Raw genomic sequence first — 288,358 nt, 5'->3', positions numbered from 1 at the left:
ACCAACTGGATATAACCCTATGCATTTACTCAAAAACAATTAAAAATAATTTTATTGCTTATTTAGCAATATTCAAAAACCAAACAATAAGGACCATATAAAAACATGTTTTGATAAAGGCTGTGCACATACTTCCAAGGCCATAACCCTGAAATTGTTTTTTCAACAGATACTCCCTTTCTGGGCAATATATCTAGATATGCTAGAGATTTTCAAGATTTCAGAGTGTTCACAAAGTGCACCAGCACTTTGCTAAAGAAGATTAGATCTAATTGCAAATGACTATCTCTGCAGTATAAGAATAAGATATACAAAAAGGCATTGATGGATACCAGCCTCCCCAACCTGGAAAAATGAGAAACCAAAATTGACAGGTTCGTCCATCCCACCCTCTGTGCAAGTACATCTCCAAATATGGTGCACGACCAGTGCTATTATCTGTCTGCAAACCGTCAATGCACTAAGGCCAAATATGCAGCTTTCTCTCATACTTTATCTATCTATCAAGAGCAGTTTGCTACCCTAAGACTTTCTCCTCTTTTATCTAATAATCAATTTACCAGAGCTTGGAAGATTACTTTTAAAAAGTAATAAATTACAGTTACAGTTACATGGCCCTAAAAAGTAGTAATTACCGTTACAATTACAATTGCTCTGAAAGTAACTGATTACTTTACTTTTCCTCCAAAGTAATCACTACAATTACATTTCAGTTACTTTAAAAAAAACACCTACAAGGTGCTGGCCTTGGCTGCTGCACATCTATGTAGCCTTAAACAACATTAAAAATAAACACACACATAAAGAGGTAGTAGAATAATTATTTTTATTCATAAGATAGCAATGGTGGTCTCTCCGTTGGTAAGGGTGGTGGGGAGGGAGGCTGAGGCCACTACTCAGATCTTTGCATGTCAAACCAAGTGCAACTCCCCCCCTCAGCCAGCAAACAAAATCTCTCTCACTTAACCACCTCCCAGACCCTGCCCTGCCACCAACTAAGGGACACTCACTCAAGCAAACATTTTCCCTTGAGATGCAAAAAAGTTAAAATACTGCAAATGCAGCATGGTAGCCAGAGATGGAGGTGGAGGTCACTTTGTGTGCCAAGTGCAAACACACACACACACACGTTGTCATCTTTCACCTCCATAGTTCTTTATCTCCATTCTGCTGCTGCCTCCTTCTCCTCCTTTATCCATGTGCTTGACCTCTGGATCCTTTTCCCCTCCACTCCATTCTTCACCACCACTATCCGTTTTTTTAAATAATTGTTTTCTCCACTCCACCCCGTCTCACTCTCCGCCTCCTCCCTTGTCACCTCCTACCCATCCACAGAGCATGAGGAAAGAGCGACACTACACAGAAGCCCAGTTTGAGGCACATGATTTTCATCCACAAATCAGAGGAGCAGAAGACTTCCCCTGCTCCCCCCCAAGTAATGCCCAAAAGTAATTCTGGAAACATTACAATTACTCCACAAAAGTAGTAAAATTACTCCTAGTTCTATTACAATCAAAATGTAAAGGAATTACCCACTCGTTACTCAAAAAAGTAATGAATTACAAGTAATTCGTTACTTGTAACTAGTTACTTCCAAGCTCTGCAATTTACTACTACCTCAACTATTGAAGACAAGCAGTCAAGAGATGACAAATCTAGGGGAAGCTGGTGGAAGGGGTGCCGATGGAGGAGCAGCTGGCTGGAAGCATCCATTTGCTGCTGGGAGCTGTGTGCATGAATGGAAAAGAAAAAGCTGGCTCTCCAGCTCGTGAGTAACCACTCCCCATTGACTGCCTGTGGAATTATTTTCTTTCCTCTGCGTAACTTTGGCCCAGATTGAGACCTGCAGGAGCGCTCCAAATTAAAGTTGGATTTGTGTAAGCCCCCCTCCCCCTCCTCCCAACACCCCAGAACACCCCTTTTGGGGGCCTTTTGATGGCTTCTGCCAGCACCCCTTCCACTGGCCTGGGCTTCCCTGACAGACCCCCAGCTGAGACGGCAGGGTCCTGGTTCCGCCATGGCTGAGCCAGAGCAAGGGGCTTCTGCTGGCAGAGCCAAGACCCTACCGGCTCAGCTGGGGGTCTGCCACATCCAACTTCCCTCAGTCCGATGTAAATACAAGTTGGATTGCACCCTAAGGCTAACAGAGAAATTGAGTCTATACATCTAGATAAAACGTTACCATTATAACTTTTATCTCCCATTTTATTTTAAAAGAGAGTTCATTAAGATGAGAATCTCCAAGAGCTTTAATGTGCGGTTTTTGCCAGTTCCAGGGATGAAGAAAGAAGTTGGTGTGATAACATCTTTGAGTGGTCTGCCTTTTGTTTATAAGAGAATGCAAACTTCTTTTCTAAAACAGAGCACAGTTCCCTTTTTGAAAGCTCCTGAATGCAGATAACTGATGATGCAAATGTGCAGAAAACATAAGATATATATAACAAGAGAATACATCCTCACTTATGAACATGCTGCGAGGAACACTCTAAGAGACGTCTTTCAGTTGTACCGCCACAGTTATCAGCCATCTACCCATCTATAAAGAAAACATCAATACTTCTTCTTCTTGTAATGTGCCTTCAAGTCGATTACGACTTATGGCGACCCTATGAATCAGCAACCTCCAATAGCATATGTTATAAACCATCCTGTTCAGTTCTTGTAAATTCAAGTCTGTGGTTTCCTTTGTGGAATCAATCCATCTAGTTCTCAGACCTTTTCTAGTTCTCTCATGGATGCCCTCCCCAGTCCTAGCCTTCTTCTGATTTCTTGACTATTGTCTCCATTTGGTTAATGACTGTGCCAAGGTATGTAGTCATTTGTTCATCCTTCGAATATCCAGAAAAGGAGCTTAGAAATGTACAAAATGTTACTAAAACTATTACTTCATCAGTCACCACCACTAATTAATAATAATAGGTGATATCCAACTATGTTATACTTAGAGCAGGCCCAATAAGATACTTCAGTAAATTGATTTCAGGGCTCTACATACTCACTAACTTTCAGTATCACTCAATGTGTGTTTGTGTGTATATATATAATTTCAACAAAAAAAATATTTGAAGGATTTTCCTCTTGTTAAATTAATTTGGACTAGTGTGTGGAGATGCCAGATCCAACATTTTCAATTGCAGTGCTTCCTTCATAGTGATTAAGGGGACTTGTGTTGAGTTAGAGTTGAGGGGCTGTTGTCACTCAGGATGAACAATACTGAAGGCTGGATGATGGATTCCAGCTCTGTATTTCTTTGATTGTTCAGGCTGTCTGTCAAGATCTACCCATGTTCAGTGCCTGAAATTCAAAGGGGCCTTGCAACATTACTTTTTGCGGTGGCCCCCTTGGCAACTGTGATTTAGAAGGTTACAGGGCAGGGGCACAATTTGGGTAAAATTAAGAGAAGCCAGGGGTGTGGAGCCTGTTGCTTGTATTGAGCTCCCCCCCCCCGCGCTTTTCTCCCATAACTTGAGCACTGAAGGCGCTGTCCATGCCATTTTATGCCTGTTACCTTAATGGTACACTTTCTGCATTTTCAAAAGGATAGAATCTGGAACACAGGAAAATGCTGGGTTAATGCAGTCCTAATTAATAGTTAATGTACTGAACTACAAATAATTATTGGCTCCCACCCTAGAGATCATCATCATTAGCATTTATATAGTGCTTGTAAATGTTCAAGTATTTCACATATATAATCTTGCTGTGATCCTTCCATAGCCCTGTAAGGGAATTCAGTTACTCTATAAAGAGCCAGTATTGGCTGGCTCAGTGATGGGTTGACACTGCATAATCTGTAAAATGGCTCTTTGTTCCCATACATCTGGTATAACAAAAAGGGCCATGACTCAGGGGTAGATCACATGCCTTACTTGCAAATGCAAAAGGTCTCAGATTCACTTCCCTGGTAACTCCAGCAAGGGCTGGGAATGTCTCCTGTGACTGTCTAAAATCCTGGGGAGCCACTGCCAGCCAGTGCTAGATGGGTAATGGTCTGACTCAGTTTAAGGCTGCTGTGTCCTTATGCAATATTTAGAAACATTACCTGCTACATTTAAAGCGGCAGTTATCTTCTCTTGAAGACCTTTATTCCAAAATATGCAGAGAAAAGTATCAGTAATGTTTGTGTTGACTCAGGGATGGAAAGATCTATCAATTTTGGTTCTCTTAGTATCTCATTCTCCCAGTCTTAAATTCTGTCCTCCACATTTCTGCAGCAATTAAAAAAAAATCCTCCAGCATTTAGTGCTAATTTCTCCTAATAAACACATTTTTGTAGGTAGCTTTGACTAACGTACACATTTTCACAAGCCATTTCTTAGCATATGTTGCATTTGTGCATGTTATTTTCACTCGTATATTCATTTTTATCCACACTTTCCCCCTAACATAAGCATTTTTGTAAACATTGTTTGGTTGCTGAACTGGATTGTAACATTTGAATAAGTGTGAATTTTGAAGGATGGCTGTGTTTCAGGTCTCATATTTTTCCGGAAAGTGCAAATTTGACAAATTTGGCTTGAAATGTGAACTGAATTGAAATTCTCACCCATCCCTACTCTTAAGCATACTAGTAACATAGCATAGCTAGTCTGGTCATATCTTATATGTCGTGTATGCTTTGTCGCTTATGTCTGCGTCATCCTTTAATGTGCCAGAAAACCTCTGCCATTAGATAACCTTCCGAATAACATGTAAGCTCCCATTCTTTATATTCTTTTATTATCCAGACAAGAATACTTCTTAAGATTATGTTTCTACAAGGGGTTTTCTGAAGCTAAAAAGTTGTCTTACATGTTTTAATTGTTTAGTTCAGTTGCATTTGGCAAAAGAAGAAGCTGCAGTATTACACTTTCTCTGGAGATTGATAATAGAGTTGCAAGGTCTCCGATTCTTGCCCAGAGACTTCAGGATTTAGGGGTCCTCTCTGGGTCTCTGGATGACTCACCTTAATCTCCGGACTCTTAGCTTTCATTTTTTTTAAACAAAGTATCTAGGTGGTCTGGTTCAAAAGATATAAACAAAAATGTCAGCCTCCCCCCGCAACTTCTGTTCCTACCAGCTCCTCTAATCCCTGCCCTTTCAGGATTTTAGCCAATAAGTGAAGTCAGGGTCATGACTGACAAGATTTGTTGACCCCCAGGCAATACCTAAACTCCATTTCAATTTCTGAAAACAGTTTCCTTTTCCTGCTTGTCTCACATCAGGAATTCAGTAAATATATAGCTTTCAGCAGCATAAAGAGTACTTTCTCTGTACAGCATTGGGACTTCCTTCTCGGTAAACATGCATAGGATTGCACAACGACAGAAGATCACAGCAGGATCTTGGTGGGCATACATAAAAGTCTATATGCAGTTTTTTAAATTATTTGCAAAAGTGGCATATTTTATTTTTCAAATATTTTTTAACAGAAGTTTTTAAAAGTGTACATGCTGCAATGTTATACTTTTCTAATGAAGGAGTCAAAGAAGTTTAAATTTTAGTGGACTGTTGAAGAGGGCAGTTTATTTGGCTTATTCATAACCTGTTTTGAAACCCTTCCCAATATGAAGCTTTTCTGGGACTAAAGCTTCAATGCTAATTCCACATACCTGGGAGTTAACCCCACTGAATTAAGTAGGACTTACTTTTGAGTAGACATGGTTAGCATTGTGCTGAAAATCAGTGGGACTTTTGAGTGAACATAGAAAAGGATTGTGTTGTAAATCTTTCTCTCCCCCTCAGATCCTTTTTTTTTAAAAGCAGTTAGGTAAGGCAGTTAGGTGTCACTGTTTTTATTCAGCAGGAAACAAATATTTTTAGCAGGTGCCAAAAAGAGTACAATGAAGGTGGCTGCCTAATGTCAATAGGCAGGAAATTCCAAAGGAGGTGCTGCTACACTAAAGGACTGATTTCTTACAAGAGCAGAACCCGTAACATGGAAAATGCACCTTGAACTTGGCCTGGTAGCAAATTGGCAACCAGTACAGATTTCAGAGCAGAGTTGTTATGTGCTGATTAAGGTTGCCAGGTTCAAGGCCTGAGACTGATCCTGTATCTTTAGGAGAAGAGAAAGTCAGCCCAGTGCAGGTGTTCTTGCAACCCTGTGTTGTCTGTGAAGACATCTATTTGCCTCCACTGTGTTTTGCTTTTATATGTGTAAATAAAGCATATGTTATAAAAATGGAGCAATCCTAATGAGAGGCTGGGGAGATGTGGAATGGCAGGTTCACTGTCACATCTGCCAGCTCCTGCTTGCCAGGCTGAAAGGTGTTGATCTGTCAGCTCCAGGTCCGGCACCTCACTCCCACCCCAAAACCCCGTTTGGAGTCTTGCTGGCAGCAGATTCCCACCCACCAAAGTGAAACTCCTGGATCCTCTCCACCAGCAGAGGCCAGAAGAGAGGTGATTATGTGCCATCGTAACCACCCCCCACCCCAGCTATCAGCATCAGAGGAGGGTGGTAGAGATTGCAGCCAAAGTTGCCAATGTCTCTTATTCAAAGAAATCTAAATCCTGTGGCACTTCAAGAAGTGGATAGTAACAGTATACCTATATATTGGAAAGCAGAGGATGGTGTGTGGCAAATTGTTCATTAAATCAATGCAAACTGATGCATTAAATCACAATTCTAAATACATTTACTTGGAAGCCAAGTTCGTTTGATGTAAATGGAAGTTACTTCCTAAAAGTTATGTCTAGGCTGGGTCAGAGTGCAAGAGGTACAAGGTCTCATCAGCTAAAGTTGTTAAAGAATGCGCCTTCAAATGTGCAAAATTTCCACTGAGAAGTAATATGAGTGTTTAATTTCAAATTTATGGATTCATTTTCTTTTTTAAAAAGCAACAACCATATTTTAATTTGCTGCCTTGGAAATGTATGCAAATTTATGAAGTGTCACCTTCATTGTACGGAATCTTTTGTAATAGTGAGCTTCTGCTGCATGATCTTATACAGATACACATATCTATATTAATGTATGTAAGCTTAAATATACAGCCCAATTCTATGAATGCTGACTGAGACATATACCCCACTGAGTTCAGTAGAACTTATTCCTGAGTTAAGTGTTGCACAGAATGACATTTATACTTATTCTGCATATTACGGGCAAATACTGTGCAATACTTACTGCAGTCCGATACTAAAATTTACTAAATTATCATACTCACTAGACTGTTTTGTGTTTAATACTATTCTGTGAAATTCCTCTTCTAGAGGAAAAAAGGCTACATATTAAGGGTAGCAACACACTCACTGATCTGCCGGTTGCAGTGTGTCTCCACCTCTGTCTTCTGAAAATGGGGGCACATGATGCAAGTCAAACCCCGCCCCTTTTTACTGTAAAACCTGGTGGGAGCAGCTTGAGTGCATTTAAAAAAAAAATCAGCTTCAAAGAGATTTTGCAACTGATTGGCAGATGAACCTGTTTCCTTTCGAAGTGTGACTAATGGAAACACTTTGGGATAAGCAACTAGTGTGTTTACAGCCTTCGTTTCAGTTGTCCTACCTGGACTCCCTTTGGGAGAAAGGGTAGGATATAAATTTAGTAAATAATAATAAATAAAATAAACAAGACCTGCCCAGCAGTAAATGTAACACAGCAATACCTAAAGTAGACCTTGCATCCTTTTTACTCCAGCCAAGAGCACACTGGTAACCAAAGCCAAAGGATACATGGTGAGAGAAGATAATACTTCCCTTTCCCTCACTTCCAGATTGAGACACTTTTGGGGGCTGAGCTGGGGCATGCCTGGGGTTTCCTTGAAGCAGGAAGTCCAAGGATTCTAGGAACAACAAAGGCAGTTCCTAAGTGTTGCAACAGCACTTTCCAAACTATGTAGACATCTTATTATTTCCCCAACATGCACACTTCCAGTTTATCAGAACCCTTCATCAGGTAGAATGAAAATAAAGCCAGTTTCAAGGTCACATAAATAGCAAACCTGGTGTTGAAAGGAAACACGTGGAGCCATTTTGAATAGCTAATGGCTGGATAAGAAAAAACCTAGCGCATCCACAAACATTATGACCCACTTAACAACATGGGGGTGCTATACAAGATTGTAACGACTCAGGAAGTTACATTCTCTGAGGAACCCATTGTCTTTTGCAGGATTGGCTCCAGGTTTTGGAGGGCCTGTGGGCAAGATGCCCAGAGTGGGGCTACCTCCCCCTTGCCTCTCCCCATTCACTTGCCCTCTCCCTCTAGACTAGGGACGGCCAAGTATGTCCATTTCAGCTTCTCTCAGTTTCAGTTTTCCAGTCTTAAATTCAGTTCTCCACATTTCCACATCACTTTGCAAATTATTTTTTTTGAGTCCTCATGAAAATTCATCAGCATTTTTGTATAAATTTGTCCTAATACACATTTTGTATGCAATTTTGCCTAATATACACATATTTGCGAAGCAGTTTTCCCTACTATAGAAAGTATAGATGCATTTTTCTATATTATTTTCACTAATATGTGAACTTTTATGCACTCTAGTATATGCATTTTTGTAGACATTACTTGACTGCAAAACTGCATTGCAAAATTTCAAAGGATGGCTGAATTTTGATTCGTGTATTATTTTGGAAAGCACACATTAGGCACTCCCCTAGGAACATGTTAGGTTCTCCCCTAGACTCAATCCACAAAGCAAGGAGAATGCTGCTCCATTTCTTTCCTTTTGTGACTGCTTGCGTGGCCAGAGAGGACAAATGAACAAGCAGTGACAGGGTCAGGGGGCTTTGTGCATTGCAATGGACCAACACAGGAGTGTCAGTTTTGGCAGATGCCCATCAAGTCTGACTCCTGGTGCCAGAGCCCTGGTCTTTTGAATGTAGTCCTGAAGGCTTTTGTTTCCTCCCATTATATCCAGAGGAACAATTCTACAAACCTCTGCAGTGAACCAGAAGCTCCTAGGATCAGGCTTAGAACTTCTGGCTCCTGCATGAGGGAACAGTGTATTCCCTTGCGGTGTGCATGGTCAAAATACTGATGGAGCACTGATGGACAGGTTCTTTTCCCCATCTTCTGAATGACACAGGGTACATAAAACCTTTTTCTGGAGAGTAGTATGGATATGGTGGGATAGCACAAGATGAAGTACACTATGCAAGATCCTATGGGCTCAGTCCTTGGTTGAGTCTTGCAGCATAGTCCTAAGCATGTCTAAGTCCTAAGCATGTCAGAAGAAAGTCTTGTGGAATTCAATGGGCTTTACTCCAAGTAAATGGGGTTAGAATTGTAGTCTCTGTTGCTAATCCAAAGACTTCGGCTGTTTTTTAAGATCTTGGTAATAGCATAGTCCATTCGTTTCCTTCTGCTGTGGGTGAGGCCCCAGAGCTTTTAAAGTGATGGACAAAGTATTCTAGTTAGCACCTGGTAATCCAGTCTCAGAGCAAATGATAGTATATTGCATATGAACTCTCACACACATACACACACTAATATACAGATCTCCTCTTACTTCATCCCATTCCACCCTGAATTCTTCCACAGAATAGCCACCATCTGGCTCTTCATGTTAATTTGGCTACTAATATTTTAAATGTCTCTAGAGCAGGATGGCTGTGCTTTCCTTGGTTTGCGATGAACACAACAGCTGCTATTTTCTTAGGCAGACAGAATTTTCAAAGGGGTCGGTGCAAGGAATACAATGGACATAGACAGAATGATTTATTACATTTATATCCCACCTTTCCTCCAATGAACTCAAGGTAGTGACGTACATGGTTCTCCTCCCTTCTCCATTTTATCTCCACAATAACCCTATGAGGTAGGTTAGGAGAGACTGTGACAGGCCCAAAGTCACCCAGCAAGCTTCATGGCTGAGTGGGGATTTGAACCCTGGCCTCCCAGATCCTAGTCCAACACTCTAGCCATTACACCACACTGGCTCTCCAGTGGATGAAGATCAGAAAACGAAAGTCCAGTGAGGCGTTATATGATGTAAATGTACACTGGATTGCCTGATCCCATGCATATTTACAACTCACCCACTCCCAACCCCTAAGTGTGCATAGGTTGGCAGCCTGAAGTTGCTTAACTTTTAATGAGTCGTGGTACTTATTAATTTATAAGAGAATGTGAAACTGAAATAGTTTTACAAGTAGGCAAATTCCAGGAAGCTACTCTGGGGAAAAATATTGCACAGAATGCTGACACTTTACTGGCAATGTCAGCGAGAAACAGAAAGAAAAAAACAAGACCATGCAAAATCACATTTCTCTAGAAGCCACTATTTGTGTAGCAATGCTTCATTTGAAGCTTGCAGCCAGAACATCAATATGTGAAATTCAGCACATACACATCAAACATGTCCCTTCTTGACCATTAGGTGTACTTTATTTTATTAAGTTATATCTCATCTTCTGATAGAAAACACGTTAAAGGAAAAATATTTAATAAAACTAACATCAAAGACAAAAACATAGCAGAATAAAAACAAGCACTTATGGAGGAAATTGAAAGGCCTTTGAGTTATCTAAAATAATACAATCTTTGCTGCTCTTCTGAAAGCAGGCAATGATGCAGCAGGTGTACCTCTCTGGAGAGGCCTTTCTACGGTCTGGGTGCCATAGCCAAAAAGTCACTATCCCTCATGAACAACTGCCACACCTCCCAACTGTGGTAGAAGAGAAAAGGGGCTTCAGTAGAGAAATAATGGTTATGGGCAGACTCTTATGGGAACAGACAGTTCTTAACATGCCCTGGTCCTGGGTAGGGTTGCAGGTTCTTGGCTTGAGACTGATCCTGTATCTTTAGAAGAGAAAGTCACCCAAGTGCAGGTGTTCTTGCAACACAGTAATGAGAAAAACCACAAGGTGGACTTCTCTCTCCCCCCTGCACAACTTTTAAAGATACAGACGACCTCTTGGAGGCTGGGCCTGGCAACCAAGAGGTCTTCTGTATCTTCACAAGTTGAGTAGGGAGAACAGAGAATTCCACCTTGTGGTTTTTCTCATTATAGTGTCACAAGAACACCTGCACTTGGCTGACTTTCTCTTCTCCTAAAGATACAGGATCAGTCTCAGGCCCTGAACTTGGCATATGTATGTAAACAATGAAAATAAAATTCAGTACCATATAATGCAGTAAATTTTAAAAAGACAAAAACATAGCAGCATGTTTTAAAGAACATCTTAAGAGTCAGGGAAACCCTGTCAGAACAGATTGGTCTTCAACTGTTGTGCGAAGCTCACCACATTTGGTTTCTCTCCCACTATAGGAAGGAAAGTGTTCCAGAGTGTTGGTGCAACCACAGAGAATGCCTTCTCCTGAGAAATCATTAAATGTTGGTGTGACACTGATGGTGTAAACAGCAGGGCCTCCTCTAAAGACCCTAAGGTTCAGGTGGGTATATAATGAGGAAGGCGGTCTGCTAGGTATCCCTGAATTGTTTAGGGTCTTATAGGTCAACAATGAAACCCTAAATGTGAGCTGGTTGCAGGGCCGGTCCCAAAGGGTGGCCAGGTCGGGCCCTGACCGAGGGCCCCTGGAGCCACAGAGGCTCCTGAGGGGCCTTTGATAGGGTGGGGGAGGAGTAGTGTTCCTTTTCCACGATCCGCAGCAGAGTAGCTACCGTGGGTCGCAGGGAGATTCTTCCGCCTGCCTGTTTGCTGGCTCCACCTACCCGTTTCTCCTGTCTTTTGCAGTTGCGTGGGCTGCACGCGTAGGACTGCCATTAACCAAGATGGTGGCCGAGGTTTTCCTAGGGGACTGAAGCCTCCGTCGCCATATTGGTTGATGGCAGTGATGTGCATGTGTAGCAGCCAGTACAGCTGCAAAAGACAGGAGAGACGGAGCCAGCGAATGGGCAGGTGGAAGAAGCTCCCTCCCTGCAAGAGATAGGTAGGTGCGAACATATGTGTGTGCGCACGCACGCATGCATGCATGTGCGCTGGGGCCCAGGGCAAGCTGGCACCCAAGGGCCCCAGCATGTCTGGCGCTGGCCCTGCTCTGAGCTTCCTGCCCTTTAGGTCAAATCACATAGGATATCCACGACTGGGGTGCAATCCTAGGGCTTTTCCAGGCAAGCTGTTTATTCAGCATTCATCATGATTCACTTGCACAACATTTGCATGGAGGTTAGATGTCCGGTCTTTATTGAGCATTCGTTCTGATTCGTTTGTGGGTGGTTATATCACAATGAGCATTCATCCTGATTTGCTTGTGATGTGGTTATATGTCTTTCCATTAATCAGTTGTTTGTCTCATACTTTCTAATGCATTTCTCCATCACTTTTCTAATTGCAAAAAGTCAAGTTGCATACACACTTACCTGTTTGCAATTTTTCTTAATACAGAATAGTTCATGCTTGTCCTCAACATGCTGGTTTCAGTCTAGAGTCTAGAATCTAGACTGATTGTAGATCCTGCTATTCAGATGGATTGGTTATTAGATATGTATTTGAAAACCCTCCTCTTGTGATCTTGGCATACTGCCAACCACAATGACATTGGGCAGATGTGGATCCACACCTGCCCCATTGCTGGTGCTGCCCACATCTGTTTTCAAATTAGCGTTACCAGATGTCAGGTTTTTGGCTGGATGCTTCAGCTTTTGGGGGTCCTCTCCAGGTCTCCGGGTGAGTCAGCTTAATCTCCAGACTCTCAGCTTTCTTTTCTTTTCTTTTTTATTAAGTTTCTAGGTGGTCTGGTTCCCAAGATATACACCAAAACATCAGCCGCCGCCCCCACAACTTACGTGAAATGATCTCTTTGCTGGCTGCTCTAACCCTGACCTTTCAGGTTTGTAGCCAGTAAGTGAAGTCAGGGATTTCTGGGCCTCCAGGCAGTCCTTGGACTCCATTGCAAAGGAAGAAAATGATTGTATTTTCCTGTTTATCTGAAAATCTCATAAACTGAGTAGGTACCAAGTCTTTTTTTCTCTTGTGTTCACAAATCAAACAAGTTTAAATTTTCCTCAGCTGTTGAAGATGGCTGTGAATTCAATGAATTCAATAGGACTTACTTTTGAGTAGACATGGTTAGGATTGTGCTGTAAATTAATGGGACTTTTGAGTGAACATAGTAAAGAACTGTGTTTGTGTTGTAAATCTTTCTCTTTCCCTCCAATACTATTTTAAAGCAATTATGCATGGTTTACATAGATATCACTGCTTTTATTATATAGGAAACTAATACTGATTTTTTTTTTTTAATGTTCTGCAATTACCAGCTCATTTGGACAATAAACTATTATATGCGGTCTATGTATTTTTACATCTCGTGTGTGTGTGTGGAGTCTTCCCAACAACCCTGTGAAGTAGGATTGCTGATTGGAAACGAAGGCAGCTCACAACAAGAAATAAATCCCCTTAAAATCCAATACCAATAACCATAAAAACAAGTATAAACACTTGCAAAACAGCTTAAAGTGGCATGATTCTGAATTTTGGGTTGGGTGAATGTTCCTTATCACTTGAGGCTGAAGTTCTGTGCACTCTTCCCTGTTTGAGTAAGCCCCATGAATACATTGGGACTTGCTTCTGAGTAAACAAACATAGGATTGCACTACAAATATCTTTATAGGTTGTGTAAATAATAAACATTTTTGACAGTCATGCTTATATAAACATTTCTTCATTTAAAGCACATGATTTCCCCTAAAGAATCCTGGGAAGTGTAATTTCCCCCTCATAGTTATAGTTCCCACCACCCTTAACAAATTACAGTTCGCATGATTCTGTGGTGGGATTCATGTTCTTCAAATGTGTGTTAAATGTGCTTTAAATGAATGGTGTGGATCTGCCCTAGGTATGATATGCATTCTGGGCCGGCCCCAGACATGCCGGGGCCCTTGGGTACCAGACTGCCCTGGGCCCCTCCGCTCTCTCTCCGCGGTCCGCAGAACTTAAGCATCCACGGACTGCAAGACAGGAGCTTCCACGCCACCCACCATCCCCCCACTATCCCCCCGCTTTACCTACCTTTCCATTGTTTTTTGCGGCGCGCACAGGTTTGCCATCAATCAAGATGGCGGCCAAGGTTTCCTTAAGGGGCTGAAGCCTCTGCCGCCATCTTTGTTGATGGCAGCAACACACACGTGTAGCATGCATGCGTGCCATCAGCCAAGATGGTGGCAGAGGCTTCAGCCCCTTAAGGAAACCTTGGCCGCCAACTTGATTGATGGCAAATCTGCACACCGCAAAAACCAACGGAAAAGTAGGTAAAGCAGGGGGATAGCAGGGGGATGGTGCTCCACGGATGCTTACGCTGATCGTGGAAGGCGAGCAGAGGTCAGGCCAGTGCCCCACCTGGCCGCCCCTTAGAACCGGCCCTTCTTCAGGGGCATCCTACTTTACTCCTGAGTGCTCCCATCTAACATCTCCACAACACTAGGTGCCTTTTTTCCTACACTGGCCTTTTGGTGACTGGCCTGGCCTGAGGGCACTTAAACCCCTCTTGCCAGAAGCAGGTAGGCTAGATTAAATGTTCCTTACCCAGCCTCTCTAAGCAGGTGAGAAGGAATGATCCTGTCACTTCAGATGGACCTGGGAACACCCTCATTTAGCTAAGATTTTTATCTTAATTTCCAATCAGAGAATTTGTTTTGTTTGAATGGTACGCTCCAAGCAACTGTGGTTGATGCTTAATGACATCACTAGGGCTCGCCCCATGACATCACTAGGGCCCTCCCCTGAAATCTGAGGGTTTGGGATGCTTCTGACGTGGCAACTGTATTTCCAGCTCATATGGGTACATATAAATTGCCATCCTAAGCATTCGTACCTGGAAGTAAATCCCATTGCTTAATTGTGCCTGCTTATCCTGCACTGGAACTGGCAGAAGAGTGAGTGTGTTTCTACCTTTAGTTGTCCAGCAGCCGCCAAGCAGCAATGTGCTGGGTCCTAGAAAACAAACAGTGCCATCTACTGTGCAATATGTATAGGGCCTGTAATCATCGCCTGGCAAGCAAGCAGTGGAATACTTTATAGCCGTGGTTTCCAAACTTTCTTCACCACAGACCACTTGAAGATTGCTGAGGGTCTTGGCAGAGCAAGTAATGATTCTTCTGCTTGTTGCAGCAACTGTAATGCACTGAATGATTTTGAATTGTATTTTTATTGCGTCTTTTATTGCTTAGATATTATGTTTTATTGTCTTACAATTTGAATTCCCTAGCATTCAAATTGTAATACAATAAAATACTATATCTAACAAAAGCAGCAATAAAAATACAATTAAAATCAGTATGAATATTTAATACAGTGGATCTGCCATCTCCTATCTTCAACCACAAATCCACAGACATGCCACAGACCACCTGAATGAAGATCTCAGGCCACTGGTGGTTTGCAGACTACAGATTATGAACCCCTAGTGTAGAAGGTAAACGCCACAATAATCTGCTGTTTTACTATTTTAATTAAAAGTGGATATTCTTCTACAGAAAGCTCAGTAGAAAATTAAAGACAAATTCCAGAACAGAAGGGCTATGGGTGTGTATCAGCAAAGGTGCTAGAGAATCATGTGATGTTTTAAAGTCACAATCCAATGCAAAGACACAACCCCAGATTTTTCCAAGATACTAGAATTCCTCCAACTAAATGCAGACAAGAATGGATTACAAATGATCCTTGCTTCTCCTTTGTATACACAATACTCAAGTAGCACTGCAACTAAACCAGTACAGTAGGGCCCTGCTTTTTGGTGGCCAGCTTTTCAGCATTCTGCTAATATGGCAGCTTTCAATTAGAGCAGCAATTCCCAACGTGGGAGGTAGCGCCCCCCTGGGGGGCGTTACAGCCTTTCAGGGGGGCATTGGCGTGACTACAAACTTTAGGGGGCCATTTGGGTTCATTAGGGGGGGCGCTGACATTTGGCGGTCTGATGCGACAGTTGAAGCATTTAATTTTAATTTTATTTAATACACAAATGATTAATTTTTAAACTGTTTTGTCCCCAGTTAGAATGTATTTGTATTTGTTAGAATGTATTTGTTGTCCCCAGTTAGAATGTATTTGTTGTACACCGCCCTGAGAGCTTTCTGCTATAGGGCGGTCTAGAAATGTAATTAAATAAATAAAAAATAAATAAAATATTTAATAGTCTCAATTCATGGAAATAACACTATAAATAGTGTATGCTCTTTAGTAAAGAAATTCTGAATAGCGGCCAGTGTCATATCAAGGAATGGGGATATTAGCCACGCCCCGGCACTAGGTAATGTTCTGATGCTGTCTTGAGGGATGTTGGAATCAATCACAAGAGAGTGTTTGATAAGCTGGGTGTATTGGTGGAGGGCGCATTCTTCTAACGGATGAGTGCCGTGTGCAAATGGGTGACGCAGACAGTCAGTTATTCGCTGGTTTTCTTCAGGAATGGGACACACTCGCTACCCTTTGTTTCTGTGACGTTTAAATGAACTTGTTTAACGAAAGAATGCCGATAAACTGAATGAGTTTGTTGTTAAGTAACACAGTGTATTCTATTGGTTCATACTGTGTGGACTTACTTAGGATTTAGTGCAGTGAATCGCATACTAGTGAAGAATCGAAACCGTTTGGATATTGTTAGTCGTGGTGGCTTAAGACTATTACTATCCAAGTATACTCCAGATATTGTGAAGTTAACCAAAACTCATCAAGCTCAAGGATCACACTAGTATTTTATAATAAATCTAATTTTATTTACTTTTCTATAACTATGTATGCATATTAATAAATCATACTAAGAATTCAATGTGTAATCTAAGTGCAATAAAAAGGCATGATAAAAACTATCAGTAGCCCAACAACAACAAAAAATTATTTAGTTGCCAAGGATGTTTGAATGACTTTAGGGTATTTTGGGGGTGCTGAATCCAAAAATGACATTAGTTTTGCCGAATTGGCTCTAGTTTTTGAGATAATGGATACCCCTCAAATGACAATTGTACCCCAATACGACCTGTAGCTGCTGACATAAGCAGCAGGGTTTGGTCTGTCTTTTTACTCTTGAACATTGTTTTGCAAGTTTATCCATTGCATATAATATCATATTGATAATTTTTTTTTTTTGAAGAGGAATATAAGTTCGTCACGAAGAGGCTGCTTAAACAATCCTAATGCATTCTGCTACATTTGTGGCGAATACACTCTGCAAAAACAAAGAAAAAACATCACTGACTTTGTAAAACAAGCATATCTTGCTTATTTTGGAGTGAAGCTTGGAGATCAAGATAAGTCTTGGGCTCCCCATAAGGTTTGCAAAACCTGTGTAGCGTGCCTACGACAGTGGAAAAATGGAGAAAGGAAACGTTTAAACTTTGGTGTGCCTATGGTGTGGAGAGAGCCGCAAAACCATCACATAAGTGGGAGTATCCTGATTTGGACTCAGCAAGGCGACCTGTGCCACACAGCGAAGACGTTCCCATACCAGTGTTTATCTCACTGCCTGACCTTCCATTGTCAGATGTTGAAGAAATGCTGGACGTGGAGTGTAGCACAGGTGGTAGCCCTGGAAGTGGATATAAAGAAAGCTTTTCAACACCTGAGCAGTTCTCCCAAAAAGAACTCAATGATCTGATACGAGACCTCAGTCTGTCAAAGCAAGCATCTGAACTTTTAGCATCCAGGCTAATGGAAAAGAACTGTCTACAGCCGGAAGCTAACATAACAGCTTATCGGACAAGAGAGGAGGGACTTCTTCCATACTTCAGCCAAGATGAAGTACTTGTATACTGTGTTTTATTGCACAATGGTAACCGCTATGCATCTCTTCCAATTGCTCACTCAACAAAACTTAAAGAAGAATATGAAAATATCAAAATGGTCTTGCAGAAGCTCTGCTATCATGAGCACCAGTGGTGTATTTGTGTTGATCTAAAGATGGTGAACTTCTTGCTTGGACAGCAAAGTGGATACACGAAGTACCCTTGTTTCATCTGCTTGTGGGATAGTAGGGCAAAGCGAGATCATTGAAAAAAAGTGACATGGCCTTCAAGGGAACACATGACTGTAGGTGCAGCAAACATCATTAACAAGCCATTGGTTGACAGAGAAAAACTCATTCTCCCACCACTCCATATCAAGCTTGGACTGATGAAGCAATTTGTTAAGGCCTTGGACAAAGATGGTGATTGCTTCAAATACATTTGTAGATCGTTCCTTGGACTGACTATGGAAAAACTAAAAGCAGGAATCTTTGATGGTCCTAAAATTCGTAAACTCAATGATTTCAATTTCACTAAATTTATGAATGATGTTGAAGTTTCTGCCTGGTGCAGTTATGTCTCAGTTGTCAAGAACTTCTTGGGTAACCACAAAGCAGACAATTATGAAGAATTGGTGCAAAACATGCTCGCTAACTTTAAACATCTGGGTACTAATATGAGCATAAAGGTACACTATCTCCATAGCCACTTAGACAGATTTCCGGATAATCTTGGTGATTTTAGTGAGGAACAAGGGGAGATGTTCCATCAGGATATAAAGGTGATGGAGGAAAGGTATCAAGGCAGATGGGACAGACACATGATGGCAGACTACTGCTGGAGCTTCCAATGTGATTGTCCTGATGCCCCACATAAAATTGTACACACAGCATTTTTCTATTCATTAATTGTGATTATCTGAATCAGCTTACTTTGTTTTAATGTTATTGTACTGAATACAACGCCATTAGGTATTTCATGTGTTTACTTTTGTATGATTTGAGAGAGTTTCCATGTCATTTGTGGGTAGGCTATGCCTGACCATTAAATTTTTTGAATTTGTTATGTTTTTCAATGGGGGCATCCATTATCTCAAAAATTAGAGCCAATCTAGCAAAAACGATGCCATATTCGGAATCAGCAACACAAAGTTACCCTAAAATCGATCAAACATCATTGGCAATAAAATTAGTGTTGACCAGTATCATTGAAAATGCCTTTTATGCATTATTCATATTTTAAGGGAAGAATAGGAAGCATTGGCTTATACTTAATCTGAGGGGGGCGTTGGGCACAAAAAGATTTTGCAAAGGGGCGTTGGGTCGAAAAAGGTTGGGTAATGCTGAATTAGAGTAAGGCCCCACTCATACGGCTCTTGTTCCACTTTTATGGCGTTTTTCGGCCATCGGGCACCATTTTATTGATGGAGTTCTGCTTTTTGGTGGGTTTTGCTTTTAGGTGGAGGTCTGGAATGTAACCCGTCGTATGAGTGGGGCCCTACTGTATTTCTATAACTGGTAGAGTAATACAGTCCTTAACAATGAGCCTGCACAATATCAACATAGGTGTATCTAAAATGGCAACACATGAATGGGAATGGGAATCTCACGTTTTGTCTTGGGATTTTTGACCTGTGGAAAACCTGCTCTAACACAGTTAGCTATCCCTACTGGATATTCGCTCTTCTGCCAAGCATCATCTGCAGCTGCATCAATCTGTTTCTTGTACTGCTTATACAAATCAAAGAACTGTCCTGATGATGACTCTGCAAAAGGTTGGTGGTCATCTTGAAGCTGGTTCAGTTCAGGGCGTGGAGCAGACTGATACTTTACATTGTCCAGGCTGCTTCTCAACTTTATCCTCACTTGGCAAGGGAGAGGCCACAGGCACTTCTAGAACAAAACTAAACAACTGGACTTCTCATCTCATGATCTCAAGCAGCTGTAGATTCTTAGCTGTAGTCTGTATTCTTAACATTGTGCTCTATTCTGTTTGGCGACAAGCTCTTTAAAAGGCTACTTCCTAAATTGTCTCATTTATGTTCATCAACTTGGATACAAATGTGGGTTCTTGATGCAGCTTATCCTGCAAGATGCTAGCAATATATCCGTTTGGATTAAAGATTCAGAATTAACCAAGATAAATATGGAGGCTTAATTTTAAGTTCAGTAGTACACATGTAGATTTTAGTGCAGAACCCTCTGTATAATTTTAAGAACAGTGGTATTCATTCTTTGGTAAGTGCTTCCACTAAGTTATACGTAAAAGCGGTCAGGGCGGCGAAAAAGTCTTATTTCACTGCCACTATTAGATCATCTCTTTGCTGCCCAGCGGAGCTATTTAAGGTGGTACGAGGGCTGTTACATTCTGGCCCTCCTGATACTAAGGAAATATCGGAAGCCCGCTGTAACGAATTTGCGGAGCACTTCCAAGATAAGATTGACTGCATCCGTCGGGACTTGGACTCTGACATTATGACAGTTGAATCCATTGAAGTGTCCAGAGCGCGGCCTTGTCCTTTATTATTGGATGAGTTTCAGTTGGTGCAGCTTGAGGAAGTGGACAAGGTACTTGGAATGGTGCGGGCGACCACGTCTGCTCTGGACCCTTGCCCATCTTGGCTGGTGAAGGCTGGCAGGGCTGTAACCACCGGCTGGGCCAAAGAGGTGATAAATGCCTCCTTGAGAGAGGGAGTAGTCCCTGGTAGTCTTAAGGAGGCAGTAGTGAGACCTCTTTTAAAGAAACCTTCTTTGGACCCAGATATTTTGAACAACTATAGACCGGTGGCGAATGTCCCTTTTTTGGGCAAGGTTTTGGAGCGGGTCGTCGCCACCCAACTCCAGGCACTTTTGGATGAAACCGATTATCTGGATCCGTTTCAATCCGGTTTTAGGTCCGGTTTTGGCACTGAAACAGCCTTGGTCGCCCTGTATGATGACCTCTGTCGGGAGAGGGACAGGGGGAGTGTGACCCTGTTGATTCTCCTTGATCTCTCAGCGGCGTTTGATACCATCGACCATGGTATCCTTCCGGGGAGGCTCGCGGAGTTGGGAGTTGGGGGCACTGCTTGGCAGTGGCTCTGCTCCTACTTAGCGGATCGTCGCCAGAAGGTAGTGCTTGGGGAACATTGCTCGATACCCTGGACTCTCCATTGTGGAGTCCCTCAGGGATCGGTTTTGTCCCCCATGCTTTTTAACATCTACATGCAGCCTCTGGGTGCAGTCATCAGGAGTTTTGGAGTGCGTTGCCATCAGTACGCTGATGACACGCAGCTCTACTTCTCCTTTTCACCTTCTTCAGGTGAGGCTGTCGATGTGCTAAACCGTTGCCCGACCGCGATAATGGACTGGATGAGAGCTAATAAACTGAAATTCAATCCAGACAAGACTGAGACACTGTTGGTGAACTCTTTTTCTGCCCAGATGGTGGATGTTCGACCTGTTCTAGATGGGGTTACACTCCCCTTGAAGGAACAGGTTCATAGTTTGGGCGTCCTTTTTGACCCTTCCTTGTCGCTTGAGGCTCAAGTGGCCTCGGTGGCACGGAATGCGTTTTACCATCTTCGCTTAGTCGCCCAACTGCGCCCCTATCTGGACAGTGACGATCTCGCCTCAGTTGTTCATGCTCTGGTAACCTCTAGATTGGATTACTGTAATGCGCTCTACGTAGGGCTGCCCTTGAAGACAGTTCGGAAACTACAGCTAGTGCAAAACGCGGCAGCCAGGCTGCTGACGAGGACCAATCGGTCCGCGCATATAACACCTGTCCTGGCCCGTTTGCACTGGCTACCTGTTTGTTTCTGAGCCAGATTCAAGGTGTTGGTTTTGACCTATAAAGCCTTACATGGTGTGGGACTGCAGTACCTTGTGGAACGCCTCTCCTGCTATGAACCTACCCGTCCACTTCGTTCAGTATCTAAGGCCCTCCTCCGGGTACCAACTCATCAAGATGCCCGGAGGATTACTACTAGATCTAGGGCCTTTTCTGTGGTGGCCCCTGAATTGTGGAACAGCTTACCAGAGGAGATACGCCTGGCGCCTTCGGTATTTTCTTTTAGGCGCCAGGTTAAGACATGGCTATACTCCCAGGCATTTTAATGTTTAATGTTAATGTTTAATGTTTATGTGAATGTTTTAAATTCTCCTGTTATTTGAAATGGATTTTACTGTAACATTGTATTTTAACTCTGTTTTTGTACACCGCCCAGAGAGCTACTAGCTATGGGCGGTTTAAAAATGAAATAAATAATAATAAATAATAATAATAGATAAACACTTAGGCAGAAGAACTGGAGATGGCTTAACAGGGCAATCCTATCTGACCTACCCAAAAGTAAGCCCTATTAAGTATGTGTCTTATTCCCAGGCTAAGTATGCATAGGACTGCAGCCTCACTTTAAGTACAATTTATCTGATATAGCTTTGGAGAAATTTGTCATAGTCGTTAATCAATTGTGCATCTTAAAACTAGGAAAAATAATGCTGACACCTCAGAATTAATTTGTAATTGCATTTGGGGGTTCTAGTGTGATTGGGTATTTGGGAATAGGTTGTCTTTTTTTAGGAACAGGGTTTTTATTTTAGAAAATTCATATTACAGCAATAGCAGGTGTAAGACCCTTCTTGGCCACTCACACTCAGAGTTGAAACACACTCACTGTTCTACCAGTTCCAGTGCATCTCCACCTCCCTTTTCTGAAAACAAGGGCACACGATGCTGGTCAAATCCCACTCCTTTTTATTGCAAAACCTGGTGGGAGCAGCTTGAGTGCATTTTTTTTTAAAAAAAATCAGCTTCAGAGAAATTTTGCAACTGATGGCAGATCATCTCGTTCCCCCTCCAGGTGTGGCTAATGGAAATGCTTTGGGGTAGGTGACTAGCATGTTCACAGCCTCAATCACTCACTCTGCTTACCTACAGTGTGCCTTTGAGCTCATAGATAGCCCTGTCCTGGCCAGCCACTGCTAACCTCAGCCTCCACCTCTCTTATTCAATGTGCATGACCCCACCACCTTTGATCTGAGCTTCCCACATGTGCAGTGTCTGCTATCCACTTTGTATCTTCTGTTTCTCACCCATTCTGCTTTCTCATTATAAGAACATGAGATATCTTAATGTACGGGAACAGATGTCTTTGATTTTCAGAATATGACAAGCCAAGATGCAAGACCACACAAGTACAGGACTTTCCCCCCTTTCCCTAATACCTTTTCATTTCCTCCATGTCTGGCACCATATTTCTTTATTTGTGCAATAATTATCTGAGGGATGAAAGTCTGCAATAGCGACCAGCTGGCTGTTAGGGTGCAGACATTAAAATGAGCACCTGCCAGATCCAGAGATTCTCATCTCAGCAAGATATACTAGAACCAGGAGGTCCCATAAGGGCTATGAGCATACCAGTTGCCTACAGCAAAGCGTTTTCATTGGCGTGTCTCTCCCATCTTAACTGAAGCTATGCAGCAGTAGGGTGATAGGCAGTATGGAGTAATTTATCGAGGACCTAACTTTCACCTGCACAGCTAAGATCCTTGGAAGAATAAGGTCAAAGAGAGACAAAAGCATTGCTCCCTTCTCTTTGTGACTTCAGAACCCTCCCCTTCCCACAGCCAAGTCAGCATGGTGAATATTCCCTTGATTTTGCTGGAGTAAAGGAAGGGGCTTTAACCAGGGCAACAGCTGAAAATCAGGCAGATATTGGGAGGCTGAGATGTACTGCCTTGAAAAGCAAACTATTGAGTTCATGGGTCAGGTGAGAGAATTGAACCAGAGATTGTCCAGCTCATTGTCAATGACTACATCAACATTATGACAAGTTAAAATTATCTTACTTTTCCTTCCAAGAGCTCACACTAGTATAAATGGTGCATGCACTCTTTCTCCATCTCTCTCACACACCATGATTTTTATCCTCAGAACAATTCAGTGAGCTCTGCTGGATTATGAGGGTGTGACTGGCTCAAGGTCATCAAATAGGATGAATGAGGATTTGAACTTAGGTTCCTGTAGTTATCCAGTCACTATGCCTTTTTTGTCATCTTCTGTCTAATTCATTTAGCACACCAGCATTTTGTTTGCTATAGAATGAATTTAGTACTGGTTAGGTCTGTCACAGGGATAGCTATTTTCATTTGTTGCAACTCCATAGGCACAGGAATCTGTTGTTTTATGTTTATTGGAATATTATACTTACTGAGTAGAAAAATGAGTAGAATATTGTTTAATCATGAGAAAGGTAACATTCTAACACCATTATAGTTAGCATCTGACTCATCTATAATTATTACATTATTTCTGCAGTGAGTCAAAGCTTACATTTTAATTGTCCTTATGTGCACATTCATGTAGCTGTGTTGTTTCTCATAATATTTGGGCTACATCTTGCAAAACATGCGCACATGCACACACACACATACATACCAAATTACCACACAAGCAGAGTATTTTCATTCAGTGAGTTGTAGATCTTACATTGGATCCAATGGTTGCGCCTCCAAGAGGTCTTTTGTATCTTTAAAAATTGTGCAGGGGGGAGGGAGAATTCCACTTTGTGGTTTTTCCCATTACAGGGTTGCAAGAACACCTGCACTTGGCTGACTTTCTCTTCTCCTAAAGATACAGGATCAGGATCAGGCCTTGAACCTGGCAACCCTATTTCATACTGATTTCAATAACATAATTGCAACTAAAATAATCTTGATGCAGTCCATTGTCTTTCTCCTTTTTTATTAATTTTTTACTTATTGTGATTGTCAAGAATAGCTAACTTCGGTCAAGCTGAAATGGATCAACCAGAGAGAATTCTGGGAGCCTGTGGTTCCCTAGGACTCTCTATTGGGGGAGATCCAAAGCTCAGTGTCAGACAGACAATTTGCAACCTCGCAAGGAGATGCAACTGATCCTTAGCTGTTATCCCTTATCGGCTTCCTGGGATTAGAAGTCAGGAAGAGGGGGTGTTATAGATCAGGACCCCTGGGTGATGCTGTCTAGCTCCCTTATCTTGAAAGACTTCAAAGGAGTAGGTCCCGGCAGGGGCGGAATATGGCAATTTGTCTCCCCCCCCCTTGTTGACCGATAATCTCTATAAAAATGAAGAATGCTCTTTCCGTCTTCATTCCCTATTTTCCATCTACAGTAGGGCCCCACTCATACAGTGGGTTACGTTCCGGACCCCTGCTGTAAAGCAAAAACCGCTGTAAAGCGGAACCCATTTAATAGAATGGTGCGTGATGCCCGAAAACCGCCATAAAAGCGGAAGAAGCGCTGTATGAGTGGGGCTTGAGTATAATTGAGACCGCTGTATTAGCAAATCGCTGTATAGCGAATCGCTGTAAAGTGGGGCCCTACTATACTTGACTCGTCTGAAGTGTGGCAGAGAAAGCCTTTTGGGGAACCAGGCTGATCTACTGTAAGTATAGGACCTAGCTTAGAAAGTTCTTTATTTTACTCTTTTGTCTGTATTGAACTCTCCTTTGTTATGCCAATATACCTCATGTAGCCCCTCTGAGGGTGATTAGCTTTAAGGAGTCAAACTATTGTTCTCTTTGTATATACCATTCTGTTTACCTTTAAATAAACTATCCTTTGATAAACGGTGTGTATTGGATTGGAACTAAGGATTCTAAATCTAGTCCTTGATTGCTGAACGCTACTGTTATTGCAGTTAATGGGGGTTAATCCCTTGGAATTCACATTGGGCTCTGAGATCCTTTCTCTCAGAGCAAGGAACCAGGAGGAAGGGTGGTGGCAGTACTACTAAGAATACTCTTGAAAGAGGGAGAGTTTTTACCTGAGAAGCAGAGACCCAGCAGAACTGGTACTGTTCTCAGAAACAAAGAAACCCCCCTTGGGGAACGAAAGACAAGGGACCCTAAGGGAACAATTCTTTAACAGTGATGAGAAAGTAAAGGATAGTGAGGACACGTGTGGCTTGAAGGTTGGGATCTGATTTCAGCTATCCTTGGAAGACGTGTCAGGAAGTCTGTCCACTTGTGGACCAGGACATATGTCTACACCTGGTGCACTGTCTTCATGTGACTGGGTGGCCCAACTGTTGCCTCTGTCTTGTGCAACATACCTAATGAATACTGAGATTATACCTGAGCTGTGGCTGCTACTCTCCTTGCATAGCATCCAGGTGGGTGGGTGGTGGATCCTAGAAAACAAAGAGAGGTGTATGTTCTTGATTACTACAGGCATAGACAAGGAAGCCCCCGTGGATTAGTGTCTGTGCTGGCAGCCACAGCACCAGTTGGCTATCATGCAGGATACCATAAAAGTCCTTCTTATATGGTAGGATATGGGTCCAAACCCCCACTCCACACAGAACTTGGTACTCTCTCCTTTGTGCTGCCCCATCATCCTTGCATTGTTGTTTCTAGTTCTCCTCCTCCCAGGTACTTGACCATGATTCTGCCGAGCAAGGGTACTCATGTGTGTTAGCCACTGGGGATACTAGAAAGGAATCAGAATTGCAAGCGGCCTCAAATATCATCTGGTACTCAACCCCCCCCCCCATGGATCACTTAAAAAATGCTGAGGGTCTTGGCAGACCATTTACTGATTGGTCTGCCTGTCTTAGCAATTGTAATGTGCTCTGCTACTTGCTGTATGATTTAATTTTTTTAATTGCATCAGTACAATATACAAAAGAATCAATGAAATGCAATTAAAAACAATATGAATATTCAGTATGATGGATGTGCTATCTCTCATCTTCAAGCACAAATCCACAGATATGCCACAGACCACCCAAATGAAGTTTGCAGACTCTACTGGTCCGTGGACCAGTTTGGGAAACCATGCTTTATAGTCCACATCTATAGGTAAATTCATTCTTAATTTTTTTTAAATCCCAAACTTGAATGAGACTATACATATAAATAAAACTGAACTATAGTAAATTAGCATCTTGAGTAGCTTTGTATATATAAAATGGGCCATAATGTTATTTATCCAGGGCATTCAAAATTCTGATACACAGAATTAAATATTTTATATTTTATTGATACAAATCTAATATGTGGCCCCTTAGAAGCCTTTGCTGGATGGACAGCTTTCGCAGCTAGAAAGCTGCTTACATATTGATTTTGGGTGCAAAATGATGTATAATTTGAAAGAATTTTCCATACATTTATTGCACCGCCTTACAAAGCACTTGAGTTCTCATGGTTTCAGCCAATGCCCCAGTCCAGGAATAGCAAACACAACCCAACAATAGAAATGGGGAAGCTCAGCCTGCCTGTTCCAGAGATTTCAACTCCCATCTTCCCTGAGTATGGGCCATGCTGGCTGGGGCTAATGGGAGTTGGAGTTCATCAACTTCTGGAGGGCACCATGTTGGCTACCCCTGCCAATCTCTGGAACAACCCACTTCCACCACTGGGTTGCGCTTCCATTCATGAAATTTGTACATTTCACCTCGTGGTTGCTTGCTGAGGAGGCGATCATTTTTCTATGCTCAGCGCTTCTTTCAGCAACTCACATCCAAATTATAAAAGCTTCAGTCAGGGTGCACCTCTCCTTTTATGCTTTGTAGGAAGTGTATGGATTGCAGCCTCACAGCTCGAGCTATTTACTCGGAAGGAAATCCCAAAATAACGGGGCTTACTCCTATTATGCGTACATGGCATTGATGTCTTAAAGATGCAGACGCTCTCTCAAGGCCTTGTCCTATCGATCCTATATATGTTGTTGGTATTGCTATGAGAGAGAGAGAGAGAGAGAGAGAGAGAGAGAGTATAATTAAAGAGGGACTGCCATCACATCATTCTCCCTCTCCTTGCAGCAGTTTCACCCACCCGCGTAAATCACTTCTCTGTTACTGCAAGAGTATAACCTCAGGGCAACACGGTTATCGGCCCCGGTGATCACGTCCTGTGCTTCTGTGGCCAAGTGACAGCTTTCCCAAAACGAAAGCGGCTCATCGTAGGCTAGCAAGAGATGGGAGTTGGCTGAGGGCACCCGCGAGGGATAAGGAGAGGGGGAGAACGCAGACTGACGAGCAAAGGTGGCATTTCGGGGGGGGGGGTCGGGATGCGGGGCTGATTGCCTGACGTGAGTTGCTGAAGTGAGACAAGCCGGGAAGAAGGGCCTTGGTGGGCCGTATTGGCGCGTGAGAAGGATCCGGAAGCGAGTAAAAGGAGGTGGGACTACGGAGCACGTGCGTGTGCCCACAGGAAACGCTGCAGTCGGACTTAGCAAAGACGGCAGAGGAGGACGGCAGAGGGTTGCCGAGAAGACCGCGGAAAAGTAAGGGGAGGGGTCAGCGACGGGACTATAGGAAGGAATTGTAGACAAAATGCTTCCTGAGGCTGCACGCGTGATTTTTGTGCAAGCTGTGGAGGACTGCTGTGGTTATCGTCGGGGTTAAGCAGTCGACGCAGTAGGCTAAGGGGCAGAACTCACAAACGTAGGATGGTCATTCTGATAACCTGGGCTGGTCGTTTAATGTTCTCAGAATAGCTGTTTTCTTGTATTCTGGAAACTCTTATTTCCAACTTTTCTTTTTTGACGTGTAGCTGAACTACAGTTACAATTTTAACTAGCTGCAGTTGTTAGGTAGAAGAATAGACAGTGAAAATATACGGTGGAAGAGATTTTTTTAAAATAGAAAACTCACATGTCAACCATGCAAGACCTTGAGCTAGAGTTTTCAGTTGCAGCTGCCTCCTCCTCCTCCACCACCACAACTTGGCTTTGCTCTGTGTTGGTGTCTGGAAAGTACTTTCTTATTCACCCAAGTTGCCTAGATCTGCCTGGCAAACTTCTCCCCATGCTCCACATATACATGTACAATCATATTTTTATAAGTTTAGATTCTTGCTCTCTATTATCAATAGAAGGCAGGTGTGCTTGCTGCTGAAAGTGCTCATAAGCATATATATCCATTTCTCACATGCTCCTTTCTATTTCTCCCCATGTGTTGTGTAGACAAAGGTTGCCCTAGTTGTGTGGTCAACTATTGTATGGTGTGTGACATGTCACTGTGATAAGCAATAAGTCCATCCCTCCCCTCCCCAAAATCCTACCATGCCATCTTGTGATCTTTTAAAATAACTATTTTCCTTAATAATTCCACTCCAAATTAAAATGCACTTGGAGGTGGAGCTGCTAGTCTGAACAGAATGCCTGTATACCCTCAACTAATCAACAAAAATATTTACCTGCAGATAGTCTGCCATTTTGGTCATGATTTTTCCACTTATTTTTATGTGACTTTGTATACCATTGTTATACTTTTCCTCTCCAGGGTTGAGGTGCATTTGCCACCTAAAAATAAAACTGTAGTGAAGCTTCCTCCACAACAGCCTTCCCAAACCCAGTGCCCTCTAAATGTTTTGGACTAGAACTCTCATCATCCCTGACCATTGGCCATGCTGGCTAGGGTTGATGGGAGTTGGAGTCCAGCAACATCTGGAGGACACCAGGTTGGGAAGTCTGATCCACAGCAAGACTTTTCACACTTCTTACTTGTTTCTGGCTTTGGGATATATAGAATTACTGTCTCTGGATAGATGAGTGCAAAAGTAGGGAACCTCAGGCCCAGCAGCTGAATGTGGATCTTCAGGCCACTCTGTATGGCCCTCTGAATTATCCCCTGGCACCTCTGCATTAGCCCATCTAGAGAAAATAATTCTGTATATCCCAAAGCCAGAAACTAGTAGGAAGGTGAAAGTCTTCTGTGGACAGCTTTCCTGTCCAGGTTTTTGCCAGGCTGGAATGTGGCCTTGAACTCTGATGATGCCTCTTGTTTGTCTGCATAGAGAAGAGGGAGGGGCATGTGAGTATGGGTAGAAACTAGCCTATTCTACAGAGGTAAAATTTACATTAGTTGCTCCATGTGCATTTGCCTCTGGGCCCTGCCCACCACTGGCATATGGCTCTGCCCAGAAGGGAACGTGGCCTTCATGCTGAAAAAGATTTTCCACCCCTTGGCTACTATCAATAAAGTGCTGAGAGAGAAGTGTTACCAGTTATGTGGAAAGGCATTATCAAAAGTTATGTTTTTGCATGGTTGGTGAATTTTATTATTAGGTCTTTTCTTTATGTGAAAAATACCCTAGCTGAAATTGCAACAATGTTAATTATTGTTAAAAATTTGTCCTATCCGTTTAGGTCAAAATGGGATTCATATTTTCAAAGTCTATGAATGAAAACCTTAAGAGTCAACAGGAGTTCATGCTCATGAACTCTCGGCTTCAGGTTGGTTTTTACATTGTAGAAAGTTTAGCAATGTAATGATTTTAGAAGTACTCTGGTACTTGAACCTGGTAGGATTCTGTTCATTTAGAATATTTTGAGAACATGTATAGTTTTTATAAAATGCTTTATTCATTGAGCCTTCAGATCCACTCTGTCCTTAGGGTAACTTACAATGTCATTTGACAAAGTATTTTAGAAAGAGAAAACAAATATAAATTTGATTAAAGTTCTAGCACACTATATTTTAACTCATTGGAGATCATTGTTATACCTATTTTACAACAGAGTTGTGATAAATTACTACAACTTTCACTGTTTCCCCCCCTCTAGTTACATTTCTACATGTGGACATGAACTTTGTACAGTGTTCCATTAAAAATGCAGATCACAAGCTTTCCTGTCAACACAGAGAAAAGAGAGAGGTTGTGAGATTAAATTGCCTGTTCCACAAGGATGGGCTCTGCAGAGAAGGCAATGCTGTGAAAGCATGACGAAGGAAAAAAGTTTGTGTTTGTAAAATAACCTTACATTTGTATTCTGCTCCTCCAGGGAGTTCAGAGCAGCATTTTGGCTCTATGAGGCCCATGTCAGTTAGGATTTGTCTCAAAAAGAATATCAAAAAGCTTTCAGAAAAGGGCCACCAGAATGATCAGGGAGGTAATATAGCTCTGCCATGAGGAAATATTACAAAGTTTGGGGCTTTTTAGCTTAGAAAAAAGGCAAGTGGGGGGCATGACAGAGGTGTATACAGTTATGTATGGTGTGGAGAAAGTGGAAAGATCAGCTTTTTCTTCCTCCCTCATAATACCAGAACCTAGGGTCATCTGTTGAGGCTACATGTTGGGAGTTTCAGAACAGACCAGAAACTTCTTTACAGTTTGCTAGCATGGGATGTAGTGATAGGTATTTGATTGGCCACTGTGAGACCAGAATGCAGGACTAGATAGACCTTTGGTCTGTTTCAACACGTCTCTTTTTTATGTTCTTATGAGATAAAGACTTTTTAAAGGCTATCTGTTAAGCTTCATAATTAAAAAGAGCCTGCTGGATCAAGCCAGGGGCCCATCTAGTCTTGCATCCTGTTCTCTTAGTGGCCAACCAGATGCTCATGGGAAGCCCACAAGCAGGACCTGAGTGCAAGAGCACTTTCCCCTCTGACGGTTTCCAGCAGTTGGTATTTGGAAACATACCAGAAAACCTTAATAACTATAGGCCTGTGGCAAATGTTCCATTCCTGAGCAAGGTCCTGGAACGAGTGGTTGCAGGCCAGCTCCAGACACTCTTGGATGAGACCGATTATCTGGATCCATTTCAGTCGGGTTTCAGGCCTGGTTTGGCATGGAAACGGCCTTGGTCGCCCTGTATGATGACCTTTGTGGGGAGAGAGACAAGGGGGAGTGTGACTCTGTTGATTCTTCTTGATCTCTCAGCGGCTTTTGATACCATCAACCATGGTATCCTTCTGGGAAGACTGGCTGAGTTGGGAGTGGGAGGTACTGCATGGCAGTGGTTCCACTCCTACTTGGCGGGTCGTCTCCAGAAGGTGGTGCTTGGAGAACATTGCTCAGCACTCTGGACTCTCCAGTATGGGGTTCCACAGGAGTCAGTTCTGTCCCCCATGCTGTTCAACATCTACATGAAACCATTGGGTTTGGTCATCCTTAGCTTTGGAGTGCGTTGCCATCAGTACACTGATGACATGCAGCTCTACTTCTCCTTTCATCTTCGGGTGAGGCTGTCAATGTGTGGAACCAGTGCCTGGCTGCGACAGTGGACTGGATGAGGGCTAATAAACTGAGCCTCAATCCAGACAAGACTGAGATGCTGCTAGTGGATGGTTCTTCTGACTGGATGGTGGATGTCCAACCTGTTCTGGATGGGGTTGCACTCCCCCTGAAGGAGCAGGTTCGTAGCTTGGGGGTTCTCCTAGAACCATCTCTGTCACTTGAGGCTCAGGTAGCCTCGGTGGCACGGAGTGCCTTCTACCAACTTCGGTTGGTGGCCCAGCTGTGCCCCTATCTGGACAGGGATAACCTGGCTTCAGTTGTCCATACTCTGGTAACCTCCAAGTTAGATTACTCCAATGCACTCTATGTGGGGCTGCCTTTGAAGACGGTTCGGAAACTGCAGCTTGTGCAAAATGCAGCGGCCAGATTGGTAACAGGGACCAGACAGTCCGAACATATAAAACCGATTCTGGCCCGCTGGCTTTGGCTGCCTGTATGTTTCCGCTCTCGATTCAAGGTGCTGGTTTTAACCTATAAAGCCTTACATGGCTTGGGACCACAATAGCTGATGGAACGCGTCTTCTGATACGTACCCACCCGTACACTACGCTCAACATCTAAGGCCCTCCACCAGGTGCCTAGTCGAGGGAAGCTGGGAGGGTAGCAACAAGGGAGAGTGCCTTCTCAGTGGTGGCCCCCAAATTATGGAATAATTTTTCTGACGAGGTGCGCCTGGCGCTATCACTGTTATCTTTTCGGCACCAGGTCAAGACTTTCCTCTTCTCCCAGGCATTTTAGCATGTGTTCTTAAATTGTTTGAAATGTTTAAATTGTGTTTTAAATTGTTTTTAAAAGATGTGTTTTAAATTTGTATATTTGTTTTTAATGTTTTTAGGTACTGTAAACCGCCCAGAGAGCTTCGGCTATGAGGCGGTATATAAATACAATAAATAAATAAATAAATAAATAAATACTGCCTCTGACCATGGAAGCAGAGCATAGCCTTCATGGCTAGTAGCCATTGATAGCCTTATCCTCCATGAATTTATCTAATTGTCTTTTAAAGCATACAAGTTGGTGGCCATCACTGCCTCTTGTGGGAGCGAATTCTCTAGTTTAACTATGCACTGCCTGTGTGAAGGAATCCTTTGTTTTGTCTGTCCTGAATCTTCCAACATTCACCTTCATAGGATGTCCACGAGTTCTAGTATGATGAGAGAGGGAGAAAAAGAACAAGACCCCTATTCCAAAAGATTAGAGAAATGAAGGGCAAATTTAAACCAAGAGTAGTGATGTTGAATAATCAATAGGGGAGCACAATGACTTATAGAGATAAAATAAAAGTAAGATGGAAGCAATATTCCGAAGAACTCTATAAAAGAGATGCAAGGATGACAGATTCATTCACGGAAGAACCGTAGGATGAAGAATCAGAAATTTTAGAATGTGAGGTGAAAGCTACTCTTCACATACTTGGAAGAAACAAATCACCAAGAATAGATGGCATACCAGTAGAGTTGTTACAAGCTACTGAGACTGAATCTGTCCAAAGTTTTACAAAAATCTGTCAACAAATATGGAAAAGAAAACAATGGCCCACAGACTGGAAGCGTTCAATATAAATCACAATTCCAAAGGAAGGAGATCCCAGGGAATGCAGTAATTATCAAACTATTGCCTTAATATCCCATGCAAGTAAAGTAATGCTCAAGATTCTACAACAAAGGCTCTTACCATATATGGAGTGAGAAATGCCGGATGTCCAAGCTGGATTTGGAAAGGGAAGAGGCACCAGAGATCATATTGCAAACATATGTTGGATAATGGAACGGACCAAGGAATTTTAGAAGAAAATCACCCTGTGCTTTATAGATTACAGCAAAGCCTTTGACTGTGTAGATCATGAAAAACTATGGAGTGCATTAAAAGAAATGGGGGTGCCACAGCATCTGATTGTCCTGATGCGCAACCTGTACTCTGGACAAGAGACTACTGTAAGGACAGAATATGGAGAAACCGATTTGTTCCCAATCGGAAAGGATGTGAGACGGCTGTATTTTATCACCCTATTTGTTTAATCTATATGTAGAACATATCACACGGAAAGTGGGATTGGACCAAGATGAAGGAGGTGTGAAAATTGGTGTGAGAAATATCAATAATTTAAGATATGCAGACGATACCATACTACTAGCAGAAACCAGTAATGATTTGAAGCAAATGCTGATGAAAGTTAGAGGAAAGCACAAAAGCAGGACTACAGCTGAACATGAAGAAGACTAAAGTAGTGACAACAGAAGATTTATGTAACTTTAAAGTTGACAATGAGGACATTGAACTTGTCAAGGATTATCAATACCTTGTCACAGTCCTTATCCAAAATGGGGACAACAGGCAAGAAATCAGAAGAAGGCTAGGACTAGGGCGGACAGCTATGAGGTCCTCAGATACAAAGATGTATCACTGAGCACTAAAGCCAAGATCATTCAAACCATGGTATTTCCGATCTCTATGTATGGATGTGAAAGTTGGACAGTGAAAAAAGCGCATAAGAGAAAAATCAACTCATCTGAAATGTGCTGTTGGAGGAGAGCTTGGCGCATACCATGGACCGTGACAAAGACAAATAATTGGGTGTTAGAACACATTAAACCAGAACTATCACTAGAAGCTAAAATGATGCAACTGAGGTTACCATACTTTGGACACATCATGAGAAGACATGATTCACTAGAAAAGACAATAATGCTGTAAGTTAATTGCTGTAAACTGCCCGGAGAGCTTTGGCTATGGGGCGGTATATAAATGTAATAAATAAATAAATAATGCTGAGAAAAACAGAAGGGAGTAGAAAAAGAGGAAGTCACACGAGATGGATTGCATCCATAAAGGAAGCCACAGACCTGAACTTACAAGATCTGAACAGGGTGGTTTATGACAGATGCTATTGGAGGTCACAGATTCATAGGGTCCCCATAAGTCGTAATTGACTTGAAGGCATATAACAACAACAGCAAGCAAAAACTTGCATTGGGGGCATGTCACCGGCAAGCACCTCCTCCCCACAGTTCCCTACCTGACCTTGTCCTTTGCTCTGTAATCTCTCTCTCTGAGATGATTTTTCTGATGCTTAGGTCCACAGCACACCAATACCTCAATGTCTCCTCTCTCACATGCATTCTTCCAGCATGGCCATATTGTGTGCGTGTGTGTGTTGAGCTGATTAGGACTGCCTGATTGGAAAGTGCTGCAACTGAACTGGCTGGGGGCATTAATCAGCCCTCCTCCCCATCTCTATGCTACAATCATTTGTTCTGAAGACCTGCTGAATGTTAATGGTTGGGGCGGGGGGAGTCAGTATATGGATTGAACTCCAGACATGCCATTTAGGCTTTCTGTATGAAGGAAGGTACTGCCTGGAAAAGGGGATTCCCCCCCACACACACACATAGGGGTGAGACCTAGCAACATGCAGTGATTGCTCATTGGAGGCATCCGTATATGCAGGCTTCCAGCTGATTGGCCATCTGAAACAGAGACTGAAAATGGGCTCTGATAAGACTAAGTGAATGATTTAATTGATTATATATATATGGGTGCGGACAGAAAACATGGACTCTGTCTGGAGGGTGCGGGGGGGGACTGGTAGTCAAGGCAGGCTCTTTGATCTAAAGAGCTACCTCAGAGACTATCTGTAAAAGAAATCTAATGAGTACATATGTGGGGCACAGGATAGAGACTGGGTTCTTTTGGCTTTGGGAGTTGGGAATGCTTCCACCCAACTATCTTAGGCTGACTGGCTGTCCTTGCATTGCGGGTAGTTAGTATCTCAGTGAAGCAGTCTACTGGAAAAAGCCAGACTTGGGCTATAATCGATGAGTCACAAATAGTGTCATTAAAAGTAAATGGCACACCATTCAGCCGAACTATGAACATGAAATATTTTACATTTTTTGCTCAGGATATTATTTTAGACCCCTAAAGACCAATAATAGGGTGTTAGAACAAATTAAACCAGAACTGTCACTAGAAGCTAGAATGATGAAACGGAGATTATCGTACTTTGGACATAATGAGAAGACGTGATTCACTAAAAAAGACAATAATGCTGGGAAAAACAGAAGGGAGCAGAAAAAGAGAAAGGCCAAACAAGAGATGGATTAATTCCATAAGGAAGCCACAGACCTGAATTTACAAGATCGTGGACATTGAACTTGTCAAGGATTATCAGTATCTTGGCACAGTCATTAACCAAAATGGAGACAATAGTCAAGAAATCAGAAGAAGGCTAGGACTGGGGAGGGCAGCTATGACAGAACTAGAAAAAGTCCTCAAATGCAAAGATGTATCACTGAACACTAAAGTCAAGATCATTCAGACCATGGTATTCCTGATCTCTATGGATATGAAAGCTGGACAGTGAAAAAAGTGGGTAAGAGAAAAACCAACTCATTTGAAATGTGGTGTTGGAGGAGAGCTTTGCGCATACCATGGACTGCGAAAAAGACAAAGAATTGGGTGTTAGAACAAATTAAATCAGAACTATCATTAGAAGCTAAAATGATGAAACTGAGTATCATACTTTGGACACATAATGAGAAGACATGATTCACTAGAAAAGACAATAATGCTAGGAAAAACAGAAGAGAGTAGAAAAAGAGGAAGACCAAACAAGAGATGGATTGATTTCATAAAGGAAGCCACAGACCTGAATTTACAAGATCTGAACAGGGTGGTTTATAACAGATGCTATTGGAGGTCTCTGATTCATAGGGTCGCCATAAGTCGTAATTGACTTGAAGGCATACAACAACAACAAAGTGGTCTTTGTGGTTCTCTTGCAGACTCGAGTTTAGGTATGTGGTCTAAAATAAGTAGCAAGTATAAAATTTTATGTTCATAGTTTTTGCTGAATGGTATGCCAATTATTTTTAACGATAGGATTTGTGTGACTCATCACTTATAACCAAGTAAAAACAAGGTCTGGCTTTTTCCAGGAGATTGGAGCACTTAAGTTCATAAGATATAACATGTGTCATGTGGTTAGCCTTGGCATGTAAGATTTGTTTAAAGAATAAATAGCTGATGAGGAGAGGATAGGCACATTGAGCTCCATATCTGAAAGTTTGTATTAGTATTCCTTATGATGAATAAGGACATAATAAAAGCCCTGCTGGATCAGGCTAAGGTTCCATCTAGTCCGGCATTTTGTTCTCACAATGGCCAATCAAGATGCTTATGGGAAACCTGCAAACAGGACATGAGTCCTTTTGAGTATTGTTCTCCAGTGAAAACATAAAGAATCTAAAGAAAATATGGTTTAGAGGAAGATTCTAGGACTTTTGCTCTAACTTTGAGAGGGACGATTAATGTTTTTTGGACATTATTCTTGCTGAACTCAGTTCTTGCAGCTCACAGGAGCACAGTTCAGTACAGCTGATACAATGCCCTGAGCCTGAAGATACACAAAAGTGTGGAAATCATAATGCATGCATATGTCTCTGAGGCAGATTTCAATGAGTGGCCGAGAGTTCTTTTTATTCAAGATAGACATGTATTTCTATTTTCCAGTTCGTTTCTCAGTTGTGAGCAGCTTCAGGCATAGGTACAGCCAGTGAGAATAAACTTGTGCCCATAACAAGCAGCATGAAGGTCACTTGATAATGTGAACCTTGTAAAAAATACTCTTCAACTTCCCTGAATTAACAAATGGAATTAGTCCTGACTGTCCTCTGTCCCTCTGTGTCTAGACACTTGGTAAACATAAATGGAATTGATCCAGAGATTCGTTTTTTGTCCAATAAAGCTACTAATCAGTTGACTAATTATGTCTTTTTAGCAAGTTTCCATTATTATTAACTCCCCCACCTCCTTTCTCTAGAATATTTTCATGGTTGTCTGACTCAGACAGGCATCATTGCTGGGTAAGAGTTTGTTGACCCAGTTGTGCATCTCCAAAGATATCCACAATTGGTGCCCAGAATGTAGCATTCTGAGATTGTTTCAGAACCTGAAAGGTTGCACTGCTGACCATTGGGGCTAGTAGCCATTAGCACACATTTCCTTCATGCATTTATCAAATCTATTTCAAAGCTGATTGTTTAGGTAGTTCTTTCTTAGCCACTGGTTCCCTTTCCTGCTTTGCTATCTTTCCTTTGTGCTGTAAGCCACTGGTCTCCCTTTCAACAATGTTACCATCTCGGCTCAGGTGTTCCCAGCTACTCCCACCACAACACAACCCTCTGCTTGAGCTTCTTTTAGACTTCTATTTTTTTAAAGAACTTTTGCCTTTATTTATTTTTGGATAGTTATACCCAAATGCATGTAGCTCTTATGCTGGTCGTTCATCAGTAAAGAATAAAGATTCAATAAATAATCATGTAGCCTTTTGACCGCGCTAACTTGGAAGCAAGTCCTGTTGAAATAGTGAGATACATAATTCAATCCTGTTTTCATTTGATTGGAAGTAAGTCCTATAATATTCAGTGGTGCTTGCTTCCAGGTGGGTGTACACAGACATAATCTCAAGAAAGTGTGTATAGGATTGGAGCCTTAGGCGCACACAGTCCTCACAGGTTATGTACATAGCACAGTATGTGAGCTCAACCTCTTGCGTACTCCACTCACCATGAATAGAACACTTAACCTGAGCAGGCATACAGATGCCTAATCCACATAATTGCCTGTGTGAATGGGCATTGCTTATGTGATTCATCAGTACACTTTTTGATGGTGGCTGAATTATGCGAGTAGAATGTACTTGAGTAGGAATTAAACACAGATACACTCTGGATCACATTAAAGGTTCTACATAAAATAAAGTTTGCTTGTTCACTCCCATGCTCTACCACACGTACTCCCTTACTTGATACAAATATTTTAATACTCATTTTTTAACTAAACATCATGAGTAACAACAAAATTAAATACTGAAGAGATTTGACCTGGTCAAGTTATGACTGTTGCGAGCAAGTGGTGTTCTTGCAGTTCATTTTAAAAAAAATGTCTGCAGCAAGATATATACTTATTTCATTTATACTGGCAATACATTCTGCTTGGGTGCCTTATCTCTAAATATCACTTATCACTTTTAGTTGTCATATTTTACAAGGTACTGAAATATTTTTACTGTTTATCTTATCTCTATATGTATAAGAAGATTGTTAATAATTGCACAAAGCATTTCACTTGGGTTACAGCTGAAGAACAAATAATGCCTGTTGCTGCTAGTAGGATAGAAGATAAGTGGTTATTAGTAGCTTCCTGTTTCCTTGCTACTTGAACCCTATAATAATTACGTTGGTTTCACACATGGCTGTTAGCTTAATCTAACAGACAGTGACACTGTGAAGTTCTACTAATGAGGAATAGTGCTTTTCACATAAGGGACTGTGTGTGTCCTGTGAAATTTAAAACTTCTTCTCTGAGGAAACAGGATGATTACATTTTCTGTTACTAGTACCTCTTGGTTGACTGGCTGATAAAAATCTTAAGAACTCAAACAAGCTTGGATAACAATTTTATTGCTTGCATTGATAACCAGTATGTTATTGGTCTTCTGATTTCTCTCGCTCTCCCTGCCCCCAGTTTGGGTGAAGGAGGATGTAAAATATGAACTTAATAAGTTGCCTTGCCCAGAACTTTAGAGTGAACCACAGAGTTGATCTCACATTTGAACATGTTTCCCACAGACAGTGCTGAATGTGTCCACTTGACTAGCTCACAAGAGTCAAATATGATCATTTCTATCAATTTTAGCCACCTTGGGAGTAGTAACACATAATGTCACAATATAAATGTTAAATAAATATTAATGTTGAAATTGCCAATACCAAAGCATATATTTTTCAGAACTCTGATATGCCATTTTCCATTGATTGCAATATGTTTATTAACTTGCCCTCTTTGTTTCAGTTGGACTTTATCCCTTGCTGTTCTATATCAGGATGGAGAACCTCTGGCCCACAGGCCAGACTTGGCTTCCCAAGCCTCCCCATTTGTCCTTTGAGGCTGTTTTGGGGAAGCCACACCCACCCACCATTTTACATACAATAGAATAATAGAATAGTAGAGTTGGAAGGGGCCTACAAGGCCATCAAGTCCAACCCCCTGCTCAATGCGATTATCTAGATCCGTTTCAATCCGGTTTTAGGCCCGGTTTTGGCACGGAAACAGCCTTGGTTGCCCTGTATGATGACCTTTGTCGGGAGAGGGACAGGGGGAGTGTAACTCTGTTGATTCTCCTTTACCTCTCAGCTGCTTTTGATACCATCGACCATGGTATCCTTCTGGAGAGACTTGCGGAGTTGGGAGTTGGGGGTACTGCCTGGCAGTGGTTCTGCTCCTACTTGGCGGATCGTCTCCAGAAGGTAGTGCTTGGGGAACATTGCTCGATACCCTGGACTCTCCATTGTGGAGTCCCTCAGGGATTGGTACTGTCCCCCATGCTTTTTAACATCTACATGAAGCCTCTGGGTGCGGTCATCTGGAGTTTTGGAGTGCGTTGTCATCAGTATGCTGATGACACGCAGCTCTATTTCTCCTTCTCATCTTCTTCAGGTGAGGCTGTTGATGTGCTGAACCGTTGCCTGGCCGCGATAATGGACTGGATGGGAGCTAATAAACTGAAACTCAATCCAGACAAGACTGAGACACTGTTAGTGAGTGCCTTTTCCGCACAGATGGTGGATGTTCATCCTGTTCTGGATGGGGTTACACTCCCCCTGAAGGAACAGGTTCGTAGTTTGGGGGTTCTTTTCGATCCTTCCTTGTCACTTGAGGCTCAGGTAGCCTCGGTGGCTCGGAATGCGTTCTACGACCTTCGGCTGGTAGCCCAACTACGCCCCTATCTGGACGGTGACGACCTCGCTTCAGTTGTTCATGCTCTGGTGACCTCTAGATTGGACTACTGTAATGCACTCTACGTGGGGCTGCCCTTGAAGACGGTTCGGAAGCTGCAACTAGTGCAAAACGCAGCAGCCAGACTGTTGACGAGGACCACTCGGTCCTCACATATTACACCTGTTCTGGCCCGTTTGCACTGGTTGCCGATCTGTTTCCGGGCCAGATTCAAGGTGCTGGTATTGACCTATAAAGCCTTACACGGTGTGGGCCTGCAATACCTGACGGAACGCCTCTCCCGCTATGAACCTACCCGTGCACTTCGTTCGTCATCTAAGGCCCTCCTCCGAGTACCGACCCATCGAGAAGCTCGGAGGGTAGTGACAAGATCCAGGGCCTTTTTGGTGGTGGCCCCCGAATTGTGGAATAGTCTCCCCGAGGAGGTACGCCTGGCACCTACGTTGATATCCTTTCGGCGCCAGGTTAAAACCTTCCTATTCTCCCAGGCATTTTAATGTATTTTAAATACGTTTTAATGTTTTGGTCATTCTAATTTTTTTTATTGTTGTTATGTATTTGTATTTTATATTTTGTGATTGCTGATTTATTGTATTATTTTATGTTGTACACCGCCCAGGGAGCCTTTGGCTAAGGGCGGTTTATAAATTAAATAAAATAAATAAATAAATGCAGGAATCCAAATCAAAGCATTCCCGACAGATGGTTGTCCAGCTGCCTCTTGAATGCCTCCAGTGTCAGACAACCCACTACCTCTCTAGGTATTTTTCCTGATATTCAGTTGAAATCTGGCTTCCTGCAACTTGAGCCCATTATTCCGTGTCCTGCACTCTAGGACGATCAAGAAGAGATCCTGGCCCTCCTCTGTGTGACAACCTTTCATGTACTTGAAGAGTGCTATCATATCTCCCCTCAGGCTTCTCTTCTCCAGGCTAAACATGCCCAGTTCTTTCAGTCTGTCCTCATAGGGCTTGGTTTCCAGTCCCCTGATCATCGTTGTTGCCCTCCTCTGAACCTGTTACAGTTTGTTTGCATCCTTCTTGAAGTGCGTAGACTAGAACTGGATGCAGTACTGAAGATGAGACCTAACCAGTACTGCATAGAGGGGAGCTAACACTTCACGCAATTTGGAAACTATACTTCTGTTAATGCAGCCTGGTATAGCATTTGCCTTTTTTGCAGCCACATCACACTGTTGGCTCATATTCAGCTTGTGATCAACAACAATTCCAAGATCCTTCCAACATGTCATATTGCTGAGCCAAGTATCCCCCCATCTTATAACTGTGCATTTGGTTTCTTTTTCCTAAGTGTAGAACTTTGGCTTTATCCCTGTTGAATTTCATTCTGTTGTTTTCAGCCTGATGCTCCAGCCTATCAAGGTCCCTTTGAATTTTGTTTCTGACTTCCACGGTATTAGCTGTGCCCCCCAATTTTGTATCATCTGCAAATTTGATAAGCATGTTCTGTACTTCCTCATCCAAGTCGTTAATAAAAATGTTGAAGAGCACTGGGCCCAGGACCAAGCCCTATGGTACCCCACTTGTTACTTTTGCCCAGTTTGAGAAGTAACCATTGATAAGCACTCCTTGAGTACGATTCTGGAGCCAACTGTGGATCCACCTGATAGTTGTTCCATCCAGCCCTAATTTAGCTAGCTTGCTGATCAGAATCACATGGGGCACTTTGTCAAAAGCTTTGCTAGAGTTGAGATATATTATGTCCACAGCATTCCCACAGTCTACAAGGGAGGTTACCCGATCAAAAAACGAGATAAGATTAGTTTGGCAGGATTTGTTGTTCATAAATCCATGTTGGCTCCTAGTAATCACTGCATTGTTTTCAAGGTGCTTACAGATTGACTGCTTTATAATCTGCTCCAGAGTTCTTCCAGGCATTAATATTAGGCTGACTGGTCTGTAATTCCCTGGTTCCTCATTTTTGCCCCTTTTGAATATGGGGACAACATTAGCTCTCCTCCAGTCATCCAGCACTTCACCAGTCTTCCATGATTTCGCAAAGATAATAGAGAGCGGTTCTGAGAGTTCTTCAGCCAGTTCCTTCATTAAGAACATAAGAACATAAGAAGAGCCTGCTGGATCAGGCCAGTGGCCCATCTAGTCCAGCATCCTGTTCTCACAGTGGCCAACCAGGTGCCTGGGGGAAGCCCGCAAGCAAGACCCGAGTGCAAGAACACTCTCCCCTCCTGAGGCTTCCGGCAACTGGTTTTCAGAAGCATGCTGCCTCTGACTAGGGTGGCACAGCACAGCCATCATGGCTAGTAGCCATTGATAGCCCTGTCCTCCATGAATTTGTCTAATCTTCTTTTAAAGCCATCCAAGCTGGTGGCCATTACTGCATCTTGTGGGAGCAAATTCCATAGTTTAACTATGCTCTACTCTTACTCTTACTCTAGGATGCAGTTTATCAGGCCCTGCCAATTTGAAATCATTCAAAGTGATTAGGTATTCCTTGACCGTTTGTCTATCAATCTCAAGCTCCAATCCTGCCCCTTCTACTTCACGTTTCCCAGGAGGGTCATAGACCCTTTTTTGGGAGAAGACAGCCAAAGTAGGAATTGAGCACTTCTGCCCTTTCTTTGTCATCTGTTATCATTTTGCCATCCTCATTGAGTAGATGTGCCACCATTTCTTTTCTCTGTCTTTTACTATGGACGTATCTGAAGAAAGCTTTCTTGTTGCATTTAGCATCCCTCGCTAGCCTCAGCTCATTCTCAGCTTTAGCCTTCCTGACGCCATCCCTGCAATTCCGTGATACCTGCCTGTACTCTTCCTTTGTGGTCTGGCCTTCTTTCCACTTCCTGTATGTGTCCTTTTTTGTTTTCAGGTCATCTCTAAGCTTTTTGTGAAGCTACATTGGCTTCTTCTGCTATTTCCCCCCCCTTTTTTTCTTGTTGGAATTGCTTGCCATTGCGCTTTTAGAATTTCTTTTTTTAGAAATGATGTCAGGTGTGGGGTGGGTGAGGGTGGGGCTTCAAAGGAACAACTTCCAATTGTTCCTTTGCCCAGCAGTTTGAATCCGTTCCATATAGCTTCTTTCCACCTCTGAAGTTGGGGATGGAAAGGAGAAGCACGAGGAGGCTTGCAAAGGGCAAGAGATTTTGACAGGTGGACAGGACAACCCATCTGTCAGTCATGTGATATAATGGTGTCATGTGATTGACAAGTGGATTGCCCTGCCCACCTGTCAAAATCCATGGCATGGGGCCAGATAAAGATCTGGCTCCTGAAGCAAAAATGGTACCCCATCCTTGCCTTATATTATTTATGCTGACCTTATATCAGATTGCATTGCCTTTTTGTTACTAGCTTATTTCTTGATACCTTGGCATTACATTTCCATTATCCATGGCCTTACTATATTTCTGGAATGTAGAATATAATCTGCCCTTCAGTTTTGGAAACAAAAATCCCCTGGAAATCTAAGGTAAGTTTTCCAATGTAGGCATGATGTGGAAGAGGAACATGCTGCCATCCTTGCCTCTTAAATAATATTGTTCAGACCCGTGGTTATGATATAAAGGGATGGTCTGAACCGAATCTGGCCTGCAAAAAAGTTATTTATTCAAATAACAGATTTATCCAAATTTCTCAACATTTTCACATTGATGGCAACAATTTTTCTGAGTAAGGATATTTGTCAAATATATACAAAACATCCACCAACTGCAGGTTGACAACCCCTGTATTTATAATAATTGGGTTGGATCTAGACCTGATTGTGCTTAGAATAGATATATTGAAATGGATGGGACTAGGTAGTCATGAGTAACCCGAGTCCCATAAGATGACGCAAATTGGTTTTAAATTACAGTTATTCCAGAAGTCTTTGCATTTTTCCATATCTAAGACCCAACAATGTTTTTCCTGAATTATGTACAAAAAAACTGTATCTACTGAATATTTCTATTATATTTTTAGTACTAGATTTACTTCTGTAAAATACTGGATGTAATCATAGGAACCCTTCTTAAAATTGTTATGTTAATGATATGGAAACCATATGAGAAAGAGAATACTTATTATGAAGCGGGGATACTGCAGCGGACAGCATATTGATTCAAAGAAAAGCATAACTAGTCCAAGCCCACAGATGAAGTTGCAACAAAAATAGATTTGAGGAATTTATTGTGGCTATCAAGAAACAACAGGCCAGAGTTTATGATGGATCCAATTATGTAAGAAATGTTTAAAAGTATGGGACAAACATACGGAGTTGTTGGTACCAGATATTTCACCAACAGCACCAACTTTAATTGATGAAAAATTTAACCCGGGGGAAAGGTTAGGCTGCTTTCAATAATGGGAAACCAGAGGCTTAATTCCATATCATGATTGGACCTATCTTCAACCATATGAACAAGTAGTAAACAGAATGCAATATAGATTTCCTCTGTTCCAGTTTATCCTGATAAGAACCTACCTGAATAGACTAGAACATTGGAGAAAGGACTGTATTTGAAATTTTAATAATAAAGAGAAAACTCTTTGCTAAGCCGTATACAGCGCCTCTCCCAATATGAAACTACCCATACACTGCGCTCAACATCTAAGGCCCTCCTCCGAGTACCATCCCATCGAGAAGCTCGGAGGGTGGTGACTAGAAATAGGGCCTTTTCGGTTGTGGCTCCCGAACTATGGAATGGTCTCCCCGATGAGGTGTGCCTGGCGCCGACGCTGCTATCTTTTTGGCGCCAGGTGAAAACCTTTTTATATTCCCAGGCATTTTAATGCGTTTTATTATATGTATTGTTGTATTTTGCTGCTGTTTGATTATTTTTGTTTACCTTTGTTGGCTTGATTTTATTGTATTATTGTATTTATATATTCCTGACTGTTTTATTTTATGTACACCGCCCAGAGAGCCCTTGGGCTTAGGGCGGTATATAAATTAAATAAAATAAATAAATAAATAAATAAAACTAATGTAATTCCTCTGTGCAATACAAAAAGAAATGGGCAAAGAACCCCCAGCAAGAAATTCCAGAAGAAGCCCGGACATTCTTGTATACAGTAGTTAGGGGATCACTGTTCTCGATACCTACAAATTATAAAGAGAACTGCATAAAAATGGTTATGCAGTAGGAAAACTGAAAATGCTGGTTTTGTGAAGATAAAAAATGGTATATTTACAATGTATGGTGGAAATGCATAAAAGCACAGATGTTTTTGAGTAAAGTAGCGGAAACAAAAAGAAGGTGCTTTCAGGTTATTTATTTATTTATTTATTGCATTTGTATACCACCTCATACTGCTTTCTGGGCGGTTTACAATTAAAAACATTAAAAACAAATATACAAATTTAAAAACACATTTTTAAAAACCAATTTAAAAACACATGCTAAAAGGCCTGGGAGAAGAGGAAAGTCTTGACCTGGTGCCGAAAAGATAACAGTGTTGGTGCCAGGTGCACCTTGTCAGGTATATCATTCCATAATTTGGGGGCTACCACTGAGAAGGCCCTCTCCCTTGTTGCTATCCTACGAGCTTCCCTTGGAGTAGGCACCCGGAGGTTCAGTTACCATTGGAGCCTTTAGTATGTCTTTTAAATTATGGTGACAAGCAGTTACCACATCTATACAGGATGCAGATATTACACATTTTAACAATAGCAAGAATTATGTACATTAAGGTATGGAAGAAAACCAAAAACACCAACAAATTAGACATAATAAAGAAGTTATGGGAACAGCTGAACCTAGTTAAACAGAAATACTACAAAATAAAGACAATTATGCTGATATACCAGACAAATTGGCCATGGCACCTGTATGTATAAAAAGTTAGGAACAGCAGGACAATTGGGTGGACTCCTTATTGTTTTAAATATTTATACATTTATGTTTGGGTTGAACTGCTTCAAGAATATGATTTAGGATGTATTTCTTCTATCATGACAATTTCCCCCCATATTCTAAGCATAAAATAAAAAAGATACTCTTTAAGTCACTGAAATGATGCTTCATGTTCGTTCACAATTGTGGGAGTGGACTTTTCTGAGGGAAAGCAACAACTACATGCAAAGCCCTGCTGGCTAGCTACATGTTAAGCCTTTCTTTTTTTAACCCTCCCTTCTACTGCATGGGGATGGAGATGACTATATCATCCCCTGGACTGCCATAGTTTTGGGCCCTATTCAGGGGTGTGTTGGAGAAACAAGGGGGCTTAGGATCATGCAGGCCCATAGCTTGCGCCAACACATCCTATGTCTCCCCCTCCTGTAGAACCTCTATGTTCACAGAATTTTCTGCAGGCATATCGTCTGCTGGAGAGAGTGCTGTGTTGAAACGCTAGAATCATTCTCACTGAAAGATGAGAAGTTCATCTTTTTAAATAAATAAATAAAAACACTTGTCATAATAGTTTTTATGTAACTCTTAATTTGTAAAGTACATAAAGGAAAATTCAACAATGTCAGGTATCAGTACTTAAACCAATATTTCTGTTTTTTCCTTACCTTCAGGGCAACTTCTTAAATGTATCTGAAACCTGGAATTCTTGATCTGTCTTGTGCCACTACCTGTCTTCAGAGTGCGATATACAGTATTTTCCCTTATTTGTTTGCTTGAATTTGGGAGAAGGGAGAAAGAAGAGGGGGTAATAGTTCTTAAATTGCATCTGGGTAAGGCATGTAGTATTGGTCACAGACTATTATTTTTCTGGAAGAACTGGTGTCTGCTCTCCTTTATTGGTAACGAGGAACTACCCTTATCAAGCAGTGGTAGAGTGATAACTATGCAAATGTAATAGAGGGGAGGGAGCTTTTTGGTGCCATCAGAAAGAGAGAGAGAGAGAGTTGCTCCTTCTTCCTAATTGCAGCCACTTCATTCGTCCCAGGCGGGCTAACCAGTAGTGAAACATAGACCAGTTTGCAAACAGTATACTAGTCTAGACCATTACGAGTATAAGTCAATTCTTAGGAAAACCTTGGGGGTTTGAGTGATTAGCCTTGCATTCCTTCTTTTTTTTAAGAGATAAATGAGCCTTTTTGTGATGTCTCTTGGTAAGCAGCCTTTCATGTACTTAAAACCATTTTTAAGAAGCCTTTCCAAAACATTGGTTTGTAGAGGGCAAGGACTCACATGTTACTAGTTGTTAGTACTTCCAGTAGGTGGGCAGTAGGTGTCTACAACAGTTGCAACACGAAGTACACACATCTGTTGAAACAGCACTAGTTGCAATTCTTAAAGCTAGTTTTGGCTTTTTAAACAACAGCTTGAAGTGCTCTAAAAATCTTGCAAAACTAGATTGACAAGAGGCAATGGCAAAGCTAAAAAAAACAGTCTGTGTACTACAGGCAAAGTCCTGATTATTCAGCCTGGTCTGTCTTAAAGGGTCAGACCATAATTTGACTTTGATTTTTGCCACCCTACACTACTGGAACAAAAACAAAAAACACTACCAATGCATCTAGAATAAAATTAACTTACTGTAAAATGGTGATCGAGGCCCTATAATTTTACAATATAACTTTCAAGTTTGAGAACAGCAACCATTTTGTATTCCAGGCTTTAAAAATGGTATGTGGGATTCAACATAATTTTATAAAGATTAGGCCACAATAAACACAGACAGATGGTAATTTTCAGTGTAGGAGACCAAAATAATTGCTTATTAGAAAGTCTTTAGGGTGCTCCTTATTCATTCTGAGCAATCTCTCATCTCCTTTTCCTGAGGGAATATGCCATTTAAAATTATTTGTAAGTCTTGCACATGGCTTATATATTTTGGCATTTAATAATCTGTCAGGTGCTGAAATCTGTATATACATATAGTCCTAATATGAAAAAAATCATAACTCTGTCTTCTAGTATTGTCTTGCCATAGCTTAATCCATGTGGACAAATGCTATTTTTTATTTTGTTTGTGGATTATAAATTAGTGCTCACAAAGAGAACTTGTGCTACAATAATGTATTAAAAATACTGTGTAGAAGTGAGATTGATAGTTGAAGTTATAATTGTTTTGTAACTAATTTTATCTTGGCTTCAGGCAAAACACACCATTATTGTCTTGTATCTTCTACTGTTGTTGCTTTTTTTAAAACAAGCTTGTGCTAGAGCAGTGGTTCCCAACCTGGGGGCCGTAAAGTAATCCAGAGGGGCCACAAACAGTAAAGAAATGAATTTTTTTTATTTTTTTTAAAGTCTTCACGCCCTGGATGTTGTCTGCTCCTCACTGCTGCTGCAGACGACATGTCCCCCTTGCTAGAAATGGGAGGGGAGGACATTTTCTGAAGTACCAGAGCATCTTTCATGCCTATAAAACATGTGGCAGACACCAAAGGAGACTGAGGGTGGAGCTACCAGGAAGAAAAGAGGATTACTGTTGCTGACTCCCATCTCCTCGCACTGCTGATGCCCTTACTAAGAATGAGAGGAGAGGACTTTTCATGAAGCAAAAAGAAGCAAGGCTGCAAGGAAAGGCTGTTTTCCCCCTTCCTTCGTGGCAGCCAGCCTGCCTACCTTTCTTGGCTCCTGCTTTGCTGCCACCTCCTTTTAAAAATTAGGAAGCTCAGAACTTGTTTGCCCCCCATCTCTGAGGGTAGGTGTGTGTGCCAGCAGCCCCCTTTTCTTCCACCTACACTCCCCTCCAATATGCTGCAGCAGTTGAGGGCTTTCCACCTCCCACGTGCCCAAGTGCATGCACGCCTGCAGATGCTTGCAGAAGGGGCAATGTGTATGTGTGCGTGCACTGATCTGTCTTCTGCTCCACTCTCATTCCCCAAGTGCATGCTAACCAAGTCATCAGTTCTGATGATCATCCCAAGGCCTAAAAGCACTAACCCCCCTCCTCAATCTATCTACCCTTTTGTCTTGACAATCTAGCATCCCCACCACTACCACATTGCTGCTTCTTGATTATTATCATTTTTTAAAAGCTCAGCAGGTTTTGCCACACACCATTTTTTCAATTAACAGATACTAAAATTACAATTAGCATGGGGGGTCATGAAATTGTTTGAGCTTACAAAGGAGGTCCCATATTCATAAAGGTTGGGAATCACTGTGCTAGAGAGCAATATATAAAAGGAATTAGGTGATTTTTCTTCCTTCTGTAATGCCAAAGTTTGTCCTTTGAAAATTCAAATACCAAAATGTTAACTTTATCTAATTAGAATCTGGAAACCTACACTGATAAATATAATTTTGTAGCATAGTAAAATAAAAATAGAACTAGCATTCCCAGTGAAAAAAGGGAATAAGATAGTGCTACTCACAGATACTGCACTTCATCAAACTGAGAAATCGGTTATTTGCTGGAATGTGATGGTTTTGAATTTGATCCTGTGCTGTACCCTATACAGTTGATGTCCTAGCACTGGGATCTAGCTCCAGGTTTGATGCAGCCATTAACAGCTCTATAGTGGTACCAGTGCAGTAATGACATGAAATAGCTGTTCCAGCACACTGACAAGGAAGGGGCATGGCCCCCTTTGCTCCCATGCAAGGTGGACTCCAGCACCTATGTGCCCTACAGATCAGACGTTAATGCAACTATGTCTGAATGGGAGTTAGGGTTATGAAGCAAGTGTGCTTGATAAGGAAGCCGAGCTAGATGATTCTATCTCCCATGCTGCAGTCTTGAATACTGCAGTCTGCTGCAACTGCCACTTTTAATAAAGTTAGGGCAGTATTCAAACTCCACTGCTTTCAAGAGGAGACAAGTGTTTTCTATTAAGTAGGAGTTTGGAACCTGTGGTGGTCCTGATATTGTTGAACTCCAGCTTTCATTGTCCCAGTCATACTGGCTGTGGCTCATGAGAATTAGAGTGCAACAGCATCCTGAGGATTGCAGGTTCCCCACCCTGTACTTAAAAGTAAGTGGGGATGGACATACAAGTTAAAGTCTTACTGTGCCATTATGGTAACTGTGTACAGGCTAAACTGGTCTGTTCTTGAGACTTTCATTGTCATTTCTCCTGCTTATAAATAGCAGGTAGAACAGTGGATAACATTTATATGTGGTGCAAGTCCAGAAAACTGAAAACGTGTGTGCAGTTGTCAGCTAAAGTTAATTCAACAGTCTCTTGACCAAACAGCAAGGGGTAGAATGTGCAGTGATTACAATAACCTTTGCTAGTGGATTGTTTCTGACTCATATTTCTGCTTGGGTGCTTTGTACCTCTAAAAAGAAGAGTTATTTAGGGCACATTTTCCACTTCAAAAGAGCAATAAAATATACTATTACACTTGCTGATGATTTCCTTGCTGAAAGAGTTATAAAACAACCACATAGTTTAGACACTACAACTGAATTATCAACTCTGCCATTTTTGCTTAAAATAAATAAGCAAATTGCATTCATTGTTTTTGGGTAATAGGGTTGTAGAACAATCCTGTGTAGGGTGGGGGAAGAATTTCCAAGGGAGGAACCACCACTTCCTAAGCTGGCCAGGGGAGAAGGTGAGGGGTGGGTGTTTTCTTCCTTTGTTCTGCACTTGATCATCTTTTTTTAAAAAAATATTTCCCATTGCTTTTAGTGAGTGGAAAAATAACTATGCAGCTCCAGGGTTGGTATTTTTTTTCCTTGTCAGGGAATGGAACGGCTTTGGATTCTGCAGATCCAAGCTTTTCACAAATGTGCACCCAACATGCGCCTTTTGATTCTCTACTGCTGTCAGAGTAGTGACAGTGCTGGTGGTGGTTTAGCTTTCTGACACTCGGTAAGAAGATCTCTAGACCTCTTCCTGCAGGAAGGGAGATCCATAGGATCCAACTGCCCCTCAACCACTATTCCCAGGAGTTTTGGATTCTTCCTTTGTTGGCTTATTTAACTGTAAAGGAATTATGTTTGTGGAAAGTTTGTAGCTCTTGTGATGTGATTAGTTGCATTCTTAATAGCCTATTCTGATAGTTGAGAGCTGTGGCCTATTTTAATTCTCAGAGAAGCTTCTAAAATAACTGTATTTGAGAATTTATTAAGTGCCCCCCACTTTCCAAACTCCCTAGACGTCCTTAGTAAAAAAGCCCACTTACTAAGCAAGTCATCTCTGTAGAATTTTATCTTTGAACCAGGTAAAATAAATATCTCTGTGTGTCCAACATTTCACCCTGCTGTACAAACTGCAAAACAATTTGATAGATTAAACAAGAATGCATGGGGAATGTAAAGTGAAGTTGGTCAATGCTTGTTAATTGTATGACTAGGTAAGGGATACTCCGACTAATTTAAGGCAGACGTCAGGAGGGTTCTGCGTAGAGCTCAGTGGAGTCCTTTCCTGTCCCTTTTCCCTCATAATTGAAGCAACACATATACAATCTAATAGAATTACAAGATGACTATACATGATTAGTCCCTTGTGGTAATTTCTACCATGCAAGTTCTGAGCATGACCAGGGTCACATAGTGCAGTTTGTATGAGCTGGTGCTTCCACTTTTTTATTTATTTTTGATCTCTGTTTCTACGACCATCCTAATTCCTATTATGGTGATGCTACTCTTTCAGACCTCTGCTATTACAGGAACTGGAATAGCTGTGGACACAGTACCATGTGCATATGTAGCTTTACATTTTTCACACCTGTGATCACAGCCACTGTTAATGCTTTCTTCACAAAAGAGTGGCTGTGTTCACATGTCATGATAAATTTTATAGAGTGCTGGATGAGGGGGTCCAATATGATGCACTTCAGTATAAGTTTCACAACCTCTATTCTGAATATGCCTCAGTATACATTCCCTGTAGCTGCCTTGGAAATGGAAATGGACTGCCTTCAAGTCGATCCCGACTTATGGCTACCCTATGAACAGGGTTTTCATGGTAAAGGGTATTCAGAAGGGGTTTACCATTGCCTCCCTTTGAGGCTAGTCCTCCCCAACTGGCAAGTGCCTGCTCAGCTTGCCACAGCTGCACAAGCCAGCTGCTTCCTTGTCTGCAACTGCCAGCTGGGAGGCAACTGGGCTCCTTGGGACTATGCAGAATGCCCACAGCTGCACAGGTGGCAGGGCATGTAACCCCTGAGCCACTCACTGTGGGGGTGATCTTTAGCTGGCCCTTTACACCCAGGAGACACGAGCAAGGATTTGAACTCACAGACTCTGGACTCCAGCCAGGCTCTCCTCCCCACTGTGCTATACCAGCTCTCTTGCATAGCTGCCCTAGTCCACAGTTATCCGCTCTGCCTGTTCGTATGTCATTTTCATTCACAGGAATTGACTGCTGAACTTTCTGTTTGTTGGTCAGCAGATAAGAGAAAGTAGCAAAGCAGTTATTGTGCTCTTAAAATGTCTACATAGATGATAGCTACATGTATGGACTTTTCTGTTCAGACACTGATTAAATGTAAGTTCCTGGTCATTGACATTTGGTGTTAAGAGTGATGGGAGCCATAGGTCAGCTCCCACTGTCTTAAACAGAACTGCATATCCTTTCACATCTGAAAGAAGCTAATGGGAAACAGTAATCTTTTCTGAAAGCCATTAAAAGGAAAATTAAAATAGAGGAGAAACTTTTTGTTCAGTAATTGGAGCCAGTGTGTGATATTCTAGAATTCAGACATTACTTTTAAGATAGGAGTACAAACTGCTCTTTTGCCACAAATTAGAGTTGTAATATGTACCAGTTATATTAAATAGGAGCTGAAGACAACCATCCTATAGAAAAGCTGTTTAAATTAAACTTATTTTTGTTTTCTTCCAGCTGGAAAGGCAACTCCTCATGCATAATCAAATGCGTGAGAGGCAGATGGCTGCGCAGATTGCTTGGACACGGGAATTTCTCAAATATTCTGGAACATTTTTTGGGCTTGCAGCTGTGGGTCTAACAGTTGGGTATGAATTCCCTTTTTTAATAAAAGATGAGAGACTGCTTTTATTGTGTTTTCTCTCTTTCATTGTCTTTCCTTGTTCTCTATTCGCCTAGATAAATTGACTAAAAAATGCATCTTCAAACATTGACTATTATAGATCATGTACTCCAGGCATGTTTACAGAGCAATTGAAGATGATGATGGAGATAATTCAACTATTTAAAAGTTTACAAAAGAACATTGGCATATGGGTGGCTGTGCCATTCAGCACTAGTGATAACCACAGCACTGCCATGCATCTAATTAATCAAAACTTGCAAGTTTGCAGTTCACAGTATCTGATATATGATGACACTATGTGATTACTGAAAAGTTGATAAAAGTTGTTTATTTGTTTTGTTTTAACATTGTGTATGTTGCTTGGAGACCTTTGGGTATCAAGTGGCTAAACAATCAAATAATAATAATGACTACTAAATAACCAAGACTTTCAAAAAAGCAAGTTCTGAGTAAACAAAACCTTGTTTATTTGTAATGCTTGTATAGTTATCTAATATTGGGTTACTGTATAAATTTTTTAAAAATATTAAGCAGCTTGGTAGTAGGGGGCAACAAAATATATATTTAATCCAATGTATGGTTATAAAGAAATCTTAATGTTAAGATATATCCACAATGTAGTATTTTGTCTGAAACTTTAGGATATTACTTACAAGATTTTTTTTAATAAACAGGGCAATTAAAAAAAAGAAGCCTCAGTTATTCCTTCCAATTGTTCCTTCAAGTTTTATACTTGCCTACCAGTATGATATGGGTTATGGATCACTTCTGCAAAGAATGAAAGGTAAATATTGTATATACTTCAAACAATGACTAATTAATTATAGAATTGTGATTGTTTTGCTCTTTCAGTATGGAAATGTATATCCACATGTCCATATTTTTCTTCAAGGTGAAGCAGAGAACATACTGGACACAGAACACACATTGGTAGAAATGCCAAAAGGACCCCTCACTTTTGATGACCTTGAAAAAGCCAGAAGAGCACAGAGCAAGTTTTTTATTGAAAAATAATTTGGTCACTAAGCAGTACTTCAACGAACCAAAGTATCTATTTGTAATCATGTTGCTGACTTTAGAAGTTGTAATCCAACAGTGTGTGCATCTCACTAAATCAAGCTATTTGGCAGGAAAGACAGGTGGGGTGGGTCAAAATCCAGATCCTTGTTCTCCCTCCCAAAAAGCTGATAGGCAGAATTTTAATTTTTAAATTGGTCTAAGCATTCACATTCTCTGCTGTTGGATCAGAGAAGAGAATTATGTGCACAACACCCTAGATGGATCAGGGCAAAATTATTTTGAAAAGGTTAGGGGGCTGCAGCAACGCATAGACACCCTGCGACTTATCAGAGAAGATGAGGACTTCCTCGATAGAACACAAGAGGAATTAAGGGAGCGACACAAAGTACAGGAAGAAAGTGACAAGGAAGAACAGGACTGCAACAGCAGCAAATCCCCGTGGACGACTGTCACTGTAAGGGCAAGGAAAAACAGGAGGGAGTCAGAACTGCTGCAACTAACAAATCGCTTTCAGCGTCTCTCAGCAGGCAGCACCCCTGAAGAGCCTCAACAAACTCAACTGCATCAAGACACACTGACTGCAAAGGAAGACTCCACACCCCAGAAGAATTTTAATTAGTTAGTATATGTTGGAACTGTTTTAATCTTAACATTTTAAAATTTTAATGTTTTATATTGTTATATGTATATTGTATTTCTGATGCTGTTCTTGTTCTTGTAAACCGCCCAGAGAGCTTCGGCTATGGGGCGGTAGATAAGTTTAATGAAATAAATAAATAAGGAGGCTGATGCAACCACCGCTCGTGGCAAAAAGAGGAGGGTGCTGGTGGTTGGAGACTCGTTGCTCAGGGGGGTAGAGGCGCCGGTATGCCAGCCAGACAAAATGAATCGGGAAGTCTGTTGTCTCCCTGGGGCGCACATCCGGGACGTCGCTGACAACCTGCCGAGGCTCATTGGGAAACAAGATAGGTACCCCTTTCTCCTCATCCATGTGGGCACAAACAACACGGCCAGAAACACCTTGGAACAGATCACCTCGGACTATGAGGCTCTGGGTAGGAAGGTCAAGCATTTGGGGGCGCAGGTGGTCTTTATTTATTTAATTTATTTATTTATTAAATTTCTATACCGCCCCATAGCCGAAGCTCTCTGGGCGGTTCACAACAGATAAACATCCAATATACAATTAAAACATATGTTAAACAATTTAAAATAAAACAATTATACCAAAAACCTAAACATAATTAAACACATAAACAACTGCAAAACTCAATACTAAAATATTAAATATTTAAAAAGTATTAAATTAGTTGAAATATTAAGATGTTAAGATATAAGATGTTAAATATTAAATATAGATATTAAATGTTAAAATGCCTGGGAGAAAAGGAAGGTTTTTACCTGGCGCCGAAAAGATAATAATGTTGGCGCCAGGCGTACCTCGTCTTCTCGTCTTCTCGTCAATTCTTCCCATGAAGAATAGAGGACTACAAAGGGAAAGGAAGATACTGCAGGTCAACAACTGGTTATGCAGATGGTGTCAACGGGAAAGTTTGGATTCTGGGACCATGGTCTAGGCTTCTTGGAGGGGGGACTGTGGGCAGGAGATGGGCTGCACCTCACGAGGACTGGGAAGAATCTCTTTGGCAGAAGTATGGCAAAACTCATCAAAAGGGCTTTAAACTAAAGCCTCTGGGGGATGGAGATAATAGCTTAAAGACCGATCCAAAGACAGCGGGTTGTAAACGCAAGGATTTGAAGGGTACAGCAGACACTGGGAGGGAGAAAGGGATGCACGGCAAAGCTCACGGTATATTAACGGAGGAATCCAATCGGGACAAAAGAGACTTCTGGTGTCTATATACCAACACGCGGAGCTTGGGAAACAAGCAAGGGGAGCTTGAAGTCTTAGTGCATCAAGGCAAATATGACTTCATAGGGATAACAGAGACTTGGTGGGATGACTCCCATGATTGGAATATAGCCATTCAAGGATATAAACTCTACAGAAAGAATAGAAGCAACAGAAAAGGAGGGGGAGTAGTGTTATACGTCAAAGACAAATACACCTCTATGGAAATCCAAGAGAGTGAACAAAGGGGTCAGGTAGAGACCATTTGGGTAAAAATAAATGGAGAAACAAATAAAACCAACATGGTAGTAGGTGTCTACTACAGACCCCCTGGCCAAGAAGAGGTGGTAGACGAGGCCTTTCTCAAACAAATCTCTGAAATCTCAAGGAGGCAAGAAGTAGTAGTGATGGGGGACTTCAACTACCCGGATATCTGCTGGGAGACAAACTCTGCGAAGCACAAAGCCTCCAACAAATTCCTGATGGGCCTTGCTGATAATTTCCTCTTTCAAAAAGTAGAAGAAGGAACAAGGGGATCGGCAATCCTGGACCTGATCTTAACGAACACGGACGAATTGGTCACGGGAATTAAAGCGGTCGGTACCTTGGGGGAAAGTGACCATGTAATGCTGGAATTCGTGATTCTGGGGAAAGCCAAAGAAGAATATAGTCAAACATGGACCTTGGATTTCAGGAAAGCCGATTTTAGCAAGCTCAGGGAAATGATGGGTAGGATCCCATGGCTAGATAGACTAAAGAAAAAAGGAGCCCAAGACACGTGGGAGTTCATGAAGAACGTATTACAAAAAGCACAATCGTAAACAATTCCAAAGAGGAAGAAAAATGGAAGACATCGGAAAAAGCCAATGTGGCTACACGGAAGACTGGTGGAGGAGGTAAAAGTAAAAAAGAGCATGTATAAAGAATGGAAGGAAGGACGCATCACCAAGGAAGAGTACCGACGAGCGGCTCGGGCTTGCAGGAATAGCGTAAGGAAAGCTAAAACCCAGAATGAGCTGAGGCTGGCGAGGGAAGCGAAGAACAACAAAAAGGGGTTTTTCAGATATGTTCGAAGCAAGAGAAAGACCAAGGAAACAGTGGGACTGCTGCTCAATGAGGATGGCAAAATGTTGACAGATAACGAGGAAAAGGCAGAATTGCTCAACACCTATTTTGCCTCCGTTTTCTCCCAAAAAGGGAACAGTGTGCAACCTTGCATCGGTAGCAATCTCAGTAAGGGGTCGGGACTGCAGTTCGAGATTGATAAGGAGATAGTCAGGAAATACCTAGTTAACCTAAATGAGTTCAAATCTCCAGGGCCTGATGAACTGCATCCCAGAGTATTGAAGGAACTAGCGGATGTACTCTCGGAACCTCTTGCCATCATCTTTGAGAAATCCTGGAGAACGGGAGAGGTGCCGGAGGATTGGAGATGGGCAAACGTCGTCCGGCTCTTTAAAAAGGGTAAAAAAGAAGATCTGGGGAATTACAGGCCGGTCAGTCTGACTTCAATACTGGGAAAGATATTAGAACGGATAATAAAAGAGTCCATTGGCAACTATCTAGATGACAGTGCTGTGATTAGAAGGAGCCAGCATGGGTTTGTCAAGAAAAAATCCTGTCAAACTAATCTCATCTCTTTTTTTGATCGGGTCACTAGCTTAGTAGATGGTGGAAATGCTGTAGATGTCATCTATCTAGATTTCAGCAAAGCGTTTGACAAAGTCCCCCACGACCTTTTGATTAGCAAACTAGTCAAATGCGGACTACATGGAAATACTGTCAGGTGGATTCACAACTGGTTGGAAAACCGTACTCAAAGAGTGGTCGTTGGTGGCTCTGCTTCGGACTGGAAGGAGGTCTCGAGTGGAGTGCCACAGGGTTCTGTCCTGGGGCCGATACTCTTCAACATTTTTATCAGTGACTTAGACGATGGGGTGGAGGGAAGCCTTATGAAGTTTGCGGATGATACGAAACTGGGAGGGATAGCTAACACAATGGAAGACAGGAATAAAATCCAAAGGGACCTGGATAGACTAGAAAATTGGGCTGAAATTAATAAAATGAATTTCAATAAAGACAAATGCAGGATTCTGCATTTAGGCCACAAAAACAAAATGCACGGGTACAGGATGGGAAATACCCGGCTTAGCAGTAGTGCGTGTGAGAAGGACCTTGGAATTGTAGTGGATCGCAAGTTGAACATGACCCAGCAGTGTGATGCTGAGGCAAAAAAGGCAAACACAGTTTTGGGCTGCATAAACAGAGCTATAGTTTCCAGGTCGAGGGAAGTAGTAGTCCCACTATATTTTGCATTGGTCAGGCCTCATCTGGAATACTGCGTTCAGTTCTGGGCGCCTCATTTTAAGAAAGATATAGACAAGTTAGAGCGGGTCCAGAAGAGGGCGATGAGGATGATAGCCGGTATGGAGAACAAGTCTTATGAGGAAAGGTTGAAGGAACTTGGCATGTTCAGTCTGGTGAAGAGAAGGCTGAGGGGTGACATGATTGCACTCTTTAAGTACCTGAAGGGCTGTCACATAGAGGAGGGTACAGATTTGTTCTCTGCTGCCCCAGAGGGTAGGACTAGGTCTAATGGTTTTAAGTTGCAGGAGCGTAGATTCAGATTGGACATTAGAAGGAACTTCTTGACAGTAAGGGCAGTTCGGCAATGGAACCGACTGCCTAGGGAGGTGGTGGGATCCCCTTCGCTGGATGTCTTCAAGCAGAGGCTGGACAGCTATCTGCGGGAGATGCTCTAGCTGTGGATTTCCTGCTGTGAGCAGGGGGTTGGACTCGATGGCCTACAAGGCCCCTTCCAATTCTATGATTCTATGAACAATAATATCTGAATGTAACATAATTTATGAAATAAAATGATTTAATACAATACCAGTTCAGTTGTGTGTTTCATCATGTATGTTGTCTAATTGGTTACAGCTGCACCAAATTGCGTAATTATGACCATGAAAATCTTAACAAATATTCAGTTTTCAATGCAAGTTGGACCTAATACAATGGCTCTCAAATGGTAGACGGCTCCCTTGGGGATGGTGGGACACCTGAACAAAGAGGACAAGAATGCAGAGATCTGAGAAAGAATAGAATAATGAAGCAGGCAATACATTCCTGGTTTATCAGGGAAGACATACAAACTGAATGCACACATCCCAGCTATAGCCTCTCACCAGTCAAAGTGTTTGAAAGTTTGAAATATGAGGGCCAAATTACATATGATGTTTCGTTATTTGAAGTTGCATGAATCTGAGTGTAAACAATCACTAGAACACCTGATTAGGATAGGGATTGCATGAAGGCAGGGTTTACCCTTTCCTGCCATGGTAGTCCAATCAATGAAGATACCCGCACTCCCCCCCCCCCAAGGTGCTATTTGGCACAGGAAGGAGGATTTCTCCAGACCAGTGCAGCTGAGGAGCCTAGATAAGGCCCCTCTCTGGGAAATGGAGTGGCTTAGGATACATTGGATTTATGGCTGGCTCTGCTGCATCCCCATGTTTCAGGGCCCTGTGCTAGTGGCATGCCATCTGCTGTGCTTTCTGAGGCCACAGCACGGAGCATCTGGGGAGAACCTATATGCCGGCAGAGGTGAGTGGATGGCACATTCACCATATCCTAACAGCCTCCAGCAGCAGTAGTCGGGATGAGCAGTGCGCTCATTACATTTTTATTTTAATGAGTTGGGACAGGGTCATTGTTAGAGCCAAGGGAAGAAAAGCAATTTCTAAAATTTATTTGGTGTGCCATTATATACTCTGGCTTGCTAGGTTTTTATGAAATACATTTTTTGTAAACAACTTAGAGGTTTGTACAATCAAGCGGTATATAAATGTTGTTAAATAATAAATAAATATATACACATAAGAGTAGTTTAGTATTGATATCTAAATGTGAAGTATAATTTCTTAATAAAACATAATGGAGGAAAGTGTAAGTCATTGTGCCTCTCATAAGCAATATTCTTGAGACCCTGTGTAGCACAGCAGTTCATGTCTTAATGGGACTGAGCAGTAACATTCAGGGAGTGACCTTGGGGCAATCACCATCTTTCATTCCAAACCACCTCAGCATTGTTGTGAGGATAATATGAGATGAAGAGAATCTTGTATGCCCCCTTGAGCTCCTTGGAGGAAAGATAGAATACAAATTTAATAATAACTAGTTATTTATTTATTAAATGTATTAGTCGCCCATCTGGCTGGCTGTCCAGCCACTGGGCGACATACAAAATAAAACATACAAATACATTAAAACATTAAAAATCTCAACAATAATAATAAAACCTAACCCACCCCTAGGTTGAGAAACTAGCCTTTATGCCTGGTTTCTCAACGTGGCATCCCAACGTCTTTTTTTTTACCTTAAAAAGGTGGATTGCCTGTATTGGGAGTGGCCTGCTAGTTTGTTTTGGGACAGGGTAGGGTAGGTGTTTTGCCCATTTGAGGGAGAGGTTCTAAGCACTGCTGGTTTTCCTTCTGTACAACAGGTGTTTTGTGATGCCCATGAGCTCCTTAGCCTTCCTAATATGCCCCTGGGCCCCAAAAGGTTGGTAAGCTGTGCTTTTTCAGTGGAAGAAAATTATTGATTAACTGACCAATTCAGAGCATGTATTTTAAAAAATGCATGCCTATTTTAGTGCTTTGTAACTCAATTGAGCTTAACCCTTGTTTTCACTTTTACTTAGTTCATCTGATACGTCTCCTGCAAGGAGATTCATCTGTACCTCACCTAGTATTCCCTTGTCTCCCTTGGTTGCAATTGACTTTGTCTTTGGTATGTCACAGTCCTAGACACCCAGGCCTGGGGATGCTTATTGGAGGGTTAAAATAGTCAGTGTGCCGTGAAGTTTGTATTTTGTGGTGATGTACACTGATAGGTGTGGGCATATTAGGCACTAGGGTTTTGTGAACTGCTTAGAGGTTTTCTACAATCAAGTGGTATATGAATTGTGTCAAATAAAATAAAACAAAAGCAGGATCTGCTTTGTTATTTACTAGAGCCCTGAAATTGATTAACAGCAGTCTGGTGCAGAAGACGTACACATAGAACTGAACAACTCTGAGCCCAGGGATTTATTTTTGTGTAGCAGAACTGAAGGAAGGCCACAGTCCTTCCATTGAAAAATCCATTCCTGGTTATCCCCCCCCAAGGTTTTCTTAATTTAATTAGTATTAATGAGATGTTATTTTGCTATTGCTGTGGTTAATTGGGAGTTACAAATCCTTGCTGATCTACTGCAAGTTGTACAGACATACCAGTAGATCCCAATTTATCTTTTGCCCATCCAACTATAATACTGTATTTTGACAATTTATTTTGTCTACAGACATGATCTATATGGGCATCATGCATAGAATGTTGACTGTAACCACTCCTCTGCCCCATTGTGCAACACCAGTGTTTTGCTGTATGCCTCAAATACTGGTTTTGCTCCTACTTATATTATTATATTACAAATATTTTCTATTATATTAGAGCTTTTTAATATTAATAGAAATATGTGGATGATTTATTATTTTCCATATATTGGCTGTTTTGCACAGTCTGCATTGTGATAAACCACTAGTATGAAATAAGGATTATAAGGGAACTGGCAGTTATGGTTTATTGAGTACATACAGTTCTAACTGCACACTGTATTAGAGTTGTTTGATAACATGCTGTGGAATAAATACAATTGGATTATACTTGTAATGTCCAACTACATGGTGTTGCTTTTATCTATGTTAAACTGTTTGTTCATTCTGCTGTGATTGCATCCTCTGACTAGCATTTCATTTAGCTCATTCGGTACTACAAAAAGTGGCAGTTTACAGTCACAGGCACACATACACACAAGCACCCTACTTAGTGCACTACTGTTATTACAGTCCAGTGCACCCCAAACTGGGAATAAGTCCCACTGAACATTGTGCAATTTCTTAAATAAAAAACATGCCTAGGATTTGCCAGATACCAAGATCAACCTTTTGCCTAGTAAATGCAGTCCAGCTCCCCTCAGTTCATTTTGCATGGTCAAAACTGGAGATAGAATTAAAGACCTTGCATCTGTACAAACATGATGTCAAGGTTTACCAAAATATGTAAACTAAGATAAATTTATTTTGCTAGTGTAGAGCTGGGTTAGGGCAACCTTTCCAACCTTTGGGTTGCCAGATGTTGTTGGACTACAACTCCCATCAGCCCTAGCCAACATGGCCAATGGTCAGGAATGATGGGAGTTGTAATCCGGCAACATCTGGGAACCCAAAAGTTGGGAAAGACTGGAGGGTATTGGCTGAGACTTGAACTATAAACTTTTGTTTTTGTCCTGAACTCACTATAGCTTGAGGCAAGGCATTCTTTCAGCCTCACCCTCCCATCTACAATATGGAAATAATATTAACCTATCTGTTGCTATAAGGATTAGGATGATAATGTGAAGTACTTTATAGAATGCTCGAAGTGCTATATTAATGTTAAAGTATTCAACAGTGTACTATTCCAACATAGAAGGCACTATTGTGTTTTAATATTGTATACCACCTTGCTATATTTTAATGAAAGTATAGTCTCTATGTAAATAATTAGATATTTACTGTAGCCACATTTCATTCAGTTCGAAGGAATGTGATGCTGCCAAATGACTAGCCAACATGAATAAAAACTGGAATAAGCCATATGTAAGTAACTAGGCTTCATATCTGTTTTAAGACCAATTCTGTGTTATCGCCAAAAGATCATACCAATGTGGTTGATTTCTATTTTATCATAATAGTCAAGTGGTCCTTACTTGTGTTATGGACATGAAGTCGTGGTTCCCCTTTACCTGGTAAAGTTGAAAAATAAAGAGATCGAGTTGGATGAGGGACAACTGCCCCCCTTTTGAACTTCATAGACAGAGACCAGTAATTATACAGTCAGAAGAGACGTTTCCTCCATTCAGGTGAATGGCCATCTGGCAGTGGCTTCTGTATGTCATAGTAAATTAATAAAGGTAGGTGGGTGAGAAACTAGAGGAAGGAAATTAATAGTACAAAAGTCGGGTGCGTGCGCGGGATGTGTGACACACATATACACAACTCCAGTGGGTAGCACAGCGAGGGCGAGTGAGAATGAGTCAGAGGTGGAGGGTTTCCTCACGCTATATAAAGTGAGGTAGGCGAAGGCTAAAGCTCAGCGCGTGCCAGCGAGAGCGTCTCTCCCAGCCTAACGATCGCTGCTCCAAACCGAAGTGCTGAAGAGGACGCGAGGGGGGACTGAGCGACCAAACTAGTGTGAGGGCGCGGCTGTCATGGGGCTGCATGGGCTGCTTCTGCTACTGCTGGCGACTGGGCTGCCCGCGGAGCTGAACGGTCAGAGCTCTCCGGCACTCGGAGCCGCAACGCCCCGTGGGAGCGGCCCCATTCCAGGCGGCGACTACGCAGTGAAGCTGTGTGGCCGCGAGTTCATCCGCGCGGTCATCTTCACCTGCGGAGGGTCACGCTGGAAGAGGATCGCTGCACAACAGCGGGAGGCGGAGGAGGCGCCACTCCCTGCCGGGGCGCGCGCAGGTAAGAAGCTGGACCTTTGGCGGGAAGAAGACAGGGTGGGTGGGTGCGCGCGCAGAGGCCGTTGCGCTCTTCTTTCACTCTGGCCGCTGCGGGCGGTACAACTCTGGTTAGTGTCAAATAAAACGTACTGCACTGCTTGTTCCCACTTTTTCCGTTGAAAGTGTGTTCGCTGCTGTGCCACTGTCATGTCCTGACCACAACAGCGTCGTATTCACAAGACCGGGAAAAGTATCAAGTCCGGGGAAGGGAAGGGAGTTTTCTGTATCTCTTTCAGAAAGAGGCTGGCGCGCTGTTCCTTTAAGGCAGCAACTTCACAGCAAACTCCCAAATTTAGCGCTTTTAAAGGAAAACCAGGCAGCAATCCTATACAGTACACACTTATCCGGGGCTAAGACCTGTTGAAGTCAATGAGACTTACTTCCGAGCAGACGTGCATAAGATTGTGCTGCTTATTCTTCCAAGGAGAATGTAGGAAGCACACTTTCCACTTTTTTCTTACGCACTTTGGATGCAACACAAAATATAAAAACATCAAAATGACCATACGTTTTGCATCCTCCCTTTGGTACAGTGTTTGCCTCATACTGACACGCACACAAAAATCACCACCTTCCCTTCTTTGACAGTTGTATTTGTTCAACAGTGGATCCAGTTAGCATTATTCTCACCTGATGCTTCTCTGTGACAAAAATGGTATATGTGTATGTATGAGTCATTTCAACACAGAACCTTGACATCACTAAAAAACACACACCGACCTTGTGAATAAGAGAGTTTCATAAACTTCAAGGAGGAGGTTGACAAAACTTAACATCCTGCATTAGGCTATTGTTGTTCTTGGCTGTTATGGTTTACCTCAGACTAGTCTTCAAAACACTAGTAAGTGTGAATACTTGCAAAAGCAACTGGTCATTTAAAATAAATGGGGGGAAATGCAATCTGTGCTCCAGCCAGAATGAAGTCTCACAAGAGTTGCTGATTTCAGTGAGAAACATAAGCACTTGTTCTCTTTGATTTCAGGTAGACTTAAAAGTAGTGGAAGATGCACACACTTTCTCTCGCTTATTATAAATGCTACTGTCATGTTTGACACACATAATATAGTGTACTTTATGATGTGTGTGTGTGTGGTAGTAGTAAATAGAATATTGCTTGTTGCTCATAGCTTCTTTGAAAAATTCAATTATGCTTGACATGGTCAGTTGACTAACTAATGAGGAAAAATGTCTTCTGGCAGTGGTTCCCAAACTCCCTTGCCCCCGAGGCCCACTTGAAAATTGCTGATGATCTTGGTAGACCACTTAATGATTTTCCTGCCTGTTGTAGCAATAGTAATGCACTGGGCTAGATGCTGCACAATTTTAAATTGTTTTGTTATTGCTTGTTATTTTTTAAATTGTATTTCATTGTACTACAATTTGTATTCCACAGAAATCAAATGGTAATACAATAAAATGCAATATAAAAAATAAAAGAAGCAACAAAAATACAATGAACAATCAATATTAATAGTTTGATGTAGATATGCTGCAGACTACCTGAATAAAGCTCATGGACCATTGGTGGTCCAAATATCACCGTTTGGGAAATCCTGTTTTATGGAAATGTGTGCAAATGTGTGCAGATTAATACAATATAAAGTGGTAGAGTGAAACTAGTTCTACTATAAACCCTTAGCATATGCTATATATCTTGGTTTAGGCAGCTCACCAGAAGTAGTTCAATCACTAAAAAGTATCACTTTTACTTTATTTTATTATCCTTTAGCAGCACTATCCCTGCCAACAATCCAGGAGAGTATGCAAGCATGATAGATTATTTTTTCCTGTGAAGGAAGGGGCAATAGAAAGTAGCAAACACAATTATTACAATGGCACACAATGAAGTAGAAAGTAGGATTTGAGAAGAAGCTGCTATTAGCTCCTTCTATCAGTCAGAATACACAAGACAATGATCAGGATTTTTTAAAACAACAACACATTTTTTTAAAGATTCCAAAAAATAGGCTCTATATTTACTCCTGATTACAGCCTGCCTTGGTGTTAATATTTATCAACAACATATTTGCTCTGCCTTTCAGTTAAAATGTTCATGGTGGTATGCAACATTACAAACAACCAAATAAATTAAAAGGTAAACAGACCACAGTTAAAATGATTGTAAGATTGATATACCAGGGAGGTTAAAAACCTAGCAGCTCAGCAGATCAATTGCTTGCCTAAAGAAACAGATCTTCACAAAGTGGTGGGAAGCCATCATCAGAGAAGGGATGAGATGGGCTTCCCTAGATAGAGAGTTCCATAGCCTAAGTGCAGCCACATAAAATACCCTCTTCCATGTCCCAACCAAAGGAAGCTCAGATGTTCAGTAGGAAGCAAGGAGTGGCTTCTGTGAAATATCTTAATAAGCAGGCAGGCTCATATGAGAAGTATCCCATCCCAGGTTTTTTAGCTCTTTCAAAGCTCATAAGCAGGTCTTTGGATTTAGCTTGGGAATTTATCCAATTTGAAGATGAACTGTAAAGAATGTAATATTAACTGAGTGAGTTAGGTCCTTTTGAAGAAGAGACTGAATTTATGCTGCTATTTCCTGTATATGCTTCTTCAGACATCTAAATCTGGCACTTGTACAAGCATTCATTTTTTACCTATATTGGCACAATTTCATTTTGTACGGCTTATCACCACTAGCTCTTGCAGCTGCAAATGTATAGTTTTCTACTGTACATACAAGAAATGCCGTTTCAGTGGGATGTAGATGAGCAACAAAAATATGTAGGGGTTAGCATACAAAACTCAGTAATATCCAATATCCAACCCTTATATAAATTTCAAGTTAAAAAACAATGTGTATTAACATCACTATAGCTATTCTTAACAAGCAGGAATCCTTTCTTAAAAGCAAAGAATGTTGACTCTTTGGCATGCTTACCTAGTCCACAGACCTATTTAATTATATATGGCAACAGTCACTTAGTTTGTATTATGGAACCAGTGAACGGTCCAGAAATATAGTGTGAAAAATTGTAAGTGGTCTGAAACGGGGGAGGGACAATGCCTCCTCTATAAACGGCAGTCCTACTACATATCCACCATTGTAAGTTGAAGGCAATTTAACTATAAGAAAATAATGTATTCATGTATTCTGATTGGGATAATCAGGTGTTTGCTGTTTCTTGTAATATATTTCTACTCTTCACATCTAGATCTTTATAGGAATCACATTTTGGGTCTCAGATTCTAGCAGCGAATCATACTTAGAAATTTTGCTGAGGAAATTCTTATGTATAGAAATGTTTATAGGTGAAAAACCCAGTAGTTGAATAGTAAAGCATTTGGTGCATATGCCCTCTTGAGAAGACAGGATTTGTTCAAAGATTTATTTATTATGTGCATAAACTGCAAAATTACCTATCACACTTATTTTAGTAAGCTGGTCTGGAAATATTTTGTCTAAAATGTGGGATAAAATGCATATCAATAAATATATTGTGTAGGCAACATTCTTCCAGGAACCTCAGTTGACATTTTACAATGGGTGATTGTTTGATAATTTCCTTTATTTTATCTTAACAGAGTTTCTTCAAACTAGCAGTGATGAAGGACTGGAGAATATTAAGTTACAGTCAGTCTTGGATCCTGAGCTAGAGCAACTACAAAGTATCAGTCAACAAGTTGCACAGCAGTCACTAAAAGACTTGTTTAATATATTTGATGATTCTAATGAATATGTTCCTACTTCCAATGAATACATCCATCAAATAGAAGATGCAGCACACAAAAGTAGAGATGAAACTGGGTTGGCCAATACTGTGGGCTCATATAACTTTCCTTTAGTCAAATACCCTAGAAGAAAGCGTGGATTCTCTGTGGGAGTGGCTGGAATGTGCTGTAAATGGGGATGTACCAAAACTGAGATTAGTACATTGTGTTAAGAATGCCTTTATATCTTATCTCCACTTCTAATTTTTCCAGAACATGTACTCAGTGTAATTTGCCATGCTACTTAATTGAATACTGGATGTAGGGGAAAAGAAGTTGGTTGATTTTTAATTTATTTTTTCTCTAAATAATTTGGTTTCCTAATTTCTTGTAAAAAAGAAAGGCACAAACCATGAATTGTCACTAGAATTATGTTTTGCACTAATTATATTGCATTGTATTTTCATTTTTCTACTAATATTTTAAATTCATGCTCACTTCTGTGCCATATTTGCAACACTGAAGAGAGAAACTCAGCCTTCAATTAAAGTGTTTATAGTCTACATGAATTGCGAGTGTATAACATTTACAGTTAGCAGATATAACTCATTCAGGGATATATTTTCCTATGTATTCCCAGTCAATGGACTATTAATGAACACAATCCTAAAAAAATAAAATGTAGTTGTCCTAGACAACCTGGGACATGAACTGCATTGGTAACACACTGCACATAAAAGTGAAGAGACTTGTCCAAGTACATATAAGATGGTATAAAACCATGTAAGGGAATAATTACTTCAGGGATGGCTACATCAGAAATCTCCTTTAACATTTCACATCTACAAAACTACTATTTTTCTCCAAGCATCCCTGAAAGATAGTATCTGGCTTATTGGTATATTCTGAAGTATAGGTGCTCTTTAGGACAACCTCCATAGCCATGCTCTTTCTAAGACAATACACAAAGTGTGAATTTTTGACCAGTGGAGATTTTAAGGATCAATAACAAGCCAATGCCAGTTCCCTGTCCTGCCTTTTCTTAACATCCAGCATGTTGAACACTTCTGGTAGACCCAAAAGCTTCCATCCATTTTGTGACATATTACTTACTCATAATAAGGTGATTTTGGAATTCTTCAAATTAAAAGTAGCAGTTTAATCTTTAAGTCATGCATGCTTTTTATCTGTTTTCCTTCCTTTTTTACCTGGTTCAATAATGAGACTACAGACAGACTCCATCCTCATTACCAATTCCAACTTACTAGCCAACGTCATTGGCTTATCCAGTTTCGCTAGATGGAGCACTTCAATTCTCCCCTTAAGACATACTCAACAAAATATTTCACATAAAAAACATCCTGGACCTCAGAACTCGAATCTGGAAATGCTGTCATCCCAAGTCACCACAAGGCCCAAGCCAGCTCAGGACCATGGAGTAGATGGAAGGGGGCTTTAACCTTTTGCCCCTGCTGCAGTCCCAACGAGAATTCCCCCTGCACCTGTTATTCACAATGGGAGGAAAGCTTCCAGTGGTCCCTATGGGTTCTGATCCAACCCTATATTTGTTACAGAAAAATCATTTCCTGGATTACTATTCCTTTTACTGTCAAACTAGACCTGCTCTTTTGACATGTGGCTTGCCCTAGTGTTTCCAGTGTTTTTCTCTGTTTTATTAGGAGTTGGATAAAGAAACAGAACTTGGGAAGCTGGCTTCAGGCAAGGGAACAATATTTTCACAAACTTCCAGTCTGAAAAGTTTAAAGCAAATTTAATATAAATCTGGAGAAAGGTTTTCGAACTACCTAATCTACACAATATCCAAAGGCTTATATCTACCCAATTTGCTGTAGTGAGCTCTGCTGGTTCCAGTTGAAAGATTCCTGGACAAAAAGAACAGAGATTAAGAAAAGTCAAAAATAAAAGAACCTTTACAAAATAGCTTTTGATAAGCTTGGTGTTGGAGGACTACAACTCTTCATCAGACAAAAGCATAAAGCTTTACCATGAATATGGCTTAGGGTAGAAGCTCAATGCAAAATGTAAAGAGTCCAGACCTTTCTACTTCCAAAGACAACCAAGCCAGCATATTTTCCACATTCAGGAAATATGCTAGAAGAGAGTGTCATGGAAGAAAAGCATCATAAGCTATATGTTGCACAAGAACCCCCCAAAAAAACCCACAAGAGTGAGTCCCCATTGTTTCGTTTACCTTCCCAATATAAACCTTTTCTCCTGCACTTCTATTGTTTATTCATTACTTCATCCTCTTAAACATCACTTTGTTGTTATGTGCCTTCAAGTTGATTTCAACTTATTGTGACCCTATGAATCAACGACCTCTAGTAGCATCTGTTATAAACCACCCTGTTCAGATCTTGTAAATTCAGGTCTGTGGCTTCCTTTATGGAATCAATCCATCTCGTTTGGTCTTCCTCTTTTTCTACTCCCTTCTGTTTTTCCCAGGATTATTGTCTTTTCTAGTGAATCATGTCTTCTCATTATGTGTCCAAAATATGATAATCCCAGTCTCATCATTTTCGCTTCTAGTGATAGTTCTGGTTTAATTTGTTCTAACATCCAATTATTTGTCTTTTTCACTGCCCATGGCATTCACAAAGCTCTCCTCCAACACCACATTTTAAATGAGTTGATTTTTCTCTTATCCACTTTTTTTCACTGTCCAACTTTCACATCCATACATAGAGATTGGGAATATCATGGTCTGAATGATCCTGACTTTAGTGTTCAGTGATACATCTTTGCATTTGAGGAACCAATTGGTTGCTCCATATTCTGTCCTTACAGTATCCTCTTGTCCAGGGTATAGGTTCCGCATCAGGACAATCAGATGCTGTGGCACCCCCATTTCTTTTAAAGCATTCCATAGTTTTTTATGATCTACACCAGCCTTTCTCAACCAGTGTGCCTCCAGATGTTGTTGGACCGCAACTCCCATCTTTCCTGATAATTGGCAATGCAGGCTGATGGGAGTTGTGGTCCAACAACATCTGGAGGCACACTGGTTGGGAAAGGCTGATCTACACAGTCAAAGGCTTTGCTGTAATCTATAAAGCACAGGGTGATTTTCTTCTGAAATTCCTTGCTTCTGTTTCATTACCCAACATATGCTTGCGAAATGATCTGTGGTACCTCTTCCCTTTCTAAATCCAGCTTGGACATCTGGCATTTCTCGCTGCATATATGGTAAGAGACTTTGTTGTAGAATCTTGAGCATTATTTTACTTGTCACATGGGGAGGGCCGGGATCTCTTCTCAATCTTCCCAGAGTGCAGGACACGGAATAATGGGCTCAAGTTGCAAGAAGCCAGATTTCGACTGGACATCAGGAAAAACTTCCTAACTGCTAGAGCCATATGACAATGGAACCAATTACCTAGAGAGGTAGCGTGCTCTCCAACACTGGAGGCATTCAAGAGGCAGCTGGACAGCCATCTGTCGGGAATGCTTTGATTTGGATTCCTGCATTGAGCAGGGGGTTGGACTCGATGGCGTGCAACATGGAATTGTACTTTTCTGGGCCCCGGACATACACACTTTGAGCTCACCTGGGGAAACACTGGTGAGGAGATGGCATGGAGAAAGAAAATACATGGTATGGAAAGGAGAACATTGCATCCTCCAAAAGGGCCGCTTTGCACACACATCATGCACACATACACAAAATGGGGGATGGACTTTGCAAACAGCTTGCCTCCTGAGCATGCAGGAGAACTACTGCTCAGTGTTAACACTTTGGGCTCATCTACACTGTGGTTTATTGTGTGTTTGGTGCTAAACACAACTCCTTTTAATTCACATGGTTCACATGACGTTACTGGCAAACAGAAGTTATCGTGCAGTTTTCCCGCTGTAAATCCATACTAACCCAATCCACTAATAATATGAAAAGTGGAGAAAAAACCATCTTCACTGTGTTGCGCTCCTTCTTGCAGACACTTCACTCTGATGCTTTTAGGTGGGTATGTCGATTGTTCCCCTCTCCATGCCCACTATATCCTCCTCCCTTCTTTCATTTTGCTTCCTGTGGGCTGACAAACAACTTCCGACTGCTCTCCTCTGTTCTGCTGGCCTTTTTTATGTTGCTGCAAACGGTGCAGTTATTTTTCTTTTCCCCCTAACTTGTACGCAAAAACATAACATTGCTCAAACAAAAAAATTGTGTTTCAGCTGTATCATACCAGCGAAAATACAAATAATTGCACTTCCTGGTTGCTGTTTTTAAAATGGAACCTACTGCAGCTAGTAGAACAAACTGAGCATGCTCGGTTGCCAAACAACCAGAGGGAGTGGAAATGTTAAATTAGAGGGCATGGTCATTAGGAGACTGTGTGATTGATCCTTCCCCTCAGTGTGAATAGAAGACACTGTGTTTACAGCTGGCATTGAGCCCTTACTGTGGACGGTGCAAATAGAAAATGGAGGTAAAAACAGCTGCTTTATTACAAAGTAATGCTCCCATGTGGATGTCCTTTTTCTCCTAGAATCCCTACAAGAACCACACCCCTTGAACACCACACAAACATACCCCAGAACAAGAAAACGGTGCAGTTTTGTGAGTAGAAATACACAAGGAGAAGGGAGTTCAAGATGTGTTTGAGATTTTTTTATAATGAGATATTGAAGGCACAATGGCAAACTCAGCAAGAAAAATTGGAGACATTTAAAGCAATTGGGGTAGCTGCTATATATGGATCTCTCCTACAAGTTCAGCTCTAAAGAGACACGTATAGGAAATTGGAGGAGGAGCAAACTAGGAAGTAAGAGTACAAATGAAATAGCCAAAGTTTATAGGGAGAGGGTCAGGAGAGCTAAAGCTCACATTGGGTGATGGACAGAAGATGAAACTGTTTGAATTCCTACTTTGCTTCAGTCTCATGCCAAGAACCAGGGAGGAGGAGAACTAGAAACTACACAGGAATGCATTGCAGCACTGACGAAGAGAGGTGAGGAAACCCATGAGTATGACAGACCTGAGGAGGCAATATTGTACATACATGAGCATAATTCCCAGGTGGCAGTAACCTCACAAATATCTGACACCCCATCCCTCCCACTCACCAATGGCACTGAATGCATACTACCATAGCCGTGAATCAGTACTTGCGTTTGTGATTTCCTCCCCATTCCCCATTCACTCTTCACAGGCCATTCCCCCGGAGATATGAGGCAGGTTCCCTGAGCTGCAACCTGGTGTATGAATCGTGCGTGGAGCAGCCCAAAAGAGAGAGCACCAAGCTCTGTGTTCAGTGGGGTTTTGGATCTATGTCCTACCTTGAAAGAACTTTCATCATGGTATCCTGCATGATAAACAGTCAACTGGTGCTATGGCTCCCAGAACAGGCATCAATCCATGGGGGCTTCATGGCAAAGGTCCTTGTCAATGCCTATGGTTCATCAAGAACATATACCTCTCTTTGTTTTCTACGATTCCCCACCCACCTACCTGGATGCTATGCAAGGAGAGTAGTAGCTCGGGTGTAATCCCAGTGTTCATTAGGGGTATGGCACAAGACAGAGGCAATAGTTGGGCCGCGCAGTTACATGAAGACAGTGCACCAGGTGTAGACGCATGTCCTCGTCCACATGTGGACATACTTCTTAACACCGCCTTTCCCAACTAGTGGGCCACTAGATGTTGTTGGACCACAACTCCCATCAGCCTCAGCCAGCACTGCCAATGGTCAGGAAAGATGGGAATTGTGGTCCAACAACATCTGGTGGCCCACTAGTTGGGAAAATCTGTCTTAACACATGTTCCAAGGATAACTGAAATCAGATCCAAAGCTCCAAGTCACACATATCCTCACTATCCTTTACTTTCTCATGACAATAATAAAAAAATACAAATAAAAAGGAAGATAATGGACTGGATCCAGATTATGTTAGTTGCAGTTAGGTACCATTGAAATCAGCATGAAATGTTAGTTCCCAGTTATGAAAATCAATGCTCCTTACATATAATGACAAAGTATGCTTAACGTAGTCTGGATCCAAAGTAAGGCCTACAACACACATTTAAACTGAATGGAAACACTCTACTTGTGTGGTGAATTCTTTCTTTTTGCAAGATGTAGCCCAAATGTTACGAGAAACACAGCACAGTTGCATGAATGTGCAGTATAAGTAAAACTAAAACATAAGCTTTTACTCACTGCAGAAATAATGTAAAAATTATAGTCAGGTCAGAGACTAATTATATTGGTGTTAGAATGTGATATTTCTCATGAGTAAACAAAATTCTGCTGGGTATAATATTCCAATGAACATAAAACAAGATTTTATGTCCCTGTGGAGTTGTAGCAAATGAAAATAGCTATCCCTGTGACATTTGTCACTATGGCAGACCTAAGCAGTACTGAATTCATTCCGTAGCAAACAAAATGTTAATCTATGGTTAAAAAGCACAGATAGGATATGACAAAAGAAGGCAGCCAATATGATATAGTGACTGGACAACTGCAGGGACCCAAGTTCAAATTCTCATTCAGCCATGAAGCCCGTTAGGTGACCTTCAGCTAGGCACAGCCTCATTATCCAGCAGAACTCGCTGAATTGTTATGAGAATAAAAATCATTGGTGGGGGGGATAGCAAACCATTTCAACTGCTGTGGGCTTCTAGAAGGAAAGGCAGGGCAATTTTTAACTTTTCATAACGCTGATGCAGTCACTGACAATGAGCTGGACAATCTCTAGTTCAAATCTCTCACCTGACCCATACACTCAGTAGTTAGCAATACATCTCAGCCTTCCACTATCTGCCTAATTTTCAGCTGTTCTCCTAGTTAAAGCCCCTTCCTTTGCTCCAGAAAAGTCAAGGGAGTATTCACCACATTGAATTGGCTGTGGAAAGGAGAAGATTCTGAAATCATGGAGAACAAGGAGACGGGGGGAATGTTTTGATCTCTCTTTGACCATATTCTAAGGATCCCATACTGCCTATCACCTTACTGCCTCATATCTTTAGTTAAGAAACCATGATCTCACTACATGAGAACCTACAGCTGTGACAGTGCAGAAGATACTAGGATAAGGTGCTCATTTTATTATTTGTATCATAATAGCCAGCTGGTTATTATTTTAAACTATCAATGATTCCTCAGATAATTACTGCACAAATATGGCACCAGAAATGAAAGAAAATGAAGGTAAAGTATTTAAGGAAAGGGGGAACATCTTGTACTTGGGGCTGTAATATTCTGAAAATCAAAGGCGTCGGTTTTGTACATTAAGATATCTCATGTTCTTATAGATAGCAGAGTGGGTGAGGAACAGCAGATACAAAGTGGATAGCAGATACTGCACATGTGGGCAGCTCAGATCAAAGGTGGTGGAGTGGTGCACATCCTATAAAGGCTAGAGAGGTGGGGGCTGAGGTTAGCAGTGGCTGGCCAGGACAGGGCTATCTGTGAGCTCAAAGGCACACTGCGGGTGAACAGAGTGAGTAGCCAAGATGGGTCTGAAGCAGCTCCTGCTATTGCTATTAGCGACACTGCCAGCAGAAATGAGCATTCGGATCTCACCAAAATTCAGAGCAGAACTGCCCCAGATAAATGTAGCTAAGAGAGACTTAATACGTGTGTGTGGAAGGGACTATGAGAGAACAGTAATCTATGCCTGTTCAGCTCATCGTCACGGTACAAAGAGGTCCCTGCAGGAGACAAGGAATCCACTTTATCCTGGTAATGCACATCATGGTAAGTAATTTGGCCAAAGGTAAGCCACTTGCCAATCTTTCATTACATAACAGGGTGTGATCTTGTGTTCTCTATTGTTATTTATTATTACATTAATATCCTATCTTTCCTTCAAGGAGCTCAAGGTGGCATACATGGTTCTCTTCCCTCTCCCTTTTATCATCACACAACAACCCTGTGAGGTAGGCTAGGCTGAGAGACTGTGACTGGCCCAAGGTCACCCAGCAAGCTTCATGACTGAGTCAGGATTTGAACCCTGGTCTTCCAGGTCCTAGTCCAACACTCTAACCACTACACTACACGTTTTATTCATTTATTATTATGTTTTATTCAACATAACTAAAGTGGAATCAAATCCGCACTTCATCTATAAATGGGCACTTATTGTGAGTGCAACAGGATTGTAGATAATAATCTTTTGGAGTATCCAAATCTGCACTGAGTTCCAGTGGTGCAATGGGACTTCTGTTTCATTTCCTTCCCCTACACCCACCCACCCCTAATCTGTTCCAGAGGTTTTCCAATCCTTTGGAGCAAATTTTGATGGCACAAACACAGAGGGCTGAAGGGGAGAAGAGGAAGTTTCATGGCACGCACAGAAGTCTATCGCATCAGTGGAGTTGCAGCACTGGATGCAGGCCGTAGTAATTAATCTACATTAAGTATTTCTCAGTATGTACTGGGGAAAACAGAAACCATCAGAGCCTTATTTTGGTACCTTTTAGGTGGTAATGCACTCCATGTGTTATTTACTGCCATACGCCATGGGGCCACAAAACATTAATATGAAATCCATTCCACTGGCTTCCAGCTAGTTGCCTGGCAGAATTCCAAGTGCTGCTTTTGATCATTCAAGCTAGCAAAGCTTTTGGCCTAGGATCCTTGAAGGATTGTCTATTTCCCATGAACATCCTGGTGCACTTGGGTCATTGGAGGGAGATTCTGTCCCAGATCCCCAACCTGCATTGTGTATAGGTCTGTATGGTAGCAAAAAAAAAACTTGGGCATGTGTGGCATGAGCCTTGGACTGGCCAGCTTTGTGTACACAGGACTGGGAAACCATAGTTTCCGGCTGAGAGCCAGAAGCTGAATTCAAAAGGACCAGAATGGTATGTGGTGTTATCAATGTGTGTGCATGTTGTTAATAACAACAGTATGTTTTTTAAAAATATATATGTTTATAAAAACCTATTCCCAAATACCCAGTAACACCAGAACCCCCAAATGCAGTTACAAACCAATTCTGAGATGTCAAAAATATATTTCCTAGGTTAGCATGGACAGAAGATTCAGGATTATGACAGAATTCCCCAAACCTAAATCAGATACATTTTACTTAAAGTAAATGAGGTTGTGGTCCTATGCACACATACCCTGGGAATGAGACACATTAATAGGACTTACATTTGAGTAGACCACATAGGATTGCACTAAGCCATCCCCAACTCTCCTGCTTCAGTGTTTATATACAGCAGCTTCAGAACACAAACTGAGAAGCCCATTGGTTCAGCTTCATTCTAGTAGTGCCTATGGCCTTCCCCTTGCCAAGTGAAGGTGGGGTTGAGAAGCAATCATCATGCCTACATAAAGTGGTCTAAGATGGTTCAGAACAGGATGATTCAACAAGTATCTAGATGTTGCCATATGATTTACATAGGTTAGTGAATAATTTGGTTTTATCTTTTCATTTAACAGACTTGATTCAAACTTACCGCAATGAAGACCTGGACAATGTAAAGTTTCAGTCTGCTCCACGCCCTGAACTGAACCAGCTTCAAGATGACTACCAACCTTTTGCAGAGTCATCATCAGGACAGTTCTTTGATTTGTATAAGCAGTACAAGAAACAGATTGATGCAGCTGCAGATGATGCTTGGCAGAAGAGCGAATATCCAGTAGGGATAGCCAACCGTGTTAGATCAGGTTTTCCACAGGTCAAATATCCCAAGACAAAACGTGAGGGTCCTACGGACCTGAGATTCGTATGTTGCCATTATGGATGCACCTATGATGAAATTGTGCGGGCTCATTGTTAAGGATTGTATCACTCTACCAGTTTAGTTGCAGTGCTACTTCATATAATTAATACTGTATGATTCTACAGTGCCTGTGCTGATACACATTCATACCCCTTCTGTTCTGGAATTTGTCTTTAATCTTCTGCTGAGTTTTCTGTGTAAGCATATCTATTTTTAATTAAAATAGTATAAGAGCAGATTATTGTGGTTTTTTATGTACTACACCATGCAATTACACTATTAGGGTAAATGCAATCCATAACACACTTGGTAGGATGAACTCAGTGTAGTTACTTCTGAATAAATTATTAGGATTGCACTGTTGAGCACTTTAATGCTCCCCTCCCCAAATTACATTGGAAATTAATTGAATTAGTAGACCATGTTAGTGCCAATTAATGGATTGCATGAAAGATATAATGATTCATTCAATACCACACAATCTGCTGGAAAGCATATGTAAAACTTTAGGCTACTTGTTCTGATGCTGAGAGTGTTTTTCTGTTTCTGATAAGTATAAGAGAATAGTCTTTTATCTGTTACATTCTTTGTCAATAAAAATCTCAGTTTGGGTTTACTTGTGTGCTGCTCATCAGTTTGGGCTTACTTGTTTGCTGCTAGGCACAATATGCGCTATAACAGAGGTGGGAAAACTGTCTTCATTGGTTACTATCTCCCTCACCCCCACAGGTCAACTTTGACTGGCCATCTGATGTCATTATGGTGACAGATGGTTGACAGGTGGGTGGAAGGTAAAGATGTGACCTCACTGGGCCAAAAAGATTCTCCTGCTCTACAGAATAATCTAAACTTGCATCTCTACCTGCAAGCCTGGGCCAAACTGGATGGGACACCATTCATGCAATTAGTAATTGCTTAAATAACTTTTAAAAAGCAAATGGCAGGCGTGGGGGATCTGATCCAGATCAGGACTCTGGCATGAATTTATTTATTCAACATCTATGTAAAGCCGCTGGGAGCCATCATCAGGAGATTTGGGCTGCGGTGCCACCAATATGCAGATGACACCCAACTCTATCTCTCGTTTAAGTCCTCGCCAGAGTTGGCTGTGGAGACCATTTCCAAGTGCCTGAAGTCAGTAAGTGAATGGATGGGAGGAAATAGGCTGAAGCTAAACCCTGACAAGACCGAGGTACTGCTCGTGGGAGACAGGAAAAGATTAGGAGCTTTAGACCTGGTGCTCAGTGGGGTAAAACTGCCCCTGAAGGACCATGATCTTCGCTATGCCCCCTCCCTGCCAAGTTTTCGCCAAGCCTTGAAAACCTGGCTATTCAGGCAGGCCTACAAGATCCCTGGGGTAGCCTAATTTTATTGGTTTTAGCTATGGGTGGGTTCGGTTTCATTTTATATTGCAGTTCTTGGGTTTTTATGTAGTTTGTATGTTGTATTTTACTTGATTTGTACACCGCCTAGAGTGGCCGCTTGTGCAGCCAGATAGGCAGCCTAGAAATAAAATTTATTTATTTTTATTTATTTATATTGGGGACGTTGCATGACTGAAGGGAGAATATCCACTTTTAAATTAGTGTGTAGGAGTTGGTGACATGGGCATTTGCAGGAGGGGAGAGTTCCCCCCCTCCCCTTGATAAGCCATAATTTCTGGAATGTCAGGTTTCATTTTTCAATTAAGTATCTGAAATTTGCTGTACGTTCTTTGTTAAAAAGAAGAAGTGTGTGCACACACACACACACGTTCATGCCTAGTGCTTTTTTTGGTAAAACATGAGGTGCTGGTACTTATATATTGACACCAGTGTCATGAGTGCCAGCACAAAATGGCTGCCAGTACTCTGTGTCAGTGAGTACAAACACAAAAAAGGCCTGGCACATCACAGCACAGTTACATGTGTGGTTAGCTAATTGAGTGGGACGAACAAGGAGAATGATGGGACTGATGATGGGTGTGGGGGGACATGGGAGGGATCAATTCTTTTCATTCCAGACATACCCTGCCATGATCCATCCATTATTATTTTTATTTATTTATTAAATTGATATCCCGCCCTTCTTCCCAACAGAGGAGCCCAGGTTGGCAAACAAAAACACTATAAAACATCATGAAAACAGACTTTAAAATATATTAAAACAAAACATCTTTAAAAACATCTCTTTTAAAAACATCTTGAAAAGCAATTCCAACACAGATGCAGACTGTGATAAGGACTCAACTTAAAAGGCTTGTTGAAAGAGGAAAGTCTTCAGTAGGTGCTGAAAAGATAACAGAGATGGCGCCTGCCTAATATTTAAGGTGAGGGAATTCCAAGAGGTAGGTGCCACTACACTAAAGGTCCAATTCCTATGTTGTGTGCTGCTGTTTAATGCCAGATCGGTACACAATAAGACCACACTCATCCATGATTTGATCATGGATGAGGGTGCTGATTTGGTGTGCATTACTGAGACCAGGATGGATGAGTTGGGAGGGGTTGATCTGACCCAATTTTGCCCACCTGGATACTCAGTGCAACACCAGCACAGGCTGCAGGAATGGAAGGGTTCCTGTGTTGCTGTGGTCTACAGAACTTCCATCTCTATCATCACGAAATGATGAAACTGAGGTTATCATACTTTGGACACATCATGAGAAGACATGATTCACTAGAAAAGACAATAATGCTGGGAAAAACAGAAGGGAGTAGAAAAAGAGGAAGGCCAAAGAAGAGATGGATTGATTCCATAAAGGAAGCCACAGACCTGAACTTACAAGATCTGAACAGGGTGGCTCATGACAGATGCTTTTGAAGGTCACTGATTCATAGGGTTGCCATAAATTGTAATTGACTTGAAGGCACATAACAACAAGAGCACGTACAGAGAACCTGCTTTTTATTCAGACCACTATGTGTGGGACGCAGGAAATTTAACCATCCTGAAGAAAATGCCAACAACAAAATTGCCAGTGGGACCATTTTTTCCCTGGGGCTTACAGCAGTGCAGATAGGTGGCAATTAACTCCTTGTTCCTGACCTCTGTGGTCCTGACAGAAATTGTCCCTGTCATGCCTGCTATTCTGAGCCCATGGTTCTGAAACCCACTTTGCCAGACAGTCAACTCAATCTCTCTCTTTTAATCAGAACTATTTTATCAAAGCAGAAAAAACAAGGTATACAGAAACTTCAAAGAAAATGTACTGTTTCTGGGGATGGTGAACTGAGGATGGTGATGATGATAATAATGAAGGTTGATGGCAGCTAATTATAATGTAGAATTGTTGAAGAGGTAGATTCAACAGGTAACTTCTGAGAGAGAGAGCTTCTGGAAGAGGCAATTCTGGCAGAGGAATAAGTTCCAAGGGGGGGGGGTAAAAAAGGAGTGTTGTCCTGTGCGGCTACTGGGCCTGCTGCTAGCTTCACTGATAACTCAAACAACTGAGGCAGGTTATGGAGGGAAAAACTAACGAACCAATTAAAGAAAGGGGTGATATCACCTGACAGGAAGTTATTGTAAAGCTAAGGAAGCATAGAGACAGATCTCTAGAGTTCCATAACTCTAACCTAACAAATACCTTAAAAGGCTGGTTGCAAGAGAAAGGTCTGCAGATGCCAAAAAGGTAACAGAGATGATGCCTGTCTAATATTTCAGGGGAGGGAATTCCAAAGGGTAGGTGCCACTACACTAAAGGTCCGCTTCCTATGTTGTGCAGAATGGACCTCCTGATGAGATGGTATCTGCAGGAAGCCCTCACTTGTAGAGCGTAGTGATCGACTAGGTATATAAGGGATAAGATTATATTTCCGGTATCATGGTCCTAAGCTGTACAGGGCTTTGTACACCAAAACCAGAACCTTGAACTTAGCCCAGTAGCTAATGGGCATATATGTGTAAAAACTACCAAAAAAATCACACACTTGGAAGCACTGATTGGTTTTTGCTCCATCACATAAATCCACTGCTTCATTTTAAGACTGATGGTGAACATAAAGCTAACACTAGTCTACAGGTGTGTAAAGTACTTATTGGCCCTTAGTCTACATCCAATCCAAGAGACAGGAGGCATGAGTGGACACAGCCCTAACCACATCAACAGACTTGTGCAACATTCCTTGTGCTGTAACAACCTTGTTAATTGCTGAACTGTAGCAGGGAGAATACCAGCAACTTAAAAGACTTCTCCACAGTAAACATCAAAGCTTGCCTATTTTTGGAAGACATCCATGGTGTAAGAGACATGGGATTGGATCCATGATCTGGGAGCTGGATCCAGGATCTTCCCCATCAGCCAGTAACTAATGGGGTAGGAATATATGAGACTGCCCGGGCCCTGAGATTCTCAGGAGAGGCCCTTCTCTCGATACCTACGTCCTCACAAGCACGACTAGTGGGGACACAAGATAGGGCCTTTTTGGTGGCTGCCCCGAGGCTTTGGAACTCCCTTCCTAGGGAAGCAAGAATGGCCCCCTCCTTGCAGTCCTTCTGTCGGCAAGCAAAGACTTTTTTATTCAACAAGCCTTTGGAAGTGAAAGCTGTTAAGGACAGGTCTTGAAGGGTGCTGCATTGCTGTTGCCTAACTGTATTATTTTAAACTGAGTTTGAATTATTTTAACTGTATGTATGAATGGTTTTAATACTGCAAATTGTTTAATTTGATTTTAATCTAGACTTTGTATGTTTTTAATTATATGTGTGCTTTTATCTGGAAGCCGCCGTGAGTTCCAGTTTTGGAAACAGGGCAGGGTAAAAATAATGATAATAAATAAAAATAAAAAATCTTCAATCCAGCAGCATGAGGTTTCATTGTTTGGTTTTTAAATGAAGTAGGAACAGTTTCGTAGTCCTATTTCTTAGCAGAAGCATAAACGCAAGCAGCAGAATAAGATTAAACCAGCCCACCTTTCCCTCATGCACACTAGTTGAATAAAATGAACAACAAAGACAGTCTTCTTATATAAAAAGTATAAAGAATGTTTACTCACAATCTTTCATATGTTCAGGAAACATAGGCTCTTGCTTAGATAGAAAAAGTAGGTCTTAGTCCACAGTAAGGATCATCTTGGAAGAGAACATAAGAACATAAGAAGAGCCTGCTGGATCAGGCCAGTGGCCCATCTAGTCCAGCATCCTGTTCTCACAGTGGCCAACCAGGTGCCTGGGGGAAGCCCGCAAGCAGGACCCGAGTGCAAGAACACTCTCCCTCCTGAGGCTTCCGGCAACTGGTTTTCAGAAGCATGCTGCCTCTGACTAGGGTGGCACAGCACAGCCATCACGGCTAGTAGCCATTGATAGCCCTGTCCTCCATGAATTTGTCTAATCTTCTTTTAAAGCCGTCCAAGCTGGTGGCCATTACTGCATCTTGTGGGAGCAAATTCCATAGTTTAACTATGCGCTGAGTAAAGAAGTACTTCCTTTTGTCTGTCCTGAATCTTCCAACATTCAGCTTCTTTGAATGTCCACGAGTTCTAGTATTATGAGAGAGGGAGAAGAACTTTTCTCTATCCACTTTCTCAATGCCATGCATAATTTTATACACTTCTATCATGTCTCCTCTGACCCGCCTTTTCTCTAAACTAAAAAGCCCCAAATGCTGCAACCTTTCCTCATAAGGGAGTCGCTCCATCCCCTTGATCATTCTGGTTGCCCTCTTCTGAACCTTTTCCAACTCTATAATATCCTTTTTGAGATGAGGCGACCAGAACTGTACACAGTATTCCAAATGCGGCCGCACCATAGATTTATACAACGGCATTATGATATCGGCTGTTTTATTTTCAATACCTTTCCTAATTATCCCTAGCATGGAATTTGCCTTTTTCACAGCTGCCGCACACTGGGTCGACATTTTCATCGTGCTGTCCACTACAACCCCGAGGTCTCTCTCCTGGTCGGTCACCGCCAGTTCAGACCCCATGAGTGTATATGTGAAATTCAGATTTTTTGCTCCAATATGCATAATTTTACACTTGTTTATATTGAATTGCATTTGCCATTTTTCCGCCCATTCACTCAGTTTGGAGAGATCTTTTTGGAGCTCTTCACAATCCCTTTTTGTTTTAACAACCCTGAACAATTTAGTGTCATCAGCAAACTTGGCCACTTCACTGCTCACTCCTAATTCTAGGTCATTAATGAACAAGTTGAAAAGTACAGGTCCCAATACCGATCCTTGAGGGACTCCACTTTCTACAGCCCTCCATTGGGAGAACTGTCTGTTTATTCTTACTCTCTGCTTTCTGCTTCTTAACCAATTCCTTATCCACAAGAGGACCTCTCCTCTTATTCCATGACTGCTAAGCTTCCTCAGAAGTCTTTGGTGAGGTACCTTGTCAAACGCTTTTTGAAAGTCTAAGTACACTATGTCCACTGGATCACCTCTATCTATATGCTTGTTGACACTCTCAAAGAATTCTAATAGGTTACTGAGACAGGACTTTCCCTTGCAGAAGCCATGCTGGCTCTGCTTCAGCAAGGCTTGTTCTTCTATGTGCTTAGTTAATCTAGCTTTAATCATACTTTCTACCAGTTTTCCAGGGACAGAAGTTAAGCTAACTGGCCTGTAATTTCCGGGATCCCCTCTGGATCCGTTTTTGAAGATTGGCGTTACATTTGCCACTTTCCAGTCCTCAGGCACGGAGGAGGACCCGAGGGACAAGTTACATATTTTAGTTAGCAGATCAGCAATTTCACATTTGAGTTCTTTGAGAACTCTCGGGTGGATGCCATCCGGGCTGGGTGATTTGTCAGTTTTTATATTGTCCATTAAGCCTAGAACTTCCTCTCTCGTTACCACTGTTTGTCTCAGTTCCTCAGAATCCCTTCCTGCAAATGTTAGTTCAGGTTCAGGGATCTGCCCTATATCTTCCACTGTGAAGACAGATGCAAAGAATTCATTTAGCTTCTCTGCAATCTCCTTATCATTCTTTAGTACACCTTTGACTCCCTTATCATCCAAGGGTCCAATCGCCTCCCTAGATGGTCTCCTGCTTTGAATGTATTTATAGAATTTTTTGTTGTTGGTTTTTATGTTCTTAGCAATGTGCTCCTCAAATTCTTTTTTAGCATCCCTTATTGTCTTCTTGCATTTCTTTTGCCAGAGTTTGTGTTCTTCTTTATTTTCTTCATTCGGACAAGACTTCAATTTTCTGAAGGAAGACTTTTTGCCTCTAAGAGCTTCCTTGACTTTGCTCGTTAACCATGCTGGCATCTTCTTGGCCCTGGCGGTACCTTTTCTGATCTGCGGTATGCACTCCAGTTGAGCTTCTAATATAGTGTTTTTAAACAACTTCCAAGCATTTTCGAGTGATGTGACCCTCTGGACTTTGTTTTTCAGCTTTCTTTTTACCCATCCCCTCATTTTTGTGAAGTTTCCTCTTTTGAAGTCAAATGTGACCGTGTTGGATTTTCTTGGCAATTGGCCAGTTACATGTATGTTTAATTTAATAGCACTGTGGTCACTGCTCCCAATCGGTTCAACAACACTTACATCTCGCACCAGGTCCCGGTCCCCACTGAGGATTAAGTCCAGGGTTGCCATCCCTCTGGTCGGTTCCATGACCAACTGGTCTAGGGAATAGTCATTTAGAATATCTAGAAACTTTGCTTCTTTGTCATGACTGGAACACATATGCGGCCAGTCTATGTCTGGGTAGTTGAAGTCACCCATTACTACCACATTTCCTAGTTTGGATGCTTCCTCAATTTCATATCTCATCTCAAGGTCTCCCTGAGCATTTTGATCAGGGGGACGATAGATCGTTCCCAGTATTAAGTCCCTCCTGGGGCACGGTATCACCACCCACAACGATTCTGTGGAGGAGTCTGCCTCTTTTGGGGTTTCCAGCTTGCTGGATTCAATGCCTTCTTTCACGTATAGAGCGACTCCGCCACCAATACGTCCTTCCCTGTCCTTCCGATATAGTTTATATCCAGGGATAACCGTATCCCACTGGTTTTCTCCATTCCACCAGGTCTCTGTTATGCTCACTATATCAATGCTCTCCTCTAAGACCAAGCACTCCAGTTCTCCCATCTTGGTTCGGAGGCTCCTAGCATTAGCGTACAGGCACTTGTAAGCAGTGTCTCTCTTCAAGTGTCTTTGGCACTTGTGGTTTGGCCTGTGGTAATTTTGCTCTTCTGAATTTATATCCTGTGCCCCTGCTCTCACAATGCCTACTTCTAGGCCTACCCCTTTTAAAATTTCATCATTTCTTTGGTTTTTATCCCAGGGGGGAGGTTTATTCCGAACTGGACCTTTCTCAGCTCCTGTCGGGTTTCCCCCCTCAGTCAGTTTAAAAGCTGCTCTGCTACCTTTTTAATTTTAAGTGCCAGCAGTCTGGTTCCATTCTGGTTCAAGTGGAGCCCGTCCCTTTTGTACAGGCCCGGCTTGTCCCAAAATGTTCCCCAGTGCCTAACAAATCTAAACCCTTCCACCCAACACCATTGTTTCATCCACGCATTGAGACTGCAAAGCTGGGCCTGTCTGGCTGGTCCTGCGTGTGGAACCGGTAGCATTTCAGAGAAAGCCACCTTGGAGGTCCTGGCTTTCAGTATCCTACCTAGCAACCTAAATTTTGCTTCCAGGACCTCACGGCTGCATTTCCCCATGTCGTTGGTGCCAACGTGCACCACGACCACTGACTCCTCCCCAGCACTGTCTACCAAACTATCTAAACGACGGGCGATATCCGCAACCTTCGCACCAGGCAGGCAAAACACCTTGCGGTCTACACGCCCATCACATACCCCACTGTCTATGTTCTTAATGATCGAATCACCCACTACAATGATCCCTCCAGCCCCTGGAGATATATCCTCGGCACGAGAGGATAGCTGCTCATCCCCCAAGGAATGGGTCCCTTCTAAGGGATCATTTCCCTCTTCCTCAACTGGATGCTCTCCTTCCCCGAGACCATCGTTCTCCATGATAGCAGGAGAGCTATCATCGCTGGAGTGGGACACAGCTATAATGTCCCTGAAGGCCTCCTCCACACACCTCTCTGCCTCTCTCAGCTTTTCCAGGTCCGCCACCTTGGCCTCAAGGAAATGAAGTCATTCCCAGAGAGCCAGGAGCTCATTGCACCGAGAGCACACCCATGACTTCTGTCCAACAGGCAGATAGTCGTACATGCTGCAGGCTGTGCAAAACACTGGAAAGCCCCCACACGCATGCTGGCTTCTTACCTGCATAGTTTTGTTTAAGGTTTATTACGTCAATAGGTTGGAGACTGTGGTTTAGTTGAGGTCAGGGAACAGAAGGGCAGAGTGGGGGGCCCTGGCCTCCTCGCCCTGCTGCCGAACTCGCTCTGCTGCTTAACTCGCCTTGACGCTTTGTCAGCTGGGGCCTTGACGCCTTGTGGTTGTGTTTCAGGAAGGCTGAAGCTGCCCTTTTTAGCAAGGACTGAGCTGACTCTCTCCTTGTATGTATCGGTGGAGTTTCCTTTTTCCCCTTCTCTCCGACTGGAATTTAGCCTTATTTACAGTGTCCCCTGAAGCTTTCCTGCTAGGGTGGTGTTTAACACTAGCTTTCTATAGGCTTCCTTCTCCTAGGATCTGTCTCCTAAGATATAGGTTCTTTCAAGATTTGGCTCCTAGCTCAGGGTGACCTTAGGCTGCCCTTATTGCTTATTTCTCTGAGCTGTTTTAATTCAATTAAATAATGGAATAAATGGGAGCTACTTACCCTCTTTTCGCTCTGCTGCTTAACTCGCCTTGACGCTTCGTCAGCTGGGGCTCCCTCTAGCTCGTGGAGCAGGCTCCCTCGCTAGGTGCTCTGACTTTATATGTTTCTCACTCCCTCAAGCTTAACCCCATCATAGTTGCCACATCTTGGCTTAGGAGGTTATTAGTCTTTGCACAGATCACATAGACTTTAAATTCATAGTCATTGTGTCTGTAGCAGGTTCTTACTATGAAGTATCCCATGCAATTTAGATTCTGTCCTCCAGGACCAGTTAAAACAGCTGTTGTTTGCTGGAGACTAGGCAGGTTAGAAAAAGACTTGTAAACAGACTCAGAAATTATGCTGACATCTGCACCAGTGTCCATTTTAAACTCTATTGAGAGCCACTGATTTGCAGTGATACTTCCCAAGGATCTGTAGAATTTTCCACCTGTGTGACTGGACCCAGAAAAAAATGTTCTTGACTTTTCTACTGCTCTCCAGTTTCACTCACCATTCTAGTGCAGCACACAGCAGCAAAATGACCTATCTTCTTACATGCGTGGCATTCTGCAGCTTTTGCCGAACAGACTACTCTTTGTGTATGCCCTTTTCCACATCTCGTGCATCTAGGGCAGCCTTTCCCAACTAGTGGGCCACCAGGTGTTGCTGGACCACAACTCCCATCAGCCTCAGCCAGCATGGTCAGGAAAGATGGGAATTGTGGTCCAACAACATCTGGTGGCCCACTAGTTGGGAAAGGCTGATCTAGGGACTTTTATTTGAGCATTAGATGTTTGGCTGTATATTTGTTTCTGTATTTTGGAGTTTGGGGTTTCCATTTCTGCAAGGGTTTCTTGGCTATTTCTTGCAGCTCTTTTAAAACACCCTGGTCTTGGACCTGGCCTTTTATAAGTTCTCTTATCATCTCCACAGCCCTCTCCAAAGTGAGACTGGATTCCATCTGCAGCTTCTGGGACAGGTCTTTATCCAAAATTCTTGCTACCACCAGTCTCTGAGCATTTCACTCCTGGTGTCCCCAAAAGCACATTCATCAGTTTTCTCATGCAGCCATCTTATGTAGTAGGGTTACCAGATCTCTGGCTTCCAGCCGGAGACTCTGGCTTTTTGGGGTGCTCTCTGGACCTCCGGCCAGATCACCCCCATGTCCCTTGATCGCTGGGTTTTTTTTACTCCCGCCCAGCCGCACATGTGTGTGTTACCTTCAAGCCACACATATGCCAAATTCCCCCAGGCTTCCACCTTCATGGCTGCTTCCTTCGGTGCTTCCTTTCTTTGCCTCAACAGGGATGGTGGGGGAAGGGGTGCCAACCTCCCCCAACAGTCTCTGACTCTATTTCGTGTGCATGTGTGCATGCGCACACGCACAATTGCACAACCCACCCTGGCACACAGAGAGGGCCTTGTGGCGGGAGAAACCACCAAGTAGAAGACAGCATAGAACAGCAGAAAATGCAGATAATGCTAGTATATCTGTGGGGGGAAATCCAGCAGAGCCCCCCACACACACCACTTTCCCCCCAGTAGGTCTTTCTAAGAGACACTACAGAGCAAGCAACAGAGCAACCAGTAAAAAATATAAAAGTCTGTGCCAGCTTTTTCTGAATGCTTGTCTTTTACAACCACTTAGTCTCCCTATGCCCTCTTTTTTACTGACTGACCCTTGGAAATTGGATGGAGTGATTGCAATCACACTTTAAACTGGTCATTGCAGATGAGCCTGTCAATAGAAAGAGAGCTTATCACATTAGCAGCAGTAATACAGACCAAAAATCCCTTGTGTGGCTGAGGAGTTAGATAATAAATAAATAAATAACCAGAGTGAAGACAACAGCTTTGGAAATGTGGTTCTAGACCTGAGTTTTGCCCTTCCCCCCCACTCCCTGCCCAGCCAAAGGAAGCCTGTTCATTCGTTTTTAAAAAGCATCCTTCAATATGTTGCCCTTTTCCCACTATCCTCAAGGGAAAGGAACATATATTTACTGTGGTGCTTTTTGCTGTTATGTGCCTTCAAGTCAATTATGACTTACGGCAACCCTATGAATCAGCAACCTCCAATAGCATCTATTGTGAACCACCCTGTTCAGATCTTGTAAGTTCAGGCTTGTGGCTTCCTTTATGGAATCAATCCATTTCTTGTTTGGCCTTCCTCTTTTTCTACTCCCTTCTGGTTTTCCCAGCATTATTGTCTTTTCTAATGAATCGTGTCTTCTCATGATGTGTCCAAAGTATGATAACTTCAGTTTCATCATTTTAGCTTCTAGTGATAGTTCTGGTTTAATTTGTTCTAACACCCAATTATTTGTCTTTTTTGCAGTCCATGGTATGTGCGAAGCTCTCCTCCAACACATTTCAAATGAGTTGATTTTTCTTTTATCCATTTTTTTCACTGTCTGACTTTCACATCCATACATAGAGATCGGGAATACCATGGTGTGAATGATCCTGACTTTAGTGTTCAGTGACATATCTTTGCATTTGAGGACCTTTTCTAGTTCTTTCATAGCTGCCCTCCCCAGTCCTAGCCTTCTTCTGATTTCTTGACTATTGTCTCCAGTGCCTGCAGGAGGAAGGGGACCACCACTGCCCAGGGAAGGAGAGCCGTTTGCTGCTGCTGTCTGCCTGCTTGCTTGCTGCTGCTCGACTACCACCACCACCCTCTCCCTGTTGGACTTCTGCTCTGCAGGGGACACGCCTTGCAGGACCAGGCCCCCAGGTACGCAGCCAGCTGTTGCTGATATCATCCACCTGTCCCTTACCTGGAGGGGATACATAAGACAGCTAGGTCCAGTGCAAAAGATCCTGGGACACCCAAACACCTTACCTGGCCACTGCATGCAACAATCTATAACCCCCCCACTTGGATTCATGGAAGTAGTTTCAAGGGACCCTGGCCTTTGGGTTCAAGTAAGTGTGTGCATAGGATTAGTTACACCATAACCTGTTGCACATTTACTCAGAAGTAAGTTTCCACCAAGTTTTTCAACGGGGCTTGTTCCCTATAAATAAGTAAACATCTAGCATGTTGGAAGATTCAGGACAGACAGAAGAACGTACTTCTTCACACAGCACATAGTTAAACTATGGAATTTGCTCCCACAAGAGGCAGTGATGGCCACCAATTTGGATTGCTTTGAAAGAGGATTACATGGAGGAAAATGCTATCAGTGGCTACTAGCCAAAAAGGCTATGCTCTACCTCCATAGTCGGAGGCAGTCTGCTTCTGAATACCAGTTGCTGGAAACGGCAGGAGGGGAGAATGCTCTTGTGCTCAGGTCCTGCTTATGGACTTCCCACAGGCATCTGGTTGGTCACTGTGTGAAGAGGATGCTGGACTAGATGGCCACTGGCCCGACCCAGCACGCTCTTCTATATTCTTACCAAGTCAGCTCAGAAACTCAATTTTTTTTACAATTCTGGCCAAAAACTTCAAAGCAAAATCCATCACTGATTGTGTCAGGGAGGTATCATTCATCTTCTCCTATTATAGCTATGCTGCTCCTGGTAGGAAAGGGTAGCTGAACACAGGATGGGGCAGGTGTCTACCCTGTTAGGATTTTTTTTTTTTGTCTCATAAATTGGCATAGTCCCTCCTTGGCTAGTGGGATTAGAGTTCAGATGCAAATAATGGGCCCAGAGCTTATTGTACTTCTAAAAAAATATATTTTCCAAATACAAGCATGTATTACATATATCACATTTCATAGTTTCCATTCATTACATTTTTAACAAAAAGGAGCAATCCCCCATCCCTTCTACAAGGTTCCAGGTAACCTATTGTACTGATGGGTGATTGGACTGGAATTGCAAAAGGTCATGCCCTTTGCATGTGACATCATCTTAACTGAGATGACCAACTTAACTCATTCAGCTACTCTTTTCATCAGGCCTCAAGTTGCCTCCTTGCAAAGTGAACCAAACTGAAACCATGTTTAAAACCATATAGGCAATATTGGGGTAGAGGGTCTCCCAGGCTCATAAACTAGCCAGCCTACTAACATACATACAATTCAGACAGAAAATGGTCAAAGCAACAAGCCCATGGAACATAGTGACTGAACAACTGTGGAGGAGATCCAAGTTTCAAAATTCACTTAGCCATGAAGCTCACTGGGGGACCTGAACCTAGCCACACTATTTCAACCCAGCATACTTCACTGGGTCGTTGAAGGGACAAATTGGTATGTGGGAGTTGAGCGAGAGACTGATACATCTGCACTGCCACAAGCTCCTGAGAGGAATGGCAGGGTCATTTTAACTTGCCATAGTGCTGCTATAGTGCAGGAGTCAGCAACCTTTTTGGGCCCTTGAACACATCTGCAGATTGGAGAAACTGTTATGGGCATCTAGGGGTGGAAGGATCTGTCAATTTCAGCTCCATCAGTTTCTTTTTCTTTTTCTTTTTTTCAGTCTTCAGTTCTCCACATTTCTGCAGCAATTTGTGGCTTTTTTTTAAAAAAAAGGATCCTCATGAAAATTCTTCAGCATTTTAGTGCAAAGTTCTCCTAGTAAACACATTTTTGTATGTGACCAATGTACACATTTTTTGCAAGCAATTTCTTCTAATTAACACATTTTTATGTTATTTTCACTAATATATTTATTTTTATACACACTTTCCCCTAATATATACATTCTTGTAAACATTGCTTGGTTAGAGACTTGCATCACAAAATTTGGATAAGTGTGAATTTTGAAGGATGGTTGTGGTTTGGTTCTCATATTGTTTTAGAAAGTGTGAATTTGATAGATCCAGCTTTAAATGTGAATGGAATTTCTTCCCCATCCCTCTGGGGACCATACATACACCCTATACTGTTGGCTACAGTAGAATGCTTGCTTCTTTCAAGCCTGATTTCAGAGGGGGTAGAGGTGACTTTGCAAGCAACCAGGGAAGGCCTCTGTAAGTGTGTGCCCATGGGGACCTTGTTGGTGACCCCTCATATAATGCAATTGCTGAAAGCAAGCTGGAAAATTGCTACTTCAGATCTCACCTCAGCCATAAAAATCAGTAGTATTCCTTAACACAGGACAAAGTGGTAAGGAAAGAATTGTTGGTTTTTTTATTGCCTTTTACCATTCTGCATTTTAAGGCCAACATTTTCTGAACATCAAAGACACCTGTTCCCATAAACCAAGATCTTGAGTTCTGCTAATTAAAAATGGCAAGTGGGTGAGGAACTACTGGAACAACATGTATAGCAAAAACTGTACCTGTGGGCAGCTCAAATCACAAAGTGGTGGGAGCCCCTGCACATTATGTGAAACTGAGGCTTTAGCACAAGCTGCCACGAACAGAAGGTGTGTGGAGCAAGGTATACCTCTCAGTACTTGCTGTTGATCTCAAAGACACATCTTGTTAGAGCAGAGTGATTGACCAAGTGACCAAGATGGGGTTGGAGCCATTCCTGCTGTTATTGTTAGCTGTGCTGCTAAGAGATCCCAATGTTCAAAGTGCTCCAGTAGTTGGAACGGTGGCTTCCTATGAGATAGCCAAAGCAACAAACTTAAGCTGTGCAAAAATGATCTCAGAGCAACAGTATTCCGGGTCTGTTCAACACCTCACTGGCAAAAAAAAATTGTTAAAGAGGAAAGGGATCTACCAGTTCCTGGTAGTGTGCATGCTGGTAAGTGATGAGGCAGATCCTCTACCAGATGACGTGTTTGCTTTAATTCAGAAGAACCAAACTGGCACCAGATCATTAATTCAGCTATACATTAAGTCAGTTAGGAGTCCGGCAGTGTGGTGAAAAATATTTGCCATAATTGAACTGCATTAATAATTTCTAAACAATTCTAAATTCCACAATCAGGCAAACCTTTTATTAGGCTGGGCAATATATTTTTTAAAACATGAGAGCGTAACTGATGTTGAAGCCCCAAAGTCACATTTAGACAGGCTTGAATATCAAGTCAACTTTTTCTCTATTTTGCATAGCATCCAGCCTGACAAAGACTTCTGAAGAACCTGTAGCTAGCTCACTATGTTGTGACATTTTGGCTGGTCTTAATAAAGAAATTCCCTGACTGTGGGTTTTAGAACTTCTCAGGAATAGTTAGTGCAGTTTAATTCCTTAATTAAAATTAGAGTTTAATCACTCTGTTCAGTTCATCCCATGTCTGCTGAGAATTGCCCTCATTTTAAGAATCTCTTTTCTAATAATGCCATTTTAAAATGTGGGGGTGATGCCATAGAAAAAGCCCTCTCGTGTGTTGACACCAACTGCACCTTGGAAGGCAAGGCACATACAAGCAAGAGAGATTGGCTGATCTTAACAGGAGAAAATATTCATATAGGAGGAGGTAGTCCCTCAATTAACTTTGTTCCAAGCTGTAAAGGGCTTTAAAGATAATAACCAACATCTTGAATTGCACTCTTGTGGTGCTGAATATAGAAATGCCACTGGTGGTTGAGGAAGGCAATAATCTTACCTGCACAGTTCTGCACTCACAATATCATATACATTCCCCCCACAAGGTGGCTTTTCCAGGTAGAATGATGGTGGCACCTACAAATTTGAAGTAAAAGGCAAAGTGTTTCTGGAGTATTTATTTTCTTACATTTATAATTTTGCCTTTCTTCAAGCCAGTGTGGTGTAGTGGTTAAGGTGTTGGACTATGACCTGGGAGATCAGGGTTCCCCACATAGCCATGAAGCTCACTGGGTGACCTTGGGCCAGTCACTGCTTCTCAGCCTCATGAAAACCCTATTCAGAGGGTCACCATAAGTCGGAATCAACTTGAAGGAGTACATTTACATTTTTTTATTATGAAAACCAAGGCAGCATGCATGTGGTTCCCACCTAGGCAGTTGCCCATCCAGGCACTGACCAGACCCAGACCTGCTTAGCTTCAAGATGCTGTGCCTTCAGATCATACCCTGGAACATGAGTCAATGTCGGTCCCAATTCCTCAGCTTTAATATTTGAACTGGGAAGCAAAAAGGCTCAACTGCATCAAGAGCCACTGGCTGCAAAGGGAGACTCTATCGGACCACTTTGTTTGTTCTCTTGGATTTCCATAGAGGTGTATTTGTCTTTGACGTATAACGCTACTCCCCCTCCTTTTCTGTTGCTTCTATTCTTTCTGTAGAGTTTATATCCTTGAATGGCTATATTCCAATCATGGGAGTCATCCCACCAAGTCTCTGTTATCCCTATGAAGTCATATTTGCCTTGATGCACTAAGACTTCAAGCTCCCCTTGCTTGTTTCCCAAGCTCCGTGTGTTGGTATATAGACACCAGAAGTCTCTTTTGTCCTGATTGGATTCCTCCGTTAATATACCGTGAGCTTTGCCGTGCATCCCTTTCTCTCTCCCAGTGTCTCCTGTACCCTTCAAATCCTTGCGTTTACAACCCGCTGTCTGTAGATTGGTATTTAAGCTATCATCTCCATCCCCCAGAGGCTTTAGTTTAAAGCCCTCTTGATGAGTTTTGCCATACTTCTGCCAAAGAGATTCTTCCCAGTCCTCGTGAGGTGCAGCCCATCTCTTGCCAACAGTCCCCTCTCCAAGAAGCTTAGACCATGGTCCCAGAATCCAAACCTCTCCCGTCGACACCATCTGTGTAACCAGTCGTTGACCTGCAGTATCTTCCTTTCCCTTTGTAGTCCTCTATTCTTCACGGGAAGAATTGACGAGAAGACCACCTGCGCCCTAAAATCCTTAACCTTCCTACCCAGAGCCTCATAGTCTGAGGTGATCTGTTGCAAGGTGTTTCTGGCCGTGTCGTTTGTGCCCACATGGATGAGGAGAAAGGGGTACCTATCTTGGTTCCCAATGAGCCTTGGCAGGTTGTCAGTGACGTCCTGGATGCGTGCCCCAGGGAGACAACAGACTTCCCGATTAATTTTGTCCAGTTGGCATACCGGTGCCTCTACCCGCACGAGTCTACCCTACAACGAGTCTCCAACCACCAGCACCCTCCTCTTTTTGCCGCGAGCGGTGGTTGCATCAGCTTCCTTCTTCTGGGGTGTGGAGTGCCACAGGGTTCTGTCCTGGGGCCGATACTCTTCAACATTTTTATCAATGACTTAGATGATGGGGTGGAGGGAAGCCTTATGAAGTTTGCGGATGATACGAAACTGGGAGGGATAGCTAACACAATGGAAGACAGGAATAAAATCCAAAGGGACCTGCATAGACTAGAAAATTGGGCTGAAATTAATAAAATGAATTTCAATAAAGACAAATGCAAGATTCTGCACTTAGGCCACAAAAACAAAATGCACGGGTACAGGATGGGAAATACCCGGCTTAGCAGTAGTGCGTGTGAGAAGGACCTTGGAATTGTAGTGGATCGCAAGTTGAACATGACCCGGCAGTGTGATGCTGCGGCAAAAAAGGCAAATGCGGTTTTGGGCTGCATAAACAGAGCTATAGTTTCCAGGTCGAGGGAAGTAATAGTCCCACTATATTCTGCATTAGTCAGGCCTCATCTGGAATACTGCATTCAGTTTTGGGCGCCTCATTTTAAGAAAGATATAGACAAGTTAGAGCGGGTTCAGAAGAGGGCGATGAGGATGATAGCCGGTATGGAGAACAAGTCTTATGAGGAAAGGTTGAAGGAACTTGGCATGTTCAGTCTGGTGAAGAGAAGGCTGAGGGGTGACATGATTGCACTCTTTAAGTACCTGAAGGGCTGTCACATAGAGGAGGGTACAGATTTGTTCTCTGCTGCCCCAGAGGGCAGGACTAGGTCTAATGGTTTTAAGTTGCAGGAGCGTAGATTCAGATTGGACATTAGAAGGAACTTCTTGACAGTAAGGGCAGTTCGGCAATGGAACCGACTGCCTAGGGAGGTGGTGGGATCCACTTCGCTGGATGTCTTCAAGCAGAGGCTGGACAGCTATCTGCGGGAGATGCTCTAGCTGTGGATTTCCTGCTGTGAGCAGGGGGTTGGACTCGATGGCCTACAAGGCCCTTTCCAACTCTATGATTCTATGATTCTATATCATAAAATATCAGGACAGTGTACAACGTTAAAACATAAAATACAATTTAAAAATAAAAATAATCATTAATGTGATTGGCTAATCAAAAATAAAAATTAAACAGCTGCAAAAGCCTGTCAGCATAAAAAGGTCTTCAAGAGATGTCTGAAAGTCAAAAGTGAGGATGCCAGCTGAATCTCTGCTGTAAGAGTGGTCTACAGCATGGGACCAGGAATACTAAATGTAACACTGAAAGGAGAATAAAAACTTTTAATTAAAAGTACATACCCATTTTACTTCCTGCAGGGTACATAAAGGGACAATTACAGTCATTTTCCTTATATTTTCATAGTTTACATATTATGGCATCAGGATATCTGTGTGTTTCTGCTCTGTGTAAAAAGAGTAATCACTGCAACTGAATTCTAGAGTTCAGCTCTGTTTTAATAAACTTTGGAAATACATATTTATAAACAGCTTTTTAATAGGGCTTTAACTAGGACTTCTTAAGTAGAGTTTCCTAAATGGTTTGCTTGTTGCTCAAAAAAACCATTTGATCACTTCCAAAACCATTTACAGTGGTTGAATAGCAGACTTCCCAGATATCCAGGGAGCATTTGCACATAAAACATGTTATTTCTTCTCTAAAACCTTGAATGTTATGATCACACATTTCTACAGCTCAAATATTTGTCATTCACCCTTCATTGCAATGCGATACCAGGGCAGAATAGAAGATGCACACGTACCGGAGTCAATTTTTACAAAACCTAGTATCTCAAAACCTCCATCTAGTCCAGCCTTTCCCAACTAGTGGGCCACCAGATGTTGTTGGACCACAACTCCCATCAGCCTCAGCCAGCATTGCCAATGGTCAGGAAAGATGGGAATTGTGGTCCAACAACATCTGGTGGCCCACTAGTTGGGAAACGCTGATCTAGTCCTTTGAGTTGCTGATTGGCTTTAAAGCATTCCTTAAGGGGTTGTCCAAGTTAGATTCTCAACTGGAGTCAGAAAATTCACATATTACATATATATATATTATAATGTTTTACAAAGGCATCTACAGAACTGCCCTACTTGTGTCCCCCAAGAGTGTAACAGTGCCTAGAATTTCACTTTCTTAAAAAAAAAAAGAGAAAAAAGGAAGTTAAGTGTCAAACTAAAAAAAACAAACTTCTTTTAACTTACTGATGGTGTATGCTGTTTGTGGAACAGTCTTAGAATATGGCTTTTTAGCAGAGGCCAGATGGCCACCTAGCAGGGACTCTTAAGTAATTTATTTATTTATTTATTATCATTATTTTTACCCTGCCCTGTTTCCAAAACTGGAACTCACGGCGGCTTCCAGATAAAAGCACACATATAATTAAAAACATACAAAGTCTAGATTAAAATCAAATTAAACAATTTGCAGTATTAAAACCATTCATACATATAGTTAAAATAATTCAAACTCAGTTTAAAATAATACAGTAAGGCAACAGCAATGCAGCACCCTTCAAGACCTGTCCTTAACAGCTTTCACTTCCAAAGGCTTGTTGAAATAAAAAAGTCTTTGCTTGCCGACGGAAGGACTGCAAGGAGGGGGCCATTCTTGCTTCCCTAGGAAGGGAGTTCCAAAGCCTCGGGGTAGCCACCGAAAAGGCCCTATCTCGCGTCCCCACTAGTCGTGCTTGTGAGGACGTAGGTACTGAGAGAAGGGCCTCTCCTGAGGATCTCAGGGCCCGGGCAGGCTCATATAGGGAGATACGGTCTGACAGATTTCAGTAACAGATTTCCTACATCAGCAGAGGGTTGGATCAGATGACATTGGGGATCCTCATTAACAATAAGCATTTCTAAATCATTTAATATTTAGAACCTCTAAGCAGTGTATAAAAATAAAGATATAAAAACAGTATAATCAAAACAGAAATCTAATAACAGGATCTAGTCTAATAGGCCAGGGACAACATGGGCAAACATGTCTTTTCAAGACATTTGAAGCAACTGATGGATGATGCTTTACAAATGGCAGAGGAAGAGCATTCCAGAGTGCAGAGCAATAGTGAAAAGTGCCTATTCTGTACAGTGTAGTGTCACTAGTAAAATATCTCCAGGTGATCTTAGTGATTTTACAGGCCTATACACGGGCAGGCAGTCTTTCAAGTAACTTGGTACCAAGTTGTTCAGGGTTATATGTGTTAGTAATAAGACCTTGAACATGGCCTAATGGCTAATTGGCAGCCAGTGCACAGGTATAATATGTGTGTGTCCAAGGACTCCAGTCAACAACCTGGCTGCAGCATTCAGCACCAGCTATGGCTTCCAGACCAGTTTCCAATAATTCCACTGGGGCCCACCCCCTATGACATCACTACAGCACACCCCATATCATCACTAGGGCAAGCCCTTGAAATCTCAGGGTTTGGGATGCTTTTGACCTGGCAACCCTAGTTTCAAGGGAAGACCCACATAGACTACATTATCCATTTGTGAGTAGGAATGGGGGAGAAATTTGATTCAGTTCACATTTAAAGCTGAACTTATCAAATTTGCTCTTTCCAAAACAATGCAAGAACTGGAACACAGCCACTGTTCAAAGTTTGAACTTATCTAAATTTTGCAATGCAGTTCTCCAACCCGTTTACAAAAATGTATATATAAGGGGGAAATGAGTATAAAGATGAATATATTACTGCTTGTATAGCTGAGGGTGGAAGTGGTTGCTCAGATGAGGCAGAAGAATGGGAGCATATGTGTTTTGTTACCTCAGAGGCTACTAGTGCTAGTCCTACTCAGTGTAGATCCATTGAAGTTAATGGACATGATTAACTTAGGTTCATTCATTTCAGTCAGGGCTGGCATCAGAGGGCGGCCAGGTCAGGCCCTGGCTGAGGGGGCCCTCCTCGGGGTGGGTGGGGTTAGCACTCTCACAATCCGCAGCAGCGTCAGGTCCTGGCCCTGCCACAGATCACTGAGAGGGAGCTCCCAGGCACCCACACACACTATCCCGCATGCCTGCAACACACTCCTGCACACCCCACTGACCTTTCCCTTGAAGTAAATGCTGGCTGCGCTGCAGGCGAATGCCTGCCATCAACCAAGATGGCAGCCAAGGTTTCCCTAAGGGGCTTAAGTCCTGCCGCCATTTTGGTTGATAGCAGACATGCAAGCATAGCGCGGCCACTATTCACTTCAAGGGAAAGATAGTTGGGGTGTGCAGGTGGCTGCCGGGGCAGTCTGGTGCCCAAGGGTCCCGGCAGGCCTGGCACCGGCCCCGATTTCAGTGGATCTACTCTGAGTAGAACGTAGTTGAACACAACCCTAGGCCTCTGCATTACTGTCTGGGTTCTTTCCAAACTTCAACCCTACACCTTATCAAGGGAAAGGGGGAGCTGCTTAAGAGGAGAGACTGAGAGCTGCCATTCTTCTCCATGCAATGGTTTCTTTTGCCTCTGAGCTACTGAGGGGGAAAAGCTGGAAGGGGCAATAATACTTTTTGCAACAGTTTAAAAAAAAGGAAAAAAGATGGACAAGAGAAAGATGAGAGGGGAATACAGGTCTGCTGCAACTCTTGGGAAATTACTTACACTATTACTACTTTCTCGGCTCCTCCTGTAGGCATTACTTGCTGCTGGATGTTGTTTTGTCACTGCTGAAGTGATGCAGAAGCCAGGTCAGCTAGGTGCCAACTGAGCCTCCTACTTGCCTGTCCAGGACAGAGGAGGGGAGGAAAAGAGAGCCCTTCTGTTCTTCTGAACTAAGGCAGGTTTGCTCCCCATCAGGGATGGAAAAAGGAGAAAGGAAGCCATCATAGCACTCAACTTTCCCCAACTGGGAGTGGATGTGGGCAGGTGGGGTGTTGCGCTGCACATTTTGTTTCTTTTTCCTGTGAAGACATGTCCCTTTTCAAGTCACTTAAGACGAAGGAAAGGCTTACAAAACAGCTTTTGTTTCATACATTAAAAAAGGAGTTTCAGGATCAATGTAGGCAGCTGAATGTACAAGTTCAAGTTTAGCAAGGCTATTACATTTGCTCCCCATAGTCTAAGGTAAACTCTACCCAATGCGCCACAGAGTTAGGATTTAAGAGTTTTGTTATGTTCCTTCAAGTCAATCATGACTTATGGCAACCCTATGAATCAGCAACCTCCAAGGGCATCTGTCATGAACCACCCTGTTCAGATCTTGTAAGTTCAGGCTTGTGGCTTCCTTTATGGAATCAATCCATCTCTTGTTTGGCCTTCCTCTTTTTCTACTCCCTTCTGTTTTTCCCAGCATGATGGTCTTTTCTAGTGAATCATGTCTTCTCATGATGTGTCTAAAGCATGATAACCTCAGTTTCATCATTTAAGCTTCCCTGGGATAAAAAGGCGGAAAATGTGTGTGGTGGTAGGATTATTTTAAACAGGGCAAACTGTGATGCAGTGCTGATGTTACATTTTAAAAGAGTTTCTGGGCATGTGTCAGGCCTGCTGCTCCCATTAGGAAGAGTGAGGTAGCCACCTCAGGTGGCAGATGCTGGGAACAGGGAAGAGTTGTGAAAAATTGAAGGACAGAGCTGTGCATCACATATCTGTGCTCCCTAAGCTAGCCCTCTCCCCTTAGGTGTAGAGGAGAATGTCATCACAACAGGTTCTGTACATGGCAGTGAGGAGCACCATCTTGCCCTCTGCCTCAGGCAGCAAAATGTCTTGGGCTGGCTCTGCCTTCACTTCAGCATGATGTTAAGCAGTCAACAACAGGCCCTTAGAAGTAGGCACAGTAAGATGCAGCCACTTTAGCTCTTCCTCCTTACCCCCCAAGCCATTCCCCTATGTTGTCCCACAGCCTCTCCTGGGCCCACTAATCTGTCTGGCCAGGTGCCTCTGGTGTAGTAAAGGATGAAATCCTGTCACCAGTGTTGAAGATTCAACCCCCAGTCCATTCATCTTCTATACATAAAATGGGAAGGGGGTGCCATCTTGTCCTTCACTTCAGGCAGCAAAATGTCTTTAGCCAGCCCTCGCGTAAGTTAACGTCTGGATTATTAAAGCAGCTACTTGAGTGACTAGAAAAAAGGTTTCTTGCCATTCTTTCTAGTTATGGAAGATTTCAGAAGCTCTTTCTGCTTATCAGATGTCACACTGACTTTGCTAGTAGACCATTTGCAAGAGTACTTTGATACAGAGAAGGAAAGCCGACTGCATTTAGCAGCTGCACCAGCTCTGGGACTTCTAGTTGGTCTGAGCAATTTGTGCAATTGATGAGGGCAGCTCTGTGAATAGCTGTTTCCCATTTAACCTACAATGTATTATACCGATGCTCTCATTATTTCCACATTATTTTTTCTCTTTAGCTTGCAACATTTCTAAAAAATATAAAGATTGAGTATATATGTTACTTGCCCTTTATTATCTCGAAACATAAATTGCTTCCTCCTTGGGACAAAAAGTACATCTTTGCTGAAGATGAATGAAAATCCAAATTTTAAAAGCCTCATTTGTTGTGAATTCTGTATTTTGCTCTCTGCTTCTATTACTATTCAACTGATAATTCAAATAATGCAATGTTATTTCAGTTTATGCAAAAACTTAATTTCACCATTATTCATAATTTTATATACACCTGTATTTTTTTTAAAGATTTCTACCAGATCATGAAACTAACTCATTTGCAGAGGATCCCTATGTAAATTTTTGAGTTATTTCCAAACTCATCTGGTCACCATTCCTCCCATCTTACACTTACATAAGGCAGAGCTCAGTAGCTCAAGCAGGAAACAAGATTCAGTGTAAGGGTAGATAGCAGTTTGAATCCTGATCTCCAAGATCCTAGTCCAACATTCCACTCAGTCATGAAGCTCGCTGGGTAACCTTGGCCAGTCATTGTCTCTTGGCCTAACCTACCTTACAGGATTGTTGAGAGGATATAATGAGAAGGGTGAGAACCACGTATGCCACCTTGAGCTCCTTGGAGGAAAGCTCATCATCATCGTTACCACAGGACGCAGGATGTTACACCCAAGTGTCTGCTTCAGTACTTCGCCTACCTGGGTATGGCTTTGGTGATTGTTAATATGTTGTGTCTGCACACTTAGAACAGTAAATGTTATACCATGCTTATAACAGAGGTATGTATATATCCATAATGCATCAGGTTTGGTAACTATATCGGAAAGGGTGTAGAACCAGTGTTAGGTAATGGTTAGTGTCAAACTAGCACTGAGGAGACCCAGGTTTAAATCCCTCTGATGACCTTTGGACGGTCACCATGTCTCAGCCTAATTTATTTAAATAATTTATATACTATTTAATTACAGTCAGCTCTAAGCAGTGTACGGAAGACTCAATGCAATGAAACTAAAAATGAGTTAAAACTATAAAATCTGAATTCAATTAAACCGTAACTGCTGGAAGTTAACAGGAGTGGGTGGGCATGTCTGACCTCAACCGGGAGTTCCATAAAATTGGGCCCACAATACTTCAGGTAACGCTCCTGGTGGATACAAGGCATTCATCCAAGCCATGAGGGACCACCAACAGCGACTGCCCTGAAAACTTCAGTGATCAAGCAAGGATATGAGATCAGGCAGTCCTTGATGTATCCTGGACCCTTGTAAATTAATACAAGAACCCTGATGTATACAAGAACCCAGTGGTGTATGGCCAGCCAGTGCAAGCTTTTGAGTGCCAGAATTATGTGCTGGCAATAGTCTGTCTCCATCAGCAGTGTTGCTGCAGTGTTCTGCATCAGATCAGGCTCCAATGGTAGCCTCACATACAGTGCATTGAAATAATAAAGTATTGAGGTTAACAGTGCATGAATCACTGTGGCCAGACTATTATTCTTCAAGGACATCTGTAGTTGGCATATGAGATAAAAACATGGCTGCCGAGCTGGTAGGAGTTTGTTTGTGTCACTCTCCTACACTCTTTAAACTCTAATTTTTACTCCGAGCAGCGTCAAGGGTTTGAGTTTGTTAAATTGTCTCTGAGATTTCCTGTTTTTATCAGCACGCACCTGCCAACTGAGAGGATATTGTGAAGGTTGGTCAATCTGCTTTTGGGCCTTTCTCTCTTCCTCCCATTCTCCCTTATTAGAGGCTCCGCGATTTACGGCCTGAGTTACAATACCTTATGTGGGAGAGCCTTGTGTATAAATAATGGTACACACAAGGAAAATGTGCAGTGACAAAGGAATTCAGCTGGAGGAGATTATAGGAGAGCCTTTAGGTGGAGTGAAACAACTTAAAATTACTCAATTCCTCCTCCCGAATAAAGCTGAGAGCTGCTTGCCCCTCCATGCCGGTCGCTGATCCACAATTAAAGGAGCCTGACCATCCATCCAATTCTACTCTGTCTGCTTCTCCCACTGGAGCTGGACTGGCCTGGCCTATAGACTTTAGAGACATGCCCAGGTTACAAGAGTTGTCATTACCAGCTAGTTTGAACCTCACCTTGGAGCTGGCCCAGGCTGAGATCCCGATAAAGCCCCACTCCTGTACACCCAGGGGAGTTCCAGTATCTGTTACAGGCATTTCTGAGGCCTCGAGTCCCCATTGCCCTTTGATGACTCCTCACCATCTGTCAGCTGCAGCCGTCCTGGAAAATGAAGGTATCAGTCATACCCTTCTCTTTTCTTTTTTTTTTTTTTTTCAATAATTTTTATTCAGATTTTCATAAAACATACAAGACGAAATCATAAAACATTCAAAGACAAAAAAACAAAATCAAAAATAGTTAAACAAAAAAAAAAAAAAAAAAAAAATAAAGAGTAAAATATTGACTTCCCATTTGTCAAAGATCAAATCAGTTATAAGTCTATAATATATAACAATCCTGTCTCTTAAGTCATATTATAAAATCACTTTCCTCCAGTAGTTATCTTACTTAATCACCAAATCTCATAAACATTACTTTATTCTTTCCACAAAAAGTCAAAGAGAGGTTTCAATTCTTTAAGAAATATATCTATCAATTTTTTTTTCCAGATAAGCATATCGATTAATCCATCTCATTACTAATTATGATAATCTTATTGTCATAACCATAGTCAAAATAAACATTTCAATTAATCCATCACATCAGAATCTGTTAGGTTCAGTAATTTCAGTAGCCATTGTTCTATTATCCCTATTAGTTCCATTTTCCATCTTCCATCTTCAGTAGTCTTGTTAAGTCCAGTAATTTCAGTATCCAATCTTCCATTATCAGTATTCCATAATAATCTTGCTGTCAAAGCCATAGTCATATAGTAAGAGTCTGATGGGAATTACCTCTATCCCAAATATTTTCTTGCCATCCATTCTGAATAGGTTGCTGAAATACTGCTGTAAAATCATATCTCTGTTCTTTTTTTCAAAATACACTGGGTCATCTCTTGAAAGTTTTTCCATTGTCACATGGCTGCAGTTAATTCCATAGATTTTCTCTATATTGGGCTCCATCACATCATTCCAGTCCAGAAGATTATCCATGCCATTGATAACTTTATCTCTAGAATCTTCATTAATTTCTTCAGAGATAACATTGAGTTCCAAACAATAGATTTTATTTCTAAAGTCCATAGACTCCAAATCTTGTTCCTGTTCCACGTTTGTTCCAATCTCCGGGATCTCCTCTCTCACAGGGACCCCTATTCCAGTCTCCAGGGTCTCCTCTCTCACAGGGACCCCTGTTCCAGTCTCCAGGGTCTCCTCTCTCACAAGGACCCCTATGTCTTTAATCTCCTGTGTCTCCAAACAATAGATTTTGTTTCTAAAGTCCATAGACTCCAAATCTTTTTCCTGTTCCACGTTTGTTCCAATCTCCGGGGTCTCCTCTCTCACAGGGACCCCTTCCAGGGTCACCTCTCTCACAGGGACCCCTATATCTTTAATCTCCTGCTTCATTTTACTCAATTCAATTTTCAGCTCCTTACAACCCTGTCGCAGGTTTTGTTTCGTTATCTCAATCTCATCCATTATTTTCTGAAACATAGTTATTTCCAGATTCTCAGCCACTTTCTTAATTGCCATTTTAAAAGAAAAATATAGGAAAACCACTTCTTATTTCAGCAACAATTGGGTTAATACTCCAAACTTGGTGACATCACAGTATAAACAGAGCAGACAGCCTTATCTCTCCATGCTTAAGTAAACAAAATGCAGTTCCCAGGATCGAAACAATTAATGGCGGTCGTCAGGAAACAGATTCGTCAAAATAAAATAGACCAAAAAGAGAGTAGTCTCAGACAATATAATATTCTTCAAAATAAAAATCTGGAATAGAAATCCCTCTTCTGTGTATATCTTTAGAATGCAAATCCAGGACAGCTTTTTGCAACAAAAACAGAGATAAGCTATTAATTAGTGAGTAGCAGAGAGAAGTTATAGCTCCCCAGTGAGATGTCAAAAACCGATCAATCTGGCAAATCTCTTTTAAACAGCAACAATTTAAGTCAAGTAAAAGAAAAATATAGAAAGAAGGGTGCTTGCCTGTTAGTGCGTTCTCTCTTAGAAGATAAGATGAACGTTCGCTTTATCAGATAGAGCTTGTTGTTGAAAATCCGTCCCACCTTCGTCGGCTGGACCTCGTCCCATAAATTAATGAGATCTGGTCGTCCCAACAAAAATAGGCTTTGAGGTTAATCTCTTCGTTTCTCCCTACCCGGGAGAAGTTTAATCAGTCAAAAAAAAAAAAAAATCTGACTGATATATCTGAATAAGCTTCTTTTGAGGCAGGAGCCCGTCTCAAAAGCAGGCACAGGCTAAGTCACCCTTCCCGGAAGTCCATACCCTTCTCTTTTCTGATCTTCAGTGCTTGAATTCCCAACTGGCGATAGTCTCGAGTGAGATTGTATGTATTAAAAATTTCATCTCGGAGACCAATGGCTTATTAAGAACACTTACTGAGGAATTCGCAAAGCTAATCTCGTCTTTCAAGCATGACATCCCTGCGATCAAACCGACTCCAGTTCGGGCTTGCAAACGCAGACTGACACACAAGGCCGTTTTAAATGTAAAAAAATCTAAAAACATTAAAAGGTATAAACATCCGAAAGACAGGAAGATTAATTTTCATAAGCTCTTCAAAATATTGGAGGCGTTACTGAATGTTGGGACTGCAGAGGGGAACTGCTCTCGATCAACTGCTCCCCATGGTGCCTCCTCTAATCCTCAAATTGAGCCGCCTCCTTCATCCCTGGTCTCCTTACCTTCTGTTGATGCGATTTCCTTAGACATCTTGAGTCCCGAAAGGCGGGACAGTTTGGAACACAACTCGAAGGCGTCCCCTTCATCTCGTGAAGCGAAGCATTGGATTTTAAAATATAGCCGGAACAAGATTGCCCTATTAAACTTTCCTGGCCTTAGCCCTAGAGAACACTACGTTAAGAGGATATCCTATGTCTGTAAAGTTCTACAATCATTGAACCTGGCATTTATAAAACCAGAGGACATTGTAAAAGTAGACTTTTCCCCAATCTCCTCCACAAATATGTTGGTCCTCCTCACCTTTAAGAACCCAGAGGTGGTAAGCTGGGTAATTGCGAACAGGCACCATTTACTTAGGCATGGAATTTATACTCAAAGACATTTCCTAAATCTAGCGAAACCTCAATCTCTGTATATACCTCGGCTGCGTCCTGTTCTATTATCTTCTGTTTCCATTCCTGAGAGGGCGTTAAGACCTTCGGACGGGTGCATTGCTCCCACGACTATTGACTCTTGCCCTACGAACCCCGACCGGGTTTCCTCCCTTCGATGGAACCCATCACGCACCTCTCCACCAGCTACTGGGGCTACCGCACCAAGGGATGCTATGGAATCTACTCCCAGCGAATATAAGCCTCCCAGCGAATATAGTCTCCATGGTTCAGATTTCGCTAGTCACGACCTTATTGTTATGGAAGAAGCAAGCATTGCTACTATTACGCCGCCTGCTAATGTGACCCACCAGCGGTCCTCAGATCTGGCTTGCACTTGTGACCAAGTGGATGTATCCTTTGACTTTTCCTGTGAAGGTGAGGAAGATCTCGTAACAAACTTTTCCACCTTCCCTGAATATGCACAACGGGACATCATTAACAAATTGCAAAACCTACTCAAAAACCTCCAGGCTAGAAGGACTGACTCAAGGTTTTTGGAGGATTTCAAATTAGGCTCACCCTCCAGAGGCCACAGCTCTGCTTCGCCGTCTTCACTACTTCCTCTGCTGCATCCTTACTCGAATGTCTGTAGACCTGCCCTGACTTGCGAGGCAATAATCCACCAGGAGGAATCCAGCTCTCCTTGACAATCCTCGCCCATTTTGTGTCCAGCTCTGTCTTCTCTTGCAGCTGCCTCATGGAATGTGGCGGGTTGGCAAACTAAATTGGCAGACCATGGTTTTATCGAGTTTTGTATGCAATTCCAGATTGTAAGCATACAAGAATCCTGGATTATTTCTTCGACTTTTCCCTCCCTTCCTGGCTATGTTGCTTGTGCCCTCCCTGCTATTAGATCTCATAAGGGGGGTAGACCTCGGGGAGGGCTGGCTACTTTAATTTCAGTAGACTGGAATACAACTGTCTCAGAGATCATTGTGATTCCATCAAATAACATCCTGATTACTAAAATTTATTGGCCTGCGAATTTTGAAATAATTGTGATCAATGTCTATGTGCCTCCATCGAGAGCCAAGCACGGGTGCCCCCTGATTTGGTCAGATCTAGACCAGGTACTGACATTCTTGTATAAGCAGTTTCAGGATCCATTAATTTTGCTGACTGGCGACTTTAATGCCAGATTAGGCTTAAATAACTCGGTTATTGGCAGTAAATCGGGGCTGTCTTCGGACGACCTTTCTGTCCTCTCCTGTAGGATGCTGCCATAAACTCTGCAGGGCGATCTTTCTTTAAACTTGTTTACAAATACCATCTTTTTGTATGCAATTGTTCTTATTTAAACCTTGATTCTGACGTGCATACTTATCTCAGCCTGAGAGGTAGGAGTGTAATTGATTATATGGTCCTCTCCCAACCCCTTATTTCTCATATAAAATTTTTTGGGGTAACATCTAGATCTGAGAGCGACCATATGCCCATACACTCCCTCTTCGCTATTCCCCTGCATTCCATTCCCAGTGCTTTCACCCCGTCTGGGACCCTAACATCCCAGGGGGCAGCAGGATTTGTTGGAACGGGAAATTGCATGAGACCACAAACTTCTTTTTAAATCTTCCCTTGATGTCAGAATTGAGAGTCCGCCTTCTGTCCTCATTTGATCCATCTAGCTTGTATGACTCTATTGTTAAGAAGCTAAAGCCCCTGCTGTCTACCACTCAATCTGTCACACCGAAGAATAGCGGCTGGTTTGATAATTGCTGTATAGTAGCGAAATGCAAGCTAGGCCAGGCCATCAGGTCCCTAAGGCAGGTGGACTCGCAAGCAAATTTTTACGGCTATTTATCATACAGGCGGTCCTATAAAAAACTTTTAACCACAAAAAAAGCCAGTTATACTCAGCAACAATGGAGGGAGTTGGGCCTTGCCTCCCGAGAGAAAAATGCGTCCAAATTCTGGGAACTTGTCTCGAAGGTTCTGAAGGGGGAGCGAGCAGCCATCGATAATCAAATAACCTCGGATCAATGGAGCTCGTATTTCTCCACTCTTTATAAAAATAATTTGCCCTGCTCCCATTTTATCCAGTTCCCTACAATTTTGCCTGGAATGGGAACCGGTCTCTTCTGCGGAGGTTGTTTTATTCATCAATTCGGTGCCTGACAATAAGGCCCCTAGAGAGGACATACTTCCAGCAGAGCTATTTAAGTCGAATCCCAATTGGTGGGCCCCCGTTTTTGCCAAATTGTTCACCTTTATTAACTCTTATGGTGATGTTCCCAAGGGCTGGGGAATCAGTACGGTGATCCCACTTTACAAAAGTGGCGCTAAGTCCGACCCCAAAAATTTCAGGCCGATCAGTCTATTGGACATTGTGTCCAAACTTTACACTCCTTCTAGCGAAATTGGATAGGTGGGCTAATGAGAATGCCATTATTGCAGTGGAACAGGCTGGGTTTGTTAAAGGTAAATCTACGATTGATCAGTTATGTTTTATTTCATCTCATTCAGAAATATGCATTCCATAACAGAAAAGAACTATTTATTGCCTTCGTAGATTTCTCGTCTGCCTTTGATTTGGTAGACAGAGGACGCCTCTGGCAGAAACTTGGCGCTACAAATATAGACAAACGGTTACTTCTTCTCCTGCAAATTTTGCACTCTGACACATTTCTTAGAGTGAGACTAGGGGCGAATGGTCAACTTTCAGAGGCGATCCCTACCTATCGTGGGGTTCACCAGGGCTGTTTACTAGCCCCCTTTCTTTTTAAGTTTTATATAAACAATATCATACAGGAATTTTCAGGCTCAATGTATTTTCCACCCTCAATTTTATCTGTTAAACTTTCTGTTTTACTTTATGCTGACGATCTGGCCCTCATCTCAACCATTCAAGTTGGAATGAGGAGGCTGTTACACAGCCTGGGCCTTTTCTGTGCTAAGAAATGTCTCCTCATTAATTACTCCAAGATGAAAGTGGTAGTGTTTGGGAAAAAATGAACCAAACACGTCTGGTGACTTAATAACAAGATTATACAACAGCAACGGAGTTACCGTTACCTGGGCATTAATTTCACTTCTAATTTGTCCTGGAATTTCCATCTTGACTCTGACAGGCTGAAGGCTGCCCATTCTATACATCAGCTATGCCGTTTTTTCACCGGCCAGGGAGGTAGTTTGGTTCCCCGTCCTAGAAATCTTTCGCAGGAAGATAATTCCACAGCTCTTATATGGGGCAGAGATCTGTGGTTATGGCAACATCTCTTCTCTTGAAAAAGTTCAGAACGCTTACCTCAGGTTTATTCTGGCTACCCCGTGGCACGCCAGCTTCTCTATTGAGCTTAGAGACTGGCTCGCACCCAATAGAATCGCTGGCTCATGCCGCTTTGGCTTCCTACTGGTTGGGGCTTGAAGGCATGGACGATTCCCGTCTACCTAAAAAGTGTTTTCTTGAACTCCAATCATCTTATTACTCTACTTGGTTAAACTAAATCTAAATTGGCAGCCTACGGGATCTCCATAGCCCTTTTACCTTCGCACCTTTCTTTGAGGGCAAAAAAACTGCTGAAGGACAGGATCTTTTTATATGCCCAAAGATGGATGGTTTATTCAGCTTCCCAAACGTCCTTCTCCTTATGGTACCCTTGGTACAAGCCGACGTTTAGTATGGAGTCATATTTTTCCTTCCTTTCTGTTCCATCGTTGAGGTCTTTTACTGACTTACACCTCCAAACCATGCCCTTGGCTATCCTTGAAGGTCATTATGCTAACATTCTCCCCCCCCACTCTCGAGTTTGTATATGTCATTCGGGTGAGGTGGAGGATGTGGCCCACTACCTTCTGAGATGCCCTCTTTACAAAGATCCCAGGTCTAAAATTTTATTTCCCATTATCCACCCTATGTCGGATAGGCCTGTGCCGGAACAAATATCCATTCTTCTGGCCGGTATGGATATTCATATAACATTTCGGGTCGCCAACTTTGCTTTGGCAGCCGGGAAGATCAGGGCTAATTATGTAAAACAATTAGTCGGCCTGATATTGTTTTCGTTGATTTAAATTTACATGCATATGTCTACTAACGTAGGTTTTTATGTATGAATGTATATATTTCCTTTTGTATGTTTTTGGTGCATTCTGTAGTGTTTTGTGTATTTTATGCATTTTTGGTTTCTTGCGGTGGCTAATGGCTTTGGGCAATAAAGGTTATTACTTACTTACACTGTGGCCAGACTATTCTTCTTCAAGGACATCTGTAGTTGGCATACCAGCCGGTAAAAGGCACTTTAGCTACTGAGGCTACCTGAGCCTCCAACAACATCTTCCTAGGGTTCAAGCTCAGCTTATTGGCCTTCATCTACTCTACCCAGACAACAGTCCTGATCATGCGTAGTCTCTCTCAACTCAGATGTTATGGAGAAGTAGATCAGTATGCCAATGACATTACCAAAAAACTCTGAATGACCACACCTGGTGCCTTCATAGAAATGTTGAACAACATAGGGGATGAGACTGTACTCTGGTGTATACCACAGCAAAAAGACCGTGTTATTGTTGTTGTTGTTCAGGCCACAACTTTATGTAAACTTGTCTATCTTTGTTTATTTCAAAACTGTTTCAATTCTCTGGAACATATTAAAAGCAAGTAATTTTTAAATTTAGGATAGTGGACCACAGACCATTTTTAAACTGGAAATGTTTTTAAAAACAGATTTATCTCAGACTTTTTTTTACAGTATATATTCTATTTAGATAAAAATGATAGCTTAAATTTAAAAAAAAACATTCTAAAAAGCAGTAGCTGTGCTAAGATTTTCATTTTACTTAATAGCAGCAGTCAGTGTAGCTTTTTCCCCACAGCAATTTTTGGTATCATGATAAACAAACATTGTGAAAGTGAATGGTGACATCATTAGAAGGAAAGGAATTGTTAACTGCTTCTGTTAACACAGAGACTGCATAATGCAATGTTAAATAAAATCTGCAGAATTATGGTGCATTTCTGAAGTGCATTGATCGATTTCAAGAGTTGGCAATGTAGCTGCTTTTGAAGTGATGGTTCTAATTAAGAAAACTGTTATCACATTGGAATGAGAATATACACACCAGGCAGAGCCCACAGGGATGTTCAAGGACTTCTGTGAACACACCAATATGTACAAGTCCTTTATGGGAGCCTCTTGGGCCCCTTTAAAAGTTTAAGATTACAGGACCCTCTAAAACAGCCTTCCCCAAGCTGGTGCCCTCGAAATGTTTTGGACTGCAAGTCCCATCAGCCCAGGCAGCATGGCCAATGATCGGGGGTATAGTACAAAACATCTGGAGGGCACCTGGTTACCGAAGTCTCCTCTAGAGTATTATCTGATACAGCACAAAGGTCTGTTGCCAGAAGTAAACTTTGGGAAAATCTCCAAGCACATGTGGAATGGCTATTGCCAAATTCATATAACTGAGTTCCAAGCTGTCAATACCCTTACAAATTAAAAGTAGTCCAATGTTAGTACCTTTTGGTTATATTTCTAAACTCATAAATTCTGAAGCAGCCACACTAACTGTAGACTGAGGAATTCCAATTTACGTCTCCAATAAACTCAACATCGATAAAAGAACAAAGGATCCAAAAGAAACGAGAATAGAGATCCAAATTGTGGAACAGGTTTTTTTCTGCCTGATCCTTCCCATGGTAGTCTTCTGTGTCTGGGGACGCTCCGGAACTGTGTTTGATGTGACATGGATAGTTGTTATTAGGGGAAGGGGAGACAGAATGGCAGAAATCAGAGATTCCAGCCTTGCCTGACCTAAAGTACCTTCCACTTGTGCTAGGGATTTCACTGAACTTGTTTTCAAATTAATCTCAAAGAGAACCCACCCAAATTTCTATTTAGAATTTGGGGATAAATATTTGTGAAACAAATAAAAATGCCACAAAGCCCAAAAATCCTATACATGTCTACTCAGAAGGAAACCCAACAAGATCAGTGGCACTTGGACCCATGTAAGTGTATAAAGCAAGGGTGGGGAACCCATTTCAGTCTGAGAGCGCCATTCTCTTCGGTGTAACCTTGGGGGGGGCACATGCCAGTAGTGGGGCAGGGCCCTGAGGCAGAAGTGGGTTGAGCATTTAATGCAAATTTTCCCTTTGTACAGTAGGCTAGTTTCTACACACAGCCACACACATGCTCTCCACCCTCCATCCAGGCAAGCAGGAGACATCATCAGAATTCAAAGACACATTCCAGCTGGGCAAAAACACTTGGGGAGGATGCGAAGCAAGGCTGGAGAGAGGGTGTGCCTGGGGAGGGAGTCCAGACTGGGAAGAATTCAAAGGGCCAGAAAGAGAAGCTTGGAGGGACGCATTTGGCATCTACTAAACTAAAATCAGAAATTCAGAAGACTAGCCTCATCATTAGTAAAATGTAAGCCAATTATACTATACTAGATCAAGACATTTTTATTCACTTGGAAAAATCAACATTATGGAAGAACTCTTTGTTGCATTACACAAAATTCCCTGAGTTTTTTTCTTTATATGGAACATGAAATCCTTGATCAGACAGATGTATTTCTGTTGTAGTCAGACTGCTGCATTTGTTTATCCTGATACCTATTGTTGCTTTACACTTTATGCTACTATAATTTTGGTTAACAAGGAACCTAAACAAAAACAATATGCATAATATTCTACGAAAACCAAAAGATACATCCTGTACAACCTGTTTTAAGATCAAGTTCAAAGCAATGTACAAATGTGCAATATATCTGACCAAAGCAATTACAAAAATATACATTGGGAAATTGCCTCTTAAAATGCAATTATCTGAACATTTCCAGCCATTTAAGTATAATATACTGTTATAAAATGGAACTACCTACAATTCCCCCCTCCCCCCACTGTTGTTTGGCATAACTCTTTACTTTTAAAACCAAAATAAAGGTTTGGCCAGAAAAAGTTTGCAAGATAGATACTGGGATTCCTCCCATGTGGGATTTCCTATCTCCTCCTACAAACAGAACTGTTCTGCATGCACCCTGATCTCCAAAAATGCATATGAAACACTCCTGCTTTTAAGAAAGAACAAGAGAGCTCTTACGTGTGTGAAAGGAGAGCCACTAGGTCAGCTTTGATGCATCTGCCAGAGCCCACAATGGCACAAAATATTCTTTGACTGGCACTCACAGAGGAAATATCTGCAACATTTTGAGGTACTTTTCAATCCTATACAAAACTCACATCACTGCACCCTCCTCCATGTTTGAGGTAGGTACACAGGTAAACTCACTAGGGGTTTATGTTACAGTGCCATCTATGCACATTCTACCAAATATTAAAGTACATTTCAAGTTTTCATTCAGTTTCCATAGCAAAGCGACTACCCCTTTCACCAAAATTTAAGAAGCAAGTGCCTTCTTAGCACCTTGCCTAAGAAGAATTATTAGATTCAAAGCCTCTAAAGCAAGGCTTGGAGGGCAAGCAGTGGAACAAGGTGAAATATCCAGTGCACCTCCACTGATCTACAATGGGCAGCTCTGAAGTAGACAGCCAAATCATTAGAGATGGGAGTGTCTGATGCAACTACTGCTTATTACTATTTTCTTAGGCCGACAAATGTGAACTTGTGCCACCGAGTCTGGTATGCAAGGAGTTGCAGTGACTTTACATTTATTTCACAATTTAGGCTGTGTAAAACCAAGCAGTATCACATGACTGCAATTACACAAAGCCAAATTATCCAGTAACCTAAAGATACGTATTATGACCAGATGGGTGACATTTGTTCTTAGTAACATCAGAAGCCTGTTTTATATTTCTAGTTCAGCCTTTTTCAACCAGTGTGCCTCCAGATGTTGTTGGACCACAACTCCCATCAGCCTCAGCCAGCATTGCCAATGGTCAGGAAAGATGGGAGTTGTGGTTCAACAACATCTGGAGGCACACAGGTTGGGAAAGGCTGTTCTAGTTGAATGAGCCACCCTGTAAAAGTTGAGGATAAAAAAGAAAAATGCAGCTTCTGGTGGGGATGGCAAGGCTAAGAAAGTTTAGCATTCGGAACTTATTAAGCTGAGGTTTATGACACAATTTCAAATATTTGTACCTAAAGGAGACATGGACAGAGCTTAACATACCCACAACACACATGAAGGAAAATAGACTTCTATATACTTGTTCATTTAAAAATGCAATTTTCAGCAGGTTTTTCTTCTCCAAAAATATCTTTACTTATTTGTTCCCTCTCCTTCAAAGTATTTATATTACATTACACTGCCTCAACACACATCTCCTCTTCTACTGCTGACCAGTGGCTGGCTTAGACAGGCACATAGAGGTTGCTCAATCAAATACTTTTAAAAAAATGTCTGACTTGTTCTACACATTAAAGCCATTATACTCTGACAATGTAAAAAGCTTTAAACTAATAAACAGCAACAAATCACTTCACAAAACATAAACTCTCATGCAATGCATGAAGTAGGATGCCAAACCACTCTTGGTACACTGCAGAAAAGGTTAACATGTATTCTAGGGGCTTCTTTGCTGCACCTAACTGCAAATCATGCACCGCTTTTGCATTTGACCCTCCACTTTGTGTGGCTGCCATGTTTTAAGCAATCCATAAAGGCTATCCCAAGGATCCATCAGTGATTTTCTCCTCTCATCATGACTGGTGTTTTGCTTCTCTGCCATGCTTAAATTATGCTTTTTTAAAAAAAAAACGCCCTTAAATCTCTGAGAGAATTGCACACTCACACATAACTAGGAAATGCACATCTATGCAAAGGAACAAATCTCCTGAGCTAGCTGATAATTAGCCTCATATGGTATAGAATCACCTTTTATGGCAGGCCAAAATGGGTAATGGTAGCTGGGGGAGGAACCAAAATAAGGGAGACCAAGAAGAAGAATCTATGCAGAGTAACCATGATGACTGGTACAAGGTGAATATGAATGTCCATTTCCATTGTTAAGTGCAAATGTATGTTTTCTTTCAAAGTGGTGCAAGTAGAATCATAAAATCTTCTAGTACTTGTTTTGAGTTACATATAGATTCTGCAAGTTGACTGTTACTGAACAGCACAATCCTACATAGGTCTCCTCAAAAGTAAGTCCCACAGGTCAACAGCAATCCACATGTAAGTGGGCATAATATTGAAGCTTAAATCTCCAGCTCTCCATCCAGGCTTCTCATTCTTCTATAACTTCCCTGCTTGACGTTGTTTTTTGCAGTTGCCCTATTAAACCATTGTGATGCTGACTGATCACATTTTACACTATTTTGCTTCAAAAAAGCAATTCCGTTTGCTATCAAAGTGCTTTTCATTGGTGCATCATGGTAGTATTCCCAATGAAGAAACAAAGCCACATTCTTCACCATCATGTGCAAAATTTGATGGGATGATTTCCCTACAGTCTCTATCCTCAAATATGAATGTGTATAGGAAGGGCAATTATCTGCAACTTCCCAAAGAACAGATCAGCTTTGCTTGCATGTCAACATGTCCCTTTGGATGAAATTCAGAATTTTCACCCACCCATGTTCTCCCTTATGAGATCCACTCTCAGAGCAAGATCCCTAAAGGATGGTCGCAGGCTTGCGTCATTGTTCCAGCACTCTGTCATGATGGCATAAACCTTGGCAAGAAAGAAACATCAGTATGAGATGAGCAGAAACAATCATGTGTTAACAGACATAAGGAATTCTTATGACAGCTGAAGCTCAGCATCAAACCCAATACAGCAAATTTCTTCCATAGGTTATGTGTTCTACCCCCCCACACACACACCCTATGTCTTCCCAACAAAGATCTTAGAAAGTGGCACAACTGCTTGGTTGAGTCAGTTAGTTTTATTAACACTGTTACTTGTGCTATTTATTTTTGTTTGTTTATTTATTTTATTATACTTGTATACCACCCCATAGCCAAAGCTCTCTGGGCGGTTTACAGTAACTAAAAACATTAAAACAAATACAATTTAAAACAGATCTTATAAAAACAATTTAAAACACAATTAAAAAATTTAAACAGTATAAAACACATGCTAAAATGCCTGGGAGAAGAGGAAAGTCTTGACCTGGCGCCGAAAAGATAACAGTGCTGGCACCAGGAGCACCTTGTCAGGAAGATCATTCCATAATTTGGGGGCCACCACTGAGAAGGCCCTCTCCCTTGTTGCCAGACTCCGAGTAGGCACCCGGAGGAGGGCCTTTGATCTTGAACATAGTGTATGGGTGGGTTTGTATCAGGAGAGGCGTTCCATCAGGTATTGCGGTCCCAAGCCATGTAAGGCTTTATAGATCAAAACCAGCACCTTGAATCGAGCTCGGAAAAATACAGGCAGCCAGTGCAAGCGGGCCAGATCGGTTTTATATGTTCAGACCATCTGGTCCCTGTTACCAATCTGGCCTCTGCATTTTGCACAAGCTGCAGTTTCTGAACCGTCTTCAAAGGCAGCCCCACGTAGAGTGCATTGCAGTAATCTAATTTGTAGGTTACTAGAGCATGGACAACTGAACCCAGGCTATTCCTGTCCAGATAGGGGCATAGCTGGGCCACCAACCAAAGCTGGTAGAAGGCACTCCGTGCCACCGAGGCTACCTGAGCCTCAAGTGACAGAGATGGTTCTAGGAGAACCCCCAAGCTACGAACCTGCTCCTTCAGGGAGAGTGCAACCCCATCCAGGACAGGTTGGACATCCACCATCTGGTCAGAAGAACCACCCACTAGCAGCATCACAGTCTTGTCTGGACTGAGCAAGTGCTGTGTAGTATCCTGAACCTACAATTTAGATCAGCAGTGGGATGGGGACCTGAAACTCTCAGATGCTGTTGGACTCCAACTACCGTCAGCCCCAGCCAGCATGGCCAAACAGACAGGGGTGATAGAAGATGTAGTCCAGCAACATCTGGAGAGCCACATGATTCTCCATCCCTTTTCTACATGATTTGACAAGTTGAAATCAAGAGTTGGCAGAGAGTTGTAACAGTAGTGTGGAAGGCCAGGCAGTGGTGATTTCCACACCTACTGAGTCTTTATGCATCTCTCTTGTAAGCCTCCTCCCTCCACAATACGGTCCATGTGAGGAAAGACTTCTCATTTCATTCCATCAGATGGTTGTTTTACTTGAGTAAGCCATTTCTGAAGGTGAATTTGGAGCACATCTGTCAAGTACTTAAGGCCATTCACTACGTTCAAATGGGATCTATTTTTCACTCCAACTCTTTTGAACCTGCTTTTATGACATTTTATGCTATCCTCTTGAAAGGATTCTTGCTGTTGCCTTGGTTTGTTACTATATTCCAGTGCAGACCAGCTGGACCAAAAGGCACTGAAGGCAGAGTCCTTATAAACCTAATAAAAATTGACTGTCTTGCTAAGGTTTATGTGGAATGTCTACTTCATAAAGGATGTGTCTGGTGGTGACAAATTCTGGAACTTAGGAGAGCCTTAAGCAGCAATTTCTTCATTTAAAAATAGGTGTTTACAAACAAGCCTTATAAGCAGAAAATAATTTGTGGATCCTAGATGGACACTGCATTTCTAGACTGCAGTTTTTGAAAAGATCCTAGGTTGCTAATGAATTAGAAAGGCAACACTTGTTTAGATTTCCAATAAATCTGTTGAAGGATGAAAGAACTGACCACAGTACTAGCCACTAGGCATTCAAGTAAGCACAGGGAAAAGTGTTTTTTTTTTAAAATATGACTGTCTCTACCACAGGAATATTTTGTAGGTACACCATGGTTGATAGTTAGACTGAGTGGGAGGAGTAAGCAAGATAAAATGTTATATTCCAATACCTCATCAGGGCATCCATCAGGCCTTAGTAGTCTTCCATTATTTTTCAACAGCTCTATCAAATGGAACACAATCATCTGGTTTTGCTTATCATTGCCAATCATGCGCATGAACTCCTACAATAAAAATCCAAGTTTAACTTCTGTAAGGTTAAGGATATCATATCATGATAATTACCTAATTCAAAAGGAAGTTCTATGTAGAAGGCTTGCGCTCGCTCTTAGATACAATGCAATATGCCACAGAGGCAAACTCTTAATACCTATATAACACCCCTCTTAAAAAAATAAAAAGACTATACCAATTTAAAGATTATGCAGACAGACTTATATCGCTGAAGCTTCTTTTTATTTTGGCAAATTTACAGCCTGCTTTTCAATAACTGTTCTCACAGGGGGTTGCAATTAAAGAAAAATCAAGAATTATAAAATTAAATCAATAATAAAACACACTGTCAAGCTTAGATTAAAACAGTACTGGCATGAAAACATCCAGTTGCAAAAGGCTTGCTCGAAGAGAAATGTTTTAATAGCCTGTTTAAAGGGCCACTCTCCCAGATCTAGATAGCACCAAACTTGGTAACTAATTCTAGACCTTGGGGGCAGGCACTGAAAGAGTATTTGGTAGTAGCCAACAATCTGACAGATGGTAGAAATATTATTCTCAATTATACTGGGCCCAGACTGCAAATGACTTTTGAACACAGATAGGCATCCCCTGACCATGGAAGTCTCCATGCAGCACTCCACCTTCAGTGTAGCCCCTCTAGCCATAAGAGAGGGAAAATGAATGAAGGTGGGAGAGAGGGACAGATGGTGTGTGTGTGTAAGACAGACAGACAGGATGGGAGGGGGAGAGCATGTCCCACCCACTTTTTGCTTTGGGGATAGTTCCTGTCCACTGCTGATGGCATATGGCCACTTTCTCCAACGTGAATGAAGCCCTTGCCCATCCCTGATTCAGAAGCAAACCCCAGCACCTTGACTTTAAGCTAGAAACAAAACGACAACCGGTAGAGCTGATATGTTATGTATATTTGCTGCTAACACCAGATATTAACTTGGCTGCCACACTCTGGACCAGCTGAACTTTCCAAACTGGCCTCCAAGGCAGGCTGATGTACAGCACATTATGTTGAGAGAGCATGCTTCCTCTCATATAGACTCTTCTGAGTATTAGGATCTGTAGCTGAGGCCATGCTGGCAGTTTCACCACCCTGTCAATTTTATGAGGTGGCAGTGTGTGAAGGGTCTTCTCTATGGTGGCCCCTAGGTTATGAAATGCCCCCCTCCAAGGTGTATCTCACCCCATCACTGTATAAGCTTCATCAGTGGGTTAAGGCACACCCTTTTGCACAAGGTTTGGGGGGGAAGAGGATGAGTTCGGAGTATCACTTCCCCTGCAGTGTTGCTGCTGGCTTTGTTTCCTGTTTGATATGGTGCAATTAACATTAATTAACTACATGGCTAACCTGCTGTTTTCCACGGCATGTAATCTACTTTGAGACTGTATGGTGAAAGATAGGCAATAAAAGTGTATAAATAAGTAAATGCCTGTAACTGTAGACAGCCCCACTCACAAGATAAAAGCATAAATGAACGTATTTGCAGCAAAATAGTCCAAATCCAAATACTGTATAATCTTGCTATGCTGTGTAGCAGGCAGGGGCATGGAGATCATACTGCTCAGCTGATCAGTAGTGGAGAAGAGGGAGTGTGACACGGTCCCACTGTTGAGCTGTCCATAACCAAAAATTGCACTTTGTTTCTCCATGGGCAGCTCACTCTCTTTCTATTCTGAGTGGTGAGAAATAGGAGTCCCTTTCCCAATATGCAGCACTAAAGGCAAGTGAGGAATGCATGAGCTTCCCCCAAGGAAATGTAGCCCACCAGGGGCAAAGGGTTCCCTGACCCTGCTATAAAGGGATAGTCACAGCCCTAGGGAAAGAATACACATGCAGGTTATCTACAAACCGCTGGGGGGCTTTTGTTCTTGTCTATATATGTGAAGAGTTCATACAGGACCACACCAAAGCTCCACATATCTGAGGCCACAGAAAACTTGTTGTCCATCAGTGATTCTGGAGCATACCTGTAGCACAAAGGGGGGGGGTGAGAGAGAAAAAATCAAGTGTATAAAACTAAAGCTTTTAAACACAACTTTTATTATGTTCTTAACTAAATTTGAGAGCTTTTAAATTGTTCAGTTTACTGTATTTCAAGGGCCAAAGCATTTATGCAATATTGTATTTTTGGAAATTATTTGCCTTATATTGAAGAAGCAAACAAAACCGTACCAAAATATAGGACTCTCTCCTGGTTCCTTAACTTTGTAGTATTCTTTGTCCTGCGGCAACACTTTTGTCAAACCAAAGTCTCCAATTTTAACTCTGTTTTCATTCTCCACCAAGATATTTCGTGTTGCTAGATCTCTGTGAACATATCTTTTTGAACCCAGATACTCCATACCCTATGTGTACACAAACAACATGATGAAATCGATACTAATGGCCTTAATAAATACCACAGGCAGAAGAAAAGATATGAGCCATGTGATTAATACCTGGATGTCAAAATCTTATGTACCCCCCCGCCTACATATGAAAAAGTCACTTATTAACATTTCTGATACCAGAAAATAATCCTATGCTACTAGGAAACAATTAATAGTATAATAGGGTACGGGCAGCACTGTTGCTGAAAGCTGGCCATAATGCTGCCCAAGCATTTCAACACTTGTAACTATTTTGTACCTGATCTGGTCAATGTTTACAATCTTATTGTTTTAAATTTGCTGGTCTTGTACCGAAACAAACAAATCAATTATCAATCAATCTACCAAATTCTGACTAATTACCACTAGATGTCACCATTGTGTCTGCTGCCAAGCAACTGGGCAAGCCTGCTGAGATGACAACAGTGCAGCTCTTAACCTTGCATCATGGAACACTGACAGCTATCATTCTGACCCTGAAAATAGCCTCATGCACTTCTTTGTAGCTCAGTCCTCGAAATTCTGAGTCTCTTCTCTCAACTCCAAACTTTTCTCTTGTATTTCTTTATACAACTCTCCTGTTTTCAGTCAACTGGGAAATTGATGTTGCCAATAATAAATATTGTTTATTTTATGTTTCAGATATAAGAAAAAAACCCTCTTCCTTGATTAATTTCAATGGATAATTTCCGGTGCCTATTTTAGGAGCCCCGTGAGCATCTGATGCTGTAGCATTGCTAAAGGTAGTATGGACCTGACCAGTCCCTGGAATCTTAGCTAAGACTGGGATGCAGGTAGAATAATTTTGAAAAATGGCATTTCTCTCTAAAATATTACTATTCCAGTGCTTTTCATTAGAGATATAGTCTCTAATAATCAGATAAATTAAGTCATTAATCAGATGCCATGGGGAGCCACGGTAGAGAACCTGCTTTGCAAGCAGAAAGTCCCAGGTTCAATCCCCAACATCTACAGTTAGGCCAGGGAAAGACTCCCAGTCTGAACCCTGGACTGCTACTGCCAGGACTGAGTGAGATGGACCAATGGTCTTGGTATAAGGCAACTTCTTAGGTTCCTAAATTAACAATATAAATTAGACCAAACAAACAGGGGAGACCTGTGCTAATTTATAGTGGTTGATGGTGGCACAACAGAAGGAAGATGATGAAGGCTTCTCTCTCTTTGCCCTCTGCTCCACTGTTCCCTTTAAGCTTTCCTTCCCTCTACCAGCTATATGGTTTGTTGCCAGGGAGTAGCTGGAATGGCCTGCCATTAGCACAAATGGAGATGTACTCAGTCACAGCAAGCAGTTTGCTTCTGGTATCACTATTGCTTTTGCCAAGCGAGAGGACACCTTCTCACTTTTCAAAATTCGACCTGCCCATCAAGGCTGGAAAGAAATGTCAAGCATTCAGTCACTTCGATTGATCAACCATCCCAAAATACAATCTGGCACTACAGCCTCCAGGGGGCAAAAAAAATGTCTTGCAATTGCTGAATCAGCCCAAGGTCCATCTAGTCCAACATTCTGTTTCCAAACGCAGCCGATCAGATGTCTCTGTGAGTGCTGACAAACTGGGCAATATAGCATGATTTCCAATCATGTCTGCATTGACAAAATGCTTGATTTTTCTTCTTCCTCTACCACCCTGTGACATAGCAAATTAGCTTGGGTTTAACAGAAGGGAAAAGAGTTTGTAATGATGTTGTGTAAGTGGGCAGCTGATTCTCATTCAAGACTATGAACCCTCTTTTCCCTAAAATTTTAGTATCTCATACTAGAATATTCAAGAGTTGTAGTCTTTCCGGCCAGCTCCAGGGGCTCTTGGATGACACTGATTATCTTGATCCATTTCAATCCGGTTTTAGGCCCGGTTTTGGCACCGAAACAGCCTTGGTCGCCCTGTATGATGACCTTTGTCGGGAGAGGGACAGGGGGAGTGTGACTCTGTTGATTCTCCTTGATCTCTCAGCTGCTTTTGATACCATCGACCATGGTATCCTTCTGGGGAGACTCACGGAGTTGGGAGTCGGGGGTACTGCTTGGCAGTGGCTCCGCTCCTACTTGGTGGGTCGTCACCAGAAGGTAGTGCTTGGGGAACACTGCTCGACGCCCTGGACTCTCCATTGTGGAGTCCTGCAGGGATCGGTACTGTCCCCCATGCTTTTCAACATCTACATGCAGCCGCTGGGTGCAGTCATCAGGAGTTTTGGGGTGCGTTGTCATCAGTATGCTGATGACACGCAACTCTATTTCTCCTTTTCATCCTCTTCAGGTGAGGCTGTTAACGTGCTAAACCGTTGCCTGACCGCGATAATGGACTGGATGGGGGCTAACAAACTGAAGCTCAATCCAGACAAGACCGAGACACTGTTGGTGAGTGCCTTCACTGCCCAGATGGAGGATGTTCATCCTGTTCTTGATGGGGTTACACTCCCCTTGAAGGAACAGGTTCGTAGCTTGGGAGTTCTTTTTGATCCTTCCTTGTCTCTCGAGACCCAGGTGGCCTCGGTGGCACGGAACGCTTTTTACCATCTTCGACTGGTAGCCCAGCTACGTCCCTATCTGGACAGTGATGACCTCGCCTCAGTTGTTCACGCTCTGGTAACTTCTAGGTTGGACTACTGCAATGCGCTTACGTTGGGCTGCCCTTGAAGATAGTTCGGAAACTACAGCTAGTCCAGAATGCAGTGGCCAGACTACTGACGCGGACCAGAAGGTCCGCTCATATAACACCTGTTCTTGCCTGTCTGCACTGGCTTCCTATTTGTTTCCGGGCTAAATTCAAAGCGCTGGTTTTGACCTATAAAGCCCTACACGGCATGGGACCGCAATACCTGGTGGAACGCCTCTCCCAATACGAACCTACCCGTACACTGCGCTCGACATCTAAGGCCCTCCTCCGAGTCCCATCCCATCGAGAAGCTCGGAGGGTAGTGACCATAACCAGGGCCTTCTCGGTGGTGGCCCCCGAATTGTGGAATAGTCTCCCCGATGAGGTACGCCTGGCGCCGACGCTGCTATCTTTTCAGTGCCAGGTGAAAACCTTTTTATTCTCCCAGGCATTTTAAAATGTATTTTAATAATTGTTTTTATAGTGTATTTTAAACAGTATCTTATTATTGTTATATTTTGATGTTGCTTGGTTTTGTTGCTTGTTGTTTTGATTTTTGATTCTGTTATATTTACTGTATTTATATATCTTGCTTGTTTTATCTTTTATGTACACCGCCCAGAGAGCCTTTCTGGCTTAGGGCGGTATATAAATTAAATTAAATAATAAATAAATAAATATCCACGAAGAACATGTTTTTTTAAAAAGCTACCTCAGGAAATAAGAATAAATTAAGAACTTTTCAAGATCAAGTTCATATAAAAAAGGTTTATACAGAGACTGTAACAGTCGTGTTTCCTAAAATCCCACCACTGCTACAAATAGATTCCTGAACCATGACATTGTGCAGCATAACCCTGTGCCCTGACATCTCAAGAAGTATCTTCCCTCCCATGATAAGTCCAGTAAGAGCAAATCAGTGCATATGGCTAAATTTTTTCAGTGGGAAATCCGCAAAAACGCAAAGAGGCTTGAAAAATATAGATGAAATCATGAATGAAGTGAACAAACAGAGGCTATAATATGGAAACAAAGAAAAATTATGTGATGCTAAGGAAACCAGATTGGGGGAGGGAAATAATCTATTCTGTATCATTGACTGGAGTGGAAATGGTTCTCTGTGAAATTATTTTGTTATTCCTCCTGCCACTAAAACAATTGTGGTGTTTATTTCGGCTTATTTCACCTGTATACTAGGTACACACTTCACATTGGACAAAACCTTGCCAAGAAATGCCTCATGCCAGGAAAAGCTTTTTTATATATAAGAGCTAAGCAGATATGAATGCAGAGCACAACACAACAACATTCACTAAAATCTGCAGCCATCTTCAGTACACCGTTTGCCAGTTGACATGCAGCAATAAACTAAGACGGTCAACTGTTGAGTCCCAGATGATCTCCAAGTTCCCTTCCAACTTTATGGTTCTAATGGCCCTATACTGTATTTGGAGGTAAAATGCAACCACTCTACCTGAATGTTTATAGAGTTTATAGAGCAGGCTCAGTAGTATTCATGACACCAACAGAGTTCATTACCTTACATATCTGACAAGCATACTGCAGGAGTTTCTTATGATCCAGTCTGTCCTTGTGTTTCTGGAGATAGTCTCGTAAACTTCCATACGGTAAATATTCCATTATCAATTTCAGATTTCTCCGGCCTTTGCAAATATACAACAAATGAAATATTTAAAATTATGGTTTACAGCAATTCCTTTGTATAGAAGTTTTGATCTTCTCAGTCACAACAGTAACAAGGTTAATCCTGTCATGGTTATAAGCAAAATGCACGAACCATGTGTGGCACATATATATTGGAATATTCCACTACTGTATTTTCCCCAAATGTCAAGATTATGAGCTTGCCATTTTCCAGTAGCACACATACATTCTCTACTAGCACAGCACATAGTTATTTCACATAGTTTAGACTAATTTCATAAGGAGGATATGACTGCTGAATAGTAAGCAGAGTTCAAAACACTGGCAACCCAAATGACTACACTGGCAAATACATCTCTGGGATGACATGCAACAGCTATTGTGCCAGTGCAGCATCTCTGTCTTTTGTCTTGTAGTGGTACCATAAGATGGTAACAAGTCATCACACATCTCAGCTGCCATTTCTAAATACAGAAGAGATGGACACAGCACTGATAGCAGCTCCACAATTCTATGTAACTTGACATGCAGCCCAATTATACAGACTGAACATATTGCTATAAGGAAAGGATGTATCTGTAGCAATGCCACTACAGACAACTTTAAAATCAGGGTGTCGGAGTGCATTCAAGATATGCCAGGCCTCCGTGCAGCTATAACGGCAAAGCGCTTTGAAGCACTTGTAAGGATATGCCTTGTCAAGGAGGAGGTGCCACTAAGACACAAGATCAAGAAAAGAAAGGAAGCCATACTATAAGACACTCTCTTCCAGGTAAATGCATACTCTTTCAGAAAACAGCCGGTGGCTCAGTGCTCAGGAAAGCCCTGGGACACAGCACTTAGAGCTCTAACTCAAGACTACTGAGCTGTGCTAACAGAATATAAAATACCCCCCAGCTGAGCTCAATAGCTAGGAGACCGCATACAGAGCACCAGCATATAACTTTTCCAGCTTATGTATTGACAGCCGACGGAACATGGCAAAATGGAAGCAGCAACAATACCAGTTTCTGCTGCTCCCTGGCCAATGGAATAATAATTGCTGAAGGTCCTTTATTTTAAGCCACTCTATAGTGCAATAATTCCCTTCTATGAACGAAATGACTAAAATGAAAGTATGCCATGCCTCTCATAGTCAGCCTGTGAAAATGTATTTACACAGCTGGGAAGCATCTGCACAGTGCTGTACCTGGGACGGCTTTCATGACTTTTCATTAAAAAGTGGCTGGACAATTGTTTTGAAACACATTACTGTGCTTCTACCATCAGTCACTGAATTTAGAGCAGAGGTGGGGAATCTGTGCCCCTCCAGATGGTGCTGGGACTGTCAACTCCTATTAGCCCCAGCTAGCATGGCCAATAATCAGGGATGAAGGGAGTTGTAGTTCACACCATGCCACTGCTAATAGATAAAAGCGGAATTGAAAGCTAAGAAATACACTTATAATAAAAGTTAGCAATGAACATTTACCGAGACCACACCTGATTTACTTAATATTTTGGGACTCCTACCACGTATGTGCTATGAATTGCAGACTTCCCTAGTGTGACTGGGGCTATAAAATGTGAACAGGGAAGGTCAGACTGCAATTAAGAGACTTTTGCCATCTGTACTCACTGATTCGTGCTAATGGGGGACATCTGATTAATTATGAAGGGGCTGCTAGCTTTTGTTTAATAAATAACATTAATGAATAATGGCTATTAAATTTGCATGTACCAGCACTGTAGCACACTCCTTTGTACTTGACAATGTTGTCATGTTGCAGAGATTTGAGAATTTCAATTTCTCTTTCAAAGTCTCGCAGGTGTTCTTCTGTACTGTGCTGCAGTTTTTTAACAGCCACCACCTCCCCTGTGTTGTCCTGCAGTGGGTCATACCGGCACATCTCCACACTGCCAAAATTACCCTGCAAGGAATATGAATAGAAACATTTATAAAAAGGGGTGGGGTAACCCAGCAGTACACCTCTTTACCCCGGTCTTTGACAGTCGAGATATATATATTTGGATCCACCTTATTCTTCTGATGTAAATTGTTTTAACTTTTTTTAAATATTGCATTATTATTATAGTCTTGTAACCTGCCCTGGGACTTTATGGTGAAGGCAGGTTAAGAAATCCTTGAATTAATAAAAGTTGCCAGTGTAACTTGTGACCTACCTGGCCACACAGTCTACCAGCCAGTTATCAGACTCCACCAGTGGCCCAATAAATGTCCTGGCTTTGCCACCAGCTTGGGACTTCACACAGCTCTAAGATTTTTAAGAGTGCACAAAAACATGGTTGGTTTGTTTTTCAACATCCCCCTAGGTTGAAGAGGGACAAGAAAACCCCACTCATGAAGCCTCAAGGATAGCCTGCACATATATTTAAACAAAGGAAAACCAAAATACATATTAAAAACTCAGAGGCAGGAAAGGAACAGGGGCTGCCAAGACACACACAAACTAAATCCATGGGAACTAAAGGAGGGTATTCCTGCAGTGAAGACTTGGGTATGTTTTGAGACCTCCGGTCTGCAGAGTAAATAGATCTGAAGATGTGATGTACAAAGAACAACTTATGCTCAGAGATAAAGGAAGCAGGCAAAAAAGAATGTTATTTGCATCTTTACTGCACAAGGGAAAGGTGACAAAGAGTAAAGCATCAAGGGGAGAAGGAAATGGAAAGGGGCAGGTTCAAGGGAGCAAATTTGAAAGCAAACCAAAAGAGAGCCACAGTAAAATATAGGGACAAAGGAGAATAAACTAACTATGTGGTATGCCTAACAGAGGTTGCCATCAGATCTTGTCATTCTTCTCCTCAAAGAAGACTGCAAGCCTTCTGATAAGAGGGAGCAAGAATTTTTGGATTGAGGTGGCAAACCCAGACTGACATCAGAAAAGTAATACAACAGAATATTCCTCACTCCCCTACAAAGCCACATACATAGGAACCAGAACAGAAATCAGTAGCTTTCAAACCTCCCTTCTTCCCTGATGACAGGGCATGTAAGGGTGTGATGACTCTCACAAATCTAATATGGATCAGTCAGTGAGAATCCATTGCAAGGGGTCAGTCTACCTGGTCTTGGCAGGTATGGGGGGAAGACACCACCTTCCTCAGGATCCCTGTTCCTCCCATCCTTTCAAGTGTTGTATGCTCTTCAGAAGCAGTCCTACACTTTGAGAACCATTCCACTAGGAGAATTTATATGGGAACATTCTTTTTATTGTTTTTTATGAACCACCATAGAAATAGTTATATTGAAGGACAGTATACACATCTATTAAAATAAATAAAATCATTAATGCTGATGAAAATAATGTGCAAAAGTGTGCAAATTATTTACATTATGCACATCTGTCATGCTCCTCCACTTCAGATATTATTTGTTTCTGAAGGAATTGCATATCCCTGTAGAAAGACAACCAGCCTTCTTACCTTGCCAAGTTGCTGTAAGAACTTGAGGTGTCTCTCTTCAAAATGTGTTGGGTCTCTGTTTTCAAAAGCCCCAGAAAACCCAAGAGCTCCAATTCTCATATTTGGTAACATGTCATTTTCTGTCAATAGTTCATAATCTTTGGGGGAAAAAACCCATAAAAATTATATTCAGCCAGGGTCTCCACAATATCTGAACCGAAATAGTTGATCAGCAGCAGACAGCTTCATTGGTGCCCCTCTTGAAAGTCTAAACATATTATACTAGTTTTGTATCATCAAATAATGTTATTAGTAGGCAGATATAAGAAATAACCTAGTCCCAAGTGCATTTTAAAACTTTCCACTCCTTCATTCATTAACTCTACTAGTGCAAACAAATGTTGACACAAAAATGAAATTTATGAATGGAATTCACATATATTTGCAAAAACATATTATACAGCAGTGGTGAGGAACCTCCAGCCCATGGGTCTTATTGGGTCCTCCAGGCTTCTGAGGTTGACCCACCACACCATTTTGTGACAATCATGCTCACATTTCCTGTGCTTAATGTCATATGTGCCGCCCTGGTCTCCTACTGGGAGGAAGGATGTAATATAAATCAAATAATAAAATAAATAAATAAATAAAGTAAGACATGGAGTGGTGGAGTTCAAGCTGTATCTGCAAAGGAAGAATGGGAAGTGAACTTGCATTCCTGATTCTTCATTTGCAGCCACAGCCTACATTAAGCTGCCCAATCAACAGATGGATGGCCCTGCCCACTCGTCAAAAATGGTCCATGGAAGGTTGGCCATTTCTGGATCCAGCCAGATCCAATTCCATAATTGGATAATTCACTGTTATATAGGTACATGTCCCAAGGAGTTGGGATTGGCATGCATCCCCAAACAAGTTTGGTGCTGTGCAATGTGTGAAACGGTCCTGGGTTGTTAACTTTTTTTTAGTTTAAGTACTACAGATCTGCAGCCCTATAGTTTCCCCCCTCCACATACACACACTCATTTAAAATGCTGGGCTAAATTGGAGGATAACAGGCAATCCTCCAATTTCACTTAAACAGCATATTAAGAGATTTATTCGTGAAGGGTAATATTTCAAATATATAGCATTGATATAGCTCTTGGGACAGTTCAAAGTGTTTTCACATACATTATCTTGTTGTGACCCTTACAAAAACCCTGTAAGGCAAGCCGGTTATCTTCCCCATATTGCAGATAGAAGTTGAGGCTGATAAAGATGATGGCTTGCCCAAGGCCTGAGAAAAGTTAACTTATGGTAGAGTAGAGAGTTGATCTAGATTCATAGCTCAGACCTTTAGCCACTATGCCACACCAGCTCTCTAAATAGGCATTAAGATAAACAGGTACAGGCGGGCCCCACTTATATGGCAGGTTCCGTTCTGGACTGCCGCCATAAAGCAGAAATCACCGTAAAGCGGAACCCATTGAGTATAATGGGGCGCGTCGAGCGAAAATGCCGCAAAAGCGCAAAAATGGCTTTAAAACGGGGAATTTCCCCTAATTGAAAGCTGCCACATTAGCAGAACGCCGGAATGCGACGCGCCGGTAAGCGGGGCCCTACTGTATTGAAAAAACATCCTCCTCCCCTGCAATTCTTTGCCTACACAGCAGATCTTACATTAAATGCAGATTAGAAAACATATTGCATCTCCCACCAAAACTAGTAACCTTTTCTCCATTAACATACCTGGGGTGAACAAACTGTTAAGATCACGTATAACTGCTCTAAAAGAGGGCCTGAAGTCTGGCTCATAATCCATGCAGTTGTTTATAAGATTTGCCAGTTCTGTCCAATTAGGAGCAGGAAGTTGGTGCCTATCCTCATAAAACTGTAACTTCTAGAATTCAAGAAATTATGATGAAATTAAAAACAGTTTTAGGACAATTCTGAGAAGCCTTGAAACAAATCCGATACTTTCAACAGCAAGGGAGATTGTATTAAGTCTCTAAGCAAGCATTAAGTACATACACAACAGCAGCAGTTCTCTGTCTCTTATGCAAATAGCCTCAGTTTAAGAGATTGGGTGAGGTGGGGTTGCATCCTACACACCAAAGGTGTCTTCACACTATTTTTTTAATAATACTTGAAACACAGGGCTTCACTGTCAGTGGGCATGTTACACCTCCCACATGGTATATAGTCTTTGTTGCAGTATGTTAAGTGGTTCTGAATTACCGCTGATGAAAGGTCAGGAAAGGAGGCAGAGAAATGGCACTTCTCAGTAGGTCAAGAAATTTTTCCTGAACATTAAACCTCAAGTACAGCAGAATCACATTGAAGAAGCTACATCCAGACATTTTAAAAGAGCCTTATGCCAATCACTGCATGCCACAGAAATGTTCAACTTCACATGGTACTTACTCTCTGAGAATCCAGTGCACCAAGAGGCTTGTCTCCCCCACTGCAGATTTCCCACAGAGTGGTCCCAAAACTCCACTTGTCCATTGCCAAACTCAGCTGCTTCAGATTTTCAATGCATTCTGGTGGAATCCATGGTATTCTCTCAAGAAGAACTAGACAATCATGAAGCAAAAGGGTGACTTATTACTAACAATTTAAAAAACGTTTGCATTATTTTTAAGATGTTTTAGTTGCTGCCCAATTATATTATGTAAGCCTCAGAGAACTTTTTGTGGAAAGATGGTCTATAGATATTCTAATCAAAATAAAATTCTTTAGTACTTGTAAATGACGGGGGGGGGGGCGAAACAACCCCAAACCTGAAGCTCCATGCATATGACTTATATGAGGTATTTTAGAAATGTTCACCAAACACAGTAGGCATAAACTGAAGACTAAAATAAAAGATCTTTTATCAGAAACATTCTGCAGATGCACAGAGGTACTAGCACAAACAGTTCTGCTCATAATCTGAAATTAAATGCATGTATTGGAGTCACCAGACTGTGACCATTACACACACTCATATGTACTATGTATTTCATAGTTGTTTCCTCTGAGGAGAGTTTTCACAGCATCTAAGAAAAAATAGCTACTAAATGTAAGCTTGTTTGCCAAGGAACTAGGATGCCCAGTTTGGACCTTTTCAAAGCAGCATTTCATGTTAAAAGCTGTACGCTTTCTTATTCTGGAAGAAACATGCCAGAGTCTTCCATCTACACCTTCAGGTTGAGGAACAATACAAAGATAAAGAGAAACAAAAACGAAAGATTTATTCTCTTGCTTCCTCCAGTTAAAATCCTGATCCCAAAGAATTCAACATAAGCTTTTGTAGGCAGAGACAGGGTATTTCACATAACTCTTCAGCATAACAGTGAGGTAAAAATACTTTAAGTCAACAAAACAGACCAGGGACAGTCCATGTGGTACTGTCCAGATGTTGTTGGACTTTAACTCCTATCATCCCCAACCAGCGGTCACGCTGGCTGAGTCTGATGGCAGCTGGAGTCTAGTAATATATGAAGGGAGCCACACTGACTACTCCTGAACTAGATCCGTAGTTTTCCAAGTGTAAGATGGAGATTCGCAAAAGGTGATAAACGTATCTTGGCTATCACTCTTTGAGAATTGAAATAAGTGGGTCTATTCTATTGGATTTCAATTCCCAGGTGTGTTCTCATACAGGTTTCAATATAATATGAGTTCATTTTGTTGATAGGTATACCTGCTGGCACATAAATAAAGATCTACAGTTTCAAGTAGCAAATGATGTTAGCAACATAATAATAAAAGCATGCCCCACACTTGTGGAAGATTCATGGCTTCCCCCAAAAGAACTGTGGTACTTGTTGAAATAAAATAAATCTGTGCAATGAGAGGAAGAGATAACCACTCACTGACATTTTCAAGGTGGTAGATGAACTGCTGAAAGAGATGAGTCAGAGACTTACTGTCTTTTGGCAAAACGGTAATGCTGATACCAGGATCACTAAGCTTGATAAAAGGAAGGTTCCCAGATTTCCTGTCTTCTTCTCTGATAAGTAAGATATTTTTGGCACACACATTCCCATGAACAAGGTTTTTATCTTCCTGATAAAGACAAACAGAATTGCTTATTTTTTCCTCCCAAACACCGATCAATTGCCAACCCTTAACTGCATTTCAAGCTGACATTTTTACATATGTAGATACTATTACAATTATTTCAAAATACAAAACACAAAAACATGGAAGTTTTAATTTTTACATGCAATGGAAACAGATTACCATATCCGAACGTGTCACTGATTTGAGTAAGAACACTATTCTCCTGCCAAAACTTCTGGGACTCAAATATGCACAATGAGCAAGTGGATTCTGTCCTATTGCCTTCCATATGTAGGAAAGCTCAGCATAGCATTACTGAACTCGCTGAAGAGACAATCCCTGCTCTTGGGAAGCAATACTTTGCTTCCACCCTTAAGTTTCTGAGTATGGACCATAAATTGAGAGAAACTTTATGGATAAGTCTGCTTGTGATTAGTAGATAATTTAATAAAAGGTGTACAATGTGCCCATTCAATATCAATGAAGTTTAAATCTTGAGTATGACAGGAATGTAGGTAGATATAACTGTGCACATCCTTACTAAACTAAGTATATTCCAATGCAGACTCGTCATACCATGAAGTTAAGAAATGAGTCTCTTAAAGGAGGCTAATAATGCCTTTACAGTGCATCAACAACCTGAAGAACACAAATTCAGTGGTGGCAACAGAAATAAAATATTGGGGGCAGGGGAGATGCACAGAAGGGACAACATGCATTATGGGAGGAGAAGCCTTTGTTCTACAAATTTCTGAAAGAGAAATAATGACATATTCACATTAATACTCCTTTCTTAAAACGTATTTTCTCCAGAGTAAGTCCTATTGACTTTAATGAAGAACTTTCAAGTTCGCATGCTTAGGACTGCAGTATTATTCGTAAATTTCCAATTTATGATTCAGTTATAATTTGCACATGAACAGTGAATTTTCTTCAAATAACCAGAGGAGTCCAGGAAAGGCTGAGTTGAAGGCTCCACCCAGCACCATCTATGTATCATTTTTATCTTATTAACCACTTCTGTACTGAATTCTTGCCCTTGACTAATAAAAGCTAGTAGGGATGGAACAGCTGGCTGGGCCAGGGAAGTGATTAATCTCTTTGCAAGATGGAGTGGTCCTGGGCCCCCTGAAAGAGGCGATAGTGAGACCACTCCTGAAGAAATCTTCCCTGGACCCGGAAAATCTTAATAACTATAGGCCGGTGGCAAATGTTCCATTCCTGGGCAAAGTCCTGGAATGAGTGGTTGCAGGCCAGCTCCAGACATTCTTGAATAAGACGGATAATCTGGATCCATTTCAGTTGGGTTTTGGGCCTGGTTTTGGCACGGAAACAGCCTTGGTCGCCCTGTATGATGACCTCTGTCGGGAGAGAGACAGGGGGAGTGTGATTGCTGATTTTCCTTGATCTCTTAGCATCTTTCAATACCATTGACCATGGTATCCTTCTGGGAAAACTGGCTTAGTTGGAAAGTGGGAGGGACTGCATAGTGGTGGTTCCGCTCCTACTTGGCAGGCCGATTCCAGAAGGTGGTGTTTGGGGAATACTGCTCAGCCCCATGGATTCTCCAGTATGGGGTTCCATAGTGGTCAGTTCTGTCCCCCATGCTGTTCAACATCTACATAAAACTGTTGGGTGTGGTCATTAGGAGTTTTGGAGTGCGTTGCCTTCAGTATGCTGATGACACGCAGCTCTACTTCTTCTTTTTATCTTCTCCAGGTGAGGCTGTCAATGTGCTAAACCGGTGTCTGGCTGTGACAACGAATGAGGGCTAATAAACTGAGGCTCAATCCAGACAAGACTGAGATGCTGCTAGTGGGTGGTTCTTCTGACCAGATGGTGGATGTCCAACCTGTTCTGGATGGGGTTGCACTCCCCCTGAAGGAGCAGGTTCGTAGCTTGGGGGTTCTCCTAGAACCATCTCTGTCACTTGAGGCTCAGGTAGCCTCGGTGGCACGGAGTGCCTTCTACCAGCTTCGGTTGGTGGCCCAGCTATGCCCCTATCTGGACAGGAATAGCCTGGGTTCAGTTGTCCATGCTCCAGTAACCTACAAATTAGATTACTGGAATGTGCTCTATGTGGGGCTGCCTTTCAAGACAGTTCGGAAACTGCAGCTTGTGCAAAATGCAGAGGCCAAATTGGTAACAGGGACCAGACGGTTCGAACATATAAAACTGATTCTGGCCTGCTTGCATAGGCTGCCTATATGTTTCTGAGCCCGATTCAAGGTGCTGGTTTTGAATTATAAAGCCTTACACGGCTTGGGACCGCAATACCTGACGAAATGCCTCTCCCGACAAGAACCCACCCATACACTACGCTCAACATCAAAGGTCCTTCTCTGGGTACCTACTCAGAGCGAAGCTGGGAGTCTGGCAACAAGGGAGAGGGCCTTTTCAGTGGTGGCCACCAAATTATGGAATGATCTTCCTGATGAAGTTAGCCTGGCACCAACATTGTTATCTTTTCAGCACCAGATCAAGACTTTCCTTTTCTCCCAGGCATTCTAAAAGCATGTGCTGAGCTCTGACCCCAGATCTTTTAACTTGTTTAATCTGTGCTTCATGGTTTTAAACTTGCTTCTTAAGTATGCTTCTTAAAATTGTATATTTGTTTTAATGTTCAATGTTTAATTTTTGTAAACCGCCCAGAGAGCTTTGCCTATGGGGCAGTATATAAATGCAATAAATAAATAAATAAATAAATAATGGGATGAATTACATTGACTAAACTAAAGAGACTAGATGGTGGCAAAATAGGAAAGATTCACAGAAGAATTTAAGTAAAGATTTCCTATTTCTAGCCAACAAAAAGCACCTGTGGATGGTGGGTAGAGACTATAAGCAAGAGGCGGGTGGGATCTGAGCCCTGCACACTACATTGGATGGAGGAGGCATAGAGAAGCTCACTTCTGGTAGTTGGCTTAACTAGGCTGGCAGCCAGAAGTGCCTACAGATGGTCAACATCTGCTGAATGAGGCATCCATTCATTTCAGGTTCCCCCAACTGACAGGCTAGGGCTTCTGTGTCAGCAGATAAACTGTTAAATGCTCAACGGTCCTGTGTCATACACAAAGCATAGGTAATACATCTGTGACCTATTACAAGTCCAATTCAATGTGCTTCTTGTTCTTATTGCTCCCACATCACACCTTCCCTAATATAAGAAGGAATTGAGATCAGGCTTTTAATGGCTAATTTACACGGTCCTCTGAAGGTCAGAATGCCTGGCTTGAATTAAGTGGCAACAGTTCAGTAGTTCATGAAGTACAGTAAAGAGGAGAATGGCAGACTTGTGCACAGATGTTTTAATCTATTTGGAACAAGCTCCACACATACCCTGTGTACTTTCAGAGAGAAGAATGTGCTGTTTGCCAGGAAAGAAAAAAGAGGAGAAAGATATTACCTAAAACTGATGACAGGCTCCATCCAATGCCTGTTTCTGGGTAAAAGAACTATTGCTACAAGCTTCTCTATAATTTAAATAAACCTGCTTTCCTCCCCCTAGATAAAATAGGAGTTTCCTGCATCTGTCTAACAGCTCAATTCAGATCATAATATCACACAGCTCAGATACCAGATTTAAAAGGAGTAATTCTGAGAACAAATGGTTTATGAAAACAGTCTGGATCTTACAAGTATGTATGCTTATATGAATTAGGCAAAATGTTTACCAATATCAATGATGGGGGGTATAAAGCCCTATGTTGTGGCATTTGACTAGGAGCAAATGTAAGCTACTTACCAAAAAATGCATTGCCATTGCCAACTGCTTTGCAACTTCCAGCTTCCACAAGATATTTATAGAACTTTTGTTCTTTTTCAAATAAGTATCCAACGATCCAAATTTTACATACTCCTGTACCAGAATATCTGATTTGAAACATATATGCAGACAATAATTAATAAAAACAATGGAATTTAAAACCAACAATGCTTTCTAGCCACATTTGAAAATGACTGTTCCTCTTCCACTGTAGAATTTCCTCAACACAATTAATAAATAGTTCTTGGGAACCAAACTAGAGATTATATAACTGTTTTCTAGCTTTCACCCCATCACTCATCATTAAGCTTTAATAAAGTCAGCAACACAACTTTTTTCTACTGTACAGAGAATGCAACCACATAAAAAGGAACATTCACTAGAAAAGACAATAATGCTGGGAAAAACAGAAGGGAATAGAAAAAGAGGAAGGCCAAACGAGATGGATTGATTCCATAAAGGAAGCCACAGACCTGAACTTACAAGACCTGAACAGAGTGGCTCATGACAGATGCTCTTGGAGGTCACTGATTCATAGGGTCGCCATAAGTCATAATCGACTTGAAGAAACGTAACAAAAGCAGGAATTTTGGAAAACACTGGCAACTATCTCTTTGCAACTTGTTTTCTCTCCCCCGTCTTGTACTGACGTACTCACACACACTTTTGTCAGCATTTTGAAGGCTGCTTGTCCTACTCAAGTTCAAAATTAAAAGATGCTGCAGCAGCATTAAGCACATTTAAAGTGGTTGTCTCTGCTTAGAAGAGCAATTTGGTCCATTCATATCCGAACCTAGTTGCAGCTGATTATCTTTAATCTTAAGACCCTGCCATTTGCTGCCTTTTGAATTGCCTCAGCCAGGCACTGAGGCTTGCCTGAAGGCAGGAAAGGTATTTATCACATTATGCAGGCTCGCAATGCCCATGCTCTTCAATGGCAGGTGGCCACTCCACATAGCATCGTTCCCATTCAAGCATTGTAAGGTAGGCAACCTGTTCAATATGCTAAACGCCTCTTTTCCCTCCAGACAGATATTTGCCAGAAAAAACCCCTGCCTTAGTCAGAGGAGGGGAAAGGAAAGAAAGAACTGGTTTCTTGATCTCTCTGTAGCTCCCCAGTGCCATTCCTGTGTCGCACATTCTGGAGGTCGTGTTGGCTTTGTTGAAGCTGGGTGGTTTCTTCAGCAGCAGCAGCAGCAGATTCTCAGAGGCAGAGGCCCTATGGCTGGCAGGTTGAGGAGCTGGAGGGTGGGTTGCTGCAGCCTGTTTGGCTGTCTCTCCATGGTTTGCTTGGACTGACGATCCACCACATTCCAACACAGTGTAGTTTGCGGCACCACCTGTGTGTGGCCAAGCAAACTGCAGCCAAGCAAACTGCATAAGGCTTACATTTTTATGTATGTAGGAAGAAAAAGTGCTACTTCATTCTTTTCCTGATCTTTATTAAAGGTTAATATGGCCCCTCTCTCTCTGTTACACGCACACATACCCCTCTACTTTTTTTAAGGCAGCTTCAAAATCTTTTTTCTTCTTCTGCTCTGACATCCTTATACTAGCTAACCTTTCAAAGACCTGAAGATAATAAAACTGTAGATTCTTATAGCAGTGTGAAATCCAACACATCTCAGGGCATCCCACTCTTAGTACTTAAATTCACAATAAGCAGCTGGAAGCTCTTGAGTCAAATCTGGACTGAAGTTGCTTCCCACTTGGTCCACTTCTCACTTACACCTGTCTTCAGTGGCTGAAAGGATCTGTTTTTCAGTAATCGGCCACCTTGTATCTAGCTCAGTGAGGTAAAGGAAGCTGCAAAAACCCCTCATTTCTGCAAATTTGCTATCTGCCTATCTAGGAGAGTCAGTGTAGAGGGTTTGGGCTCAACCAGTTGTAAGTACTGTGATCACAGTAAATGGATAGGGTTGAGGAAGGAAGCACTTTAGTCCTTGCCTTTTTGCTGTATTGTAGGTTGGTTCAAGTCAGTCTAGTTTCCAACCACTGGCAGAGATTTTGATGATCCAGCTACACTACAGGAGAAATAATTAGTGCTTCCATAAGCTTTGATCCTGAAAACATTTGGTATCAATTGTTCCATTTAAAAATGCAATAAATTCTGGATTTTAAGAAACTGAAAAGTTCTTGAAATGAAGCTATGAAAATTATATCTAATATACATTTAATACATTGACAGTATATACTGAAAGACTACATATTAGAATCTAAATGTCACTTTATTTGATAATGTTCCTTTTTGTTGTTATGCGCCTTCAAGTCGACTATGACTTACGGCGACCCTATGAATCAGCGACCTCCAAGAGCATCTGTTATGAACCACCCTGTTCAGATCTTGTAAGTTCAGGTCTGTGGCTTCCTTTATGGAATCAATCCACCTCTTGGATTCTCTTCTTTGGCTTTCCTCTTTTCCTACCCCCTTCTATCTCTTTTTCTCTCCCTCCCCTCATTTTTTTGGTGTTTTTTTCCAGATATTACGAAAGTTGAATGAAACCTGCATTGTTGTTGTTCTTTGGTATGCTGCCCCCCCTCCAAAAAAAGGATTGGCACTGGGAGGAGGAGTTGAATTACCTGGGCAAAAGCTATATTGAAAACAGTGGGGCTTACTTCTGAATAGACAGGAGTAGGATTGCGCTGCATGTCTGGATCCAGCCCAGTATTGCTGTTGAGCTATAGATGCAATTGTTTTAAACAAGTAAAACCTCGCTATTTGGGGGATGTCAAGTTCCAGAGATATTCACCTCCCATGCATCATTTTAATAAGAGAAGGTCCAAGACCTATCTGGCTTTAAAAAACATATGCTAAAAACACCCCAAATAAGGCCATCAAAAGTGAACACTGATCTGTAGATTAATAACATACATTTGGTAATGTCTTCTCCCCAGCCTCCACTGATGATAGGTGAAGGAGATCATATTAAAAAATAATTATTTGCAATGGCATCCTTTAAGATTGTTTCCCCTTTCCCCTCAAAAACATTAAGTGAGGGTATTATACCTACAGCCTTCGTACCATAAACAATTGGCTACCAGCAGTTTCTTTCCTGTCTCCCTACACAGAAGCATCCATTGCTCAGTGGCAACAGATTCCTCCTCACGTAACCCATCTGTGCCATGGTGGAGGTGGGGGGTTGGAGTCAAATGGGGATAGAGTGCCCCTAATATTTATTTATTTAAAATATTTCTATCCCGCCCTTCTACCCTATAATAGGGCATTCAGAAAGGCTTACAAAAATAAAACAAAACATGTACATAATAAAATTGTGAACAGTAAAATCACAAAAACATTAAAATAAATTTAAAATACATAAAATACAATTAAAATACATAAAATACTACACACACACACACACACATAGGGATTGGTACTAAAGGAACTACAAAGGTAAAATTTAACGCAGAAGGCCTAAAAGCAGTGTCAGGCTCTACCTTCGATCCCTCCCAAAGGCTCTCCGGAACAAGATCGTTTTCAGAAGTCTCCGGAAAACCAACAGGGAGGGAGCAGAATGAACTTCTTGGGGTAGAGTATTCCAAAGCTTGGGGGCCACAGCTGAAAAAGCTCTCTCCCGCGTGCCTGTCAATCTAACATCTTTCACTCCAGGCATGCAGAGGAGACCAGAGGCAGATGATCTTAAATCCCAGGCAGGTACATATGGGAGTAAGCGGTCCCTCAGGTACATTGATCCAAGGCCATTCAGGGCTTTAAAGGTCAGAACCAGCACTTTGAATTGGGCCCGGAAGCAAATTGGGAGCCAGTGGAGTCAATAAAGCACAGGGGTAATATGCTCCCTGAGCCATGCTCCAGTTAACATTCTGGCTGCTGCATTTTGAACCAACTGCAATTTCTGATCCGTTTTCAAAGCAGCCCCACATAGAGTGTGTTACAGTAATCAAGCCTCGATGTCACCAATGCATGTGTCACTACGGCCAAGTCAACTGCCTCCAGGAACAGACACAGCTGGTAGACCAGTTTGAGTTGGCCAAAAGCACTCCTGGCTACCACAGCCACCTGATATTCAAGCAGCAGGGCAGGATCCAGGAGGATTCCCAAACTGCAGACCTGCTCCTTCAAGGGGAGTGCAACCCCATCCAGAACAGGTTGCAACCCCGTCCCTGGTACAGTTTTTCCCTTGACCAGCAGTACTTCCTCCTTGTCTGGATTAAGTTTCAGTTTGTTAGCCCACATCCAGCCCTTCACAGCCTCCAGGCACCAATTTAGGATGAGCACTCCCTCCCTGCAATCAGGTGGTAGGGAGAGATAGAACTGACTGTCAACAGCATATTGATGACATTGTACTCCAGATCTCCTGATGACCTCTCCCAGTGGTTTCATATAAGTGTTAAAGAGCATGGGAAACAGAATGGAACCTTGCGGTACCCCACAGGCCAACGGCCAGGGGGTCAAGCAGTAGTCTCCCAGCAACACTTTCTGGGTCCTGTCTGTCAGGTAGGACCAGAGCCACCATAAAACAGTGCCTCCCAATCCCATCCCAGCTAGACAGTCCAGAAGGATACCATGGTTGATCGTATCAAAGGCTGCCGAGAGGTCCAGCAGCACCAACAAGGATGCACTCCCCCTGTCTGATGCCCTGCGTAGGTCATCAAGCAGGGCGACCAAGGCAGTCTCTGTCCCATGGCCAGGCCTGAAGCCTGATTGAAAAGGGTCTAGATCAGCGTTTCCCAACTAGTGGGCCACCAGATGTTGTTGGACCACAATTCCCATCTTTCCTGACCATTGGCAATGCTGGCTGAGGCTGATGGAAGTTGTGGTCCGACAACACCTGGTGGCCCACTAGTTGGGAAAGGCTGGTCTAGATAGTCCAATTCATCCAGGAAAACTTGGAGCTATCCTCTCAATCACCTTGCCCAGAAAGGGGAGATTAGAGACTGGGCAGAAGTTAGGATCCGCAGGGTCTAACGAAGGCTTTTTTGACCAAGGTCTTACACCATCTCCTTCAACGATGTTGGCATAGAACCTTCCCTTAGGGAGGTGTTAATTAAATATGCCAACCACTCGGCCACTCCCCCTCTGGCAGATTTGATTAACCAGGATGGGCAAGGGTCAAGGGAACAAGTAGTGGCCCTCAATTCTTCCAGAATCCTGTCCACATCCTCAGGCTTTACAAGCTGAAAAGTATCCATACAAAAATGACAAGAGGAAGTTTCGGGGACATCTGGCACTACTGTAGTTAATGAGAAGTCCAAGTCAGTCCGAATGCAAGCAATTTTATCTGCAAAGTGCCTCGCAACATGTCACAGCAAGTGACTAAGGGCTCTGAGTCTAATGTAGGGCCAGAGCCCAAAAGAGCCCGGACCACCCAAAAAAGCATTGCTGGGCAACACTAAGCAGATGCAATGGTGGCAGAGAAGTGCCCTTTCTTCGCTGCCATCACTGCCACAATAGGCTCAAAAATGGGCTCTAGCCTGTGTTTGATCGGAAGCAGACTTAGTTTTTCTCAATCGTTGCTCTAGATCAGTGGTTCCCGACCTCGGGGCCGGGACCCCCAGGGGGGCCACGAAGTAATCCAGAGGGGGCCGTGAACAGTAAAGAAATGAATTATTTATTTATTTTTAAAAGCCTTCACTCCTTCTACACTGTCTGCTTTCCACTGCCGCTGCAGATGACACCTCCCCCTTGCTCCAAACAAGAGGGGAGGCCTTTTGCTGAAGCGCCAGAGCATCTTTCAGGCGCACTAAGGGCAGGCATCTGCCTATAAAATACATGGCAGATGCCAAAGGAGGCTGAGGGTGGAGCTACCAGGAAGAAGAGGGGATTACTATCACTGATTCCTGTCTCCTTGCACTGCTGCTACTGGCAACACCCTTGCTTATAATGAGATCAGGGGGCTTTTTGTGAAGCAAAAAGAAGCAAGGCTGCAAAGAAAGGCTGCTTTCCCCCTTCCTTCCTGGCAGCCAGCCTGCCTCCCTGGGGGGAGGGGATCACAAAAAAATTCAGCTTATAAAGGGGGTCCCATGCTCATAAAGGTTGGGAACCACTGCTCTAGATTAAATGATAGCTTAATTTTGATTTTCTATATGAGCCTTCATAATTAAAGCCAACTTACCAAATGTAGGAATGGACAGAAGCAAGGTCAGATAGTCACTAATATGCAGATAGAGTAACTACAATATTTGGGTGGTATTATTATGCACTGCATGCAAAAATGGAGGATGTCTATAAATTAGGTATCTTTGCAATATGCATAAACCTATAGTCTCTTTTCAATGATAGATGCTGTTGTAGCACATAGCTTGAGTGTATACAATGGATCTCTTAATATGGTCAGGATGGTAGCTACTGGCATGAATGTATGTCTAATGGTCAGTTGATTTCGTCCTGTCTAGGGCGCTTTGGTAGCAGCTGCCTTTTATGACAGTGATGTCAACAAAACTCAGACATGTGGTAGAGTGGGCAATGTGGCAGTGTAATGGTCTGAATTCTGGAAGCTAGTCTGCATAAAATGCTAATGCTTATTACTTTGAATTGGTCAACATTCTGAACTACTGGCAAAAAGTGAGGGGAAAATCTATGGTAAATAGGGTTGCCAGGTGTCTGCTTTTCAGCCAGAGACTCCAGTTTTTTTGGGTCCTCTCCGGGACTCTGGGTGAGTCAGCTTAATTTCTGGACTGTCAAGCTTTCATTCTAAAATGATTAAGTTTCTAGGTGGTCTGGTTGACAAGATATACACCAAAATGTCAGTCACCCCGCCCCCCACAACTTCCGTGAAATCATCTCTTAGCTGGCTGCTCTAACCCCGCCCTTTCAGGTTTGTAGCCAATAAGTAAAGTCAAGGTTGTGATTAACAAGGGATTTCTGGGCCTCCAGCCAGTACCTAGACTCCATTGTAAAGGTAGAAATTTGTTGTTTTTCCCTGTATCTGAAAATCTCATAAACTGAGTAAGTATAAACCTTTTAGCAGTACCAAAAGTCTTTTTTTTCTGTTGTAAGAGTCAAACAAGTTTAAATTTTCCTGGGCTGTTAAAGATGGCATTGTTCTGAAAAACTTCCCAATATGAAGCTTTCATCCAATACTTGCTTTTCTAGTAGTAAAGCTGCAATGCTAATCCCACATACCCAGAGTAAACCCCACTGAATTTAATAGGATTTACTTGTGAATAGACATGGTTAGGATTGTGCTGTAAATTAATGGGACTTTTCAGTGAACATAGCAAGGGATTGTGCTTGTGTTGTAAATCTTTCTCTCCCCCTCCAATCCTATTTTTTAAAGCGATTAAGCACGGCTTACATAGGTATCACTGCTTTTACTATGTAGGAAACTAACTGATTAACACAGATAAAGTTCTGCAATGACCATCACTTGGACAATAAACTATTATATGGGGTCTACGTATGGGGGGGAGGGAGGGGGGAGGAGAGAGAGAGAGAGAGGGAGGGGGGAGGAGAGAGAGAGGGGGGGAGGAGAGAGAGGGGGAGAGAGAGAGAGAGAGAGAGTCTTCCGAAAAACCCTGTGAGGTAGGATTGATGATTGCAAACCAAGGCAGCTCACAAGAAATAAATCCCCTTAAAATCCAATAACCATAAAAACAAGTATAAACACTTGCAAAACAGCTTAAAGTGACATGATTCTCAATTTTGGATTGGGTGGGTGTTCCTTATCACTTGAGGCTGTAGTTCTGTGCACGCTTCCCTGTTTAAGTTCCACTGAATACATTGGGACTTACTTCTGAGTAAACAATCACAGGATTGCACTACAAATATCTTTACAGGTTGTGTAAATAATAAACATCTTTGACGGGCCCCCTCTGCTGTTTTCATCCTGAAAGGCAGATTAGGCTGAGAGATGGTGAGTTGCCCATGGTCACCCACTAAAGATTACAGCTAATTTCCATTTTAAAAAATTAATTAAAATGATTTACATGCAGGCTAAGTTTATTAATTAGAGCCACACAATACATTTAAAGCACATCCAACTTGCATTTAAAATGCATGGCTTCCCCTAAAGAATTCTGGGAAGTATAGTTTCCCCCTCACAGTTATTGTTATGACTACCCTTAACAAACTACATTTCCTATGATTCTGTAGTGGGATTCATGTGCTTCAAATGTGTGTTGAATGTGCTTTAAATGAATAATGTGGATCTGCTCTAGGTATGCTGTGCATTCATTAGTGAATTGAAAAGAACAATTTTAAAAGATACTTTTTTAAAAAGGGCATATGCTTTGCATGCAAAGGTCCAAAATTCAATTTCTGGAAAAGACTATTGCCTGGAATCCAGGAGAGCCAATGCTAGTCCATAGCATCAGTACTGAGCTAGATGGTATCAAATGGCCTGAGTCGGTATAAAGTAGATTCTTTGTTCCTAAAAGATGAAAGAGACCCAAGGGCCACAGCGACTCCAAAATTTATTTATGTATGTCATTAACAACATTTATACAGTAAGGCCCAACTCATATGGCAGGTTAGGTTCCAAACCTCCACCAAAAAGCGAAAATCGCCAAAAAGTGGAACATGCAAGGCTGCTTGAGTCTTTGAACCGAGGCCCCAGAGGGTGCCAGGTACCCGGACCATGGGTCAGAAGGAAACGAGTATCCAACCCCCACACGCGAGGCAGGTGCGCAACGTCCTGCCCCAGCCTTGGCCAGTCACCCGTCACCAGGCCCCTTGCGGCAGGGGGCATGCGTCAAGGAAGAGATGACTGCAGCCTCTGAAGTTTCCCTCCGTGCCTGAGGGGGCATGGGCAGAGGCTGGGCCCTCCCCGTGTCCGTCGAGGAATGGTGGCGAGACCTTGGTGAGAAGGCCCCGTGAATGCTGGCCAGTTGCATCCGCTCACCCGGGCCTCGGCTCTGGGGCCAAGAAAACAGAACGTGACTGCCTGTGACTGCGCAGTGGTCAAGTCTGAGGGCTGTGCTGCATGAGCCCCGCTGGTCCCGTGGGGGGAACCCGGCTGCTTCTTGCGCGCCAGCAGGTTGCGCTGCTCGTCGCAGAGGGGGCCTGTGCACCCCCTGTCCTCCCCATTTGCGGTTTTCTGGACCCGCCCCACCTCTGCTCCGCTGCTTGTGTTGGCCCGCCTGGTCGGCGGCTGTCCCTCCCTCGGTCCAGACGCATGCCCGCACCCCCCTTTCCTGACCCTGAGGGGCGGGAGAGGCGGACCAGAGGGACGCATGGCACAGCACCGAGGCAGGAGCCGGTCAGTCGACGTGGAGGCTTTCCTTGAGTGGCGGGGTATGGGACTTCAGATCTAAGGAAAGGTTCCTGTCGTGCCCGGGTTGGGACTCAAGAACAGAATCACTTGATGAAAGCAAATCAGTTTTTATTAGAGTAATTTCCAGACATAGGCTTCTCCGCCTCATGCACTCTTAACATGAACCAAAACCCGCGGCATGGAAGAGAGTTGATAGAACAGAGTTTCAAGCATTCCCCGTCCCTTATCAAGGGGGCTTTTGGGCCCGGATCCTCTCACTCCGCCTCAAACTGCCCACATCTACGCCCCTTCCCTCCTCTTTTCTTTGGCGCCTTTTTAACTGTCTTCGGGTGCGGGGCGATGGGGGGGCGGCTGCCTCCTCCCCTTCTGATTCAGAAAGGATGGTAGGAAGTGTGGGGGGAGGTTGGCCCAACACTTCAGGCGATTTCTCTCTACCCTTCTCTGCAGCCGAACAACCTTGGTCCTTCTCCTCCCTCTCTGTCTGTAACTGCAGCACATTCCTAGGGGGGGAGTGCGTGGGAAATGAGTCTGTTGTCTGTTCAAGATTTTCCCCCTCTATCTGGGAAGCTTCCCCCTCCCCTTCAGACGCCTCAGCCCAGCTGCCCCCCTCTCCTAGCTCATTCTCAGAAACATCAGAACTCCAACCATACATCCTGACATCATCCCCTTCTCCATGCTGTGCTCCCTCCCACCCTGTTGGTTTGGGGCGATGAGGAATTTCTCATGAAAGTCTCTCACTAAAATGGGGGCGTGAACGTCTTCTGCTTTTTCCCAGGATCTGTCGGCTGGCCCATAATTCTTCCAATGAATTAGATACTGCAGCTGGTTTCTCCTTCTCCTGGAGTCCAGGATCTGCTCCACTTCAAACTCTGTTTGCCCCCCCACCAACATCGGTGCCCCTGAAGATTCTATCGGCCTCAGCTCACTGGGGGGGGGGGGCGGCCTTCGTTAGCAAGGAACGATGGAATACTGGGTGCATTTTAAAAGTCTCTGCAACTTTAAACAAAAAGCCACTGGGTTTATTTGAGCCTGGATTTCGAAGGGTCCCACTCTCCTATCCTGCAACTTTCTGCACTTACCCGGCATGTTAAGAAAGCGGGTCGACAGCCATACTTGATCGCCCACCTTGAGGGGGGCCCCCTCACACCGACGTTGATCAGCAACTCTTTTGTATTCCCTTTTGGCTTCGTCTAATTGTTGTTTCAACACTTGCTGGGCTGCCTGTAATTCCTGGAGAAACTCCTCGGCCGCGGGTACCGGCCCACTGCCTGAGCGGCTGGGAAAAGCTTTGGGATGAAATCCATAATTAGCAAAGAAGGGTGTTTGCCCCGTGCTGGTGTGCACGGAATTATTGTAGGCGAATTCTGCAACATGTAAATAGGAAATCCAGTCTTTGCTGGTGAGATACGTAACAACGCAGGTATCTCTCCAAAACTGCGTTAAGTTTCTCAGTTTGTCCATCAGTCTGGGGGTGGTGAGAGGAGGAGAGCCTTAGCTCCGTTTTCAACTGCTTCCAAACAGCCTTCCAAAACTTAGCTGTGAACTGGGTGCCTCGATCCAAGACGAGGCTGTCTGGCAACCCATGCAATCTGTAAATCTCTTTTATGAACACCTTTGCCGTCTCCTTGGCGTCCAAGGCCCCAGAGCAAGGGAGGAAGTGGGCCATTTTAGTCAATGAATCCACGATCACCAAAATAGCAGTCATTCCTTGAGACCTTGGTAGATCGGTTATAAAATCCATGGAGAGGTCCTGCCAGGGCCCCTTTGGAGTGGCTAGAGGTTCCAACAGCCCTGCAGGCCTTCCCGTGCTTGTCTTCGCCCTCAAACACACGGCGCAGGATTTTACATAGTTCTCAACATCTCTGCGCATTTGAGGCCACCAAAAATCCTTAGCTACATTTTGAATGGTTTTAAAAATGCCGAAGTGCCCAGCTGTGACATTGTCATGGCATTGATGCAATACTCTGAGTCTGAAGTCCCCTTTTGGCACATATCTGGCAGTTTTAAACCACAACAACCCATCCCTCCAGTGGAAACTTACTCCTGAGTCCGTGCTCTGCTCCATTTCCTGGATGTAATGTTGTATGTCTGGATCCCCCTGCTGGGCCCTCTTGAGCTGAGCTCTTCTTCCCAGGACGGCTGACAGGCTCCTAACGTGAGTTTTTCCGGTGGGATGATGTGTTGGGGGTGTGTGTGTCAGCCTTTTCGTCTTTGTATTGGGGTTGTCTGGATAGGGCATCCGCCCTCTGATTTTTTGTATGGGAGTGGTACTTTATTTTGAAGTTAAACCTGGCGAAAAACTGCGACCAGCGTATCTGGCTCTGGTTCAATTTCCGAGCTGTCTGTAGGCTCTCAAGGTTCTTGTGATCAGATCGTACTTCTATCTGATGTTGAGCCCCCTCTAAATATTGCCTCCAGTTTTCGAATGCGTCTTTGATAGCTAAAAGTTCCTTTTCCCACACAGTGTAGTTTTTCTCAGCATCCTTGAGCTTTCGAGAGTAGTATGCACATGGGTGCAGTTCCTTCCCACCCCTGTCAGGCTGCAAGAGGACCCCCCCGATCGCCCGGTCCGAGGCGTCAGCTTCCACGACAAAAGGCCGGGTCGGGTCAGCAAAGCGTAGGATAGGTTCGGAGGCGAATTTCTCTTTCAGGTCTTCAAACGCTCTTGTTGCCTGATCTGTCCATTGAAACTTCCCTTTTCCCCTTAAACAGTCTGTGAGGGGGGCGGTTAGTTTGGAGAAGCCCGGGATGAATTTCCTGTAGAAGTTGGCGAAGCCCAAGAAACGTTGCACGTCTTCTTGGTGGTCGGTTGTCCCCAATCCAACACACAGCTCACCTTTCCGGGATCCATCTCCACTCCCCCTGCTGAAATTCGGTATCCAAGGAAGTCCAGGGAAGACAGGTCGAAGCCACACTTTTCCAGCTTGGCATATAGGTGATTCTCTCTCAGCCTTCCCAGCACAGTTCTCACGTGTTGGTCATGCTCTGACTGGCTCCTTGAAAATATCAGGATGTCATCCAGATAACAAACCACGTACTGGTCCAAGAGGTCTCTAAACACTTCGTTCATGAACTTCTGGAACACTCCTGGACTGTTACTTAACCCGAACGGCATGACCAGGTACTCAAATTGACCATAAGAGGTGTTGAAACTCGTCTTCCATTCATGTCCCTCCTTCATTCGGACCAAATTATATGCCCCCCTCAGATCCAACTTTGTGAAAATTGTGGCAGAACGCAGTCGATCTAATAACTCTGGAATCAGGGGCAGGGGGTAGCTGTTCGGGACGGTAATTTGGTTGAGGGCGCGATAATCATTGCAAGGTCGTAATTCACCCCCCTTCTTTTTCACGAAGAGTAGGGGGGCTCCTGCAGGCGACTGCGAGGGACGAATAAATCCCCGCTTCAAGTTCTTTTCCAAAAATTCTTTCAGAGCTACTCTCTCTTGTTCTGTGAGGGAGTAGATTTTGTCTGCAGGAATGCTCGCTCCTGGCACCAAATCGATAGCGCAGTCATACGGCCGATGGGGGAGTAAAGTCTCAGCTTCAGTTTCACTAAACACATCCTCAAAGTCCAGGTATTTCGAAGGGAGGATCACCTCCTTCACCTCCTGCACAGCTCCTGCTAGGGCTTTTATTGCTTTCTCTGGCTGACAATTTTCGTGGCAATACTGGGACGTAAACCACACGACTGCTTCTCTCCAGGCTATTTTTGGCTCATGCTTTATCAACCATGGCATTCCCAGAATCACCTCAAAGTTAGACAGGTCTGACACACACAAGGAAATGAACTCTTCATGCCCCGGGATTTCTAGCTTCAAATCCTCAGTGGCTCTAGTGACCCCCCCCCCCGGACTTTAGTGGTCTGCCATCTATCGTCTCCACTGATAAGGGGGCTTCTAGTTTCCGATACGGGATATGATGGCGTTTGACTAGGGCAGTATTGATGAAGTTTGTAGAGGCTCCACTGTCGATCAACGCTGTTGAGTTGAACTGCACTCCTGTGGAAGTTGTAATCCTAATGGGTAATACCAGAACTCCTTTTAGGGGGGGATGGGTTAACGGAGGCCCTTTGCACAGCGCTGCCCCCAGTCCTCCGGCCTGCACTAGTACTGGGTGCTTCCGTTTCCCGACGGCCCTGTTCGGTCTCCTTTCAGTTCACAGTCCCTGGCTAGATGGCCTGGCTTGGAACAAATAAAGCAGAGACGTTCTCTGCGACGTCTGTCTCTTTCCTCCTCCAACAGCTTCGTCCGCACCCCTCCCGAGCCGTCCCCCGCGTTGCCTGACGTCCCGGGGGTCGAAGGGATTTTACTGCGGGGTACTGAGGCTGAATATTTTTGCACCTCTTGTTTTCTCTCTAACCGTCTTCCTTCCAGACTGTGATCAATTTGTAGGCACAGCTGGATTAGTCCAGACAAATCAGTTGGAGGTGCGACTCTGGCCAGCTCATCCAATATCTCAGCATTCAGTCCACTTCGGTACATAAACATCAGTGCTGAGTCATTGTATCCAGTCTCTTGGGATAAGATCTTAAAGGCATTGGTGTATTCCAACACAGTTCCTTTTCCCTGCTTCAGGGCACTCAATTGCCTAGCCACCGTCTCGGATCTTTGGGGATCCTGAAACATTTCGGTCAGGGCTTGTATAAATGCTCCATACCTGCCCAGGATGGCATCCTTTCTGATCAGATAGGGGGTGACCCACTTGGCAGCTTCCCCTTCCAATAGACTGATCACAAATGCCACTTTGGCAGCATCATTGGAGAATTCTGCATCCTTAATGTCCAGGTACATCTCACATTGGGCCACGAAAGTGGAGATCTGGTCGCTCTGGCCAGCATATTTGGGTGGTAATCCAATTGGGATCTTGGCCACGGCGGCTGCAGGGGCTGCCCGCATTCCATCTATTGTGGATTTCAGGCTCTGGTTGTCCAATTTCAAGGTTCTCACAGTTGCTAACAGGCTTTGAACGTCCGACTGTAGGTCTGCCACGCTCAACCTCAGTAGCTTCACTTCTTCCGTCTCAGAAGTGGGGTTTACCCCCCCAGCAGCTCCCTTTTCCATCTTGTCACGTGCAAGTGGCGGGAGTAAGGAGGGTTGAGTAGTTGGTTCTATCAAACTGTTGTGCCTGGGTTGGGACTCAAGAACAGAATCACTTGATGAAAGCAAATCAGTTTTTATTAGAGTAATTTCCAGACATAGGCTTCTCCGCCTCATGCACTCTTAACATGAACCAAAACCCGCGGCATGGAAGAGAGTTGATAGAACAGAGTTTCAAGCATTCCCCGTCCCTTATCAAGGGGGCTTTTGGGCCCGGATCCTCTCACTCCGCCTCAAACTGCCCACATCTACGCCCCTTCCCTCCTCTTTTCTTTGGCGCCTTTTTAACTGCCTTCGGGTGCGGGGCGATGGGGGAGCGGCTGCCTCCTCCCCTTCTGATTTGGAAAGGATGGTAGGAAGTGTGTGTGGGGGGTTGGCCCAACACTTCAGGCGATTTCTCTCTACCCTTCTCTGCAGCCGAACAACCTTGGTCCTCCTCCTCCCTCTCTGTCTGTAACTGCAGCACATTCCTAGGGGGGGGGAGTGCGTGGGAAACGAGTCTGTTGTCTGTTCAAGATTTCCCCCCTCTATCTGGGAAGCTTCCCCCTCCCCTTCAGACGCCTCAGCCCAGCTGCCCCCCTCTCCTAGCTCATTCTCAGAAACATCAGAACTCCAACCATACATCCTGACAGTTCCTGTGGAAAAAATAGGGAGGTGTGTTCTCCCCCTCCCTTCTTAAAAATAATATTGGGGGTTGGGGATAACCCAGCACAGATTTTGAGAAGGGAAGGATTAGAACATAATGAACATGGATGTAATTGAAAACCGCCGTATTAGCGGAACGCCGAAAAGCGGGGCCCTACTGTATCTCTAAGCAGTTTACAGAAGGAATTAAAACAATAAAATTATTGGCAAAAACAGTTAAAGACAGGTATTTAAAAACATTCAAAATAATAAAACCAACAATGAGTTAAAAACAGATAAAAAACACAATAGCTTTCACCTGCCTGTGTAGGCTTGCCTAAACCAAAATGTTTTTAGCAGGTGCTGAAAAGAGTATAATGGTGTCTGCCTAATGTCAATAGGCAGAGAGTTCCAAAGTGTAAGTGCTGCCACACATAAAAGCCTGATTTCTTACAAGAGTAGAACAAGTACTATGTGGCACCCATATCATGGAAAGCACACCTTGAACAGGGCCTGGCAGCAAATCAGCAACTAGTGCAGATTTCAGAGCAGAGGTATTATTTGCTGATAGGGTCTCACTCACGTCAGCAATCATGCCACAGCATTCTGCACTAACTGGGTCAGTTTGTGCTTCATGGAGATTCCTGTGACCTTGGCTGATTGGCTGCCAGGATTTTTTTTAGTTTTGGGTTTGGATTAGGAATCCTGACTGGTTGTGGGATGTTGAGTTTTCTGCCTTACTCATAGGAATTTTGTTGTGGTTGGTATGGTATTACATTTAGGAAATCATCACTGTTTTTTGTTTTTCTGTTTGCATTTCATTTACCTTTAACCTCGCTCCCTTATAGCCATAGAAGCAACAACAGTGGTTTCATGCACTCAGCTCAACCCCCTAAAACCCACTGATGATGCACCTTGTTGGTTGCATGACAGTTTGTTTCTTGCCCAATAGTGGTAAAAGAGAATTCACATACTGGGAAGTGTGGTTGCAATTGTTGTTGTTCCCAAGCTGCTGTCTGTGAAGGTAGATCAAACCATGTGTGTTTTCTCTCTGTCAATTATTACTCACTGGAATTGGGTTGACTGTCAAAGTCAGTTTATAGCAGCCCACAAGGTAGACAGAAAAGGGCAGAGAATCTTCTTACTCTTACTCATTTCTCAGACTTTCTAAAGTGAAGGGGCAAATCTGTAAAGAAGTTTGGAGCAGCCATGTAAAAAATAGGAGCAGGGTATTCCAGCCAGTGGGTTGCCAACCCTGCTTGGATATGGGTATCTTTGCAGAGGATCCCTAGTCAAGCTTTACCAACAGCACAATCGAAACCAGTATCTACACAGAAGTAAGTCCTATTGAGTTCTATGGGGCTTGGTAAGTGTATTTAGAACTGCAGCCTTTAGGGGCATCCATCTTTATTCCTGAGTGCTCCTATCTAACATCTCCACAACACTAGGCTCCTTTCTTCCTACAAAAGCCTTCTGGTGACTGGCCTGGCCTGAGGGCACTTAGACCCTTCTTGCGAGAAGCAAGTAGGCTAGATTAAAGGGTCTATCTTGTAGCTAAGATTTCTACCTTAATTTCCAATCAGATAAATGTTTTTGCTTGAATTGTAGGCTTCAAGCAACTGTGGTTGATGCTTAAGGTATCACGCTTAATGACATCATTAGGACCTGACCTATGACATCACTAAGCCTGCCCCCATAACATCACTATGGCCCACCCCTGAAATCTCAGGGTTTGTGATCCTTCTGACCTGGCAACCATAATGGTAAAACCTAAGGTTTTTTTTTTAAGAAAAAAATAGCCCTCAAATGTTCATTCTTATTCTACATATGCAACAGGTATAGATAGACTACATATGCAATAAAATATAGATTGGTACAAAACTATTACACCATTCCAGTCTGTTTGTATCTCTCATTGTTTCATATTGACACCTGTAGTTCCTTGTCAGACAACATGTACCTGATAAGAATGCAAATAAATTCTGAAATAGCTATTTGCATGGATGGAAGTAAGAACAGAACTCTAATTAGTTCACACAAAACAATTAACTGGCTTCACTCACTTTCCTCTCCATAGACACAAACTCCATAATTTAATACCAAGTGCTTGTAAGAAAGCTGACTCATCATGCTTGCTGCTTCAAAGAAAGACTGCAAGAAAAAGGGAACAATTAGCAAAGCAAACCCTAGTTGGAATAAAATCTAATTAAAAACCACCTATATTTTCACATAACTTCATCTCCCCATCTTCTGCAACAACACTGCATAATTAATTTGGTACTGTTGGTCTCTGTAGCCCTGTTTTTAATAATTTTTTGTCAGAATGCGTAACTGCTTTAATAATAAATCATAACCAATTTACTGGCAACAAAAAAATTCCTGGTGAGCAAATAAGGATTCTTTATACTTCCCCTTGGCAGGTGGTGGTGATGGTGATAGTTTCTGATACACATAAAAATGTATGGCAGTTCCACAAAGATGGTAACAACCAACAAATGAATAACTAGCATGCTGCTCTTGAATTCTGAGTCCTTAGAATGTAATTTTCAAAAGACCAAACTCCGGGAGGGGAGAAACATCAATAATTCAGTCAGATTCAGCAGGCTTGACTTCACATGACAGAAATACCGTAACAATCTCCACATTTATCTCATGATCATCTGATTGTGTGAAACTGTCATCATCCCAGATCAGTATAAACCTTTATTAAACCAATCTCTGTTCACAGAATTCATGCAATAATTATAATTCCAGAAACTCTATCTCTATTTGCAAAACTAAAATGACCACTAGTTAACAGCAAACAGCATTGCTTTGATACAAACTTGACTGGAAGGAGATGTGTGGGTGCAGCCTGTAGTTAATAGTGTAGGAACAGAAATTGTGGATATGTTGCAAAGATTAAATGTAATTAGGATGGGGGTTGTGTATTACTTTTTTAAAAAAACAGGCTGAACCAAATTCTTAACCAAGTATAACTGAATTTTGTGACAGACTTTCATATTTTATATACATTATTTGACTTACACCACTCATGGGAAGGAGACAGAAACTAACATCTAGCCATAAGAAATCTTACTGTCCCTCTATAGAGACTGAGAATTCCTCAGACCTTAGCCATATACTTTCAACAAGGGAAAACACAGTAGAGCCAAAAGGTGCAAGTCCAATGCAATGATGAAAATCCAATTCTAGACATACCTAATTTAATTATTAGAGTTTAAAAATCCCAATGTGTTGAGGAAATGTTCCTTCATCAAGGAAAAAAAGTGTTACATATGTCTGCAATTGGATTTTTGTTGGTACATTTCGCTTTGCAGCGTTTCCCTTGTTGATGTGATGCTTTCCTTTTGCTTGCTCTATAAACTTTCAAGCTTTTCTTTGCAGCCTTAAGAGCTAGAAACTTGTAATCTTAAAATGACAATGTGCTGAACTCCGTACTTAGGTTCTGCTATACCAGACCTGCATATAAATTATTTAGATCATCACCCAAGGAGTACTCCAAACCAAATACAAACCTCAGAGTAATTCCTGTGCACTTTATCCAGCACCTTCAGCAGGACTTCAGTCTGATACAGCTTACCATAGTCTCCTACTTCTTTCCTCACACCTTTGAAAATTTTAGTGAAGGTGCCCTGCCCAAGGCTTTCATTCTAAAAAATAACAAATAGAATTTTATAAAATGTATTCATGTTAATTTAAAACAAAAACATATATAAGAGTTTTTAAATCTAGTACAGGAACTGTATCAGCGGAAAGAAAGCAATTACAGTGCAAAATAGTTTAGCCTAATAACTGACTGTCCCTTCCCCCCTACCCCATGTCTCAGCCATGGGCATAAGAAGCAACCCATCATTTGCTCTACAAGCAGACATCTTGAGGGATGCCACTGGAGCACACAAATGACATCTCTGAGGGCTGAATGGATTTATTAGGATGGGTGTTGTAGAGGCAGTGCACTTCACAAGCTTCTCATTCTGTGTCCTGGGAAGAGCACCAGGTAACCCTATGCAAAGTTACACAGGCAGTAATCTCCAGTGAACTCAGAGGAAAATGAAGGAGAACCAGTGTTTTTTGTAGTGGTTAGAGTTTTGGCCTATAACCTAGGAGATCAGGATTTGGAGCCCCACTCAGCCATGAAGTTCACTGGGTGACCTTGGGCCAATCATTGTCTCTCAGCCTAACCTACCTCACAGGATTGTTGTGAGGATGAAATGGAGAGACAGAAACCATGAGCTCCTTGGAGGAAATGTGATATATAGATGAAAGAAAGAAAGAAAGAAAGAAAGAAAGAAAGAAAGAAAGAAAGAAAGAAAGAAAGAAAGAAAGAAAGAAAGAAAGAAAGAAAGAAAGAAAGAAAGAAAGAAAGAAAGAAAGAGGCCTAGAATCAAGCTGCAGCCCAAATGTCTCTCTCATATATGCCGGCTGGCTCTCTCCTTCCTGGCTGATGCATACACTGTTCTTTGAGTCACTTCACCATCAGGGTACAATATAAAGTTAAAAGACACAAATCAAATTGGTTTATTGGTTTAAATACTGAAGGTAGAAAGGCTGAAAGGAAAAGAAAAGCGCACAAATGATGATGAAGATATCATTCAGTTTAAACTCCCACATTTATCTTAAAATTATGAAACCAGAGAGAAAAAAACCACATGCTGATGGTTAGAGAATGTATAATGGAGTGAACACTTGCACTCTTATGTTCCAGGTGCACTTATCATAATATCCAGTTTTCTGTAAGAACAATTTTCTCTAACATGCAAATTATTTCTGTCAAAGAATTGTCCCCCTGGGGTCCCTTGTCCTCAGCGCCACAAGGGGAGGGTTCCTTGCTTCTGAGAACAGTCCCAACTCCTTTGGGTCTCTGCTTCTCAGGCAAATCCTTCTCCCTTTCAGACCTAAACTCCCGGTAGTTCTGCCACCACCCCTCTTTCTAGTTTCTTTCTCTGAGAGAGGGATCTCAGAGAGCTACATGAGTTCTAAGGGTATTAACCCACATTAATCAACAGCAATCAGTAGCGCTCAGTGATCAAGGTCTAGATTTAGAATCATTAGTTTCAAGTCAATGCACACCATCTATAAAAGAGTAGTTTATTTAAAAGAAAAGAAAGGTATATACAATTGTTTCCTTAAAGCTAATCACCCTCAGCTGGGCTACAAGAGATACATTGGCATAACAAAGGTGAGAGGTTCAATATAGACAAAAGAAAATAACCAAGACTTTGCTAAGCTAAGATCCTATACTCACAGTAGAATAGCCTGGTCCCCAAACGGCTTTTCCCTGTAAAACTTCAGGCGAGTCGAGTAGATGGAATTAGGGAACAACAACTGAATACCCTTCATTTTTATGGAGTTTAACGGTCCACAGGGAGGAAGGAGGCAAATAGCCATATTCTGCCCCTGGCGTGATCCACTCCTTTGAAGCCTTTGAAGATAAGGGGGCTAGACAGCATTACCCAGGGGTACTGATCTACAACACCCCCTCTTCCTGACGTTTGTTCTCAGGAAGCTGATAAGGGATTAACAGCTAAGGTTCAGCTGCATCTTCTTGCAAGATTGCAAATTGTCTGTCTGACACTGAGCCATGGATCTCCCCCAGCAGGGTGTCCCAGGGAATCACAGGCTCCCAGAATTCTCTCTGGTTGACCCATTTCAGCTTGACCAAAGTTAACTATTCTTGACAATTTCCAGTAACACACACCACTGAGAAACAACTCCAGTGCCTTTAAATTAATAGGATTTAATTCAAAGAACTGCACTGCGGATCAGAGTGTTACATGAACAAGAGCATAAGTCTAATGAACTTACAAAGATCAGGTCCTCATTCCGGATTTTGTGAAAGACCATCTGGTTGACATTATTGTGTCTCTGCAAGGTGGGAGATGTTGGGACATCAGAGACTACATTGCTCCTGAAGACAAGCAGGTTGGACTTATCTGTGAGAAGAAGCCAACAGTGTTGGTTTACATGTGGACATACTTCACTTGCTGACTTCCAGCTAAACATGTAAACTGTCTCCACTGTGAAAGATTTGGGGGTGGTGCTGACATTGCACAATATAAGGGGTCTAGCGGCAATGGATCGTTCACGTCATATGCAAATAAGTAAGATCAGGTTGCATGTACGAACTCGTATACATGCATGTACCTAAACTATTGGCAAAGCATTATTTTGTTTCACACTTTTCAACACCGAAGTTTCGTAATATTGGGGGGGAATCAGTATTCCCCAGCCAGCCATGAAGTTTTTCAGATAACCTTAAGTGAGTCATGCTACCTTTCAGTCTAACCTGGTTCACAGGGTTGTTGTGGGAATAAATAGGGGGAGGGGAGAAGCCAAGCATGTTACCTTAGCTCCTTGAAGGAGAAAGGATAGGATAAAAATGTAACAGATGTTTACTTTCTATCTAACAGAACACCAGTAATATTAGAATCTCTCAGGGCAGAATGAGAATAGTTTAACACTGAAGGAAACTCTGCATATATATGCAAGTTATATCTATTCTATATCACATCCTGCGCCCTGAATTTCAAAAGCACTTGCCATGCAGCAATTTGGGTGATGGTATTAGTGGGGAGCTACTAATGAAGAGACACAAGTCCAAAGCTTCCTTGGATGTGTGGCCTAGTTGATATGCTTTAGATAGCTCAGGAGACTGTTGTCATCCCTCTTTTTATATAGTTCTAGCAAGATTGCAACTCCATTTCTGACTGCAAAATACAACATAGCTTCTGACTGTTTCCCACCACAAATCCCTGCTGCTTGTACCACTCATGCCACATGTTTTAAAAGCTTGAGTATGTCTGTTATTTTATTACATGGATTCTATATTGTATATGATGCAGAAATGTATATACAACATACTGAATGCTCTATGTAGTCCATATAGATATAATAAATTAATCAAGCCACAATATTAAATCAGCTTTTAAAAGGTTTGACTCCAAATCTGCTACTTTATTGTTTTAATTGTATATAGTTTTGTATTTTTCTCATTTTCTCATGTTTCTGTAAGTCACTTTGGAGGTGTTTTATTACAGAAAAGCAAGGTCTAAAACTGAAACAGCAACATCACCACTTAAGAAGTTATAAATCATTTATTTACCTTTTGGCTTTGGAGGACAACATCTGGTAAAGTGAAAAATTATACTATCTGACCGGACAGTTTCCGTCCGATAACAATTCAACAGATCCATGAGGCTTGTAAAACTTCTTCTAGTTCCAGTGAGATTGTACTCCCCATTCTCGTTTTTTGTTATCAAGCAATGCTTATAGTCAGTGATGCTATCTCGCTGCAGATGAAGAAAGGGAGAGAAACATGTTATTTTAAAATAACTCTTTTGTTCGTAATGTTAAATTTAAATCAGGAATCATATACTTATGTAGACAGACAAAACCGCACCACTCATGCAAAAGGGGGGATATCAGCATGGTAGGCTCAAGGAAACCCCCCAAATTCATAGAACTATATTTTTTAAAAAAAACTTTAATGAGCATGACCAGTAGTCACAGAATGCTGAGTACAATGTTGGGGAGGGAATCAGATTAACATGGAAAAGAACATCGCTGGCTGTTCCCCTTAACAGAAGCACATCTTGTTGCAGGCTCCACCTGTAACTAGGGCTGTGAACACACTAGTTGCCAACAGCAAAGCATTTCCATTAGCCACACCTGGAGGGGAAAACAGGTTGATTTGTCAGTCAGATGAGAAATCTCTTAAACTGAATTTTAAAAAATGCACTCAAGCTGCTCCCACCAGGTTTTACAGTAAAAAGGGGTAGTTTTAGTGTGCCTGTTTTCAGAAGACAGAAGTGGAGACACACTGGAACCAGCAGAACAGTGAGTGTGTATCAGTGGTTCTCAAACTTGTTTTCCCATGGACCACTTGAAATTTGCTAATGGTCTTGGTGGACCACTTAATGATTTTTTCCTGTTGTAGCAATTTTAATATAGTGTGCTAGATGCTTTATGATTTTAAATGTATTTTAATTGCTTCTTTCATTGTATTTCATTGTACAACATTTTAATAAAAGTAATAAAAGAAGCAATAACAATACAATTAAAATCAATATGAATATTTAATATGGGCATGCGGCAGACCACTGGAATGAAGCTGGTGGACCACTGTTTGGGAACCCCCGATCTATATTCTATCATCACACACAACTGCATGTTTTAATGGCAAGAAGAAAATCTGTTCTTTAACTATGCTTTAACCAGCCTGCTAAAGTTACAGCAGTGGTAAAAGTGAGGGTATGAAACCCACAACCTTATCAGACTCTTTAGGTCCTAAAGAGTCTGATAAGGCTATGGCTTCTCTAATTCAGTCTGACAAACTTGCTCTTTATCATGTTTGTGCTAAAAATGTTTAAGAATAGATATTTTGCCTATTTCTATTCTATTTCCTGACTCCCACTGTAATGTCTAAGTTGAAACTGATGGTCTGGAGTGGAATGAAGGTGAAATATTTGATGAAAAAACGGTGGGCATGACCCCCTGCATATCTGCTGGGTGGGGAATGTGGCCCTCCAAGACATTTGAATTCCAAGACTTTTAAATTCAATACGCTACAGTAAAGGATGTTACAGTATCTAATCCATGATAATTGATATTCAGGTATGTGCCTACATCATTGTCAGTGTTCAATATCTAGGAAGCTTCTAGTCATGTGGAAGGCTAATGAATCTCTAGTTCTGACAGTGAACATGCTTTTCACCTCTTGGCTCAGTCAGTAACATCACTGAACCAATCTCTCAACTAGAAAGACCTGACAATACAGTAAAAAAATCGTGGTAGGAATAACAATTGCATTTGAAATTCTCTTCAGTGAAACAGTGATAAGGACTCAAAAGTAATAATGACAAATTTAAGTGTTAAACAGTCTCTTAAGGCAGGCCTAAAATCAAACACCTTAAATGCTTCACACATTTTTAAGGCTGAAAAATGTATTTTAAAGCTTTGCTATCCTAACTTCATATGTAAATTCTGGATTAGCCATTCTAACCCATTTACAAAATCTGAAACACAAGTTATTTTATGATTCATATTTAGCAATGTATTATTTCCCTAACTTGCCAGGGTTTTCTGTAAGAGTTTTGCTTTAACTATACAGCCACAAGAGTGGCTGTATACTACAGCCAGCATGGATTTTTCGCAATTCACAATGTTAAATTGAAAATAACCCCCATGCCATTCTGATGCTTCCCATAAGCTCAGTTCAAAACACAACCTTACAAAACATATAGTCCTGAACTCAGAAACACGTGCTTAACAACCCTCTAAATTTTCATGGCGACACGGACTTCCGGGAAGGGTGACTTCGCTTGTGCCTGCTTTTGAGACGGGCTCCTGCCTCAAAAGAAGCTTATTCAGATATAAATCAGTCAGAACATTTTTTTTTGACTGATGAAATTTCTCCCGGGCAGGGAGAAACGTAGAGATCAACCTCAAAAGCCTGTTTTTGTTGGGAGGACTGGATTTCATTAATTTATGAGAAAAGGTCCAGCCAACAATGCCGGACGGACTTCCAAACTTTTGCTCTATCTGTTTAATGCGATACATTTATCTTTTCTTCAAAGAGAAAACCGACTAACAGGCAAGCACCCTTCTTTCTATTATTTTTCTTACTTGGTTTAAATTGTTGCAGCAAAAGGAGATTTGTCAGATTGATCGGCTTTGAAGTACTCCTGGGTGAGCTATAACTCTTCTCTGTTATTCACGAAATTAACAGCTTATCTCTGTTTCTGTTGCAAAAAGCTGTCCTGGAAGTGCATTCTAAAGATATAAACAGAAGAGGGATTTCTATTCCGAGGAATGTTATATTGTCTGGGACTATTCTCTTTTTGGTCTATTTTATTTCGACGAATCTGCTTCTTCACGACGCCACTAACTGTTTTGATGCTGGGAACCAAATTTGTTTTGTATTCTTGAACATAGAGAGATAAGGCAGGCTGCTCTGTTTATACTGTGATGTCATCAAGCCTGGAATATTAACCCAATTGTTGCTGAAATAAGAAGTGGTTCTTCTTTACTTCTGTTTTGCTTTGTTTTCGTGGTTTTAAAAATGGCAATCAAGAAAGTGGCTGAGAATCTGGAAGTAATTATGTTTCAGAAAATAATGGATGAGATTGAGATAACGAAACAAACCCTGCGACAGGGCAGTAAGGAGCTGAAAATTGAACTGAGCAAAATGACGCAGGAGCTTAAAGAAATAGGGGATCCTGTGAGAGAGGAGAATGAGATCAGAGATGAGAAAAGAAAAAATAAAGGGAAGATACAAGCCCTGGAGATTGGAACAAATGTGGAATTGGAAAAAGATCTGGAGTTTATGGATATTAGAAATAAAATCTACTGTTTGGAATTTAACGTTATCTCTGAAGAAATTAATGAAGATATTAGAGATAAAGTTATCAATGGCTTGGATAATCTTCTGGACTGGAATGACATGATGGAGTTTGATATAGTGAAAATCTATGGAATTAACTGCAGCCATGTGACAATGGAAAAACTCTCAAGAGATGAGCCAGTGCATTTTGTAAAAAAGAAGAACAGAGATATGACTTTACAACAGTACTTCAGCAACTTATTCAGAATGGATGGCAAGAAAATATTTGGGATAGAGGAAATTCCCATCAGACTCTTATTATATGACTATGGCTATGACAGCAAGATTATTATGGAATACTGATAATGGAAGATTGGACACTGAAATTACTGGACTTAACAGGACTATTGAAGATGGAAGATGAAATTAATAGGGATAATGGAATAATGGCTATTGAAATTATTGGACCTAACAGATTTTGATGAGATGGATTAATCGAAATGTTTATTTGGAGAAAAATTGATAGATATATTTCTTAAAGAATTGAAACCTCTCTTTGACTTTTTGTGGAAAGAATAAAGTAATGTTTATGAGATTTGATGATTAATTAAGATAACTACTGGAGGAAAGTGATTTTATAATATAATTTAAGAGACAGGATTGTTATATATTGTAGACCTATAACTGATTTGATCTGTGACAAATGGGAAGTCAATATTTTATTTTTTTGCTTAATCATTTTTGTTTTGTTTTGTTTTTTGTCTTTGAATGTTTTATGATTTTGTTTTGTATGTTTTATGAAAATTTGAATAAAAATTATTGTAAAAAAAAAAAATTTTCATGGCGACACACAAAACAGTCTGAGAGAATCGAGAGTTCAAAGTCTAAAAAGAGGGAAAATAACCCAGACCCGTTGGACTCTTTTCTGTCAGAGTTCTCATAATTTGTGGAAATTAATTAGAAATCAGCCATGTTCACAGAGTACCTGTAATCCTATTACTGACCTTGCCCTATACTCTGACCTTCATCTTCTGCAGTTTAAAAGTTTAAAAAATACCTGGCTGATTTTTTATTAATTTAAGAAATTTACCATTGGAGTCAACGATAAACCCAGGCGTGCTTAGTAAGAACCAAATGTCAGTGTTCTAAAAGCCAGGCTCACAGCTGGCTTGCCTGAGGAGGGGGCCACACCCACACCAGACCTTGATTTCACTTTAGACAGTCATGGCTTCCCCCAAAGAATCCTGGGAAGTGTAGTTTCTGAAGGGTGCTGAGAGAAGACTCGTATTCCCCTGACAGAGCTCCAGTGGCCAGAGTGGTTTAACAGTCAACCACTCTGATTGAAACTCTGTGAGGGGAACAGAGCATCTCCTCTCAGCACCCTTCACTAACTACACCCAATCTCCTCCCTTCCCTGTCCTCCCCCAGGTCAGTTTCACCTATCCTAAATGTGCTTGCAAAAGAGTAAATCCCACTGAACTCAAAAAGCATGCAAATGATCAAACCTGACCTCTCCTCCTCCTATCCCCTTCCTCTTGCCCCTTCCAATACCCTCCTCCCTCTCATAGAATAGTAGAGTTGGAAGGGGCCTACAAGGCCATCGAGTCCAACCCCCTGCTCAATGCAGGAATCCAAATCAAAGCATTCCTGACAGATGGCTGTCCAGCTGCTTCTTGAATGCCTCGTGTCGGAGAGCCCACTACCTCTCTAGGTAATTGATTCCACTGTCGTATGGCTCTAACAGTTAGAAATTTTTTCCTGATGTCCAGTCGAAATCTGGCTTCCTGCAACTTGAGCCCATTATTCCGTGTCATGCACTCTGGGATGATTGAGAAGAGATCCCAGCCCTCCTCTATGTGACAACCTTTCATGTACTTGAAGAGTGCTATCATATCTCCCCTCAGTCTTCTCTTCTCCAGGCTAAACATGCCCAGTTCTTTCAGTCCCTCCTCATAGGACTTTGTTTCCACTCCCCTGATCATCTTTGTTGCCCTCCTCTGAACCTGTTACAGTTTGTCTGAATTCTTCTTGAAGTGGGGAGACCAGAACTGGACGCAGTATTCAAGATGAGGCCTAACCAGTGCTGAATAGAGGGGAACTAGTACTTCAAGCGATTTGGAAACTATACTTCTGTTAATGCAGCCTAATATACCATTTGCCTTTTTTGCAGCCACATCACACTGTTGGCTCATATTCAGCTTGTGATCAATGACAATTCCAAGATCCTTCTCACATGTCGTATGGCTGAGCCAAGTATCCCCCCATCTTATAACTGTGCATTTGGTTTCTTTTTCCTAAGCGTAGAACTTTGCATTTATCCCTGTTGAATTTCATTCTGTTGTTTTCAGCCCAATGCTCCAGCCTATCAAGATCCCTTTGAATTTTCTTTCTGTCTTCCACGGTATTAGCTATGCCCCCCAATTTTGTATCATCTACAAATTTCATAAGCATGCTTTGTACCTCCTCATCCGTTAATAAAAATGTTAAAGAGCACTGGGTCCAGGACCGAGCCCTGTGGTACCCCACTTGTTTCTTCTGCCCAGTTTGAGAAGGAACCATTGATAAGCACTCTTTGAGTACGATTCTGGAGCCAACTGTGGATCCATCTAATAGTTGTTCCATCCAGCCCATCCCCCTCCCCTTCCAATCCCCTCTTCCCCCTCTCCCTGCTGCCCTCTGTTCCTCCTTCCTTCTCATCTCCCCTCCCCCCCTCCCCTCATGGTCAGTTTTACCTATCCTATGATTGCACAGGAGTAAATCCCACTGAACTCAATACATATGCAAATGATCAGACCTGCCTTTGATTTATTTTGCAATTTTAGTGAAATTTCCTATAGTAATTAGTTTTCTTTTGCTTCTGTTTCTGTGAATATGTGAAGTACAGCAACACTTTGCAACACTAAAAAAACTCCAAAAACAACTGTGGAATAATGGCACTGACTATTCTGCACATGAGGAGGATATGAGGAGTGTCTCAGTTTGCACAAGATAAAACAATTGGATTGAAATATATTCTCGCAAAATTCTAGGTGTGCTCTATGTTTTTAATTGACCATGCCCATCCATCCTTAAGTGGTTTGAGTGGTTTAAGCACAGCAGGCTGAAAACATGCATCTTGGGCGAACCAAGTAAAGAAGCAAAGTAAGAACACCAACGAACATACAAAAATATAATTCTTCATCTTTGGAGATGGCAGGTATTGCCACCATTCACCATATGCTCAGAGGCAATGTTACTAAATTCTTCCAAGCTACACAGCAAGTGGATTGGACTGTGAAAGATCAACCCAAATTGTGTTTGCATTTTGACAAATTTGTAGGGCAGTACAATATCTCAAAGAGGAGGTCAGGTCTCCTGCTCCCCTGGTACATTCACTATAGCTGCCCAATTTCCCTGCTTTTTAAAGTTTGATAGAAATATCTGTTGGCTATAGGTAAGTTCTTAAACCAAAAGGGTTTTTTTTGCCTATTAGTGAATCTATAGCTAAGCTTACTATGTTAAAGCACTCACACCACTCAGCTCCTCAGCAAATTAGTTATTTTGGAAAGAAGTTAAACCGTGTAGCAAAGTGCTAAGTAGCTTGTAAAGAAAATGAACTGTGCTGCATAATGTTTTGTTTTGATATAGCAAGTTCAGCTCTTGAATGGTCTCAGTTCCTAATAACATTGTTTAGGAACATCAGCAAGGTAAAAATGACTAGAACAGAAGGCAAAACCAGGAGGTTAAATGTTGGAGCAGGAGGGACATTAAGAATCTCCCATTCAAATGATTAAATGATTTGTCAAACACATTTCTGTAGGCCATGGGCAATTATATAATTATTGTAAGGCAATTATATAGCCGCCTTAGGAATGGAGATTTATAAATGGAAGCTTGTATTGCTTCCTTCTTAGGCTTTAATACCTGCAATAAACTAAGCATTTTAGTGCTCCCTTGGCAGCTTGACGAGATAGGTCAAGAAACGGTTAATGTGTAACTCAGCCCGTAGTTCACCTGGTGCTTATCTGAGATATTAACAAGTTAGCTGTAGTGGTGTGTGTGTGTGTGTGTGTGACCATTTGATGCATTGCCAAAAAGAGCAGCTCTAAGCCTTATCTAAGAGGCCTAATGAGCTAAGGTTGCCAAGTAGAGTAGTTTTAAGAGGTCAAGATTATCTGTTTGCTAGTAGTCTTAATTAGCGCAATGTCTTTTACTTTGAAAGTATAACCAATCAAGTACTATGATGCTTCAGATCAAATGCTATGATGCTTCGAAGATGGTAGCCATAATCTATTATCCATAGAATTGCTTTGATGCCTAGCCTTATACAGAATAATTAATCATGTATCCTGTCAAGAAGCAATGATCTGATATAGCAACTAATCATGTATTTGTCACCATTGTGCCTTGCCAAAGATTTTGCTATATAAGTCATACTTGTTGCGCAGTTCAGTGTTCAGACTGGTCAACGTTCTATGCGGGGACCTTGCAGTCTGATCCATTGGGTATGCATGCTTGTTATTACTCAATAAACTCTCCTTGTTAGTAAGCCTGAGTCTGTCATATTGATTCCTTAGTATTCTCTTAAACCTGAAAGCCCAAGGCCCGGGCAACAATTTCAAATACTTGTGAAAATCTGTACATTTTTAACAACTGAAGATGATCACCTTTCAAGAAGTAATTTGGAATAATATTCTGAATATGTTCATTACTAGTTATTGTTAAATCAGCTGTACAGGTATAAGCAATTAAATTAAAATATTTTTAAAAGCTTGTAGGAGTACATCTGAAGCCTTTGTTTGACAAAGGTCTCCAACCTTTTTGAACCACAGGGCCCATTTCAAATTTTGAGAGAGTGCTGGAGTGCACATTTGCCTTTTGGGAAGGGGGATTCTTTAACATTCACCCACACTTATTGTGGAGTAGTATTTGCAGAAAATAATGTCAAGGTTCTACCTGATCTCAGGCGAACCCAGCACAGGAAAGACACATCCTGTTTGCTAGGGTAAAAGGAAGGAGAAACCATGGTGATTCCAAGGACTAGGAAAAAAACAGAAACAGGAGAAGTGCACTAAAAGAGAGGATGAAACAGCAGCTCTTTAGGACTCTTCGGATTCCTACTGTCTGGTATCCAAACAATTCACTTATCAACCACAGCTCTGACTTCACTCACTGGCTAACAACTCCAATAAGGCGGAAACAGCTAGACTGGCTCATTTCACATAAATCACTTAGAAGGGTACCTGCACATTTGCTCCATAACTTCATTTCTCGGAGGACCAGAGGCTAACTTAAAAAAAAATTAAAGTTAAAATTCTGGGCTATCTGCTGGGGGTACCACTGAAGGTCTTTGAGGGTTCCATGGCACCCACAGGCAATAGGCGGTATGATATACCATACGTATGAAAGTAGCATCAATCCCAAATTAATTCTAGCATAAATTATACTTTGTTACTTATAAATTGTGCAGATAAAAATAAATATTTATGAATATTAGTGTAAGTCACAAATAGAAAATATGACTGAAGTCTGACAGTTAAATTACCATTACCTGGCACCTGAATTAACACATTACTGATAAAAAAGGGAAGATTACATTTCTTCACCTTTCCCATTTCTTTCCAGACTGACAAACATGTATGCTGTTCACAAAACACAAAGATTACTAAGAACTAGAGATGACTGAGGTTTTTTCAAAAGATTCAAAAACACAGTGGTTTCACGGATACACCAATATCTGAATTCTGAATCTCCTCTTTTTTCTTTGCAGCCAAGCAACTGAATAATGATCCTCATACTAACCTGCACTGCAAAGGTAAGAAAGTATTTATTGAACTCCTTTGGACTGCAACGAAGAATATAATAACCAGTCTGATTGCCAGCTTTCTTCAGCTTATTGATTGCAAAGTCCATGCTGTTTTTGAAAAATAAGAAAAAACAAACATTAAAAGTGACCTTTTAAAAGCTAACAAGCTTTAAGATAGACTACACCTGGGATTACCAGATTTTTATCCCCAACAAAAAGTTTTTCAAGATCAAAAAATATTGTGACCATGTCTTACAACTGCTTACAGGTTACAACATTTGGGCACCTCCTGTGCTTTACAAAGAAATGCCTCATCCATCTGATCCTCATTTAAAGAAAAGGCAACATTTTGATTTATCACAAACTCCTCTTCTCATGAGAAGCCAGAGAGCAGTGTTCATTTTGGGGAAGCAATCCCTCTTGGCGGAGACAGTCAAATTCTTATTTCACTAGCTGGAAGGTTTTCACAGCCCTCCGATTCAAAGCCTGGCAGAACAGAAGATGTTCAACTCCCTAGCACTATTAACAGATTGCTGAATCCAGTATGGCAGCAGTTCAAACATGAGAAATTTAACAAGAAATTAGGGATGTTAACTGTAAGCGTATCTACCTCGCCCAGCAAGAATCTATGAGTGTAGTCAATGCCAAACTTGGATGGATAAATTGCCCTTTGGTATCTCCAAAAACAGGACATTTGGGTACTTATTTGAAAGCACTTTCTTGCTTGGGGTGAATGAAGCATCCATTGACTAACAGGTTAATCTGTACTTCCGCCCAGGAGAAATATGTGACCAAATTCTTAGGTCTATCCCCTTCCTTCTGACTTCTCCCCTGTTTCCATCCATGGCCAACTAAGGGAGAAAGATTTAAGGAAGGCGAGATGGCATCATGCAAGAGAGGAGAAATGTGGTTTGGAGTCCAGTGACCAAAGCCAAGGCAGTTTGCATTTTGGCCTGCTCTGCATGAAGCCTGGCACAAAAGAAGGATTCAAGGATTCAAAACAGCTGACATGTAAGTGTTGCCTGTTTCCCTGTGACTGAATGTATGCAGGAAAGAACACTGTCAATATAAGTCATTCATCCCAAGCAAGAGTGTACTTTCACAATATGCACCCAATTTTCTCTCACTGCTTGGAGTGAAGGAGGCATCCATTTACTCATAGGATATGTACTAGTTTACTACATGTGCAGGGTTGATACTGTAATGCCAGGGTCCCAGCCCACAAGGCAGGGAACTGAAGAAAGGTGTTGAATCTATTTTGCAGGCTAACTCATGGTCTACAGGTTATATCCAGCTCTGCAAGAGGTTTGTGTCTGTTCCCTACAAGACTAGTCAAAATTTGCCATTAAAAAAAAACTTATGGAATGTTCCCTGCTATAAAAGCAAAACGTTTTTGTGACCTCACGGCTCCCCAAAATTTGTCATTTTTTTAAACTGAGGTTTTATGGTCCCTCCCCCCAATTCATCATGTTTAAAATATTTTTAATACATGTTTTTACTTGATTTAATATTGGATAATGAATTATTTTTAAAAAATGAGAATAGTGTAGAATAGTCTTTTGGAAAGCAGCCTTGAGAACTGCTGTTCTCACCACATCCACTTTAACACGTTGGCTACACCCACTATTACACTAAGCCAAAAAATGGTTAGCCACCCCCCTACTATAGTGCCTGGTAAAGGTGGGTGGAAACTTCTAGGCAGTCACCCTGTAAATCTCAAGAGGGGAACATTTGTGGAGAAGGCTGCTGATGTGGCAGAGGGTCTGGTGGGATGTACTGTGACCTGATGAGGCTTAGGGAGATGTTGTGTGTCATGTGCTAAGTGGATGCATGCCTTGAGCCAGGTGGCACTAATAGTGCTAGGGGCCTTTTTGCCTAAGGATGCAGGAGGTAATGGTTCCAGAAAGGGAGTGGATTTGCCTGATAGATTGGTGTGAGAAAGATACAGGTGTTTATTATTTTCTTTATTTAATTTATATCCCACCCATCCTCCCAGTAGGAACCCCGGTAGGTAGGACCATACAGTACGTCTTTCTGCATGTTTACTTTGTATCAAGCCCCCCCTGAAGGATAGGAGGGCTTGGGTAAAAGGTGCTTTGAATCAACTCCTTAGGTGTTTGGAATAAGTACACCTTTGGTTTAAATGTCAGGTCCATACACAGAGCATCTTTGTCAATGCTGAAGAGGTGTCTTTCCACTGAGAGGGCTCCGAGTTCTTTTGGGGGGGGGAACTGAGGAGTGATGCCCCTCTGATGAATCACTAGAGGTGGGGGTGAGCTCTTCAGGACTTGGATTTCTCTCTAGAGAGAACAGAATCCAAGACTTGTCTGCTATAAATGTTCAACTTCAACTCCATGTCTAGATGTAGGAATTGTAGGAGTACTGACATGCATGCAGTGGAAGGGTTTTTCTTTTGGAATTTTGTTTTGGTTTTGCCAAAGAAGAATAAAGAAGGATTAAAAAAAACTGAACAGAGGATGAGAGTCAAGTTTCAAAAAGCTGGAGTAGTGGTAGAGTTAATAAAGCTGTAGAGAGAAGAAGAGAGTTCTGATCTGTGCAAGGCAAGCAACAAAAACTATGGAGGATTCAGCAGAAGGGGATCTACCTCAGAACTTGCCTCTCCTGGGAAGCAGTATGGATTAACCCATTAGGAAATCCTTCATCTCAAGCAGAGAATGTGAATTAACATGTGTCAAGTGTGCCTATGCTGTCCTGCCCTACAAGAATTATGAGAAGGGAGACCAGTTCAGCTACCACTTGAGAAATTCTTCTTTCCTGTCTCTCCTACAAAGAGGTGGATAAGCCAACAGCTTATGCTCAAAGCACCCTTTCCCCCAACCCCAAGTGGAAAGGAGAGAAACTGCAGTCTGTTTCCTCTCCTTCCTGGCTTAGGATGAGAGAGGCAGCGCGATTTGTTTGGAACAAAGTGCCCAGTAGTAATCTTCAGCCGCTACCTACGTAGGGAGTCTTACATCAGCCCCTTTGTCATGGACAGATCACCGCTTGTTGAGGTTTAGACTTACAGCGGCTTTTCCCCTCTGCGAGGGTGGAGGACCCATTAAGATGGTCCACCCCCGGAGACTAATGAATCCGGATGGTTTTTCAAAAGGCTCTGGGGAGTTTTCCGGCTGATAGGACTGGCGCTCCTGTCGAAACCCTGGTCGAACTGTGGAATGCTGAAATGACCCGGGCAGTTGACATGATCGCTCCTGTGCGCCCTCTCCTACGTAGAGCTCATACAGCTCCATGGTATACTTCAGAGCTGAGAGCAATGAAACAGAATAGGAGACGGCTTGAGTGCAGATGGAGACGAACTCCTGATGGATGCAATTATGCGCTGGTAAGTGCCTATACCAAGATGTATTTAGGGGCAGTACGGGCAGCAAAAAAACAATATTTTGTTGCCACTATTAAATTTTCTATCTGCCGTCTGGCAGAGCTTTTTAAAGTTGTCAGAGGGCTATTACATTCTGGCCCTGGGGACACGGTAGAACCATATGAAGCACGCTGTAATGAATTTGCTAGGCACTTCCAGGATAAAATCTCTTGCATCCGTCAGGACCTGGACTCCAATGTTATAGCAGTTGGATCAAATGAGGTATCCGGAGCACAGCCTGGTCATGATTTTTTGGATGAGTTTCAATTGGTGCAGCTTGAGGACGTTGACAAGGTGCTTGGATGGGTGCGCGCGACCTCTTTGGTTCTGGACCCTTGCCCCTCTTGGCTAATAAAAGCTAGCAGGGATGGAACAGCCGGCTGGGCCAGGGAAGTGATTAATGCCTCACTGTGTGAGGGAGAGGTCCCAGGCTGCCTGAAGGCGGCGGTAGTGAGACCACTTTTGAAGAAATCTTCCCTGGACCCAGAAAATCTTAATAATTATAGGCCGGTAGCGAATGTCCCATTCCTGGGCAAGGTTCTAGAAAGAGTGGTTGCGGACCAGCTCCAGACACTCTTGGATGAGACCGATTATCTGGATCCATTTCAATCGGGTTTCAGGCCCGGTTTTGGCACGGAGACGGCCTTGGTCGCCCTGTATGATGACTTATGCCGGGAGAAAGACAGGGGGAGTGTAACTCTGTTGATTCTCCTTGATCTCTCAGCGGCTTTTGATACCATCGACCATGGTATTCTTCTGGGAAGACTTGCGGATTTGGGAGTTGGAGGTACTGCTTGGCGGTGGTTCTGCTCCTATTTGGCGGGTCGTCTCCAGAAGGTAGTGCTTGGGGAGCATTGCTCGGCACCCTGGGCTCTCCAATATGGAGTTCCGCAGGGGTCAGTTCTGTCCCCCATGCTCTTTAACATCTACATGAAGCCGCTGGGTGCTGTCATCAGGAGTTTTGGAGTGCGTTGTCACCAGTATGCTGATGACACGCAGCTCTCCTTCTCCTTTTCATCTTCATCAGGTGAGGCTGTCAAGGTGCTGAACCGATGCCTGGCCGCGATAATGGACTGGATGAGAGCGAATAAATTGAAGCTCAATCCAGACAAGACTGAGATGCTGTTAGTAGGTGGTTCCCCTGACCGGATGGTGGATGTACAACCTGTTCTGGATGGGGTTGCACTCCCCCTGAAGGAGCAGGTTCGTAGTCTGGGAGTTCTTTTAGATCCATCCCTGTCACTGGAGGCTCAGGTAGCCTCGGTGGCACGGAGTGCCTTCTACCAGCTTCGGTTGGTGGCCCAGCTACGCCACTATCTGGACAGGGAAAACCTTGCTTCAGTTGTCCATGCTCTGGTAACCTCTAAATTAGACTACTGCAATGCACTCTACGTGGGGCTGCCCATGAAGACGGTTCGGAAACTGCAGCTTGTGCAAAATGCGGCGGCCAGACTGATAACTGGGACCAGGCGGTCCGAACATATAACACCGATTCTGGCCCGCCTGCACTGGTTGCCTATATGTTTCCGGGCTCGATTCAAGGTGCTGGTTTTAACCTATAAAGCCTTGTATGGCATGGGACCACAATACTTGATGGAACGCCTCTCCCGATATGAACCTACCCGCACACTGCGCTCAACATCGAAGGCACTCCTCCGAGTGCCTACTCAGAGAGAAGCCCGGAAGGTGACAATAAGAAAAAGGGCCTTCTCAGTGGTGGCCCCCGAACTATGGAATATTCTTCCTGATGAGATACGCCTGGCGCCAACATTATTATCTTTTCGGCGTCAGATAAAAACCTTCCTCTTCTCCCAGGCATTTTCAGCATTTTAGTAGTATTTAATATGCATTTTAGTGTGTGTTTAATTATGTTTTAATTCTTGATATTTTTAACTTATTTTTAAACTGCTTAATATGAGGTTTAATTGTATGTCAGATGTTTTTTTTACCTGTTGTAAACCGCCCACAGAGCTTCGGCTATGGGGCGGTATATAAATTGAATTAATAAATATAAATAAAATAAATAAATAATAAATATACTGATGCTGAGGAGTGGGGAGCAAGTAGACTAGATGTATCTCGCTGTTTCCTTCCAATGCTCTTTTTGTGCCCAAACATCCTGTCAGGGTGGGAGGACAGCAGAAGGGGGGGGAGGAAAAACAATAAAAACACAGAATGGAGATGTCAGAAAGTAGAGCTCAGAAGAGCTCCAAACAATACCCTGCAACTTTTGTGGAAGACAGAGCCAGATTGGGGGCAGGGCAGATCCCTATTCTGGGTGAAGTTACCTTGCCTTCCACTAAGAGGCTTACTTACGGAGAAATTCCTATGATGAACTTTTTAATGCACAACTCTTTGTTTTGTTACCCACAGTCATATTAACTGAAGTACACAACACACTTAGCTCTTCAGGACAAGGAAATACTATACAAAAGTACAAAAATAAATCTCCACAGCCTGAAATAATTTTTTCTTAAGTCTTTACAGAAATGTTAACAACAAACGAACATTTATACAAAAAGCAATTTCCTTTGCTAGCAATTTTCTGTGTTCTCCACAATAATTCAAGATATTGATATCTGAATTGCCTGTTCTTTCTTCACAACTTAAAGCGCTATTTCTGCCAGATCCTGCAGTAAACCCATTAAGAAGTCCTCTGCTTATGACATCACATATCATCACCATGGTTATGACTGGGAGTCCTTAAATTCACTATTATCCATTCACTGCATGGCAGATTCAGAACTGAACTAAGAATGAAAGAAAATATTTTAAACTTTGCACTAAATGTTGTGGTTGGATAGAACAAAACAAAAATCCATTAAAAAAGGCAATGTTAAAAGAGACCTTTATGTATATTTTTATCAAGGTTCCACAAAAATTTCAGAGGGAATGGATATTATTGTTTATTAAAAACCCAATGGCTCTGACAAGCAGCTGCATATATATTAAAAAGTGTTCCTGGATGAGGATGTGCAAACCCAGCCAGTTCAACTGGACCAAAATGAGCATTATGAGCCAAACGAAGCACACATCTGCACTGGGTATATGAATAAAAGGTTGCTTCTTTGACATCAGCTCCCTTGACAATTGCCTCTCAAGCAAAGTGGAACATCTCTTTCCTTTCATGGTTCAAGGAAAACCCTTCTCAAATCTTATAAAACATCAGCACAAAGTGCCACTTACGAAACTGGCCCGTGGCAGTTGCTCTGAATATTTTCAAGAATGGAAGGGGGTGCTACTTCTTTACAAAGGTAATGGTGAGCATCTGCAGTTAATCTATAATATCCATCAATTAACGATACAAAAGAAAGAGCATCTCTTAATGAATGAAATTCAGCTTCCTGAAAACACAAAGAAGAAAAACAGTGAGATACTACATTTTTATAACGTGCTTATAAAACATATAGTAATAGCAAATGCATCCAACAGTTGACCATTTTATCACATTACCTATGTGCCGAGCACCCAAAATGAGTAATCAGTGGATTTCCAAGACAATAACTATGAATGTTTTGTGAGTGGATTAAACTCTATTTTACTTCAATAAAGCTGTAATGCTTTTTGTTAGGCAGTGGAATGCAAGGTTCTGGAAAGATACGATGTACATTCAGTGAAAGGGCTTGTCTAAGTTCCCAACTTAAGTTGAACAAAATAATAACCTGGATCAAAGCCTTACATCGCATTATAGTATAAACAGCATGTTAAGTTGAACAATTAATACCAATACTGAGTATCCATTTGAATAGATTGCTATCAAAGCACAAAAATATTTATTTATTTATTTATTTATTTATTTATTTAATTGTTTCCCATAAAACACTTGAAAGTGATTTAACTTTTTTTTTTAAAAAAGTCATGCTCTAGTCTTCCTTCAATAAAGAAAGGTCCTTTCTTGCAAGTAATTCCTGTGCCAACATTTCCACATTTGGATACCACATGTGTAAACAGCAGCTCTCCCCCCTCCACCGTGATCTAGGCCCAGGCTGTTCAGGGTTCAGGAAAGTCAGTACTGGAATCACCTCCATAAGGAGCTTTGGAGTTAGGGCAATAATGTTTTTTCACCTTAAAGTTGCCCATATCTGTACATATAGGCCAACACATTGTGCAAATCATCTATACGTAAATCTGAATGGCTCCTTGTGCCTGTATACCAAAGATGTCAGCGCTAAACAAAACTCAAAATTGTATAGCTCAACTATCTGCACAGAGGCTTGCAACCTAAGGGTGATTTTTGCATATTAGATTTTTAGAAAGTTTTATTTAACAAAGAGGGAGGGGCACGGAAACCTATAATTCTGCGGTGTTTCAAAATTGTGTAAGTGTGCCCTCACGTGGGGAAAGAGCCATAACCATGGGTCTCACGCATTTCAGTGCTATTTAGATAGAACCACCACATCTTTACCATGGACAGAAAATAGAGACTTTGCTAAGAGATACAGTATATATATATGAGATCTCCACATGCAGTTATTCCCTTCTACATGCAGGGAAGGAGACTGGATAAAATATGAGAGCCAAAGATGCACTCCCATTCTCAGCACATGCAGAAACAGCATCTGAGCAGGCAGTGATTTGTTACACACAGGTCATTAACTACAGAAGTGCTAACTATGTTTTCAATCCTTAAGTATTTATTTGTTTATTTGATTTATATCCCCCTCTTCCAGTAGGAAAAGAACATAATGCTGGGAAAAACAGAAGGGAGTAGAAAAAGAGGAAGGCCAAACAAGAGATGGATTGATTCCATAAAGGAAGCCACAGACCTGAACTTACAAGATCTGAACAGGGTGGTTCATGCTATTGGAGGTCGCTGATTCATACGGTCGCCATAAGTCGTAATCGACTTGAAGGCACATAACAACAACAAGCTTCTAGTAGGAGCCCAGGGCTAGAAATGGCTAGAAATCTCTGTAGTAACTGGATATACGTATTCATGTATCATTCAGTTTAATCAATCACTATATGAAACGGTCATCTCAAGCAGATACATAGGGTTTTCTTGTGTGTGTGGGTTTTTTTTAGAACAAATACTTTTCCTACATACTCTGAAAGTCACTGCTAACAACTGCACCACTGCCTAACGTTGCAGATATGCTACACAGAGTAACGCAAACAGAGCATCCTATCCAATTTGTTCAAACAAGTAATACACACAACTGGACAGTAATCAAAAGAGCAAGCCACTATACCAAATTCTTGCTGTCCTGCTTGTGAATGGTTACAATTCTACTCTCGCCAGAACCTTCCTGGCTGGCTTGCTTAATACTGACATCGATAATATCGGGGAAATCGCAGTAGGTCTGTATTTCCTGCAAAAAGATGTTGCTTTATTAGGGAACTATTTATTTATGAACGTTTTAGTCACCAACTCAAACAAAGTAATTGTAACATTCTCAGTAGCCTGATGATGAGGTAATGAGAAACCATGGTTCCTTGCTACAAAGAGCCTTGTGGTTACACTGTCCCTCTCTTTTCTTCTTTCACACAAGTGGAGATAAAAAGCTTTTGATTTTAATTTTAAACTAAATACAGTTCTCCTTTATATCTGAATCAGGGAATTGTGGTTTATTTAAACTAAGGTATGTGTAAATAAAACAAGCTCTGAAACCATGGTTTGATTCTGACTTTTCTCACCAACAATAATTTAAACAAGCTACAGTTCCTCAAGTTCAGAAGTTACAGGGAACTGTGGTTATTTTAAAATGAAAAGTTTCTCCTACTGTGGATGCCAAAAAGGAGAAAAAGCAAGGCAGAGTGCATCAGCCGAAGACTCACTATGGCATGCTCTCACAGAAAGAACCATGGCTTTCCATTATGTCTCCAATGAGTCAGAGGTTTTTTTCATAACATGCAATGGAAGCCTAGCTGTGTAGTCATTTTAAGGCAGATGACTTTATCTCTAGAAATATTAAGAAATATATAGGCAGAACGTAAATGCTGAAATAGGTAGGCAACATTCAAATACACCTGATCAAGCTAGGTGAAAAGCAGCAAAAGGGCAAGAGACACTAAACAAGAAGACTAATTTTTATTAAAATTTCCCAAGATAGCTCAAAGAAGGCAAGAATAATAAATATCAACAACATGATCAATTTTTGTTTAAAAAAATAGACAGTGGTCACACTTTGTCATTTAAATCTCAGCTTAATAAGTGGATGTAGGCACAAGCTTCATTCAGCTGCACATTCCCTTTGCTTGCACTTCACTCCTCCCCTTACATGAGCAGGAAAACAAACCAGGAGGCTGCACTTAACCATACCCTACTATTACGTTCAAACCAGGAAACTATGGTGAATGGCCTCCAAAGAAGCCAGAATATGAAGCCATTAAAGATCCTGGCTTGTTTTTAATTCATTAAACAAAGTCCCTGGTTCATACATAAAGGGTAGCTGTGGTTAACTGCAGCTTCTTGGCTTGTTTTCTCATATGAAGAGAGAAGCAAAGGGGCGCTGTGCATGTGCATGAAGCTTCTGCGTATCACAGTTTATTAAACCAAGATTTGATCATCCAAAAGCAGCCTGTAAAGCAACTAAAATAATCCCAATATTCATCCATGGCAGCTAAAATCCTGGCTAAATATTTTTTACATCTTTACCATGAGTCTCTGAATCTGTGAGACCTCCAGGAGAAGAATTTCCAAAGAAGAACCCCTCTCCATGCTTCCTCACTGGTCAGAATAAACTGATAAAAGGCTACCTCTAACAACTGCACAGATTGTGGTGAAATTAAGGACTTGCTTCCAATTAGGTTTCCATCTGTGTGCACAGACAGGATTACTCAAGTTTGCTTATCTCTGCTTAGATAAGAAGTATCATACGTTTTAAAGTAATGTTACTATCACTAACAGATAACACTCAAAACACTCAAGAGAAAACCTCTCCTTTGCTTAACCCACTCTATAGTTCAAAGTGACTGCAAGTGTCTACAAAGAAAAGATTTTATCCACTGAGTTAATTTTGCATCACCATGCATTTTAAACCTCATGCAGACCCAGCAAAAAGAACACACTGGCTGACTCTGGCGTATATTTGGACCCCAATGAGATTTCCAATGGAAGAATGGAATCACTTTGTACCCAGGAGACCTCTTTTTCCCCCTTGGTCACCACAAGTGTGCTTGATGCTACCAAAGCACCTTGAGCCAAAAAACACTTAAGCAGAGGAGATATAATTTTTCTGGGCAGTATACATTGGACCTTCTCCATGAATATTGAGTAAACTAGAGTATTTTGGATCCCTGTGGATTTTTGCACCCCCCAGAGGGAAAACGGTAAGTGGTAACTGGCTGAAATTTGGGGACGGTGTACAGATTAAAATTTGTAACACTCCCTGTAGGTCTAATTAAATGTAAATTATACAATGAAAAGTGCACCTGGGGGTCAAAAAGTACCTCCGAAGTCTGCACGAAGGTTAAAAACAAGCTGTCAAGATACTATCCTCTTATAGCACCACTGCACAACAGAGAATGGCATTCTTCATTTCTCAGTCATATCTGCTGCTAATCCAAATTATTTCTATGATACTAAGACTAGTAATCTTATAAGACTTGACTGAAATCCTGTTCAGTGCTAGGCATAAATAAAAATCAAAAGGAATTGCACTGCATGGATATTAAGGACCAACATACACATGGAGCTCACCAGAACAATTAGGAACCTGCATTGTCCAGGCCACAGGACAGAACTGGGTATGCACTGAAACCTTGTACCAGACACCCATCTCACTTCACTGTTTATATTCTGAATATCCTTTCTTGCAAGAATACTTTGTCAAACTAAGTTCAATTCAGAAAACAGTTAGACACAATACTTCTTAAATAAGACAACTCTAAGTGCTACAATCTGAATTTTCTAAATACTTAGTAGAACCAAATCACGCAGTTTCCTGAGGTATTCTAGAAGATTTTATAGTAATAAAACATGAAGATTACCTGTTCTGCCAGTGTTTTACTATCTTTATGCTTCCCTCTCGAGCACTGAATTCCACCATTTGCAGATATAATAATGGTTGCAAAATTCTCTTCACCCGTAGGCTCTCTGCCAGGTTCCTTTACTTCAAACACTTCTGTATAGAAGGCAGACTGGAGGGTTTCCAAATTTATGAGATACTTCAGTTTCAAGTTTCTGGCAGTTGCTTTGCACTGTCCAAACTGCTGAATAAATCTGCGGAACCTGTATCGTATCCTCTTTCGTGTCAGAATGTGATAATCTTGGATTCTTTCTCTGACACACTTGGGCAAAAACATTTTGTAGCTGTGAATACAAAACCCACCATATGAGTGGCAAAATACTAATGAGTAACTCCAAGAGGTATTTTTCTATAGAAGATGCAAGAACTATCAAGCAAGTACACCTAAATCCTAAAATCCTTCAGTTTAAGAGCAAGTTGTACAGAAAACCAGGAGGCTAATTCTGTTGCTTAGTTCAGTGCTTGCACCAACAAAATTTCTATGTGCAATGATCAGAACTAGGGACCTAAACGAACAAACAAACAAAAAGATGACCAAAAGTTTTCACAGTAGTAGCCAGTAAAAATATAAAACAGAAATATCGCATTTGGTCACACACTGCCAACTGATGAAACTGAGCACCTTACAACTGTCTCAGATCTGCAAATGTCTTACCTATAAGCGAGTGTGGTATAATGGATACTGTGGAGGCCCATGTTCAACCATCTGCTCTGCTATGAGCTTACTGAGTGACCTTGAGCTAGTCACTATCTCTCAGCTTTAAAATGGGGAGATGGCTACTGCACTGAGCTCCTTGGAAATGGGTGTAATAATGGGCATCAACATTAATAATCGCTTGGATCTTCATTTCTGTTCTGGGAACAAAATATTGCTTTCCCACTTCGGCTTCTCTTCTGGTCTCCCCTTTCCCATTCGTTTCCAATGACTATAGGGGACTCTTTGGAACAGCAAAGCATGTGGTATGGGAGGCTGAAGGAAGATGGAATTGCCAAAAAATACAAAAACTTTCTGCTCTGCAATTATACTTGTGGATCTAAGCCAATAAATCGGGAACTCTCAACTATCATTTCTGAAAGCTAGCTGAGATGTTTAGATTTAATTATGTTTTACTAAACCCCATTTCTAAGTGTAATCCTATACCTGCCTACTCAGAATTAAACCTCAATGAATTCAAAGGGACACTTCCAGGTGTTATAAGACATAAGAACATAAGAAGAGCTTGCTGGATCAGGCCAATGGCCCATCTAGTCCAGCATCGTCTTCTCACAGCGGCCACCAGATGCCCGTGGAAAGCCCACAAGCAAGACCTAAGCACAAGAACATTCTCCCCTTCTACGATTTCCAGCAACTGGTATTCAGAAGTATACTGCCTCTGACCATGGAGGCAGCCCTCATGATCATAGCCCTCATGGCCAGTAGCCAAAGACAGCCTTATCCTCCATACATTTGTCTAATCCTCTTTTAAAGTAAGTAGCCATCAGTTTCTTCCATAATAGAGGAGCAAATTCCATAGTAACTATGCACCTTGTGAAGAAGTATTTTCTTTTGTCTTTACTGAAACGTCTAACATTTTGTCTGTCCTGAATCTTCCAACAGGACTGCAACTTAAGTCTCAGGCTTGTGAAAAACATACAAAATATACAAAAATAAGGGATGTTTCTGCTAACAAACAAACAAGATTACCGCTAAGAAAGGAACAGTACTTTTGTTTTGTACAACTTTATACAACTTTGCACATCCCTCTCCACATGACACCATCTCTGCCCATTTCTATTAGGGACTCCAGTATCTTTAGGCTATGCATGCATCCTCCAATTGCTACCAATACATACCTATCAGAAGCAGTATTCTGTCTTGATCACACAAGTAAGAAAGGAACACTCCAAAAGCAATATCCTCACACACCCTTCTCTTTAGCAGCATCCCATCTGGGGAATTCCCACTTCACTGGAACCTCATTTGTTTCCCTCATTAAAAACTAGCTGGCATCAAATGAAGCACATCCATTCACTCAGGCTTTGGGGGGATGGAGATCTTGAGCTTCAAAGTTAGAAGATTTTTTATTTGTCTGCTGTGTTACAAAAATTGTTTTACCTTTGTGGGTTTTAGGTATGAAATTTTTAAATGTTTCAAATTGTGTTTTTGTAACTGGTTGCTTTTTGTGCGATTGTGCTATACATCACCAGCTCACATTAAAAGGAATAAAATGCTTCAACCGATATGCATGAATCTGAAGTGCTGTTGTGAAGATAATTACCTCACAGAATTGTAGATGGCTAGTGGAGTTTGGTCCTTTTCTTTGGCCGTTCTCATCATATCAAGAACAGCCATGCCAAGACATTCTTCTTGTGTTTCATGAGTAACAGGCATCTTTACCCACCCATGGACAAAGTCTTCTCGCCACTGAAAAAAGAAAGTAAAGAAGTGCAAGATGAATGTTTGCAAACTTGCCATTTTATTTTTATTGTAACTTGAGCAATCTTCTATTGAATCAATTTGTAATTTGCAGTGAACAAATTATTTCTAGGACTCCCAAAAATCAGTCCAGGTGTCACACTGTATCAGAGTTTTGGTGCTGCTCTCAAGGTTGTTGTATTTTTATTTCATAGGATAATTGCCTATTATTATTGCTTGAAGCGATCCACATTTAAATAAACACATTCAAATCCAACAGTAAAAACACCGAGAAGGGCAGAGGGTCAAATACAAACAGACCTAAATAATACATTATCAAAATTTTACCTGAGCAAACAAATAAGACATGACAATATCATCAAGGACAGGACTCTCTGAACCTCGGGAAACACCATATCGAAATGCTCGCATACTGGTGTTACAATACCAGTGTGGGAAATAAAACCTGTTAAGAAACAGATTTTTTGTCACATATCAATGCAGTTACAGCCAAGTCCACACATGCTAAAAACATGATTTTAGTAAAATTAAGGCTGCTTAAAGAGCAAGAGCTTTGAATACTTTCACAATTTCACTGAATTCAAAGGGCAGTTGCTGCATACCAGGATGGAGAGAGGCAGGTTGGCAGCAAGGTTGGTGAGGTGCAAAGACACAGTCAGAGCCAATCCTGTGCTTCTGCTGCCACGTGTGTGCCACGCTGACCTTACTGTTGTTTCAACCTTCCCCATCTCAGGCTATGTTTATAGCAACAATTCATCCAAAGGGAAGTTGGATAAGTGGCACATCTCCACTGGGCCATCTGCTATTGCCATTAAATCATACTGTAAGACTTACATGTACGTAAGACATTCATGTTTTATTACAACAATAACTAAAGGAATTGGCTAATAACAAAAACCATATTCTAGAAGAACAGCTGGTATGGCACAGTGGGGAGGAGAGCCTGGCTGGGAGTCCAGAGTCTGTGAGTTCAAATCTTGGTTTGTGTCTCCTGGGCGTAAAGGGCCAGCTAAAGATCACCCCACAGTGAGTGGCTCAGGGGTTACGTGCCCTGCCACCCGTGGGCAAGCTGCATAGTTCCAAGGAGCCCAGTTGCCCCCCAGCTGGCAGTTGCGGACAAGGAAGGGGCTGGTTTGTGCAGCTGTGGCAAGCTGAGCAGGCTCTAGCCAGCTGGGGAGGACTAGCCTCAGAGGGAGGCAATGATAAACCCCTTCTGAATATAGCTTATCATGAAAACCCTATTCATAGGGTAGCCATAAGTCGGGATCGACTTGAAGGCAGTCCATTTCCATTCTGCATATTCTAGAAGACTCCGGAGTTTGCAAAGTATTATGCCATATCACAGAGAGGCAAATGTAGTGGCTTCTATGGAAGACTAGACACCTGGAAACTTGTGGCCTGTGCTATTGTGATGAGCGCAAATGGCTTTGCCTCATAATTCTTCCTAAACCAAGTGTTTCTGTTCAGTTACAATACATGGCAGAATAGGAGAATATGGAAGATACGGCTTAAATGAGGGAGGAGAAGAGAGAAGCAGCTCTTCAGAGACAGTTATCAGGTATGGTACATCAGTTTCTGAATGAGGCACATATCTGTGATCTAGACTCCTGCAAGGCTGGAGACCCAGGTGCCCTGACTCGTACCCTTGTTCTCTGCTGACATTATAATATCATAGGTAGCTTGACCTCCACAGAAGCTTTTTGTCAAAATTATTGTAAAAATCCGCTTTATGTTGGTGATGCAAGTTAGTTCATGGTACACTGATCCTTATGATGGGGACAACCCCATGGTAACTTTTCCAGTCTAAAGTACATACTTTAATCTGCAGCTGTTTTACATCCTGGAAATATCTGCAAAATGGCTAAGATGAGTAGACTAAGAGAAATGCCTTGGTTGCTAGGAGATAGCCCAAATGTAGCCATTGTTCAGAGAGAACTGCATGTTTTCGGAAAGAAAACGCTGCAACCTCATGCATACATACTCAGGAATAAATAATCATATTTATGTCTAAGTAAACACGCTACAATCTTCTTTGAAAACACATTCCAATGAAATCATTATTTATAATGAGACTATCAAATAAAATCCATGTCTTCAGCTTTAAACAACATAGAAAATGGGCAATATCCAACTAAGTTATACTTAGAGTAGACCTATGGAATCAATGGACAAGTTACTTAAATTCATTTATTTCAATGGGTCTACTCTGTGTACTGCATTGGTAATCAACTAATACTAAATAATTGAAGAATGAAATGTCCAGCATGTATCTAGTTCCACTGGTATTATGCATTCAGGCCCTGCCCCTGCTTCCATGTATATTTGTTGTAACCTTCATAAAACACCCATGGAATAAAACTGGCTATAAAAAGAAAATGAAATGTATGAACAAACAACATTATTCTTATTATGAACCTCTCTGATAATTTAATGAAAATAAAATCCCTACGTAATTAAACAAACACTTCAACCTAGAATGCACCTCTAGTTTAAGAAAAAATTGATTAAACAAAATTATTTGTACAAGTTAATGTATTAACACTACCTTATTCGGTACAGTATGGTGGGACTAGCTGATCCCTCTATTTGGAAGGTATGGTTTGGAGGATACCAGCATCGGTCTGCCTCATTCATTAGTGCAAACATGTTATGGTACACTGGCAAGATACCTAGCAAAACAAAGGATGAAGAAGATGTTTTATTTATAAGATCTTTATCCCTCAGCCCTTTTTCTTATTTTAAAAAGGCACTGCTGCTAAGAAGTGTTGAACTGGCCACACCTGCAAGGGTTTAATATTTTCTTTTGGATTTTAGATTTCAAGAGGGGATGGCTTATGAAAGCAAACATTCAGATGACATTGAATTTGGTTCCAGTAAAGCAATAGATGCAAAATTTAATTTTCAAACCAATGCAGTAAATAGTTGTAACATTACAGAAAGAGGGCTCTAATGTTATTACAGTAACTTGTCAGTAGTAGTCATTGCAAGAAATGCTTCCATCACTGGCTTTAACTTCACAAATGAGGTATATGTTCACACCCTGAAAACTGACAATTAAATAAAATTAAAATAGAAAGGACTATATATCAAGGTTTATTGTCAAAACCACAGATCACAACCAAACAAACACAGACAAAAAAACAGCAATCAGTCCAGAAAGTTACTAAACACATCATTAAATTTAATAAAATAATCCATCTCACTCTTGATCATAACTATCATACTAGGTCTAAGAATTTCTCATGAAGTAAAGTCTGCAAAACAGCCAAAAAAATTGTTGCTGGCTTACAAATTAGGCTTACGCTAACAACCTTGCTTTACCTTGTGTCCTTTGACCATCCCACCCGAGACACACATCCAGTTACAAATGCACAAGAGCAGCTAGAAAACTAATCAAGCTTTGGACACCATGGCTTGTTTGCTCATCTGTGATATGACTCATGGTTTGTTGAACAAACCACATTTAAAACAAGCCATAGCTTAAGTGTTATGTGTAAACATAGCTACTATTATATCTCTATTAACACCAGCAAGTAGAGACCAGCTTCTATTTTTTGCAGTAGAGACCAGCTTCTATTGTAATCAGAATCTGAGCTAAGTATTTTGTTCTAGCAAACAAAATGTAGGAGAGCTAAACAAATAGTGGAGGAGGACCTCAACAACTTTACCTACGTATATATTGTATCCAACAATGGGCTATGTCATATGGGGCTGAAGTAGGTGGAATGAGTTGCTTGAAATTGGGAGGAAGAATCTTCTCCCGGCACAAGATTATTCCACCTGATTTCTGACAATTCCTTCCCTCAATTCCAACTACAGCCTCCATACGACACAGCTCATAATGTTTGGTACAATAACTCTCTGGAGAGGCTTACTAGAGGACACAGGGTGCTGCAAGACAGAGAAGGGAAACAGAAAGATCCATTGCATGAGCTGCCTTCCACTTGCACAATGTTGAATACAGCCCCACAAGCATCTAGTTTGATAACAATTATCACCCACTCACCCACCCATGCAAAAAGCTCTTCTGAGTAAGAAGCCATAAGTTTATTGTAGAGGGTAAGTTCCATACACAAGGCTGAACTTAAACCTGAAAAACCCAAAGGTCTATTTAAGTTTAGCTGCCAACGTCCACAGCCCTTTTTCGCTTCTGTTTCAGCAGCTGCTTGATTTCTCCCACAAAAATATGGTTCTAAGAAACCAAAAGAATGAACTGGATTGAAGGTATCCCAATTGCAGGCTATGGTATCTACCATACCAAGTGCCTACACTTAACCAGTAGCAGAGAGTCAAATTGTCAGTCACTGCGGGACAAATTTGCCATCTTGTAGCCTGAAATTCCCCAACGGCCTACTTGGCACAAACAATTTGTTCTAGATTAATCTGCCTGGGAGGTGACCTGCAGTAAACAGAACATCTGCTTTGTGAAATGCTTTTAACAGCTAGAAAGCTACATATACTCTGCTGCTGAAGTAATTATTTTGCAACACTGAAGGAGTTTGGTCAGCCCCTTACTTAGATGGATTATGTGCAGCTGCTTCTGCACCCTCTTTCTGGATGAAACAGCCTGGAATCTGGACTATTCATCAATTGCCAAGGATCAAAAGATTCTGACAAATATACCCCCCCCATCCCTACTAAAATTGTATCTGTGTGCACATTTTAACTGGAAGATGCACTGGAAGTCATTCTTAGCTGAAAAGCAAGGTATAAGCATAATTACTTACTTAAATTCATTAAACCCTTTTTAGGAATGCATCCCCCAATGAAGAAGCTATGTCAAAGGAGGCAGAAAATGAGAAAAGCAGCAGCAGCAAAACTAGTAGAAAGATAGCCAAGAGAATAAGCCTATTTAAAAAATACTGAGCTGCATTGATATAATAAAGCTGTGCAAATACAGTGCACCATGTAATGATTCTGTATCAGTCCATGATGACGACTAGTAATTAAGTGATCCAGTCCCAGAGTGTCATGTGTAAGGGGGAAGAGGCAAAAGTACAGAACAGCAACACTGAAGAGTGGGTCAGACTCCATGTCTTACAGTGGCGTTGTACAGAAGCTAAGGGTTGCACAGCAAAGCTGCAGATCACAGTCCCATGAAGATATTTCTGTATGACTATGGAATTTTTTTTAAATCTATATGAAACAATACTAACAGGAAGCAAGCACATGGATATCTTGCCAAATTTTGTTAAGTATAAATCTGGCATTGAAAGTATGAACCTCCATGATCAGGAAAACACATTTTCCCAGAGACTATAAAGAGTCATTTCATACAATCTTTTCATAAAATTTCCCAAAACACAATGCTATATCATGGGAAAACAAGACAGCCAGCAGCCACTTTTGTCATCATAGTAGCACTCCTTCCAGCTCTTGGGGGAAAGATTGCATGAAGGGGGAGGGGCAGACAAAGACCATCTGAGGGTCTGCTTTAGCTGGATCTTTCCCTCACCCTTGATAGAGCAATCTACCATCAACTATCCTGATGGTTTTGTATAGTTTGTTGTTGTTTTAATGTATTTTAATGACTCTTGTAAGCTGCCTTGGAAGAACTGCATTTTGAAAGGCTGCATATAAATAATCTTTAGTAAACCACTTTGTAAGGTCCATCTTAAAAGTGGTGTATAAATGAAATAAATAAAGAGTAGCTATAGCTCTATCCGCATATAGCCCAGTTCAGAGTTTTCCTCACTTGCTTACTGCTATGTGCATGGTGGACAGGATCATGACTGCTCATGGGTAATGGAAGTACAGTGTGAACTAACTAGAAAGGGGGTTCACTGCCTAGTTCTGATCCACTGTATTCCAATAGTCCGGCATTCAACCCCAATCTGCCCTTGCTTTGGCACTTGCTGATTCGATCCGCTGGGTTTTTTTGGTTGTGAAAAAAAATCACATAGTTTTTAATGTAAATGCCTATATAAATGGTCATGGTGTTCCACGTGGTTTATTTTTTCCTATTTATCACACCTACACACTGCCACAAATGCATCAATTTACAAGAAATTACAAAGATAATTACATAAAATCAGGGGGGGAAATCAGGAAAAAAATCCATGCTGATTACAGCCACGCCGCACCACAAAAAATCCATGCCTACTACTGCCACAGGTTGCCACAAGAAATAGTGCTGGTCTGAAAAGGTAGCTGACTGTCAAATTCAGCTGGAATCCAGTACTACATTTGATTTAGCAGATATTCTCCCCCCTCTCTAGAACTAACCCCATGAAAAAGCAAGATAAACCAATTCAGGCCAATTGTGAGGGGCAGGCTGATTTTAAATATCAGTGCTCTGCAGCCTGGCTTAGGCAACACAAAGAAAAGAACTGTTGTCTCTCAATAACTACTTCTGTCTCATGTTTTGAAAACCATGGATCTAGATAGATTAATATATACAGAGACAAGGATTAACACATAGCTAAGAAAAGCTACAGCAGAAGATGGGAGAATTTTAATGTTAGAACTCGTTTGACCTTGTCAGCAACAATAACTTCTCTTGTAGGGAAGTAAAGCCCCACATATCCCCCCCATAAAAAACATTCAACTGCTTTTCTTTTGTAAAGAATCAGTGTTCACATGTTGCAGTAACCACCTGCTGAGCAAAAGGTGACTCATGTGTGAGTCACTTTGGACATCAATTTGACAGAAGAGCATTTAAACCAGAACCAGAGAGATGCTTGTTCCAGCTTTACAGCAAGATGAGACTGATCAGCTTACCTTTCTGTTTTAAATTTTTAAAAAACCTTATTTTTCTTCTATAAAAAACTGGAACAATGACCAATTTAGTCTTAGCTAGCAGTTGGAGTGTTTATTTATATTTGTACAAATATGTTGACTTTTGATGTTGCAATGAGCAAACTGGATTCTTCACAAACCTGATGAAGAAACAGTAATTCAGAATGAATGCTTGATACAATTTATTATCTTATGTATAAAGTGGTCTACAACTACTGTATCGAACACGTACAAAATATTTAGGGCTATACATTATGCTGTTGTTGGAAACACTGGTGTTACAACAGCCATTTTTATAACACATACACAAAGGGTAGAAGTATTGCCCGGCGCCACCGAGGAGCTCCTCTGCTTCGGTGGATCCGCGAGCAGGAATTCCCTGGAGATGCACCGGTGCCGTTGGCCACTTGACACCGCTGCTTGAGATCAGGCCGCCGGGAAGAGCTAGGGTGGCGGCTGATGGAGACTGGCGGAGACTAAAGGGACTTTCTGTTGTTAGAAAGAATGAGACTGCATATAACATCATGGTTGGGGTGCTCTAGTAATTAAGTTGAAACTGCTTTAATTTTCTTTTACTCTTGCAATATTGATTAGATGTGTAATGCGGCCTCCTATAATATGTTATGTTATACTTACAGTGTGGAAATAGTTTTTGTGTTGTTGTAATATTTGCTATTTGTTATTTTTTCTATTATGGTTGTATTATTTTGCTTGACATTGTTTTGTAATTGTTTGCTTTTGTTGCAAGCTATTTCAATTATTGTGCTCTTGCTTCCTTTTTGTAAGTCGCTTTGAGTTCTATTGCTGAAAAAGGTGACTAAAATACTACTACTAATAAATAAATAAATAAATAAGTGTGCGTTTATCCTTTCCCCAATGTGTTTCTCGCACTCCTATGAGCCCCAACCATTCTGCAATCATTTCCAAACATAAACAGAGAATGCAAGAGACACAATTGTGCCTATATACTAGACCAGCCTTTCCCAACCAGTGTGTCTCCAGATGTTGTTGGACCACAACTCCCATCAGCCTCAGCCAGCATTGCCAATGGTCAGGAAAGATGGGAATTGTGCTCCAACAACATCTGGAGGCACACTGGTTGGGAAAGGCTGTACTAGACTATTGGCTGATCAGTAGTTTTTCTAGCTCAGTCCACCCTCTTGAATCCAAAGCTCCATCATCTCAAGCAAAGTTCTTTACCATTCAAGATCCAGGCACTGAGTTCAAGCATATGAATGTATTACATAGAACAAGGAAGCTGCCTTTTACAGACTCAAACCATTGGTCAATCTAGCTCAGTACTGTCTACACCAATTGACAGTGGCTCTCTAGGGTTTCAGGCGGGGTCATTCCCAGCCCTACTTAGAGATCCCCGGGATTGAACCTGGGACCCTCCTGCGTGCAAACCGGATGTTCTACCACTGAATCACAGACCTTCACCTATTGGTCGCTTACTCCGGCCCTGTAACAGGGATTTTGAGACTTTTTTAAATTGACATAAGCACGTATTCTGCTCTTCTTCAAATCCTTTGCCTAGTTCATTATATCACACACCATACAATCATTGCACAAAACCACTACCCAATATAATTTTCTTATTTGCACATGCAATTCTTCGCTATACTAGGCAGTGTCCTAACTGAGGGCCTTCTTCCTCCACTGCTAAGAAGGGAGTGGCAATAGAGGCCACTGGTAAATATGTGCTAGTTGCAAAATCTCTATGTAGCAGGCTGACATGTTGGCAAGTCTTTTTAATGCACTTTGCAACTTATACAACTGACTCTTAGCAGACACTACAGGAACTGTTCTCCAAAGACGACAGCTCAGAAGGATAGCAGACCTATGGCTACTTAGCCTGAACTAGTAAATTCCCAAAGGATGCACAACTGCTGTGCATGGTTACTTAACAGATAAATTCTAAAATCCACATTGCTATGCAAAGAAGGCAAAAATCAGTCTCAATGTAATGCCCTTATCAGTCATGAAATTTCACTCCGACACAAGCAAGGATTTGAAGAGTTCATCAGCATAATATTGGCTTGAAATACAAGGGAGGTGTTGTTGGTCTCTGTACATAAAGTATAGGTTCTGCACTACCATCTCCACTTTTGAGTTCAGCTTAAGTATTCCAACTGCAAAGAACTACTTGTAAGGAAAACATCCCTAAGATAAATACACCAAGTTCTCTCAACCAAATCAGAAGCCTTTTTTCATCTTCAGTCTAAAGCTATTTATTATAGAAGCATGCATGGTTCTTCTGTGCTGGAATGTGCAGCGCTGAAAATAAGTTAGTTGTTATATAAATGTACATTTGAGAACAAATTATTTAAATACCTAGGCAACAAACATTCTTCCTAACTATACTGAATGGACTGCATAAGAACAGTATTGTCAAGAGGAAAGAGACTGAGGTCCAATAAGCAGTGGTCTCCCTGTGAAGCATGACAGTCCTTTGTCAGTAAAAAGAGAGACCAATCTATCTTCCCCTACATTTTGGCTCTATGATGAGAACACTGTTAACTTAGCACACACACAATAATGTATCAAAAATCAGAAGATAGCACCTGGCCTTAAACTAAGTTGACAGAAATCTGCAACCAAATGCAAAGGCAGAACTGCAGCTTTTCCCCCCACTTCTGCAAATGTTTTGTGTTATCAACCAGTATGAGTGAACAGAGACTATTGTCAATGTACTGTAATTAGTATAGATTTACCCCGGCCTGTGAAATGACAGCAAAAGAGAAGGAAGGATTAATGGTTAGAACTATAAAATCAGTATTTTCCTTCACTGTGAGGAAAACTGCACCCATTCATTTCTGGCTGCCAGGCAAGAGTTAAAATTAGATATGAGCCCTGCTACAAAATAGTGGCAACATTAGTAACACCCAATTTTCAATACTGTGTGTATGCACAAGTATGCAACCAACTAAAAATATGTACTTTGCACAAGGTTCAGATTTAAATGTATGTTGGTCCACGAAGCAGAAATGCATTCTGGTGCTAAAATTATCTATCTGGAATGACAACCCAGTCAGACAGAGGATTAAGATGAGTCTGTGACCTCTAGCATTCTTGCCATCTTTTCTCACATCCAACTAGTTTCACTTACAATTTTCCACAACATTTGCCAGAGCTGGAAAATCTTGCTTTTCTCTTGTAAACATTTTATATGGCCAAAATGGCAAATCTGCAAAATCCCACACTTTTAAAAATTATTAACTATTTGAAATATTATAAGCCACCAATAGAGGGGAGGGGGAGGATGGAATTATGAGCTGTTATTCAGTGGAAGCAGAGCTCTGGACCAAGAGCTGGGTGTACATACTAGCCTCTATCTCAGCTGCTTAAATTACACACTACTAGCCACCTGCTGCTAAACACAGGCGAAAGACCAGGAATGCAACGAAGCATCAATAATAATAATGATAAACAAACAAACAGGGAGCTGAGACAGACAGGGACCTAGCCACACAAGATACAAAGCAACAGTCTTGGACAAAAACACAAGTACAGCCCAATGGGTAGTTACATACTACATCATCTGAGGGTGCAACACTTAGCAGAGAAGGAGGAAACAAATAACATTCTTCAGAGAAACAATGACAAAGGAACAGAGCCCTAACTTCATACTCATGAAGTCCTGATAAAATAAAATCACAAGGATCAACAACTATACAGTGTTCATCTACGCACACAATAGTTTTATCTATTGCAGTTTGAGAACAATTTGTGGGAGCAACAGAGATGCAAAGGAATTAAAATATAGGCACATGTGTATCCTGACTTCTTTGGAAGAACTTTTAAGGGTATCTAATCTTACTATCTAAGCTTACTTGATCATTAAAACAACACTATTGTGTTCATTAGCAAGAGAGATTCAGACACTGCACTAAAACTACTGTTTAAGCTAACCGTGAAGTCCAACAATGGTTTGAGCTACCAAACATACAAAAGGCAAACCATGGTTTAGAGTTGCTTGTCTGTTTTTGTCTTCCCATTTTCTGAGTGCTTGGGTTCATAAATTCTCTCCCATATCCACAGTGCAGTAGCCTAAGAAGGCAAAGTACCATAATTGTAATTGATCAATATAGATATATTGCAGTCATAAGCACTATTCATTCTCCCAACCACCACATAATTACCACCACATGAGGGGGACAGGGGGGATGAATTCACTGCCCCCTCCCTGTTTGTCACATCCCAGTCATTCTCATTCTTGAATAGGCTCACTTCACAATTGCAGGGGAACCTATGTGAGTAGAACAGGCTCCCCATTGCAGACATTCAGCTCACAACAAGCGGGAGTCTGTGGGAAAGGTGAGGGGGATGTACATTATACTTGCATACAGGGGAGTATGCTTTGGCAGCTTTTGGATCAGGATATCCTGACCAATAACAACAGTGCACTGGTACCCTCCATATTGGATTACTGCAATGTGCTATATATGGGACAGCCCTTGAGACTGGCAAGAAGCTGCAGCTAGTGCAAAATGTGGCAGCTCAACTGCTCACTCAGGCAGACTATCATCACTATGTTATGCTATAGCTGAAAAGAATTGCACTGCCTGCCAAGTAGCTACCATTGTCTTTTGGGTGCCTACTGAAGACTTTCCTCTATCAACAAGCCTTAAGTGGAGAGTTTTATCCCAGTCAGCATCAGTACTGGCATTATTTTTAACTGTTTTTATATACAGAATATTTTTTAAATGTTTGAATTGTTTTACATTGTATGTTGTATGTAATTGTACACTTTTCTTATTTTACGGTTGTAACTGTTTTATTTGTTTCATAACTGCATATTTTATTGTTGTAATCCAACCTTAAAGGATGGGTAAATATAAACAACAAACAAACAAAGGCTACAGTTAGCACAAATTCTGGTTTTTCACCAGATTACAAATCTGTCAATTCAGACACTGTGGCAAACATCAGTTGATCTTCCTTAACCATGATATGGCATGATGTATGAATTGTGTCCCTGTAACTTGCTAAGGCCATCTAGTGATCTTGCTGGTGAAAATGTTCCTGAATTCAGGTCTCCCTGATCCAAATTCAATACTAATCTCTGTGTGTCAGGTTTGCTATGAATTCTGACTACAAACAGCACTGCACAACTTATTGGCACTGCTCACATTCACTGTCTTCCAAAACTCCAAGAATAGAGCAGTGTAATATGAGTGGGTTAAATCAAACCTTCATGAGCAAGTGAGGTATAGTGTGGAAGTGGTGAAAAAGAAGGAAGAAAGTGAAGTGTGCAAGAATATGTTCCTTTGATACATATTTTGATTTCAAGGTAGGACTGATTTCAACTGGGTTACCTCAATGAGCTCTATGAGGGCATTTTAAGGTATCTGGAGGTGGGTAGAACTGACCCAGGTGGAGAGAGAGGAAGAGAGAGAGAAAGAGGGAGGGAGGGAGAGAGGGAGGGAGGGAGAAAGAGAGGGAGAGAGAGGGAGAGAGAGAGAGAGAGAGAGAGAGAGAGAGAGAGAGAGAGGGAGGGAGAGAGAGAGAGGGAGAGGGAGAGAGAGGGAGAGAGAGAGAGAGAGGGAGAGAGAGAGAGAGAGAGAATACAATCCAGCTGATCATGTAAATACCTTCACAGTAATTTCTAAAATTCAACCATTCCTTCTCAAGCACTAGCTCTCCAGAGCACTAGCTCTTACTTTAATAGTAAAAATATTTGGCAAAGTTAAATATGAAACAGCCCATGCAAGAGTTGTCACCAGAAAATACACAGCAGCAGAAAATGTTATGCTAATAACAAGATTACAATTATTATCAGTGGACAATCTTTGATGCCACAAGCATAATAATCTATGAAAGAAGCTTAAAAATCTGGAACCAAACTCCCCCCCCCAATTCTGCAAAATTAAGTTCTTCTAATGACATTAAGATTTCTCTCACATCGAAGAGCTTTCTTTTCCAAGACTAGAAAAATGTGCAGCCTCTGGGCTCTGGCCACACTTTCTCTGGCATGTGTGGATGCATCAGCTGTTTGAAATTCTGAAACTGCCAGTGGGGAGGTGCCACCTCACCTACACCAAGATCATCTAAGCTTTGGGTCTCTTTTGAAAGCACTTTTTTTCCATTTGGTTCACCAATATCTTCCTTTGCCTAGTCAAGGAATATCAACTGCTGCTTGAGTGACTGATGAACCAGTGCTTTCAAAAGACAACCAGAGCTTCCAAGAAGTATGGTTTGGTGTGAGCACCACCAGCAGACCTTTTTCTCTACAAGTGCACAAAGGTCTCATTTAGATGTAATGCTAAACTATGGTTGAACATTATGTGAACATTATTGTTCACATGTGAGCATTATGTGAAGTATAATCCCCCTCCCATTTCATTCTGTGATGCCATCTTAACTATCTGGCAGTTAGTGTTACATCCAAACCTGAACAAACTGGTTTAGCTTCACTATGCTTTACTTCTTTTATGAAGCTGGCTTGTTTCAATAAACCATAGTTAAGACTGTCTACAGATTAGAGCTCAGAAGTAATGCTAAACTGCAGTTAACTGAAAATGAAACAGAAGGGGAAGCCCAAGGCTCATTCCCGTAACGCTAAACCAATATTTAGCATTACATCCAAATGAGGCCAGTGTGATCATACAGAATGCTGCCGTAGGGAACCTCCTTAAACAGCTGGAATACAACTCTCACCATATCTGATTCAGAAAAGCATGAACTGAGCCACAAAATGCAATTCTGATCTATGTTTCTTGTCAAACCCAAAGAGTAAGCTGAAATGGTTCCACCAGTTGGAAAACTGGTTATGATCTTACCACAAGCCTTGCAAGCAGCAATACAGATCTCTTCTGCAACATATTCTCCAGCTGGAAATTGTAGATAATCGCCTTCCGTCCTTCCTGGGGAATGATAAAGGTAAACCCGAAACAGTGGCTCTGCCTGTCTGGAAACAGTTGAATTCCCAAGGATGCCACCATTCTGGTGAAGAGTAGATGACGGTGTCCCTTCCATTTCCGTCATTGTAAGGCAAGCCATCATGATGTTTTTACGTTCATAGCATTTGCCTGAAAGAAATCCACAAAAAAATATTTTCGTTATATTTTAAAGCCTTTGAATAGAAGATATAGAATATGTTGCTTTAACTTGCACTGGCATACAAGATTTATTTACTTTCTGCCTTTTCCTAGAAGGAGCTGGATATGTACATTGTTCTGCCGCCTCCACGGCTGAATTTCATTCTCACAACAACCCTGTGAGGTAGTCTGACAGATGATGATTAGCTCAGGGTCACGTAGTCCTTTATGGATGAGTGGGGATTTCAATCAAGTTCTCATCAGTCCTAGTCCAACACTATAATCACTATATCACTCCCAGATTTAATTCAATACCACTGAATTTGTATTACACAGATGGGGGCTTTCAAAACTTGTATAAGATTAAAAGCAGGGATTGCTAACCTCTCCACCCTAGGGCTCATGGCACCAACAAAGGCCTTTCAGTGGTGTCCCCAGCAAGTAGCCCAGAATCAGGGCTTTCACTTTTTTTAAAAGTCTCTAGGCCTTCTAGAAAGAAAGGTACGGACTTCCGGGAAGGGTGACTTAGCCTGTGCCTGCTTTTGAGACGGGCTCCTGCCTCAAAAGAAGCTTATTCAGATATATCAGTCAGATTTTCTTTTTTTTTTGACTGATTAAACTTCTCCCGGGTAGGGAGAAACGAAGAGATTAACCTCAAAGCCTATTTTTGTTGGGACGACCAGATCTCATTAATTTATGGGACGAGGTCCAGCCGACGAAGGTGGGACGGATTTTCAACAACAAGCTCTATCTGATAAAGCGAACGTTAATCTTATCTTCTAAGAGAGAACGCACTAACAGGCAAGCACCCTTCTTTCTATATTTTTCTTTTATTTGACTTAAATTGTTGCTGTTTAAAAGAGATTTGCCAGATTGATCGGTTTTTGACATCTCACTGGGGAGCCATAACTTCTCTCTGCTACTCACTAATTAATAGCTTATCTCTGTTTTTGTTGCAAAAAGCTGTCCTGGATTTGCATTCTAAAGATATACACAGAAGAGGGATTTCTATTCCAGATTTTTATTTTGAAGAATATTATATTGTCTGAGACTACTCTCTTTTTGGTCTATTTTATTTTGTCGAATCTGTTTCCTGACGACCGCCATTAATTGTTTCGAGCCTGGGAACTGCATTTTGTTTACTTAAGCATGGAGAGATAAGGCTGTCTGCTCTGTTTATACTGTGATGTCACCAAGTTTGGAGTATTAACCCAATTGTTGCTGAAATAAGAAGTGGTTTTCCTATATTTTTCTTTTAAAATGGCAATTAAGAAAGTGGCTGAGAATCTGGAAATAACTATGTTTCAGAAAATAATGGATGAGATTGAGATAACGAAACAAAACCTGCGACAGGGTTGTAAGGAGCTGAAAATTGAATTGAGTAAAATGAAGCAGGAGATTAAAGATATAGGGGTCCCTGTGAGAGAGGTGACCCTGGAAGGGGTCCCTGTGAGAGAGGAGACCCCGGAGATTGGAACAAACGTGGAACAGGAAAAAGATTTGGAGTCTATGGACTTTAGAAACAAAATCTATTGTTTGGAGACACAGGAGATTAAAGACATAGGGGTCCTTGTGAGAGAGGAGACCCTGGAGACTGGAACAGGGGTCCCTGTGAGAGAGGAGACCCTGGAGACTGGAACAGGGGTCCCTGTGAGAGAGGAGATCCCGGAGATTGGAACAAACGTGGAACAGGAACAAGATTTGGAGTCTATGGACTTTAGAAATAAAATCTATTGTTTGGAACTCAATGTTATCTCTGAAGAAATTAATGAAGATTCTAGAGATAAAGTTATCAATGGCATGGATAATCTTCTGGACTGGAATGATGTGATGGAGCCCAATATAGAGAAAATCTATGGAATTAACTGCAGCCATGTGACAATGGAAAAACTTTCAAGAGATGACCCAGTGTATTTTGAAAAAAAGAACAGAGATATGATTTTACAGCAGTATTTCAGCAACCTATTCAGAATGGATGGCAAGAAAATATTTGGGATAGAGGTAATTCCCATCAGACTCTTACTATATGACTATGGCTTTGACAGCAAGATTATTATGGAATACTGATAATGGAAGATTGGATACTGAAATTACTGGACTTAACAAGACTACTGAAGATGGAAGATGGAAAATGGAACTAATAGGGATAATAGAACAATGGCTACTGAAATTACTGAACCTAACAGATTCTGATGTGATGGATTAATTGAAATGTTTATTTTGACTATGGTTATGACAATAAGATTATCATAATTAGTAATGAGATGGATTAATCGATATGCTTATCTGGAAAAAAAAATTGATAGATATATTTCTTAAAGAATTGAAACCTCTCTTTGACTTTTTGTGGAAAGAATAAAGTAATGTTTATGAGATTTGATGATTAAGTAAGATAACTACTGGAGGAAAGTGATTTTATAATATGACTTAAGAGACAGGATTGTTATATATTATAGACTTATAACTGATTTGATCTTTGACAAATGGGAAGTCAATATTTTACTCTTTATTTTTTATTTTTGTTTTTTTTTCTTTTTCTTTTTTTTCTTTTTGTTTAACTATTTTTGATTTTGTTTTTTGTCTTTGAATGTTTTATGATTTCGTCTTGTATGTTTTATGAAAATCTGAATAAAAATTATTGAAAAAAAAAAATAGAAAGAAAGGTACAGAGCAAAATGTGCAAGTACTCTTCTAAGCAATTTCTGTGAAATGGGCCAGCGTGGCTGCTGCTGCCTATGAGTGTTTTTTAGCCAATGAGTAAAGAGCTGCTGTTTTGCCCTCCCTTTTAGTGCACTTTTCCTGCTTCTGTCATGTTTCTAGTCCTCGGAATCTCCATAGTTTGCCCTTCCTTTTTCCTTAGCAACCAGGATGCATCTTTCCTCTGCCAGGTTCACCTGAGAACAGATAGCGCGCAGAAGTTATTTTCGGCAAATACTACTACACAGTAAGTGTGGGTGAATGTTAAAGAATCCTCCTTTCCGCAAAAGGCAAATGTGAAAACTTTGCAAAGAGGCTTAGGCATGTCTCCTGCTTTGCAAGAGCTAAAGAGCAGAGACTCATTAAGAATTCACCATACAGTTAACTTACACTACACTGGTATACATGCCTACTCAGATGTGAGTCTCTTTGTATTTAATGGGACTTACTTCCAGGTAAATGCGTACAGGATGGCAGGTTAGGGTTTGATTTAGGGTTTGCACTGAGGAAAAACAAGGTTCATGTGCCTTTAAGAACTGTGTGGCAGGCAGAAATTCAATAGGTCAAGTCTTTTCTAGTATGGAAATTCACTTATGAGAAAAGCTTCACCATGACTTCTCTCTAAATCTGTTATGGCATGCCTCCATGGCAGTCATTTTGTGACTAGTGTCCCCAGCACTCTCTCAAAATTCAAAATGTGCCCTTTGGTAGAAAATGGCTGGTGACCCCTGATTTCAAGTATTGATCTAAGGATCTCATGGGATCTTAGGCTATATGCTTCTTCCTGAGGTCCATGTCAATAAAAATACTTTGTTTATAAGTTTTTAAAAAAACAAAAAATAAATGGAATAGATCTTATGAAACACAGGTCCAGTATTTTACCTGTATCAGTGGTTCCCAAACTTTTTCCCCCATGGACCACATGAAAATTGAGAATGGTCTTGGAGGACTGCTTAATAATGTTCTGCCTGTTTCAGCAATTATGCCATGCTGTGCTAGGTGCAGTATGATTTTTGTATTCTTATGGCTTCTTTTATTTCTTATGTTGTGTTTGGATAGAATGCAAATTGAAATACAATGCAATACATGCAATAAAAGAAGCCATAAAATACAATTAAAAATCATTTTGAATATTTAATGTGGGTATGCCATGGACCACCTGAATGAAGCTCATGGACCACTGGGATCCTCTGCACAATACTGTTAAAAGATAACCACTTGACAGCTCAATTGTTTCTAAAAATTCAAGAAATCAATGGGGTGATGCTGATAATCAACTTCAGTGTACCAAATTCCACAAGCAGACAGAGAGCCCTGTTGTGAAGGCATTACTTAATATCATCAATTCAAGCCCTGAAATTACTTTCTGAAACCGCTTAATAGAAAGAGCTCCTCCTTTTGCACACTGTTTCAGTACTCTCATTCTACATGTTTTCCATGGGGAGCAACTTCTGAAAGTCATCTCACAATGGGGTAATGGCAGCACGAACACTAAGGCAGACTACTCTTGTTTGCTGAAGAAATGCAGGAATTGGCTGTGCTAAGTTGCAGAAAGTTAAGGAAATTCTCATTTTTCACTTCCTGAACAAGCTTGTTCAACTTCACAAAATTTCCAGATTCAGAAGTTTCATTTCTGCATTAAAAGGTAATCCAGGGCAAAAATAGCACACAGGTTTAGAGCCTCTTTTGCTTCACTTCCTTAAATTAAAGCATAACACTATTGCAACATTATTAAAGCACACACACACAACACAACAAAAACATATTACAAAACTACTGAAATGTGTTTCAGTATTCTTTATTACAACATACTATACAAAACTATACTTTATGTTTTCAAAGCTGTCAAAATCCTGAGTTTTAGTTGTCCGGGTACTTTTTTTTTTTTTTTACCCTAGGACCAAGGAAACATTTTCCCTTTGATCTTAGCATTTCTTATTTTCCCAGGAAACACAGCATTTAGCAGTGGACATGGAGAACGAAACTATTTTCCAGGAAATTGCCAGCCTTGTTTTTAAACAAGCATCTTAATCCATAACCTGTTGGTTATGCAAACTTGCAAAAAATTGTTAAAAGCAGAACCTTCCAAAAACAGCATTGAATTAAAGCAGTTTAACTTGAGAAGTGGGTTAAAGATCTTAATAGGGCTTTGTCATTGTCTTACATTTTTGTAATTAAGTATATTTCGCATGAAATCGGTACATTTTCCTGATTGACCATTCTTTCTTGAAATCTGGAGATATTTCATAGGGATAATTTGGTAGGATTCAAAGTAACTTGAGACAAACAAAGGGAAATCAATCTAAAAAGTGAGGACCTTCAGCATCCATACGTTGTTGTTCTCCTCTGACCCTAATCCCTCAACTCAGACATCAGACCTCAGGCAATCTAGACTGTTCCACTTTGGCCTGATTGCACAACATGGTAAGCCAAGCTGTGCTTACTGGGACATGTGAATATACAGGCTCCTCCCACAGAAAAGCTTGCAGCCACTTCTTCTGATCCTTTTTGCTGCTACAAGGTTTGGCTTAGCATGTTGTGGTTAAGTTCTCTTCTCTAACCATGAGCTGTAGCCAAGAACAAACTTTGGCTACATCTTGTGGTTATTTATTTATTTATTTATTTATTATTGCATTTATAGCCCTCCTTTCCTCCAAGGAGTGCACAAACATGGTTCTCCCCCTCCTGGTTTTATCTTCACAACAACCCTGTGAGGTAGGTTAAGCTGAAAGGCATTAACTGGCCTAAGGTCACCCAGTGAGCCTCACAGCCAAGAAGGGATGTGAACCCTGACCTCCAAGGTCCACTCTAGCCACTACACCACACTGGCAAGAATGGAGCCTAACCACAAGCTGCAGTTCAGACAACATGCTAAGCCAATATCAGTGTACAAAAGACTGAGGAGGAGCAAAGTGACTGCAAGATTTTTTCTGAAAGCTGACATGTTTGCATGGTTCCGGTAAGCCATAATTTGGCTTACTATGTTGTGCAAATCAGGCCTTTATGTTTTCTTCCATGTTGGACCTAGACACTGGCACGACAATACTTAATGTCACTCCAGTTTAGTTGCACTTTTTTAAAAAAATCATAGAATCACAGAATAGTAGAGTTGGAAGGGGCCTATAAGGCCATCAAATCCAACCCCCTGCTCAATTTCTGCTCAATGCAGAAATCCAAATCAAAGCATTCCCAACACATGGCTGTCCAGCTGCCTCTTGAATGCCTCCAGTGTCGGGGAGCCCACTACCTCTCTAGGTAATTGATTCCATTGTTGTATGGCTCTAACAGTTAGGAAGTTTTTCCTAATGTTCAGTCGAAATCTGGCTTCCTGCAACTTGAGCCCATTATTCCGTGTCCTGCACTCTGGGACGACTGAGAAGAGATCCCGGCCCTCCTCTGAGTGACAACCTTTCATGTACTTGAAGAGTGCTATCATATCTCCCCTCAGGCTTCTCTTTTCCAGGCTAAACATGCCCAGTTCTTTCAGTCTCTCCTCATAGGGCTTGGTTTCCACTCCCCTGATCATCCTTGTTGCCCTCCTCTGAACCTGTTCGTTTGTCTGCATCCTTCTTGAAGTGCGGAGACCAGAACTGGACACAGTATTCAAGATGAGGCCTAACCAGTGCTCAACAGAGGGGAACTAATACTTCATGCAATTTGGAAACTATACTTCTGTTAACGCAGCCTAATATACCATTTACCTTTTTTGCAGCCACATCACTCTGTTCGCTCATATTCAGCTTGTGATCAATGACAATTCCAAGATCCTTCTCACATGTCGAATGGCTGAGCCAAGTATCCCCCATCTTATAACTGTGCATTTGGTTTCTTTTTCCTAAGTGTAGAACTTTGCATTTATTGAATTTCATTCTGTTGTTTTCAGCCCAATGCTCCAGCCTAACAAGGTCCCTCTGAATTTTGTTTCTGTCTTCCACGGTATTAGCTATGCCCCCCCCCCAATTTTGTATCATCTGCAAATTTGATAAGCAAGCTCTGTACCTCCTCATTCAAGTCATTAATAAAAATGTTGAAGAGCACGGGGCCCAGGACTTACATGGCTTACTGTTACATTCTAACCAAGGTTCCTAGTTTAAAACTAACAGTGGTTAGCTTAATAAACCAGCTTCATAGCCCATTGTTTGAAGTTGGCTTATGAAATTTACTAGAATTGGGTTTAAACCAGGATCCTTGTTTTGTACATAATCCTAAATTAAGAGTCTTTAAAAGTAAAACAAAGTTGAGAGGAGGATGAGAGAAGAGGGGAGGAGGGAGTACACAAGCCCAACATATCATATAGGCTCGTTCAGGCTCATCCATGTACCACTAAACCATGGTTAAGTGTCGTAATGGAGAACTCTGTATTATGTTGCACTGTGTTGAACTGAAACAATCAGTTATGCTGCTGTTCTAGACTGTTCTTGTTGCAAACTCTTTTCAAATTATTTCCATGTAGAAAAGCCAAACATAGTGCTAATCAATGTACACACAATCAATGTACACAGTTTTTTTAAAGGCTGTGTTATAGATTTCAAATGAGGGAACTCAAAAGTTTGGATTTTATTATCTTTAACACTGAAATACCAGTACAGAATTTAACAGGTCTAGAAAGTGCTCATTATTTGTGCATATATTCCTATTCTGTGGCGTAGTGGTTAGAGTAACAGACTATGACCTGGAAGACCAGGGTTTATTTATTTTTTATTTTATTGCATTTATATACCGCCCATAGCAAGTAGCTCTCAGGGCGGTAAACATAATAGGATAAAATACATACATCATCATAATAAAATCACAAAACATATAAGACACAATGAAAACAAAATACAATTAAACAAAATATAAGATGATAAAAGGATTAGTATTACAAGATTAAAAAGATAAAAATAGGTTTAAATCCCTACATAGCCATGAAGCTCACTGGTTGACCTTCGGCCAGTCACTGCCTCTCAGCCTCAGAGGAAGGCAATGGTAAACCCCCTCTGAATACCGCTTACCATGAAAACCCTATTCAAAGGGTCACCATAGGTGGGGATTGACTTGAAGGCAGTTCATCAAAAGCCACAAAGGCTAGACAGGTTGGAAAGAAGCACTATGAGAAGTCTTGGTTATGATCCAAACAGTTGTGGTCACATTCCAAGGGTAGCTGCTTATAAGATGTTTTGTACTCTGGTGAGGATACCAGGGCTGTGGAGTCAGAAGCAATTTTGGGTGGAGTCAGAGTCGGTAGCAATGTACTGACTCCGACTTCAAAATAAAAACTTTCATAGGAATTTAGGAAAGTTTTCTTGTTCAGAAATTTTAATCAAATAAATATATTTTATGTTCTATCAATCTAGCCTGATGATTCACGTGGTGGTGATGAAATGCCTTGTGCTACCATTTTACTACAGTAAATTTGTTATTATTAGTTAATATAGATTTGCCATTTATGAAGGAGTCGGACAGTAGAAAAACAGAGGAGTCGGAGTCGAAGGTTTGGTGTACTGACTCCACAGCCCTGGTGGATACCCAACTACAAAAAGCATGTATAGACTAAGATTATGAAATTCACATATCAGTTTCAAGAACATTTTTCTCACATACCAGTTTCAAGAACTCTTTTCTTTTAGACTACAGAAGCAAGCAGGAAGAGTTAGGCCCCTGCTTTTATGTCCTTTAAAATGGAAAAAATAAATCTTATTTGATACCAACATGCATCCTTCATAATTGGTATGACACTTCTTATTGTATTAAAAAGCAGTGAGGAAAGGGGACCAACCATACATACTTCATGATCGAGGTGCAGCTACAAAGAATGCCCTCTCTCTTTTTCCACTCAAACGGGATTCCATCCTTCTTCCGTACAGAGAAGGGCCTCCTCTGATCTTAAGGAGTGAGCAAGATGGTATGGGAAAAGACAATCCCTAAGATATCCTGGAGCCATTCAAGGCTTTAAAGGTAATTCCCAACTCTTTGAATTGTGTCTGGAAGCAGATTGGTGTAACACAATTCCATTAGCATGCACCTACCACCACCCTTGCAGCTACATTCTGGACCAGTTGAAGCTTCTGAAGACTTTTCAAAGATAGCATGGAGAGAATGTTGCAGTAATCCAACCTGGATATAACTAAGACTGTGTTACCATGGCCAGTTCTAAGCTCCTCAGGAATGGGTGCAGCTACTGTACCAACTTCAGCTGGCCACAGACACTTGGCCATAGCCACCACCTGGTCCTCCAGGTGTAAAGCCAAGCACAGGAACATCCCCAGAATGCAAACCTGATTCTTCAAAGGAAGTACTACCCCATCCACAACAGGCTGAATCTATGTAACACTGAACACAGTAAGCAAGAAGTTACCCAACCCCCTTCACCTGCCCACCAGCACTTCCCTAGCTGCTTTCTAAATCTTATTCATTAAATATCTATCCCACCCTTCTTCCCAAAGAAGCCCAGGGTGGCAAACAACAAAAACAGCCAAACAATGCAAAATCTGAAAAGTCACAATCAAAATACAATCAAATATCCTACTGCTAATAATCTCAAGGTTGCCAGGAACACTGTATTTCACTCATCAAATGCCTCAGTGAAGAACAGTATTTTTAAATTCCTCCTGAATGTTAACAACAAGGGAAACAGACACATACCATGTCGAGAAGGCCCTGTTGTGGGTCAACATCAACTGGACAGCACCCAACAGCACTACCACCACCACCGCCTTCCCTGCTTATCATAAGGCCAGAGATGGCTGATACGAGGGGAGCCATTCTTTTATGTACTTGATCATTTAGAGCTTTGCACACTAGTACTAACACTTTAAATTGTGCTGGGTAGTTCACTGGCAGCAAATGCAACAATTTCAGGAATGGTGACACTAGATTCCATTGGGCTGCCCCTTTCCCCCACCAACCTAACAACTGCATTCTCCACTAGTTGCAGCTTCCGGGCAGCTCCACATAGAGCACACTGCAGTCGTCCAGATGGGGGGGTCACTAGAACATGGCCAACTGAAGGGAGGTCACTATAACATGGCCAACTGAACGAAGTTTCCCTCCTCCTGCAGTTGGCTCCAAAATCATGAACAAGTGAGCATAGACTGAGAGGGGGATTTGTAGATGAGAAGTAGTGGGCACTGGAGGAATGGGATAACGACTTCGTCAAGATCATCTAGTTCCCTTCATGGGTTCCCTAATAAGTTGCCACAATTTTGGGCTGTTATTTATATATGCAAAAAAAATAGATATCACTATAGGAAGTACAAATAGCAGTTCTCCAGTACATGTTACATAAAAACCTTATAGGTGGGTAACAATCTAAAATGAGTGCTCTCTCTTAACATGGTTTTAGTGAGGTGTCACTTTTCATATACAAACTACTTTTTCAACTTCTATAACAGATATCAAGCCAGGAACAAAGCATTCATTTATTCTGAGTTGTATATGCCTACTATATTCAAAAACACTTTGTAAATATATCAAAGAAAGTCAGAGCAGAACTCCAATAAGGAATACAAATATGGCAAGAGGAGGCCTGGAATTAGACAACCAGGAGACACACAGTCATCACTGAAAATAAGAGCCTCAAGTCTCCGCCTTTTCTCTCCCCCAGTCTATCTTGTCACAACACAAATACTGTAAGATGTAACTATGTTGAGAGATTTCCAGCTCCCACAAGTGGCAACCAATAGAGTAAAGTGGAGAAATGTTCATTTTTCTAATACAGAGATGATCAAGAGAAGAGGGGAAGAGGGGATGTGGGGCAACTATTAACTGGGTGCCATCTGGGTGCCATGTTTAGATCTATAGCGCCATGAAAGTACTAGGACAATCAGTTATGACTAAACTAGAGAAACTGAGGGCATGATCCATCACTGCTTACCAAGAACTGCTTACAAATGATGCTTTGAGAGGGGGGGCTTCAAAACTTTCCATTCTAAGGCAGGATAAGGCCTGAGAGCCCTTGAAAGCATAGGTTGGATTGGCTACTCCCTTCTGCACCCTTAAAACTCTCCTTTCTCAAATGTGGAGGCTGCCCAGAGCAGGAAAGTCTTGCTGCCTGAGGAGGAGCAATTGTGCCTATGTTCTTCACCCGCTCCTTACTCCTTCCATCCCCCACATGAGCACACGCGGGCACAGCCTTGGGAGGGGGGTTGTCTTCTTTTAAAAATTGTAATGTTGCAAACCTCTGGTTTTCTGTGAGCAAGCTGATACGTATATAACTGTGCATAGGAGGTGCATTTTGGGGTGGGGTTATGTTACCATTTAGTACACCAATCATTGTTTTAAAATGTCACATATCTGAGGTTCCCAAGGAAGAACATGTATCTGTTCTCCATCAGGCTGTTAAGGTTTTCCCATGCATTCCAGTAATCACCCTCTCAAAACCAGACAGGACAAATGTTCTTACCACACAAAATATGCACCAAAAATTAGTTAATAACTAGAAGAAAAGTCACAAAAAGTTTTACTTAAAGTCTATTTTTGTATAGAACACAAGCACTGGTTTGCTTTTAAGAATGACACTTCACCACTGCAGAATTGTTATTTTACACAGTTGCAGTTCTATCTATCTATTTATTTATACACACCACCCCATAGCCAAAGCTCTCTGGGCGGTTTACAATAACTAAAAACATTAAAAACAAATATACAAATTTAAAAAACACATCTTTTAAAAACAATTTAAAACACAATTTAAAACAATTTAAAACACATGCTAAAATGCCTGGGAGAAGAGGAAAGTCTTGACCTGGCACTGAAAAGATAACAGTGTGGGTGCCAGGCGCACCTCGTCAGGGAGATCATTCCATAATTTGAGGGCCACCACTGAGAAGGCCCTCTCCCTTGTTGCCAGCCTCCGAGCTTCCCTCGGAGTAGGCACCTGGACTTGGGCCTTTGATGTTGAGCGTAGTGTACTGGTGGGTTTGTATCGGGAAAGACGTTCCATCAGGTATTGTGGTCCCAAGCCGTGTAAGGCTTTATAGGTTAAAACCAGCACCTTGAATCGAGCACGGAAACAATCGAGCTCGGAACATCAATACTACATCGGGATTGATTAACAGTGCAATCCTAACCAAGTCTACACAGAAGTCAGTCTCTATTGAATTCAATGGAGCTTACTCTCAGGTAAGTGGGGTTAGGATTGCAGCCGTAGTCCAGCTCTCCTGGCAATCTAACTTGCACATTATGCAAGTTGTTTGCTAATTATACAAATCAGGTACATTGATGAGCTGCCTACCAGTTGCTTTGTGCTTATTACTGACAACTACTTCAAAGAGTTGCAGAAGGATAAGAAGAAGCATCTTTTCCCCTAACCATTTTGTCATGCCAAAATTTTCTTATGCTTTCTTCTCAGGCACAACAATCCCGTTCCACGCCTGGGACTTACCAGGCTAAGGGGTGAATTTGCCCCTTCGAATTCCAAAAGCTATGAAGGCTTGCTATCCTCATTTCATAAACTGCAATCTCCTAGTAGCGACAAAAGGATGTGATCAGCCAGGCTCTGAACTGGGTCCTTCTGATAAAACAACATATTCCATTCTAAAATATAGATATCAGATTTAAAAAATAGCAGGGTTCTCACTCCAAACAAACATACAGACATTTTTTTCAATACATGCCTAAGTAAACCTGTGAGCACATGTAACCCCCACAATCTTGTTTTAGTTGGCTCAGTCTGGTGGGTGGGAGTTCATAGCAGAAAAATCCTGTTTGAAGAAGAAAGCAAGTGTGGAGCAGAAAAGTTGGTCCTGGGTGTGGCTGCTGGGGAAGCTATTATTTAGTTGGTCTTTAACCCCTTGATTAAGGTACATATGTACATCTGTATTGTACAGAAGTAGGGAAGGGTATGAGGAGTATATATATATTTGAATGGTGGTTATTTGTATATGTATTCTTTAATCATAGGGCCTTGCTGGACTTTCCAGGCCTAGCTGAAGCTGCAGTGGTTCAGAGCAGCAGGATAAAGCTATTCATCTGAAGATTAAGAAAAAGAACTTTTCAGCTGATTGCAAAGATATTTTGCCAAAAAAGAGAAAGGACACATGGACAAGGATCTTTTAAGTATTTGGAAACTGAGAACTGTTATATTTAATGTTATGTTTTCTTTATGAAAAAAAAAGTTCACAAGTTATTCATGGAATCTTTGCAAATTCATTTCATTTTTGGCCTGCAAGAACCTGCAAGGGATTACACACACGAGTGCCTGGGACTTAATGTACGAAAAGGATATTCACTTACTGATATTGATCCAACTGTGCTCACTGGGATATCCAAACACTTGGATATTATTTTGTACTCTTTCCCTAATCTACGCATTTGTATTACATTATCTCTCACTTCTGTGGAATGTTCTTTGGTCTTCATTTTCCTTCATCACCACAGCCTGACCAATGATCCTTCAACAGTGAAGTTTTTATCCTGACAATGTGACAGCAACTTTAATGGTTCACAGGTGGAGGCAAATGGTAAGGTAACTGTCCTCAATAGGGCAATTTTTTTCATCTGTGTAAACTGGAAGCTTCCACAGCACAGGGAGCTGAAACTTATGAAAGCAACGTGTTTCACTTGTTTATGTTTCTTACAAACATTTCCCAACATAAAACCAATGTCACCTTACAATAATTGAGTTTCAGTGTTTCAAAATAAAATATCATACAGAACAAAATTACAATGTACCCTTTGTAATTCAGTAATATGAGAGCGTTGGTCAGGGGTCTGATTACTTTTGCAAGGCATTGTTGTTGTTGTTATGTGCCTTCAAGTCAATTACGACTTATGGCGACCCTATGAATCAGCAACCTCCAATAGACCACTCAACAGCCCGCTGTCAAGAGTTTGCATGGCACTTTGCAGATAAAATCGCTCAGATTTGTTCAGACTTAGACGCTATAATTGATACAGTCTTAGGGGATGTAACTTTGGCTCCTGCTTGTCCAATGATGGATTCTTTTCAATTTGTACAGCCCGAGGATGTGGACAAGACCCTTGAAGAGGTGAGAGCCACCACATGTCTGCTAGACCCTTGCCCTTCCTGGCTTATAAAAAGTGCCAGAGAGGGACTGGCTGAGTGGGTGAAGGGAGTGATTAATGCCTCATTACACCAAGGCAGAGTTCCAAGTTGCCTAAAGGAGGCAGTTGTAAGGCCTTTGTTAAAAAAGCCCTCCCTGGACCCCTCCATAATGGATAATTACCGGCCAGTGTCCAATATTCCATTTTTGGGTAAGGTAATAGAGCATGTGGTAGCCTCCCAGCTCCAGTGATTCTGGGATGAAACAGATTATCTGGATCCATTTCAGTCTGGTTTCAGGCCTGGTTATGGGATGGAGACGGCTTTGGTCACCTTGGTGGACGACCTACACGGAGAACTGAACCTGTTGGTTCTGCTGGACCTCTCAGCGGCTTTCGATACCATCAACCATGGTATTCTTTTGGGCCGCCTTGCTGGGATGGGACTTAGGGGCACTGTTTTGCAGTGGCTCCGTTCCTTCCTGGAGGGACGAACCCAGAAAGTGGTGCTGGGGGATTCCTGTTCAACTCCTTGGCTGTTGGCCTGCGGGGTGCCTCAGGGCTCAGTTTTGTCCCCTATGCTATTTAACATCTACATGAAACCGCTGGGAGAGGTTGTCCGGGGGTTAGGGGTTCGGTGCCATCAGCATGCTGATGACACCCAACTCTATTTCTCCTTTCCACCTAATTCCAAAGAAGTTGTCTCGGTTTTAAACCAATGTCTGGTGTCAGTGGTGGACTGGATGAGGGTGAACAAATTGAAGCTTAACCCAGACAAGACAGAGGTGCTCCTGGTCAGTCTTAAGGTGAATCAGGGAATAGGGATACAGCCTGTGCTGGACGGGGTTACACTCCCCCTGAAGATGCAAGTTCGCAGTTTTGGTGTGCTTCTGGACTCAGCGTTAAATTTGGAGTCCCAGGTTTCTGCAGTGGCCAGGAGGGCTTTTGCACAGTTAAGATTAGTGCGCCAACTGCGCCTGTTCCTTGAGCCGTCTGATCTGGCCACAGTGACACATGCCTTAGTTACATCCCGTTTAGATTACTGAAACGCGCTCTACATGGGGCTGCCTCTGAAGACTGTTTGGAAACTTCAGTTGGTACAACGTGCTGCAGCCAGAATGTTAACTGGGGCTGGTTACAGGGACCATACTACCCCCTGTTAAAAAAAGCTCCACTGGTTGCCAGTCTGTTTCTGGACACAATTCAAAGTGCTGGTGATGACCTATAAAGCCCTAAACGGCTTAGGTCCAGGCTATTTATCAGACCGTATCTCCCTGTATGAGCCTGCCCGGGCCCTGAGATCCTCAGGAGAGGCCCTTCTCTCAATATCCACATCTTCTCAAGTACGACTAGTGGGGATGCGTGAGAGGGCCTTCTCGGTGGCTGCCCCTAGGCTTTGGAATTCCCTTCCTAGGGAGGTAAGAATGACCCCCTCCTTGCAGTCCTTCTGCCGACAAGCAAAGACCTTCCTATTCCAACAAGCCTTTGGAATTGAAGGCTAAGGATAGGGCGTGAAGGGTGCGGCATTGCTAATGTCTATTATATTATTTTTAAACTAGTTTGAACTCTTTTAGCTATATGTGTGTATGGTTTTAATATTTGAAATAGTTTAATTTTATTTTAATGTAGACTCTGTATGTTTTTAATTATATGTATTTTTATCTGGAAGCCGCCATGAGTTCCAGTTTTGGAAAAATGGCGGGGTATAAATAAAGACAACAACAACAACAATAATAATAATAGCAGCATCTGTCATGAACCACCCTGTTCAGATCTTGTAAGTTCAGGTCTGTGGCTTCCTTTATGGAATCAATCCATCTCTTCTTTGGCCTTCCTCTTTTTCTACTCCCTTCTGTTTTTCCCAGCATTATGGTCTTTTCTAGTGAATCATGTCTTCTCATGATGTGTCCAAAGGATGATAACTTCAGTTTCATCATTTTAGCTTCTAGTGACAGTTCTGGTTTAATTTGTTCTAACACCCAATTCTTTTGTCTTTTTCGCAGTCCATGGTATGCGCAAAGCTCTCCTCCAGCACCACATTTCAAATGAGTTGATTTTTCTCTTATTCACTTTTTTCACTGTCCAACTTTCACATCCATACATAGAGATCAGGAATACCATGGTCTGAATTATCCTGACTTTAGTGTTCAGTGATACCTCTTTGCATTTGAGGACCTTTTCTAGTTCTCTCATAGCTGCCCTCCCCAGTCCTAGCCTTCTTCTGATTTCTTGACTATTGTCTCCATTTTGGTTAAGGACTGTGCTGACGTATTGATAATCCTTGACAAGTTCAATCTCCTCACTGTCAACTGTAAAGTTACATAAATCTTCTGTTGTCATTACTTTAGTCTTTTTGACGTTCAGCTGTAATCCTGCTTTTGTGCTTTCCTCTTTAACTTATATCAGCATTCGTTTCAAATCATTACTGGTTTCTGCTAGTAGTATGGTATCATCTGCATATCTTAAATTATTGATATTTCTCCCTCCAATTTTCACACCTCCTTCATTGTGGTCCAATCCCACTTTCCATATGATATGTTCTGTGTAGAGATTAAACAAATAGGGTGATAAAATACACCCGTCTCACACTCTGATGGGGAACCAATCGGTTTCTCCATATTCTGTCCTTACAGTAGCCTCTTGTCCAGAGTACAGGTTGCGCATCAGGACAATCAGATGCTGTGGCACCCCCACTGCTTTTAAAGCATTCCATAGTTTTTCATGATCTACACAGTCAAAGGTTTTGCTGTAATCTATAAAGCACAGGGTGATTTTCTTCTGAAATTCCTTGGTCCGTTCCATTATCCAACGTATGTTTGCGATATGATCTCTGGTGCCTCTTCCCTTTCTAAATCCAGCTTGGATGTCTGGCATTTCTTGCTCCATATATGGTAAGAGCCTTTGTTGTAGAATCTTGAGCATTACTTTACTTGCATGGGATATTAAGGCAATAGTTCGATAATTACTGCATTCCCTGGGATCCCCTTTCTTTGGAATTGGGATATATATTGAATGCTTCCAGCCTGTGGGCCATTGCTTAGTTTTTCATATTTTTACTAATGTCTAATGGATTATTTGATTTTATGAGTTTCTATTTACATTGTATGAGTTTATACTGTTGTTCGCCGCTTTGAATTCAGTGAAAGAAAGCGGGTAATAAATTGGCAAATAAATAAATAAATAAATAAAATATTTGACGACAAAGTTTTGTCAAAATTAGGACAGATTCAGTCTCAGTAGCTTGTAGCAACTCTATTGGTGCTGCAATCCTGAACATACATGTTGCTGTACTTCACATATTCACAGAAAAAGAAGCAAAAGAAAATGATTTACTATAGGAAATTGCAAATCAAATCAAACAGATTTAAAGTTTAAACATATTTAACGTCTGCTGCAACTTATTGGGAACAGTTTCAGTTGATGCAGCCTGATGACATAGACAAGGTGCTTGCGATGATGCAGCCAGCAACGTGTCCTCTCGACCCTTGCCCTTCTTGGCTTATTAAAGCTTGCCGAGGGGGTCTGACCGAGTGGATGCAGGGTGTGGTCAACGCATCATTGCGGGAGGGAGTGGTTCCAGCCATCTTGAAAGAGGCGGTGATCTGACCATTCCTGAACAAGCCCACCCTGGACCCATTGGTTTGTGACAACTACTGACCGGTTGCAAATACCCCCATTTTAGGGAAGGTGATTGAGGGGGTTGTGACGCAGCAATTGCAAGTACTCTTGGATGAAACAGATTATCTTGACCCATCCCAGTCTGGGTTCAGGCCTGGTTATGGGACTGAATAGGCCTTGGGCACCCTCATGGATGACCTTTATCGGGAAGAGGGCAGGGGGAGTGCGAACCTGTTATTTTTACTTGATCTCTCAGCGGCTTTTGATACCATTAACCATGGTATCCTTCTGTGCTGACTTTGTGAGATGGGTACTGGAGGCACTGTTTTACAGTGGTTCCAATCCTATCTCCAGGGTTGCTCTCGGAGAATAGCATTGGGTGACTGTCTTTCGGCCCCCTGGCAGTTGTGCTGTGAGGGGCAGCAGGGCACCATCTTGTCCCCAATGCTGTTTAACATCTATATGAAGCCCTTGGGAGCGGTCATCAGGAGATTTGGGGCGAGGTGTCAGCAGTATGCTGATGATACCCAGCTCTATTTCTCTGCAATATCTGAATCGGGAGAGGCGATGCAAGCCCTGGACCGCTGCCTGGACTCGGTGGTGGGTGGATGAAGGCCAATAAAGTGAGTCTGAATCCTAGCAAGACAGAGATGCTGTGGGTTGGTGGTTCCTGAGTTCAGATAATTGGTCAGTTGCCTGCTTTGGATGGGGTTGTAGTCCCTCTGAAAGAGCAGGTCCATAGTTTGGAGGTGCTCCTGGATCCATCTTTGTTGCTAGAGGCCCAGGTGACCTCTGTGGCTAGGAGTGCCTTTTACCAGCTTCAACTGCAGCCATTTCTGGACCGGGATAGCCTGACCACTGTTGTCTATCCACTGGTAACCTCCAGGCTTGATTAGTGTAATGCGCTGTATGTGGGGCTGCCCTTGAGATTGGTCTGGAAGCTGCAGCTGGTGCAAAATGTAGCTGCGAAACTGCTCACTGGGGCAGGGTATCGCCAACATGTCACCCCGCTGCTGAAAGAATTGCACTGGCTGCCCATTTGCTACCGGACCAAGTTCAAGGTTCTAGTTTTGGTGTACAAAGCCCTATACAGCTCGGGACCACGATACCTGAAAGACCGTCTTACCCTTTATATACCCAGTCAATCACTGCGCTCTGCAGGTGAGGACCTCCTGCAGATACCATCTTATCAGGAGGTTTGTTCTGCTGATTGTGCCGGAGGAGAAGATACACAAGAGGGTCCAATTTCTTGCTTTTTTGATTTACTGTACTCTTTATTTTGTACAAGATATCCTTTTCCCCCCTTTCCCCTCAGTTGTAACGTTGTATGTTCAATAATTAAAATAAAAATGGAGAAGAGAGTATAAGTGTATTATATGGGAAAATATGTATTTACGGGTGGTGGTGCAGAAAAGGGTAGTTAACAGCAGAGTGAAACAGAAGGGGGGAAGTCCCAGAGCGGGGTGTGTGCTCGTGCATGTAGAGGTGGTAGTGATGGCTGTCCCTGTTTGTGGCCACGAAGGTGGAGGGGGGGCGTTTCCATCCCCTCCCCTCCTTCTCCCAGTACTGGCTCAAGGTGTCATTTTGCAGTGGGAGCTCCTCCTCTTCCATCCCGGCCCCTTGCTCGCATTTTCGACCCTCCCCGAGTGGGCTAGGCAGGGTTCCCCGTCAGCCGCTGCCAGAGCAACTCAGGGATTTTTGCCTTGTTCACCTTCCCGCCCTTCCAACCCCCCTCTGGGGTGCCGCCTCCCCTCGATCTCTTCCTTTCCCACCTATCCCATTCCTTCGACACCAAAAGAAGATTGAAAAAAAGCTCTGTGGTGCCTTATTCTTCTTCGTCCCCCTCCTCCCCTTCTTGCAAGTGTCAAAACTTTGTTTGAGCAGTGGCAGCAGCACCGGGACGGGGCTGAGGCAGGAGGCTGGACTGAGGTGGGGTGCAGGGAGCGCACCCCACCACACCGGGACCCTGCCGCACCATGCCACAGCTGCAGCTAGCTGGTGGCAGCGACGACCTGGGCGCTCGGGACGAGCTCATCCCTTTCCAGGATGAAGGCGATGAGCAGGACAAGGGTGTGCTACAGCTGATCGTGCTGGAGGAGAAGATCAGCTGTAGCGCGCTACAACTCCCTCTGGCGCAATCAGTGGGTTAGGTTCCAGACTCCTGCTCTACAGCTGAACAGCTTTTTGGCGGTTTTTGTTTTTTGGCAGGGGTCTGGAACCTAACCCGCCGTATGAGTATCGCCTACTGTTTCGATGAATGAGTTACGATCTGGATGATCTCTAGTTCAGCTGGGGCTAGGCTGGTGTAAATCCCTCATCCTGGTTCAACCAAAGCCAGATCAGCCAAGCAGCGTTGTCCCCAGAAAGGAGTGTTTGGGGATGGGTGGTGACTTATGGTGGATCCTAACTCCGTTCAGTTCAGTCTTGTGACCTGGCAACCCAGCTGAACTTACATTGGCAAAAAGGGTGGTGTAAGCCAAACTCTGGTTTTCAAAGGCTCACTTTTCCTCATCTCGGTTCAGCCAGCAGTAACTATGCTCCTGAACAGGGTTTGGATCTGGCATACTTTATGCCAGCTGAACTAACACTGGCATGAATTACACTGGCTTCCCATAGTTAGGATTGCTCCGTCAATGTAAAAAATTCCAATACTCAAGAGTTACTCTTTCCAGTTGCTTTGTCACATGAGTAAGTAAACTAGGTATCTGCAAATAGCATTTTGCATTATACGTGCTACCAGCATTTGTTTGTGCTCCTTAGTGACAGGTGACAGGCTGTATGCTCAGGTGCAAGTAAACACTGATCCCAACTGCATACACACCCAAGATGTTGCAACTTTAGCCAGATTTTATAAATACAATAGCTTCCATGGCAACCATTCCACATTCGGGTCATTCAGTGTTACCTTTACTGATGATCATTAATAAATATTCAGGGAATGTGCTCCTCAACAATTTTTTCCTCAATAATTCCACAATATTCAGTTAAACCCAGTCAAAGCCAACAGTGCATTATCCAGGCTTCTTAAAATGGAAGATGGTAGTGGATGAGGAGTATGAGCCCTACTGCAACGGCATAGTGGTATTGTGCTTACATGAAATTTTCATGAAATGGAGAACCACTCTATGTCCATGTTTCCATATCAGTTCCTATCGCTGTTTTGCGTCTAGGAATTCTACAACATGTGAAGCTATCCCCAGAAGATGAACCAAAGAAAACCAACTGATCTAGCTCAATCCAGTGGCAAATCTTGCTTATTTCATAAGCAGGCTATTAACACCCTAATGAATGCCAATCCAGCCAATTAAAACGAACTTCTGTTATTTACACAGGCATTTATAATGGATTAAAAACAGAAAGGTAGGCATGAGTGAGGTTTCTTTGAGCATTTATGAAAACAGATTTTAAAAGAAATTCAGACAATACTGAACCCCAAAATAGCAGTAGTCACAATGCTTAGGTACAGCACTTTTCTTGAAAATATATGTTTAATTAAAAGAGTTACAAGGATGCTTGTCCTCCCTGGCTATGAGCCAATGAAATAGATGGACCTGATGTGGAACACAGCAAACAGTTGTCATATTTAAATATAACTAGTTCCAATAAAAAGTATAGCTATCACCTAGTTCTTCCAACTATTACCATAGATTTCAAAGATTAATGAATTGTGCAGCTATGAAGCAATATATTGTTTAACATCTGCAAATTTACCAATTAACGAGCAAAACTGATGAACAGTTCTGAATTAACTCACAAGTAAACACATTTTAACAGAAACTGGCTCAACAGAAAGGAATATCACTCTCAAAGAATGCATACTGTAATCCAATCTTCACAAAATAGGAAGTGTACTTCCAAGCAGTGAAAGCTCTTTTAACAGGATTCACCATGTGCCAGTCTGCCAACCTTGAGGGCAAAAAACCAAAACAAAACAAAGCACCACAATGCACATCGTTTTCTGTTTGCCTACCCTCAAGAATACAATCAGACACTAAGCCTTCCAAGTTTCAGCAGCAGCGTGAGATGGCATAAGTAGTCCATCCTGCGTGCCCTTCTGGAAATGTTTTCAATGTCACACAGACTCCTGTGCTATCGGAAGATGGAGGAGGGTGATGGTGGACTCAGGCATACTAAGGGGCACTGCGTGGCTGCTGGCAGAAAAGTACCTGTCCTTTGTATCTTGTTTGCTAAACCCCTGTCTCTAAGCTGCAGACAGGGAGAACTAGGCTGCACTGGTTAAGTAGGAAGTAAGAGGACAATGGGGACCTCTCTCTACCCTAGTGGTTCTTAATCTTTTTGGGGTCATGGATCCCTTTGAGAATCTGATGAAAGCTATGGACACACATACATAAACAATTCATTTTATTGCACTGGGGTTTTTTTGGCACCCAATTCCCAGACCCCCTGAAATTTGTCCATGGAGATCCACATCAGCTAAGAGGGCTCTAGGATCTTAGCAGAAGCCCTGCTATGCCAGCAGAAGTTAAGATACGCTGCCAGTATGACAGATATGCTGGCAGATCTACTCCCTTAGAGGGGGAAAGGGTAATTAGTGTTTTGGGAATAAAGTAATTTGGGGAAAAACTCATGTTTGGGAATTAGACACCACCTCTGCTTTGCGATCTGGACCAAATCACTTCTCTTCATCTAATCCAATAGCCAGCCAAATGCCTCTGAGAAGTTTACATGAAAAGCATGAGATCAGCAACATTCCCCAGCTTATTCCTAGCATCTGATATTCAGAAGTATACCGACTCTGAACATGGTTCCATTCTGCTATTAGAACTGATAGAAGGGGGCTTACATATGCAGAGCAGGGAATGAGCTTTGTGTGGGTGGAATAAGGGGATTATGTAGTGGAAATGGCTTAGCAGGGTCAGGAGGACATGTGCAACATCCCTTTATAGAGCCACCAGCCACAACTGCTTCCAAACATGTGAATTGACAACACCTAATGTTTACAAAATAAGACTGCCAAAAGAAACCAAATAAAACCAGAGTTTTCTTTAAACAGAGCAACTACTTTAAACATATTCAAAATACTTATACCTTTACTTTAAAAGGTGATTACAAGAAATTGTCAAAAGAACTGAAAATGAAAAACACAAGTTCATTATACAGATGTTGTTGCTGCAAATTTGTCAAATCAGGACGAGAAAATATCTTGGGGGAGCAGGGAATCCACCATGAAAGATCAAAAATTTTGAAAATGAAAAAAACAAACATACAACATAACATTTTAATGGTAGTTTATTTTGCTCCAAGTGGGCCAAAGTGTTTTCCACTGCTGCATATCTGAAAATGACAGCTAGTTTATAACACAGATACAAGACAACATGCACAGCAAGGATCACTTTTATCTGTACAAACACAGCTTGACAGAAAATGAAAAACCACGAACACAAGCCACAGCTCTGAAAGTAAACACCATGGGGAAAAGGAAGGAAGAAAAGTGGGCGGGGAAAGAATCCGCTGCTAGTATAAGCACTTGGTTTCTTATAAGATTAAGAACACAGCATGTTTCAGTAAATCTACAGAATTTTAGCTAGCAAGCTTCTGTTATTCTCTTTCCCCACTCCATTTTTTTAACTAAAAAGACTAATTTTATAACTGATGCAAAACCATTCCATTCTCCAAGATCACTTACAAGTTTATAATATTGTATTTACACTTAAAAATTAATTTTGAGATGAGTTTTTCCATTCCAAAATGTACACCATTTTTTGAAATTATTCCAATGGAAGCATGTTAAAAATTCCCACGTGGAAATTTTGAATTTAAAACTGATATAAATTAATTACCTAAGAATACAATCCAACACTTGAGATCCACACCAGCTGAGAGGGCTCTAGGATCTCAGCAGAAGCCCTGCTATGCCAGCAGAACTTAAGATATGCTGCCAGCATGATAGATATGCTGGCACAACTCCCCAAATATGCTGCTGGAACACTTCACTGCCACAGCTGCTCTGCCAGTGAAGATACTCTGGCAGAGTGGCTGAAATGAGGATAGAGATGTGGGAGTAGCACCTGTATACCAAATTCTATGTATTTTCAATCTGCTCCTATGTTCTGCTAGCATATTGGGGGAGTTCTGCCCTCTGTGTACAGTCATGGTCTTTTGTTGCCCTGACCAATTTATAGACAAGAAGAACAGGTATGTTTCATCTGAGCATACACTGGAAAGGGTAGGGTGGTGGTCCTCTAGTTTTCAAAAAGCAGCATTAGTGCAACAGTCATCCTAGCAGTCATAAAAGATGTTTCATAGGGATTTTTTCTCCCATAGGAAATTTTGATACATTAGCACACAAAGACTTTGGCCAGTAATGCAAAAGTAATCCAGCCATTTTCAGATCCAAACCAAACATCCATGTATTTGCTCATTTATCTTCAGATTATGATTCCACTGGAGTTCATTTTGTTAAAGCAAATACAGTGTCAGAATGCAGTTACTGTTTGTTCTTAGTCCTTCTAGCAAACAAATAAAACTGAGAACATTCACTGAGTAAAAAAGTTAATGATTTGGGGGTCTCTCTTCTAGAAGGTTTAAAGTACATTTATAAACATGCATTTAGCTAAAATACTTCATTTAGGCTGCAAAGCTAATCATTTCTACTAAGAGGTCAGTCCCACTGAATTCAGTGTGGCTTACCCCCAGGTAAGCGGGGTTAAAATTGCAGTCTTAAGCAGAAAAGTAATAAATCATTAGCTCAGACCAATATTACTGGGCCAGTGATGGCCAAAAATAAAATATAACATACAATGGCCATCATCTCAAGAGATGCTAAGCCAAACCATAGCGCAAGCCTTAGTGTATCACTTGAACTGGGGGTCATAGTTAAGGTCTGTCTTCGTTTACCACAATCTGTAACCATAGGTTAAATCACAGTTAAGGAAGAAGGACCTTAACCATGATCCCCAGCTCAGACAACATGCTAAGCCAAACCTTGGTGTAGCTGCCATACCATGCCAAGATAGGTCCAGGCTATGGTCTGAAGGCGCATGAGGCTACCACCTTGCTAAAGCTAAGCAGTTATGAAGTCTGCTCAGTACCTGGATGGGAGACCACCTGGGAAACACGTGTATGCTACCTTGGGTTCTATGATGAAAGAAAGGAAGGGTACAAATGTAAGAAATAAAATAAATAATAAAAAGATTAAAACCTGGAGCCAAGCAGAGATTAGCTCCTCTCTGGAAGTCCACACATTCACAGTAAGCCATACTTTAGCTTACCATGTTGTACAAACCAGGCCAACTGGTATCTCTACACATGCATTAATTATTCAGATCAGGTTCTCTCTGGATACCATTGAAAGTGTTCATGTTAGGGTGATCAACCTGCATGTGCCTTTCACAGGGGTGGATGGAAACCAAACATCCAAGTGTTCTCAACAGCATCACCATAATGACTTTAAGTTCTTGATTTGAACATAACCAAGGAGTGCCTACCTTCCCCCACCTTTGGGAGCAGCTTTTCAGGAGGTATGGGACAGCTTTATTAGGGAATGAGAGCTGAAAAGGACCAGTGTGTGCACAAGAACTCCAAACACAGCTCTGCAAATATTAAATATTATGTCAATGAATAAAATATCAATACATTTTCAATGCACCAGGCATACTGTTAATTCAGTAATTAGTTTTTGCATTAATCATGATTAATGTAAGCTTCTCATTCTGCTTAATGGCTCTACAAAGCCTTCCTTTTGTCTCTCTCAAACATACATTGCGTATGTGATCAAATTACACTATTAAAAGGCATAGATATTATAATAACTTTGGCCTCTCTCATAAACAAAAAGGTGAATGTACAGTTTATTCCATTTCCAGGAAGCCTTCTTCAACTACTGTCTCAATAGCATGCAGGTGAATGCTACGGAGGTAGTCACCCAGGCTTAAATTAACCTGGCAGCAGTTGGGTTTTTGGTACTTAGTACACTAGTGTGGCGCAGTGGCTAGCACTTGGAAAACCTGGGTTGAAATCTCTTATGCATATTGAAGCTCACTAGGTGGTCTTAAGCAAGTCCCTGTCTCCAGCAAAGCCTCATCCTAGGAGGTAGGTTAAAACAGCACTATGACTCTAAGGCAGAGGTGGTGAACCTCCAGCCCACAGGCCAAACTGCCAGGGATTTAAATTTGGCCTAAGATGCCATTTTCCTCAAACCACATCCACCTGCCCCACACTTGACATCATATTTATCTTGGTGATCATAGGTACCCAAGTTCTTTCTTAGAAAGCCATAAGTGAAAACAAATTTGATCGTTCTTGCCTCCTCCTTTATGACTTTGTTGTGCATGCTGAACCTTTCTTCAGTCTTGCCACAAAATTACAACAGCACATGATAACCACAAGGTCCAGTTTCTGCAATCCTCTGAACAGTAACTTTGTCACTTTCAGCTGGTTAATCACAATAGAACATTTATTTTACAGCTTTAGATCAAGTCTTACTTTAGAAAACACACACTGGACTACTGAAAAACAGTAAACAAAATTAAAAGCCAGCGTATAAAATCACCCCAATAACATTTACCTGATTATCACCACCAGATGCTTAAACATGGTCTAGAAAACCACTATGGAGCAAGGGATTTGAAATATTACAATGGCAGACCTTGTCTTCCAGCACAATGTCAATCACACCATCTATTTCTGAAGTGTTCCTTTACATTCCCATCATCAGGGGTCTGCCAGGACTTGTGGCTTTAAGAAGAAATCTCAAACTGGGGTCTTTCCAAGGTACTGAACTGAGTTTGTTTGCAAGAGAACTGAATTTAAGACTAGAGAAATGAGAAACTAAAATGAACAGTTTTGTCCATCCTTACATGGAGCTCTGCTGCCTGGGCTAACACTTCTCCCTTGCAAATTCATGAGCCTTCAGGGGACCCCCCCCGCACACACCCCTCACTATCTTCCTCTCAACATCCTCTTTCTGTTTGTCATATGTACAACAAAAGACCTTTTGTATTGTTCCTATACCTAATATCATGCTTCACTCTTAGGGACCAGTTCTCACTGAGAAACCTGCATGTAGGCCAAACTCTTCAGAGTGCAGAGGGTTCGCATGACTGAATCTTTCTCTCATACCTGAACAGTAGTGAAATTTCCTTCACGCACAAAACATGGTATCAGAAGAGGTCTGCTACCTACCCTCCTCCTCAATTGTTCACTGTGCATGGATTTGATTTGATTTTTTCTGAGGAATGAGCTGGCAATTACATGAGCTCTCTCACATACTCTTTGCCTCTACTCTGAAGCATTTCAACCCAGTCTGCCTCAGCAACAACCAGGCCTCAAGCACCTTCATGGCCCTCACAGACTTCTTAGCTGTTTGCCTATCCCCACTACTTATCTTCTCAATCTACTTATCTGCAGGGCTCTCTGAGAATCTGGTCATGTTTATTTATTTATTTGTTTGTTTCATTTATAAACCGCCCATAGCGAGTGGCTCTCTGGGCGGTGTACAAAAAGGTTAAAATACAGAATATCACAATAAAATCAACTACCAACAGTAAACATAAGCAGCAAACAAAAAAATAAAAGATTTAAAGTTATAACATTAAACGCTTAAAATGCCTGGGAGCATAGCCAGGTCTTAACCTGGCGCCGAAAAGATAGAAGCGTCGGCGCCAGGCATACTTCTTCGGGGAGGCTGTTCCACAGTTCGGGGGCCACTACAGAAAAGGCCCTAGATCGAGTAACTATCCTCCGGGCTTCCCGATGGGTTGGTACCCGGAGGAGGGCCTTAGATGCTGAGCGAAGTGACCGGGTCGGTTCATAGCGGGAGAGGCGTTCCACAAGATATTGCGGTCCCACGCCGTGTAAGGCTTTATAGGTCAAAACCAGCACCTTGAATCTGGCTCGGAAACAAATGGGTAGCCAGTGCAAATGGGCCAGAACAGGTGTTATATGCGCTGACTGGCTGGTCCTCGTCAGCAGTCTGGCTGCTGCGTTTTGCGCTAGCTGAAGCTTCCGAACTGTCTTCAAGGGCAGCCCTACGTAGAGCGCATTACAGTAATCCAACCTAGAAGTTACCAGAGCATGAACAACTGAGGCGAGGTCATCCCTGTCCAGATAGGGGCGTAGCTGGGCTACCAACCGAAGGTGGTAGAACGCATTCCTTGCCACCGAGGCCACTTGCGCCTCAAGAGACAAGGAAGGATCGAAAAGAACCCCAAGACTACGAACCTGTTCCTTCAAGGGGAGTGTAACCCCATCTAAAACAGGGTAAACATCCACCATCTGGGCAGGGAAGGCATTCACCAACAGTGTCTCAGTCTTGTCTGGATTGAGTCTCAGTTTATTAGCTCTCATCCAGTCCATTATCGCGGTCAGGCAGTGATTCAGCACATCCAGACTCACCTGTAGAAGATGAAAAGGAGAAATAGAGCTGTGTGTCATCAGCGTACTGGTGGCAACGCACTCCAAAACTCCTGATGACGGCACCCAGAGGCTGCATGTAGATGTTAAAAAGCATGGGGGACAAAACCGACCCCTGAGGGACTCCACAATGGAGAGTCCAAGGTGTCGAGCAATGTTCCCCAAGTACTACCTTCTGGCGACGATCCGCCAAGTAGGAGCGGAACCACTGCCAAGCAGTGCCTCCAACTCCCAATTCTGCGAGTCTCCCCAGAAGGATACCATGGTCGATGGTATCAAACGCCAATGAGAGATCAAGGAGAATCAACAGAGTCACACTCCCTCTGTCCCTCTCCCGACAGAGGTCATCATACAGGGCAACCAAGGCTGTTTCAGTGCCAAAACCAGGCCTAAAACCGGATTGAAACGGATCCAGATAATCGGTCTCATCCAAGAGCACCTGGGGCTGACCGGTGACCACCCGCTCCAGAACCTTGCCCAAAAAGGGGATATTAGCCACCGGTCTATAATTGTTCAAGTTATCTGGGTCTAAGGAAGGTTTCTTTAGAAGAGGTCTCACTACTGCCTCCTTGAGACTACTAGGGACTACTCCCTCACTCAAGGAGGCATTTATCACTTCCTTGGCCCAGCCGGTGGTACTAGTCCTTCTAGCCTTCACTAGCCAAGATGGACAAGGATCTAGAGCAGACGTGGTCGCCCGCACCATTCCAAGCACCTTGTCCACTTCCTCAAGCTGCACCAACTGAAACTCATCCAATAATGAAAGACAAGACCGTGTTCTGGACACTTCAATGGATTCATCTGTCATAACATCGGATGCATGCGATTTTATTTTGGAAGTGCCCTGCGATGTCGTTACAGCGAGCTTCGGATGTTTCAATGGTATCTCGAGGACCAGAATGTAAGAGTCCTCGTACAACCCTAAAAAGCTCTGCAGGGCGGCAGAGAGATGTCCTGACAGAGGCAGTGAAGTGGGACTTCTTCGCTGCCCTTACCGCTTTTATATACGACTTAGTGGAGGCACTTACCAAAGCATAATTGCATCCGTCTGGAGTTCGTCTCCATCTGCACTCCAGCCTCCTTCTCTCTTGCTTCATCACTCTCAGCTCCGTGGTATACCACGGAGCTGTATGAGCTCTGCATCGAAGAGGGCGCGCGGAAGCGATCGTGTCGATAGCCCGGGCCATCTCCGTATTCCACAGTTCGACCAAGGCCTCGACAGGAGCGCCAGTACTATCAGCTGGAAAAACTCCCAGAGCCCTCTGAAAACCAATAGGATCCATAAGCCTCCGGGAGCGGACCAACTTAATAGGTCCCCCACCTATTTTTGCACAACATGCTAAGCCAAACCATGCCTTAGCGCAGATATATAAAACTGCAGGCTTCCAGAGAGGAGCTTGCAGGCACTCTACTCCTCCCCAGGCTTTTAACCTCTGTATAGCATGGCAGCTAAGCCAAAGTTTGGCTTAGCATGTCATCCAAACCAGGGATTGTGATAAAGTTCTGTCTTCCTTAACCATGATCTGTAGCCTATGGTTACAGATTGTCGCCAAGGAAGAGAAGCCTTAGCTACGATACCCAGCTCAGACAACACAGTAAACCAAACCTTGGCTTAGCTGCAATGCGGCAAAGGGGTTAAAAGCCTAGGGAGGAGCAAAGTGGCTGCACATTTGTCTCCAGGAGCTTACACTTTCTCATGGTCACAGTATGTACACACCTTCAATTCTCACATCTTTCAGGAGGGGGGGCGTTGCTGGGTCATGGTGGGGTTTTCAAAACTGTGATTTTCCTGCTATAGTTCAAGGACACCTCCCTGATACACGCACGCACACACACACACACCCCGTATGTGTGAGTCCATGCCTAGACTGTCCCCTCTCGTGTTTCTCTGCCCAGCATGCACCCACTGTACTATGATAATGTGTGAATATATGTCCACACTAAGTGATTTATTATAAGCTAGTGATTTCCTTATTATTGATTTGTGTGCTTAAATGTGTACATAAGCTGTCTTTAGTACAACAAACAGAACTTCACTCAAGCTTGCTCTGGATCCCTAGAAGGATTCCGTTAATCACCTAATATATATATATATGAACGTAATTGTGATAAACCAAACAGAGGTTTTTATTATATTAACAAAACGTTTCAGCTTCCGCCTTCATCAGCTGCCAACATATAAATAAAAATAATAAAAACCTCTGTTTGGTTTATCACAATTACGTTCATATATATATATATATTAGGTGATTAACGGAATCCTTCTAGGGATCCAGAGCAAGCTTGAGTGAAGTTCTGTTTGTTGCTTTCAAAACTGTCTTATATCTATATATATCTATATCTATACACACACACACACACCGCCCCACAGACGAAGCTCTCTGGGCGGTTTACAGTAGGTTGTGTAAAGTACATTTACTTTGTGTAAAGTAGGTTTAAAGTAGGTTGTGATCCAATTGTTTTATACTACACAACCCACTGCTGAAGCAGAACATATATAGTAACTTAGCCTTGCCATTTACATCATAATCTTTGGCAATCAATTTTTATTTCAAAAATAATGAGTTTATCATGAAAATAATTTTATGGATCTGTTTGAAAAAATGAAAAAATGATGGAAGACATGAACCTGAATAAAGAATGAAAAGTTCCTTTGTGGAATAAGGACTTGACCACAAAATGTGAGATAGTTGTCCAGTGGATTTCTACAGTGGCCAAATCTATTATCAGAAATAAAGTTCCAGTTTATAAGGCATATCTTCCATGACATTACATCACAACTGCCCTGTGGAAAGTAAGAAGAGAATGAGGGAAGCAGTCAAAAACAACACCAGGGCCTGCTGCAGCGGGACTATCCTTTCCACCACCATCCCCAACCAGCTTTACATATTATATCATTTATTGGTTTTAGTTTTTTAAAATTGTAAGCTGCCTTGGCAGAAAGGTGGTATATAAACGTAATAATTAAATAAAATTGCCATCCTGCTCTTCAATCCCACAGTATTCTCAGAGTGATGTAGATGGTATTAATCACATAAAAAATAAAACCAATGAATACGTAAAACAATAAAACCAATGAGCATGTAACAACAAACACAGTTGAGCACAGAAAGCCAATAAAAACAAGGATAATATGTAAAGGCCTGGGAAAACAAAGCCTAGGAAAATAAAAACAGTCTCACCTGGTTCCCCAAAGATGACAAAGTCAGGTGACAAGTGAAAAGCCAGGGGGTCATCACCAACAAAACAAAACAAAACAAAACAAAACCTGTCCCCTGTTGAGACTTGGAGAAGGGCCTCTGAAAATGATCTTAATACAATGGTATGCAAGGAGGTCACCTCCAATATACATAGGTCCCAAGCCACAAACAGACAAGGAGATAGTGCAGCTATTTCAAAACTGGCAAAATACATTTCCTGTATCCAGTCCCAGTCATTTATATCAACTAGAATTTCTGGATGAACTATATCCAGCCTCTCATACAACAGTAGTCCAATTACCACAGCAATTGTGGCTGGACTATCTAATTAGGCCCACTGTCTATGATCAGAAAGTTGCACAGCTAGCACCCCAGTCTACGATGGAAGAAATTTGCTTCAAGCTACAGAAGCCTCTAAATACCTGGCTGGATTGAATAGCAATCCAAATTGCAGAGCTAATTCTTTAGGAGGATCCCCATATAGAACAGGCTGATTATTACTGCTGGACCAGTCAAGTGGGAAAATGCCCATTCTCACCTGACTTCCTATTTGCACCTGCTGTCAGAGTGCTATAGCTCGTATCTGTCTCTAGAACTGCAAGTTGTCACAGCACTATACATTCTGAAAATGGAAGGAGAGGTTTACAGCAACCGGTTGCTGTAAACCACCCAGAGAGCTTCGGCCATGGGGCGGTTTATAAATGTAATAAATAAATAAATAAATAAAGGAGAGGGGCAGAAGAAACAGCAACTAACTTAGAAGGCTATAGTAGCTACTGTGTCAGAATGTGCTTCCAGAGCTAGGCAGACTTGGCTTAGAAGTCAGACAAGAGTAAACATAAGCACAGACAACACCAATCAACATACTGTTGCTCTAGCTTAAAATGAAAGGGCACTGAACTCATTTTGGCTATCTGTCTTTACAAAAGAGATACCTTCTTTCTGTCATGAAAGAAATGGCTGCGGTCAGCAGAAAATGTTCCAATTCAGAATTGGCTCATTCACTGAACCCAAAAGGGTAGAGGCAGACAGAATTCATAACCTGGTTACTCTGCTAGTCAATGACCGAAATAAATTTATTATTATTATTATTATAACCTGGTTACCCACTCTGCACCACCTAATCCGGTGTACATCTGCACTGGACCTGAAAAAGACCATACAACCTACATTTGTTGCTGCTGCCATTTGGACAATATTGACATTGGGTTGTATCCAACAGCAGCTTCACGCTAGGACAAGTATTTCCACTGCCTCAAGGCAAGGCACCCCATTCTCACCTCTCTCCTACAAACTACAGCTCTCTATGCCATATCTGACACTGTTCCAGAGGGCCTCCCAGAGTGCAACAGGTGGTTTTGGGAGGCATAGAGGGCTGCACTAGGTAGGATGGATCAACAAAAATCAAATGTCTTGCACAAACTGACCACTATTAGGTACAACCTTTTGTCAACCCAGCTTTTGGGGTACTCTGAAGTGCTATTTATTAACATGAGCCCCAAAACAGCAGAAGAAATACTAGAGGCAAGATATCTTTATCTTTTGCCATCTACAAGTTAGTGAAAATTCGGTGTGACAAATTTCAGTATCTGGAGGTTAGTTTTTACTCCCCTTCCCCAAAAGAAGTCCTCAGATCTAAAAGATCACATCTTACACTTTACATGTCCTACACTGTGGACTGTACCTATACTGTCTGGGGGGGGGGGGGACTGGATCTGGCTGGCAGGCCAGATCCTTATCTCCCCTACCCCACAGGCCAAGTTTAACAGGTGGGTGGGGGCTGCTCAGCTGTCAATCACATGGTATTACAATGACATCAGGTGATCTGGTTTCATCCCTGGGCTTGCATAGAGTGGTGCATGGTGCTTTGAAATTGTAACAATTAGGTGAGTTTGGAGGTCCAAATAATCACACATGGCCCTAGGCAATTACCAACAATTAGCCGATTGTCAGTATCCACAGAGACACATAGGGGACTTTGCAAATCCCTTTTTGGCCCAGCCCTGTCTTCATGCCACACAGATGTACAACAGGTGGGCATGGCTTAGTCAAAACAGCCTCGCAGGCCAAACAGGTAGGCTTGGAGACCTAATTGGGCATGTGGGCTGGAAGCTCTTCACTGCTGTTATACTGGGTTGAGGCCAAGAAGTGAAAATGTAGGTTAGTTTTATCCATATGTATGTTACATTCAGCTTTATCCATAGCTACCCCTTTTTATTGGCTAATATTAGCACATCTTTTTAGTTTACATGAAGCACAATAGTATGGTGTAGCATACATGTTCATTGGTAAGTCTATCCTCATGAGTATGTCTATTCCTGTAATAATGAATTTCTTTACATTAGTTATGCATTGTGTAGTATAATCATCTGTTTGTACTGAAGATACTTCCAAACAGGTTTCCTGGATGAAACCCAAGTTTAAATATTATTGAAGAGAAGAAGAAAGAGTGGATACCATGACATTCATAATTCTATTTTAAAACATATATCCTGATTGTACCATGTGGCTTCTCATAGTAGCTTATACAAAAATTCAAATCCAACCAGAAAGTGCAACACTAAATATTCAAAATAAGCCCAATTAATCCATAACATTGCATCCCTATTCATCTTTCTTCTTAACTAAAATATCGAACTCCTTTAGACTATGTTATTACATGTGCTTTATTCTTCTACCCATTTTATTCAGCCTTTTACTCCCCCACTGCCTTTACCCCTATAACACCACCAGCCTTGTCTAAATAGGGTATGGCATCATCCTGTTTCTCTTTGCTCGTTACTCAGCTACTTTTATCACCCTCTTGTTAGAGGGATGACTCGTGATCAGCTTCTGAGCATCTTTCTAGCTATGGCTGGTTTTCCAGCTATAGACTCTTTTGGACAGGGTTGACTTGGCCACAGTATTCCGTACTCTGGTAATTTTCAGATTGAATTACTGCAATTTGCTCTACATGAGTCTGCCCTTGAAGACAATTTAGAAACGTCAACTGGTCCAAAATGCAATGGCCAGATTACTGGCTGGGATTGCTTTTAGAATCATGGAACCCCTGTTCTAAAACAGTTGCATTGGTTGCCAGTTCACTTCCACATCCTATTTAAACTGCTCACACTAGTACACTAAATGAAATAGGCCCCAAGTATCTGAGAGACTGCGTCCTTCCCTACAGACCCTCTCAGTGTTACGTTCACAAAAGGTGACTGTGATGATCCTGTATTAGTGTAAATAGGGTAAGTGCTGTTTGTTTAGAAGATACATGGTAAGTGGAGTGAAAGAGGAGGGGGAGTGAATGGGCAGTAGAATGCTGGATGATTGGCTGAATGTTTAAAATGGCTGACAGTATAAAAGGAAGAATGTCAGGTAAATCTGGGTGGATGTGGTGTGGACGTGTGTGGACGTTGGTGGACTTGAGAGGGTTGTTTTGGTGGGTTTTGAGAGGAGAGGGTGGAGTTCGGATTAATACTAAGACCAGTACCTCAGGAATAGATGTAACCATATGCTTAAGTGCCTTTTAAAGAAATCTTGTTATCTCTGTTATATAATAAAATGCTTATTTGGTTTACCAAAGGCCTGATCCTTGGCTGGGGTTTCACAGACCAGAAGGGAGGGTGAGGTAAAATACCAAGGCTGAAGGATAACAAATGGTGGCAGCGGGGAAGGGTAGAATAACACCACAAGCAGTCTGAGTAAATCAAAGGGATTGGGACAGCTTAAGCACGCAGTCACAGAGGTAACCTAATTGAGGGAGACTCAGGCCGAGTCTCTGGGACTACTGGTTATAGGACGTGACTGGTGGTGCTGCCTAGCAGGGGGATCTGTTGAGATCTGTGCTAGAGCGGGGAGAGAAACCATAAGAAAGGACAGTCCGGACTGGTGGAGTCCCTGGTGGTGCCTAGAGACAGGCAGTAACCACGAGCAGGTAGGAACCTGACAGGGAGAGCCAGGGAAGGGCGTCACAGTGACCTTCTTGATAGTTCCACCAACCTCAGAAGTTCAGGGGATGGTGACCCAGGGGCAAGCTTTCTCTAAGGAAGCCCCTAAATTGTGGAATTCTCTCCACACAGAGGTGCACCTGGCATCTTCACTGTACGGTTTTTGGCTAATGCTGAAGAAACAACTCTTTACCCTAGCCTTTGACACCTGAGATGTAGATTTTTAGGATCCACCCTACTTTGTAATGTTTATGGTTTTGTTTTTGTTTGTTTTTAACCCCATATTTTAAATTAGTGTGACCTGCCCTGGGACCTCAAGGGGAAGGGCAGGTAATAAATTAAATTCACCACCTTCAGCACCTTGGAAGAAAGATGTAATAATAAATAAATAAATAAATGATCTTCAGGTGGTATTGCATTGGGATATAAATGTAACATAAATGTAATAATAAATAATAATCTTCAAGCAGAACTGTTCTGTACCCTTCCAATTACACAGTGGACATTTTGAGGGCATCCAGTTAGTACTTGCTGAACTCAGTCCTTTCAATTCAACTCCTGGTGTTTTAACAAGGTCAGTGCAAAATCATGTATTCCTCTGTTCTACCAAAGATTATTAACAGTAAACCTGGCAAAGTTTCAAAAACTGTTTAACACACTTAGAAGACCACTATTCAGACTCTAGATTATAAGTCAGCCTCTCTTTTCTTAAAAAAAGGGAGGGTACCAGTCATTGCTTTTTTATCCCAGAATCGTAAGAGTGTCACCTATTATCTCAGCACCTAGGAGGGTCTCAGAGACTGCAATTTCCATCTTAAGATCAGTCCATAAACCTCATAGCTATAACATCCAGCCCAATTTTTCTACTTCTTTCTTTTTCTTTTTCCTCATCCAACCATCCCCTCACTTTGTATAACATTTGCCTGATGAAGAGTTCTGGAGAACATGAAATCTTGCCATATTTTTGTGATTTTTTGGTTGGCCCTAACAAAGCTACTTCCCAACTGTGGACTTTGGAGTATTACAGACGTATGTCTAACTCCGTATGATAGAACACTTTTCAAAATGTGAGTTTCTCAACTTGTTGAAAATACATCAACCGTAGTTACTCATCTGGATTTGCTATTTGTACTAATGAATAATACACAACATTTTATCGAAGTTATATGGAGGGGAGAGAGGAAAACAAGCATAACATATCCTTGCTTATTCTCAAGCACTGAACACATGCTCATGTTCCTCCATCATCTCCTAGAGATACTAAACCTTTTTAAAAACTCAAAAAACAGTAACTCAACTCCAGGGTACACTTGATACAGTGCAGACACACTGAAATTGGCCCTATTAGTAAAAAGCAAGCTGCACTGACAGTGGCATCTGTACAATTTAGCTATGCTAAGGTGCATTATGCATCAGCAAGCATCAGCTATGCAGTGGATCCATAGATTTGTATAACATAAGCAAAGCTTAAACACATAATCTAAGTTGATCGAGAATATGATTCTTTCAATGACAGCAAGAATATCATCTATAACTTGTGCTAAAGAGAAGTTGGAAAGTAATCAAGTACTCAACAGGAACAAAATGAAAGATCCAAGAGGCTTCATAAAATATGAAAGAGGCAGATGTTCCCACACATATCAGTAGTGATATAGAGCAACAATTTCTCCATAGCAACAAGCACATTTAAAAAGTACATTTTAGTCATTCTTTAAATTTTACATGGCATGAAAATTATCAGTTTTGAAAATTAAGACAAAAGGGGTTGTTTTTGCAAATGCCGAAGTCACAAAACAGTTGAATTTGCAGAGCATTAAATATTGCTCTGGTTTGAAATCTTGATTTGTTTAGCTTTCAAATTCACAAATTGTTATTTTCAATAAATCAGATTTTTCAGTTTTCAGTTGGTACACACATCACCTTACATTTGTAACGCATACGTTTACAAAAAGAGGCATAAATTAATGCCAAACAGTTGCACAGTGTATATTATGAAGGAGAAGTCCCATTAGAAGCTGCTGGATACTGAAAAAAGGCTCAACTCCCAGTCATAACAGAACAGAACGGGATGCAGAAGTGTATGAATAAGCAGTTATGGTAAAGCTTTAAAGCTATTTAACAGTGAAAGAGGGTAGGCAGAAACTTAATACATTTAGATACCATTCAGCAATGTTTATTGAATGCTAGCATAACACAGCACATTCTTCCCAAGATCCAAAATATCTGAGATGACATAATGCAGTAATAATGCCGTCCTGGGCAACTTCTGGGAGGAAGTGCAGAATATAAGTTTAATTAACTAATAACAAATAATCAGTGAAGTATTTTCACAATTTTTCTACTTCTTTTAGTTTTTAGCCTTCTTGCAGGCCTGGCCAAAAATAATCATCACACTGGCTGACCTTGGGGTATATTTGGACCTCAAAGGCTGTATTCACTTTGTTCCCCAGAAACCATTTTTGTTTGTGATGTCGGCACAAGAGTGCTTGGCAATATGAAAGCACCTTGAGCCAAAAAACACTTCTTCAGAGAAGGCAGAATTTTTCTGAGCAATATACATTGGATATTTTTGGACCCCAGTGGTTTTTTGTTTCCAGAAGGAAAACAGTAAGTAGGAACTGGCTAAAATTTGTGGATGGTGTACAGATGACAGTTTGTGACAATGTCCTAGAAGGACAACCCTGTAGATCTACTCTTGCGTAAATTACACAATAAAAGGCAGAAATCTGCCCTCAGGGCTTTTTGCTGGGGTATTTTTGGACCCCAGTGGTTTTTGTTTCCAGAAAGAAATCAGTTAAGTGGTAACTGGCTAAAATTTGGGGATGTTGTGCAGATTAAAATTTGTGGCAATATCCTAGAATCCTACATCCCTATAGATCTACTTATGTGTAAATTACAGAATAAAAAGGGTACTGGGGGTCCAAAAGTACCCCACAAGTCTGCAAGAAGGCTAAGCAAGTATGATTGTTTTATAAAAGTGAATTAAGAGTTACAAATTTAAAAAAAGAACACCGTAAAATTATACAAAAATACCTGCACAAAAGAAAAGATTCCATTCCCTCTGTAAACATACATATTTCTTATTCTCAATCAGGTACATACTTTTTATCTTTTAACAGGAGAAAGATCTGAGAAATGCAAACACAGGTTATGAAGAATACAGAGAGCTGTGGTTAAAATGACACTACTTGACCAACTAAGGATATGCATTATTGCAAACCCATCTATGAACACATCAATATAATATAATTATATGTATACATACATTCATAAACTCCCCACAAGACAAGCACTGCTCTTATCTTATAAATACAAAGGAAATGAATCCTGTATAAGCAGGGCTTCTGAAAGATATTTGTTAAATACAGTAATAATATATTTGGAGACTCAAATTCCTCCAAGAACAGTCAATCACAATACTGCATGATGTCTCAGAGCTATAGCAAATTTATAATTGTATCATTCTGTAAAATCTCATTTCCTAAGAAACGGTTCCTTCAAAATTGCCAGAAAGATTCATTCCATGAGTGAATGAATACAAGAGTTATATTTTTCAATGTCATTTTAACTGAGCGCCCCAAAATAGTGTCATGAGTGTAACTAGCACTCCCCTTTGTCCCCCTCCACCTGAAGAAATGCAGCACAGGTGAGGCAGCTGTACATATCCTCTTGTGTGACTTATAACGGGGATCAGAGTGGAATGAATTCTGAATTGAATATTGGATGCTATGAGTAAAACCATACTCTAGATGTACTGGGCAGTGAAGTAGAGGAGCCAATGTGGAATAGTAAGACTCAGACCAGGGTGACCCAGGCAAGAATGAAATGGAAAAAGTGGGGTATAAAATCATAATCAATCAATTAAGATATACTGAGGATGTAGAATGTCCTCTGCAATGAAGTCAAGCAGAACTCCTGGCTGCCAAGTTTCCATAGATAAGGAAAACATATTTTTTGATAGGCAACTTTATGGAGGTGTGAGGTAATGGTGGTGCACGCACGCACGCACACACACTAATTATACTGGCTTTAACTGTAAGCCATTTTTAAGTATCTGTGTTGTAAAAAAGAGTTGGATATAAAATTAAATAAATAATTTTATAAAAGCTTGCAATCCAAAACAGTTCTGCTTGCACTTTTTGTATAGCATTTCTTGCTATCTAAGAGATAAGCTGCTTTTCAAAGTCACCAGGAGTTTCTCTTTGGCAGTGGGGTAATATTGCAGCAAAACCAAAGCAAGCTCTGGCAGAGTATGCTATTTTATCATTGTCTCTGTGCATTGCATCGAAGAGGCCATAATGGGGCAACAGATGTCAATTTTATTATAAACAAGGAGATCTACGAATAACACAAGGATATTAATGGCAGAGTACTTAAAAAAAACAAGATAACTTGAGTTGTCTGAAGGCATATGAAACTTAATAAAAGGCCAGGGGATCCTTTTAGAAAAAAGCTCTAGCCCTGGCTGAGGAAGTGGCTAATTGTGCCAAAATGTAATAAAATCCCCTGCTAATTTAAGTTACAAAGTATTGTACCAGGCTACTGCAGTCGTCATGTTGAGCTGCCACTGCTTCTCTGCTGAATTTGATACAGGAAAGGAACTAAGTAAAAATCTACAATTAGTCCAGTGAATATCCACAACAGTCTTTAATAGAGCCCAGTTATTTCTAATACCTGCCATGGAGAAAGGGTGTAGCGATGGGGGGGAGGGCATTGCCCCCCAAATGATAATGCTGCCCCCCATGAAATTTTCCTTCAATCCCCAAATTTCTAGCATTGCAGTAACTTAAAACTTCAGTTGAACGTTTAGAAATACAGTTTAGGCATCCAAAGAGAGGGGCAGGGCAAAGTTATCAAGGGAATGCGAACAAAGCAAAGATGACTTAAAGGTGTGAATGAAGTGAACACAACTCCTGATGGATACAGGAGAGAATTGGCAAACCTAAGGGTTTGCAACTGAAGGAAGGCAGGAAGGATATTGTGATGCACTGAAGAGCATCTCCCCCTCCCCTGTAGTGCTCAGCCAGCCTCTGTAGCTGGTGAATGTTATTACTGCATCTGGTGGGTGTGCCTAGGGTTTTGGGCTGAAGACTGTGCAGCAGCCTAGTCCAGTCTAGGGCAGGATCCGAAAAGAAGCAGAGAGGTGAGTGAGCTGGTTCTCCAAAGCCCAGGAAGCCTAACGAGATCTTAGCACAGGCAATGGGGAGCTGGAATATTGTGTGTGTGCGTGTCTGGGGGACATTTCTTCCCTAGTTTGTTAAAAAAGTTGAAAAATATATCCTTTCAGTCCTTTTAAGCTGGTTCCATTTCAAAATGGTTTTGAAGAGTATAATGTGGCTAGAGCCTTAGTTGCAGCATTTTTAGACCTCCACCTAATTCACTTTGTTTAACTTTTCTTACACAAAATTATGTACTACCAGACAGGGTGTGTGAGACTTGATGACAGAGCCATCAGAAGCTGCGTTAGCTGGCTGGTCCAGGGCCTTTCTGTAGAATAGAGATTGTGTGCTTGTACAGTTGGTTCTAGCACCTGTAGCCAGGGCTGTGGAGTCGGAGTCGTGGAGTTGGAAGCAATTTTGGGTGGAGTCCGAGTTGGAGTTGGTAGAAATGTACCGATTCCGATTCCTTCATAAATGGCAAATGTATATTAACTAGTAATAACACATTTACTGTAGTAAAATGGTAGCACAAGGCATTTCATCACCACCACGTGAATCCAGAGCTTGGAAAAGTTACTTTTTTGAACTACAACTCCCATCAGCCCCAGGGATTGGGCTCATGGGAGTTGTAGTTCAAAAAAGTAACTTTTCCAAACTCTGGATTCACGTGGTGGTGATGAAATGCCTTGTGCTACCATTTTACTACAGTAAATGTGTTATTACTAGTTAATATACATTTGCCATTTATGAAGGAGTTGGACAGTAGAAAAATAGAGGAGTAGGAGTCGAAAGTCTGGCGTACGGGCTCCACAGCCCTGCCTGTAGCTCGGAGAGACGGATAATTCCTATGTGACATACTGTCAAGCATTTCCTTATGAAATTGATGTTTATAGGTATTACTTTTTAAAGTGAAACTTCTCTTAATTACTTTCCTGGCATAGCAAGGGAGACCAGGGTAATTACTTCCAGGAAGCAGCTGCCTCAGGAGAACTGATCTCACAGTTCACAAGCGTAGTAAAACATTGTACCTGTACAAGGAAGCCTTTCCATGCATGTACACTTTGTATGCTGCAGGACTCACCTTTGGTGCATCTACTACAGCTGTGTGTGAAAATTCATTCTCAACTATGACACGTGTTGACACCATATAGCTTCATAAGAGAAAAACAAACTTAGTAATCTTGGCTTTTGGAAGTAACATATTTGAAGGAATTTCAAGTGAACAGTTCCTCTGCAAGTTTGCAGAGAAATCACAGCACGTTAGACTTTATTAACAGCACAGATCATTATGGTAGGATGACTTGCACAGTATACATTTACTTCTTAGTCACTGTTATTTACTCTACATAACTATTTTGCACGTGTAAAATATTGTATTTTAAACTGATTTGCTTTTTTGTAAACTTTACAAGTCATAGTTCCTAATTAAAATGCATAAATTAGGGTTTATTTTTGTCATTACATATGGAAACCTTTTCTCCCAGAAATCTCTTTTATAGTGACCGATGCCCCAACCCTTCTGCCCTCCCCTTTTTGTCTCTGCCCACCCAATGAAAATTGTCTCGTAACACTCCTGCCATGGAGATATCATCAGAAGCGACATCCCTGGAGCAAGCTGGGCCCCTCCCTGCCCCCACTTAAATCAAGTTTTGCTACCCTTGCTCCATATCATTGGCTACCACGGACTGCTCCAACTCACTGGCTACAGCTAAGGAAACTCAGTACAATGATGCTGAATCACATGGCAAATGCTCCTAGAGTTATGATAGGGAGAGGGGTAACTCTTTCCAACCTCATCCCCTTTAGTGGGTGTATAGTTTATCATGGCTCTAAGACAATACTTGGCAAATCCAGAGGACGAAGCAAGTGTGATAAGAATGAAGTACTCTGCAATGGTAACGAAAGTAAAAAATTAGGGACGTCCCCAACTCTGGATGACATTTGAGAGGTATTTTTCCGAGCTACAACTCATACAGTTTCTCTATCAGAAAGACTACTTTTTCCAAGTAATTGACTGGATGTGTTACTATGCAAGATTGCTTTCATAAGAAAGCATGAGAAATTTGTCCCATATACTTGAAAAATGTATTTACTATATCAGAAATCAGTCATTAAGGCAGTGGCACTGTTCAAAAGTATTCTGTTGGTGGTATTTAAATCTGGCAAGATGTATCTAGTGATGAATCATGCAAATGAGTATGCATATTCCCCAGTTTCCTCTGAATAATGCTATGTTAAAAGATACCCAAGGTGACTCAAAGTTAATTTTGGCAGTTTCACAAGGCAGAACACCAATTCTTACATGCAAGAACAAGCAAACCAAGCCACACCATAAGAAACAATTAAGAGAAGTAGGATAAAATATGTATCTTCCTATTTTAATAAAATAAATCTGTTGCATTCACTTCCATAATGTGTTTGAGACTTAAAGGTTCTTGCTACTTTTGGTCTCTAATTAGAATGAGGAGGGCAGTTATAATTCAAAGCCTATTTCCAAATCCTTATGTTCATATCATTAGTCATCTGCACTTTCCTCTCTGAAGCTATGTGTAACTAATTTTGTTCTCCCTTCTCATGATGCTGTTTTATAGCCCACCTATATTCTTCTCCCATTACATCTCCCTGCCTTTCTCTACCCCATCATATAAGTCTTCATGAGTGTAAGGGCTTATACAGATAGGCAGACAATGAATACCTCATCTGCATTTATGCTTTTGCCTGATAATCTCCAATTCAAAAGCAACATGATATGCTATGCAGTTTGTACATAGTGGATGGTAACATAATCTTGCTAAGGAGATGGAATCTTGCTAAGGAGATGGATAATTGTCACTTTAATCAGGGTAGGCAGACTGAGACTTGCACTGGTTACACTGTATCAAGTCACCAAACCTGGTATTTGTTTGGCCACAATAAAATTGCAATGAAATTTTCCAGAGTAGCAGCCACATGAGGTTTGTTGCAGGGGAGGAGACTCCAAGAACCCATGGCACCTTCAAGACTAACAGTGCCATACTCTTTCATGAACTAAATTCCACTTTCTCTTGCTTCTGACAAAGTTTATGCCACGATAAATCTGTTAATGTCGTGAGCCCTGCTGCAGGGGGGTGTACTGAAGAGAACGAAGAGGAGGAGGAGGACTTAAGAGTGGGATGGTGAAGGGCCGAGTGGAAAGTTGGACTCAGAAGGCACTCCAGCTCTGACTTTTGACAGTTCAACCCCAGCAGCTCCAGATATCCCTGTGGAGTCAACCTGATAAGCCAGTTGTTTCCAAGTCTGACACTTTCCCTCTCCCTGCGCCCGAGTTCGGGCAGGACAGTTTGACTCAGCAACCACCTCCTTCACCTGACGACCCCATGACTGAGATGGAGGTGAGCAGTGGGACAGGGTAGGACTATCAGAGAGCCTTTGAGACCAAGCTAGCCAAACTCCAGAAACTCCAAGCTGAGACCCAGACCCTGAGGAGGCCTGAGCCTTGTCTCCCACTCCACTCCCTTGCACACACTTCTCACCCAGCGTGGGAACCTCCATCCAGTTGGGGGTGGAGCCCATGCAGACCGGGGCATGGCCATGCCTGACAGAGATGGAGAAGGAGAAGTGTTGCAGAGGGGCTGTGTCTCTATTGTGGGAAGGTGGGACACCTTGCAAAGGCATGCCCCTCCAAGTGAGGCAAGACCCTGGTGCAGGAAAACTCCAAATCCAAGCTCTTGCAGAGGTCCATGAGCTGGGATTGACTGTAAACCAGGGCCCTGAAGTCGGCTTTATCCCGCCAAAGTCTGCTTTACACCTGCCAACCCATCTAGGCTTGCCCTCGGGCCAAAGTGTCCAACTGTTTACCATGGTTGATTTGGGGGCATCCAGTAACTTTATGGACTTGGACTTTGCTAAATGACACTGCATCCCAATCACCATGCTTGAGACTCCCATATCCATGGAAACCATAGATGGGCGGCCCCTGATGTTAGGAGCAGTCACTCAGGCAACTACTGGGTTGTGGGTGGAGCTACCTGGACATGTAGAGTGATTGTCCTTCTACCTACCCACCCTGCCCTGGTTCCCGATGATTCTGGGGATGACCTGGTTGATGCAACATGATTCTACAATCTCTTGGGGGGAAGCAACTTTGATGTTCCAGTCGGACTACTGCAAACAGCACTGCCATCCTACTGAGGCACCAGCAACAGTGGCAGCCCCACCCAAGAAGGCTCCCCTGCCCGCAAAGTACCAAGATTATCAGGACATCTTTGACAAGGAGGCTGAGCAGTTGCCACCTCATAGACCCTATGACTGTGCCATAGACTTGCTCCCAGGGATCTAAGTTCCTCTGGCCGCATATATTCATTGTCCGAGCCAGAGTTGGCTGCTCTAAGAGACTTCCTGGATGTCAACCTGTGGTGAGGGTTCATTCATCCCTCAAAGTCCCCTGCCAGAGCTTTTTCAGTATTTGACAAAAAGAAAAGTGGGGAACTTCACCCTTGTCCTGACTACAGGGAACTGAATAAAATCACTATCCCCAACAGCTATCCCCCCACCCTTATCAATGAGATGCTAGAGCAGCTATGCATGGCCAAGATCTACACTAAGGTGGACCTTCAGGGAGCCTATAACCTGGTCCAGATCCAGGAAGGAATGAGTGGAAAACAGCTTTTAAGACACAGTATGGTCATTTCGAGTACTGGGTCATGCCTTTTGGACTATCAAATGCTCCATCAGTCTTCCAGCATTTTATGAACAACATCTCTCAGGACTACCTAGATCGCTTTATGATTGTTTATCTGGATGACATCCTCATTTACCCGTACTCCCCAGCGCAGCACGAGACACACGTGATAATACAGTGACGAACATTTACATAATTAATAGCCCTTATTAAGTCAGGACTTCATGGTTTTCATTATTCATCTTTACTTGAACAGTAAGCAGGGGTGGGGATAGGTAGAAGTTTATTTTATTTATTATTTTATTTATATCCCGCCCTTCCTCCCAGTAGGAGCCCAGGGCGGCAAACAAAAGCACTAAAAACATGTTAAAACATCATAAAAACAGACTTTAAAATATATTAAAACAAAACATCTTTAAAAGCATTTTTAAAAAGCTTTAAAAACATCTTTAAAAAAAGAAAAGGTTTAAAAACATCTTATAAAGCAATTCCAACAGAGACGCACACTGGGATAAGGTCTCAACTTAAAAGGCTTGTTGAAAGAGGAAGGTCTTCTGGATGTGCCAAAAAGATAACAGAGATGATGTCTGTCTAATATTTAAGGAGAGGGAATTCCAAAGGGTAGGTGTCACTACACTAAAGGTATGTTTCCTATGTTGTGCAGAACTGACCTCCTGATAAGATGATATCTGCAGGAGGCCCTCACCTGCAGAGTGCAGTGATCAACTGGGTTTATAAGGAATAAGACCGTCTCTCAGGTATCCTGGCCCAAGCTGTATGGGGCTGTGCACACCAAAACTAGAACCTTGAACTTAGTCTGTCAGCTAATAGTGTTTACATAGATTAGGAACAGGATGTAGAATTCAAGCGACGCAAAGTGATTTTTCTCCTCATCCCTGCGCAAAGCAGGGGTACAGAAGATGTTTCTCAGGAAGGTGAAATATCTTCAGTGTTTAACCAATATACAATATATGTAGGATAAAAATACAAGAAAAACTATAATCATGACAAAATTTAAAAAATGCTTTGAAAATAAAAGTATGTAAATATATGCAGTGCTTTTTTGTGATGGTACTCACCTGTATGGAGTACCTGTACCTCTTTTATTGCTGCCCATGGCAACCATTTTGTGCTGACATCCACAACACTTTTATCAAGGTATGAGTACCGGCACCTCATTTTTTACCAAAAAAATATAATTTAGTTCTTTAGACATTCCCCATGCAAATGTGCAACGAGAAACACAGTTCTGTGCTAGCAGCTATAGATCAAATAAGATTAAATAATATTTTTGCTTATTATATAAAAGTAGCTTTCCCCCAAAAGGCAAAAGATACATTTAATGCATAGACAATCATTTAGGCTACTATCCTGTAACATGGTCCCTTTGAACAAAATGGGACTTATTTCCAAGGAAACATGCATAGGATTGTGCTGTTAAGCCTGTATAATCCACATCTGACCTGCCACCCCTCCATTGCTTTGTAGACATCTTTTAATACAGCTGTAATCACATCAGGAGATTCTCTCAAGCAAGACATTACAGGCAGTCTTATGATTAAACAACATCATTTAGAGAATTGTGGGTAGTATTCAATGCTACTCCTACTCAAGAGTAGACCCACTAAAGTTAACAGACAAAACTAATTTAGGTTCATTAATTTCAATGGGTCTACCATGAGTAACACTTAGTTAAATAATACCATGTGTTTTGTAAAAGACCTTTGAAGCTGTTAAATTCTGTCATGAGTTGGGGACCATAGCCAAAGACAAGAGAATATCCACAATTACTGCATCAAAATCTAATATCTATCTTTTTGGCATAAATATGTAATTTAGAAACACACACAGAGTTAGGGGGGGGAAACCATTGAAATTGCATATCCATATTTCTTAACTTCGCAACAAATGACTTAATGTAACAACATTAAGCTAACAAAATAAAATCATTTCATATAAATGCAATTTATATGCTTTGATTAACAATTCAAGAGATTTGCTCATAGAAATATAACAAACAGGAAAATTCTTACTGCAGTCATGCTAGACTTGCACTGTTTACAACAAATACATTTCAATAACTACTACTGCTTGTTGTTGTTGTTATGTGCCTCCAAGTCGACTACAACTTATGGTGACCCTATGAATCAGTGACCTCCAAGAGCATCTGTCATGAACCACCCTGTTCAGATCTTGTAAGTTCAGGTCTATGGCTTCCTTTATGGAATCAATCCATCTCTTGTTTGGCCTTCCTCTTTTTCTACTTCCTTCTGTTTTTCCAAGCATTATTATCTAACCCATCTCAAAAAGGAAAACAATACACATAAATATGCAGAGTACTTGGGCTCCTAAAATGACATTTTCAGTTCATGCCTTCCCACAACTTTCTACAATTATGGCTGAAAAATGTTGAACAGCACATTGTCTGGACACCCTGAAACTTGAAATATTTTTCTAGCCCTGCCATTACAGATTAGATTCCTTTTTAAACGTTGGTTGGCATCTTTGTGATTCTTTCCTTAGAAAGAACACAAAATACTGCAAAATACTAGTCAAATTTAAAACAGACACAAAAATTGAAGTCAGTTTATTTACACTGTATCCTCCATGTCTTCTACTTTTTCTCCATGATCACAGTACATTTCTCACACAATATTCATGTTTTCAATTGCATGATTAAAAAAAATCAGCTGATGTGACCCCCCACTTCCAGTGAGCCATTCTAAATTGATGGGACAGGGTTCCTGCACCTTTGTGTAGAACAGAGAATCTCTGCAGATGTAACTTGCATGACCAGTTATACCCTCTTAAATTCCCTCTTCTGCCCAACTATTAAAGGCTACCACTCATCAACCACAGGCAAAAAACAGGGAGGCAGCAATACCCTTGATATGTATAATATATATATCAGTATCATATAACCCTCCCAAGTTAAATCAGGATGCAGCAGACTTTTAAAACTGTATCTAAGATGGCACTTCAGATCTCTGACCACTCCATATAGGACTATTTCTCTGGAAAGCACCCAGAGGTAAAACAAGAACTTCAGCTTGCCTAAACGCCATTGAAGTAAATGGAATTAAAGAACCCACTGAAGTGCCCATTTTTACTGACATGAATGAATCAGACCAGTCTTCTACAAACTGGTCGCCTCTAGATGTTCTGAACTACAGCTCATCAGCCCCCAGTTACAGTGGGCAGAGGCTAATGGAAGTTGCAGTCTCAAACATCTGGAGGGCACCAGGGTGAGGAAGGCTGAATTAGACTCAGCCATCCCTAACTTTCTCCAGATTGCACTTTATCCAGAAGAAGTTATACAATGAAACAGGAATGGCCATCAGGGAGGGGCCACCACAGACCTGCTTTCAGCAGGGGCATCAATGCCACATACTGGGGCAATGAGGGGATGAGTCAGGGTAGCAACAAGATCAAGGCACTTCAGGTCCACCAACACAGACAATCTGGTGCTCCCACTGCTGTGCCCAAACCACCCTGACCTCGCAGTCACTCTGCTCCACCCCCTCATGATTGGGATATGTGGCAGCAATACCACTGCAAGGAAGGCTGCTGCCCCTCCTCACCCACTACTCCTGCAATGAAAATGTCACCCTGACATGAAATTACTTACTATGACTCTAAAATCATGTTTTTCAATATATAAATGTAAACTAACTTTTATTGATTAGTGCACAATAACAGAGTTGTGTGTTTTCTATCTTAACTGGATCTTTTAATAAAAAATATATTTAACATATTCCAATTGACCTCAGATGCCTGTTTAGAAAGTCCCACAACTGTTTAACATAAAAGAATCTGACAAAATGAAGAGCAAACAAAATTTAGTCAATACTTATTTTTAACAAAGAGAGAAAATGCCTTAACACTGGTCTTAGAAATGGACTATTCCAACATATAACTGCACAGTTGCATAAAATAGATCCATTAACCCCATCAATGGTAGCTGGTATGGGGTGTGTGTGTGAAAATTAGGTATTTTCTTACAAGAAGTCTAGGTAACTCAAAATTGCAGTTTAAGAACGTAAGAACATAAGAAGAGCCTGCTGGATCAGGCCAGTGGCCCATCTAGTCCAGCATCCTGTTCTCACAGTGGCCAACCAGGTGCCTGGGGGAAGCCCGCAAGCAGGACCCGACTGCAAGAACACTCTCCCCTCCTGAGGCTTCCGGCAACTGGTTTTCAGAAGCATGCTGCCTCTGACTAGGGTGGCACAGCACAGCCATCACGGCTAGTAGCCATTGATAGCCCTGTCCTCCATGAACTTGTCTAATCTTCTTTTAAAGCCATCCAAGCTGGTGGCCATTACCGCATCTTGTGGGAGCAAATTCCATAGTTTAACTATGTGCTGAGTAAAGAAGTACTTCCTTTTGTCTGTCCTGAATCTTCCAACATTCAGCTTCTTTGAATGTCCACGAGTTCTAGTATTATGAGAGAGGGAGAAGAACTTTTCTCTATCCACTTTCTCAATGCCATGCATAATTTTATACACTTCTATCATGTCTCCTCTGACCCGCCTTTTCTTTAAACTAAAAAGCCCCAAATGCTGCAACCTTTCCTCATAAGGGAGTCGCTCCATCCCCTTGATCATTCTGGTTGCCCTCTTCTGAACCTTTTCCAACTCTATAATATCCTTTTTGAGATGAGGCAACCAGAACTGTACACAGTATTCCAAATGCGGCCGCACCATAGATTTATACAACGGCATTATGATATCGGCTGTTTTATTTTCAATACCTTTCCTAATTACCCCTAGCATGGAATTTGCCTTTTTCACAGCTGCCGCACACTGGGTCGACATTTTCATCGTGCTGTCCACTACAACCCCGAGGTCTCTCTCCTGGTTGGTCACCGCCAGTTCAGACCCCATGAGCGTATATGTGAAATTCAGATTTTTTGCTCCAATATGCATAATTTTACACTTGTTTATATTGAATTGCATTTGCCATTTTTCCGCCCATTCACTCAGTTTGGAGAGGTCTTTTTGGAGCTCTTCGCAATCCCTTTTTGTTTTAATAACCCTGAACAATTTAGTGTCGTCAGCAAACTTGGCCACTTCACTGCTCACTCCTAATTCTAGGTCATTAATGAACAAGTTGAAAAGTACAGGTCCCAATACCGATCCTTGAGGGACTCCACTTTCTACAGCCCTCCATTGGGAGAAGTGTCTGTTTATTCCTACTCTCTGCTTTCTGCTTCTTAACCAATTCCTTATCCACAAGAGGACCTCCCCTCTTATTCCATGACTGCTAAGCCTCCTCAGAAGTCTTTGGTGAGGTACCTTGTCAAAAGCTTTTTGAAAGTCTAAGTACACTATGTCCACTGGATCACCTCTATCTATATGCTTGTTGACACTCTCAAAGAATTCTAATAGGTTACTGAGACAGGACTTTCCCCTGCAGAAGCCATGCTGGCTCTGCCTCAGCAAGGCTTGTTCTTCTATGTGCTTAGTTAATCTAGCTTTAATCATACTTTCTACCAGTTTTCCAGGGACAGAAGTTAAGCTAACTGGCCTGTAATTTCTGGGATCCCCTCTGGATCCCTTTTTGAAGATTGGCGTTACATTTGCCACTTTCCAGTCCTCAGGCACGGAGGAGGACCCGAGGGACAAGTTACATATTTTAGTTAGCAGATCAGCAATTTCACATTTGAGTTCTTTGAGAACTCTCGGGTGGATGCCATCCGGGCCGGGTGGTTTGTCAGTTTTTATATTGTCCATTAAGCCTAGAACTTCCTCTCTCGTTACCACTATTTGTCTCAGTTCCTCAGAATCCCTTCCTGCAAATGTTAGTTCAGGTTCAGGGATCTGCCCTATATCTTCCACTGTGAAGACAGATGCAAAGAATTCACTTAGCTTCTCTGCAATCTCCTTATCGTTCTTTAGTACACCTTTGACTCCCTTATCATCCAAGGGTCCAATCGCCTCCCTAGATGGTCTCCTGCTTTGAATGTATTTATAGAATTTTTTGTTGTTGGTTTTTATGTTCTTAGCAATGTGCTCCTCAAATTCTTTTTTAGCATCCCTTATTGTCTTCTTGCATTTCTTTTGCCAGAGTTTGTGTTCTTTTTTATTTTCTTCATTCGGACAAGACTTCAATTTTCTGAAGGAAGACTTTTTGCCTCTAAGAGCTTCCTTGACTTTGCTCGTTAACCATGCTGGCATCTTCTTGGCCCTGGCGGTACCTTTTCTGATCTGCGGTATGCACTCCAGTTGAGCTTCTAATATAGTGTTTTTAAACAACTTCCAAGCATTTTCGAGTGATGTGACCCTCTGGACTTTGTTTTTCAGCTTTCTTTTTACCAATCCCCTCATTTTTGTGAAGTTTCCTCTTTTGAAGTCAAATGTGACCGTGTTGGATTTTCTTGGCAATTGGCCAGTTACATGTATGTTTAATTTAATAGCACTGTGGTCACTGCTCCCAATCGGTTCAACAACACTTACATCTCGCACCAGGTCCCGGTCCCCACTGAGGATTAAGTCCAGGGTTGCCGTCCCTCTGGTCGGTTCCATGACCAACTGGTCTAGGGAATAGTCATTTAGAATATCTAGAAACTTTGCTTCTTTGTCATGACTGGAACACATATGCGGCCAGTCTATGTCCGGGTAGTTGAAGTCACCCATTACTACCACATTTCCTAGTTTGGATGCTTCCTCAATTTCATATCTCATCTCAAGGTCTCCCTGAGCATTTTGATCAGGGGGACGATAGATCGTTCCCAGTATTAAGTCCCTCCTGGGGCATGGTATCACCACCCACAACGATTCTGTGGAGGAGTCTGCCTCTTTTGGGGTTTCCAGCTTGCTGGATTCAATGCCTTCTTTCACGTATAGAGCGACTCCGCCACCAATACGTCCTTCCCTGTCCTTCCGATATAGTTTATATCCAGGGATAACCGTATCCCACTGGTTTTCTCCATTCCACCAGGTCTCTGTTATGCTCACTATATCAATGCTCTCCTCTAAGACCAAGCACTCCAGTTCTCCCATCTTGGTTTGCAGGCTCCTAGCATTAGCGTACAGGCACTTGTAAGCAGTGTCTCTCTTCAAGTGTCTTTGGCACTTGTGGTTTGGCCTGTGGTAATTTTGCTCTTCTGAATTTATATCCTGTGCCCCTGCTCTCACAATGCCTACTTCTAGGCCTACCCCTTTTGAAATTTCATCATTTCTTTGGTTTTTATCCCAGGGGGGAGGTTTATTCCGAACCGGACCTTCCTCAGCTCCTGTCAGGTTTCCCCCTCAGTCAGTTTAAAAGCTGCTCTGCTACCTTTTTAATTTTAAGTGCCAGCAGTCTGGTTCCATTCTGGTTCAAGTGGAGCCCGTCCCTTTTGTACAGGCCCGGCTTGTCCCAAAATGTTCCCCAGTGCCTAACAAATCCAAACCCTTCCACCCGACACCATCGTCTCATCCACGCATTGAGACTGCAAAGCTGGGCCTGTCTGGCTGGTCCTGCACGTGGAACCGGTAGCATTTCAGAGAAAGCCACCTTGGAGGTCCTGGCTTTCAGCATCCTACCTAGCAACCTAAATTTTGCTTCCAGGACCTCACGGCTGCATTTCCCCATGTCATTGGTGCCAACGTGCACCACGACCACTGACTCCTCCCCAGCACTGTCTACCAAACTATCTAAACAACAGGCGATATCCGCAACCTTCGCACCAGGCAGGCAAAACACCTTGCGGTCTACACGCCCATCACACACCCCACTGTCTATGTTCCTAATGATCGAATCACCCACTACAAGGATCCCTCCACCCCCTGGAGATATATCCTCGGCACGAGAGGATAGCTGCTCATCCCCCAAGGAATGGGTCCCTTCTAAGGGATCGTTTCCCTCTTCCTCAGCTGGATGCTCTCCTTCCCCGAGACCATCATTCTCCATGATAGCAGGAGAGCTATCATCGTTGGAGTGGGACACAGCTATAACGTCCCTGAAGGCCTCCTCCACACACCTCTCTGCCTCTCTCAGCTTTTCCAGGTCCGCCACCTTGGCCTCAAGGAAATGAAGTCGTTCCTGGAGAGCCAGGAGCTCATTGCACCGAGAGCACACCCACGACTTCTGTCCAACAGGCAGATAGTCGTACATGCTGCAGGTGCTGCAAAGCACTGGAAAGCCCCCACACCCCTGCTGGCTTCTTACCTGCATAGTTTTGTTTAAGGTTTATTACGTCAATGGGTTGGAGACTGCGGTTTAGTTGAGGTCAGGGAACAGACGGGCAGAGTGGGGGGCCCTGGCCTCCTCGCCCTGCTGCCGAACTCGCTCTGCTGCTTAACTCGCCTTGATGCTTTGTCAGCTGGGGCTCCCTCTAGCTCAGTTTGTGTTGCACAGGCATGAAGCCGGGAAGACATTTCATTAAATCAGTTGTTCTCTCTGAATTGTCCCAAGATCTGTTAAAAATGCACAGAATCAAATTATTTCAGGTGTAAATTATACAGACACGAGAGTGGCTGTATACTATAGTCAGCATGGACTTTTCACATTCTGCAGTGTTAAATTGAAAATACCACCCCTGCCATTCCGCTGATTTCCATAAGCTCATTTCAAAACAAAACCTTACAAAACGTATAGTCCTAAACTCAGGAACGCTTGCTTAACAACCCTCTAAGTTTTCATGACGATATAAACAAAATAGTCACAGAGAATCGAAAGTCCAACGTATAAAAAAGAGTGAAAAACTCCAGATCCCTGTTGGCCTTTTTTTCTCAGTGGTCTCATAATTTGTTGAAATTAATTAAAACTCAGCCATGTTTACAGAGTGCCTGTAATCCTATTACTCACCTTGCCCCATACTCTGACCTTCATCTTCTGCAGTTTAAAAGTAAAACAAAAATGCCTGGCTGATATTTAATTTATTTAAGAAATTTAACATTGAAGTCTATTATATCCTCAGTAAGAACCGTCAGTGTTCTAAAAGCCAGAGTTACAGCTGTTTGGCTTGGCTCTCATTCCCCTGACAGCTCCAACAGCCAGAGTGGTTGAACAGTCAGCCCTTCTTCTGGAGATTGTAGCTCTGTGAAGGGAATAGGGTGTCTCCTAGCAAATCTCAGTCCCCTTCACAAACTACACTTCCCAGGATTCTTTGGGGGAGCCATGACTATCTAAAGTGAAATAATGGTCTGGTGTGGATGTCGCCAGTGACGGCTTTGGTTTAAATTTGAATGGGAGATTACATGTGCCTGCTGTAGAATAAATGAGTGGGGGGAACCCTGAAAAGCAGTTAAACTGTTCACAATGTTCTCCTTTTGGAAAGGAAAGGGGCTTTCCTTCTGCCCAATGCCCACCCACCCAATCTCCTCCCCTCCCCCTTCCTCCCTACCATTATCCTTCCTCCCCTTCTCTCCCCCTTCCCCAGGCATGCCCTTCCCTCCTATCCCCTTCCTCTTACACTTTCCCTCCCCCTTCCTTTGCCCCTACCTCCCCCTCCCATCCCTGCCCTCCCCCTCCATTGTCAGTTTTACCTATTCTAAGTGTGATTGCACGGGAGTAAATCTCACTGAACTCAATAAACATGCAAATGATCAGGCCCGCCTCTCCCCTCCCGCTCCCTCCTCTCCTTCCCCCTCTCTTTCCCCTCCCCTCCCCTCCTTCCCCTCACCCTCTCCCTTCTTCCTCCCCTCCCCTCTTTCTTCTTCCTCCTCCCCATCCCACTTCAGCCCTCCCTCCGTCCCTCTTCTCTTCCCCCCATGGTCAGCTTCACCTATCCTAAGTATGATTACATGGGAGTAAATCCCACTGAACTCAATAAGCATGCAAATGATCAAACTTGCCTTCCTCCTCCCCTCTCCTTCCTGCTTTCTCCCTTCCCTCCTCCTCCTCCTCCCCTCCCCTTCCTCCTCCTTCCCCTCCCCTGCTTGGTCAGTTTCACATATCCTAAACATGACTGCAGAGGAGTAAATCCTATTGAATTCAATAAGCATGCAAATGATTAAACCATTCTCAGCAAACTTGCACAGGATCCCATTTCTTACCTACTGGATTAAAAAGCAGAAAAATTCACTAATAGGCAAAAAAGCCCTTGCGGTTTAAGAAAGTCCCTATAGCTAACAGGTATTTCTATCAAACTTTAAAAAGCAGGGAAATTGGACAGCTATAGTGAATGCACCAGGGGAGCAGGAGACCTGACCTCCACTCTGAGATATTGTGCTGCCCTACAAATTTGTCAAAATGCAAAGACAATTTGGGTTAGTCTTTCACAGAGCTTGGAAGTAATTCGTTACAAATAACGAATTACTTATAATTTATTACTTTTTTCAGTAATGAATGGGTAGCTTCGTCACATTTTGCTTGTAACAGAACAAATAGTAATTTCGTTACTTTTGAGCCGTAACTAACATTTCCAGCGTTACTTGGGAGGAGAGCAGAGGAAGTCTTCCTACCCTGTGGAATTCCCTCCCTTTGAATATTAGGCAGATGCCATCTCTGCTATCTTTTCAGTGCCTTTTAAAGACTTTCAACAAGCCTTTTAAGTTGAGTCTTAACCCAGTCTGCGTCTGTGTTAGAAGTGCTTTTAATATGTTTTCTTTAATAATATGTTTTTAACCCTTTTTTAAAAAAGATATTTTTACAGCTTTTTTAAAAATGTTTTTAACGTTGTTTTGTTTTAATGTATTTTAAGGTCTTTTTATGACGTTTTAAAAGGTTTTTAGCGTTTCTGTTTGCCACCCTGGGCTCCTGCTGGGAGGAAGGGCAGAATACAAATTTTAAAAATAAATAAATAAAAAGTTTAAGGCCTGGAAGCGAAACGGGATCTGTTAAGGGAGGCTTCCTCCCGCCTCTGTACTGTTAGGAAATAGCTGAGAAAGGCCTGCCTGCTGGAGACTAGCAGTAGCATCACCTCTTGAAAAGGTTAAATGGGGGGGAAGAAGAAAAAAAGACAGGAACGACTCGATATTACTGTAATCCTCCCGCCTCGCTCTCAATCGCTTTGGCGTCTGCCCCTCTGTCATTCTGTGTATATAACTTGGCTGCTCATTACGAGTTGCGCTTTTCTTCCTATGCTGTTAAAACCTTTCTCAGATTGTGGTTCTGATCAAGGAAGCCTGTGTAAACTTTTAAGTATAAGGCGGGGCCTTTGATTTTTTCCCCCCACAATAAAGCCAATCTGAAAGTTAGATGTTATTTTTAGATGAGAATAGTATTCACCTCATCTAGTACCATATATCTGTTATTGATTTATTAATTAAATTTATACCCCATCCTTCCTCCCAGTAGGAACCCAAGGCAGCAAACAAAAACTCTAAATACACTCTAAAACATCATAAACACAGACTTTAAAATATATTAAAACCAAAACACATTAAAAACATCAAAACTTTGTATTAAAAATTATGTGTTGGTTTTACAACTTGTAGCTGAAAACGTTAACTTTCCCATTCCCATCCTCCACATGCATTTGTCTTTGCACAAATCCAGCCTTCCTGAAGGTAAAATTCTGAATTTCACTGAGGCCAAGACTTGGAACCTAGTGATATTAATGGTATCTATATTTTACATCAATTTTGAATGCACTTTGGGATATCCAATTACGTAAAGCCACTGAAATCAGTAGACTTAAATCTATTGCTTTCAGCATATCTACCACAAGCATGACTAGCATTAGATATCACCCATGATTTGCACACTTACTCATGCCTGGTCCATTCATTTGAAAGTTAAATGGAAATTAGTGGGAGTTATCTAAGTAAATGGGCCAGACATCACTTAACATAGATTAATTAAAGGTTCTAGAATTTGGAACCACAAATTCTGTAAGTGATTCAAGGCGCATTGAAAGGTGAGACAGGGAAGTTCAACACTGTGACTGGGACAGCATGGGCATAGGGGGGAAATGGTCACTTGGTTATGTCAGGATTTTGCCTGCAGTGTCCAAGCTGTGCTTTCCCTTTGTTGCCTGCTGCCCTGTATCACACTGTAATAATCAAACTTGTTTTTAGACTGGCTAGTCCACCTCTGAACATATTTACTTTTAAGTCCCACTGACTATACTCCCAAGCAAATGTGTGCAGCATAAGCTAAGCAAATGGAGCAAATTTGCAAAATGTTCACCACAATTTGATTCTAAAGGCTTTTCTCCCCCATGTTTCAATTTTTTCCTGTTTTTGCATATGAAGGAAGCCTCTAGGAAAGGCAAGGGAACATGGGGGTGTGGAGCTATGGAAAAGTGTTTGTTGTCAGTCTCAAATCTTTCAGATCATTGACTGGTGAAATCCCCAGCTAGATATCCACCTCTCTCTCTCTCTCTCTTTAAGAACAACAGCTAACCCATTTTATTTTAAGGCTTTCTTTTCTAAACTGTGGTGGGGCTACTATACATGTGCTGGTGCTGCAAAAAAAGAAGAAGCAAAGCTGATAAAGGCTGCATATGCTACATACATTTAACACACATTTAAAGCACATGGCTTCCCCCATAGTAGTTCTCCCCTCACAGAGCTACAATTCCCAGCACCCTTCACAATCTACGGTTCGCAGGATTCTTTTGGGGGAAGTCATGTTCTTTAAATGTAGGTAAGTGCACAACCCTGATCAGAAGACCATTTAAAACAACTGGATTTGTAACGCTCAGTTCTCCACTGCATATGATTTGCTTTCATGTAGTTTTCCCACAACCTTTGAAGATGGTTACCTTTTAGCATACATCCACCAGGTTTTTGGATTTGTAATATTTACTATTCCATAACGTGTTATTTGCTTTCATGTAGTTTTAGAGATGGCTTGCCTTTTAGGAACAACGTAGGAAGCCTTAAATCTTTCAACCAGGTTTTTGTAGGCGGAGTGGTTAAGGTAGAAGCGGTTCTTTGATGCAGTAGTATGCAGAATACTTCTTCCTTTCCATCGAAAATCAAAAGTTTAAGAAAGAATAGTAAATGTGCATTTGCAATTCTGATCTATGTTGGGGACTGAAAGTAGCAAATCTGTATTTAGAACTAATCTGCAGTAAAATTATACAAGCACTCAGACCTTGTGTGCATTCACATGCACATAAAAAGTATGTTTTCTTCTTTATCCTCTCTGTCACTAATCTTACATCAAGCTGTGGACAACAGCAGGTTAAAAATAGCTTGTCAACATTAATTATATAAATATACTTTTAATCACTGATAAAAAATATTCACCCCTCAAGCCAATTTTTATATTAAAAAATTAGTGAAAGGACAGATTTTAACATTCAGTCCCAGGGCAAGAAGTCAGCAGTGGAGACTGCTGATGAGGAATTGTTGAGGTACCTGAGGTACCTGTTGCAGCACAGCACAACACAGGCATGCCTTCAAGTGCCTCAGCAGAATGCCTGTTCAGTACTGGTGGCAACATAAAGACGATAGAACGACATTCCTTGTCTGACATGCTCTTTGAGCATCTTGTTATTTTGAGACGTAACAGAAATGTATTGTAAAAGCAACATTTCAAGTGTAAAATTTGATTTCAAGTGTTGGGTTATCATCATTGCTGGGGGGTGGGGGACGTGAGATTTTGTTATGCCATTCTGTTAATCTTATGGATAAAAAAAATTATTCTGCTACCTTCTGTGTGTTTATTTTTAATGATGCTTTAGGCTACTTAGATGTGCAGCAGCCAAGGCCAGCACCTTGTAGGCTTTTTTTTAAGTAACTGAAATGTAACTGTAGCGATTACTTTTGAGGAAAAGTAAAGTAATCAGTTACTTTCAGAGCAATTGTAATAGTAATTACTACTTTTTTGGCCATGTAACTGTAATTTATTACTTTTTAAAAGTAATCTTCCAAGCTCTGGTCTTTCACAGTTCAATCCACTTCCTGGGAAGCTTGGAAGAATTTGGTAATGTGCCTCTGAGCATATGGTGAGCGGTGGCACCACCTGCAATCAGCTCAAATAACAGAAACAAGACATGTACTGTGCTGATCTTGTTTTAGCAGGGAGGAACCAACAATAGTAAGATATAGTTCATAGCCACTTTCAGTATGTTTGATTTACTTTGCTATTTTAGTGAAGTTTCCTATAGTAAATCATTTTCTTTTGCTTCTGTTTCTCTGAATATGTGAAGTATAGCAACACTTTGCAACACTAAAAAAACTCCAACAACAATTGTGGAATAACGGCACTAACTATTCTGCAGAATAGTCCCCGTTGCACATGAGGAGTGATTCAGTTTGCACAAGGTAAACCAGTGGGAGGTGAAATATATTCTAGCAAAATTCTAGGTGTGCTCTATGTTTTTAATTGACCATGTCCACCTTTCCTTGAGTAGTTTAAGCATAGCAGGCTGAAAACATGCATCTTGGGCGGGATAGTTTATTGTTTCCAACAGCTAGAGTCATTGCTTAAGTAGCAACATATTGTAATCCGTCTGATTTTACATCGAACTGCAGTTTCAGATTCAACTGTTGATGCACCCAAAATAGAAATAGAGCATAACCTCCAATTTGAAACACAAAAGGCTGTCTTCACCATCATGACACTGACCAATAAAAAGGCTTTGAAATTAATAAATTTGACACAGATTTCTAGGATGAATAATGAAAGAAATATAATTTTCTAGGTTACATTCTCTGTAGAATGATTTTTCTGCATGTCTTAGCAATCAGTGCGCTGTGTTAGATGCTGTAAAATTTCAATTGTATTTTTATTGCTTTATTTATTTCTTATTATTCTTTTCTTAACTACACAATTAAAAGATCTTGGTATTCACAGTGGAAAGCTGCAGCAGCAGTAAAAACAGAACATGAAATAATTTGAAGGGGAGACAATAGAAGGTATAATTTGTTTGATTTCAGTTCTACCTTTCTGCAAATATGTAGACCCAACATTCAACTAAAAAAACAAAAACAATACTCAACTAAGTCATACTTAAAGTAGACCCACTGAACTTAACAGGTCAACTCCAAGTTTCAACAAACACTGGAAATCACCCTTTATCTTTTCAATTCCCAAACCTAAATAAAAATTTGCTCAATTTCTTTCCACAAAATCTCAAAAAAATAATTACAGAGAAGTTTAACTAGAACATTTGATCCTATTCTTACACAAGTTAGAAGCATCCATTTATAAGAACTTACAGTGGAAGCTCCAAACTATAGTCATAACACCAATGAGTGAGATCCTCATGTCTCATATAGTACATACTGATACACTAATAGGAAACTGTATATTGAGACAGTGGAAAATTCTTGTTTGGCTTCAGAAAAGACACCGGACACCAGGGAAAACAGAACATTACTCTTAGACTCATTATTTCATGGAACAGTGTATCATTCTGGAAATAAGTCCACTACATCACACCTGCAATAAAATGTTCCCAACACACATTTCAAAAATGCAGAATTAGCTTTATATTCTTAATACTCCAACATAATTTTTTTAAGATGTCAAAAAGTTGTGGCTGTGTAACACTGTCCTATCTCTCAAAGCACTACATTAGTACAATTATGTTGATTTTGGACATTCTGTTAAGATACAAAGAAATGAATGATTACTCAGGTTTACAAAGCATAATTAACACAGAAAAACTTTCTGCCTCTTGCAGACATGTTTGAGTCACAATACTGAAATAATATTTCCTTCCCCCAAGCTGAATTACCACCCCCGCAAAAAAAGGAAAACTAATACTACCTATTTAATGAAGTTGTTTTTAAAGTACGATATACACTGTAAAAATACACCAAGGCAGATATATCATTCTGCAATCAGAATAAGATAATAATTATGTAATTAACTGGCACTGAAAAGTGTAAACATAACATTGCATACAGTTACACAAGAGTTGTTCAGTGTCCTTTAGTCATTTTCTGTAGCTAGTTTAGAAAGACCGTTCTTTAACTCCTGTATTCCTAATATTTCCAAGTCAGTCCCAAGTGTGTTGTAGCACCTTGCACTCCTTTCATTTTCCAGCTGAACAAAACCATTTCAGCATCATAAGCTTTTTAACTTTTCCCTTCTCAGCGCCTGAGCAAATGGCACTTCCTCTTTCTGAATGGCTTCACAGTTTACATAGTAATCATGTCTGCCATGAAAACACAACTGTCACACTGGTGTTTGCCCTCACAATAAAGTGTGAGTGACAGGTCTGTATCCCTAACATGCATGTATGTATGACTGAGAGCCAGCCAGGACTCCCAGGGAACATGTACACAAGTGTTTGGGGATGCATTATGTATTACATCTTTGCTGGGAGTGGGGCACACAACAGTATAACAGTGACAGAAAATATTACCAGGTAAACTGTGAAGCCACTCACAGCTTTGTGTTTAAGAGAAAAATCAGTTCAGCTACAGCCTTTAATTCCAACTTGTTGGTTCTGCACTCCTCTACCTCCACCAAAATTATTAAGAACACTATTATTTGTAGAAAGCAAGATCAAAATTATTTGATTTATTTCACTTACAACTGTGATGTTCTTATTTGTTGCCTGTAACTCCAGTCCACAAGAAAATAACACAAAGGAAGGCAGCAACAAAGCAACAATCATACTACAGATGTCAGGAAGATAAAAGATACCAAAACCTTATCCATCAATAGCAATGCTAATATCATTCTTATTTTTATGTAGGAAGTGCATTTACACCACACACACATTTTACTGATAATTAATCAAAACCATATGGAGAATAACAGTTTACACGATAAAAATGGAGGACCAAACTAGATGTGCCACTGGATTGGGATCAGTGGAATGGGGGGGCATCTTCCTCTCACACCCTTTTCCCAACTTTAATTGCTCTCACAAAGCTGCAGGACCTATCTTTCCCTCCCTCCATGCCTATTAGCAGAGACCACCTCACAGCTATTATTATTCAAAGAAAAAAATGTTTGAAGATGCAATCATGTGCCCCTCATAGTTTGCTCTGAGTTAAGAACCGACAGCTCATCTACAGACTCAGTATTTTTTTAAAAAGTAAAAGCTAAAAATAAATCAACAAAATTGGCCAACATGTTTCTTATTGATATTTTTCATTCCCTTTAGACTCCATTATTTTCCTTAACAGTTGCAATTTAGCAATGATAAAAAAATGTCTCCTAAATATACAGGGAACAAAAGAAGTTGGCCTGATCAAACAAAAGGATGGAGAGCTAAATAGCACTGCCTCCCCACCTGAATTACTGCAACTACACATTTTACTTCTCCTTCCCATCCCAGATGATAAGTAGCCCACCCCAGATCTCCCCCTTCCCAACAATCCACACAACCTTTTCTTCTTAAAGCAGCACCTATAAAGTGAGTTCTAAATTGTGGGGGGAAAGAAAAATTAATCATACAAAATGATATGTAGTAGACTACAATATTTACACTTTTGTTGAAGTACAATAAGCATATGGGGGAGGGATCTTCTCATACCTCTATCAACCTAAGTTGTTAATACATGCCATATTTTGGAGGTGCATTACTGAACCAAAAGAAGTTTTTTAAAGAAATACAGACCGTGGGAAAGGTCGAAGAAAGTCCTCTCCTGTCCATGGGGAAAGAGTTCACATCTTTCTGTCTGACTTCAACTACAGCCTAAATAAAGAATTATTATTTTAATTGAGATGTAAGTAAAAAAACTCTTTAGAAGTGGAAGAAATTACACCCCCTTATTCCCCTGGCCTCTATAAAACGTAACATTCGATGTATTCTATCACGTTTGATATGTCTGTAATTCGGTTTCAGTTGCACCCTAGACAACCCGAACCTGGGAGGAAATTTTTCAGAGTGGGTGGAAGATCAAATCAGAAACCAGCCGCCAGACGTTCTCTGTTTACAATGAGTGTGTGTGTGTGTGTTTTAAAAAGAAAGAGCGTCCACAGTAACAATAACTCCATCATCATCTCTTTTTCTTTCACCCACTTTTGTCAGGCAACAAACTCTCAACGATTTCCAAAAACTTGCTGCCCAAGGGACGGAGGGAGGGACTGCACAGCAGGCTCGGTCGTCATCCTGTACACGCCCGTGCATGCATGCATGCATGTGCAACTGTGGGGAAGTCTGTACATAAGGAGACCAAATAATAATAATTATATATATATATATATAGCGAATGCAAGTGGACTTTGCAATTTACTCACCCGTGGGGACAGCGGGGCTAGTGCTGCTCGCCTTTAGTTTTCTCCAGACTCTCCGCTACATACAGACAAGTTTCTCCTGGCTTTGGTCGGTGGGAGGAGAAGGAGGAAGATGGAACAACACTCGCCTATGAGAGCGGCTCTTCACGCGCCACGAATGATCTGAGTCCGGCCTTTGCCGGTGGGTTGCAGTTTCTTCTCCCCTTCGTTCCGGTTCTTCTTCTCTGCTCGCCTTCCGGAGCGGAGGGGGCGGAGAAAAAGAGTCGCCTCCGCTTAGTGCTTGGGGCCGAGTACAACACTTTAGGCTCAACAGGCCTGCGCTTCAGGGCTCGAGCGACGGTAGCTACTGCGTCAGCACGCAGAGACTGAGGAGTGCGAGGAACGTAGGAGGCCGGCTACTCCCCCCTAGCAGGAGGAGTCAAGAGCCAGGCTGCTTGAACCACTTCAGCCAGCCCCCTCGCTTGCCTAGGAACTGCTTTGCAGTTCGAGAAAGTTCTCTCGTCAAGATTTAACAGATTGTGGCATAAACTAGCAGCTGAAGGAAGTGGTTTCTTGCCCACGAAAGCTTATACCACACTCAGTTTTTTTATTCCAATGGCATTGCCTTGTTGAGTCTGTTGGCAAAGCCAACAAGGAGTGTTGTTGCACTTTAAAAACGAACAGATTTGGTGTGACATAAACATTCATAGACTAGGAGCAGTGGTTGCCAGCCTTTTTGGGCCCGGCCGTGGGCATACTTGCAAACTGAAAAAAACTGCAAGCATGCCCCGTATGCTACTGGCTTCTTTCAAGCCTACTCTCAGCAGTGGGCACCCAGGAAGGCTTCTTGGTGTGTGCCTGCTACATTGGCAGCCGGACTAACATAACAGCCCAAGACATTTTATTAAAACACTCCCATTTTCCTCAGTTTCACATACAGAAGCCAACCAGACTGGCAGTGTGATGAAGTGGTTAGAGCGTCACAAAGGGACCTGGGGGACTAGGGTTCAAATCTCACTTGGCTATGAAACTTACTGGGTGACCTTTGGCCAGTCACTGTCTCTCAACCTAACCTATATATCACAGGATTTGGGGGGGATTAAATGGCGAGAGGGAGAACCATGTACTGCTGAATCAACACTGGCACACTACAGTCCTCCACCATACCTGAGAGCTGGAAACTACTTTTAGAGTCATAGGATAGGACACTTGGCACACACTGCTGTCTCCTCTCAGGAAGGCTGACTACAGCCACAGGCTTCCATCCACACCCAGGGCTGACTCTATCACCAGACAGGGTGAGGTATCTGCTTGAGGCAGTTGACTTTGAGCAGCAAATTGTTAGTTATTTAACTTATGGTTATTGTATTTCTAATCCCAGGAGATTTGCTTGTGGGATTTTCTGTTTCGGGTGCCAAAAAAAACTTGGCCAGTCTTGGGGTACTATACACCTTGACTTGAGGAGAAGGGCAACATTTGCTATTCCATCTCAAACAGCAAAATGTTTTGATCCAGCCCTGCCCAAACCCCTGCCACATCAATCTACCTCATGAGGCAACCACCCCACTCTAGCTAACGGTAGGGCCAGCTCTGTATTAGATGCCTGAAGTATTATCCTCAGTTGGCAGATGTGTATATGTGTGTGTGTTTATGTACTGTATTCATATGGATATAGAGAAAAACTTGAGACATAATGGAACGGAATAGAAAAAATACAGTCTGTGACAATTTGATGTAACACTTTAGATAATCAAAGTAACCATTCACAACAGAAATAATTGGTGAAAACACAATCACCCAGCTTTCTTGTTATTAATAAACACCTCTACTGGAACAAGAAACCATTGTTTCAATTCAAGCTTAAACAAACAGAATCAAACTTCTTGATTATTCTTCAAGACACCACAAGACATTTCAACACAAGCAAGTTTTTGCTACACCACCCTAGTTAAGGATCTGTGTTGATAACTGTTTTTATCTGTCACTGTTATTTTTTTTAATCGGTATGTTTTATCAGGATGGTGATTTTAATTTGTGTAAGCTGCCTTGAATGGAGCATAATCCTCAGAAAGGCAGGGTATAAATCTTATGAAAAAAACAATTGGTTCATTTCCCTTTTATAGCAAGAAACTGAGGAAGAAAAATAAACTCTCTCAAGGCTGTTCAAAGAGCCCCTACCAGAACTAAGCAGCAATTAGAACTCATGTCAAAATCCATCTTCAATATGCTTTTAATTATTGTATTTATTCTTTGGCCAGGGAAAGGTGTGGCATATGTTTGCTTGGAAGCAAGAATGGATGAATCACTCTATTGCTTGTCCATGCCACTTTCACATATTGTTATCCATGTCCATTTCTTTATTAAATTAATTTTAATCTTATAAAAATTACATATCTATATGTATACATATTTCTAAGCTTCTCTCAAAATACACATAATTACATCTATGAAAAGACTGTCTTTGCAAAGTAATGCTTGAATCATAACACAAAATCTGGATTAAACATGGAAACTGTCAAGTCTATTGAGGCAAGAGGTTAAAGGAGCAATTGAAAGCACCTAAATATTTAAGCTTCCTCTGACTCTTATATGAAACATATACAGTATCAGTAGCAAATTACTGTACATGTTTCATATAGGAGTTGATTTATCGATGAGGGACAATGGATTAAACTCAAAGGGAGAGGTCTCAAAAGGTGGTGATATTTCTGAATACTGCAGGCAGCCATGCAGTGCAGTTCTATACATGTTTATTTGGAACTAAGTCCCACTGTGTTAAAGAGATGGGCAAAATAACCCTATTTCACACTATGCCAGAGACATGCCACCACTACACCAGCAGAATGGCCACAGTATCTAATGTGTGCTTATTCTGACCCATCCATATTGCTTACACCAGGGGTGGGGAACGTCTGGCCTGTAAGACAAACTTGATTCACAAGGCCTCCCCATTTTACCCATGAGGCCATTTTGGGAAAAACTTGCCCACCCACCATACACCTGGTGTCATACAATACATCACCCTATGCCTGGTGTTAGGTGTAGGGTAGCTAAGGGCAGGGCTTCTAAGGAACAATCAGGACTCCTACTGAGAAGAAGGGTGAGATATAAATGAATGAATGAATGATAAAAGTAGGCTCCTGATTATTCCTTTCCTGAAGCAATGCACACTTCCAACCACTCATCAAGTGATGGGTGGTAGCAGCATGCCTTGTTGCGGTGGGGGTACACTTTTCAATGGAAACTGCTTCTCCCTCCCAGCACTGCTCTTTGAAGCTGTCCCACACAGCTCCTTTCATCCCTGATGTTGGAGGTGGAAAAGAAAGTAGTGAGACTCACAAAGGGCAAGGGTTTAAATATAACCCACCTGTCAATCATGTGATGTTATAATGACATGTGATTGACAGGCAGAGTACCCCACCTACCTGTCAAAGTTGGCCCCTGGGGCAGGGCCAGATAAAGATCTGGCTCCTGGAGCCAGGAAGGCTTCCCACCCCTCACTCTAGACAGGCTGGAAACAAATTGAGGCTTTATAAGTCTCTTCCTCCAGTCCACCCTTCGCCAGTTCACCCCTTTGACTGAAGACTGTAAATCCAATCCACTTAGTAGTATAGGAGGCACTTGATTCATCCACTGAGTCAAGCCCAGGGAGTGGTATCTGCCAGGGTCCCACAGCTCAGCCTGTGCTGGCTCCAGACCACCAACCTCAGGTTCTGTGGGCTCTGAACTGCCTGATTCAGGAGCTTGGTCCAATTCCCAAGTGGGTGGTACAGCAGGTCCAGATTTGGTCAGCTCCTCCTTCTCTGAACTCAAAGCCTGAGCCATGACAGTACTCAAACCAGGAGGGGAAGGGGAAAACACACAACCAATGCACAACAATGAAATGGTATAAAATGACAGGTTCAGGCCTGGCGCCAGAGACCAGCCAAGTTGGGCCCTGGCCAAGGGCCTCTACAGCCCAGAGGGTGGGAGGATGGTGCTCTCATTCTGCAATCCACTGCAGCATCAGGTCCTAGGCACACACCCCATGCAGCCAGCATGGGCTTCAATAAACCCACATGTGCCCCACCTACCTATCCCGTCAGTGAGTATGAGTATGACATGCACACTATGCATGCATGCATTCCATCACCCAAGTTGGCTGTGGGGGCTTTCTTAAGGGGTTGATGTCCCCAGCACCATCTTGATTGATGGCAGGTGTCATGCACACAATGCAAGAGGTAGGTGGAGTGCGGAGGCAAGCGTATTAGCTCCACGCCACCTGTATCGGTAGGGGGTGTTCAGCTGCAGCACTGTGGGTCTGGGGCAGTCTTGTGCCGAAGGGCCCAGTCATATTTATCCAAATTTTGCCATGCAGCTCTCCAAACAAACAAGCTTTTCATATATTAAAGAAACTCTGCATAAAAATGAATATATTGGTGGAAATAACATACAAAAATGCATTATATTAGAAATAGTTAGCATAAATATGTACATTAGAAAAAAATTCAAATAAAAAAAGGTTTATTAGAACTTTGCGCTAAAATGCTGAAGAATATTCATGAGGATTTTTTTTAAATTGCACATTGCTGCAGAAATGTGGAAAACTGAATTTAAGAATGGAAAAAAGAGAAAGAGAGAATGGAAACTGACAGATCCTTCTATCCTTAATGCCCAACGGTCAGGGCCTCTGCTTGCTCTGATACATGCGGACATGGATGGAACCTACTCACACAGGCTGATACTTGAGTATATCCATCATGTCACCATTCCTCCAACATGCAAGAAACTCAGAGAACAAGGTAGCAGAAGCAAACACAGTAAAAGGAGCCAAGCGGTGCTGTCTGTTTAAGCAACCGCAAACACTCTCAGGAGGAATGAGAAACACACACATACACACACACACACACAGAGAGGCAGAATATTCCCCCTCCCTCCCCATAGAGGAAAGACAGGCAACCATGCAGCAGTAGCAATAAGCAAGGGAACTCTATGGTGTAATCTGAAAGCAGGAACAGAAATGCGCAGCGAGCTGCTGGTTTGAATCCATACTACACATTTTTTCTCCCTTTCCTAGCAGACATTGTTTATTGAAAAGGGGCTGATAAATGCAAATGCACACATGCTCCTAGGAGCACTGGCTCAAATACCCTCAGGAGAAAACATTACACAGACCCCCACACCCAAGTATTGGCTAGGTACTGCTGGGACAAGATGCTCCTGTGGTCCCATTGGTTACTGAGGAAGAGCCAGCATTGTACCATGGCCAGAATCCTCATGATATTGTGGTTCAGAAATGCATAACCAGGGACTTCTCCAAGGACTAAGTGTAAATATATAGCAGCCATGGGGGCCAAAGGGAGTGGGCACGGGCATCAGGTTGCTGGGACAACCAGGAGGTTGTGGAGCCAATGCTAGCCCCCCCCCCGGCACATTGCCCGGGGTGTGGACAAGATGGGGACAGAATAATTAAATTTCTTCATTTGAGACCAAATAGCCCTGCCTTCTGGGACTGTTCTTCCAGGAAGGACCAGAGTCACAGTGTGACTCCTACATCCTACCTGGCCAGGCAGTCTAGAAGGATGCTATAGTCAGTGGTATCAAAAGCTGCTGAAAAGTCCAGGTGGGAGACCTGCACAGTTGCAGACCCCCACATCCATTCCTTGGCATATGTCAACCATCAGGTTGATTCAGGTTTCCATCCCAATCCCAGGCCAGAAACTGGATCGAAATAATCCAAATAATCTGTATATTATCACCTGGCATTGGACTTGATGGACTTTATTAAAACAAACCAGCTATTTCAAGGACAACTTAAACTATTTATTAAAAATACCAGACATTTTGGGGAAACAACAGAAGCCTTGATAATATCCCAGAAGATAAACAAGATAATTGTGTTATTCTTGTTGCTTCAGCTTAGCTACTTTAGTCACCAATTTTTCAAGCTTCCACCCTGGCAGAAATAACAGGTACTCAGCAGGGTTGTCTTATATCAGGCTCCCCCAACTTCCATCAGCCCAACACAGAAGGTCAATACCTCAAGAAAGATGGGAGTTGGAGTCCAAAACATCTGGAGTACACCAGGTTGAGGAAGCCTGCCTTATACTGTATATCAAGTTGCGTTCTTAAGCTAGTAATATAAACATAAGTCCATCACCAGTGAGTGTAGGTTACAGATAAAAAGTTATATAATTATGCTTACCAGTTCCATAGTAGAAACTACGCCAAGGTTGAACATACCTTGAATAACTGAGTGGAGCAGGGGGAGGATGCTCCTTGATCTTCTTACTGATAGCATAGGGACTAGGGAGACATTTAAGCTGGCAGGAGAGCTTATTTGGAAGTGCATTCCCAAAGTGCTGTAGTCTTCTTAGCAGATAATGAACTTTCCTTAGCTTTTCTGTTTCCTATAATTCACTTGACAATCATCATCCAAGTACCCATTCAAGAACTGTGTGTTTTCCAGCTGTGGTCATACTGTAAAAAGAAGGCTCCTATTATGTCTCTCCTGATATGTTCTTTAAGTGTAGTGTCCAATATGCATATCACGTTGGAATGATCTTTGGCATATAAACCAAATATGTCATATCCATGACATTAGGTGCATTCCTCATGGTAATTTATCTTGTCGGTGCACATCTACTAAGAGACAGTTATTTCTTGTTAATTCCTAGCTAGGTAGATATCCCCTTATCACATGCCACAGCAGAGTCATGCTGTTTTTCAACAAGATGCAAGCTGAAGATGAAACCCAGCTGCTCCATTAGTCAGACTATAAATATGTATCTTTAGGCCTAATATGGATCTCATCGTGGCCTCCTTCAGAATACTACATGACACTTGTAAATCAGGCAAGAAAGCAGAAAAACTCCATGTAAATAGACATGATAGTGGGTTGTCAAAATTGTGGGGAAAAGCCAAGAAGTACAAATACGGACAAGGATCAAGAAAAAAATTGTTTCTTTTGAATTGGTTAGAATTATTGTCCCTCAGCTTGTGATAGCAAATAGTGCATAGGCCAGGGCACAAAACGTTAAAGTGACATCTTACCAATGAGAGACAATGGTAAAGGCAGTGGCTTTATAAAGGTAGACACAATGGCTGGAAACAAAAACAAATGGAAACAGAAATTGCATGTATACAGCTGTGGTTCAACAGAACTGAAATAGGGTTAAAATTGCTTGTAAAACCCATGTAAAAGCAGAGGATTCCCATAAATTGATCCATATTTTGTATGTTTGTTCATTAATTCAATACACATTTATCAAGGTGATCTATAAAAGTAAAAACGACAATAAAACATCAGTAAAATAATAAAAATAGCACTAATGTTTGTCCCTATTAGAATACAGAACTAGATAATGGAATGGTTATCTGCAGGACATATGGATCAGAAAGAAAGGTTTTGCGAAACCAAGAAAACAAATGATAAATGAACTTCTAACAATAGGCTGGAGTCAAGAGAAAACCATGAGCAATACCAACATGGATTCTCATCATGGGGATGGAAATGAAGACAATGATAAAATAATAATAATAATAAATACATCAAGAAACTCTCCCTCAAAGGCTTATTGTAAATTGCTCTTATTGAATAGCTTCAGCCACAGATAATTTCTGATATAATATATTGAGATACATGCAAACTGAACATTGCCAATTTGAAGATGACAATGAAAAGCCAAACTGCTATGGGTTTATCCTGTTTAAGCAACTTCTTGAAAAAGAAGGAAAGACAGGATGTGTATACTGTAATATAGTGAAGTGCATGTGAATAAAGGATTGATTTTCTTATGGACACTGAAAAGGCATATTTGGATTCATCGATATTGAAGGCATACTTGGATTCATCTCAATGTTAGGAAAAATGTGTCTATAAACAGAACTCAACACGAAGAAAAATGTAAATGAGTCTGGCAAGAAGTCAATGCACAAGCAACACAGGGGTCCATGTAAATAGCCCTGTAAGAAAATAATAGGTCCCTTTCTTCCTTATATGTTGTGACTTGAGGAATATCCATTGTTGGCATTTGACAAAGCTCCTTAATTATAGAGTTTAGTAATTTTGAAAGGACCTCTTATGGTAAAAGCAGTTAATTGGTTTAGTTTCATTTTCCTTTCTATTTGTAGTGGTTAAAGTAATGTCCGGGCAACAACCAGAAGAAGCCTTGGTTTGTCTCTGATAAAATTAACAACATCTGTTCTCCTGGGTGTTTGTGGAATTGTTCACTTGAAGCTCATGTAAAATAAGTTATTTAGACATTAAATTTTGTGGCGGAAGAGAAGATCTAAGTCATCATATGTTAAATTCTGCTTAGAGGAGAGAGGACAAGAAAGCTGCAATGTCCAGGGCAGCTGTATCCTTCTGCAATTAGGTTCTTAGAAGTACTTTGCATGTGAATGTTCTCTATACTGGTGTAAGGAAAAATGTACAAAGTGTGGTCTCATGTCTCATTTTGCCATGATAACATATTTGGAGGCCATGGTGCACAGTGGCTTTGAAACATCTGTGAATCAGCCCTTAGCCTGAGCATTACATTGTCAGGGTCATTTCTTTCAAAGCCATACCTGGTGGTAGTCCTAGTTCACAAAGGCCTCTGCTTCACTTGGAACCAATTGAAAAGGCACTTGAATATATTCTGCTTGTGCTATATGGAGTAAAAAACTCAGGTTGGCTTTCCTAGAGACAGAACAAGATGTTCTGTGCAGATTGATACCTCACAGGAAACGAGAAGTTGAGCCTCTAACCTAGGTTAAATCAAAGGCACCTAATCATTCAAAGAGACATTCTGTCATATTTATTTCCTGCCAGGGAAACTAAACTACCCTTGCTAATAGGTCTAGTTCTAAGAGATTTTCTAAAGTCAGGACAAATTTTTGGGAAACTGTTTAAATATGGAGACAGAGAAATATTAAGTGCTTCCAGAAGGAACAGAAATAAGCATCATAGGGCTTAGCTATTAAATGGAAAAAGCTGTTCAAGAAGAAACAGAATTATTTGTCCAAAATTTTACAGAATGATGTTTTATAGAGCTATCCCTCTTTTCGCTTGGTGTCACCCTCCTCCTTTTTTTACTTTCCTCTCAAATGTATCTTGGGTGATATCCAGTGGCGCTTGCCTGTGAGCAGAACAGATTCCGCTGACACAACGGAACTTCTCCTTGCTCTCGTCCCCCCTGCAGTACTTGTATGACCCCAAATTTGCTACAGAGAGTTGGGGATCCCATCAGGGTACGTTTGAAAGGCTGTAAAGAGGAACAAAGGAAGGGGAATTTTTCCTGTGCAACACTGGATATAACACCTTGTCTTAGCTTTAGACTCAAAGCCTGCAGATAGAGGCATTTTTTTAAAATAAATGTTTAAAAAGTTTTAAAATTAAACAATTCTGTACACTACCTAACCCTTTTTAGTGCTAAACAAAATAAATATATGAAGAAATATGTGATAGTCTAGATGCTATGGTCTTGCCCTCTGTTTAGAAACAGAAAAGGCTCCAAAGGTGAAAGTGATGGCAGGATCAAAACAGCATCTAGAAATTCAAGAATTACTTGGTTTTAAAACTTTCTACCACTTGCCTAGGTAGAATCTGGATCAGACTCTAAGATTTCATTTTTATTAAAGATATGCTTCTCGCCCTCATGTCTGTGGGGAAAATGCTGAAACATGTACAGGTTACCTGGTTCTCAAAAGAAAATAATACTCATACTATTTTGTTCTTGCTCTGAACAATAAGGGAAAAGCTTGATATGAGTGTCAAGAGAAATAATGACTCTTCCTATCTCCTATATTAACGTGTTCACTAATAGGCAAAAATGTTGCATTTTAAGAACATACCTATAGCCAGCAGATATTTCTATCAAACTTTAAAAAGCAGAGAAATTGGGCAGCTATAGCGAATGCACCAGGGGAGCAGGAGACCTGATCTCCTCTCTGACGTACTGCCCTACAAATTCGTCAAAATGCAAACACAATTTGGGTTGGTCATTCACAGTCCACTTCCTGTGTAGCTTGGATTAATTTGGTAACATGTCTATGAGCATATGGTGAGTGATGGCAACACCTGGAATCAGCCCAAATAACAGAAATAAGACATGTGCTGTGCTGATATTGTTTTAGCAGGGGGGAAGCAACAGTTGATATAGTTCAGATAGTCACTTTAAATAAGTTTGATTTATTTTGCAATTTTAGTGAAGTTTCCTATAGTAAATCATTTGCTTCTGTTTCTGTGAATATGTGAAATATAGCAACACTTTGCAACACTAAAAAAAAACACCTCCAAAAACAATTGTGGAATAATGGCACTGACGGTTCTGCAGAATAGTTTCCAATGGACATGAGTCTCAGTTTGCACAAGATAAAACAGCGGGAGGTGAAATATATTCTAGCAAAATTCTAGGTGTGCTGTATGTTTTTAATTGACCATGCCCACCTTTCCTTAAGTGGAGTAGTTTAAGCATAGCAGGCTGAAAACATGCATGTAATTTTTTTCAGTTGTGAGCCTCTGTCCAATGAGTCTGAACAAGATGGCGACAAGAGAGGATGTTTGATTGGGAGCTCTGCACCTCAGCTCCTAATTTCTTCCCTTCCTACCGCCTGGTATTTATCACCTTACCTTACCTTACCATCGATGTCCTTGTTTATGCTGGCGTTGGTGCGGTCCTGGACTGTGGCTGGACTTTACATCTTTGCTTTTACATCTTTGCCTGGACCCAGTTTGCTGTTTCAGCCTTCGGTTTGGGGCGGAGCCGCGGTTCTTGGGTTGCTCTGGCCCGATGCGGAGTTCCATCTTTGGCGTGCTGCGGCTGGAGTGTGTCGGGGGTCGGGGGCCATTATTGCCGCGGCGTTGCTGCCTTGGCTGCTGCAGTTCTTGAGGCGTTGCTGCTGCTGGGTTTCTGCCTGCTTGCCGCCATTCCATTCAAGCTCGCTGGATCACTGCTGCTGGGTTCCGCTGCTTCTGCCTGCTCCTTGTCGCTGTTTCATCGTGACTTTCTGCCTGCTTGCCACCACTCCATTCAAGTTCACTGGATCGCTGCTGCTGGGTTCCGCTGCTTCTGCCTGCTCCTTTGTCGCTGTTTCATCGTGGCTTTCTGCCTGCTTGCCGCCACTCCATTCAAGTTCGCTGCTTGGGGCGTGTCCTGTCCTTCTGGCTTGCTTACTTGTTTGCTTATTGGGTCGCGGGCAGATATTTTACAACTTTATTTGAAGACATTACTTACGGACGAAGCTTGATGCGGAGGAGTATTTTTAATGCCGGCTGCTATTGTTGTTGTTTGGGTGCATTTTAATTGTTTGTTTGTTTGCTTGTTGTGTGCGTGAATGAGATTGTGTGGATGTGTTTGCGTGAATGAGATTGTGTGGATGTGTTTGTATGTATTTATGTGCATTTTATGTATTGTTGTGTGAATGTGCCTGTTGTGTTTAAGTATTTTTAAATATGTGCCTGGGAGAGCATACTTTGTATTTAATGGGGGGGCTTTCGGGGGGCTCAATTAGCGTAGTGATGGGTTATGGGAGGTATGGCGCTAGGAGGAGAACGTGCCAGGTAAGGGGAACTCGCCCCAGACAAGTTGTGTCTGTGCCTTGTTCCGGTTCTCCTCAAGGCCACAGAACTGCTGGTTGTTCTATCAGCCAGCCCTTAGATCTCCAGGTGCTGCTTTTGAACGCCAGGTCGGTATATAATAAAACCTCCCTTGTCCACGATTTAATTGTGGATGAGGGTGCAGACCTGGCATGTATAACCGAGACCTGGGTGGGTGAGCAGGGAGGAGTTGCTCTCTCTCAGCTTTGTCCACCTGGGTATACGGTGCAGCACTATGGTAGATCTGAGGGTCGGGGAGGCGGGGTCGCTGTGGTCTATAGGAGTACTTTCTCTCTCACCAGGCATCCTGTCCAGATGACGACTGGTCTAGAGTGCCTCCACCTTGTGCTGGGCCAAGGAGACAGACTGGGAATCCTGTTGGTGTACCGCCCACCTTGCTGCCCAACAGCTTCCCTAGCTGAGCTGACAGAGATAGTCTCGGAGGTATTGTTGAGGTCCCCCAAACTTGTAGTGTTGGGGGATATCAACATTCATGCCGAGACTGTCTTATCTGGGGCGGCTCAGGACTTCATGGCCTCCATGACAACCATGGGGCTGTCTCAATTTGTTACTGGCCCAACGCATGTGTCGGGTCACACTCTTGATTTGATCTTCGCCACTGGTCATGGAGATGGTGATCTGGAGGTGGGGTGTTTTTCATCTACTCCATTGTCATGGACAGACCACCGCCTGCTGAGTTTTAGACTTACGACGACTCTTTCCCTCTGCAAGGGTGGGGGACCTATTAAGTTGGTCCGCTCTCGGAGGCTTATGGATCCTATTGGTTTTCAGAGGGCTCTGGGAGTTTTTCCAGCTGATAGTACTGGCGCTCCTGTCGAGGCCTTGGTCGAACTGTGGAATACGGAGATGGCCTGGGCTATCGACACGATTGCTCCCATGCGCCCTCTTCGATGCAGAGCTCATACAGCTTCGTGGTATACCCCGGAGCTGAGAGTGATGAAGCAAGAGAGAAGGAGGCTGGAGTGCAGATGGAGACGAACTCCAGACGGATGCAGTTATGCTTTGGTAAGTGCCTCCACTAAGTCGTATATAAAAGCGGTAAGGGCGGCGAAGAAGTCCCACTTCGCTGCCTCTATCAGGACATCTCTCTGCCGCCCTGCAGAGCTTTTTAGGGTTGTACGAGGACTCTTACATTCTGGTCCTCGAGATACCATTGAAACATCTGAAGCTCGCTGTAACGACATCGCAGGGCACTTCCAAAATAAAATCGCATGCATCCGCAGGGACCTAGACTCTGATGTTATGACAGATGAATCCATTGAAGTGTCCAGAACACGGTCTTGTCTTTCATTATTGGATGAGTTTCAGTTGGTGCAGCTTGAGGAAGTTGACAAGGTGCTTGGATTGGTGCGGGCGACCACGTCTGCTCTAGATCCTTGTCCATCTTGGCTAGTGAAGGCTAGCAGAACTAGTACCACCGGCTGGGCCAAGGAAGTGATAAATGCCTCCTTGAGTGAGGGAGTAGTCCCTAGTAGTCTCAAGGAGGCAGTAGTGAGACCTCTTTTAAAGAAACCTTCCTTAGACCCAGATAACTTGAACAATTATAGACCGGTGGCGAATGTCCCCTTTTTGGGCAAGGTTCTGGAGCGGGTGGTCGCTGGTCAACTCCAGGTGCTCTTGGATGAGACCGATTATCTGGATCCGTTTCAATCCGGTTTTAGGCCTGGTTTTGGCACCGAAACAGCCTTGGTCGCCCTGTATGATGACCTCTGTCGGGAGAGGGACAGAGGGAGTGTGACTCTGTTGATTCTCCTTGATCTCTCATTGGCGTTTGATACCATCGACCATGGTATCCTTCTGGGGAGACTCGCGGAGTTGGGAGTTGGAGGCACTGCTTGGCAGTGGTTCCGCTCCTACTTGGCGGATCGTCGCCAGAAGGTAGTACTTGGGGAACATTGCTCGACACCTTGGACTCTCCATTGTGGAGTCCCTCAGGGGTTGGTTTTGTCCCCCATGCTTTTTAACATCTACATGCAGCCTCTGGGTGCCGTCATCAGGAGTTTTGGAGTGCGTTGCCACCAGTACGCTGATGACACACAGCTCTATTTCTCCTTTTCATCTTCTACAGGTGAGTCTGTGGATGTGCTGAATCACTGCCTGACCGCGATAATGGACTGGATGAGAGCTAATAAACTGAGACTCAATCCAGACAAGACTGAGACATTGTTGGTGAATGCCTTCCCTGCCCAGATGGTGGATGTTTACCCTGTTTTAGATGGGGTTACACTCCCCTTGAAGGAACAGGTTCGTAGTCTTGGGGTTCTTTTCGATCCTTCCTTGTCTCTTGAGGCGCAAGTGGCCTCGGTGGCAAGGAATGCATTCTACCACCTTAGGTTGGTAGCCCAGCTACACCCCTATCTGGACAGGGATGACCTCGCCTCAGTTGTTCATGCTCTGGTAACTTCTAGGTTGGATTACTGTAATGCGCTCTACGTAGGGCTGCCCTTGAAGACAGTTCGGAAGCTTCAGCTAGTGCAAAACGCAGCAGCCAGACTGCTGACGAGGACCAGCCGGTCAGTGCATATAACACCTGTTCTGGCCCATTTGCACTGGCTACCCATTTGTTTCCGAGCCAGATTCAAGGTGCTGGTTTTGACCTATAAAGCCTTACATAGCGTGGGACCGCAGTATCTTGTGGAACGCCTCTCCCGCTATGAACCGACCCGGTCACTTCGCTCAGCATCTAAGGCCCTCCTCTGGGTACCAACCCATCAGGAAGCCCGGAGGATAGTTACTCGATCTAGGGCCTTTTCTGTAGTGGCCCCCAAACTGTGGAACAGCCTCCCCGAAGAAGTACGCCTGGCGCCGACGCTTCTATCTTTTTGGCGCCAGGTTAAGACCTGGCTATGCTCCCAGGCATTTTAAGCATTTAATGTTATAATTTTAAATCTTTTTTTGTTTGCTGTTTATGTTTACTGTTGGTAGGTTGATTTTATTGTGATATTCTGTATTTTAATCTTTTGTACACCGCCCAGAGAGCCACTCGCTATGGGCGGTTTAAAAATGAAACAAACAAATAAATAAATAAATCTTGGGCAGGCCAAGTTTGTTTTTTCCAACAGCTAGAGTCATTGCTTAAGTAGCAATATATTGTAATCAGTCTGATTTTACATCAAACTGTAGTTTCAGATTCAACTGTTAATGCACCCATCTCATCTGTGGTATTGGGGGAGCCCAGAACAATAATCCTGGGTGATTCCAATGTCCATGCTGAGGCTGCCTCTGGTACTCCGGCTCAGGACTTCATGGGCTCCATGACGACCATGGGGCTGTCTCAAGTTGTCACCGTCCCAACACATAGGGCAAGGCACATCCTCGACTTGGTTTTTGCTCCAGATGGAGGAAGTGGTGGTCTGGAGATGGGGGGGTGGGGTGTCACCTCATTGTCATGATCAGACCACTTTCTGGTGAAGTTTAAATTTACGGGTCCAATCCTCCCTTGCAGGGATGGTGGACAGATTAAGATGGTCCGCCCCCAGAGACTGATGGAATCCACTGGATTGCTAAATGCCCTGAGAGAGTTCCCAGTAGATAAAGCAGCTGACCCTGTTAAAGCCCTTATCACACTGTGGAACAACGAGGTGCATCAGGCTCTTGACATAGTTGCCCCTGAACGCCCTCTCTGGAATTGTGGAGCCTGGTTTGCACCTTGGTACACCAGTGAGCTAAGTGCAATGAAACAGGCTGAATAACTGCTAGAGTGCAAGTGGCGAAGGACATATTGTGAGGCTGATCGGGCACAAGTAAAACATAACTGTGCCAACTATGTGGTGGTAAGCGTGGTGAAGAAGGCCCATTTCTCTGCCACCATCACATCCTCAAGTAATCGGCCAGTGGAGCTTTTCCATATTGTCAGGGGTCTCTTGATATCAACTCTAGAAAATCGAGTTTTAGGCCCTTCAGAGGCCTACTGTGAATTGTTTGTAAGGCACTTTGAGGGTAAAGTTGCTTTGATGCCCCATCCACATCTACTATAGTCCCCTGTGAGGTGTCCAGTGCAACATCTGCTGTAACTTCTTGGGATCAGTTTCAGTTGATGCGGCCTGATGACGTGGACAAGGTGCTTGCAACAATAAGGCCAGCAATGTGTCCTCTTGATCCTTGCCCTTCTTGGCTTATTAAAGCTTGCTGAGGGGGTTTGACCGAGTGGATCCAGGGTGTGTTCAATGCATTGTTGCAGGAAGGAGAGGTTCCATCTGCCCTGAAAGAGGTGGAGATCCAACTGCTCCTGAAAATGCCCACCCTGGACCCATTGGTTTATGACAGCTACTGCCCGGTTGCAAATACCCCCTTTTTAGGGAAGGTGATTGAAAGGGCTGTGGCGCAGCAAATTGCAAGTACTCTTGGATGAAACAGATTATCTTGACACATTCCAATTTGGGTTCAGGCCTGGTTATGGGACTGAATCAGCCTTGGTTGCCCTGATGGATAACCTTTATGGGGAGAAGGATGGGGGAGTGCAACCCCCCATCTCTAGCCAGCTTGTAATACCACTGACCACGGTATTCTTCTGAACTGACTTAGTGAGATGGGTATCGGAGGCACTGTTTTACACTGGTTCTGATCCTACTTGCAGGTCATTTTCAGATAACAGCGTGGGATGATTGTCTTTTGCCCCCCTGGCAGTTGTGCTATGGGGTGCCGCAGGGTACTATCTTGTCCCCCATGCTGTTTAACATCTATATAAAGCCCTTGGGAGGGGTCATCAGGAGATTTGGGGCGAGGTGTCAGCAGTATGCTGATGATACCCAGCTCTATTTCTCTGCAACATCTGAATTAGGAGAGGGTGTGCAAGCCCTGGACTCAGTGGTAGGCTGGATGAGGGCCAGTAAACTGAGTCTGAATCCTAGGAAAACGGAGGTGCTGTGGGTTAGTGGTTCCCAAGTTTGGATAATTGGTCAGTTTCAGGCTTTGGATGGGGTCATACTTCCTCTGAAAGAGCAGGTTCATAGTTGGGGGTTGCTCTTGGATCCATCTTTGTCACTAGAGGCCCAGGTGACCTTAGTGGCTAGGAGTGCCTTTTATCAGCTTTGGCTGGTAAGACAGCTGTGTCCGTTTCTGGACTGGAACAGCCTGACCACTGTTGTCCATGCACTGGTAACCTCCAGGCTGGATTACTGTAATGCTCTCTATGTGGGGCTACCCTTGAGGTTGGTCCGCGAGCTGTAGCTGATGCAAAATGCGGTGGTGTGACTGCTAACTGGGACAGGGTATCGCCAACATGTCACCCCGCTGCTGAAAGAATTGCACTGGCTGCTCATTAGCTACTGGGCTAAGTTCAAGATTCTGGTTTTGGTGTACAAAGTCACATACAGCTTGGGCCCAGGATACCTGATAGATTGTCTTACCCCTTATATACGCAGTCAATATACGTTCTGCAGGTGAGGGCTCCTGCAAATATCATTTTATCAGGAGGTCCATTCTGCACGACGCAGGAAGTAGACCTTTAGTGTAGTGGTGCCTACCTTGTGGAATTCCCTTAAATATTAGATAGGCTCTGTCTCTGTTATCTTTTTGGCACCTACTGAAGACTTTCCTCTTTCAACAAGCCTTTCAACAAGAGACCTTATCCCAGTCTGCGTCTGGGTTGAAATTGCTTTATAAGATGTTTTCAAAGCTTTCTTTAAAAAGATCTTTATAAAGTTGTTTTGTTTTAATATATTTTAAAGTCTGCTTTTATGATGTTTTATAGTGTTTTTGTTTGCCGCCTTGGGCTCCTACTGGGAGGAAGGGTGGGATATAAATTTAATAAATAACTAATAAATAACAATAATAAAATAATAATGTTGGCAGAAGCCATCAGAAATTTGAGATGCTGTTGAGAATCACTCACAACATCAGGATAACCTCATGGTAAGCATCTATGTGCATTCTCCAGGTAGAATTGCTTGGAAAGTTTTAGTTTTCTTTCAGGGCCTCCACATGCCAGAGTAATGTTTGAGTGGTCCTTTAGGAACCCTGGAGAGGGAGCAAGACTGATCATGATAGCAATACATACAGAAATAGTGAAGATATAATAGTGAGTATTATATCCAGCAACAAGACATTACACATTGTGTAAAAGACATTAAAGATATGGTCAAGCTTTTGCATGATTTATTTTTAAAAATAATATTGTACATTCAATATGTATGTTTATGCAATTTAACTTCCAACAGAAAATTGAAGCATATATAGTTTACAAAACCTTTAAATATATTAATTTATATAAATTTATATAAATACAGAAAACCAGCATAATTAGAAATGGCAAGCACTCCATAAAATTTCATAGTAAAACGATTATATTGATTTTCATATTTTGTGTATATAAATCACAACCGCACTTCTTGGCAGTCACCAGCAAAAATGCAATTTTTTTCTCATTGGCTATATTCACATTTACATTTTGCTTCTTCTTAGCCAAGAAAGTCTCACCTGAAAACTCTATAGATTGCTTAGGATTATGTTGTTTGCTTTTTTTTTTTTCCCAATTAATTTTTATTCCAATTTTCAAAACCAAAACAATACAAAAAGAAAACAACACAAATCAATAACTAGTACAATACAAAAAGAAATATATATATATATATAAAAAAGAAAGAATATTGACTTCCGATTTGTCATAGTTCAGCTATAAATCTATAATATATAACAAACCTATCTCTTAATAGATTATAAAATCACCTTCCTCCAACGGTTATCTTAGTTGGTTTCAAATCTCATTAACATCATATCATTTTAATCTTCCACAAAAAGTCAAAGAGAAGTTTCCAATCCTTGAGATATATGTCAATCAATTTTTTTTTCTAAATAAACATGCCAATTAATCCAACTCATCAAATCTACTAAGTCCAGTAATTTTAAATCGCTCTTCTGTCATTATCCATATTGGGTCCATCTTCCATCTTCCATCTTTACGCACCCCAAAATCTTGCTGTCATAGTCATATAATAAAAGTCTGATAGGAATTTCCTCCATCACAGATATTTTCTTGCCATCAAATCCAAACGTATCACTGAAGTATTGTTGCAAAGCCGCATCTCTGTTCCTCTTTTCCACATGATACACTAGTACATCTCTTGAAGGTTTTTCCATTGACACAAAACAGGGATTAATTCTGTTAACTTTCTCCATTTCAAGTTCCATCAAATCCTTCCAGTCCAAGAATTTTTTTGAACCGATAATATCTTTATCTCCAATCTCTTCAATTCCTTCAGGGACAGCGCTGAATTCCAAACTGTAATATTTGTCTCCAGGATCCATCACAGCCAGGAAATCCAGATCTTTTTTCATGTCCATAATTAAGCCAATCTCCATAGTTTGAACCTTGCCTTTAATTTCTCTTTCATCCTTTTGTTTTCCAGATCTATCTTTATTCTCCTTTCTCATAGAATCCTGAGTTTCTTTCAGCTCCTGTCTCATTTCGTGAAATTCAATTCTCCACGCTTGTCTATTATTTCTCAGTTCTTGTTTTATTGAGTTAATCCCATTCATTATTTTCTGAAACATGTCTAAAGATAAAGTCCCTTCTTGTACATCCATGATCTTCTTAATTGTCATTCTTAAAGCCAAAGGAACAAAACTCCTTCAATTTTCAATGTCCCAAACAAAGAGCAGCTTATTTCTTTAACCAGTTACAAAGGAGTTAATCTTTCCAACAAACTAACGTCACACGCTAGACAGCCCTTATCTCTTATCTGCCCGGAAGTGTAAGAACGGCTTTAGTTCACAGCGTCGAAATAGCTAGTAGCAGAGAGAATGAGCAGATTCGTCAAAAAAAAAGGAGATCAGGAAAAATAGTCCCAGCCATAAATCAAAAAGATTTCTTATCTCTTCCAATCAGAAATCTCTCGTCCGTTGTAATCTTTAAAATGCTATTTTCCATGTCAGCTTTTTGCAATAAAAAAAAAAGATAAGCTATTTATATTTTCTTCCCCCTTAGTTCCGTGAATAAAAAAAGGAAAGTCTTACCTCACCTAGGTTATCTCAATTGCTGTTACTTTGACAAATCTCTTTAGCTGTATAGATAAGAAAATGATGAATGTAGACAGGAGGATGTTTGCCTGTTAATCCGTATAAAAAAAAAACGGGTCACTTATCCAGCTGAGCTAGCATAAAAATCCTCGCTCTGTCTGAGCTGCTGGAAGACAGACAATTCTGACGAATTCCAGACTCCAACAATCAAAACAAAGCTATGTAGGAAATCTCACGTTTCTTCTTTAACCGGAAGAAATTATTCCCAGTCAGAAAAGAGCCTTCTGACTGAATTTAAACTGGATAAGTTTCATCCAAGACGGAGCTCGTCTCAGAGGCTGCACAGGCGTAGGGATCCTCCTGGGAAGTCAGGATTATATTATTTGCTGTTAGTTTTGCTGCTACAGTTTTTTGCTGCTGTCATTGTTGGATACTTTGGAGATTTGTAATGAATTGCATGCATATTTTTATTATAGTATATTTTTATCTATGTGTATGCTCTTAAGTATGTCATAAGTTGCTCGTGGGACCTTTTTTGTGTAACAAGTGACTAAGAAGTTAAATAATTAATAGCCTGGATCAGCCAAAAGCTACCAAAGGCCATTAAGCAAACATCACTAGTTATTAAACCAAACATATTGAATGATGGTCAATTGCTTCCCTGTCTGAGTAAGCCCCATTGAATACATTGGGACTTGCTTCTGAGTAAACATGCATAGGATTGCACAATAAATATCTTTACAGGTTTTGTAAGTAATAAACATCTTTGACATTCATGCTTATATAAATATTTCTTCATAAGATGTCTTGCTATGTATCTGATTTCACACTATGGTTGTAAAATATTATTTACAAATTATTATTTCCTCTATATTTTAAGTGTGCCCTTCTTCCTTGGGGTGGTCATGATCACCCCCTGTTCTTTTCACCCTGAGGGGCAGGTTAGACTGAGAGATGCTGCATAGCCCATGGTCACCAAGTAAACTTTATAGCTTATTTCTATTTTAAAATTTAATTAAAATGATGTATACGTAGGCAAAGTTTATGAAGTACCAAAGATCTACATAATACATTTAAAGCACATCCAACTCGCATTTAAAGCACATGACTTCCCCTAAAGAATGCTGGGAAGTGTAGTTTCCCCCTCACAGTTATAGTTCCCACCACCCTTAACAAACTACAGTTCCCAGGATTCTGTAGTAGGATTCATGTGCTTCAAATGTATGTTGAATGTGCTTCAAATGTATTATGTGGATCTGCCCTAGTATGCTGTGCATTCATTAATGAATTGAAAAGAACAAGTTTAAAAGATACATTTTTTAAAAGGGCTGTAGCTCAGTGGTGGGACACATGCTTTGCATGCAAAGGTCCAAAATTCAATTTCTGGAACAGACTATTGCCTGGAATTCTGGAGAGCCAATGCTAGGCCATGTCAGCAGTACTGAGCTAGATGGTACCAAATGGCCTGACTTTGTACAAAAGAGGAAAGAGACCCACCGGCCACAGTGACTCCAAAATGTATTTATGTAATTTACTTACAATTATTTACTGATTTATTGTAAAAAAAACCCTTAAAGGTTTATAGCAGGAATTAAAACAATAAAATTATTGGCAAAAATAGTTAAAGACAGGTATTTAAAAACATTCAAAATAATAAAACCAACGAGTTACAAATAGATAAAAAATAATAGCTTGTACATGCCTGAGTAGGCTTGCTTAAACAAAAACATTTTTAGAAGGTGCCAAAAAGAGTACAATGAAGGCACCTGCTCATGTCAATAGGCAGGGAGTTCCAAAGCATAGGTGCTGCAACACTAAAGGATCGGTTTCTTACAAGAGCAGAACAAGTACTATGTGGCACCCGTAGCATGGAAAAAACACCTTGAACTTGGCCAGGTAGCAAATCGACAACCAGTGCAGATTTCAGAGCAGAGGTGTTATGTGCTGATAGGGCCTCACTCATGTCAGCAATCGTGCTGCAACGTTCTGCACTAACTGCAGCCCCCAGGTCAGGTTGTGCTGCATGTGGATTTCTATGACCTTGGCTGACTGACTGCCAGGATTTTTTTAGTTTTGGGTTTTGGTTAGGAATCTTGACTGGTTGTGGGATGCTTTCTGCCTTATTCATTGAAATCTTGTTGTGGCTGGTATGGTATTGCATTTAAGAAATCATCACTGTCTTTTGTTTTCCTTTTTCTATTTGCATTTCATTTACTTTTATCCTAACTCCGTTTCATCCATAGAAACAACAACAGTGCTTCCATGTGGTCCGCTCAACCCCCTTAAACCCATTGATGATGCACCTTGTTGTTTGTTTCTTGCCCAATAGTGGTAAAAGAGAATTTACATACTGGGCAGCGTGGTTGCAATTGCTGTTCCTAAGCTGCTGCCTATGAAGGTAGACCAAATCATGTGTGCTTTCTCTCTGTCAATTATTACTCACTGGAATTGGATTGGCTGTCAAAGTGAGTTTATAGCAGCAAATAAGGTAGACAGAAAAGGGTAGAGAATCTTTTAACTCATTTCTCAGACCTCTTTCTGAAGTGAAGTGTTAAATTCTGTAAAGAAATGTGGATGTTAAAAGGTAGGGGCAGGGCATTTCAGGCAGGGGGTTGCCAACCCTGTTTGGATATGGATATCTTTGCAGAGGATCCCTAGTCAAGCTTTGCAGAGGATCCCTAGTCAAGCTTTGCAGAGGATCCCTAGTCAAGCTTTACCAATAACACAATCCAAACCATATCTACTGAGAAGTAAATCCTATTGAGTTCTATGGGGCCTTAGTCCCCTAGTAAGTGTGTTTAGAATTACATCTCTTAAGGGGCATCCATCAGAGTGCTCCCATCTAACATCTCCACAAAACTAGGCTTCTTTCTTCCTACAACAGCCTTCTGGTGACTGGCCTGGCCTGAGGGCACTTAAACCCTTCTTGCCAAAAGCAAGTTGGCTAGATTAAATGTTCCCTACATCTTAATTTCCAATCTGATAATTTTTTTTGTATGAATTGTATGCACCAAGCAACTGTGGTTGATGCTTAATGTATCATGCTTAATGACATCACTCGGGCCTGCCCCATTATGTCACTCAGACCCACCCCATTACATCACTCAGACCCACCCCATGATGTCATTTGGACCCACCCTGTGACATCACTTGGATCCACCCCATGACATCACTCAGACATGTCCCATGACATCACTCGGGCCCGCCCCCAAAATCTCAGGGTTTGGGATGCCTCTGATCTGGCAGCCCTGTTCCCCAAAATCACCCTGATTTGCCTTGTAATTAATGGTACACAGAGCTAATTCACCCTCCTATTATGCACCTCCTAACAGGGTTCCTTTGAGAGGAAGGGTGGCTTTCAACAAGCCTTTTAAGTTGAGACCTATCCCAGTCTGTGTCTGTATTGGAATTGCTTTTTAATATGTTCTTAGACCTTTTTAAAAATGTTTTTAATCTTAGATGATGTTTTAAAATCTGTTTTTAAGAAATGTTTTTAAAGATGTTTTGTTTTAATGTGTTTTAAAGTTTGTTTTTATGATGTTTTAAAGTTTTTGGTGCTTTTGTTTGCCACCCTGGGCTCCTGCTGGAAGGGCGGGATATAAATCAAATAATAAATAAATATAAAATCAAATAAGTAATTTGAGAACAATTTGTTCACAAAGCATTTTACAATTATTAAAATGCATCAATAATAATCATTAAAATACAACAACAAAACAATTGAATCTAATTACCATAAACTGTAAGAAGGGTGCAGGCCCTCTTGTAGGCTAACGTACTATTTGGAAGCTGGGCAAATTTTCTCAGAAGACTTGCACCTCAAGGTGTACATCCAATGAGACTGGGGAGAATTGAGAAGATACTCTCCTTCCTTCAGCTCCCTTCAGGTTTGGCATATGAGAGCTTCCTGTGCACTCAGTGGCAACATGAGGGCAGCCCACATGTCCTGCCACTGGCCTCTATAAATTTTGAGGGGGGGGAAGAGGCAAGGGGGCATAAAAGCAGGGGGGAAAGCATTCCTATGAGATCCCTTCCATCTTCAGCAACCCAGTCCTGCAATCTCCAAACCCGATTTTGACTCTCAGTATACCCTCACAGTATATCCAGGAACAGGATGAAGGGGTTGTGCATACAACTTCACATGACAGGGAATCACAGGCTAATCAAGAGTCCCCCTGACATGGAGGAGCCCTACATGCATAAATGTGTATGTGTCTATGGCCCCTTTATACTGACGCCACATGTGTGGCTACCAAGGACATGCCTGGTGATAAGCTCTCGTGGAAACCCCACTTGGAGGCCACTCGACTGCTTTGTGCTACGGTTTGTGGGCAGCTAAGGAGATTTTTTTATACCCACGGTGGGCAGCTAATTAACCCAATGTTAAAAATCTATGCCGCCAAAGTCCTCCCAAAAATGCTATATGGATCAGAACTCTGGGGCCGCCCAGTTAAATCTAGGCTTGAAGTACTTCAAAATACTTTCATGAGACAAATGTTGGGGTTACCTCACAGAACACCGGCAGCACATTTAAGAGCAGAACTTGGACTCCCATCCCTGGCGGCAAAATTAGATCTGGCCTACCTTAGGTTTTGGAGAAAGATCTCCATCATGAATGACAGCTCCCTCCCAAAGCTCTGCTGGCTTGAACAACAGAGGACTGGGGGCTGGGCCCAAGGGGGACAGGCAATACTAGACACTTACGATCTTTCTCTAAGCAAGCTTTTTAGCCTTAACCCCACTCAACTTCGAAACTGGGTATTCGATTACGATGCGAACCAAGACAGGGCAACAATTGTTGCGGCCCCTTTTTCATCTTGGTTCCCCCACATTAAATTCAATCATGCCAAACCCCGCTACTTCGACACTTTGTCGTGTGCCCCCTTACAAAGAGCATTCACAGAGCTCAGATTTCAAGTAATGCCCACAGCTTACCTTAAAGGTAGGTACTTGGGAATCCCTACGCAGGAGCGACACTCTATCTTTGGTTGTAAGGTACCTGAAGATCTAGTTCATTATATGTTCCAGTGCCCTCTGTACAGGAACCCCAGACAGAAATTCTTAGCCCCTCTGATTAGTCGTATGGGGGGGACATCTTGCGGAGACTGGGTGATCGTGCTTCTGGCCGATAATTACAAGCAGGTCACAATTGCAGTAGCACATTATGCTCTAACTGCTAAAAAGTTCAGAGCAAATCATGTATAAGTTTTATCATCCTCAGCCGGATCTGTTTTAACGTTTTAGGTATTACGGTTTTAAATGTACATTTTGTATTGTACAATGGCCTATGGCTAAATGCAAATAAAGGATTGACTGACTGACATGTCTGGTGCATATGTTGGTATGTGTGGGTATAATTACCCTTCAACATGTGAGAAGTATTCAAATTAATGTCATTTCTAGAAGACTTTTAAGGAGAATGACATTGCCTGGAAAAGCTCTTCAAAGCAGAAAGAAGAAAACTGAGCCATCGTTATATCAGCCAATTAAACCAGTATGTGAGCTTTTCTTATTATGATTTTAAATAACCTTCAAGAGACACATAGTTATCATCATCTGAAATATGACCATTTTGGACTTTCTTGACAATTTTCCATTTACATATATGCTGACATTTGGACTTGGGTATTATTCAAACATTATTCTGAATTTTTTCCCACAAATATTTTGAGTGTATAGCCCTCCACACAGCAAAGGCCACAATTCTGACTCAGCCAAAATTTGCACTTGGGCTCTGAATTTGGAACCTCCCACTCCTTTGCAATCTCAGAGCTCTTATAGCCAAAACACTTCTGTAGACAGTTCCAGACTTAAGTGAATTTGGCTATGTACACTTGCTTGGGAAAAAGCTCCAGTGAACACAGTGAGACTTACTTCTGAGTAAACATGCACATGATTGCTCTGTTTATTTCATGTCCAATTATTACACATTTGGTACAGTATGTGCCTTCTCTCCAGGTAAATATTTTATGCTTCAATGAGCACAAGATGGATTGAAACTCTCTTTTCCTGATGTTGATGATAAACATAGCCTTCTGAAGTGTGACCTAACTTGACACAGGACACTTAACAAAGGCAGCTACCTGAGGCACATTTTCTCTTGTACAGTCAGGGTGGCCTTAGGCTTTTTGCTACCTACAGCAAAATGTTTAAATGTGTCCCTCAGTCATATGTATACTGAATCCTCAGGTTCTTGGATCTGGGGGCTACTCGGCACCTTCCTGACTGATAGTTCCATGTCATCTCAAAGCTTTGAGGCCAGAGTCTTTGGGGGTCTTCAGCAAACTCACTGATGTCACATGTTCATAAGCATCTAGAGGGATGTGGGTTATACGAACCCCTTTACCAGATCTAGTCATATATCAATCAGAACACCTCTTTCAAAGTACTTAAAATGGTGATGCTCTCAGCAAGCACATGACCCCCAAAGCTGAGCAACAGACTGATGTAATAACACTTCTTTTGTTAGCAAAGCCAGTCTTTTTGTTAACAATGCCTAATAGTGTAGACTAGAGGGTGATGGGTGAATCTTAAGTCAGACAATGTTAATAGTAGTGATGGGGAAATCCTCTGTTGGCTCACGAAATTCTTTCATAGGAACATGGGGAATGTCTCGTCACAGCATAAAATTGCATGCGGCATAAATAAGGTACACTAACAGTTGTGGGTTTTGGGGAAACTGATATAGCACTAGAAAGATCAGAAGGATGAATGTCAGCTTACAAGCACAAATGCATCTTTGTCACCCCATTTTTTCCACCCAAAAGTAGGTGTGTGTATCTGGGTGTTAATTTGGAAAATGGTGGTAGTGGAAAGGGTTTTTTTTAAAACCAAAACCAAAACCCATCCCTATGTCACAGTCTCCATCTAGATTGCCCCCACCCCCCATGGCTGCTGGGGGGGAGGGGAGTAAAGAGATGGAGATGTGTTCACATCTCTCCATTTTCACATATAGTTTGACCGCTAGAAACACATTTCTGTCTTGAAATCAGGTTTGTTTCTCATGAGACAGGAACGACACCCATCATCTTACTCCTTTTTTCCAAAGGCTTTCTTAGATTACCATTGCCTCCCTCTGAGGCTAGTCCTCTCCAGCTAGCTAGGGCCTACTTAGCTTGCCACAGCTGCACAAGCCAGCCCCTTTCTTGTCCACAACTGCCAGATGGGGGGCAACTGGGCTCCTTGGGACTATGCAGCTTGCCCATGGCGGCACAGGTGGCAGGGCACGTAACCCCTGAACCATTCACTGTGGGGGTGATCTTTAGCTGGCCCTTTACACCCAGGAGACATGAGCGGGGACTTGAACTCACAGACTCTGGATGCCCAGCCAGGCTTTCCTCTCCACTGTGCTATACCAGTTGTATTTACCTGCAAAGGACAATGTAATCAGTACTTTGGTCTAACTAATCCATTTGACTGCTTTAGGCTTCTAGAGCTCTGTAATAAAGGTTTTGAGTTACACCCTTGTCTTTGGCTAGAATGACCAAAACAAGCACATTTTCAAGTCCAGCTGTTAAAATGCTGTAGCCTTGTCCTGCAGCACAATGGGCACTCTTTTTCTGACACAATAACAAACTTGGAATGAAGACTGACATGATGGGAGTGCATATGTCTACACTCATGCCTATGAAGCTTTAACCTCCTCAAACCTGCTGATTGCTACAATACCTTTGGCAATGTATCACAATGTTGTTACAGTGAGTTGGGGCATCATCCAACCATTTCCTTATGTTTCTGTTACCACTTTAACAATATTAGCCTTTTTGCTTATTAAATAGGCAGCTGGCAATGTAACTGGGCAAAAGGTACCTCCTGTTCTGACTAGACTGAACTCTCATCCTAGTGGAATAAAGTTAATGAACTGGGCAGAGTGTTGTATCCAAAAAAGCTCTACTCAGAGTAGAGCCATTTATACTAATGGACCTAAGTTAGTAATGCTCTTTAACTTCACTGGGTCTACTCTGAGTATGGCTAACATCAGATTAAACCCAGAATTTTGGAGATGCAACACCGTATCATAGATTTCGCCTCCTACATTTCACAAAATCTTTCCAAAGAAGTAATTTACGTTCCTGAAGACAGACATAGTAATTGAAAGTCTATAGGTTAAGTTTTAGATTACAGATGGGAGAGGGGGAAGAAAATAATATAAGTGTTTTATATGAAGAACAAGCACAGTTGCAAGAAGATCCTATTAATACATGCTCAGAAGTAAGCTTTATTATAGCCAATAATTTCTTCTTCTGAGTAAAAGGATCAGGATTACCGCATTGCACAAGATGGATCTTGTAAGCTGCACAAACTGTCCAAACCAGTACTGACTTATTGGTCAGGATGATATTGCCTCCACCAAAGTATTGCCTACCTTGGCTCTGGACAATGAAAAATATATTGATTTGCTGTGAATCTCATTTATGACATTCATCTGCAACCTCTAAGTATAGTAAACATTTTATAAAGCATAAAATTAAATGCATCATGCAGTCTCAGGTGCAATCTGACTTTTCAGTTATAAACATGGTTGGAGTCTTGCAACAAACAAACTTTCACAGGAATGGACTATTCCCTAAGCTAACCTAGCTGGTGCAAGAACAGTCCAGTTTCAGGTACCTAAAATAATAAGTGGAATGGAAAACACTAGTTCTGTACATCTGAATCTATTCATAAGTCCTGAAAAGGCGTTTTGCATTGTTGTGACAAGGTAGTTGCTTATTTCCTTTTGTTTGAAAAATGCCTTCTTTGTATGAGTGTAAATTGTATAAAAGCTGTTTGAAAGCTGTGTATGTTTATTCTTGTCTTTGTGTTAATGTTGGGGACGCTCACATGGAATACAGGAGGCCTCTCCCGTTGAAAATTAATCAAGATCTTGGGGGGGGGGAGATGATTACAGTTGTACGGCTGTTAGCTACACCACTAAGAATAGCCAGCTGATTATACTGCTCTACTGAAAACTAGTAACATTTTTGCAAAACTCCAATTTACACTAGTTACAAGTTTGCACAAACTGCAGACGTCGTTCTCTTCCAAATATATTGTGCATGGTTTGCAAATACATTTACATTTTACATGGTCAATTTCTGATGAAAACATAAAAAATCACTTTTTATGAATAGTCCCATGATATAATATGGGTTACTGATATTAGATAGATAAGCAAATTAATTTAAAGACAACACCTGAACATATTTTCTTCAGAACATGCTCCTGTTTTGGAACAAAAATGCTCCATGCACTCTCTAAGAGTGAAAAGACAAATATGATAATTATATTAATTGGATAACTATTTGGTTGGTCTGAAAATCTATCTATCCCACCATTTTATGTAGTTACAATAATGCTTTCTATTTTAACATTATGTAACATACTGAGAGATCTTAAGGAGTTAAGATTCTTTTGTTCTTTCATGACACATTGATACTGTTTTTTAAAAGTGGAGGTGAATTCCCTTTTCTGAAAAAGTGTTTGATTATTTCTAAAGTCCTTTTGCAAAGTTACTCTGTGTTGACTTATTCAAAAGAGGACTACAAACAGGCAATACAAAAATAAAGTTGCCATCTTTCAAGATAAAGACAAATGACTATTTGTATTACATGACTAAGCATGTTGCATATAGCACCCCAATGCCTCATCCATTTTATGCGCCAGTGCTGTAATGACAGATAATAAATGACATGCTTCAGGAAGCAAATAAAATAATTACTCATTTATTACAAAAAAGTTGATGGCATTTTACAGTTAAATACCGGTGAAGAGATGCCATCCTAGTTTGGTGCCAAGCAGGGCTGGAAACCATGCACACCAAAAAACACAGGGTATTTCTTTACCATATTTGGAAGACAAGTTAGCATCTGCCTGTCTCCAGCTGACTTTTCAAATGAAGTCAGAAAAACTACACAAGTGTTATTGTGGGCTGCTTCCTAAGTTATGATGTTAAAGCTGGAAGCAGAAAACAGAAAGTTGTTTAAGAATGGTGAACATAATATGGCAGAGGCATTATTTCCCATGATGCATGTGCTAGTTTACTTAGTCCCAGTCCCAGTCCCTCCTGCTAAAGCTGGTTTCACAAGTGTTTAAAACTCTAAAAGAATCTCCAAAATTGGCAAATAATACAGGGTGGGGTTGACCTTTTCACGAGAAGAAATGAGGCAATTGCCTCAGGTGGTGGGAGCCAGGAGATGGACAATTAGCACACACCACTGCAATGCCCCCACCCAGTGAAACTCCTGCTTGGTTCAGGCTCTCCACACTGGCTGTGCCATCCCCATTCCTTGCTGTGAAAGACTTTCTTTCTCAGAGTGAAGGATAGGGATGAGGATGGGGCCTGTTGCTTTTGCCACTCTTGCTCCTCTCCTCACTCCCCCCTCGTTTTAAAATTGTTTTGCTGCTGCAAGCACCATCTCTCTCTCTCTCTCTCTCTGAAGGGGGTCTTTCCTCAATTCTGGATGAGGTGACTTTGCACTGGCCAATACAATACAAGAAATGATGCCCGTTTCACATCAGCTTGAATTATTTCGCAAATATGACCCTATTATTTACCTCCAGCTAGTATCATGGGATGGATCAAATAAGTGGTGGAAACCCTAATGGCTGCTTTTTAATCCTCTGAATATGGTTTTCTTCTTGATGGTGAATAGTAGGACACTGAAGTTAAAAGGCTTAGATAGCTTTAAATTACTGGCTGGTCCAAAAAACTAAAAAATACGACCCCAATCCTGCTCAGGCAGTACAAAATCAGTGGCACCAGATGTGGGTACACCCATCCCATTTACATCAAAGGACATACACAGCTAATCCAAGGATATCCTGATGAGCACTGTAGTTCAAAAGCACATTATTTCTTGCTGGATTGGATACTATTTCCAAAAAATCAATATAGCCATCAACATCCCCCCCCCAAGAGTAGCATCCACCATGAGGAAGGAAATATAGCCGTTTCACCTCTGTAATGTTACTATGCAAATAGCTCTATACTACTGAATTTAATAAACATTTGTATCCACTATATATGTAATTGCAGTTTATTATACTATACTATAGTCATACTATAGCCAGAATAGATTTTTACATTCCACCATGTTAAACTGAAAATACCCCCCATGTAGGGTTGCCAGGCTCAGGGCCTGAGACTGATCCTGTATCTTGAGGAGAAAAGAAAGTCAGCCAAGTGCAGGTGTTCTTGCAACTCTGTAATGGGAAAAAACACAAGGTGGAATTCTCCCTTCACCCTCCACAACTTTTAAAGATACAAAAGACCTCTTGGAGGGTGGGCCTGGCAACCAAGAGGTCTTCTGTATCTTTAAAAGTTGTGCAGGGGGAAGGGAGAATTCCACCTTGTGGTTTTTCCCATTACAGTGTTGCAAGAACACCTGCACTTGGCTGACATTCTGTTCTCCTAAAGATACAAGATCAGTCTCAGGCCCTGAACCTGGCAACCCTACCCCCATGCCATTCTGATGCTTCCCATAAGCTTGTTTCAAAACAAAGTCTTACAAAATGTATAGAGCTAAACTCAGAGACACTGAGTTTCATGGTGATACACACAACACTCAGAGAGAATCCAGAGTTCAAAGTCAAAAACAAGAGTAAGATCCAGACTCCCGTTTTGACTTTTTTCTGTCAGTGGTCTCATAATTTGTTGAAATTAATTAAAAATCAGCCATGTTCACCAAGTACATGTAATCCTA

The 288,358-nt window shown here is 41.8% G+C and overlaps 4 protein-coding genes across 9 annotated transcripts; 2 read left to right on the top strand and 2 right to left on the bottom strand.

Moving 5' to 3' along the window:
- Positions 1-26,300: 26,300 nt before the first annotated feature.
- LOC133376732 (uncharacterized) lies at positions 26,301-28,792 on the bottom strand. The gene is made up of 4 exons (XM_061609429.1): positions 28,775-28,792; positions 28,017-28,156; positions 27,410-27,885; positions 26,301-27,311 (listed from the first exon to the last, which is right to left on the bottom strand). The coding sequence occupies exons 1-4, from the start codon at positions 28,790-28,792 to the stop codon at positions 27,184-27,186; spliced, it is 762 nt and encodes a 253-aa protein (XP_061465413.1). The 3' UTR covers positions 26,301-27,183.
- On the top strand, positions 27,647-55,045 carry PLGRKT (plasminogen receptor with a C-terminal lysine). Its single transcript, XM_061629370.1, has 5 exons — positions 27,647-27,860; positions 29,727-29,813; positions 53,063-53,193; positions 53,906-54,015; positions 54,124-55,045. The coding sequence occupies exons 2-5, from the start codon at positions 29,733-29,735 to the stop codon at positions 54,243-54,245; spliced, it is 444 nt and encodes a 147-aa protein (XP_061485354.1). The 5' UTR covers positions 27,647-27,860; positions 29,727-29,732; the 3' UTR covers positions 54,246-55,045.
- A 7,753-nt stretch (positions 55,046-62,798) lies between these two features.
- On the top strand, positions 62,799-68,449 carry LOC133385789 (relaxin-3-like). The gene is made up of 2 exons (XM_061629364.1): positions 62,799-63,653; positions 67,229-68,449. The coding sequence occupies exons 1-2, from the start codon at positions 63,395-63,397 to the stop codon at positions 67,585-67,587; spliced, it is 618 nt and encodes a 205-aa protein (XP_061485348.1). The 5' UTR covers positions 62,799-63,394; the 3' UTR covers positions 67,588-68,449.
- A 44,177-nt stretch (positions 68,450-112,626) lies between these two features.
- Positions 112,627-257,544, bottom strand: JAK2 (Janus kinase 2). Of its 6 annotated transcripts, XM_061629324.1 has the most exons (25): positions 257,162-257,544; positions 256,539-256,616; positions 194,257-194,505; positions 183,282-183,405; positions 181,064-181,181; positions 180,579-180,724; positions 178,283-178,604; positions 175,543-175,662; positions 173,537-173,694; positions 166,971-167,082; positions 157,971-158,157; positions 156,674-156,801; positions 154,384-154,518; positions 152,929-153,016; positions 135,950-136,077; positions 132,069-132,207; positions 130,579-130,730; positions 129,904-130,054; positions 128,194-128,330; positions 126,488-126,677; positions 124,642-124,766; positions 120,291-120,463; positions 119,968-120,085; positions 117,997-118,110; positions 112,627-115,829 (listed from the first exon to the last, which is right to left on the bottom strand). In XM_061629324.1, exons 3-25 carry the CDS (start codon positions 194,477-194,479, stop codon positions 115,722-115,724), a joined length of 3,396 nt encoding a protein of 1,131 aa, XP_061485308.1. In that variant the 5' UTR covers positions 194,480-194,505; positions 256,539-256,616; positions 257,162-257,544; the 3' UTR covers positions 112,627-115,721. The 6 variants fall into 6 exon arrangements, with proteins under 6 accessions (XP_061485308.1, XP_061485310.1, XP_061485315.1 ...); XM_061629326.1 differs by lacking the exon at positions 256,539-256,616; XM_061629331.1 differs by lacking the exons at positions 256,539-256,616; positions 257,162-257,544 and adding an exon at positions 206,576-206,596.
- Between the last annotated feature and the right edge of the window lie 30,814 nt (positions 257,545-288,358).

This window comes from Rhineura floridana, chromosome 1 (genome assembly GCF_030035675.1).
Source record: "Rhineura floridana isolate rRhiFlo1 chromosome 1, rRhiFlo1.hap2, whole genome shotgun sequence".
Lineage (NCBI taxonomy): Eukaryota > Metazoa > Chordata > Lepidosauria > Squamata > Rhineuridae > Rhineura > Rhineura floridana.
The sequence above is the reverse complement of the archived record's forward strand: the minus strand, read 5'-3'. Positions and strand labels throughout refer to the sequence as shown.

Coding starts and splice junctions, on each gene's coding strand:
- LOC133376732 (XM_061609429.1), bottom strand. Junction 27,886..28,016: donor AGAATGACCATCCTACGTTT/GTGAGTTCTGCC, acceptor TCCTTCCTATAG/TCCCGTCGCTGACCCCTCCC. Junction 27,312..27,409: donor CAGAGAAGTGATTTACGCGG/GTGGGTGAAACT, acceptor TCTCTCTCATAG/CAATACCAACAACATATATA.
- PLGRKT (XM_061629370.1), top strand. CDS start 29,733: ATGGGATTCATATTTTCAAAGTCTATGAATGAAAACCTTAAGAGTCAA. Junction 53,194..53,905: donor GCTGTGGGTCTAACAGTTGG/GTATGAATTCCC, acceptor TTTAATAAACAG/GGCAATTAAAAAAAAGAAGC. Junction 54,016..54,123: donor ACTTCTGCAAAGAATGAAAG/GTAAATATTGTA, acceptor TTTTTCTTCAAG/GTGAAGCAGAGAACATACTG.
- LOC133385789 (XM_061629364.1), top strand. CDS start 63,395: ATGGGGCTGCATGGGCTGCTTCTGCTACTGCTGGCGACTGGGCTGCCC. Junction 63,654..67,228: donor CCCTGCCGGGGCGCGCGCAG/GTAAGAAGCTGG, acceptor TTATCTTAACAG/AGTTTCTTCAAACTAGCAGT.
- JAK2 (XM_061629324.1), bottom strand. CDS start 194,479: ATGATGGCTTGCCTTACAATGACGGAAATGGAAGGGACACCGTCATCT. Junction 173,695..175,542: donor AGCAGGACAGCAAGAATTTG/GTATAGTGGCTT, acceptor TTGTGTTTTCAG/GAAGCTGAATTTCATTCATT. Junction 130,055..130,578: donor GTGCACTGGATTCTCAGAGA/GTAAGTACCATG, acceptor CTTGAATTCTAG/AAGTTACAGTTTTATGAGGA.